Source organism: Cupressus sempervirens, chromosome 4 (genome assembly GCF_028749045.1).
Source record: "Cupressus sempervirens isolate cs-2001-9-10 chromosome 4, ASM2874904v1, whole genome shotgun sequence".
In the NCBI taxonomy this organism is placed as follows: domain Eukaryota; kingdom Viridiplantae; phylum Streptophyta; class Pinopsida; order Cupressales; family Cupressaceae; genus Cupressus; species Cupressus sempervirens.
The window spans coordinates 531,682,686-531,971,043 of NC_143121.1; the positions used below are offsets into that span (position 1 = coordinate 531,682,686).

The window sequence follows — 288,358 nt, forward strand, 5'->3', positions numbered from 1 at the left end:
TGTAAGTCAAGAAAAAGAGAAATATCAAACTTGAAAAAGATGTACATGCATGCAATTAATTTTTAAACTTCAATTTTATAAACTTGCAAAGAGAACCATAGAATTATAAGAAACTATTGTGGTCTATACTATTTGAAAATTATAGTTAGAAGTCATAAAGTTATATACCATTGATTCAATGAGCACAAATAATAGAAATGAAGTATTGTTGAAGGTGCAAGCTCAATTGCCCCCCACATGTGGATGACATTGTTAAGTAGAGAATAGTTACATACATTTGTACTTATTTACTTACATACATATATGCATGGTTAAGTACTACCTAACTATGTCCAAGGCGTCTGCACACTGGAGGCATACTCTGCCTACTAGGCTACCTACATACCCATATCCATGAGATCAAGAACCTTGAACTACTCACTCTAATGAATATGCAATTCTAGTTTCTAATTTTTTTTAATGTATTTGTATTCTTATAACCACTAGTGAGCTTTACTCATTTTATACAACTCTTCACCACCATACACCCACTCAAGCAAATTAGGTAATTTTCTATAATTAAATATTGTAATACCTTGGTGCAACCTTTGTGTTGTAGTTTATAGTTGATGTAAGGTTAACCTATACATATACATATGTAGATACATACATATACAGAGATCACAAGGACATGACAATGAGATGCAAAGATCACAAGGGCACAACAAAAAAATGTAGCAATCACAAGGGCATGTCAACGAAATCCTAGATCTCCATTAATCTCCACAATTTACAAGATCTTTCTATATATATACATACATACATGCATACACACATACATACATACATCTACATATGCAATTTTATTACCTTGGAAAACTAAATTTGATCTTTACTCAATCACCAAGAGATAATATAATTTGTAAGTACATATTTCTAAATACTTAGTTTGATATGAATAGTTTCAATTGAATTTTTCTGAGGAGAGTGAGTATACTCATGATGATAATGGCTCTATTTATTGGGTCTTTAGGAGAGAGAGATTTATAGAAGATTAGATGTTGTTTATGGATATGGGATTGTTCATTTGTGTGAATGGCTGGTTGGGCAAGTTGTAGAAAATTAGGGTCTCTATTGCAAGTAGTTTCATTAATTAGATAAGGGAATCAACTTTGAAAGTGGGATGATAAAAATTGGCATGTCCATCCTTATGATGGATGTCTCTATCTCATAATAGAAAATTACCTCAAAAGAAAAGTGGCAAATTATTAAATATATAGAAAATCATAAGAAAATTCACGTATAATATTTTTGAAGGACAAAAATATAATAAAAATATAATTTTGTGGAAAATCCATGAGCTATGTGGCTCTACATTTTGGCTATTCCACTGTCTAGTAGTGGAAACTCTTCATATTAAATATGAAGATCTTGAATTTAAAAAAGATAACTATCAGAGATCAACAAATATATAGTCTAATTTTAAGAAAAATAATAGTCTTAAATGTATATGATTAAATAAAATAAACAAGGGTACTAGTTGTAGCTTTGTATAAACAAAATGTTCAATAAAACAAGAATGAAGTAACATAAATGGACCATCTACTCAATCCTATTATGACTTAATGTGATTGCATCCGATCATTACCTAGACAATATTATGTACAAGATCTTTACTCAATCACCAAGAGATAATATAATCTATATGTACATACTTCTACATGCTTAGTTTTGTATGAATAAATTTGATTGAATGAAAGAATAATTGCTTTTTTGAATTCAAAACATGAATGATTGATTTAATTTAGCACAAGTATTGTGCAAGTGTGTATGTATGCATGTAAAGTAGTTTACATAGTGAACTGATTTACATACATACATGCACATTTACATACAATCATCATAATCAATTATCCTTGAATTTGACCAAAGCTATTATGAATGAACAAGAGATACATGTTTAGAAAGAAAAGAAAAGAAAATTTACATAGGTACCTATTCTCCCCTTGAAGAAAATCATAGAGTAGGGGCACAAAGATTATAAGGGAATGACAAAAAAATCCTAGATCCCTACTAATCTCCACCAACATTTAGAGCTCTCTACCCTTGTTTGGATCTTTCCACCCTCTTTTACACACAACTCTCCACAATCAATCAAAACAAATGGGGAATGATTAATGTTGTTTTTCCTTTTCTTTTTTGGTTATAATTCATAATCCATAATCTACAATTCACAAGATCTCTTTGTATATATACATACACACATACATATATATACATACATATATACATACATACATGAAAACAATAATGTACTTTCTAAGAGTTTACAACTATTCAACAAAATTAATGTTTTACAAGAAAATGCATCTAAAGAACTATTAGCTCAAAATCAAGAACATGGTTTTGAAATAGTATAAAAAGTGCTTGACATGAGAGGTCCACAAGTGAAGGTGTTGACCAATCTTGAAAAATTGAATGCTGAAATGAAATCTATCGATGATCAAACAACTATGCTAGACTTATAACACACTGTGAAGTTGATTTTAGATAAAGTAGAGATAGATATTCAGAATTTTGATAATCAAAATTTAAGGCATGAGAGAAAAGGAGGAGTGGCTTTAGAAAAAGAATGAGGAGCAACTTTAGAAAGAGAATGCATGACAAAAACAATAGCTAGACAACATAGAGGATATTATGGGAACCACTAGATAGAATATAGGAAAATATTGCAGTAGGTACTATGAAATTGGAATCACTTTTAAGTTTCTTTGAGAATTTACAATCCAAATATCAAATTCTTATAAGAGTGTTTCAAGTATTGGCACAATCTCCTTGTGATGATTCTAATTATCAAATTCTTATAAGAGTTTTTTAAGTTTGGGAACCATTTCAACATCCTTTGCATGGTGTAGAGGTAATATCATTGTGGCAGAGGATTCTACAAGGGAATGGACCTCATGATTATGATATTTACATAGAAGCATAACTTACTTCTTTAAATCCTTACACTCAACTCCTCACTGAAGTTATTCTTCAATTCCTTGCCTATGCAATTTTATTACCTTGGAAAACTGTATTTGATTCTAGTAGCTAGAAACAACTGATTGTTCATTTTATTGTACCTAATCTAATGAAAGTTCTAAAGGAATTTGTAATCAACCTAGCTAATTAGCAACTAGATCCATTTAACTAGTTATGGCTAGTTTCTTTCTAAAAATATTTGTTATGATATATTTTTGTAAAATTTCTAGCAAACTCTGCTCATTTTTCCTGGTTCGCATTATTTTTGTGGAGGATCTTAAGGAAAGTTACTTAGCACGGGTTGAGTGAGTTCTAATTTTATTATTATTTGGATTTTGGAATATGTATGTAGCTAGATCTATTTTTCTATTATGTAGCTAAGATGTAATAAGAACCTTAAAAAAGATCTCTAAATATACATGTTCAAAAGGAGATATAAAGAGATGCCTATTTAAAAGGAAAAGAAACCAACATCTACATGCCCTTCAAGAAAATTGTAGAGCCAAGGCATGGCAATGAAATCATAGAGAAAGGGTAAAACACAACAAAAAATTTACAGAGCAAGGGCACAACACAACAATGAAATTACAGAGTAAGGGCATGACATGGAAAAAAATTTGTAGAGCATGGGCATGACAGTGAAATCCTAGAGCAAGGGCACAACAACGAAACATGAAGATCACAAAGGCATGGCAACCAAATTGCAAAGAAAGGGCATGAAAATGAAATGCATAGATATATCTTAGGAAAGAAATGATCCAAAAACATATGCATAATCATGAGGCTCATTCCCTTACAGAAGCCATAACCCAATTAAATATACATATATATCAACCTAGCTAAACAACCACTAGACCCATTTAACTAGTTATGACTTGTTTCTTTCTAAAAATATCTGCTATGATATGTTTTTGTAAAATTTATTTTGAACTCGACCCATTTTTCATGGTCTGCATTATTTTTGTATAGGATCTTGAGGTAAGTCACTTAGCAAGGGTTGAGTGAATTTTATTGTTTTATTATTTGGAATTTGGAATGTGTATCCATAGATTGTATATTTAATAAGCACCTTGAAAAAGATCTATCTGAATATATAAATAGATACATGTTTAGAAGGAAATATAAAGACATGCATATTTATAAGGTAAAGAAAAAAATCTACATATGTACCCCTTCTCACCCTTGAAGAATATTGTAGAGTTAGGGCTTGACATGGCAACAAAAGTATAGAGCAAGGGCATGACATAAAAATGAAATTGCAAAGCAAGGGCATGACACAATAATGAAATTGCAGAGTAATGGCATGATAATGAAATGAAGAGACATGAGGGCACAACAACTAAATGCATCAATCACAGGGGCCACAACAACATTCATAGCTCTCCACCTCTTTCATGCACAACTCTCTCCAAAATCAAAACATATGGAAAATGACGGTTATGTTTCTTTTTTTTGTTTTATGTTTGTGAGGGTGTCAGAATTATGATGCTGACAACAGTATTATGACAATGTCAGGGACAATTGCAAAGAAAAAATATGAAAATGACCACAAATTACACCATCGTCATAAATTGCTATTACAATTTCACCAAAAATGTTGTAGTGAATATTTTTTACCCAATCAACATCAATATATACATTTAATGTGAAATTATTAGACATGTCATACCATAAGCCCAAATCTATTATTCCTTTCAAGTATTTGAATATTATATTTACTATTGAAAAGTGTATATTTAGGATTTGGTTAAAAAAATTCTTTGATTCCAACTACATTTTTAATATCTAGTCTTATATGAGTCAAATATTGTAATCCACCAATTATTGATATGTACCTTTTTTGCATAGCACTAGGTGAATCATCCTTGTTTGATATGTTACATATAGTTACCATAGGTATTCCAATAGGTTTCTAATTTTTCATAGAAAATCACACCAATATCTCTTTAAGATATTAGTCTCAGATACAAAAATTTCATCTTGAATTTTTGTTATTTGTAATCCCAAAAAGTATTTCATCTCACCAATCATAGACATCTCAAATTCATCTTTATTTCATCAAAAAACTTGTGACTTGCCTTGTTATTACCACAAAAAATAATGTCATCAACAAGTACCTCAATGATTAACAAGCCATCAAAATTAGTCCTCAAATACATGTTATTGTTTTCATCACCTTTCCTAAAAGCCAAACTTAGTAGATGTTTATCAAATTTAGCATACCAAGCTCTAGATTCTTTCCCTAATTTATACACCACATTCTTCAACATATATACCATGTACTTTTCTTTAGCCAATAGAAATATATCACATTTTTTAATGTAGACCTCTTGCAAGTTCATCATTCAAGAAAGATGACTTAACATCCATTTGATACACTTTGAAATTCTTGTTATGCGTAAGTAAAAAATTCTAACATCTTCTTGTGTTGCTGCAAAAGAAAATATTTCTTTGAAATATATACCTTCTTATTGTCAATTGCCCTTACATACCAACCTTTCTTTGTTCCTTATAACTTCACCTTGTTGATTCATTTTATTTCTAAAATTCCATTTTGTACCATAACATTCTTATCTTTAGGTCTAGGGACTAATTCCCCTATATTTTTCTTTTCTATCTTCTCAAGCTCTTCTTTCATTATATTCAATCTCTTTGCATGCTTCATCAATAGTGTTAGGTTCAACTTATGAGATCAAACATATTTTTTTCTCTTGCCTTACCTCTTATCATTACTCATTTTCCAATGTCTCCAATGATTTGATTATTAGGATGATTCCTTGCAACATATTCAAGGTTTTTTTGTTCTTTTTCAAATTGTATATGTATCCCATTATCTATATCAAAGAATTTTTCTCGTTCTATTATTTGATTAATCACTGGTCTCTAACTTGTACTAGCCCAATTTGTATCATCATCAAAATCATAATCAAATGTTCTTTCTTGTACCCAAAATCTTTCATCAATCCTAACATTTGTAGTAACATATACATTCTTTACTCTTAGTAGAATAACCAAGAAATATTCCTTCATCACTTATACGATAAAACTTCCCATAATTTATAAGTTTTTTTACTTGTTTCTTACCTAATCTAAATGTCATTCAAAATTATATAATGTAATACTAATCACTTCTCTCCAAAAAAATTTGATACCTTAATCTCAAGAAAGATTACTCCAATTGCTTCACTTATTGTTATCTTCCTTCATTTTTCTATACCTTTATATTGGGGAGTCTTAGGTGCTGAAACATGCCTGTGAGATCCATTATCCCCACAAAATGTATTGAACTGACTAGAAGTAAATTCTCCACCTCAGTCACACCTTAAACATTTTATTCTTACACCAGATTCATTTTCAACTTTAGCCTTATATATCTTAAACTTGTCAAAAATATTTATATTTTTCTTTTAGAAATGAACCCACATCATTCTAGTGAAATCATCAATGAAAAGAATGAAATGCCTCTCACCATAGAAAATTTTAGTCTTTGTAGGGCCACTTAGATCTATAAAACAATTTCTAACTTTCCCAAAGTAGTTCATTTCTTGTTAGGAAAACTATGCTTTTTATTTAGCCATTCCACATTCCTTGTACATCATGTATGTAGGTTTCACAATTTTTGGTAGATCTCTTACAACACTTGTATTACTCAACCTTACTATGTTATCAAAATTTGTGACAAAATACTCTATTTCATTTCCAATTATCATCAAATTTTGCAAACAAAAAACTAATCACAATAGGATTTAATTTAAATGCACGACCTCTTGTTCGTATGCCTATGCCAATCAATTTTCTATGTTGATCCTTGATTATACATATTTTATTAGGGAATTGTAGCTGATATCCCTTATCAAGAATTTTTTCAATACTCAAAATTTTTTGTTTCAAACCATGAAGAGTAATAGATCTCTTTCCCTTCATAGGACAAGGTGCATTGTTACCAACTCTTACTATACCTCCATCATAACTCATGAAATATAAAAACTTATATCTGTCACTTGTCATGAGATGTGAACTTTCACTATCTATTATCCAATTTGATTTGTTATTCTCAACATGTGAAATAAGTGTCTTTTCTTCCTTAACAAGACTATTTTCCATAATAGCAATAAATTTGATCTCACATTCATCATCGCTATCTAGAAAATTATTTTCTTTAGGTTCAATTTCATCATCACTCACATACATAAATTTATTAGGAACCTTTGATTCATAAGGTCTATGTTTAACCTTAGATTCTCTCTTAGGAAATTTAAAAGAAAAATGACATATCTATTGTGCCAACAAAAAAAAGGAGGTTTCTTACCTTTAGGTTCTTTTATTGTAATCAATGAAAAAAACTCATCAATCTTCTTTTTCCCTTCCTAAATATATTCCCAATCTCTTGCATAATCTATTTAGGTGCACTCTCTTATAATTATGTACACTCTAAAAAAAAACCTCAACTCTAGGAAAAACATCTCTTAATCTACTATCTTCAAAAGCTAGCAATTTCCTAGTCAAAGTTTCTCTATTAGAAGATTTCTTAAGAGGAATAATTTCTTCAATAACATTAATCTTATTATCATAAGTAGGAATCAAGGATTTCAAAATCTTCTAGCAAAATTTGTCTTATGTTATGGTTCCTCTGGGGCTCTTATACATGTAGTAATCTTAGTAATTCTCTGCACATATGTTTTGGTAGTTTCATCTTCTTGCATCTTAGCACTCTCTAACTTAGATTTCCAATTCTACAACTTCATTTTCTTTGTATTTTTATCACTTTTATATAATATTTTTAACCTATTCAAAATATCATAAGCTAGATCAAGATCTTTTACCTCAATGAATTCAGCCTCTAAAAGTGTAGTAATGAATGTTTGCCTTCCAATCATGTTACACTAGAAGATCTTCTTTACTTCATCTATACATGAAGATAGATCACATTTTTTCTTAACCTCAAATTTTGTGTTTGTAATTAACTAGTAGTCAATTACAATGTAGATCAAGTGTGTTTGCGTCGTGTCCTTCAAATTGTCATGGTTCTCACTATCAAACTTTGAACTTCCCTTTTGGTAAGCCATAAATCTCCTCAAGCTCTAAAATTTCCTTCTCAACGAGGACTTGATGCTCTAATACCAATTTTAAAGAAGTAAAGTCTACACACAAATGAGATGGGGGGATAAATCAATTATGAAAATTTAAATTAAATCAAAAATTATAAATTTCAATTTCAACAATTAAAGATATGATGCACAATAAGAGAAAACCATACACCATAATACAATAAGTTGTTGACTAGGTAACCCCTTGATAAGAGGGAAAACCTTGACAGAGATAACTCTCACAATATAATGCACACATATATATGCATATATATGGTGTGTGTGTGTGTGTGTGTGTGTGTGTGTGTGTGTGTGTGTGTGTGTGTGTGTGTGTGTGTGGATACACACACTCATACACATATATACATGCAAAGATGTAGGAGCATCCAATGGTGTAAGGGCAATCCTATACCACCCAAAAATATGCTTAGTGTTAGTTTTTGTTTAATGTGTTTTCTAGATACCCATTTTGGTCATATAGAGATTCCAACTCTCATAGTTCCACTATTGGTTTTCTGGGTTAGAGTTTTTGAGCACCTTGGAATATGTGCTAATGCAAAATATAGATCATTTTGTAACTAAACTATAATTATGATGAGTTAGAGGGTGTAAGTTGGAGAGATGATTATACTAATAATTTAAAGCACTCGAAAAAAAGAATTAGGTCAAAAGGCTTTACAGTTTAAAAGTTATTAAAGTTTTAAGTTTCCTAGAGACCCCATAAGAGCATTTCAAAGTCAGGTTTGAGGCACACAAAAATAGGGGACAAACATAGCTTGTCCATAAGGCTATAGAGTACTTGGAGATCTTTTTAGAAATTTAAATGGTTTGTCAATCAGTATCCCAAATTAAAAGTTATGCCTCCGAAAAGTTGGACTACCATTTGTAATTCTTCTAATTTTACACTAATTGTTGACATATTTTCTAGAACCTTCTATTTTGGTAGTGGATTCCAAATGACATATTATTAAATGTATTCCTAACCCTAAACCTAATTTTGGTTACTTAAGGTCATTTCTACCATTGTAAAAGCAATTTTTGGTGGAGTTTGGGAGAGGGTACTGTAAGGAGGTTTTCTCTAGAATCAGACAACATTGTAAACCCCTAGGGAATTTCATTAAGTCTATTTTATTATACTAAATGTAATAGCATATCACTTCTAATAATAATATTCCCTTTTTCCTTTTGTGTTCATTTTGTCTTGGGTTGTGCCCTCATCAAGTGGTATCAGAGCCAAGTTTTCCTGAGTGTGTAGACAGGGCATCGACTGTGAGGTAGTTTGCACTAGGACTGTGGCTATGGGTTTTAATATTGTGAGAAGATGCCTCCATGAATCAAGCATGGTGGAAGGGTCAAATTTTTTCCTCCTTAGCTTAGATCCCTCTAGAGACAAGTTTAGGCATTGCAAGAGGAGATCTGCAGAGGGATGAGTATTGTCATAGGCAATGAAAGTGAGGAAAATGACGAAGAAGGAAATATTGTGTAGGAAGGGGAATGATATAGAGAAGTCCTAAACCAGGTGGAGGAGAATATTTTTAGGGTCATTTCCAAGTTGGGAAAAAGACCTAAAATTTACATTGGCATGTTTTTGGGAAATCTAAACCCAGATGAGTTGATCAAATGGATCAATGAGCTAGAAAAATATTTTGACTATGAGGATATTAGGGACCCTAATAAGGTTAAGTTTGTGAAGGCCAAAATGAAAGCCCATGCCAAAATTTGGTGGCAAGAGATTCAACTGGAAAAAAATAGAAGAGGAAAGGAGAAAATCACAAGATGGGATCACATGGTGGACAAACTAAAGAAGTAGTTCATTCTTGTTGATTACGAGGTTGATTTGTTCAAGAAAATGCAAGGATTAAAGCAAGTGAAAAAATATGTCCAAGAATACACAAAGTAGTTTTACCGAGTCCTTATTAGGGTAGGGCATGTAGAATCAAATAAGGAGAAGGTTTCCCATTACCTTAATGGGTTAAGACCTAGCAATTAGGAGAAGTTAAGTCTAGTTAGAATGACTAGCATTGAAGAGGCATGCCAATTTTCCTTGGGAGCTAAGGAAAAGTTAAACAAAAGGTTTGGTTGAAGGAAAAGAGGGTGTAATCAAGGAGGAAGGGGTGATGGTAGGTCATTTGGAGGCCAAAATGAGAACTAGAATAAAAATGAAGATGTGGGTACCAGCTGAAACTATAGGAATGAGGATTTCAACTGCTCTCATGATCAAAACTTTGGAGATCATAGATGAAGAGGTAGAGGATGTGGACAAGGCTCAAGAAGAAGAGTCTTTTGTGGTACCTATTTTTGTTGCAATGAAGAAGTTCATTGTGCCTACGAATGCCCTCAAAGCCAAGGACATATAGGAGAGTTGATGGTCAAGCAAGGGTTGCTCATGTAGATGATGATGCATAGTCATAAAATTTAGAGTATGCAAAAAGAGGAGAGGTTCTGGTTAATGAAAGGACCTTGTTGAGTGGTGAGACTAAACCTAGAAAAAGGAGGATTTCATTTCATATTAGGTACAAGAGTGAGGGTAAATGTTCTGATGTGATTGTTGATGGTGGGAGCATTGACAACTTGGTGTCAGAGGAGATGATCTCAAAGCTAAAGCTCAAGAGGGAGAAACACCCCCATCCCCATTAGATTGCTTGGGTTCAAGATGATCATATGGTATTGGTTAGTGAGCAATGGAAAAGTTCAATATTGGGAGTTATGATGATGAAGCTCTTTATGACATCATTCCAATGGATGTCTTCCATTTATCATTAGAAAGGTCATGGTAGTTTAATAGGCATACTATACATGATGGTCATGCAAATACATACTCTCTAACAAAGGATAGAGTTTACCACAAATTGAAGCCCTTAATAAAGGAGGGTGAAAAGGTATGCAGTAGTGCTAAGGTATGTCTTTTTGATGGAAGAAAATTTCTAGATGGTATGAAACATCAACATTTGTGTTATACTTTAATTCCTAGAAAGCATAAAGAAGGTAGTAGGGAAGTTCCACTTGAAGTTTCGGGTCTATTAAGTGAGTATGGAGATATCATCTCTGGTAATGTTCCAAAAAGGGTGCCACTAATAAGGAAAATTAGTCATCAAATAGATTTAGTCCCTAGAGCTAGTTTTCCTAACAAGGCTTCTCATAGGATGACTCCTACTAAGACTGAGGAGCTAAATAGACAAGTTTAGGAGCTATTGAGGAAAGGTTTAATTCAAGAGAGCCTAAGTCCATGTGTAGTACCTACAGTGATGGCACCAAAGAAGGATGAAGAGTGGAGAATGTGTACAGACTCTTGGACTATAAATAAAATAACCATCAAGTACTAGTTTTCTTTTCCAAGGATGGATGCTCTTGTGGACTTCTTGAGTGGAGCTCAATACTTCACAAAAATAAATATCCAAATTAGGGACATTTGAAATGGGTAGAGTTTATGCAAAGCTATACATTTGTATTGAAACTTAAAAGTGAAAGGTCTAATAGGGTTGTAGATGCATTAAGTAGGAGACATTTGTTGCTGACAGAATTGCAGGTTGAAGTGGTTAGGTTTGATAACTCAAGAATTTGCACCCTGAGAATCTTGACCTTGTAGAGGCTTGGAAGGCTTGTAACGAACCTGTTACTCTAGATAGGACTAGGTGGCTAGATCACATGATCTAAGATAGTATGTTGTTTAAAGGAAGTCAATTGTGTATTCCAAGGAGTTCCATGAGGGAGAACTTGATCAAAGAGAAACATAGTGGAGGGATGGAAGAACACTTTGGTCAAGGTAAGATCATTTCCATTAATAGTGAACATTACTTTTGGCCTTAGCTATCACAAGGTGTGAAGAAGTTTGTGCAGAGTTGCTGAGTATGTCAAACAAACAAATGATTTAATCAAAATACTAGACTTTATCATCCATTGCCTATTCCATTGAAGCCTTGGGAGGACATAAGTATGGATTTTGTTCTTGGATTGCCGAGGACACAAAGGGGTAATGACTTTGTATTTGTGGTGGTTGATGGGTTCTCCAAGATGGCACACTTCATTCCATGCCACAAGACTCATGATGTAATGCTTATTGTAGATTTATTTTTTAGAGAAGTGATGAGGCTACATGGTCTCCCAAAAAATATTGTTTTTAAAAAAGATACTAAATTTGTTGGTTATTTTTCAAGGACTTTGTGGAAGAAGTTGAAGATAGAATTGAAGTTCAATTTTGCACATCATTCGTAGACTGATGGACAAATATAAGTAGTGAATAGAAGTCTAGGCAATTTGGGTGTTAGTAGGAGATAAACCCAAAGGATGGGATTTGATTCTACCAAAAGAAAAAATTTCTTAAAAAAATTCTATGAATAGGAGTACTATTAGATATCCATTCCAAATTGTGTATGGGAGTAGTCCAAGGGTTGCACTAGAGCTGAGGAAGATGAAGCAAGGAGAGGAGACAAATGTTGATGCAAAAGACTTTGCTAAACATGTCAAGAACCCACATGACATATTGCCAATATGAACCTATTGTATAATGGTAGAGAAGATCAAAAGAGGAGACCTAAGGAGTTTCAAGTTGGGGATTTGGTTATGGTATACTTGAGGAAGGAACGATTTTCAGTGGGTACTTACAACAAGCTAAAGATGAAGAAATTTGGTCCTTTAAAATTTTTGAAGAAACATGATTCAGAAAATGCATATGAGGTGGACTTTCCAAATGGGATTCAAATTTCTCCTATTTTCAATATTATAGATGTAACAAAATATCATGATGATAGTGTAGAGGAGGAACTAATGCTGGAGCCATGCCCAATTCCTACTTCTAAGAAGGAAGAGATTGAGAAATTTTGGATAGTCGTGTGGGCTGGAGTACCATAAATATGTAGTATGAAGAATAGCTAGTGAAGTGGAAAGGACGACTAGTGGAAGATTCAACTTGGGTATCCACAGTGAAGGTGGCCCATTTGGGTTTTCCTCTACTAGCTATAAAGTGACAGGGATACTTTTCAATCTACCCTAGGTGTCTAATGTAGGAGCATCTAATGGTGTAAGGGAAACCCTATATCACCCAAAAATATGCTTAGTATTAGTTTCTATTTAATGTGTCTTCATTTCTAGATACCCATATGGGTCAAATAGATCTTCCAGCTATCATAGTTTCACTCTATTAGTTTTCTAGGTTAGAGTTTTTGAGCACCTTGAGATACATGCCAATGTAAAAAATATGTTATTTTGTAATTGAGACATAATTATGATGAGTTAGAGGTTGTAAGTTGGAGGGATGATTATAATTATAATTTAAAGCACTCAAGAGAAAGAATCAAGTCAAAAGGCTTTATGGTTTGAAAGTTATTGTTGTTTTAAGTTACCTGGAGACCCCCTAAGAGAACTTCAAAGCTAGAGTTAAGGCACTAAATAGCCTTGTACAGGCTCAAAAAATGGAGGAAAATCATAGATAGTCTATAGGGCTATAGAGAACTTGGAGAGATTTCTAGAAATCTAAATGGTTCGTCAATCAAAGTCTCAGATCAAAAGTTATGCCTCCTGGAAGTTAGACTACCATTTATGGATTCTTCAAATTTTACACTAACTTCTAATGTGTTTTTCAGAACCTTTTGTTTTAGTGGTGGATGCCAAATGGAATATTTTAAAATTTATTCCTAACTCTAAACCTAATTCATGTTACTTAAAGTCATTTCTAGCACTGTAAACACAATTTTTGGTGGAGTTTGGGAGAAGGTACTGTGAGGAGGGTTTTCTCCAAAATTAGACAACATTGTAAGCCCCTAGGGCATGTCATTGAGTCTATTTTATTGTACTAAATGTAATAGCATATCAATTCTGATAAGAATATTCCCCTTTTTCTATTGGGTTTATTTTGTTTTGGGTTGTGCCCTCATCATACATACAAGTATATATATGATATACAAATATACACACACACATATATAATATACATATATATCTATATATAATACACACACACACAGACATATATAATACATATACATATGTACATATATACATAACTATATATAATACACACACACACACAATTAATATGAATTCTGATGATATTCCTTTGGTGGAGTATCCTAAGCATTGGAGACTACTAATATGTTGCATTCATGACTATATTTTTCATCGATGTCAGCATAGCATTAAACTTGTGAAGGTTGGCAAAGCAGCAAACAAAGATCATAGTTGTATAGACAAGGTTTTGACTATCTGGTGATGTGTGGCCAAGGACATGTTCTACACTCTATCTTGATGATAAGGTTCAATGCATGTTAAGTAAGTTGAAGATGTACAAAAGTTATGCCTGATTTATAGAGAATAGTACAGAGACAATGTACTTGAGAAGAAGTTTCTAATGTTTGTATCATATCTTCTAGTAGAGATATAATATAGAGATGTGTGGTCAATCAATGATAGAAGTTAGTCCAATGGTAATTTCAATGAGTGTGTAAGCCCTAGTATTGCACATGTGAGAAGTCATATATATTGTGAGCTAACAATGCTTTTGTAATTATGAATTAATTAACTATCTTGTTATAATTAATTAGGAAAGCCTCAAGGCCAACTTAAGAAATTATTTTGAAGATATGGTATAAAGGAAAGATGTTGTCCTTGTTTGTAATGGTGTATCAAGTGAATGTTCTATGCAAAGTGCGAAAAGGAGTAGAGTGTTTGGTGAATGCAAGTAAGTGATCCAAGGGATTATTAGATGTGAGATTTGTAATTTGGTTACAAGATCAAAAGAGGCAAAAGTTTGGTTGACAAAATAGAGAAAGAGGAAGGATTAATACTATTCATTTCTATTATTCTACAAACAATAATATAGAGATCATTTGGATAGTGGGTTCATTGGTCTTTCCCCTAAAGCTATTTGGATAGTGGGTCCATCTACCTTCCATAACTCCTAACAGGGTTGGAATCTCCTAATAGGGATTGACATGTACTAAATGTTTTTATAGACTCCTAATAGGGTCAATCCTCTAACTCATATTAGTACATCATCTTGTGGGTACCATCCCCACCAAGGTTTTCTCTTAGATCAAGGGTTTCCCTAGTTAACATGTAGTACCTCTCATTTTTGCAGTCTATACCTTGTTTATTTTGATTTGAGAGATACTTGATACTCTTACTATTATGTTGTACTTGAGATGACCTAAAGGTTAGATGTTATACTTTGATTTCAGTACCATAGATGCTTTATTGCTATGTTGTTCAGTTTATCATATTTGCATGTGGATTCCATTTTGAGATGATAGTAGGTCTATGGTGATATCTGATTATCTAGTATTTGGACATATCTCTGATTTTTTTATGTGATGAATTTTATGCTATGGATATTTACTTTATTCTATCTCATTATGCTTTGTGTGAATGTGAGTGATGTAAATAGATTATTTTAGTATAATTGAATAAATGGTAAAATTAGTTATTTAATAAATTTATTTTTTTAGCTATGATATTATATGCAATTGCACTTGATTGTGTGTTTTGGTGTGCAGGATTTATATCCCTGATAGTGGCACATGGAGTTAGTGATTTAGTTGTTCATATTTTACCAATGTAGTTGCTATATGGTCGATGTATCCTTATTTGATTATTTAATTAAATCTTTCAGTTACTTGTTAAATCTGGACTAATTTGCATTATGTGATTTGACCAGTGAGTGTCTCTGTGCATTTAGAGGTTTGCATTGTCACGAAAGTTGTTAAGGTGATTTCTATAATTTTGAATTTTTAAGCTTTAAATTTTATTGAATTTAATTTCTAGTAGCTTTTCCATAGATGAATTCCTATTTCTAGGAATAGCTTGTTTTTGTTTGGGTCGATTCATGGTTTAACTAGGTTGGCTAGTTATTTTTCCTTGTCGATTATTCACTCGAAAAGTAAATATGTGTGGAAAGAGGAATATAATTCCTCACTTTTAAATTTTAAAATATAGAAATTAGAGAGCTTTTTATGGAATCCTTTTATGAAGGATTGGTCTTTTGTTTATTGTGAGAGCTACGGGTGTGGGATATTCACGAGGATGGACTTGTTGGATCCAACTCAAGGAGAGCTTGCTTTACTATCATTTTTGGTAGTATCTATAGGTTATTCATTTTAGCTGGTTTTTTTCTATTTTAGCCATTTTGGCTATCAAGTAGGGCTCTCTCATTTTCTTTTTTGTGCTTCGTTTCAACTTCCATTTCTACTAGTAGTTTGTTAGGAGGTTGAGAACTAGTGTTCCCCTCTGTCTCTATTTGCTAGTTCTACCTAGTTGGTCGAGTATGAATATTTTCACTATATTTGGGATGGGAGTTTGGGGTTTCACATTGTTATGGTATCCATTTTTGCATATGGTGTCTGAACCCAAATTTTATTGGATTTTCAAGGCTTTTGTGCCCAAAGTCCAAATGGTTTTTAATTTCAAATCTTTCTAGTTTTTGGGATTTTTTACCTCATTTTGCATGCCACCTTATTTTCTTAGGTTTTCCTAGCATGATGTTGGTCATGGACATAGATCATTCGTTTGGGTGTCAATCAGACCATTGTTGCACTTTTATGTTGCATTGGGATGTGTGCAGCAACTTTTCTCTCGAGTCTATTTTCATTTGAGTGTATTTTTGCATTGTGTTCTCATCTAGTCCTTGTGTTATGATCTTCATGATGGTGGTGTGCTACACACGAGTATGTGTGCATACATTTTTTGGGTGACTTGCGAGTCTTGATCTTCTATGCTACTTCCAAAAGTTGTGATCATTGGGGTTGAGTTGGGAATATACATGCCTAAGGGCACTCATCATTGGATGAGCATGGGTAGGGTAGGGTAGCATATGGATGGGGCTTGTATCTTGCAACCTAGTGATCATTTTTCCTAGAGGGTTGGTAGAGGAAGTTTTAATTAAGTGATAACCAAATAACACATTGGGTGGTAATAAAACTTAAGATAATAATATGCGCTAGAGCCTTTTCGTTGAGAGAGTTGAATCTGCACAATCCAAGCTTGGAATTTTGGATGCCAAGCGACCCTCCATGATGTCACCCCCTACTTAGTAACCCATTGAGTGTCTGATCAGGACCTATAGTTTATGCATTGTCTATGTTCTTGATTTTATTCATCATATTATCTAGTGTGAGTGTTAGCCATGGATGTTCGCTTTGCGTGTGTTTGTGGTTGGTCATTGTCTCCACCAGCATGGCAAGAGTGGACCTACGGGTTCCACATGGTTGGGAGGCATAGCTACCTTCACCACTACTAGGGACCAGTGTACAGATATGGTCTACTATCCTAGTGTGACCATTGTTGGATGTTTTCACTTGGTATTTCAAGTTCCAGAATATGCTTTCTTTTGATTTATGTTTTCATTGGAATGATTGTATACCATGTTTAGATGATGAGTTTGATTTGTAGGATTATCTTATGATTTACTTCTAGCAAAGTTAGATTTCCTTATTCTTATGATGTTATTATTGATGCATTTCTTTATTATGATGTTTAGCATATGTTAGATGATGAGTTTGATTTGTAGGATTATCTTATGCTTTACTTCTAGCAAAGTTAGATTTTCTTATTCTTATGTTGTAGCACATTTTAGTAGTGACATCCTCATAAGATAGCACCGATGATTTAGTCAGTGGTTTGGAATGTTACATGCAGGGGATGGCTAGGAGCCATGATGGTCTTATGATGCTATTACAATTAGGAGGAATCACATACTTAGTTTGGTTGTCCTATTCATTGAGATGTTTTTTCTTATTGCGATGTTGTTTTAGTACACTGTGATGTTACCTTAAAACTAATAAAAAACCAAAATAACTAATTATAGTAAGCATGGAAGAAATTTTTTTAAAAACAATAATTAATACATTTTTTTGTTAGGAAATTACCTCAATTTATTCTTTAGGAGTAGAAAAAATAGTTTAAATAAATAGATACAAAGTTAGCATTGAATATTTGATAATGATGTTATCAACAAACATAGAGGGAATATACAATAAAAAGATATTCTATTATAAAAAAAAGTAAAAATGAAATTCCCCACCTATAAATAAAATAAATACCACTTGTGTAGTAATTTAATTAATGATCCTACTCCTTTTGTATATTAAGTAAAATTATATTGCTATGTTAGAAGCAGGCTAGCTATACTTAGTATACTTCAACTATACCCTTGGTATCATATTGACAATCAAGCAAGGATTGTAGAAAATATCAGTAGTTTTCCATTTCCTAGTCTCTTTCTTTCATGGGATCAATTTACCCTTGACTTTAGAATAATATAGGGAGCTTAGCATGTCTAAGAATACAGGAGATCGTGCTTTTGCTAACATTATTACTAGTATTCAATATTGGGTTATCCATAGCATTACTATACCTTATCTATTAATTGTAGGTTGGTTATTTGTCAGTACAGATTTAGCTTATGATGTATTTGGGAGTCCTTGGCCAAATGTGGATTTCACAGAAAGTCAACAAGAGGTTCCATTAGTAACTAGTCATTTTGATTCATTAGAGCAACTCAATGAATTTACTAGATCTCAATCCTTTTAGAAGGTATTAATGACTATAGATAGAATCTATCCAATTTTTACAGTTAGATGGTTGGTCGTACATGGGCTAGCTATACCTATAATTTTTCTTTCTTGGGATCAATATTAGCAATGCAGTTCATACAGTGATAAACTTTATTATAAACTAAATCATGGAGCTATTTATGACACAATAAAACCCAAACGAACAAAATCTTAAATTGAATCGTACTAGCCTTTATTGGGGGTTGTTACTTATTTTTGTACTTGTTGTTCTATTCTCTAATTAATTTTTAAATTAGGAACAGTAATAATATTTTTTATTACCCAATTGAATTTTGTACTTTCCCTGCACTACTATTTTGGATGGTTAGATACAATTTCCATCTTGTAGCCATTGTATTTGAGTGTCTATGTCTCAACTATGGATTCAGTACTACCTAGTGTGGAGGTTTTAAGTTCTTGTTTTATCCCTTAATTCATCCTATGAGTATTTCTTGTTGTTTTTGGGTGACCATGCATCAGCATTGGGTGATACTTTAAAGTATCACATGCCCAAGAGAGTTTTATCATACGATACTTGGTTGTATAACACACCTCTTAGAGTATTGTTGTTCAATACTGGAAAGTATTGCACACCCATTGAAGAAAGGTCATATGATATTTGGAAAGTATTGCATGCCTTCCTAAGGAGTGTCACCAAAACCCTAAAAGTATTGAACACCTTCATTAGAAAGCTCGTACGATACTAGAAAGTGTTGCATAGTATTGTATTAAAGTATCACCTAGGTTTTGGAAAAACCTTCTTGGGCAGATAGTGGGCATTGTTCAGATTGTCTAAAAGTTTTTTGGAGGTGTTCTGGATACCCTTTACGATGTTCTTGAATACCTTGAAGTTGCATTTTAAATTCTTTATGCTTTCAAATTTGAAATTGTTTGCATCCTTTAGTGGTTAGTCATTTTGGTTAGTAGTGGCATTTGGAGACCCATTGGTGTTGGATCTGTGTTTAGTCTTCCATTGCGATCTTTATGATCCTTGTATGTTGTATGTTGTGTGCATCCATACTTGTTTAAAAAAATTTATCTTGGCCTATATGTATCCTTGCTTCCAAGGATCTCCAGGCAGGGCATTACATAACATATCTAGTGTTATTGTGCATGAGTATCTTACTGTGGTTTTTGATTATATTGCCCATATGCATAATTCTTAATAAGGTTGATAATTGTGGTATTATTTGGATAATTGTCTCAGCCCTCTCCTCTTAGTTATATTGGTGGACTATATATTCTAATAATTAGTATCAAAGAATCAAGTCCTTGAAGAAAAAGCTTAACACTTAACAACTTTGGGAGATCAATGGTGAGAAAGGATAGTCCCAAGTTAGATGGAGGAAATTTTGTCTCATAGAAAATAGAGCTTCTCGGTGAGTTATCAGATATGTGTAAAGATTTAAACATTGAGTTTCCTGATCCAGAATCCTTTTGTTGCACAAAAAAGAATTGAAGCACAAGAAAAGATAGATCCATATCCAAAGAAGACAAAAAAATTGAGGAACGTATTGATCTACTTACGGAAAGGGTGCGAGAAGGTAAGAAAAATTTCATTTGTTGGACATGTAAAGAGTTAGGCCAGTTTTTATCCAGATGCCCTAAGAGAGTGAGAAAATCTAGAAAGAGCTCACTCTCTACTAATGAGCTTGATTTGGTTGAGAAAGAGGAAGTATTATAAGAAATAGCTTTAGTAACTATTATTGATGAAGAAGAAGATAATATTGGAACTATTAGATAGAATGTATAAGTTTTCTTTGAGACTAACAATAATCTGCAGAATGATGTGCAAATTGTTGAGCAAGAGGAGAATAGAGATCTAAACCAAGAGATGAATTAAGAGTTGAGTTAGAAACTCCTACCTCTAATAGGAATTTGACAAAGAATCACCCACCAGAACATATAATTGGAAGAAAAGAAAAAGATGTGATGACAATAAAAAAAGTTAATGAGGAATTATGTATGATTTCTCAAGTTGAACTTAAGATTATAGATGAAGCATGTAAAGATGGTCATTGGATTTAAGAAATTAAGAAAGAATTAGGTTAGATTGTGAAGAATGAAACATGGGAATTAGTTCCTAGACCTAAAGAAAAGAATGTTATAGGAACCAAATGGGTATTTAGAAACAAGATAAATGAACAAGGTGAAGTTATAAGAAATAAGGCTAGACTTGTGTGCAAAAGATATTCATAGCAAGAAGGATTGGATTATGAGGAGACATATACCCCTATAGCTAGAATGGAAGCAATGAGAATGTTCTTGGCTCATGCAACAAATAAGAAGTTCAAAGTATATTGGATGGATGTCAAATTAGCTTTTCTGAATGAAGAACTTAAAGAAGAGGAATACATTGAGCAACCTAAAGATTTTCCTCTAACAGAAGGAAATGATATAGTATGCATAATGAAGAAAGCTCTATATGGTCTAAAGAAATCACCTAGAACTTGGTATGCATAGTTGGATAAGTATTTGGTAAAGCTTGGATTTGTTAAAGGTATGATAGATACTAACTTGTATTTTAGAGAAATTGAGAATGGTTTGCTGATAATAGTAATATTTGTTGATGACATAATATTTGGAGGTAATGATGAAGCAAGTTTGTTTAAGAAATGAAGAATGAGTTTAAAATGAGTATGATAGGAGAAATGAATTTTTTCTTAGGTTTGAAAATTGTACAAAACAATGATAACATTTTCATTTCACAAGCTAAGTACTTGAAATATTTTTTGAAGAGATATGGATTGCAATGTTGTAAGCCTATTGGTACACCAATGATAATTGGTCACAAGTTATCTAGAAAAGATGAGACACCTATAGTTGATCAAAATAAGTATAGATCCATGATTGGAGGATTGCAGTATTTGACTCACACCAGAATAGATATAGCAAATGTAGTTGGGATTATACCTAGATTTCAAGCTGATCCTAAGGAGTACCATTATGAAACAGTAAAGAGGATATTCAAATATTTGAAAGGAACATTTGATTATGGAATATGGTATAATAGATCAAGTAATTTCATTCTATGTTCTTATACTAAAGAGGATTGGGTGGGCAGTATGGATGACAGAAAGATCACCAATGGTGGAGCATTCTTTCTTGGAGGAAGATTGGTTTCCTGGCTAAGCAAGAAATAAGATTGTATCCTGTAGAGTATAACTAAGGCAGAGTATGTAGCAGCAATAAATAACTATAATCAAGTTATGTGGATGAAGATGTTGAAGGATATTGAGATAGAATTTGCAGAACTTGTTATCATATAATGTGATAACACAAGTACAATAAGAGATTGTCCACTTTGTGGTGTTGAAATGGAAAGAGCAGGAGCATTGAGTGGTAAAGGAGGAGTTAAAAATTCAAATGCAAAGGCAAGTGGGAAGGTACAATTTGGAGCTAGATTTTCTAGAAATGAATGCCAACATGGAATGACTGATGGGGATTGTCAACAGGGTTTTGATATCGATGGTCATGATGTTCATAAAGAAATTTTTGGTAACAAATTTGACTACAAAAGGAAGATTCTAAATGAGTTGAAAGAAATACAGGACAGTATCCAGAGGAATGGTTATGAGAATGTGGCTAAAGAGTATGAGGATGCAAAATTGGTGGATTTACATGACATTATCACTAAAGAAGAGACTTTCTAGAGACAACATTGAAGAAATATTTTTTTGAAAGAAGGGGATAGAAATACAAAGTACTTTCACATGACTACTATGAAACATAGTATGGCTAAAAAAAATTCTAGACTGAAGTTGGATGAGGTTATTATTGAGAAAGAAGAAGACTTCAGAGGTGAATCTATTAGGTATTTTAGTTATTGAAAAGGGATATCCATCTTGATAAGGTTAGGCAGATAGATTTCCTGGACTATATTCCTAACATGTTGAATGAAGACCAAAATAGAGCTCTTACTGCTATTCCTTCTGAGGAGGAAATTTGGAAGGTTTTCTCTTCTTTTTAGGGGGACAAAGCATTGGGCCCAGATGGTTTTCCCTTTCTATTCTTGCATACCTACTAGCATATAATTTAGGAAGATGTTATTAATGGAATTAAGAAGTTTTTTGGGTTTAGGAAAATCTTGAAAGAGTTGAATGACACTTTCATTGGTTTGATACCCAAAAAGTAGGGGGTTGATAGTTTGGATCAATTTAGACCTATCATTCTTTGTAACTCATTTTATAAGATTATTTTTAAGTTTATTATTCTAAGTATTTTGACTCTTCTGCCTTTTTTGATCTTGAGACAGTAGAATGGCTTTGTGCTAGGAAGACAAATCTTGGATTCTATTATTTTTGTTCATGAGATAATCCACTCTTTTGACAAAATCTAAAAAAGAAGGGTTCCTGCTTAAATTAGACTTATCTAAAGCCTATGATAGGGTGGATTGGGATTTTTTGAGATTAGGCCTGCAAGCTTTTGGTTTCAATAATAGATTCTTGGAAATCATTTATATTTTGGTCTCTTTTGCTACTTTCTCAGTGTTGGTTAATGGGTCCTGAACCCCCTTTTTTTAGCTTCACATGGATTAAGACAAGGAGACCCTTTATCCCCTATTCATTTATCTTAATGTTAGAATGCTTTGGTAGATTCAATGATAAAATGGTTCAAAAAGGTGACTTTGTTGGTCTTAGACCATCATTTAAAGATCAAATATGTTCCCATGAGAATTTTGTGGATGATTCTATTGTTATGGCAGAAGTTGTGGTGAAAGATGCTAGAAATATTAGGAAGGCTCTTGATAATTATGGGGATGCTCTTGGTCAGCTTATTAATTGGCTCAAAAGCTCTATCTATTTCATAAATATTAATGAGAATAGGAAAGAAAAGATAGAGAGAACCATGCACTATGAGGTTGTCAGTCTCATGGGGTCTGCCTCTTTGCATTGATCCCCTTGACTCCTTTTGGAGATCCTTGATAGATAAAATTCATAACAAGCTTGTGGTTTGGGAAGGATCTCTCCTAAGTCATGCTGGTAAGATTATTGTGTTAAAAAATACTATTCAGAACATCCCTATGTATGTTCTCAATTTTTTTAAGATTCCTATGAAATATGTTGATATTATTGAGAGAATACAAAAGAATTTCCTATGGACAAGCATGGAAAAAAAGAAAATATTGGCTCTCATAGACTTGGATAAGGTTTGCAAGCCTATTAGAAAAGGGGACTTGGGGCTAAGAAGAATTAGTAATATAAATGATTATTTGCTAACTAAACTTTTTGGAGATTTTTCAATAATGATGGAGAATGGAAGAATATTTGGAATAACAAGTATAACATGGATAATAGGAGTCTTCACCATTTTCTTAACAATGACAATATTCAAGGTGGATCCATTATTTGGAAAAATGCCCCCCAAAAAATAGATGATTAATAAGGGAGTGAGATGGAAATTGGGAAATGGGGAGAATGTCCTTTTTTGGGATGATATTTGGGTGTTGGATCACCCTCTTAGTAATGACCCACATTGGAATGAACATATGATGCAGTGCAAGATGGATTTGGGTTCTTATGTTATTGATTATTGGGAAGATGGTAAATGGGTGGACTTTTCTAGAGTAGATTTATCTCTCAAGGATTTGAATACAATGTTGAATGTCATCTTTTTAATTGAAGAAGAGGATTCTCTCATTTGGAATCTTAACCCCAATGGATTGTTCTCAGTTTTGTCTCTCTATGTTCATAATTTTGAGGATTTCCATGAATCTTGCTAGGGTGAAGCCTAGTTTAGGGGCATGACCCCTAAAGTTAACATCTTTTTTTGAATTTTTCTATAGGGTAAAATTCTCACCATGGACAATTTAAAAAAGAAAGGTTTATGTCTTGTAAAGAGATGCTAACTTTGCAAGGAAGAAGAGTAATCCGTGGATCATATGATTTTACATTGTTGGTATGTTAGAAAGTTATGGAATAAGTTCCTTATACTAATGGGTATTGAGTGTGTTTTTCCTAACAATATTTGAGATTTTTTTATTTCTGGGAAGCTTCCTTCTCACAATATTTTGATTATCAATATTTGGAAATTTCTCGTATGTCATTTGTGCCAAGGGGTTTGGAAAGAAAGGAATGATAGAGTCTTTAGAGGTAAGGAGTCAAACCTATTAGTTTGTGGTGATTGATTAGGTAAGTACTGTACATACTTCATAAATTTTTTGGGGTTCGAGGCACCGCTCCTAAAAAAAAATTTGGGCGATGGCTGATGTTGTGGCTGATTTATGGCCGATATATGGCCGACATGTTGTAACCCTAAAGTGGCATAAAATTACTTGTATAAAAGGGATTAGGGTTAGGGATTGTTTTATTGTCGTGATGTAAAATTGGCTCTTGCAGTAGTATTGAGTTGTAAGGGATTACGGATTGCAATCAGGTTGTAATAATTGGATTGTAATAATATTGAACTTGTTGTTTGGTGGGCGTAGCCTAGGGATTGGGTGAACCATGTTAAATCTTGGTGTCTTGTGTTCTTTTTTGTGTGATCTATTATTTTTTGATATTAGTTATATTTGCATGTAATTGTTATTTCTTTCTATGGTTTAATCCTAGCAACTGGTATCAGAGCAAGGTTGTGTTTTAGTTATCCTCTATAGGAAAGTCTCATGATTGAGTGGGAGTGATGGAAAATGAGGCTAAGTTGAGGGTTGACAGGTTTAACGGGCAGAACTTTCAGTTATGGAAGATGCAAATGGAAGACTATCTTTATCAAAAGGATTTATGGAAGTCGTTGGAAGGCAAAACCAAGAATCAGGGATCTATATCAAATGATGAATGGGATCTTGTAGACAGAAAGGCACTTGGAAGCATTTGATTATGCCTAACACCATCAGTGGCATTTAATGTTACAAAAGTGAAGACAACAGAAGAATTGATCCAAACCCTAACGAAATTGTATGAAAAGCCCTCCACTTCAAACAAGGTATTTCTCATGAAGCATTTATTTAATATGAAAATGGTAGAAGGTGGATTTTTTGTATATCATTTAAATGAGTTTACTACTATTACTAGTCAGTTATCTTCTGTGGTATCAATTTTGATGAAGAAATTAGGGCTCTCCTTATTTTGTGTTCTTCGCCTGAAAGCTAGAATGGCTTGGTAATGATTGTGTGTAATTTTGTTCCTTAATCTAGTACCCTAAAATATGATTATGTGATTGGTGTTGTTTTGAATGAGAAAACTCATAGGAAAACCTCATGTGGATCTACATTAGGAAGTGCTTTGAATGCACAAAACAAAGGTAGAATGACTGAGAAAGGAAGTAATTCTAAAAATCATGGGAAATCAAGAGGAAAGTCAAAAGGGAGGAGGTCTCAGTTGAGAGGACCAAATGACTGTTGGTATTGTGGGAAACCAAGTCATAAAAAGAAAGATTGTTGGAATCAAAAAAAAATGAAGGAGATAAACCAAATGGAGACAAGGAGGCAAATGTGGTAAGTAACAAATTTGAAGAGGATGCTTTTCTTATGTCTTTAGAAAGTGTTGATGATTCATGAGTTTTAGATTCTGGTGCTTCATTTCATGCTACACCTTATAGAGGTTATTTCATTGATTATGTTCAAGGGGATTTTGGACTTGTTTATTTGGGAGATAATGAATCCTGTCAAATTGTTGGAAAGGGAAAAGTTAAGATTAAATTGTAGAATTGGAATCATTGGCTACTACATGAGGTAAGACATGTTCCAAGGCTAAGTAGAAATTTAATTTAAGCAGGGCAACTTGATGATGAGGGTTGTGTAGTTACTTTTAATGATAAAAATTGGAAGGTTTCAAAAGGTTCCCTTGTAGTAGCAAAAGGTGTGAACATAGGCACCTTATATCTTTGTATAGGTCATATTGTTCCTTCTACTTTAATTGTTTTAGAGAAAAATGAATGTTCAAAAAGAATTTCTATAGTTGATCAGGGAGAACAAATAGTTGTTATAGAGTCTAATACAGCATTGTGGCACAACGGACTTGGGCACATGAGTGAGAAAGGTATGAAAGTACTTCATTCAAAGAATGTTTTACTAGGTCTAACATGTGTTAATATGAATTTTTGTGAAAGTTGTGTGTATGGAAAACAAAACAGAGTGATTTTTGTAAAGACTGGGAAGGAAAACAAAAAAGAGAAATTAGAGCTTGTGCATACCGATGTATGAGGACCAGCATAGGTATCTTCCCTTGGTGGCTTTCATTATTATGTTACATTCAATGATGATGCAACTAGAAGAGTATGGGTTTATTTCCTTAGACAAAAATCTAATGTATTTCAAACTTTTAAGAAATAGAAATGCTTGGTTGAAAATGAAACTGGTAAAAAATTAAAATGTCTCAAATTTGATAATGGTGGTGAGTATTGCGGTCATGAATTTGAAGATTATTGCTCCACTAATGGTATTCATAGATAGAAAACTATTCCAAGGACTTCACAAGAAAATGGAGTAGCTAAACGCATGAACATGACTATAATGGAGCATGCAAGGAGCATGACGTTGCATACTGGGTTGCCCTTACACATGTGGGCAGAGGCTATCAATACTATTGTATATTTGATTAATAGAGGTCCCTCTACTCCTTTGGGTTGTGGTATTCCAAAGGAAGTATAGACTGGTAAGAAGGTGAGTTATTCTTTTCTCAAAACATTTGGTTGTGAAGCTTTTGCTCACATAGATTCTAAAAATAGAACCAAGTTGGAAGCTAAGTCAAAAAAATGTGTATTTGTTCGATATGGCATTAATGAATTTGGTTATAAGCTTTCGAATTTTGAGAATCATAAAATTGTAAGAAGCAGGGATGTTATATTCAATGAGAAAGTGTTGGACAAAGATCTGTTGCAGCAACATGAGAAGAAAGAAGATGATTATGTAGTGTTAGATGATACTCCAAAAGATGATGTTCTAGTCTTTCTTCATGATGTGCAACAACAACAACAAATACCACACACACTAGTGAATGTTAGATGATCAACAAGGCAAACTATACCTCCATAAAGATTTTCTCCATCTTTCTATTCTATTTTACTTACTGATGTTGGTGAACCTGAATGTTATGATGAAGGTGTGCAGGTGGATACTAAGATTCAGTGGGAGTCTACAATGAAAGATGAAATGGACTCTTTGCTGAAGAATCAGACATGGGATTTATGCAAGTTACCTACAAGTAAAAGAGCTTTGCAAAATAAGTGGTTTTACAAGTTAAAAGAAGAGGATGGAGGTAAGAAAGGATTTAAAGCCAAGTTAGTTGTAAAAGGATTTGTACAGAAAAAGAGAATTGATTTTGATGAGATATTTTCTCCTGTTGTTAAGATGATTTTTATCTATAATGTTTTAAGTATTGTGGCTACTAAAGATTTGCATTTAGAGCAACTTGATGTTAAAATAGTCTTCCTTCATGGTGATTTGGATGAAGAGATATATATGACTTAGCCATGAGGATTTGAGGTCAAAGGTAAGGAGAACTTAGTGCGCAAATTGAAAAAAAGTTTATATGGCTTGAAGCAAGCACCTTGGTAATGGTATCTAAAATTTGATAGTTTTATGCATGAGCATCGATACAATAGGTTTCATTTAGATCATTGTTTTTATTTCAAGAGGTTGGTTGATGATAGCTACATTATTTTATATTTATATGTTGATGATATGCTTTTAGCTAGGTATAACATGGATCATATTACGGGGCTGAAATGTCAGTTAGCACATGCCTTTGCTATGAAGGATTTGGGGGTAGAAAAACAAATCCTTGGTATGAAGATTTGTAAAGATAGTAAGAAAAAAATATTGATGCTATCTCAAGCTAATTATGTTAAGAAGGTGTTGCAATGTTTCTCTATAGAGAATGATAAAGTTGTCAGCACCCATTTACCTAGCCATTTGAAGTTGACTAAGGAGATGTGTCTCAAGACACAAGCATATGAGGATACGATGTCCAAGATGCCCTATGCTTCAGTTGGAGGAAACTTGATGTATGCTATGGTATGTGCAAGGCCAAATATTCCACATGCAGTGGGAGTCGTTAGCAGGTATATGAGTCATCCAAGAATTGAGTATTGGAATGCAGTCAAATGGATTCTTTGATATTTGAGAGGAACATCTAATAAGTGTTTACACTTTGGGGGCTCTACTACTGATTTACAAGGCTATGTTGACTCAGATTTGGCAGGGGATATTGATACCAGGTGGAGTACTATAGGTTACATCTTTATTGTTGGTGGGTTGGCCGTGAGTTGGGTTTCTAGGTTACAGAAGGTTAATACTTTATCCACTACAAAGGTAAAGTATGTTGTTGCTATAGAGGCAGCCAAGGAGATGATATGGCTTCAGTTCTTTTTGGAAGAATTGGGACACCTTTAGAGGGATAATTATTTGTTTACCAATAGCCATATTGTCATTCATCTTGTGAAGAATTCAGCTCTACATTCAAGAAAAAACACATATATTTGCAGTACCATTTCATTCGATCAATTTTGGAGGATGGACAGTTAAAGTTGGACAAGATACATATGGATGAAAATCCAGCAGATATGTTTACAAAGGTCATGACAAGGGAGAAGTTGAATTCCTCTTCAACTCCAGTTGGTCTTCTAGACTGAAGATGAATAAAAGAACAATAGAGTCCAGGGTGGTTTGATCCAGTGGAAGTCTCATGTGGTAGCAGTATTGCTACAGGTATAGTCTCAAAGTGGGAGATTGTTGTCTAGTGTGGAGTCTAATCAGTCCCCAAGTAGGAGATTGTTAGTTTGTGGTGACTAATCAAGGAAGTATTGTACATAATGGTCGACATATGGCTGACATGTTGTAACCCTAAAGCAGCATAAAATTACTTGTATAAAAGGGCTTAGAGTTAGGGATTTTTTTATTGTTGTGATGCAAAATTGGTTCTTGTGGCGGTATTGAGATATAACGGATTAAAAATTGTAATCAGGTTGTAATCATTGGATCATAATAATATCGGACTTGCTATTTGGTGGACGTAGCCCAGGGATTGGGTGAACCACATTAAATCTTGGTGTCTTGTGTTCTTTTCTATGTGATCTATTATGTTTTGATATTGGTTATATTTGGATGTAATTGTTATTTCTATCCATGGTTTAATCCTAAAAAAATCTAACCATATTTTTTACAAGATAAGGAAGGTGGTGATTGAGAATGTTAAGATTAATGGTAACGATCAAGAGCCTAAAGGTGAATGGGAGACTATAGTCATTAAGAACTAAAAGATGGATGGTTTTCGTCATCCTCACTTGTAGAACAACCTCAAAAGAAATGCTAGATGGGATTTTCCTCCTAAGGGATGATATAAAATCAATTTTGATGGTGTGTCAAAGGGCAAGCCTTGGATTGTAGGATGCGGTATCATTATGAGAGACAAAAATGGTTATAGTAATGGGGTTATTGCAATCCCTATAGGTAATCAATCTAAACATGTTGTAGAGGCTAGTGCATCTCTACATGGCCTCTTGTTTGCTAAGAGCACGAATCTGGAGACAATTTGGCTTGAAAGGGACTCTTTGAATATTATCAAATGCCTTAATAAGGTCACTACCCCTTCTTGGACTATTCATAATATTATTTTCAAATAAATAAACTTGATTAGTTCCTTTGATGTTTGTGTTATTACCCATAATTATAGAGAAGCTAATATGGTGATTGATTGGGCTACTAACGTGGGCTAATGAAGATTGGTTGGCATAATGGTAATGAAATCCTTATTGAAGGCTTATCTCTGATGGAGTATGACCAGATTGAAAACAAACAAACAAATCTTTACTATGATTAATTTCACTTTGGGGTATAATTATGAGGTGAGTTGGAAATGGCATTTCTTGATGGGGTACATTTACAATTTGATCAGTCACTTTCTGCCACATGGATTGTGGGTCTTTTTGGAGAATAGAAGAGGTAGCTTTTTCTTTGAGGCCAAGACTGTGAATGCCATGGTTTTTTTGGACAAGACTAGTATTTTCAATAGGAATAGAGATATGGTTGGCAAGAAGAAGAGATGTGAGCTCAAGAATTGCATGGAATGGAAAAAAAAAACCTAATGTCTAGAGTATTCTAGAAAGAGGTAGGATTACGGGCTACCTAAAGAAGCTTAAGGGAAGTAATCCTTCCATCACTAGACAATTCATCAAAACCTAGAAGAATGGTAGTGTTCTTGTGGGGAATCAACATATGGAGGTCACATAGGATGTTATTGTTGAAGCTATGGGTTCGGATATGGAGGGGATCAAGTTTTTCAGAGATAGAAAGGTTTCAGAAAAAAATTTTGATTTTTTTACGAAATTAGGCTGAGAAAGAAAAAGGTTGGTTAAAATTAACAACTCATACTTAAGCCCTAAAAGCATTTCTAGACCTTAGAGATCTATCTTTTTTTTTTTGATCGAGTATATTACCTTGGATGGACATTATTCGAAAATATATGGTCACCATTTCATGTTGGTGAGCCATTTTAGGCATAGGGTTAGGGTTAATTTCCATTTCTACCTCATGTAATCTTTGGATAACACTATTCCAAGTTTACAAAATGACCTGGATGGGGACCATGCTTGTCATGAAGGGCTTATGGCTTTGATAATGAATCTGTTGAAAATGAAGAAAGTTTAAAAGCCTCATACGAGTAGGAAGAATTTGGAGGATTATGGTATGGAAGGGAGTGAGTCTAATGAAGACTATGAGGGTGAGACTAATGAGGAGTATTAGCCAAAGGAAAACAAGAGGAAGATCTATGCCACATATGGCTCATCTTCTAAGAAAAGGAAGAAGAACAATAATGAGGTGGATTATGATACCAATTTGGATTCTGATGAGGAGATTGTGGAGGAAAAAGGTAAGAAAGGTAAGAGGGAAAAATCGGATGTGAAATATCTATCTTATATGGGAGCTATGGACATTAAGGGTAAGAAAAAGATGCCCAAAGGGGATGCAGATTTGAACCTGGAAGACAATCCTAAGAATATTAATGTCAACTCAGGGGAGGAAAATCTGATATAGAGCTTTGATACTAAAGATCATGAGAATGTGACTAGTGTATTCGATAACCTGGGTTTGATGAGGAGGGATATTGATTTGATTAATGATCAAATGAAGGGAATCCAGAAAGAATTTGATCATATCAACAAAACCAATAGGGGGAGAGAACCCTGGGCCAACACCTAGAAAGACTTACAGATCTTATTGGTACTATTGAAGATGCCACTAATATGATGAAAAGAGTTCCACCCCTAGAGGAGACAATAAAAAATGAAAACAAAATGGTGAAAGATCTGCATAATAGGTTTGACAAGCAAGGATGAAGAGTCATAGGGGTTGAGAACACTCTGAAAAAGATTGCCAAATAGAGTTGCTTGATCTTAAAGGCCACTGTTGAAAAGATCAAGATTCTTAAGGAGAAATTGGAACCAGGGAGAAAGGACCAAGGCAATAAGGAGCTAAGGGATGATTAAGGACATAGTAAATGTACTAGGGAAAACTCAAAGAAACATGAGGCTATGGAAGATAAGAGCTTGATGAGTTGAGTTCTTCCACAGTTAAAATGAACATTCTAGCTAATCAGGCACTATACCTATTGAAGACTTTCTAGCTATTCTTTTGGTGTCTTTCCTTTGTTTTTCTATTGTCTTTGTTGTGTGCCCCTTTTTTTAAAGAGTTCTTTGTTTTTAGTTTTTTCTTCTATGGTTACTAATGCATAACTTCTTTTGGTCTTTTAATGCTTATATGATTCATTCTCTGTAAAAAGTTTTGGGTCCTATCAAAACCTATTTTTACTTAATCAAAAAATAAGTACAGTAAGTATGTCTAAGAATCATGTATTGCATTCTAAGACTACGCATATATCTATTATTATGTCTTGAGAGAGAAGGCTATAGAAAAGGAGATCATATTGGAGTATGTGAGTACCAAAGATCATATTGCAAATATCTTTATGAAGCCCTTACCTAAAGATACATTTGAGTACTTAAGAGGTATGCTTAGGGTTATGCCCCTACCTACTTCTGAGTAGATAATGCAAAGATTACATCAGTCTAGTGGTACAGAGCACTATTGTTAGACTGGACTAAATGTTGATGTTTCCTGTATGGAGGAGTATCTGTGATGAGTTGAGTCATTGAGGACTCTTCGTATTCAATATTGAATAGTGTCTTTGGACACTCAAGCTGGTTGTAAATTGACATAATGAGGCCTTTGTCATTGATGTCAATGGGGAAGAAGAGTGCATGTGAAAAACATCTTCTAAGTATGTAATGGGGAGAAGGGTGCCCTAAGAGTGTATGTGAACAGAGTGCATGAAAGGCTCTACTTTATTAGGGAAATTTAGAAAGATTCGTCTAAGAGAAGGAAGATAAGAATACCTTTGAATGGGGGAGAAGTTAAGAAGTTGTTTGGTGAACAACTCATGATGTCGATCTAAAAGATGTAGAACGAGGTAGTGTTCTAGAGGATTTCAGATTTAATTGATGAAGAGGATTTGAAAAGATGAGAGCAACAACAACAGAGTATTGTTTGGTATTCTTGGAACTTAGACATTTTTCATCTATGTTGTCATCAATGCAAAAGGGGGAGATTGTTAGCATGAATGTTGATGATATTCCTTTGGGGGAGTATCCTAAGCATTGGAGAATATTGATACATTGCATTCATGATTGTGTTTGTTTGTACGGACAAGATTTTAATTGTCTGCTTATGCGTGATCAAGGACATGTTCTACACTTTTCCCTGATGTTATGGTTCAATGCATGTTAAGTAAGTTGAAGATGTATGGAAGATATGCTTGATTTACAGAGAGCAACATATAGACAGTGTACTTGAGAAGCAGTTTCTAATGTTTGTATTATATCTTCTAATAGAGATATAATATAAAGATGTGCGGTCATTCATTGACATAGTTGGTCTGATGATGATGTCAACAAGTGTGTAAGCCCTAGTAACGCACATGTTAGAAGTTGTATAGATTTTTAGCTGATAGTGCTATTGTAATTACAAATTAATTAATTGTCTTATTATAGTTAATTGGGAAAACCTGAAGGCCAACTCAAGAAATTATTTTGAAGATACGATATAAAGGAAAGATGTTTTCCTATTTGTAATAGTGTATGAAGTGTATGTTCTATGTGAGGTTCGAAAATGAGTGTTTGGTGAATGTGAGTAGGTGATCCATTGGATGCAGGATTTTTGATTTGGTTACAAGATTAGAAGAAATAGAAGTCTAGTTGACAGGACAGAGAAAGAGGAAGGAGCAATACCATTCATTTATATTATTCTTCAAAGAATATTATAGAGATCATTTGGACAGTGGTTTCATTGGTCTTGCCCTTGAAGCTATTTGGATAGTGGGTCCATTTGCCTTCCACAACTTTTAACAAGGTTGGAATCTCCTAATAGGGATTCAAAGTCTCCTAACAAGGACTGATATGTACTAAATGTTGTTACAAACTCCTAGCAGGGTCCATCCTCTAACAAGAAATATTTATATTAGTACATCATCTTGTGGGTACCATCCCCATTGGGGTTTTCCCTCTAATCAAGGGTTTCCCTAGTTAACATATCTATTGTTATTGTGCATGAGTATCTTATTGTGGTTTCTAATTATATTGCTTATATGGTTAAAGTATAATAAGGTTGATAATTATGATATTAGTTGAATAACTAACCCAGCCTCCCTCTTACTTATATTGGTGGACTATATATTCTAACACACGCATATGGTATCTGAAAAGATGTGACCTTTTTAGGAGCCAATTATTGTGCATTTAGTACAAAAGTCCTTGTTAGAGGAAAAATCCTTGTTATGAGGCCTCAAACCCTTGTTAGAAGGTTCTATCCTTGTTAAAGGTCAATAAGGAAACAAATAGACCCATTGTTTAAATTGTTCCAACAATAGTGAAAGACAAACTTCAGGATAACAAATTCAAATCAAGTAAACTAACCAATCTGCAACTTACTTGCCAAAACAATTCCTTTGAAGTTGAACAAAATCAACCAAATCAATATTTGTTATGCTATGATCCTCCAACCTTTAAGCTCGAATCAACTAACCATATACATTACATACATGATGATACCCAAGCAAGGAAACAACTTTCTTTCATACCCTTATGAATAATTAGTTAGGTTAGTTTGTTAAAGCTTCCTCAATGTACATTTAATTACATAGGACCATAGTAAAGCATTCACACCTTCTTAGGTATCTTTACGAATATTACATTAAAGTTACCACGCATTACAATATAATTAATACATTTCACAATGATAACCACTATGTTTCCTCAACCCAATCGACTGCTAGTAAAATATACTACATATTTTACAATAATGACCAATCCAAAATGATCTCTAAGCCTTGCTATCACAAACATAGCATCACAAATATGTCTTCTACCAAAATCCAAGCTCATTGACATTAATTTCACTTTGTCAATAAGATATAGAAAATATGCTACCAACCGTCTCTTGCATTATTTCTTGTATAATGGTCTACTACTAGTCTTTTCCAAATGAATTGTGACTCGCCTCAACATAAGATCTAGTGAACATTGATATGAAATATATACTCATTCATGAACATAATTCTAAGCACGCACAACTTAACTTGTTACATGCTAACTTTGGCATGCCAATAATCTCACTACAATATACAAAATACATTTGTCATGATCACATAAACATATGTTGTCATCAATGCATACATAAAAAACATATCCAAGTGCTAAAAAACCTCTATACAAAAGCTTTTTGTTCCCCGTGTTCCTATAAAAGGGCAATGAAGATTAGAGATGAGGGTTCCTATAATAACCCCTATTGGTTATACCCTCAACAAACACCAAATTCCTTTATAGTTTAGTTGTTTGACATTTCGTCAAATGCTTTGCAAGCAAGCTCTAAATTGAATGATGGTAATGTTTCTTTAAGTTTGTTATTATCTCTCTTTGTTCAATTTTTTGAAAAGATAAATAACGAGGGAAAAAAATCCCTGATATAGAATTTTGAAAGAACAATAGCAATTTACACTAACTCAAAATTTATACAATTTTATTTAATACCAACTATGTTGCAATATTACAAATGCTTTTACGCATTAAATGGAACTTGGTAATCTTCCTAGCTCATGAAATGATTGCAACAAATGAGATATTTCTCACTCTAATAACGATGGCAGACAAAATTTTGAAATGTCTAATAAGCGCAAATCCCATACATCAACAACTGATCTAGATTCTGGAAGATAATATGCTAGAAATGAATGTTTAGTAGCAACCACAATCACATGCCTCGAACTCCAAATTGACAAACAAAACCCTTGCCCAAAAAAAGATAAAATTGGGCACAAAATCAATATTAAATTCTTCAACAAGAAAACACTTCTCAGCCATAGAAAACCACAGTATGAGAAGATGCTAAATCCTCCAATAGATAATTGCTCCTCGGCCACAGTTGATACAGGAGAGGAAGGTCCAAATTCTCAGATCGAAACCATTTACTTCAGCAATAGAATTGATTTACACAATCTTAGAAGCCCTCACAAAAGAGAAATCAAATCAAATAGACAATTCATTGATGAATTCTCATAATGGGAGCTATATTTATAATCCCCATTGTGCAACTTAGCTTCAGCTACACACATTTCACTTAAAAGCCTTTTTTTCTATATACTTAGGCATATAATATAATTTATAATTTCCTTTTGGCTCACAAAATAACCTTATTGAACATATCATGATATTCTTACATGCGAGACCATTTTTTTTATTCCCAAGTTTTAAAACTATTCAACCTAGTTCCAACAAGCTATGACATTAAGGTGGCCAACATACAATACCAACAAAAATAACAACCTCAACATTTTTAGTTATATAACAATAGTAATTCACTAGTCTTGTGAAAATAACGAAAGAACCATCAAAATCAAAATTTGACAACACAATAGTGATCCTGATAAAGAAATACGATGAATGAACCCAATGGGGTGACTTACTAAAAATAGACACTCTCTCCAAGATTCTTGGACCCCAAACCGGAAGCCAAAAATAAAATCTGAGTGCATCACTCAGCTCCTCTAACTGAACTAGGCTCATCAAAACCAACTATTGACTTCCTATAAATAGCAAGTCCCTTAAAATGGAGCAAAAACTCACTATAGGCCACTAGAAAGCCTAATAACTCTATAACTAAGACCCTCAAATCCCATTGTCAACTTATGAGTGTCATGATGATGAACTAGCCAAGCCAAATTTCAAAACATGCAAAAAAGAGGACATTACAATTCTCCCTCCCTAAGACTTCTTGTCCCCAAGCAATCCCAAAGGAAAAAATATACACCACAATCCACCTGCATCACAAGATTTAAATTGTGCAATATCTTTGATGCACACAATTGGCTCATGTAGCACCAACACCCAAATACTAGATATCAATGTTAGAATCATATGTAAGCTTATTGTAGGCACTAATAGTGACAACTCATCTGAACTCAACCTAACTATGATGCAATTTTGTCAAGAGTTGAGTCCCCATCAAACTGACAGTACTCATACCCAACTACAATGTGGAGATGATAACAACCATAGGTACTTGAATCACTATCACCAACTCCAACCTTTGATAAATTGTCCTGGGTGTGTTGATACTACAAGTGGTCTAACTTAGAGCCACCAATCCCATCTAAAAAAGATGGTGCCAACCCAACCCATAATAGATGGGTATGAAGTTGGAGACAACCCACACCAACATGAAACCAAATCCTCTACCTATGGGTTAAAAGAAAAATGAATAACACTCCCTATTGTCTAATGTCGGTAGAAAGCCCCAGTCTTTGTCAATGACTCATTAGTACCAAACCAAGAATCAAGAGGCAACTCCAATCTCTGACTTCGCACAACTACTAGCTTTGCAAGATCCTAGGAAACCCTATCATCAAACCCAATCATAAAGTCCCTATTGGGAAGCACTGTAGCCAAGTTCTCTACAATCTTCCCTACCAATCATCGTATAACACATGAGCCTCAAATGAGAGTACCCTTAGATATTTTGTATGAATCCTCCCATAAATCTAAACTCTCAAGTAAATACACCATGAATGACTTGGTGAAGTAGAAATTATACATGGAAGCATCGATCTTCTCCTCCACAATTAATCCCTATAAAAACATGGAAGTATCAACTATCCAATGCTACCAATTGGATGAAATGAATAATATATTCACTTCTAGTGGAAGGAAGCAAATGATCATGAGAGATCGTCTCCACTAATGCTCTCACCTCCTCTGAACCTATTGTACCCATATCTTGGATGGATGTGACTACTATATTACCATGCCCCTCACCCCAACCGTAGAAGAAAACTCACCACCAACCACCAAAATGTACATTTGAATTGAATCAAGGTTGGTGTGGACCGAACATGCTCCAACTCCACAATCACCTCATCCAATCATGATTGTGACTCCTGAAACACCAACAAGGTACACTACAATAAGTCCATAGTCACCTCATGCTCATACCTCAGCTCAACCACCTCCTCCTCTTTCCCTAATAATGTCTCATAATAAGTGCCACCCCACTCCAAAAGGTAATCTCTATAAACAACTATGAATAATTATGTTTCAAGGTCCTAATAGCCTCTCGAAGTGCATGAACCTTTGATAGGGAAAGACTATTATCACCTTGCTCATCTGACATAGGAGCACCCCAATCAGATGTGGCCAACATTTGATGAATAACATTGCAATACTCAAGAAGAGATGTCTATGTTGCTCACTTTCAACTGTCTAGACACATGATTCCTCTATAGCCCCTTCCTCTCATGCAAGCTTGCTATCCCATTAACTACACTATGATATGAAACTGAATTAAAACTTATCACCAAAAGACCATTCACCATGTGTGCTACTGTCCTCTCACACACCCACAACTGGGATACAACTAGTCGATTTCTCGACCAACATATCCTTTAAAGAAGTGAAAATCCTCATTGTATCATGCTCCTCATATGACTCTATTTCCCCCTCAACAAAAAGTCCTTGTAAATCTTGATCCTAAGGCCCATCCAAAATGTCCTCTGAGTCATCACCAAATAGTTGGCAAGGAATATCAGTGCCACTCCAGCTCATAACATCATCAAGAGAATCATCAAAGATGCTTATAGTATTTGTATTGACATCTAATAGAGCTCAACTGTTGTCACCTGACTATGAGACCATGACCCCATGCTAGGTTGTGAATCAATAACACAAGAGTGCAAACCAGCATCTGTTGACTCCACAATAACACCTAGATCACTAATATCATAGTTGGATAGCTCCATGATATCGTTTATCCCACTTGAGAAAGATGTTGCCCTCGTTGAGGAGCAACACTATGATAGTTGACATATAAATCACCAATAACAATCCCCTCTTCTAGAGAGTCTGAAAAATCTATGGTAACAACAACATCAACTACCTCTACACTAACTGCAACAAATCTAGAATACCCAAAATATTGAAGCTCCATGTTTTTGTCCACCAATAAAATTGTGATACATCCTCATCTCTTTGTGAAATAAGTCCATTATCAACACTAAAGATAGGACTAGTGGGTGTCATACTAAACATGAGTACATTTGCATCATGATCTCTAGTTGAGAAAAATTCAAGCCTCCTTGCATCCCTGATGTTGGGATAAAAGTAAAAACAATATATCTCATTTCCCTATCCACCATCATCGGATCTGATAGCCTCGTTGCCAACGTCTTCTCATGTAGCTTAAGTTTTTTCACTCTCCTACAAAGCATTCATTTTTCTACTATCTTCCTCACTATTCCATCGACTTTGAAAACTCCTAGTCATCCTAAGTATGTCCATTATTGGAAAATGCTAGAGTGCAGGTCACTCTAAAGCAGGTCTAAAATAAAAATAAATTTCCTACCCCCGCAAAATGACAGAAAATCACTCTAACACCACTCTAATAACCCTAATTGGTTATACCTTCAAGAAACATCAAATTCCCTTTATAGTTCCATTGTTTGACGGTTCGTCAAACACTTTGCAAGCAAGCTCTAAATTGAATGATGATAATGTTTCTTTAAGTTTTCTATTCTAACTTTGCTTCAGTTTTTTGAAAAGATAAATACATGAGAAAAAAAATTGATATAGAATTTTGAAAGAACTAAAGAAATTTACACCAACACAAAATTTCTGCAATTTTATTTAATACAAAATGCTTCAATACTACTAATGTTTTACAAATTAAATGGAACTTGGTAATTTCATTAGCTCATGAAATGATTGCAACACAAGATATTTCTCACTCCAATAATGCTAGTAGTCAGAATTCTGAAATAAGGACATACCCCACACATCAGCAAATGCTCCATATTCTAAATGATAATCTGTTGGAAACGAATGTTCAGTAGCATCCACAATCACAGGCCTTAAACTCCAAATCAAAACTAAACCCTTGCCCAACAAAAGAAAAAATTGGGCACAAAATCAATATTAAATTCTTCAACAAGCAAACACTTCTCAACCATAGAAAAACACAGTATTAGAAGATACTGAATTCTCCAATAGATAATTGCTCCTAAGCCACAATTGACATAGGAGAGGAAGCTCCAAATTCTCAGATCAAAACTAATGTACTTCATTAATGAAATTGATTTACACAAACTAAGGAACCATCATAAGAGTGGAAGGAAATCAAATCGACAATTGGATGATTTCTCATAATGGGAGCCATATTTATAATCTCCATTGTGCAAATTAACTTTAGCTACACACCTTTCACTAAAAATTTGTTTTTATATATACTTAGGCACATAATATAATTTATTAAATTTCCTTTTGGCTTCAAAAAAAATCTAATCAACCATATCATGATATTCTTACATGCAAGGCCATTGTTTCTTGTGCCCAAGATTGAAAACCTTTCAACCTGATTCCAACGAGCTATGACACTGAGATGGCCAACATACAATACCAACAAAATAATCACTTCAACATATTTAGTTGAATAATAATAATAATTCACCCATTTTGCCAAAAATGAATGAAGAAGCATCAAAATTGAAATCTGACAAGACAAGAGTGGTCTTGATGAAGAAATATGATGAATGAACTTGACGAGGTGACTCACTAAAACTAGACACTCCCTCCAAGATTCTTGAAGCCCAAACCAGAAGCCTAAAATAAAAATTAGGCACATCACTCAACTCCTAACTAATTGAACTGAGCTAATTAGAACCAAATTTTGACTTACTATATATAGTGAATCCCTCAAAATGAAGCAAAAACTCACCATTGGCCACTGAAAAGCCTAATGGAGGCCCTCAAATCCCACTCTCAGCTCATGAGGGTCGCGATGATGAACTGACGAAGCCAATTGTCGAAATCTGCTAAAAATTGGGATATTACAGTTCCAACTTCATTATCTTGGTAGACAATTTTTGGCTCCAGACCTTGTTGGTTTCCTATAGCAAATTTATGCTTGTGGGTAATGTTATAGCTCTTCCATAGAACATTTTTATCAATCTAGGTTAAGTACTATGGCTAGTTTTGTTGTTTTTAATTGCATTTATGTTGTATAACAGAGACAACATTAGTTTTGTCAATGAAATCTAGTGCTGATTCAATTTTCTCCATGGTGCAAATCAATGAAGTTTTGAATGAAATAAAAAAAAGAGTTATTCTCATTCAATGTCTTGTTGTAAGATATATGATTATCTTTAAAGCTTTGGTCTAATGGATCAATTAAAATGCTTGTTAGAAGTTGCAAATTTACATGTTATGCACAAGGATTTGGTAGGTAGGCTGGGTTGGAATTATTGTTTAAGGGTATTGTATGGCAACATTACTTAGATCATTTTCTATTGATAAATTATATTATACATTGTTGGGTCTCTCATGACTCCATGGCACAAAAGGATGAGGCACTGATCTTGGTTAGTTTGGGGTTTACATGTGTTTTGTTACTCATATTCCAGGTTGCTCTTAATGCAAAATCTGATATAAATTACAAAATTATTTATTTTTATTTAGTTTTTGAGTCTTGTCTTGTCTCATGCTCCTCTTAGGTTGATGTTCAATGGACAACTAGCCATTTCTTAGCATCTTCCTGATTGAGTTGATGCCTTATATAAGACCATTTATTATTATAAGAATTTGCCTTAGGGAAAAATTCACCCAAGACCAAAAAACTCAAACACAAGCACAATAGTAGACCAAAGAAAGAGTATGATCAGAATGACAATATATTCATTCAATATGTCATATGAAAGTACACTAGGAGTGCTTGTATATAAAAGCCTCTAGAGAGCTTCTAGAATGCATAGAAGTCGGCAACATAATAAGTCATACAACTAGACACATGTCTACCAGATATGAGTTATCCTCCATTAAGCACGGAAGTAAGTGCGATGATGAGAGGATAAGCTTACAATGGTGTAGCACACAAATTTATGTTGTAGACAACATGTGCTAAAAAGAGTGTGTGAATAACTGTGTTGTTTACATGACAACTCAATAAATGATGCAAACTCCAATGTTGTAGACACCATATGCTAAATTAGAGTTGCCTACTTCTGTGTTGTCAACATGACAACTCATGAGAGTACACAAACTCCTAAGTGTCTCACAAAATAAAATAATAAAATAATGCATTAACCTAAGTAAACTTAAGTAAAGTGTATATAGTAAATACTTATTTACACCAAGAAAACTAGGATGAAGTGCATGATGGGTCCTAGCTACTAGGCCATGTTAGGTACCCAAGTACATAATGAAATGCAATCTCTCATAAAGCAGAGAAAGAGGGAAAATCTCATTGGAAAAACCCTCCCCCTAAAAGAGAGATAAAATGCAAGATGCATGGATGGATGGAGTAATCAAGACCCCCCCATTACAACATACATCCAATACATACAATAGAGAAATGTGAGAAGAGGAAGCGAGACAGGATAGGCTCCCCCCCTAAAGAAGAATGCCTGCCAATGACTGCTCCAATGAAGAAGCTAATCCAAGACTGCAGGATGGTGTTCCTCCCCTTAGAAAGAAACAAGGCCAAGGGTACAAATGAGACGCTTCCGCTATGCGTGGAAAGAATCCCATAGGTAAGTGATGTCTCTGAAACTTGCTCAACTGATTGAAGAACCTGTCTCCAAGAACTGTTTGTCTCCTTAGCTAATGAAGAACCCCTCTGCAATTGCTAATCATAAGTATCCACAATCATTTCAACCTGTAACAATCGATCATGTAGAGAATGAACAAGAGGGTCGGATGGAGCCCTCGTGACAACTAAAGAAGGTGTTGCTGCATCAAGAAGAAGAGGCAGATCATCAATACTGTCCCCCAAATCTGTCATTGAAGCTGGACCTGGAAGACTGGATGTACCCTATTTTGCTAGACCTATCACTGTGGTAATATATGCATATGGACTGGACTAATGTAGTGACCTCTTGCTACAACTGTCGATAGAACCCCACGTGTCTAAATCTGTTGAAGCACTATCACTGGTGTCACTATCAGTTTCCACACAGTATGATGTGGAGAGAGGATTAGAGGACAAGCTTAGTGAACTTTCCTCAAAGTGTACATCCTTCTCCACAAAAATCTAATGTGTCTCTAGATCCAATAGTCTGTATGCCTTCACACCATCTTCATAACCAATGAAAGTACAAGGTCGAGGTGACTGTGCCTTGCATCCCCTGGAAGATATCGTTGCCCATGCAAGACAATCGAAGACTCTGAAGTGTGTCATAATAGGTTTTCTGTCACACCATGCCTCAAAAGGAGTCTTGCCATCTAAGGCTAGATGAGGAGACATGTTAAGAATGTGAGTGGCACTACTAATTGCTTCGACTTCTAGTGATGGATCGAGAGGCTTGGCTTGTATCATGCAACTCGCCATGGACTTAAGAGTTTTGATCCTCAATGCTGCCACATCTGTCTTATACGGACTGAATGCTGGTGGATTCTGAAGATCAATTTCTTTAAGTTTGCAAAAAAATTTAAGTCTTTTGTTCACATATCTGCTTTCATTATCCATTCTTAGAACGTTGATAGCTTTCCTCGATTTCTATTCAACATGAGTCTTGAAGGCTAAAAACTTGTCCAACACTTCATTCTTATGATGAAGAAAGTACACCCAAGTGTATCTTGAAAAGTCATCAATGAAGGCAAGTATGTAGTGACCCTGGTTGACTGTTGTCACTGCAAAAGGTCCTACTAATACCATGTGAACCATCTGTAGACTTGAAGACTTCCCTTTCTGTAACTCCCCCTCTGGATGCATATCTACTAAATCTGTTAAACATTCACCGTGGGAAAAGTTGATTTGGGGTAGACCTTTGACCATTTTATTTAAGCAAAGTTGCTGAAGATAGTGGAAGGCAAGATGACCAAACTACTCATGCCATAATTTGATTGTGTTAACAAGGCCTGTGAAGGAGACTTGGGCACAAAATGAAAAAAAGAATACAACCTTTTGTCATGATTCACTTTCCCCACTGCAACCAAGGAGTCATCTTTAAGATTGTGCACTTTTACTGAGTCAGGAAGGAACTCAACTCTATGTCCATCTTCGAGGTGAGTGATTTGGTAAATCGAGAGGAGATTAGAACTTAGGTTTGGAACACAGAGAACATCTTGAAACTCTCCATTTTCCATTTTCATGTTTCCTTTCCCTTCAACTTCCATTTTAGTATCATCTCCTACGAAGATGTGTGGTACCTTTGACTGCTTCATTGAAGAAAAATCCCCTTTTGAAGAACCCATGTGATAGGAGCCACCAAAGTCAATGATCCATTCCGTTGAAGTATTTGTATTTGCCATGAATGCTTGCCCTTTGCCCTTTGAATTTGAAGAAGATCCTTTCTCCTTGTAAGCATTAGGCAATGGAACATTATGTTTCTTCATGATATTTGTCAAATCATCAATCTTTTTATGATAACACTCATGTTCTTCATGACCCATTTTCTTGCAATAGGCACAATTTTTCTTCTCCTTATTGTTGTCCCCCTTCTTGTTGGAATTTGAGGAAGACTTGCCTTGTTGATTGGATTGTGGTGTTGTCTTTTCTTCATCCTCTGATTTGATCTTCCACTTCTTATTCTTACCCTTTCCTTTACTTGAAGATTGTCTAGCTAAATTTTGAAAACCCTCATTGTTGGCCACCAATGCTTTAGACTTAGGTGAATTGAAAATCCCCATTGATTTCAACTTCTTTTCTTCTATATCCAATAGATCAACATATTCATCAAAAGAGACTTTCTTATAGGTAGGCCCTAACTACTCTTTGAGGTGTTATAAGAAGAAACAAATGTGGAATACTCCGATGGTAGCTTATTATGAATAATATAGATCAACCTGTCATCTTTAATAGGATTCCCACAATCAGTAAGTTTTGTCCTTAGTTCATTCACCTTAATGATGAATCTTGTATAGAATCAAATGACTTAAGATCTAAGGAAATAAGCTCATCTTCAATTTTGAAAACATCTTCCTCGAACACTTTACCATATAGGTTTTCAACGGTATCCCAAGCTTCCTTGGATGTAGAAGACTTCTTAATTTGATACATGATCTTGTCATCAACCCCCAAACATATATCACCTAGGGCTTTCCTATCCATTGCCACTCAAGCTGAAATATCACTTGCTGATACATTATCACCTGCTGGTTTAGGAAGGGTACCATCTACATATTGAGAAACTCCATTTTGCATTAAATGATACCACGTTTTAATGGACCATGTAGCATAGTTATGTAGAGTTAATTTTGGAAACTTAAAATTTTTCATAATGCAAAAAATGAAAGAAAATTGCAGAAATGAAGGAACACAACACCAAGAACACTCCCCCTTTTCACTAAATCAAGAAACCCCCCCCCCCCCCCCCCCCCAAAATAGATGCTTTTGGCACTTTATAAGTAGTGCGATTACAATGGCCACTTGCCAATTTTGGCCTTCGTGGACTTCTGATTTTGTTTGTTACAACCTCTTGAAAGATTAGAAATCTAGAACTTTACAATGTACAACAATTTGAAGTAATACAAAGCAAAGAAAGGCCCTATTTGTGAAAGTGACACTTTTGTCCACACAACCCTACAATCTGATTGCAGATCTGAAAAGTAGACAAAAAATAACGCACTTCCAAAAAAAACAAAACCTACTTTCGTGTTCAGATAAGCCTGTATGGAGCGTTTGAAGTTGCAAAATGTAAGATTAAGCAGGTACAGTTGCCAAAAAACACAATTTCTGAAAATTCATGCACCAAAATCAAAGAAGAGCTGCACCACTGAAAAGTTTAGGAAATTCTACCCAATTTCAAAAAAAATCACACTTGATTTTAAGTCCGGATGACTGAGATATGGCCTCTCAAAATCTAACTACAAAATCAAAAATCAATATGGAGAAGGGTTACATCAGCAAAAGATGGGGTTAAATTTGACGGTCATACGACTGTTGCAGCAATTCAAATTTTCCCTAGAATGACGACCTGATGACTGTCAAATTTGGGCTCGTGTATATGGTGACGTCAGTGACTTCACCCCTTTAATGACATCAACATCGTACGACCTGTACGAACATATGACATGGCAAAGTACGGTCTGCTTCCGTGTCAAGTATGATCTGCTGATGAAGTGGGTGATGTGGGAGCTGGAGCTAATTGGGTAGGTATGCCACATGTCGCTGATTGTGTCTCTGCATGGCGTAGTGACTTGTCGCCAAGATTCGGCGGATATGCACTGGTATACTGTTTTCAGGTGCTGGAAAATTTTGCGAACGCTGGTGGCCGGAGGTCTTCGCGTGGGGACTGGTTTTCCTTCCGCAATGGCTAGATTCAAATTCTAGCTTGGGACATTAGTCCCATATGTATGCAGAGGAAATGCATCGCATGTTTTAAAAAGAAAGCCACGCACATGTCAAATGAACAAGGGCACCAGATTTCAAAGGCAGTTGTCGAGCATGCCAGATTCCAATCCTCGGTATGTGTTGAGCTCAGTCGAATTTGGTTGACCGGGAATGTGGTACGACTATCCACTATAAAGCCCGATTTAAATATAGATGCTCGAAAAATTGATTAATGAGCCAGCATAAAATTGGGATATTCCCTAGCTTGCAAATCGGTGCCTCCAAATGCCGATTTGCGAAAAAAAAATTTCCTCACGATCGACTTTAGCCCGGCATAGGCAAATTTATAGTCAATCTTCACTGAATTAACGTTCTGGATGCAATGGCGAGGTCAGATCTGGCTCTAGATACTCCCATTTTTTGCAAATTCTTCAGATTCGTGTCGAGGTGCTGAAGTATGAATGGTTTCAAACGACTGTGTAGAGAATCTCCCTGAGCTCTGGTACCATGTAAGAATTTGCCTTAGGGCAGAATTCACCCAAGACCAAAGAACTCAAACACAAACACAACAGTAAACCAAAGAAAGAGTATGACCAAAATGACGATATATTCATTTAATATGTCATATGAAAATACACTAAGAGTGCCTGTATATAAAGGCCTCTGGAGAGCCTCTATAATGCCTGATACGTCATACAACCAAGCACATGTCCATCAGATGTGGGTTATCCTTCATTAAGCACATAAGTAAGTGCAATGATGAGAGGATAACCCTACAATGGTGTAGCACGCAAATTTATGTTGCAGACAACATGTGCTAAAATGGGAGTGCGAATAACTGTGTTGTCTACATGACAACTCAGTGAATGATGCAAACTCCAATGTTGTAAACACCATGCGTTGAATTAGAGTTGCGTACTTCTGTGTTGTCAACATGACAACTCATGAGAGTACACAAACTCCTAAGTGTCTCACAAAATAAAATAATAAAATAATGCATTAACCTAAGTAAACTTAAGTAAAGTGTAAATAATAAATACTTATTTACACCAACAGTTATTTCAATGCTAGTATTATATTGTTGCTGTTTGTATCAAATGGCATTGAGGTACACCCATCTAAGTCATGAAGAGCCTGAAGTGTAGAAGAATATTATTATCCTTGTTAGTTGGTCCAATTGTCTCATTAGTTTTCTATTAGGAGATGACATCTCTTTAGAATTTGTTGGAGAGTATTGCTAGTTATTTTGTTAGTGTAAACTTTGTCAAACCATGAACCAACAAACATAACATATGATATTGATTAAATTTGGATTGCAAATATATATTTGGACATTTCACTGCAATGGCTTTTTAAAACCTTATTTTTCATTGACCAGCCTACATGAATGCAATTTCCCAACTAGCTATTAATTTATTTGCCAACTATTAACTGTACTATAGATTAACATTTAAATTGTAAATAATCTTACTTTTATTCTAAACTATACTGAAGTCTAAAGTAAAGATGTAACAACCCAACAACTTTCAACTCTCGTATTTGAATACCTACCACATCAAATCACATAGGACAATAATAAATCATGTCATCTTATGACACAGTTTCACCAAAACAAAAACAATGGAAGGATACATAAATTCAGAAAACAAATGTGACTTAATATAAAAGTTATGATTGAATTTCTTTATCATAATCTTATTTAAAAAGTTAATGTTTTATATGGCTCCAAATAAGCAAGACCTGTAAGGTACCCAACTATTGGGTCAACATAAGATGATTGTAATTTTTACTGCCCAAATTCCCACACTGACTGCCTTCAAATCTTTTGTTCTCCATAATTCTTGGAATGTCACAGATAACAGGCACCTAGTCATCAATAATCTTAGTTAGCTTTAATCTTTTCAGGAGTAGCTTTACCAGTTTTCTTCTCATATTTCTGTTCTAAGGCCTGCAGAAAAACCAATAAAAAGGGGAAAAAATTAGTCTTTGTACTAACAATCTTTTGAGAAATGGTCTTTTTTCAAAAATTTCACCTAAACTCATGTAACGGTAAACCATGCATGGCTTAGCTTAAGACTGACAGAGAAAGTACATTGCTTTGAAAATGGAAAGTAGTTTTGTTCAACAAATAATTGAAATCATGAAATGAAAGAAAATTGAATTTTTCAAGACTGTCTTACATTTGTAAGGTCATTAATAAACATGAAAGGAAGGGTTTCACACTGAATTCTTTGAGGTACAAAAGTTCATCTTTTACATATACCTGCAAGTCTGGCCAGATAGTTTCAAGAATTTCTGGTCGCATCCTCTCAAAAAAGAGAACTCCCTGCAAAAATAAATCTGTCAATAGACAAAATCTATGATTTCTGGCTAATATCTATGGCTATGGTTATGACTGACTGCAGCAGCTATCATCAATTTCAAACTACTGACCAAAATTATGAACATATAAACAATAAATTCATGTGGACTCTAAGTTGAAGTCATTTAGAGTAATCAAAATTCAACAAGCACGTAAATTTAAAGTTATTGCTGAAAATAGGCAGAACAAGAGTGAACTCTTTGAAAAACAAGCCACAGAAGTCTCCATATGAAAAAAAAAACAACAAAAATGCAGAGTTAAAATAGTTGAAAGTCTATTTATCTCTAATTCTTTCAAATTTCTTGAATGAGTTGTTCCTAAAGGAAGTGTAATAGAGGAAGAAACCTGCCTATTCCCAACCCCCAACTCCCAATCCATGACCACAACCACTGTTTCCACATCTCCAATGTCCAGCTTCTACAGCTACGACTTACAAATAGTTCTGATTGAGAATTTCACACCATGTGGCCTACTTCATCTAACATAAATAACAGAGCCCAACATCAATTTTTAATCATCTAGCTTTTTCTCCTCTTGACAACATTAAGCAATTGCTCAAATGATTCCAGACTATCCAGACAAGCAATGCTATTGCAGGTCCCGATTATAAGAGCTCTATACAAGAAGATCAGCAAGAAAAGCTCTCTGCTGAACCCATTGCTAATTTTTAACCCAAGATCGTTTATCAAGACTTCATAGAGTCCATGAGGCCTATGGTGGAGAAAGCACTGCTTCTGGCATATCATTGAAGAAGTCAATTTCTTAAATCTGCTTGAAGCCATTAACCAATTTCCAGCAGTGACTGTAATTTCGAATACAACGAAATCTAATGCATTCTCTCTCGTAGCTATTGTGAGGAACTTGCAGCACAAATGAAATCCCAGGAATTCAATGCTTTCTTTTCAATCTTTAATTTGATATCCCCTTCTAAAGATTGCAGAAGCAAACTTATCAGAATTGTCTTCGTCATTGGAAAACAAATTTATTCTGCAATTGAATTTTAATTAAAATAAAATCTGAGGAAAATTGAAAAGACTGATTGTTGACCCAATTTCTTGTTGAATAACATGGATCGTTTTTTCTGCAAATGTATTAACAATGCCATTGTATTGATTGTATTTCAAATGCAGTTTTGGATCTCATAAAAATATGAGAGACACGTCTCTATGGTGTAATCATCATTTAATAATTTTTAACATAAATAATAATATGTATAACAATATATATTATATATATTATTTAACATCGCTAAGTATATATAGTAAATGATGATTTACCAATAACGATAATGTATCTCAGATCAAACCAATCCGACTGAAGCTACAACCTTAACATTTCTCATCCCTATATTAATTTTTCCAGAGAAAAATAACAAGTTAGCTCTTCCGGGCAGTAAGTCCAAATTGAGAGAAGGTGACTTCATAGATCAGGATAAAGTCCATAGCCTGAATGATTTCCTGGTCTACTCTATTTTAATACATTGGAATGTCACCAACAGGGGGGAATCTTAGAAAAAGTGAAAGATAATTAAAAAACTTGAATGTCACTGAATTGTTCCTCTTCACCAAGCAACCAGCTGCAGATAATTCAGAAGCCTATGATCAGATCATACTTTGCAACAGACTTTTTATCTCAGGAGTAATTGCAAACAGGATAATATTGTTGTTAGAGTCACCTTTCCAGTTTAGCCAGTATTTGATAAAGAGCATCAAAACGATATAGCATCAATTTGGAGCAGAAAGAGTTCAGTCCCTATAAAGTGAATCATGCCTTCGGGTTAAAGTCAAACAGGACAAGTCAAATATATTTGAGATATGTAACTGGGACCTGATTTTGCACTAAAAGGGCCGTGGTTTCAGCAAGCATAGGGCCAGTTCAATTAGAACTTGAGTACAATAAATTCCTTCTTATAGCATCAATTTATGATGTTGATAGATATATATTTTGCTTAAGTTTGAAATTGTGACAAGAAGTTCCATCGTCCTCTTATTATGAGCAAAGCATTGAACCAAATCTTGGATGATGCAAAAGATAGTGATATTCTTGATTTACAGTTAACTTCATCTGAAACACTGAATACAAATTTAGTTTTTTAAAGACAGCCTTCTCTTATCTGCATGAATCACCAGAGGAAAATAAACATTGCAAGCTATGCTCAAGTTATATCAACAAGCATTGTGTTGAGTAATAATTATAAATCTTGTCTTTTTCTTCAACACTAAACAACACCCAAAAATGGCCAATCTCAAGGTATTGAAATTTAGACACACACCTCCCAACCACCTGCCCATGGTTCATTTCTGAGGCCTACCTTTCTCTATAGGATGTCCTCACCATGAATCATTAAATCCCAAGTTCAGCTGTATACTAACACATCTTTAGCAGGAACAATTCATTTTTTTTCAGTGAGTGATTTAATTTTTGCTGTGAAAACCACAGAGATCAATTGTCTTCAATAAAGATTTATGTGGTGAAATGTTACAGACAACTATATATTCCTTCTAGTTTCATGGTCCAAAACAACTCAAACAAGAGTTTTGGGGGATTGCACATTCATAATATTACATTTGGAACCAGATTTCCACATGGGCAAATTATATGAGCTGAATATAAAAATTTATAGGAGCAAGGCACCTTCTTTGACAGCACATTTCCCATTATCAACTTCCTTCAACCCAACAATCTGCAAAGTTATCTTATTTCGAAGGAAAAATCCATTGAGTACACTATTGTCCTAGGATGACTCCCTAAGATCTAACATGGTTGTTTAAGAATTTGAGCTTAATTGGTTTAAGTATTGACTTTTCATTGTGGAGACCCAAATCCAAAATCCCATAGGGGCATTTTTAATGTCCCCAAATTAGGAGAACCCAGTCTTTTTTCTCTAGATTATAATTTCTATAGAAAAATGAGGAGGGTTTCAGGGATACCTTATTGTTTTAATTGAGATCTTGCAAGCAGGTTAGCAGATATTCTATTATAATCTACAATTAGATATTCTTGAGATAGAAATAAACACATCAAGTTAATAGATTGCTTGAATCAGATTTAGAGTATCTCAACCATAGGAGTATTAAGATAGGGTAATTCGATGACTCCCTACCCTAGGTCCAAGAGAGGATATATCATCACTCTTGGCCTCATGTGGCCCATGCCACACATATGAGGGGCATACCTATTGTGGTGTCTTATCATTGTTGTCCTCAACCTTGTGACTTGTTGGGTGGATATTTTGCAACTGACAATTTTGGGTAAAAATCCATTTGCAAAATAAGATGACTAGCCACAGCGTGTGAGATAGGGTCTCTCCTACCTTGAAGGTAAGGCTCCCCTTTCTCACCGTTCCTTGGATCAACTCAAGGTAAGCAAGAAGTCGAGAGATCTTATAAATAGGGTGTTACAAATATTCTTTCTTCTAAACTTTCAGGAAAGAATCTACTTACTCGTGGAGCGAGTAATGGGCAGGGTTAATTTCTAACTACACTTCTATCAAGAGTTGGAAACAGTGATACTAATAAACCTTCACTAACTCAAAGGCTAGCTAAAACTGTACCGGTTTGGCTCTAAGTCTAGTTGTACTTCTATATGGAAAAGCTTTACAATCAGGGCACAAAGACTCCTAAAAGTAAAAATAACTTAACTATTTTGCGAATTAAGAAATAAGTAAAAGCTACAGACAAAACTTCTAGCTATCAATTGCTCCTAGTCAAAGCTCTGGCTCCATTTACTTCTTAACTCTTTTATATTCAATTTGCAAGATACAATTACCAAGAACACAAGATAACATGAATCAAAGATAACTTAGATGAATTATAGACAAAGCTTATAACTCACACAAGTAACAATCTCGCTTAATCAAAGTTGAGTCTCAAATGCTCCTTTGCATTCACTTTCTCTGAAAATAGTGCTACAAAAAGAAAGTTCTGCTAGCACAATTTCTCTAGAGCTTTCTTGCGTAAAGATAATGATGATTTTACAATGAGGAGGCACTCTTTTATATAGGCACAGGAGTTGAGAAAAAGGTGAAGGAAAAAGTGGGAGCAACTCAACCAACTTTGACCTAGTCTAACTGAAAGAGAAAAAATAGAGTCACATGCAACTGGCATTACACCTTCTTATGTACATGCAACTCGCATTATATGTAATTACACATCTTCATGTCATACATCATTTTCAATTACAAACATGAAAGAAGAAGAAAGAAGACAGAAGAGAAGGAAACAATCCTAGGGATTGTTCTAAAAGGCCTTGTACTTGACGATGCACTCCGGATGATCACAAGATCAGGAGTTCTTGTACTTTGTATTGCTGCATTCACCTTGATAACCATGGTGTTGCCTGTTTTAATAACCTTTGACTTTGATGAATTGTCTGTTGTCATGTGGAAACTTGATGTGATCCATCTTTTCTCACTCAAGTTGTCGTGAATCCTCCTTTGTAGATTAGCACAAACTAGAGTCTTTGACACTTTGAAAAGCTTCTCGATGGTGTCCGAATCTAAACTTGGAACAACTTTCCATCAACACTTTTAACTCTTTTTTTATTTAAAAGTAAAGTGTTTGGCGCATGGGAATGCATGCAAATGGAGATCGTTGATTTTCAAATATGACTTAGAGTCTTCAAAACATTATTGCATGAAAAATGATTACATGTAAGTGCAACATGTAACAAGGGATGAAGGATGAGATACACTGTAAAGGCGAATGAAAGAATGAGCTTTTACATGTAAGTGCGAATCAAAGATAAGGTGCAAAGCATGGAAAGATTCGAAAACATGTATTTTCTCATGAAGACGTGAATGCATATGGAGAGATGGAAATGGAAAATGGAGTTTGAGGGAAAATGAACTTTATAGTCATCTTTGGTGAAAAGGCGAAGTCAAAGTACATGAAAGATGAAAATGACATCTTTTTGACTTTTCAAAAAGTGACTTTTAGTCAAAATCAGACCTTTTGGATGCAATTACACGTAAGGCATTTCGTGTAATGGTGTCTTGCGAATGAATGCGAAAGTGAGATGAGCAAAATGGAAAGGTAAAATGAGATTACATGCATGAAATGATGAATGAGATGGAAAACATGTAATTGCATTTGTTGAATGAGAGGTGAGGTGTTGTGACACGAAAACAAAATGTGGAACGTGATGATGCTTTCGCATGAAGTAAAGCAACGACAAGTTCTTGGGAAAGAGCTTGTGACTTCTCCAAAGTGGTGAAAACTGGCAAGCAAACACAAAACACAAAAACACAAAAAAAATGTACCTTTGGAAAGTGACTCAAACATGCCAAGATGCAAAACACTTCAACACTCAAATTCGAAATTGGAATTTGGGAAAGAACCAAAAACATGAAAATGAACAAAATCTTCATTTTTAAAAGAAAAACGCACTTTCCATGGCATAGACTTCAACAAGTGGCAATCATCAAGCAATTATGTGCATAAAATCATCAAGATAAGCACAAATTATATAGCAAGAAAGAAAGAGTCCACTTATATGAAGATTAAGTGCCAAAAATGAAGGAGAAAGATGCTCCAATGTTGAAAAATTCTCTAAAAACGTTTGAATCTTTCAACCTTTTACAAATTTGAATGGGAAAGGGCAGCAAACAAGGAATAGTTGTTAAAAGATGCCAAAATGTTCCTTAAGATTGCTCCAAGATCCAACGTTTTTGGGATGCATGTGCTTGGAAAGTTTTTGGTGAAAAACATTTTTCACCAAGATACAAGACCAAATCAATTTGGTGTTTAAACACCAAAATATGCATCAACATACAATGTAACCCCCAAAAAAAGCCAAATTAATTTGTATTGGAGCAAAAATATTGATAAAAAATGGAGTTATTTGCTTATTTCTTCAAAAACATGACCTAGATTTGAGCTTCAAATAATGTTTTTGGGCATGTTAGATCCATTTTTGATGCGAGGAAAATCATTGCCAAGTAAAAATGCCTCCAATAGAGAAAATCCAATGCAAATCCATCAAAAAAATCTCTCTTTATGATCAAAATCGGGTTCTTGGAGGGCAAAGGCATACATTTCTTTAAAATCGAACTTTTTGAAGGGCAATGCATATATTAAAACATGTTTCAAGTTAAAATTGAACCTTTTTGGGTCAATAGCATGTTTTAAAATTTGCAAACAAGGCAAATCAGACCCTTTTGGGTCAATGACATGTTTAAAATGTGCAAGCAATCAAAATCAGACCTTTTGGAAGGGAATGCACATTTAAGTTACATCACACATTTTGGATGCAGAGGTATAAAAACTTACCTTTTGATGCAGTGACATCAAAAAGGTCCACTTATGATAACCTTTTGATGTAATGACATCAAAAAGGTCCACCAAGTTGAACTTTATATGCACTGACATGTAAAATGTCCACTTTTGATGGATTTTACATGTAATTGCATATAAATTGTCCACTTTTGATAACTTAAAGTCATTTAATCCACTTTATTTCATAAAAATGTTACTAAATGGGTCATAAACAATATATATATATATATAAAAAGTACAACATATAAACATCATTTAAAATGTAACATTTAAATCAGCACTTGATTTAAAAATCAAAAATTAAACTGAAACTATATAGTTATAATGTCACTTCAAGTGAAAAATCAAAAAGTAACTCAACTTAAAGTTATAACATAAAGTGTACTATAGTCACTTTAAGTGAAAAATTTGAAGTTAAAGTAACTTAAAACATAACAAAAAGTGAATTTAAGTTATTTTTATCAAAAAGTGAAAGTCAAATTTAAAATATAACATCATATTTTTTATTTGTGGTGTTGCACCAAAAAGATCCACTTTCGAGGCACTAAAACGAGCATATCTCTTGACTGACAACTCCAATTGAGCTCTAGGTTAGACCGAATCAAAGGGAAAATCGAAAGGCATGACATGAGAAAAACCAAAGCACTTAAAACCAACAAACGCAAACTCAAAAGTAAAGAAAAGGACAATGAAGGCTTCAAAAATCAAGCAAAGGCTCGACAGAAAGCAAAACGAAAAAAAATTGACAAAGGCTTTCAGTAAAATGATTTTATATATGTATTGAAATGGATCAATCGATCAACATTAAGAAATTGAATATCAAATTCAAGCTTAGAGAAACGCAAAACTAGCTTGGAAAAGTTTCAAGTTGTTACCAACATTTTGTGGTGACAAAATGCAGGACAACACAAATTCTATCCTACTCACGATTCAAAATTATTAATGTATTTTGATAAGAGCATGGGAGCCACTCACAATAGGATGCCCAAAATCCCCATCCTTCCTAAGCCAAAAGGCAACCCCCTTTGTCCCCCTTTGGCCTCGTGGGACTCCACAATCATATACCATGAGGTGGCATGCTTAGAAGGTGACCCCAACACTGTTCCCCTACTTGTAATTCCCTCCATGTTCCATTATAACATGTAGAATCAAATATTCAATGTTTCAGAGAGAAACACTAAATGCTCAATCCTCTCTTAAATAAGGTCAATTCTCACGATAAGCTTGCCAAGTATGATCATGAGATGACTTCAAGTTTCCCTTCAATTGTGGATACATAGTGAAATGATGTGATTTTTTAGTAATCACTAAGGGAACTTATGCCACTCATTCAACGGATATCAACTATTTGCACTTCACAATGTGCAATGAAAATATATTTTGATTTTCTAACTTTCTCTTCAACTTAAGCTTAAAGTCAACATCTATTTTTAACTATGAATGCAAGGAATCATGGATTACTTGAACTCTTTTAGATGCAATCTCACTAGTGACTCCGTCCATCTAATAAAAGCTTCCAAGGAAGACTCAAATGGTTTTTACATCAATACCTCCTCTTCAATTCCATCAAATGGATGCAAACTAAAGATTGAATATCAACTAAAGTACTTTCAATCATTGTCTTATCACACAAGGCACACTTACAATCAACAAGGGGCTAGTGGCTCGGATTTGTCGAGTCAATCAAGTAAACATCCATAACTACTTTTGTCCAACTAACTATTTTCATATGAAAATAAATCTACTCCAACTGACATATTGAGGAAACCATGCAACACTTCAAAACAACATTAAGTAATTCACGATGAAAGACCAATAATGAATTATTAATAACTCCTAGTCCCCCACTTCTAGGAAGCGATGGGCGAGAGAGCAAAAGGCTATTTGAACGACATAAGCGTGGGATTAGGAGTGGCTAGGACTTCCAACGTGGGTGAATCCATTGATGGAAGCATTCTGAGGATGCGGATCCAAATGGTTGGTGGGTTCTACAGATTTGGTTGGCTTCTTGCAAATCTACATGGAGGGCAGAAGGTTTTGGTTTTCAATGGGTGGAACGTGTAGAGAAGAGGGATGCTGATTGTAGGATGGGGATATGCCTTCCTACGACTTCCTCTTTACTTTGAGCATTTGTTTGATCAAGCGGCAATGTTCAAATGGGTATTGTGTTCCCAACGATAGGGAATCCAGAGATGGTTGAAGGGTTGAGTTTGATCCAAATGTTTTCTTCTATGGATCATTGATGGTCATTGGGCCAGTGGTCTTTGCGAGATCTCACTCTAGTGTTTTGGTCTTCCCCTTTCAGCATTGGCAGGTTTCATATGAGGAGACCCCCTTTGGTTTGCCTACCCTAGGCTGGATTTCATTCTAAATCTTCAGATGAAGAGTAGTGGTATGGCTTGTGGATTTAGGAGGCTCTACCCTTTGTGCTCTAGCGTTCCTTTTCGTAAAAGATTTAGGTATGGAGTTTCTTCCCCCTATGGACGCCTGTGTCTTATTGGTTTCTTCTTTAGAGGGTCTCTATACTTTCTTCTTTTTCTTACCCCAGTTGCTTCTATTGGGGTAAAGTTCCTCCTTAGGCCTTGTTGGCTCCTTCAGGAGGATTTTAAGGCTTAGGGTTGCTTTTTGATCCTTCTCTTCAGTGCTTAGTTCTTATAGAAGTGAAGATGTCATCTATGGATGGGGTGATATTATGTGTTGGAGTGGTTATTTGTGCAATGCCTGGACCTTTTCTTTGTTGGACTGGTGGGAAGATTCAAAAGTGGTCTTATTTGTGGATTCCCCTCCTCTTCACCTTCCTTTTGAGGTTGACTGCTATGAGGAGGACTTGGAATGTCCAAGTTCTTGTGGATTGGCTCTATGTGTGTTCTACTTTTGGAAAAGTTAGAGGGAAGAAGAGTTTCTTGCCTTCCTCATTCATTGTTGAGATTGATGCAAGCCCCTGCACCATCTCTTTGGTTGATCTACAGCTCTCTTGGGCTGAGTTTGATGGGACTGAAAGGGTTGCTGCTAACCCCATGTTTTTGGGAGGTAAGGTCTCAATATGCTTGGGTAGTTTGGTGGATTTCTATTCTAGTTTATGTGGTCTGGAAGAATGGTTAAGTTATGAGAAGATGCCCAAACTTCTAATGAAGAAGATAGATGGCCTAATTGATAAACACTTCCTTCCTATTGTGATCTTTCCTCCCCCTACTTCTATTGAGCTGAATCTTTTCGCTATTGAGGTGGGTAGGGAGTATGCAATGGAGAGGGAGATCTTTGGGAATGTTGACCCAAATGGATGATCTTGTTGGCTTCAAAGCTGTGCTTATGATGGAGGACAAGCTACCTGATGCCCGAGTTTGGTTTTTGATCCTTTTGTGGATGTATGTTTCCTATTTCTTTTCTGCTGGTGACTGGGTGTTTGCTGTTAGTTTTAAAGGGCTCACCTGGGAGGGCTTGCCTTGGTCAAGCCCTAGATTGAGGAATAAACCTTGAAACTGAAATGTAGATGTATGTAAAGGAAACAAGATTAATGTAAATATTCACCTTGCTTATAAAAACACTTGTCAATAAGGATTTGTTATGTATGTTGTAGATCTTGAATTCCATATGAAGGGTGTAGGATATCTCCACAATTACAATGGGTCTACCATAACCACATCATGGAGCCACGGATGTAAATGAGCATCAATGAAGAGGCTAATGAATGCCTCAATTTAGATCTCCTCCCTTGATGGCCAACAATATGCTAGATCTTAGAAGGGAAATACCCACAAAGAATCTTCGAATGCTTAAAGAAAACCTGCTTGCTTGTTTGAGTACTTGAACTCCTTGCCTTACTTTCTTGATGACGATGAGATGTATCTTGTCAAGATGAGATATGAAAATGAAGTCCCCAAGCCTCCTTCTATACTAATTTTCTGGTGACCATTAAGGCCAACTTGGGAGGTGGAGAGTTAAATAATTAAAGCAAAGAGTTAACCTGAGGCCGATTGAGAAGCGAAGAGTTAACTAATTAAACCTTTGAGGCTTTTCGGGCTCCGAGGCCCGCAAACCCTTGGATCAAGGTCCACCTAGTCGACCTTGATCTGGCCAAGGTCGACTTGGGTCAACCTAGATTAGTCTAGGTCAACCTAGGTTGACTTGGTCCCAAAGAAGGGGGCAAGAGAGCCACAAAAAACTCAGGCGGATGCTAGAAGAAATAGGAGAGAGAGTGGAAGGAAATAGGGAAAAGGGAGCACCGAGAACATGTGCATCTATAGTCTAGGAAGTCATTATGGCAAGGGGGCTAAAAAGCCTTAAAAGGCAAGTGTGCCCATTTAAAGACAGTACACCTAGCCACCATAGGAAATTTAATTTACACAATTTGAGGAGTCAATCCAGGCCATTGTGAACTACTATCCAACAATCAAAACTTGATGTATCTCTATCTTTGCAACCTGCCAGGTCGTGCATTTTTTTGTTAAACCTAAACCCCAGAAATCAAAGATAATAAATAGCAATAAGAACAATAGTCAAAATTGAAACAATAAACACTAGAAATATCCTAGGAAAACCCTTCTAGATGAAAAAAAAAGTTTTAAGGAAAGAACACAAATCAATAAAGAGCAGCAACCAATTTGATTAAAGATCAATAGACGCACACACATGATCATATCAAACAAAGGAAAGACAATTGAATATGTATCTGATCGAAGAAATGATACTTCCTTGACATAAAATCACCAGAATCACCCAGACTTCACTATGGTTATGTGTACGCTGGAAATGCTTGATTTTTACGAAATCTTTGTGATGTAAACTAAGCTTCATCTAGAGGACGAAGTGAATTGTCTACTCCTCTGTCCGCCCTTAAGCATTGACATTTTTAAGCTTCTTTTCACCACAAATTGTAATTGAATCCCCGAATCCCATACTCCCCGAACAACTTAACTAGAGGTTCTTTCATGGTCTACAACATTGACAACAAGCTTATTGCCAAGATCACAAACCTCACTGGGTGTATGCAATGGCCCTCATGAATCAAAACAAAGTAGTCATCCATGTATGCCCTTACACGCCAGAGTTTCATGCACACCCTTAATTGTAATTATCAAAATCTGGCTCTGATACCATGTTAAAACTAGAGCCCAAAAATCAAAGATGATAAACAACAATAAAAAAAGAGCCAGAATTGAAATTGTTGGGTGGATAATTTGCAACCAACAATTTTGGGTAAAAATCTAGTCACAAAATAGAATGAATAGCCATAGCATGTAAGACAGTCTCTCCTACCTTAAAGGGAAGGCTCCCTCTTCTCACCATTCCTTGGATCAACTCAAGGTAAGCAAGAAGTTGAGAGATTTTATAAAATGGGTGTTACCAATATCCTTTCTTCTTATCTTTCAAGAAAGAATCCACTTACTCATGGAGCAAGTAATGGGCAGGGTGAATCTCTAACTACACTTCTATCAAGAGTTGGAAACAATGATACCGATAAACCTTTACTAACTCAAAAGCTAGCTAAAAATGTACTGGGTTGGCTCTAAGTCTGGTCATACTTCTATATGAAAAAACTTTACAATTAGGGCACAAAGACTCCTAAAAGTAAGAGTAACTTAACTATTTTGCAAATTAAGAAAGAAGTATAAGCTACAGACAAATCTTCTAGCTATATATTTCCACAACCGCTCCCAGTCAAAGCTTTGGCTTCAATTGCTTCTTAACTCTTTTCTATTAAATTCACAAGATACAATCAACAATAATAGAAGATAACATGAATCAAAGATAACTTGGATGAATTATAGACAAAGCTTATAACTCATACAAATAACAATCTCACTTAATCAAAGTTAAGTCTCAAATGCTTCTTTGTATTCACTTTCTCTCAAAAATAGTGCTTACACAAACAAAGTTATGCTGGCACAATTTCTCCAGAGCTCTCTTGCATAAAGATGATGATTCTACAATGAGGAGGCATTCCTTTATATAGGCACAAGAGTTGAGAAAAAGGTGGAGGAAAAAGTGGGAGCAACTCAACTAACTTTGATCTAATCTTAACTATAGAAGAAAATAAAGGGTTACATGCAATTGCACATGCAACTCGCATTACATCCTTCTGCATACATGTAACTCGCATTACATGTAATTACACATTTTCATGTAATGCATCCTTTACAACTACTAACATGAAATAAAAACAACAATCTTAGAAATTGTTTCTCAGTGCCTTAAATTTGACAATGATGTCACGCACTATGGGAAGATAAGCAATTTCCCTAGTCTTTGATATGGCTTCTACTCTCATTGCATTTTCATATGCTGATTGCACAACTTTGGAATTTGCTATTGTAGTATCTAACAAGTGTTTTGTCAAAGATTTATACAAAACAAACTTGTTCATCATTTGAGAACCAAAATCTTCAAAATCTACATCAGCATTGATCTTGATTGTATATTCTGAATTTACTCTTTGCTACAATAAGATTACCAAAAACATCAGTAACACGGCATCCCATCTGTTCCCAATCACAAGTAACACTTGTTTCAATTGGTTGACAATCTCCAAAGGCCACCTGCAACTTTGTGATCAGCTTCCTCAATGTCTCCTTTTTGTAACCAATGAGCCCTTGAAATCTGAAGAACATTTCAGATGACAGGAGAATGTCACATGAGACCATAGCATCCAGATGAAATTTTATCTTTTCATCCCAATCATCAAGGATTTCCTTTAGGTTATCTGCTTCTTGTGTGAAAGAAGAAATTAAGCTTCGCTTCATTTCATTGATCTCATTGACATGCCTAAGAACTACAAATGATTCTATAATAGCTCGAACTCCTTCAGAAATGATTTCTTGTATCCAAGACTTAGCGGCTTCAATTAGTTTTCTCTCTTTAGATGTTTGAGACATAACAACAACACTCTAAGAAGATTGTTTCTGGATGACTTCATTTAGACAAGAGACTATCTATTTCAGTTGATTTTTCTTTTCCCAAAGTTCATGATTACTTTTTGATACATTAGCCAATGCATCTTGAGCATCTTGCAAACACCAAACGTGATTGCTTTCCAATTTCAACCTTTGTAAACTTGTAGTCAGAACGAGTAAGTTTCTCAATAGGTTTATCTACCAAGGGGTCAGCAACTTCAGCAAATTTGGTTTTATCAGAATCAACCAAAATTATGGAAACAATCTTGTCTTTCAAAGATTTGGATTTGGTCTTCTTAATAGAAAGATTGTCTGGAGGAACAACCACTTTCCTCCTCTTCGTTGTTATTTTGCTCAACCATGCAGGCAAGCTGAAATTTTCATCCATAGAAGCAAGTATAGGGGAAACCATTGGCATTGATCCTAATTGTATTTCTGTTGTAACGGAGCAGGTTTCAGTTTGCACAGTTGAAGGCATATGAACATGCTAAGAAGACTCTGTCATGAAAAGCTCAAATCCTGTCCAAGATGTATCAAGTTCGGAAACTTGACCACTGGTAAGAGTTGGAAAATCTTCAAAAACATTTGCTAAATAATCATATTGTTCATGCACAGGGACGCAAGGAGCAGTAGAGGAAATAGGAAGAGCCATGATATTAACCTCTGAAACAGGAATAGAAGGGGTGAAAACGGTGGAGAATGAATCTACATCATCATCAACCTCATGTAGAAAAGACTCTTCATGTATAGAAGATGTACAAGCTTGTGCAAGCTTTGGAGGAGATATAATCATGATTTCCCCTTCTTCATTTGAATCTCCTTTATAAGATTTTGTTTCCAATTCCTCTTTCGATTCTTCCACTGATTCTTGAATTGGTTCAGAAACTTGAGATGATTTACTCCTTTTCCACCTTTCAATTTGAATTTGAGGGAACCCTTAGCATTAGAAGATAAGGCACCATTTTTCCCTATAATTTCCAATTGTGATTTCCTTCCAGGAGGACCAAAACTTCCACAATCTAGGCCCATCTTAGGATTTACTCTTTTAAGGCCTTTACTTTTCAACCATTTGTTGGTGTTTAACAAGATGAATTGAAATCTATCCATGATAGAAGTACCTTCCATTTGTTGCCATTGAATAGGAAAATGGCACTTCTTATCAAAGTCGGCTTGATAAAACTCTAGATCAAGGATGTTGCCATCATCTTCAACTTGAAAATCTGAAGGGATTTCCAATATATTAAGATCAATTATTTTCTGCAAGATTAATTTGCAGTAATCCATCTTCATGATGTCATATTCTGTCCTCGTATCAATGCAGATGTCCTCGATGTGATGAACACGAGTATAGGCTCTTTTCATCTGAGAATTCATCTCTTAGTAGTCAAAATCAAATCTGACCTTGAACTTCTTCAAGGTAATTAACTAGAACTCTGCTTCCATGTTCTTTGCTTTGGGCACAGAAATGATTGAATAATTGCCAATAGCCAAAGGTTTAGGTGAGGTAATACCAAAACCAAGCCTATGCCAAACATGTTGATCACTCTGCACGTTAATGAGTTATCTAGCCAGCTCCATCAGAATAATTTGATCCATAGCATACCTAGGTAAGGTATACGGCTCACCTTTGAAATATCCAACTCTCAAGTATGTGAAAGTGGGAAACTAAAGAAGAATATAGCCATATTAGCTCACCTTCTCCCATGCTGCATCAGATACTCTTTTGATAGATAACTGCTTATCGAACAAACTCCTAAAATGCCCAAAGAAGGCATATTGAACTCTTTTGTAGTGGAATTTACTATTTGTCAAAGTGATTTGGTCATAGTAATCCCAAATAGGAACTTGAAGACGATCTCCTTTGGTAGAAAGACCAGAGAAAGATCCCATAGCAACAACAATGTAAACAAGATAAGAATTCATATAGAAAGGCACTAATGTTCCTACATGGCATATTTGTTGGCAAAGTGCAGTACTGATGAGTTTTTTCCAAAAGATGTGTTCTTTATTCTCCATAATTTGAAACAACAACTTATACATCCATGGCTCGAAATCAGTAGAATCTTTAAGGCCACAAATCCTACTGAGAAGGATGATAAGATCCTTTTTAAAATTTGACTAATGAATAGTTGGCCATCTAGAGAAATTGCTTCTTTTATTGTCTAACCAGTAAAGATTGACATACTTCTGATAATTACCCTTTTTCTCATTCCAACATGCCAATGATGAGTCTTTTGTGAAATCAACACATTCTGCTTTATGTGGCACCTTGAAAATTTGCTCAATGACCTTAGGATCAAGGCTAATGATAACCTTGCCATCAGCATCTTTGATAGTCTTTGTTTTGGGAGTAAATCGCCATGCACATCCATAAATGAAGTCAGGTTCTATAGCTGCCATAGGAAACGTAGATACCAAGTGAATGTTGCTTCTCTTAATGCACTTCATTTCATGACTAGCCGGAGCTTCAACTCTTTGTAGAAAATCAGCCACATCCACATGACCAATCTTTGTGTCCAACACATTATCCAAAATGGATATGACTGAAAGAGCTGCATGAGTCAATTCTTTATCATATTGATATTTCATTTTGCCTTTGGATTTGGATAGTGAGGACATGTCTTGTGCTTGCGTTGTAACACAAAAATCCCAAAATATAAATACATCATCAGAAGGAATCTCTATACAAATTGATTCTGCATCAGCAGTGAAGGTTCGAAAATGGATTGGAGACTTTGCAAATCCGACAAAGTGACTTTAAGAAAGAACATATGCATATGCAGTGGGATGTGGAATGAAATGAATGGAAAGCAGAATGAAATGCTATGGAAGTGAGAAAATGGAAGATGAAATGAAATGGAATAGAATGAGAATGCATGGAGGTGGATGGGAATGCGTGCAAATGAAAATTTCTGATTTCAAAAGTGACTTGGTGTTTTCAAGACATTATTGCATAAAAAATGAATACATGTAAATGCAACATGTAACGCGAGGTGAAGGGTGAGATGAGAGGCAAATATGGGTGGAGGATGCACTTCACATGTAATTGCGAATGAAGGATGAAATGGAAAGCCTAGAAAGATGCAAAAATATGTATTTGATCACAGAGGCGTAAATGCATATGGAGGGATGGAAATGCAAAATAGAAGTGAGATAATGAGTTCTATAGTCACTTTTGGTGAAAAGGGGAAGTCAAAATACATACGAGGTAAAAATGACATCTTTTTGACTTTTCAAAATGTGACTTTTAATCAAAATTGGACCTTTTGGATGCAATTACACGTAAGACATTTTGTGTAATCACATTGTGCAAGTGGAGGCAAAAACTCAGATGGGTGAAAATAAAAGTAGAAAATGAGATTACATGCATATGCGGATGGCGAATGGGATGGAAAACATGTAATCGCATTTTATTAAGCGAGAGGTGAAGTGTCGTGACATGGAAACGAAATGTAGAATGTGAGGATGCTTTCGCATGTAATGAAGCAAAAACAAGTTCTTGGGAAAGAACTTGCAATTTTTCCAAGTGGAGAAAAACCGGCAGCAAGCACAAAGCACAAAACACAAAAGAAACAACATACCTTTGGAAAGTGACTCAAAAATACCAAGATGTAATGCACTTCAACACTCAAATTCGAAATTGGGACTTAAGAAAGAACCAAAAACATGAAAATGAACAATTTCTTCATTTTTTTTTAAAAAAATGCACTTTCCATGACAAGGATTTTCACAAATGGCAACCATCAAGTAATTTCATGCATAAAATCAGCAAGATAAGCATGACTTTAAAGCAAGAAAGAAAAAGTCCACTTCCATGTGCCACAAATGAAGGGAAAAGATGCTCCAATGTCTGAAAAATTCTTCCAAAACACTTAAGACTTTTTCCAACTTAACAAATTCAAATGGTAGAGGGCAGCAAACAAGGAGAAGTTGTTAGGAGATGCCAAAACATGCCCTATTCATGCTCCATATTCCAACGTTTTTGAGTGTTCATGCCTGTGGGACGTTTTTGGCAAAAACGTTTTTCCTCATGTTGCAAGATGAAAAATTTTTGATCATTTAACACCAAAATATGAACTACAATGCAATGTAACCTCCAAAATATGCCAAATCGATTTGCTTAGGAGGAAAAACATGCATTAAAAATGTATTTATTTGCAAATTTTTCCAAAAACGTGGTCTATCATGAAGCTTTCAAAAACGTTTTTGAGGTTAATGAATCCATTTTAGAAACAAGAGAAATCATTGCTAACCAAAAACACCTCCAATGGAACAAATCTCATGCAAATCCATTCAGAAAATCTCAAGTTGTGATCAAAATCAGGTTTTTGGAGGGCAAGAGCATGTCATTCTTCAAAAATGGACCTTTGGAAGCTCAATGCATATATTAAAAACATGTTTTTCTCCAGAATCAGATCTTTTTGGGTCCCATACACATTAAAAAATGCATCTCTCCAAAATCGCACTTTTTCAATGCCATTACATGTTTTAAAACATGGTCATAGGTAAAAACAGACCTTTTGGAGAAGAAAGTATATTTTAAAATGCAACTCACCTTTTATATGTTTAAACAAAGAAACTTCACTTTTCATGCCATAGCGTCAAAAAAGTCCACTTATGATGAACTTTTGATATAATGACATCAAAAAGGTCCAACAAAGTAACCTTTATATGGAGTGACATGTAAAAAGTCCACCTTTGATGGATTTTACATGTTATTGCATATAAAATGTCCACTTATGAAGACTGGGTCATTTAACTCACTTAAAATTATAAAAATGTTACAAAATGGGTCAAAAACAATATTTATTTATCATATTTTGAAATATAACATATAAACATTATTTTTAAGTAACATTTAAATAAACATTTGATTTTTAAAATAAAAAATTAAACTAAAACTATATAGTTATATAGTTACTTTAGTGAAAAATTAAAAAGTAACTCAACTTAAAATTATAACATAAAGTGCGCTACAGTCACTTTAAGTTATAAATTTAAAGTAACTTAAAAACATAACAAAAAGTGAATATAAGTTATATTTTTCAAAAAGTGAAAGTCAAATTGAAAATATAACATCATATTTTTTAATTCATGCTGTTGCACCTAAAATGTCCACTTTTGAGGCACTAAAACGCGCATAACTCTTGACTAACAACTCCAATTGACCTCTAGGTTAGATCAAAATGCAGGAAAAACCGAAAGGAATGACATGAGCAAAACCAAAGGACTGAAAACAAATAAACACAAACTCAAAAGCAAAGAACAGAAGATGAAGGCTTCAAAAATCAAACAAAGACTTGAAAAAAAACAAAATGAAAAAGACTTGACGAAGGCCTTCAGTAAAGCAATTTGATATACGAATTGAAATGGATCGATCGATCAACATTAGGCAATTGAATATCAAATTCAAGCTTAGAGAAACAACTAGCTTGAAAAAGTTCGTGCTATTACCAACATTTTGTGGTGACAAAATGCAAGACAACAAAAACAATAAACACTAGAAATATCCTAGGAAAACCCTTATAGAATGAACGGAAAAACCCAACCACAACAAAAATATCATTTTATTGATCATAAAAGTTCAAGAGCACAATGCCGATATATATAACTTAGAGAGAGACTCTTCACATTCCAACCGAAGGTCACTTGAGTTTCCTAAAACATGACTCTTTATTACAATTACAATTACAACTCTTCAAATTTCCATGCCTCAACGCATGTGGAATGATACATGTCATTACATTTAATATTACAATTTAAACATAAGTAGCCTTTTCACCTGCAGGTGACACTAAAGGTAATAACGTTCCTATTTCCAAAAATAAAGATCTCTATCGTAGCTACAATCTTCAACACTTTCTACACTTTATCCTTTCTCATTTCTTATGAATTGAAAGCCTTGAGATCGAGCTTGTTGCATGAATGATTTTAAAATAATATGAATTGTTCTAGTTGGACTGAGATCTATGACTAAATGATTATTTGCATATGCAAGAGTTATCTAGTATGACGAATTTTATGAATAGTACCAACCAAATTAAGTGGTGCGTGCAATCGGTCTGATTTTAAGTTAATCTAGTTGTTGCATATTATTGTGTTTTCATTTCAGAACTTAAATTAATTAAACAAGTAACCGAAAGTATGCACTCTTATTCAAGGGCATAAATAATATGCCTCTGAGATAAGGCACCTTCACACTAAGCTAACAATGTCATCTTGTCTTTCCATGAGGCCTTTTCTAGTATCTACTATAGGCCCAAGCGAGGCAAATAATTCTTGTCTGGGGTAAACAAAATTTATCCAAGATTCATTGATAGCCACACCAAGATTCATCAAGGCTGACCAGTAAAGTTGAGATGAAAGGTCCCTTGATGGCCAACAATATGGTAGATCTTGAAAAGGAAATACTCACAAAGAATCTTTGAATGCTTGAAGAAAACTTGCTTGCTTGCTTGAATATTTGGACTCCTTGCCTTGCTTGCTTGATGATGAGATGTAGCTTGTGAAGATGATATATGAAAATGAAGCTCCCAAGCCTCTTTTTTGTTGTTTTTCTAGGATCGTTGCAAATGTACTAACAATTGCCATTGTATTGAATGTTTTTGAAATGCAAATTGAAAGCTTATTAAATATGAGAGGAGACATGTCTCTATGGTTAATCATCACTAGGTAATATATATTAATATATTAGTAATATAAATAATCATATATATATAATATAATATATATAATACATATTATATATTATATATAAGAGATTTATCTAAATGAGGATTTATCATCAACAATGTATCTCATGGTAAAATCAATCAACTGAAGCTACAACCTTAACACTCCCTCTTAGTTAGGGAGGATTATATAGAACACATTATGCTTTTAAGTATATGAAGACATCATCTAAGTATGATATTCCTGGAATGGCATATTGAGGGATATCAACATAAATCCATCAAAATAGATGTTATCTTTTAATATAATCTGAAGTATGATTCAATGAGAAATGTCAATCATATAATATCCATCATACGTATATTCTTTTGGTATGTACAGTGGCATCAAATCCTTGATGCCTACCAAAAGAATATGTTATATCCTAGATGGATATGAGTTATTTGATTTCTAACACTCCGGGACAATAATTTAAAATAGTATATTAGATAACAAGAAATCACAATGTCATAGTCTCTATCATGAAAAGTATCATGATCTTCGACACTCTAGGACAACAACTTAATGAAGTATGATCATGACACATTCATTAGCATGACTTCCAGCACTTTGGGGCAACAACTTAATAAAGTCTGTCATGATAACAGGTCTACCATTTATAAGATCGCCACCTTACGTTCGTTATCATGACTTCCACTACTCTAGGACACAACCTTAATAAAGTTTGTTATGATAACATGTCTACCATTTATATGATCGTCACCTTACAATGGTTACCTTCTGTTTATATATGTTTGTTATCATGACGTCCAGCACTCTAGGACAACTTAATAAAGTCCATCATGATAATAGGTCCACCATTTAGAAGATCGTCACCTTACAATGGTTACCTTCTGTTTATATATGTCAATGAAAAATCATCACCTTTCATTACATATCATATGTGAAATAGTAACCACCATGAACTAAGTCAAAGGGTGGTGCAAAGGCTTTCACCTCAATTCTCTCTCACAGAGAAGAATGCATTACAACCAATTTCACTTAGAACTTCTCATAGAGAAGATATCATTCACAAAGGATTGTACCTCAAAATTCTCCCTCTGAACAATGATCCTGAGAAGTCAGGTCTAGTAGTTACTCCCTTAGAGGCTCTCTTCCCCCAAGGATTCTTGTCAGAATCACTCTGAATCTGATATCAATCTTCTAATTTTCTAGTGATAAGTCAATACTTCCTCATGATGCACTCAAGAGTGGGCCCATCAAAATCATGCAGTCACACAATGTATTTCTAGACTCTCTCTAAGTATTAATCTTCTAAGCTCATGTGTTGCCTTCAAATAAGTGTCATACTCCCTCTTAATGTAGAAGGATACTCATAATCTCAATCGTCAAAGATATTTGCTTCAATAGCCTCACTTTATCTAGCCTGATCAAAGCTTCTTTTAAGATACTATCATAAGTTGCCTAATGTGTCATTCTTCTTTTCCTACAAGATCAACTTTAGATACAAAGGAAAAGATCAAGGCAAATTACTCTTATAGTATGTGTAGAATTATAAATAAGAGAGAGAATACAATAAGTAAATATAATACTCAAGGATAACAAATACTTATCTACACATTAGTGTTCTTGATACAAGTTGCTCCAATGAAGGTCCATATGCATCAAATAAGATGATGTCTCTTTATAAACATTTGTCAACCAATGGGAATGAAACATTCATTATTATTCACCCTCACAAGGTAAAATTCCCACTCAATCCATCAACATTGTTGGGTGATAGTATCTATTTAGTGATACTTAGTTCTCATAAGTGAACATTTTGTTCTATGCAATTCGTACCTTGTAGTTTCCTTGTAGAATATTTCTCACCTTTTGATGGGGACACAACCCAAGAACAGAATGAACACAACAGAAAAAGGGAAATTGTATTAACTGAGAAAATAAGCTAGTACAAACAGTTTAGAGAAAATAAACTTCAAGACATGCCCTAAGGGCTTACAATAGCATAAATCTGGAGATAATTTCCCCTTTCAGTACCTCCTCTCAAACTCCACTCCGAACTGCTTTTTTACAATGCCAGAAATCTCCTTAAATAGACCCCGGAGGGTTAAGGACTAGGAGTACATTCTAGAAAGTGCTAGTAGGCATCCACCGACCAAATAGAAGGTTCTGGAAGCTGCATTAGAAGTCGGTGCAAATCTAGAAGAATCCAGAAACGGTAACCGAACTTCCGGGAGGCATAACTTTTGAACTGTAGCTCCAATTGACGAACCGTTTACATTTTCGGAAAGCTCTCGAAGCGCTCTATAGCCCTATGGACAAGCTTCGCTCGTCCCCCATTTTTCGACCCTTTTTGAGGTCATTTAATGCCTCTAACCTGACTTCAAAGCATTCTTAGGAGGTCTCCAAAACCCGAAAAACTGCAATAACTTTCAAACCGTGGGGCCTTTTGACCTGATTCTTTTTCTGGAATGCTCTAAATCACAATTACATTCATCTAGCCAATTCACACCTTCTAGGTCACCAAAATGATGGCCAAATTGCATGCTCCTATTTTTTCGAGATTTTCAAACACACTGATAGTGGAACTGTGAGAGTTGGAACCTTTATTTGACCCAAATGGGTATCCAAAAATGTAAAGACATGAAACAGAAACTAAGTCTAAGTACATTTTTTTTTGGGTGACACAGGATTGCCTTTATACCTCTGGATGCTCCTACATCACCTTTCACTTTGATATGTAGTAGGGCTTGCCTTGGTTTTAAGGAGATCGTATATGTTTTACTCTTCGGAATTCATGCTTCCACTATTTGCTCTCTTTTTCAAGATTGTCTCTAATGAAAAATGTTAGGCTCCCTTTGAGTCTAGATCTCCTTCTTCCAACACTAAAATTCTCAGAGGAAAAGATCAATGCACATAGTTCTTATAGTTATAATGTGTATTGAAATTAGAAATAAGAATAATTCTACATAACAATAAATATTATTATAATAAAACATAGATAATATATATTTTGAACATATATACATATATTCAATCTTCTATACATATTTTACTCTATATTTTCAACATATTATTTCTTTACTAATTTCACCTAAAATGATCACAAAAATAAATTGAAATAATGTTGGACATAACAAAAATACTTCTCTCCTTTGCATCAAATCATAAACTATCTCAATATGCCTCAAACCAAATAAATGCCAATATTATCCTTTAGTATTCCTACAAACTCCACCTTTGCCCAATCACCAAATCAATCTCTAAATCCTATTAATGCCCATCCTTATTAATTTGTCCTCTAATTGTGTCATCAGTGCTATATATGCCAATGAAGTTTTGTAAATCGAATCTTTCTTCCTATGCCTTTATGTAGATGCCTTTGTAATATTACTTTGTGTCCCTCACACTCAATCGAAACACCTTTATGCTCCCCTATGATTGTGCTTCTAAGGATTTGATTCCTTTACTCACTCTAGATCGAATTCCTTATGCTCACAATGTTTTTATTCACATTTGTGTGCTCCCTTGACTTCTATTTCTGCCTTGGTTCTTATTGGCAACCATTTATTTTGTCCTTGCAAACTATATTGATTCCAATATATATAAGGAGATATATTTTCAATTGTCAATACAAGTCAGTTATGAGTTTAAATAAATAAATCCTGGTCTCTGTTGACTATACACTAATATCATTAGGGCACAACAAGTCCACATGTCCAACGATGATGTATTTTTCTATTTGACCTTTGATTTCTGGGAAAGGATAACATAGTTTTGTTATTGACTTCTTCAAACTGATGTTTCAATATATAAGTCCTTATCTTGAATTGTTATCAGTCACCATATTCCCATTGAAGTGTTATCTTAACCACTGACTTGGTTTGTCACCTCCATTTATGTGTTTCTCTATTAGATAGAGCTTTCATCTCTAAACAAATACTAGTTCTTGTCCAAACTCTAGCATGGATTGAAGTGCTTAATTGCTATATCTTGTTTCATTGTCTAACTCATACAAACTGGAAGCCAAGTACACATGGAACTTATAATTGATATCCATCTCGATAACCCCATGTGTTCTCCTCATTTCCTATCATCCTCTCTTAGTCTTCGTTGAATGAGTGTCAGTTATGAATTTTCTTTGGCTTACACTACAATACCACCAATAATACTCCTTCGACCGTTGCACGTAGAATGTCACCCTATGAAATTCATTTTTCGAAATGAGTTTAATATACTTGACTTCTATTTGTCCTTGATAATACTCCATCCCTTATTATAGTCTTGATGACTACAATCATTGTGTTGCAAGTGCGAAGGATGCGCTAGTGTATATGATCTTATTCATCATAGTCAAATTGTATTATCATGTATCGTGCAGTTATTTCAGACTTTCTTAGTTTGTCTATGGTCCATTTGTGTGAATGTGATCTGATCAAAACTATGTCTAAATAGAACAGAGTATATCAAGATGTCCAATTCTCCTTCCCAATTTGTCCCGCCTATCGTTGGTTGTTCCAATCTTTGTCATTTTCTGCAGGAACTGAAATTGTTCTTCCAAATGTATTTGGTCTATTATTTTTTCATGCCAATACATCCCTTCAGGATTAATGAAGGAATGAACAAAGTGTATGTGCGATGGATTAATTTTTCTCATACTATTCTAAGAGCATGTATGTTTGAATGACTGTACAATTAAGGAAGGAACTTTTTATAAAAAATGAGTTACTCCAGCCATATAATATTCATTCAAGAGTTTAGACTATGATTGGTTATCATTACCTTCCAACTTTTCACACGAGTCTAGATCAGAATGAATACTTTGGATAACATTTTAAATATATTCATCTTACGTGAATGCCTGTAGCCTGTGAGTCTAGATCAGAATGAATACTTTGGATAATGTTTTAAATATATCTGTCTTATGTGAATGCTTGTAGCTGAACTTCTGCATTGACCTCGTATCCATCATAAAGTGTAGATCTTGCAACTGCATAAACTCATTTGGTATCTCTTATATTTTATTAAAATCCCCTTTAATATTTTTTTTCTTTTCCCTTCTTTTCAATTATTTCATACATTGACAGTCTAGCTCTGATACCATGTTTTTCTAGGATCACTGCAAATGGACTAACAATTGCCATTGTATTGATTGTTTCCCAAATGCAAATTGAAGACTTATTAAATACGAGAGGAGGAGATATGTCTCTATGGTTAATCACCACTAGTTAATATATATTAGTGATATATGTAACCATATATAAATATAATATAATATATATTATATTACATATATTACACACACACACACATATATATAACGATGTATCTCATGGTGAAATCAATCCGACTGAAGCTACAACCTTAACATTTTTACACTAGTTATCTGGTGGGAAAACCATTCAAGCCGGACTTGGGAGGCGAGGAGTTAACTAATTAAAATGAAGAGTTACCCTCAGGCTGACTGAGAAGTACAGAGTTGACTAATAAAACCTTCAAGGCTTTTCGGGCTTAGGGACCTACAAATCCTGGGGGCAAGGTCAACCTGGTTAAGGTTGACTTCGGTTGACCTCGACTAGTCTAAGTCGACCTGGTCCTAGAGAAAGGGATAGGAGAGCCACAAAAAACTTAGGTAGATGCCAAAAGAAATAGGGGAGGAAGTGCAAGGAAACAGGGAAAAGAAAGCACCGAGCACATGTCTGTCCATGCTCTAGGAAGTCATTATGGAAAGGGTGCTAAAAGGTCTAAGGGCAAGTGTGTCCATTTTAAGATAGTACATTTAGCCCCCACTTTAGTGGGAGTATGAGTTTCCTGAAACTCACAGTAAAGTAGATCAAAAGAAAAAGATGATCTTATCATGACTTAGGAGATAAAGAAACCATCAAGCTAGGAATGATGCATAGATTTGAACATAACCCTAAAGTCATACCGAGCTAGAAAGGCTAAAGTACTCTAAGTCATACTCAAAATCTGTATTTTCTCCCAAGAGATTTGAGTCCATCATATTCAAAAGTCACAGTAAGAGAGATGTCACTACTAAGAAAGAAAGAGAGAGGGGGTTGTGATCAACTTGCCCAATAAGGTTTATGTTCCTTATTGTGAATCACACAAAAGGGGATAGGGTTGAATGGTTTAGCGGGTTTGTGTGCCCAATAGTCAACCCCATAAAAAAAAGGGGCGGGATCAAATGGTTTAATAGGATAGTCAATCCCACAAAGAAAAGAAATGGGGAGGATTGAATGGTCTAGTGGGTTTGTGATCCTGACAGTTAATCCCATAAGTTTGCACCTTGCAGTGGCTTTACATTGGTTTGTGTATGTACTAGTAGAGGTCAAATGGTCTAGCAAGTGTATGTAGCATGCTAGTCAACCAATCCAAGACATGTATAAATAAAGAGTAGCTGGCCCTAGCAAGTTGTGTCATGCTAGTGTACTCTATATGATGTGTTTGAAATATAAAAAACATATGACAAAGATATGGGGACCACGTATACACCCCCCCCACCCGTAAGATGGAAAAATAATTTCTTATTTTAACATCTCAAGGAAGTGAAGAAGAAGGATAAAGCATATTAAGCATCAACATAGTATCCATACACAACACCTAATCCAAACCAAAGAGATCACAGCTCCTATGAGATCATGGAAGGGTAGAATGCAACAAGACACCATGCAAGAAGTGAAAAAGGAAATCCTTGAAAAGGAAAATACACTATTATGAGGCTCCAGGTAATTTATCTGTCTACCATGAAAATCCAATTGCTAATAATACAAGATTGGATGTAATATGATAAATAAATAACACACAACCAAAGGAAATAGTGGATCCATGAGAAAGTGAGAAAGGACATGATTCCCTTGCTCCCCAAGTGTAGGAACAAGAGAAGAGAAAACAAAGTCAAACAATCTAAAACCTATTATGCTACTCACAAAGCAAATGATGTATGACAATGAGCCCCTAAGAAGAAGGCCAACAATGTTAAATGATGTGCAGAAACATAATAGGGGCTTAAATGTCATTTAAAGAAATCAGAAGTAAAAGAGACATCATTAAAAGGAGATATGTGAATAACCTCATTGTTAATGAGATGGTCGATTTTGTAATGTAAAGCTTGACAATCATTAGTAGAGTAGTCATGATAACGATGCTACATGCAAAACAAAAGATTCATAGGTTTTGTACTATGTTTCCTTCTACGTTTAGGCTTAGTAATCACCTTAGCATGAAGAAGGTTAGGTAAAATAATTTCTTGATTAATAGGAGAAGATATGTCAGGAGAGGATGTGGACAAAGAATGAGATTCAATACTTTGTTGTGCACAACCTAAATTATGATAAAAAATGGTATGAAATGTAGTGACTCTCCTATTTGATTTTTGAAAGTCATCTCGATGGATGCAACCTTGATGATCTTTCTTTGTGGGTGATCATGATTGGGACCCATGAGTGGTCACCACCATAGGGGTGATTTGATATATATTGTTGCATTAGCTGGTTGAATATGCTTATGCCTGGTTTATAAGATTATGATGTATTTGATGGTTTCACTAAGGTTTATGCCAGTAGATATACCCGGATTGATGTGGCATCACAATGTTTTTTCGTGATCACCTAAAATGCAAACAATGGTTGCACTATGTATTATTTGTCCTCCTGTACTTGACTAGGTTCCTGCAGCAATGTTTACTCTTGTGTTTGACCATGTTGACTTATGTATTAATTGTGCCTTAATTGTTGTTAACTTATTATTTTTATTATTAAATTCTTAGAATAACTAGAAATGAACTATCCATATTAGATTCATGGAATTATGTGCTATAGATATTTACCTTGTTCATTTTAGTAAGTTATGCAAAATGGGCTATTTAAATGAAATTAATTAGATGCTTTAATTACGTAATTTCACATAATCGACGTTGCTTTAGCTATTATTTATAGTGCATCTACACTTGATTGTGTTCGTTCATAGTGCAGGACTTTATCCTCGATAGTAGCACATAGGGTTAGTGATCAAATCTTTCATATTGAGCCAATATTGTCCCTGTATGGGCAATGTATCTTTATTATGTTATTTTAAGTTTTAACCCTCTAGTAATTGGTCAATCTAGACTTATAATGTATTACATGACTAGAACCGTGAGCGTGTGTGTGCATTTAGAATTATGTAATTGTCACAAAAAACATTATATTAAATGATGTTTAATGGGTTAGAAGGGTTTTGTTTAATTGTTTAATTTATTTTATTGCTAGCTAATTTGTCGTAGTTGAATTCCAACTTAATTGGAATTGCCTGATTTTATTTGGGTTAAGAGAGCTAATTAGATTATTTTATCTTTTAATATCTAATTTATGTCACTTTGTAAAAAGTGCATTTATTGGCTAAAAAGTGAGTTATTCTCACTTCTCACATTTTAATTGTTGATTTTTGGAGCAAATCCTCCAAAACCCTCTTATGAGCAATTGGGAATCTGTTCACTATGGGAGCTACGCTCGTGGGATTATTGCGAGGATAGGCTTGTTAGATTTGGACCACGAAATTCCTCCTTTACTAAGCGTTTCATGGACTTTGGCGCCTTCATTATTTTCTAGCATTAGCATTATTTTCTAGCATTAGTTCTCGTTTCTGCCCTTTTGGTTGTGAGGTAGGGCTTTTCTATTTTAATAGTTTTGACCTATTTTAACTTCTGGTTTTTGTTGCTTTAGGGTCAGAGGTTGAGAACTAGTGTTCCCCTCTGTTTTTGTATGTTTATGTGGCCCGGTTGGCGTGTGTGAGCAATTGGGGATTTTCAACTTTGGAATTTACAACTTTTGAGCCGTTATGCTGGCCATTTTTGCAGACGTGCTTAGAACTTGATTTTTATTGGATTTTTGGGAGTTTGACAACAATTTTTGACATTGATTTTTGAGCGATTTTACATTGCCTTGTTTTGCGTGTTGCCTAGTTTTCTTGGGCATTTCTTGGCACTTGTTTTGTTGTGGATTTGGAATGTATGTCAGGTTTCCAATTCGACCATAGTTTTACTTTACCATCATTGGGATTTGTGTAGAATCCATACTCCAGATTTAGGCCGATTGAGTGAGTTCATGATGCTTGGTAATTAATTGCAGTATTGGGATTTGTGTCAAATTTGTACTCCAGAGTATAGGCCGGTTGAGCAAGATTGTTATACTTGTTTCATTTGTTGTATTTCTCTTAAGCAACATTGCGTTGGTAATATTTGATTACATTCGTGAAGTTGATTGCGAGCCCAAACTCCTGGATATGGGCCGGTTGAGAGATTGTTCATTTGGGGGTTGGGTTGGGAACTTGAATTGCCTACAGGCACTCATCGTGTGATGAGCATGGGCATGTAGGGTAGACGTATGGAGCGACTTCTCTAGTGTACCCCTACCTGAAAGTGGCCGGCAAGGTAATGTAAAGAGGTTTAAACAAGTGATAACCAAATTAATAAATGGGAAAAAAAACTCAATGATAAAATAAGAGAACACTTGTACGTTCTACAAGCGTTCCGAGGGAACCAACGCAAGGGTGTAGTTTTGGGCCTCCCACGGGAGCATGTTACCACACTGGGTGATGGGCCTCCTGTAGGAGCGTGTCACAACACTGGGTGTTGGGCCTCCTATGGGAGCGTGTTACCACACCAAGTATTGCACCTCCTAGGGGGAAAGTGTTATCATGCCACCTACAGCTTAGAATTTCTAATGCCAGGCACTTACACTCCACTAGAGTCCCCACATAGTTATCCCATAGTGGGTTTGACCACTGACCTGATGTACTGCATTGTCTTCATGAGCATATAGATGTTGATATCATAATCTTGATTGGCGTGTGTTAGCCATGGGCGGTTGTCTTATGTGATTGTGCTCGGGTTATTATCTCCATCAACACGATGGGAGTAGGCATGCAGGTACCATGTGGTTGGGAGGCGTAACTACATATACTACTACTAGGTACTGATGTATAGAGATGGTCTACTTCCTGTTCGAGGCCAATGTTGGATGCTCACTTGGTACTTCGGTATAACTAGAATATGTTTCCTTGTGGTTTATGTTTTACCTTAGATGCGTTGATATCATGTTCTAGATGATGCTTAGTATGTTTACTTGTTGCATTCCCTTATCATATGTTAGATATTATTGCTTAGTTGATGTTTCTTACTGTAACATCCACTTTTCTCAGGTCTTAATTAGCAACTATCATATTAAAAAAATACAATTATCACTTCATTTTCATAGGAAGATAGTTAAATCAGTTTCGTTCATATGAATGAGATTGATGGTTAAAAATAGTTGAACAAAATTTCATAACTAAGAATTGAAAACACCATCAATGAATATACTAAGGAAAATTAAAATCTAGATACCATGGATTTTGAGACCAAAATTGATCTAGGGATGCTTCTACAATTACCCAGGTTAGTCCACAAATACCACCATAACAATATCAAATGACAACTACCATCCAATATCGTTGTATCAAAATAAAATGATGATTACCATTAAATACCATTATATCAATTAAGGCATCACTTACCACTATATCAATTAAGGTATCTTTTATCATTAGATCATTTAGGTCTTCAGATACCACTATATCATTTAGGGCATCAAATACCACTATATCAATTACGGCATCAGATACCACTATATCATTTAGGGCTTCAAATACCACTGTATCATTTAGGGCTTCAGATGCCACTTTATCACTCCTTTCCTTTCTATTTGCTAAATTGTTTCTGAAAAATGTTTGAATGCATAGCTTATCTTTGTTTGTTGCACATCCGACAACTTGTGGAGAGGTGAAACATTGTTAGGGCATTAACCAACCAACTTTAGACCATAACTTATCCCCACACAATCTCTAATGAGAAAGGCCCTCCCTATGCGGAATAGATATGGAACATTTTGTCATCCACTGAGCATCTTGGTATCTAATCACACGACTTGACTTGACAGTAGGAGAATACAATAAACATGATCACGCATGAGCTATTAAATGATTCCTTTTTAAAATGATAAACATTGTTATGTCATAATTGATTCTGTTTTATGTTATTGCAGATTCCTTTCTCTCACCTCTTCACCCTTTTCCTTGGCCATACAGTCGAGTGAGTCCCAGTTGTTTGAATCTTAGAGCAACCAGCTCTTTCTATAGACCCTTAACTGGTAAAAGAATGTTATATGTTTCCAGCTTATCACAAACTGTGACTTGAAAGAAAGTGTTCTTTAAAACTAACAGAAATATCATTGACTCTTATTTCCAAATTGTATATTTAGATCATGATTTTATTGCATCTGCAATAACTCTTCCTCAAGAGGTTCTATCTGATGATTATAACTATTGTTTAACTGTTATGGAAATTGGAAACCAGTAGGAAATGATAAGTATACAACTATGCTTGGAACATGATTGATTATGTACTTCCATCTTTTACAACCTATGATTTGAGAGATTATATTCTTAAAGATTGTAGAATTTATTGTTTAATTCCAAGGTCATTGGGAAATGGGGAGACTTTGAAGTCTCCGGTACTGGTACTGGTACCGGTACGGCAATTTTTCAAATAGGAGATGGGGGTACTTGGAGATAGTAATTTTAAAATAAAAAAATAGTTTAAAGAGTCTAATACTAAAAGTAAATACAAAATTTGAAAATAGTAATGCTGTAAGACTAAAGTAAATAATAATAGTAATGTCACATTAAAAATTAAAATAGACTCATAGAGTCAAAGATTTCAAAACTTACATGAGCACAATATTGTATCTCGTAGAGATATTTGTTTTTCGAATATTGCATATGATCACCATCATATCAGATTGGAGATTATCATTACATATTCAAATTTTAAATTCAAAAAAGTATAGTTTGATGCTAAATTGCCGATATGCAAACAAAAATGAACACTTTGTACAATAAACAAAAAACAAAAATATATCTAGTATTAGTATGTCGATGGTACTATCATCTACTCCACAAGGTTGTGATCATCCATCTCAAGGTCTTCAACTATCATACTCTCCGAAAAATCATCTCTCCAAAAATATATATTAAATGATTTAATCATTTAAATTGTTGAATAAACATAATTTTTTAAAAGTGCTTCTAATGTTTTTAAAGTTATTAATTTATTAAATAAAATATTTTAAATGATTTAATCATTTAAATTGTTAGTGGTCTTAATTTTTGTATTAAAAACATTAAAATAAGGGCTAAAATATATAAAATTATTTAATATTATATTTTACATTTATATTTTACCAGGAGACTTCGGGGAAACTTCACTTTTTGGATTAGGAGACAGGGAAACTTCAGGAGACTTCGTCATGAAGTCTCGAACCTTTTTTGAGGTCTCTGGAGATGCAAAAAGTCTCCAAGACGCGTCTCGGTCTTCGAGACGCAACTTTTAGGGGAGAGACGGGTCTCCCAATAACCATGTTTAATTCTAATATCCATTGGTATAATGATTTATAGATTCATACTATGGTTACTTGGCTATCACTTGCCATGAACAAAGCTAAACTAAAAGAAGTTCAATCTATAAAATCAAACAAGATATCATCATGATAAATGTTGAAACTTGTTGCTATGAAATTCGATATTATTGTACTTTTTATAAATCAAATTGGAAATATTGTTTTCGGGTGTTTCACATAACCTAGACAAATTGATGATATTGTCTTGCTGAACCCTCAGCTACTTTGCCACACCTTACTTGCTATATCAAGTCATAGCTCCAACCAAAATAACACTCACGATTTCTGGCAGAATGTTGGAAAAACGTAGCAAAAGCAAGTTAGTCGGGTGTTTGGAAATGATATCCACCTTCTTCTCACGGCTTCAATAAAAAAGGAAAAAAGACATAACCAAAGCTCAGTATGAACAGAACTTATACAACAGTATTAAAATGGTGCTGCTTATGAATGGGAAAAGAGTTCAATAGTCTTGTAGATATATGATATATGTGTAGTAGGTATCGATTAAGAAGGGAGCCATAATAAGCAAGGAAAGACTACGATTTAAAAAGAAATCGGTAATGAGAGTTATTGTCTTTGTCTCACCCGACTCAAGATATAAAAAGGTCCAAGGAGACTCTTTGGCTTTCATAATTTAAAGAATATTTGCCAATTTAAAACGCCAAGTGTTAAATCGGTTTCAAATAAGGAAAAAGGAAAGAATAAAGGTTGGAAGAAAGTTTGTAGGTTTGAAAACAAAATTATTATTCTTTATATTTATCTACGTACACAGAGATTTATTTGTGAGGTGGCATCATTATATTATAAAGAAGATAATATTATGGTGTCACTTTATATTTATCTCTGTGTATGTACATAGGTATAAATTAAAATAATATTGAGAAAGATCAATCAAACCTTTAAGGTAAGTATTATATTTTAATTCATTTATTTTATGTTTTAAATTCTTTATTTAATAGCTCATGCGGTTCCATCGATTGTATCCTAATGTTCAAGTCGCTCGGTCTTCAACCCATTTGCCCAGTGATGGTGATGCTCCTGTGCCTAGTTCTTTTCTGACAATGCTTCCACCCCTTCGACATGCTTCCTACAAGGAAATTCTCCACAATTAAATCATATTATCATAACGGATAACCGCCTTTTCAATTCCATAAATTCGTGATAAATAGTCAACTAGCATGTTGTCTTCAAATGAAATTATAACGACTAACCATCTTACCATTTCACAGGATTATAACAAATTTACCTATCAACTGACTTCATGTGAACCTCTAATGGCTATATTTTAAATTAGGTCAAAATTTGGGATGTAACAATTACCATTGCTATGGATTACTGATGTTATTGGTAGATTAGCATGTTAGATGTACTTGTTCATATGATATTTATTTATGGTTATTGGTAAGGTAGAACTCATAACATAACACCAATGATCTTGTTGGCGTGTTGTAATTTCATACTCGAGGGTATGGTTAGGATCCTTGTGATCCCATGATGCCACTATGGTAGGGAGGAAATGAGCATGGTTGTTTTAGTTTGGTTGCATCTTATGCTTGTTCTTTCCTTTCAACAATGTTGCTTATGTACATGTTTTATTATGAGGATGTTGCTTTAGATGGTTAGATGTTGCTTGTGATCTATAAATCGGTATATTAGGGATGTTAGATTTCTTCTATGTTCTTGAGTGTTCACTCCTCAATTTACATGGATCCTATACACCCCGATGTGGAGGTTTTCCTTTATTTCATGCATTTGATTTGGACTTTGTGCTTAACAGTTTCCCTGAGGTTGTATGGGACTGCAAAGTCTCATATGAGGCAAGCATTCACTCGTATGGGGATGCAAAGGCTCATAGGAATGTTTGCTGACTCGTACAAACCTGGAAGATTACTCATATGGCTCATGGGGAAAGCTCGTCCTAAAGCCAATCTTGACTTGTACAAGATTTACAAGTTGTTTGGGTGTATGACAAATAGTGCGTGTTTTCACGCACTTCAAGAAGATGCAAATTATACTTATGGATACCCTTTTGGGTTATGCATCTTCCTATATCATAACAGATTTTACTAGTGTTTTTTAGAACTTGGTCTTTGGTTTTCCATCGGTAAATTGGAATGAATTTGTATGTTTTAATCATATAGGAATTGTGCTTTGTGTTTTAAAATAAATGCGTTGTAAGTGACGAACACTTGGGGATCTTTGGTGGTTGAGTGTTTAACCTTCCGTTGCAATCTTTGTGATCTTATGTTTGTAGTTGCATGTATATATGCTCTTAAATATATATGTGTGTGTGTTTGTGTGTTAATATATGTTTATCCTTGTTTCCAAGGATCTTCGGGCAAGGCATTACATCAAAAGAGTAGTCATGCTCCCCATTATGATTTTTGTATTGTTGTTTACCAAAGTCAATCTCAGTGAATCTATGATTACCAAGAACAAAACAAGAATTCAAATCACTAGGTTTAAGAGATTCAACACAAGAAGCAGTAACAAAGTTATTAGAAAGAAGAGTTATTTTAGGTTTCACGAATGAAAGATCATTAACTCTATACTCACCAATGAAAGGTGGATTAAAATCTAGTGTACCCCAATCATCTTCTAAAAGAACACTTTTAGAAGGAGGACATCATTAGATTCTTGAGTTTTTTGTTCCTGAACATTTAGACAGCTATTAGGTTTAGTATCCACATGAAGAGTGTACATCTCATTATTGTAGATAAACTTGACTTTTTGATGAAGAGTTGAAAGAACAACATGCATAGCATGTAACCAAGTTCTACCCAAAAGAAGTTTGTAATTAAGCGATCTAGGCATAACATGAATATAAGTATTCATAATAATTGGACCTACTTTGATAGGTAAATTGATGGTGCCTAAAGTTTTCTTAGAAACATTATCAATACCACAAATAGGATTATTGTCAGGCTTAATATTTGAAAGATTTGATTTAATTGCTTTGAGCATGTCCATACTACAAATATTAAGCCCAGATCCATTATCAACTAAGGTTCATTTAATAAGGTTACCATTGATTAAGATAGTTACAATAAGAGCATCATAGCGAGCTTGAATCTCTTTAGGAGGTAAATCATCATGAGTAAAAACAATTTTAGGTGGGACCGGAGTAGCATTCATGCATCGTAAAAAGGCATTGATGTTATCGTGATTAGGAGGTGGAGTAGGAAGAGTACATAAAGTTTTTTTCAAGGCTTCATGATATGTAGGAAATGCTTGAAGAAGTTCCCAAAGAGAAATCTTGGCGGAGGTATTACATAATTGCAATACCAAATCATATACTCCGTTCCAAGATTTTGAGAAATATGAAGTGGAGGAGGAAGAACAAGTTGAGAAGGTGGAAGAGAGGTAGTGGGCTGATTATTTCTTGTACAATAGGTGTGAGATACCATATAATAATCCTAAGAATCGCTAGATTCCTCTTAAAGAATTATGGAAGGACAACCCTTAAGGGTGATGAGAACTTCATTGGATGAGTGGTAACCCTTGAGAGTAAAAATAGGTTGAGCTAGATAAACTTGATTAAGATCTTGCTTCTCCATAAACTCATCACAGGAAGGGAGATCATTAAGGAAACTACCATCGTCCTCTTTTCCCAAGGAATCCTTAGAATAGGGATTATAGACCCATTAATGGTTCCTCTCTACTTGGAGAATCAAATGAATCAAGGTCACATTGATAAAAGTATTTATGATGTCTTCCTCTTGCTCTAAAATATCACTAAGAGAAAAATATATATTAGAAGAAAAAACATGAAGCTTGTTATATTGAAAGGAAAAGGTATCAATCATGTTGACTATTTCATGAGGAAGAGAATAGTCAATATTAGCATCAAGAGGTTCATCCCAAATAGTGACATTATCAATAAAAGGAACATCTCTGTAAATAAAGCACACCATAGAGGAATGATCATGAATTGAAGTAACATCCATTAGGGGGGAAGGATTAAAAGAAGGTATGGGACTACCCTCAAGCAATGCATTCCCATAGTTAAGGCTTGTATTAGGAGGGCCAATATCAATCTGTCACTCATCTCCATATGGTAAATTTTAAGCTAACTGGAGGGTGATGGTTGATGTCAAAGACAAGGGAATAATGTTTGGAAAGTTCTTTGAAATATTTGTGCAACATAAGAAAAAGATAAGTGCATATAGAGTAGATCAAACTATGATTGCTTCATTAAAATGTATGCATGTTCCAATAAACATTTCAACAATAAAGCATGAAAAGTGTAATGTCCCCAAATTTTGTGAGTTTGTGCAGATGGAGTTAGCTCATCATAGCAACCCTCATAAGCTGACAAGGTAAGTTGGGGTTCCCAGTTGTGGACTTACTATTTTTAGCAGTTGCTATTTTTGGCACTATAGTGGATGGCTCTGACAGTTGGTCATCCCCTACAATGGATGAGGTTAATAATTGCATGAGCTCTTATTTATTAATTTATTATTAAAGTTGCATTATTATAATAATATTTATGCTATTAAAATTAATGACGAACTAAGAGATATTTCTAAAATAGTGTGTTGGAAAGTTTCAAGTGTTGAGCTCTTTTGATAAACTTCTAAAATTTTTGAAGTGGAGTTCTTTGGGAAACTTTGATCACCAAAGGATTATAAATAGGAGCTCATTTCATTGAAAAAAGCACGCTTGGATATTTATTTTCTTTTGCTGCCTTTATGGCTTTTTCTGAGTCCTAATTTTTGTGCCCTTGCTGAAGAATAAGAGTTGCTGAGTTTGGTGTATGCAAATCATACTAAGGTATATTATTCATCTTCCTCTCCTACTATGATGTACTATGCCTAAGGAGTTGTTGATGTTTCATTGGTTGGCTGAGAATTGAATTACCTACTGTTGAATTGGACGATCTTGAATATCATATTTTCTTTGCTTGATTCTAGTTGAGGGTTTTGAGAAATTCAGAGTTCCAAGAGTTTGAGAAATTCAAAGTTCTACAAAGGCAATTGCGCTGGGGTATGCAATTGCCCATCTCCCCAACTGTAACTACTATGGCTAAGGGAATTGATTTGTTGAAGGAAATTGACTGCATTTATTATTGCCAATCACGCCTCTAAGTTGAAAATTGAATTGGATTTTGTGGGACTGCTATTAGCAATCTAAGGTAGCAAAACGTCTTCATAAATATCAAGAAAACGTCACCGGGTGTGGACGCCAAATACCCAAGGTTGGGAGATTTGTTTATGACCGGCATGAGAGGTAGAAGAACGTGGTTGCAGGCCCAACTATTCATCATAATACTCCTGCGAATATGTTTGACAGCCTGCGATTTGTAATTAAGGCTTGGCGTTTACTAATTTGGACCTGTGATCAGCATTTTTGGGGAGAAGTTATTTGTTCCAGACCTGTGTGGGCTTCTTTAGGCCTGCATTGGAGGTTTTGAGGTAGCGAATGCTCTGGGAGAAGGTTGCGATTCAACTAGGCATTGCATCGATCTGTTCTAGAGATTGACATTTCCATTTGGCACTCAAAGGACATATAAATAACAACTAGATTCATTGTCATTGCAAATAAAATCTAGTTGTATTGAAAAATTGTTAAATCTAGTTATTTTTTCCTTTGGTGAATAAAATTTTGGAAATTTAGAGAGTTGTAATTTATGCAAGCTCTTTCTTGTTTATCGTTCTTTACTTCCATAAAAAAAAATACAAAACACATCATTCATTCACATCAGCATTTCAATGGGGGATTCGGAGTCATCACAGTGGTATCAGAGCAGTTTCCTGCCAGCCTACAAGACTTGGGCTCATAATTATTTGATATTGGTCAGTGCTTGGTTAGATTGCAGTCTAAATTTGATTTATTATCTTCTATTCAATATCATGGCAGAAGATAGGGAGTTTGTGTCGGGTATGCACTTTATCCACAAAGGTCATACCTCTCCAGCTAGAGAAGGTCAGCTTGTGATTCAATTTGGGTCTGTTGGTAGTCCAGGTGCTTCAAGCAGGGTAGGAGTTAGAGATGTTAAAATTGACAGAGAGGCTATGCAAACATTCAAGAACTTGGCAGCCAGATAGAGGTACTGCACAGTTGTCTAACACTCTACAATAGACAGCACTTCATCGAGGACAAAGTAGGGAGAGAGCTTGAGATGCTTTCATTGGTTCTCATAGATCTCGAGTCGAGGATGGAACCCAAGAAGGTGATAGGTACAGAGATGCAAATCGGGTTCAAGTTGAGGATCATCATGGGTTAGCTAACAAAGTTGTAATGTCCCCTTTTTCTGGGACATTAATAAATTGATAGGCCAATCCAATATATGACCTTTGAGGACTTAATACAGGATTATTAAGTCAATTTTAATTAAAGGAGAGTGAATAAGAGATGAGTTGGCACGAGTGACAGGGACAAGAATACAAAAGTTGAAGAGTCAAAGGTTGGGTCTTTAAAGGGAGGAGAAGCTCATTTCTTTATGCTTGGTTTATGATTCAGATTTCAGTTTCTCTCTTGAGAGAGTTATTTGAAGAGCTTCAGCTTTCATCCAGCTTGAGGACGTAAACTCTCATGCCAGTAGAAAGTGGATGCAAACTCATTGTCCGTGGAGACATCACCCCAGGTGTCTCACATGTGCTTACAAGTTCCTTTCTTAGTATTCCAATCTGATTGTAAAATGGTGTTTAAGATTGGATTTTTGAGTAATAGTTATTGTATTGCTGATGTATAATGCAATAGCATATTTTAAGGTATTTTATAAGAATCTTCTGGTTTATATTGTTGATTTATAATGCATTTTCATATGTTTATGTTTTGAAAATTATCTTGGGATAAAATCGGGCAAATATCCATTTGGGTTATTACAGTGGTATCAAAGCAACAAAATCCTACCATCCTGTTGAATTTTATCAAAGCATCAAGGTGTTTACAACTTTATAAAGTTTCACATGGTTTGAGGAACAAAAGCATTTTTTTCAGTGTATATAGGATATCGCATCTAGGCATTTGTAATAGGAAATATTAAAACCTTGGGGTTCAAGATACGTAATCGGCACATTATAAAATTGCGGTGTGTCGTGGATATTGATATATGTCTACCATTTTCCTATAGTTCAAGATTGAAATATTGAATAAACTCATTATTGCGGTGGTTTTAGATATATGGATATAGTTGATCTCTTGCCGCAAATATTGATTGCGGTCTTAACTTGCCTGATACATATGATTCTCATTGTCGTCATATAGAAGCATTCAAATTTTGCTCGTTGAAGACTTCTCGGGAAGAATATAAAACTTTTCAAAATATTTCTTGCCATGAACTTGTGAATTAGGCCGTCGGAGAAGACAATGAGACAAAACCTTCAATAGTGCAAATATATTACAACAATTGCCTTCCTTCCAAGTGCATCAAACTTAATATATTGGTCATGTCCAAAAACATCTAGAGTTGCTAGGCATCAATGTTCATAGCTGCCGTGAAAGGCTTAGGCAAAATCAAATGATTTTTGGGATTATTGGGCACCTATTTTTGTGGAGTCGTTTATAAAATTCAAATATTTGTTGTTTCATAATATCAGGCGTTGATCACTTGTGTCCGCTAAAATTGAAAGGATAAATTCTTCTGTAAAAAGGAATCATCGATTTGCAGAAGACTGAGAATGGGTTGTATATGCCATCAATATAGGTTGTTGTGCCTTAAATCCTTGTCTTGAAGATTTCAATAAAGGATTGCAATCTTCCATGCACACCAATTCGTTTCTTGTGAATAATCATTTTCAAGACTCTACTCATGCATTGAGATTTGCATTGAGACTCATAGCATTAATGACAGTTAGGGATTTGTGCATTGATTCTAGAGGGAAGCCAGTTAAGGAGAGGCTCGTGTTGAAGCTGGAATCACAATTCTCTGATAGGCACGATAGCTAAAGAATGAGGTAGATTTGTGGGAGGCCAAATGGCACTGGGGGAGCAAAGTAACATCAAATCTTCTCTTTCATCCATGTCTTCTACGTGAAAGGTAACCGGCCCAACCTAAGTCCTAAACGACCATAGTAAAGCCAAAATAGGGACATGTGTCATGCAATTGAGAGTGATTACATTTGCAAAGTATAAACGGTGATTAAAACTTTAATTCGAGCTAAATAATTGTGTCTTTTCCATTAATCAGCAAAGACTATTTATTTTGGCCTTCGAATGCAAAAGTGGTGGAACATAGAAGTAGCGGGGGAATTAATATTGAGGAAAAATATCAGAAGCGGAATATAGCTTGAAACATTATAGTAGATGTCTAGAATATAGTGTACGGAGCCAAGAGCTTGGAATGACGCATTGGGAATATAGGATACTTGTCGTTATTGAGGACAAAATATTGATATTGCATTTCTAACCTCCCATTATTATCTGTGTTGTTATACAGGAGCTAAGCATTGCTATTAAGGGATCCATTGACACTCAGAGGAAACTGTGGTTGTAGTCAAGCAAGGTGAATTGTGTGCCTGAGAAAGCAAATCCCATTAACAACATGTTGTGAGTAGTATTTTCCATGAGCAAGTGGCCTCTTAGAAGAACAAAGTAATAAGTGGACGAATTAAATTCTCATCTTGGGCAGTTACGAGCACACAAGAAATAATTCTCCATTAAAATTGGAGCCTTTTACGGTTCAATAACACCATCTGTGTCGTTTGAGGAGGTATTTGGTTTGAAACGATTGTTATTGACATATATAGTAAGAGCCCTGACGGTTGGCAATATTACTGCATTCTATGAATGTGAGTGAGCTGGAGTATATCAATTACAATTGGAGTGCAAATACAAAGAATAAAAAATTGGTTAACAGTATTTCAAGGTAGCAAGCAAACTTAGTTTAGACAGGTTATTATAGTAGTGATCTGTAGGGGAAGTGTGTATCGAATTACGGTAGTTTTTGATCCTAGAATATAGAACAATGGAAGATCTGACAAACAACGTCTTTTCAAAGGAATTTAACAATACATTCAATGGCTCTCAGCTAAGAGACTTGTAGAAAGAGAAAGGTTTTGGTTGGTTGTATGTGTTTGGATTGCAATTAGAACACATGAAATGCTCAAATGATGTTCTCTCCAAATTGGAAGAGATAGAAACATATTTGACCAATGTAGAGTAGGCAGATTGTAGGCTCGTGAATTGGGTTGTACAACCTTTAGTGGTTACCTTGGTCCAACCCAAGTTTATGGAACATCTACATAAAGATGTGAGGCTTGCAGTTGCCTCTTGTCTCAATGAGATTATGTGAATAACATCTCCTACAATAGCCTACAATGATGTGGTGTTGAAAAAAGTTTTGTAGCTGTTATTGAAGAACTTGGAGGGATTACGTCATGACGACCCTGCTTTTGACAAAAGGGTTCAGATTTTGGATATTATGATAGAGATCAGATTATTTTATATTATGATTGATCTTGAATGCAATGATTTAATTCTTCAGCTATTAGAATGCTTCTTGTTCAAAATTAGGAGCTACCATTCAGGAAGTGTAAAGACTCGCATGCACACTATTATATCTTCGATTCTTGATGTAAATGTTGAAATTTGCAAGGGGTTGCAGTCAACCTTGTTAGCCTTTTGGAGGAGAGAACATAGATATTGCAGAGACCCGTTTAAGTTGATGATCTCATCTACAGCCTTCAAGCTCGTGGAGGAAGTAATTAAGCATAGAATCAACAGATTTCAAAATCGCATGACAGACAGTGAGTTGATCTTCGTGGTTTACAAGTTAAAGGAACCCCTCTGAGGCAGGAACAAATTTGCTTGACATATGAGGACACTAGTACACCCGATCATGTTTGTGGGAATTGTAATAACAAATAAGAGGCTAAAGAAATTCATACCAGTGCTGGCAAAAATGTAGATAAGATGATTTCAGCTATGGATAAGGAACATACAAGTTTCTACATTGGTGATTTGAAGGTTAGCCTTGACAAACATGTTGATGAGGTTGGTTGTACTCCAAGTAATAGCATGTTGGAGTCTTTGTATGATGAGCCTTTGTGTGAAGATAATAACATAACAACACTTTTGCCTTTGCATGCAAATCAAAGGAACAAGGAAATTGAGGCCTATGACTATGTTTTTGAGAGGTGTGATGAACCATGTGTTTCTTATACGCACGATATTAATTTCGAGGAACAGTCCAAGATGACACTAGAAGACGATGAGTTGTATCAACATGACAATAATGAGATGCATGCCTTAAAAATACAGTTGAAGGTTAGTGAAGACATGGTTGTGGCATTTTGGTATGTTATGACAGCACTCACAGGATGGTTGAGGATCTCCATAGGAAGGTTCAAAAGGGAGTGGAAGCAGATTTTCTTGTTGTTTTTTTGCAAGTAGTCAAAACAACTCGTGAATCTATGAAATCAGATTATTTATGTTTTTTTCCAACAAGGATTATATTCTTAAGGTTGCTGGAATATATGTTGATAAGTTGAGTAAAGGAAAGAATGAGATTATGGAGCTCAACAAGGAGCTTAAGTATGCTTATGAGACATTGGATGATACATAGATTGCTCTTTATGAAGTAAAAATTCAGGTTAGGGTCACAAATCATACTAGTGAGCATGAGAGTAAAGAATGGCAGGAGTTTTTCTAAGAAGTAATTAATGAACTTGATAGCATTCAACAGACTTAAGACTTGGATAGTTGTCCCAAAAGACCAAGTACCAAAATTTCAGATCACATTCAGCTTGTAGACAACCCCTTGTTTGAAGTAGATGCTGATTGGACTTCCAATAATCCCCTTTTTGAGATAAATGAGGAAACTCTTTTTTGATTGTCATGAAGAGGATAATCTTGACTTCAGAATATTGGATCCAAATATAGTACCTAGTGGTGAATCTTGGTCACAAGATTGGTGTGGTGAATTGACTACGGTCGCTCATCCTTTGATCAACCCATATATGGTTCCCAATTCCAACCTATATATTAGTTGGATGGATTTCATACATCAGCCATTGAATAGATCTTGGTGGAGGATTGATGAGAGTTACATTTTGATCATAGGGAATGCTTTTTCAGCCTCATTCTTACTCATAGCACCTATGTAGTTAGGGGTTCTCCAAACGACAGTGTGGTATTTGATGTGCCCATGGTGTTGATTTCAGCTATTGAGCAGCTTATTTCTTACATCAATAATTTAGGCCGGGTAGTCACCATCTACTGTGATATACATAGCTCCTTGATACATTTCTATCTCATCATATCTGATGGTCATGACAACATGGTTTGGGATCCTGGCATTAGCACGCTTAATGTGTTGTTATTATGGGAAGACAGTGAATGGCTTTGTAGTTCTCAGTCCTTCGTTCATATCACAATAGCACAACGGATTGTCAGAGCATTATTCATGATGTTGATATGGGACCCAGGTATCATGGTCGCATGTTTGCAGTTGTTTGAGGGCAAACAATCTCAAGAGGGGAGGACTGTAATACCCCCTTTTTTCTGGGACATTAAAAAATTGATAGGCCCATCCAATATTTGACCTTTGAGGACTTAATTCAGGATTATTAAGTCAATTTTAATTAAAGGAGAGTGAATAAGAGATGAGTTGGCATGAGGGACAAGGACAACAATATAGAAGCTGAAGAGTCACAGGTTGGGTCTTTAAAAGGAGGAGTGTAATGTTCCCGAATAGAAATATCTTAGAATTCATCAATTTCTTTGATTTTCTCTACCTAACAATTGCAATGGAATTAGTTTTGGGATATTCAGCCCAATATTGTCTTTCTCTATCCAAGTTGATCAATATATATGCACTATGATTTTCTCCATATGCGTATTCCATTATTATGATTGATCTTAATATTGTATATGATGTAACTCCTTTCTAATATCTCCCTTTAATGAGTGCCCAAGTATTTTAAATGTTTTTATAAATAGTCTCTCTTCTATTTGATATGGACAAACATTAAACTTAATCCCTATTAATCATAGTTGACCTCTTTAAATATGTCTTTGTCAAAACTACAAAAATTGGTCGATATCTAAAGTAGAGATTTCTAATATATTGATTTTATCATTGATGATAAAGAATTGTTGGTGAAGATATCAATTTTGAACAAATCCTCCTATTATTGAGTAGGCATTCTTCCCTAATGTGTTCACCATCCAAGATAAAAATTGCTCATGTTATTGATAAACTTATAAACCTGTATCCATTGTCTTCCCTTGGTCATTGGACTTTGCTGCTAATGCTAACTAGTTATGCTCCTTTGTCGATCGTATTTGAAATGTCTATTAGAAAATGATTTTGTTCAATATCTTGCATCTGTGATTACTCATTTGTTTATCTATTGTCCAAGCTCATAGCTTCCAGATTATATTTCTACCCATGGTGTTATCATCTCTTCATTTTTATAGACTGGAAAGAACTTGAATGGGCCTCTACCCTTGTGTATCTCTATCAACTTCTATAGATAATGAATCGGTTTTATCGATAATGGTCCTATTGCCACTGACTGGCATTGCATATTCAGCACTGACCTGTACTTGGTATTCTTGTTCGATGGTTATATATGCTATTCTTCCTCCTATCCGCTAGTGAGCCCTTGTGCTCTATCCAGATTATAACCCGTGATGATAATTCCTTATTTTTATTAATCAAGTCTACAATCTCTATACTTATCCTCTTTCATTGATTGTGTATGTGTGTTGGCTGATCATCCTGACTCTCGATTATGAAGTCTCTTTGCTTTGACATAGGTACATTCCAATCCCTTGTCACCAATTAATTCTGTAGAACACATTACTTCTTCATCCCTTTAATTTGTAGATAATAGCTTCTTTTTGATATAAAGATGATTTAATGTTGACTAGGTTGGAGCACTTTGATGGTACTGGGAGAGTTACAGCTCGAGCTTGGATCCATAAGCTCGACAAATATTTGGCTTTGCGTCCTATGTCAAAGTTGCATGCTATCAAATTTGGAGTGTTGCATCTGGATGGAGCTGCCCATGACTGGTAGTACCATGGGTTAGTTTCTTTGTGATATGATCAGATCTCTTCCTATTATGAGTTCGTGGATCGCCTGATTGAGAGATTTGATAGGAAGGATTCAGAGGTGTACTTCCATGAGTTGGCTCAACTAAAGCAATATCATGGATCATAGAGTTACACCAATGAGTTCTAGAGGCTTTCAATTATGGTTTATGATATCTCGGAGCACAAATGAGTGATGTTGTTTATAGAGGAATTGATTAAGCCACTCCGTGGATGGATGAAGTCATTGGACCATCTTCTTTACAGGCAGCGATGAGGAAGGCACAAGAATTGGAGTCATCTTCTCGAAGCAAAGTTGCTTCGAAATCTTCTTTCCCCCTATCTATTGATGAGGAGTCCCCACCAGTTGTAGTAGACAAGGGAAAGTTGGTGGGGAGATCTGATGATACTTCTAGAGAGGATTTGAGGAGGCGACAACTTTGCTATTGGTGCAAGGGGGCTTTCTCTAAAGGTCAAACTTACGCGTTGAGGCCAAATGGGGCAGCAAACCATAGCATGTGGGTCTACACTAATGTGATTGAGGAGTCATCATAGCAGCATAAGGATGACGATAAAGATGATCATACTGATGATAGACTTTATACTGTGATGAGTGTTTATAGCTTGGTATTTAACTCAGATGTTCAGGATTTGCATCTAGTGCAGAGTTGGTTTATGCCTAAGCTAGATTGTCTGCAAGATGCCTGGGTGGATATAGTAAAGGAGAGGGTGCTGAGATATCCTATGGATTTTTCTACAAGTGATGTTCTGACTTTTACATCATCAGCACAGGTGTTTGGTGATATGTTGTAGGTCATGTTATTGGTTCCGATGATGGTACTAGCATACAGTTCATTCAATGAGGACTAGGACATCACTTGCTTCTTATGGGATCATGGTGGAGGTTTTAGTGTGATGTCGGATTGCTTGAGCACAAGCAATCTCAGGGAGGGAGGACTGTAATGTCCCCGTTTTTGGCAAGTCTGTGCAGAGGATAGAGTTAGCTCATCATAGCAACCCTCGTGAGCTGATAGAGTGATTTGGGGATCCTAGCTATGGACTTACTATTATTATTAAGTCTATTTTTAGTAGTTTCTATTTTTGGCAATGATGTGGATGGCTCTGGCAGTTGGTCGTCCCCTGCAGTGGATGAGGTTAATATTTGCATGAGCTCTCACTTATTAATAAATTATTAAAGTTGTACTATTATAATAATATTTATGTTATTATAATGATGACGTTAAGAGATATTTCTAAAAAAGTACATTGGAAAGTTTTAAGTGTAATGTTCTTTTGGGAAACTTCTACAATTTCTCAAGTAGAGTTCTTTGGAAAACTTTGGCCAACAAAGGATTATAAATAGGAGCTCATTTCATTGGACAAAGCACGCTTGGATATTTATTTGCTTTTGTTGCCTTTCTGACTTTTTATGAGTCCTGATTTTTGTGCTCTTGCTGAAATATAAGGGTTTCTGAGTTTGGTGTATGCAAATTATGCTGAGGTATATAATTTTCCTTCCTCTCCTACCATGATTTATTGTGCCTGAGTTGTTGATGTTTCATTGGTTCGCTGAGAACTGAATTACCTCCTGTTGAATTGGAGGATCTTGAATATCATATTTTCTTTGCTTGGCTCTGGCTGAGGGTTTTGAGAAATCCAGAGTTCTGAGGGTTTGAGATATTCAGAGTTTTGCATAGGCAATTACGCTGAGATATGCAATTGCCCATCTCCCTAACTGTAACTACTGTGGCCAAGGGAATTGATTTGTTGAATGAAATTGACTGCATTTATTATTGCCAATCATGCCTCTAGGTTGGAAATCGAATTGGATTTTGTGGGACTGCTATTAGCAATCTGAGGCAGCACAAAGTCTTCATAAATATCAGGAAAACACTACCAGGTGTGGATGCCAAATATCCAAGGCTGGGTGATCTGTTTATGACCAGCGTGAGAGGTGGAAGAACGTGGCTGCAAGCCCAGCAATTTATCATAATACTCCTGCGAATTTTTTTGACAGCCTGCAATTTGTAGTGGTTACTAATTTGGATCTGTGATCAGCATTTTTGGGGAGAATTTGTTTGTAGCAGACTTGTGTGGGCTTCTTTAGGCCTGCATTGGAAGTTTTGAGGTAGCAGATGCTCCGGGAGAAGGCTGCATTTCAGCTGGGCATTGCATTGATCTGTTCTGGAGATCGAAATTTCCATTTGGCACTCAAAGGACATACAAATAACAACCAAGTTCATTGTCATTGCAAATAAAATCTAATTGTATGCAAAAATTGTCAAATCTAGTTATTTTTCCATTGGTGAATAAAATTCTGGAAATTCAGAGAGTTTTGATTTGTGCAAGATGTTTCTTGTTTATCGTTATATACTTCCAAAAAAATAAAAATAAACATTAAAAATACAAAACACATCATTCATTCACATCAACATTTCAGTGGGGGACTAGTTCAAGATCATCACAAAAAGTACATACTCAATGTTGCAAAATCCATGAAATAATATCGGGAAAATATATTGATTGAATTATGAAGTGTGAAAGTATGTAGAACTGAAAATAAAAGAAGAAAGACTCAATCGAAAAACAATAAGGTAAAAAAAGTAATTTCTTAATAAGACAAAATGTCCAGCAAAAATGGTGGATTCTATATTAGAAACCCACCCCATGAAAATAAAGTTACGTAATTAAGTCTTCCTCCCCTTGTTTGACTTTGATATGTAAAGCTAGATTAAGAGAAGCTAAAATATTTTTAAGGTTTTGTTTCTTTTAATAAGAACAAATATATAAGTACATTAATTAGTATTTTTTTATAAAGTGACTCATTACATGTAGTAATAAAAAGGTACATATGCATGAATCAATAGTTAATAGATATGTATTGTGTATATCGGGGTGATAATAAATATATAGAAAAATAACATGAATCCAAATATAATTAATTTAATTATTAGATCTATATTATTATTATTGCTATTGCATATGAGATCTATATATGTATAAGGAAGTAAATATTTGCAACATTAGAAGTTTTGGGTGAGAGAAAAGTATATGATTATGTTGAAATCTTGTAGCCATTTCCGATAAAATGCATCCTGAATATATTGAATATTCAATGAGCAATGTTATTATTAATATGATTGAAATTAAATTAAATATATGTTGATGTTTGGTAGCTTTTGTAGGATAAACCTATATATATATATATATAAAAGTTTACTATTATATGAGATATATATATATAACCATGATTTAATTGAATTATATTAATTATCTAACTATGAATAGACATGTCTCTTCATGGCTTGTTCTTAAATTTAAATAACAGGTCACTGCCATTTGGAAAGGAGATACCAAAAATAAATGGCACTGATCTTACATTTGCAACTATCCGAGAAAAATAACATGGTATTAGAGCCAGGTTCTTTACTAGCTTGTGAGGTTCCATAGTGAAGGAATTATGCAGTTAATGTATCGGCGTTTGAATTTGCACTTGCCCGACAATATTTGACTAGTTTGAGATGTGGCTTGTATTCTACAGGAGCATGACCTTTTTTTTTCTTTGGTGCTGGTTATATTTGCCGGAGTATAATGCAACATAAAAATGAATTCTGAATCTACAAGAATTCTGAGTATATTAAGAATTCCTCATTGAATGAATTGTAAAATCTACAAGTACAAGGCAACAAAAAAATGAATCTCATTGAAAAATATGTATGGAGAAGAAGCACTGATAGAGTCAATGTCTCTATGATAGAGACTTGCAATATTTCATTGGGAGGTGTTGAATTAATTATCTATTATAGAGACATCCTGCAGATGAATAAAATCTATGCAATATGATTCAAAGACTCCAAAATTTTGATGATCACCTTGAAGGCATGAGAGAATATGACTTAGCACAAGGATCTCAACGTGATGCATAAAGTAATTCTATTACATTTAAAATGATCCTTCTTTGATCATGGCATTTGACAGTGACCAGGCTAACCGCTTGAGAAGGATCCTTTAAACTCAAATAATGCTTTGTTTAAGCCCTCGACCCTTGCTAACAGAAATGGAGATCCCAAGTACACAAGTTTTTTTTTTCCATGGTTGACAACGTGTATTCAGTGTTGGAAGGCATGGGATATTTGAATAGTAAAATCATGGTTATTGATTGTCTTATGGGACTGACGTAAAGGCCTCGATTGCTATGATTAAGAATGCTTGAACATACAATGACAATCTGATCAAACATATATTGCCCAATAAAGGGATCCTGAAGAGGCCTGGAGATCAACATTGAAATATTTGTGCTTTTATCGAAGAGGCAAGGAAACAAAAAATCAACACTGGGAGACAAGGTGTTTTATCATTTTAGAACTGCAAAGACCGTCAAAGGTAGTTTTGACTCAGAAAATGAAAGACACAACTATGCAAGGAAGATAACTTTTAGGATAAAAAGAATCATAGGTGGATAATATGCATAAAGCTAAATTACACAACCTTTTGTAGTCCTCTCACACCTGTGTCAAAATGGAAGATTTGGATCCATGTGTGGATATCCATCATAGCACTGGATTGTTTTTACTAATGCAAAATGTGAAGGACAAGTGCAAACACTTGATCATTAAAAGGAGAATATGAGTAGCAAGTAAATACACCACAATGGTAGGCATTCATGGTGATGGTTGTGAATGCAGTTGGCTTGTGTAAACTCAAATTCGACTTTTATTATCATTCAGCTTGTCTATACCTTCTTGGAAGTCTTTCTATAATGTATGGACATTCCTTGGAGTATTTGTATTCAAAAGGTGGATGTGAATAGAGTAGTTGATTCCTCTATCAAAGGGTTTGTATTGTGATCGTGTGATATGCAGAGAGCTTGTTGATAAAGAGGCACACATTACATTCAACATGATATTGTCATCAAATGTACTCACCAAATATGTTCAAGGAAGTTGTGATTTGTTAATGATTAGCAATTATCATGTAAAAGAACTTTAAGAGGAAAAAGTTTATTGATGTATGTGAAAGAGCAAGCTTGGAACTGGTCAAACATGATTCTTGTGGGATAAGATAAATATATGCTATGTACATGTATTATTTTATTCGTATGATTTCATTTCAATATAAGTGAAATATTATATTTTGAATTTCTAGAGATACTACCTCTAAAGGATGTTAAGTAGAACTTAGCATAAGGAGCTAATGATAAGTAAAAGTGAAAGTAATAAAAATAATAAGATAACTATTTTTACTATATCTGCAGTATTATCCTTATTACTTTTTGTTGTCAACTACTATAAGAGCTATTTGTCTTGATCTTTTCCACCGAGTATGTTCTTGCAGGAAAGGGAGGTTGATATCAGATTCAGAGGGAGTATGACACTTCTTCAAAGGCTAGTTTGGATAAGAAGCTCACAAGATTGATGTCCAGAGTGAGATTGACATATTCATCTGAAGGAGTAGATAGAGAATATGTTTCAGTTGATCCTTGAAGATCTTCATCATATTAGAATCATAGGAAATTTTGACTTCGTGTCAATATTTGCTATCATGCATATGACTGCATGATTTAATGGGCCTACCACTTGTGTAGATCGTGAGGAAGTGATGACTTCCAAATGATCACATTTGTATTTATATTAGTTATTGAAAGGTGACGATCTTACAATAACTTAATTTTCTATTATAATGGATATCTTACAATATCTATGTAGATCATGACAAAGTATAATTTTTCCATCTTGAATGTTTATATGCTAAGCATTACAAGAATGTGTGTGCACATACCTTATAAACATAAATTTTGAGTATATGGTGAATGTTATGCGAATTGATATTCTGTAGACCATTACCTTATTGAGTACATGGTGAGTATCAAGTGTTGATACTCTAGAGACCATTACTTAGAGTATTTGGTGAATATCATATATTTTGAAGGCCAATAGGCCAATACTCAATATATCAAATGTGATATCAAAATGAAAGATATCCTTAATCTTGCTTATTACAGGTGAGGAACATCTTATAGCGAAATGTAAACAAGATCTGGCTTCTAAGTTAGATATGAAGGACCTAGGTCTACTACATTACTTCTTGGGACTAGAAGTATGGCAACATACTAATAGAATTTTTCTAAATCAAGGGAAGTATACATTGGAGATATTAAGAAGATTAGGAATGATGGAAAGAAACCTATGAAGACAACCATGGAAACAAATCTTTTAAGAACTCAAAGAAGAAATTAAGATTCTAAAGATGCTAACCCTACTCTATATCGTCAAAATTATTGGATATTTAATGTACTTTGTAAATACTAGACCCGATATATGTTATTCAATTAATGTTCTAAGTCAATTCATGAGCAAACCAAAGCAAATTCATTTAGTACCTACAAAACACATTCTAAGATATCTTCGTGGAACTATTGGATATGGTCTAGAATACAAGAAGAACTAAAGCTCAAAGGGTATATAGACTCTGATTGGGCAGGAATTTTGTACCTCAGAAGAGTACTTCGGGATGTTGCTTTACCTTAGGGTGAGGAATGATATCATGGTTCAGTAGAAAGCAATCATCAGTAGCTCAAAGTTCTAGTGAAGCATAATACATTCTCGTTGCAATGGGAACCAAAGAGGAAGTATGGTTATGGAAGCTTATCTTTAATCTATTTAAGATACCATTGGAACCTATTATCATCTATTGTGATAACTAGAGTTGTATTAATCTCTCCCTAAATCAAATTTTTCATAATAGGTCAAAACACATTAAGTTACCATATCACTATGTATGAGATATGGTTGAGAAAAATGTAATTGAGCTTAAATACATCAGTACCGAGAATCAGATTGCTGATATACTTACCAAGTCACTTGCCAAAACCAAAGTGAAATCATTTAGAGAAGATCTTGATATGATTGTGATTCCTGAGAATGAGTCTTAGTGAATTTGATTTTTTGTTTGTACTTAAAATTGTTGTATTTAAATGAGTCTTATTGGAAGTAATGACTTTATTTTTGTGAGAGTTATTATAAGGAGATATTCTAATCAATAACCATGATATACATTTTGAGTAAGTGTTGTACTTAAATCATGAGAATATGCATCTTGTGAGACTTACAACTGAGTGCTAAGATATCATTCAATTGACCATCTTTGAGTTGTTTGTATAGATGCATATTGGGTATGTTGGTAAGTATGCATTTTGTGAGACCAACAACTAAGAGCTTAGATGTCATCAAACTGACTATCTTTGGGTTGCATGTCTAAATGCATACTAGGTATTTTAATAACTAAGAGTTTAGATGTCATCTCATTGACTATCTTTGGGTTATATAAAATACTAATTATCCCTTACTTATGATTATCAAAATGTATTTATCCTTCTTGACTAAGAGGGAGTGTTAAAATCTTGTAGCCATTTCAGGTAAAACACATCCTGAATATATTGGATATTCAATGAGTAATGTTATTATTAATATGATTGAAATTAAATTAAATATATGTTGATGTTTGGTAGCTTCTGTAGGATAAACCTATATATATATATATATATATATATATATATATATATATATATATATATATATATATATATATATATATATATATATATATATATATATATATATATATATATATATATATATATATATATATAGTAAACTTATATATATAAATTTTATATATATATATATAACCATGATAATTATCTAACTATGAATAGACACATCTCATTCATGTAACATGTCTCTTCATGGCTTGTTCTTAAATTTAAATAGGAGGTCTCTGCCATTTGGAAAGGACATACCAAAAATAAATGGCATTGATCTTACATTTGCAATGATCCGAGAAAAATAACAGATTAATATAAAAATTCATTTTTATTTTCTTAATTTTTTATTGTGGTATTCTTAAAATAAAAGAATGACAAATACTAAATCTTATGGTAATAAAGGTGCATGATTTTGAGCTGAGTGTAATCATAATCAATGTTATTATTAAATTATGGATAATACAATAAGGCCTCTTGTGTTAATACATAATGGATAGGGAGTGTGGACAAGGGAGGAGTAAATTGCTTACCTTGGGGAAAGAGAACCCCACATAGATCGTGTCCAAGCTCGAGCATCTATAAATCTACCATCCATTACAAGATTTAATGCATGGGGGACTATAGACATTACTCCGAACTATTAATAGTATAAGATTATAATATTTACAAGTTGTTTTTATAAAATCAAGTATAAAATACTAAGAGTCCTCATTTGACATTTCAGAATTATTTGTCCTCCATTTAGAAGGGGTCATTACAAGTGGTATCAGAGCAATGATCCTCCCATTCTGCGAATAATAATGAAGACAATATATCAGATAAAGAGAAATCTATGATAATTCATATTGGGAAAAGAATCGACTATGCATCTCAAACATTAATGGAAGACTTGCAGTCTGACATAGCATAAAAGAAGGTCAAACACATGATTAAAGAAACGAACCCAACAGTAGGAGAAATATTGGCATCTCAGAAGCAGTGAATGAGATTAAATAGATATTGCAGATCAACGTCATCCAAGCTTTGAGCAAAATAACATCCAGACATGACTCCAGCATTAACCAGTGATTTATCATATTCAGAAGTGTGATTTGATAGTCATTATCAGTCATTGAGAACAGTGGAAAAAACATATAGATTACAGGTCCCATGTTTTAGGCTACAGCTGCAAAGCACACAGTGACTACTATATCAGGAGATGTTTATCTGCAGGATATACAACAAGAGATCAATTAATACTTGCAGCTGGAGTTTTGGGCAGCAGTCTATTTAAGAGAGAATCAAATCACTTACAGCAACAACAATATCACAGTGGCCTCTCTATCCAATTACAACATTCAAGATGATGGGGAAAAACTTGAGTTATTGAGGGAAAGGGAAGAGACGATTTACAACAAAAAAATATACTATTGGGCAATCTTTGACCTCTTATCAAACATAATGAAATGTGTATATGGGCCAAGTCACCTGTGCGGGAGAAAAGTTTCAGAGGAGAGTTGATCAAAATACATTTGGAGATGTGACATATCTGTGAGCCAATGACTTCATAACCTACTAAATAGAGACTTAACAATATCTCGGATATTATCAAACCATCATGAAAGGACATACATTAGTCCTAATCCTTGGGAACCACCTCATATGTTTTCCTGGAGTGGACAATCACCATACAAAAATAGTTATTCTAAGGAAAGAATGCTTACTAAAATCAGTAAATAAGAAGATAATAATGAATAAGACAAAAAGAGTCTTCCTCCAGACTAGAAGGTTGGGAGTCTTAGACTGCTAAAGATAAGAGATGAAGACAACTGACAACAAGGCCAAATTGAGTTCAACTACCAAGTAAATTATTAACCACAGGAGATCTACGGTACAGTGAGAAATTACTATAATAAACTGACATACAAGGCAGAAGGAAATGAGAAAAATCAGAATATGAATAATAATAAAAATAAGGGCAGATGTATAAATTAGCTAGACCACTAACCACCTCACATGAATACCACAGAGATTATCTGGAAAGGCTGTATAAGTCCACAAAGACAAATACAGAAAAGATTTATATTAAAACATATTCTAAATGGCAGCTGGTAGTACGTGGAACATATGATGGATAAAGGTTAAGCAGCAACGTGGTACCCGCCACTGGGAATGACCTCAGATATCACGGGGCACGTGGCATATGCATTTCACATAGTGACATCAGCGACCCTTTGAAATCAGCGACCCTTTGAACAGGTAAGTAATGAAGTTTATAATAAATATTCAAAATTCTTATTATTGATAGTTTTCTTAAGTTATTAAAGTAACAAAAAATCTAATATTATCAAACCAACAATATCATCTATTATAGAGAGGGGAATTAATAATAACAAATCTTTATATTATTATAATTTCTAAATATAATAAAAATTAATAAATAGTTTAATTGCCAATCGAAATTATAGAAATTTTCTATTATTGTTAATAATAGGAATAATTTTATTATTATTATGAGTAAATATTACTATTAGTTGGTTTGTGATCAGAAGCATACAATGTGGGTGTAAATCCAATACTACACCTTATTCTTAAGTTAATTGAATGTGCATAATTTTGAGTATAATATAATCAGCATTCATATAGGGTGAATCGATAAGTACTCTTGTATTAATTAAAAGTGGATAGGAAGTGTGCATAGGGGGAGGAGTAATTGTCCACCTTGGCTAAGAGAACCCCACATAGTTCATGTCCAGCTCAAGCAGCTATAAATCTACCATCCATTATAGGATTTGATACATGGGGAATATTCACATTATCTAGAATTACTAACACTACTCAGAACCCTTTTGTGTTTATATTCATGATGGATGGGGAGTATGCATAGGGTGAGGAGTAAATCGCTCACTTGGGACAAGAGAATCCCAAGTAGATCGTGTCCAAACTTGAGTAGGTATAAATCTACCATCCACTACAGAATTAAGTACATCCCAAGTGAATAGGGACTGTGCATAGGAGGAGTAAATCGCTCACGATGGGGCAAGAGAATCCCAATATGGGAACCCCACGTAAATCATGTCCAAACTTGAGCAGCAGTAAATCTACCATCCACTATGGAATTAGGCAAGTGAGAGAAAATCCGTAATCAGAGGAGAACTACTAGGACACCCTATTGTAGTACTAACTAAAGCAAAGTTGCTAAATGACACATCTTCAAGTACTTTTGATTTCAATACAAGCGAAAGGAGTGCAGCATTTATGGTCAAAATTGGTAAAACATTTCCTTAACCTTTTCTTGTTTCAAATTGTAAAAAGGTAGTTAAGTTTTAACATGTATACTTTGTGTTTACATCGTGTTTTCATGCATTAAAGTGTTTGCATTGTGTCTTCTTTGTGTTTTTATGCATTCGTGTGTCTATCTCATGTTTGCACTATGCCTTAATGCATTAGTGTGTCTACATCATGTTTTCATGCATTAGTGTGTTTGCATTGTGTCTTCTTCGTGTTTTCGTGCATTCATGTGTCTATCTCATGTTTGCATTGTACCTTAATGCATTAGTGTGTCTACTTTGTGCATGCTTTGTGTCCTCATTTGTATATTCTTCATAGGCCATCATTAACTAACATGTGTACTTTTACAAGTGTTTACAACATATGCAGGAAAGACAATGAAGTTGAGCTATGAATTAATTAAGATCAAATCAATTACTTGATGACAAGAAAATTCAAGAGCGGAGGACAGTGATATCCCTATTAAAATTAGACCTATATAATTAATTAAATTATAATTATGTGGTCCACCATAATATTATAATATTATAATAAAGTTTATAATATATAATTTATATAATGATTAAATTATTAATCCAAATATATGATTTAAAGAATACATAATTACATATTGATGAATGAATATAATAAATAATATATAGCTCAATAAAGTAAATATAAATAATAATTAAATAACACAAACGATCATAATCTATTATCAGATAGAATATATTAATCATATGATAAATATAATGAAATATGATAACAATATATTATTAATAAAATATAAAATATTATTAGTGATAAAATATATAATATTAATAAAATAATATTCCAAAAGACGCGTCTCTTAGAAAGAAAAGATATGAGAAGAATAGAAGAAAAGAAGAAGGGATAAATGGAGAAAACTAGATATCAAAAAATTATAGTTTAAAGAATTTGTGGTAATCAAAATCTATATTTGAAGCATGAAAAAGGGGTCATCACAAAATCATTATAAGTACAATTACTAGATTGATAATTGAAGTCAATAATCCATATATTTCCTCCTTACAAGCATCGGCTTAGTTATTATATAAACATTCGATCATATCAAAGCATTCATTTAAATTCATTTTGATCGAGTTTAAGGACCTTACTAGCCTAAGAACCCACCAAGTCTAAATTTTCTATAGAAAATCTTTGAACCAGGTGGTCAGGTTTGGGGTGAAGGTTTACCCGCCTAGGTGTAGCAAAGCCTAAAGTGTAGAGGAATTTGGATTATCCTCATTCGTTGGCCAGAACTGATTGAGGAATCATATTGGAGAATTGGCAAGCTCTTGGATTTCCAATCTATGGTTTTGGGAACCAACAAGGACATTGCTACATTACCTCTTATAATGAGTTCACCAATAGGCTCATTAAGCACTTTGGTTGTAAGGTAACAAAGATGTATTTGAAGGAACTTGCACAATTCAAGCAATATGGGTCATTAGAGACATTCATATCCGAGTTCTAGAGTTTATCAGTTATGGTGACATATCTTAGAGGAGGTTGACAAAGCTTTTTGTTGAGGAGACAATGTTTTTTGTTGAGGAGCTTTCAAATCCTTTGTGTAGTTGGGTTAGAGCATTTGACTCAACCATATTATAGTTTGTCATGAAGAAAGCTCAAAATATGGAACATGTTGATTTTAGGAACAGGTCTTCTTCGAAGAACTTCCCTAGAAATAAAGATAAGAAACCATTTCATAAAATATTCAACAGCAAAAGAAGCCTTTTCAAAAAACCAGTGATAAATCACTGAATGACTTGAGAGATAAAAATTAGTGCTTTAAATGCAAGGAACCATGGGACCCTCAGCATAAGTGTGCTTCGAAGTGAAAGGCAAAACTAATGGAGTACCTTACAGTAGATGATACTGGTTCCAAAATTTTAGACCAATAGACCCAGCACAATGTCAATGAAAGCACCAAAATGGTCAGTTAAGGAGTAGGAAGATGAGGCACTTGTGGCATGCATTTTTAGCATTCAGAAAGAGGGATCATTCAAAATGAGTAGTATTAGCAGGGCAGCAAGTGATCACCCTACTTGACACAAGTGCCACACAAAGTTTCATTGTTGAGGGGCTTATGGCTAGGCACAAGATTTAGAAAGAGGATTTTTTGGGTTCAAAGTGAGAGTGACAGATGGATTTGTACTCACTTGTACCAGGCGGATTCTCAACCTCCCCTAGAGGTTGAATGATTATGAGTTTTCAGCAGATTATTATATTGTGAATTTGGGTAAGATGAATGTCATGCTAGGGATGACATGGTTCCATATGGTTAAGGATTTCTACCTTAGTGTATGCACCATCAAGATGATTTTTGTTGTAGATGGGAGGAAGCATGTATTGAGGGGCACAACAAATGAACACATACATATAGTGTCATTGAGGAAGATGGAGAGGCTGATTTGGCATAAGTAGATAGAGTGGGTAGCAAAGTGTGTGTTGATGCCTACAGAACTTAAGCAGCAGAAGCGGGATTATCCTCCACTGTTACAGGAGATATTGACTAAACATAGTAAGGTGTTTAGTGACATTCCACCAAGTAGACCACCAAACAAGGGTATGAGCACATCATTGAGTCAGAGGAGAGTACAAGACCATACAAACATCCCAAACGACTCAAGGACAAGACAGACAAGATGATAAAGGAGTTGCTTGATATGGAAACATTAGACATAGTAAGAGCCAATTTGCATTTGCACTTGTGTTAGTTAAGAAGGATGGGACTCTATGCATGTGCATAAGGTACTGTGCTTTGAATAAGTAGGCAATAAAGAATAGTTATCACATACCTCATATAGATCAGTTGATTGATGAGTTGCATGGGTCTTCTTACTTCTCTAAGATCAGATTGAGGTCTAGTTACCATCAAATATGAATGAGAGTGGAGGATGTGGAGATGACAACATTTAGATATCATTATGGGCATTTCAAGCTCTTGTTTATGTCATTCGGTTTAACCAATGTACCATTACATTTCAGTCCTGTATAAACAAGGTATTCCAAATTCAGTTGCAAAGGTTTGTGTTGATCTTCTTCAATGACATCCTTGTATTTTGTCGGTCTTGGGGAGAGCATTTGAGTCACCTGGAGGAGGTTTTAGACATTTTGGGTAGGGGTCCTTGAATGCCAAGGAATCCAAGTGTGAGTTCAAACTGACAAAGCTTCTCTATCTAGAGCATACTATCAATGCAGAGGGAGTTAGAGTTGATCCAGAGAAAATCCAAGCTATTCATGATTGGCCTCCACACAAGACTGTCACATTGCTTAAGGGATCTTTCAGGTTATGTGGTTTTTACAGATGCTTAATTTGATGAAGAAAGGGGCTTTCATTTGGACCGAGGAGGCACGGTAATGTTTTGGTCAGTTCAAGCAGTTGATGAACATGGACCTAGTACTTGCATTTCCGGATTTCACTAGGCCCTTTAAGTTACAATGCGATCCTTCAAGAGAGGGATTTGGTGCGGTGCTAATGCAGGACAAGCATCCCATAGCATTTGAGAGTCAAAAGTTAAGGAGGCCAAAGAGGACTTACAGTATTCATGATAAGGAAATGTTAGCCATCAGAAGTTACACAGAGCAGTGAATTTCTGTCATTTAATAAAAAGTTGCTATCCCATAGAGATTGAAAAGGGTACGGATTTTGGGAAAATTTGGTTCCTTAATGTAACTTTAGTTCCATTCATTTGACTAGAGCAGCATTATTAATTACAGGTTGGTGTTCCCAATCAAATTCAGAAGTAAATAGATAATTTCATACATATGAATAAGAAACAAGACAGTTTAGATATTGAATGTCAATAAATAAAAAACGAATTTTATATCCAGGAATTGGTGCAGTCCTACAAACCTGAAGATGATCATATTCATGCTGGAAAATCCGTGCATGAAACTCTTTCAGTTTTAAAATGAATTTCTTCCCTGTTAAATTCTGAGCTTCGATCTTTACAGATAAGGGTCTCTACAAATGGATTGCAAGATAAGAAATAGATTAACATATAGAATTACAGTAATTCTGAAAAAGGCTAAACCTAGAACTTTTATTCAAAACATTGTGAGGGGAAAATGTGAGCATACAAAATTAATTTATCATGATACACAATAATGTACAAATTATAGAATACGGCAATCGAGCAAAGCTAAAGAATACTCTACAATAAAAGATGACACTAGAAACAAACCACAAACCTACAAGCTACCATTCACATTATATTAAAAGACATTGAAGTTTTGTCTACACCAAAGCAGCTACAAGTTGCTGGAATATTTTCTGAAAATAGCACTCATAAAATGCATCTTTATTTGCAGAAACTTTTGGACACAGGATAGTCATCAATTGCAATTATACAAGATGAGTCATGTGTCTGGACTTGCTTGCATTAAAGTGGAAATGTGTGTGAGCTACTTAATGTGGGCATTATCAAGATTCAAAATCATCCCTAAGGATATCATGAAATATAATATCAAAAGTGCATTACAGTCCTATCAAATTCCAAACTTGCATTATGTTCTAGCATTACAATATAACAAAGAGCAATGGAGCACAGAAATATGAAACAATGTTTCTCAGACAATGTAGAGTCTATCGGATGGAAGAACTACAAGATTTCTGGTGGTTATAGAAACTTTTGGCTCTCAAGTGATGTGATGAATCTTGCCTGTTCAATCTCATTCCTTTCTAAAATGTGATCTTACTTGTTGAATTTGGACACAAGAAATAATATCAAACATTTTGCATAAAATCTTTAATCTTGTTAGGTGTGTGTTTCAGTCTGATTGCTCTTGCTTGGACTAATATCAACTTTGCTTTGATTGTTTGCAATGATCATTAAGATGACTGAGCAACTAACTAATATGCAAATGCAGTTCTTCTTGTATTTTCAGGTGCATATATATGACCTACACATGTAAACATGTACCTACAGCAGCTAGGCAATAATACAAACACTTGGCATGCAACTTTTAAGAGTTGGAAAACATTTATTTGCTTATAAGAAATGTTTCCAAACACGAATTATGCATAAGCATACCCGGAATCATCAGCTGATTATCTTTATTGCAATCTGGAAAAGTTATCAGAGCAACTAAATTCAAAAGGTATACCAGAGAAATTGTGAAAGCTAATAATATCCAAAACTCTAATGCTGAAGCAATGACTATGACTCCAAAAGAACCGAATCTGCTGTGGACAGGTATTTCTCTACCACAAACACTAACTCCAAACCTTCCCTTCATAATGCTGCCCAAAATAGAGGAGAGATGCCTCAATATGATGAAAGCTTTTCCCTGGGAAAGAGACACCAAACCCCATGCATGGTGCAGCTGAAAAAATCAGAGTTGTACAGCCATGGCATGAGCTTCAGAAGTCACCAAAAACAAAGCTCTTATCCTGCACGCCCTGCACAAGAATAATTATGCTTAAAACTAGTAAAACCTGACAATGTGCACCCAGCCCCAAACTCAGAAGTACCCAGTGTTGGTTCCCAAAACCACAGGTTGAAATCCTATAAGCCTTGCCAACTTAATGCCGGGATTCCAACTGGTTATGGCCAAGTTAACAAGAATAATCAATATGATCCAAGTTTTCTGCCCTTTTGGCTCTGCAGGACCGCCTACTCCTAAGCTAACTCCTATGATCTTAGGCCATTAATAGCAGATCACTTAATAAATAGAACAATTAAAATCTCCTCTATAGGGCAAGTAACCAGGAGACCCTTAGTATGCAGATTTTAAAACTGAAGTTATCATTCTTTGTAACTTACGATTGCTGAAAGCCTGAAAGTAATAAATGCTTAAGGAAAAAAAGAATTTGATAAATTGTATAGTGAGTAAATTGATTCCATAAAAGGGAAATGCAGAAATAAAGTATCAATTTTCAGGTTATCAATTGAACGAATGTCTATTGATGAAAATAAAAGCCAATGCCTTGCTTATATGGGCAATAGAGTCAATTACAGAGAAATTATTTAAGTACAACTTTCTAGCACAGTATGCTTGAATACCATCAACAATCCAATTATCTGAATGTAAAGGACTAATTACACATGCAATTTAAGTTAGTCTAGAATGAATTTTAACCTCTGTGGATGGAAGATCAATCAGACAAAGATATGGAAACATATGAACATTTCACTTTATCTCTGATAATCAAACTTAAAATGCAGTAATTTATCTCTGATACAATCAAAAATTTAGAACTGGTCACAAATTTCTTAATGACTGTAAATGACCAAACTTATCTATGTGTTGGCTCTCTTCCTTATAAAAGAAAAAAACATCAGATCTTTATTTGTCATACAAAGATCAGAACATCAATTCAGATGCCTGCAAATGAGTATTTCTGCCATTGTCCTCTCTCTCAAAACTGTTCACCCCCTTTTTTATATTTAACAATGCTAACGCTGCTCTTCTAATTAAAAATAATAACTTGTATCTTGGTTTCCATACTTATATGAAGGGGTGCAAAAACTGATTTCAAAGCAACGTGATGGTTCTTAATCACGGTCCAATAATTACAATTGTTAAATTAATATAATCTCTGAAGGTTACATAATGTTTGCGACATGTAACTGATTTTGCCTTTGATTGATTGCCGAAAACAATTACCGTCACAGCCTGTAATGAAATGAGAATCTCTGCACTCGCCCCGTTCTACCCTCTGAATACTGGATTCAACATCCACAATCGTTTTTGCAATATCTTGATTTTTCTCCAAGATTGCCTTATCGCAACCCCCTCAGTAGGTATTCTGACGCACCATTGGCTAGACAGCATCTCAGAAAAATATACCACGCATGCAGCTTCGCACATCCATACATGTCAAATTGGTAGATGTCTATCTGAGCAAGGCTCCTCCAAAAGCAAGTTGGCTTCCATATGTGATTCTTTAACTTGAGCGACTTATTAATACTATAGCATTCATGTGAATGCTATTTTGGTTTTTCTTCTAACCAATCAAATGAATGAATTTTTACAAATATATGTGTATCTATAATGTTTTTCATTTTCATTTTTTAAATTAGTTTTTGAAAAAAAAAATTATTTCTCTTTCTATTGGTTGGTACCATGAACAGTCATGGTAGAACAGTGTAAATATTGACTTTAAAATATATTTTCCCCAACTTCAAATTTCTATGATTTCTTTATAAAATGTGACTCATTGAATGGTAGTTGCATTTAATGCATATTTATCTTTGATGGATGGTTGCATTTAATGCAGATTTAATTTCTATGATTTCTTTATAAAATGTGACTCATTGAATGGTAGTTGCATTTAATGCATATTTATCTTTGATGGATGGTTGCATTTAATGCAGATTTATTTTGAGAAAAAAATCCATCTTCCGTATCTTTTTTCCCTTATATAATACTCTGTAATTCCAAAAAAAATTTAAAATTTTACTTCATCAAACAATGAAATATTTCATTGTGGAGACGAATAGCACAGTAAGAAGTATTATTGTCAAATCTGAAAAAGTGAAAAGATTTACAAATCTGTACCGAATGCTCATCGATTTGCCACGTCAATGGTAACATTTAACGTAGTGTTCAGAAGAAAGTTATCTGCATTGAATGTGTTATCGATTGGGATTGTGAATTAGAGAAAGTCGAGACCCTCGAATATTTGTGTACTGTATATGGTCGTCTTTTTTCTCTTTAGTGTCTCTTCCAACTGATCTTCTATCTTTGTAGTGTCTCTTCGAAATGAATTTCATGTACTGTATATGGTCGTCTTTTTTCTCTATAGTGTCTCTTCCAACTGATCTCCTATCTTTGTAGTGTCTCTTCCAAATGAATTTGCAGAATTGGTATTATGTTACCTCCATTCTCGTACAAATATTGATGTAAGAAATTCATCTCTCCTTGAAAACAAACATTGAGGTAAGAAAAACTTGAAGGGGAGATGAATTTTGAGTTTAAGTGCAGTCCTGGCTAATAACTAGTGAATTTTCAGGTCAGCAAGTTTTGAACTGTAGAACAGAGGAAACTGTCTATTAGATTGTCGCCTTTCATTTCTCTCGTTGATACATAAAACATGGAGATTTTCAATTGCAACAGTCTAGGGGTTAGAGTTTCTGGTCAGCTGAAATGTTTAACCCCAGCCACTCAGGAAATTCATATAGCTGATCTGAAATTACCCAAAGATAAGCAAAATCCCATTTTTCACCAGTTTTATAATATTCTTGTAAGAGGCACCGAGCTCGTGAAAAAATGCGAAAGCATAAGCATTTTCAACCTGCCTCTCAATTATAGGCATGCTTCACAGATATGAAAAGGACATTAATGGCTTGCCGAGCTTAATTCCAGCAAACATATTGCTTGATACTAGAGTTCTTTTAGCAGAACTGAAAAGCAATTACCCAACAGAGGCTGCGGATGTAAGCAGGGGACTGAATGATTTCATCTTCTAGCAGGCTTCCATGCTAACAAATAACCCTTCCCAAAACACCATGATGCTTCAACAAATGGTTTTAGATGATTTATTTGGCAGTAGTGAGATTTTAGTAGATCCTGGAAGCTATAGTCATGATAATGGTTATGGAAAATCTGAAAAGATTTTTGGTCCGGAGAAATCCATTGGAGATTTGAAGGAGGTTTTGCTCAATGATGAAGTGTCTGTCGTAGGAGTGCAGTGTATGGGAGGAGGTGGCAAAACCACATTGGCTCTGGCTCTCTAACGATTCTCAAATTAAAGGTAAAAATGGGCTTCCGTCATGTTGGGTAAATGTTTTTCTGTTGTTTTGAAAATTCAATTGAGATGTACTCTCTGAAAATTTCCTAGTTTTCCTGCCTTGCATGTCAACATATTCCAAGATTTTGGCTGCTTTTTCTTCCGTCTTCAGAGATGAGACGAAAGTTAATTTCTTCATAGTCATAAGCTAAAGGTTTCCTTTGGGAGATGTTTGCCCTGAAACGAGTTCCTTAAAATTTAAATTTTTGAATTTCCTGTAGTAGATTATAAATATATATTTCTGGTTTGCAATTTTATGTATTATTGTCATTCTCTATTTTATTTACACAGGTCTCTGTAAATCTCTTGTAGTATGGTGTTTTTCTGTGGCTTTATGTACTTATTACTGGTTTCAGACCACTTTAATAAATTTTTCTTGCATGTTAAAAGAATTACTGAATAAATAGTTTTGGTTCAATATATATATCAGGTTAGTTTGGAAGCAAAGTATATTGCATCATAGTTTCACAGTCCCCTAATCTGAAGGTTGTTTTAGAGACCATGTGGGAAAAGATAACTGGTAAGAAGAAACCCGAGTTTCAGAATGTGGACGATGCACATATACAGCTACAGCAGCAGCTTCTGAAACAATTGAAGCCAATTCTTGAGATTCTGGATGATGTTTGGTACAGAGTAAGCCTGGACAATTTGCTATTTGAAGGCCCAGGATACAAAACCCTAATCACAACTAGGGACAGTTCCATTGTACCAAAAAACCCCTTTACTCAAGTGTATCAACTGCCGTTGCTGGGCCAGAATGATGCTCTGTCACTTTTCTGCATCTGGGCATTCAGAGAGAAATCAATTCCATGCACTGCAGAGGCAAATCTAGTGAAAGAGGTTTTTATTCCTCTCTGAACTCTTTAATGTTTTGTGTGAGTGTAATATTCAAATATGCACAATTTTTGTTTTTATTTTTTATATCTGCAATTTTTGCTACAACAAAATTTTAACTCGCTGGCTTTTTTATGGATTAGGCAGGAGGAAATAAGGACTGGTTAGCAAGAGTGAGCAAACCAAAAAAAACATTGTTATCATTAGCAGTGGTTGCTAGGGAATCACTAAAATATTCGATGCAAGTTCCTCATAAATTCGTACTCAAAAACTGGACTTTATTTCTATGGCCCTAAAAAAATAGGGAATGTAGTATTGAATATTCTGGACCGTTTTTAGGATTTTCAGACCAAATATTTTCTACAAATTGCAGGAGAGACGAATCAAACAAACACCTGCAACGTTTTGAGGATCTCTGCTCTTGCTATTTGTAATGATCATTCTCCTACTGTGTCGTATGAGGCTCCTACAACCCAACTAGCGTCAATGTCGTGATAGCCCAGATTTTAGATTTTTCATTTTTTATTTTTTATTTTTTTTTAAAGACTTTTGTATAGTTTATAGTCTGAAGTTTGAAGTTTACTGCTTTGTCAAATGAGAATTTTGGCCCACAGAATTTTAGGGATCCATGCCCTACTATTCTGAGGGGATCAACTTTTGCTACCTTTGCCTATGCCTCTGGAGGATCTGCATGCATCTGGGTCAGCTGCTGATGTTATTGGCTAAGATGTTGCCTATGCCCTTATAAATAGTAGGGCCCTTGCTTTTGCCTACTATTCTAAAGGCGATCCGGAGGATCTGTGACTTACACCGTATCTCGATATCTATGTTGGTGCTACTCTACGTCGATTGGTTCTAGCAAATCCAAGGCCATCCATCAAGGTCCTCGCTATCTAACCCGTCTGGTGTCCAGCTTATCCAGAGGCAATTCTGGTGATTCTTCTTGAATCTTCTAAACTAGGATGATACATGTTCATTTACAAAATTTCTAAATTTAGTTGCAATAAAAAATATTTTATTCCTTACGATTTTTCCTTTGGACTAATTGCATTAACAATAAATAGTTTTTTTAATATTTAAAAAATATAGATTAATGCATAAACTATGGACATATATTTATGCTCTTAAGATTTTTTGAATGCTATTTCCTGAACTAATTATTTATAGCAATAAAACGATTGCACCATGTTCTAGCATCTACTATTCACTTTTTTGTAGGTGGCATTAAGATGCGACATTGGTGCCCCAACACCATCCTTATTGTTACCTGTAGTGCTTGTTGGAAAATTTATCAACATTTAAAATATACTCATTTTTATTCTCAAGGATGGAATTCTTAAGAGGAATTTTATTTCAAATGTATAGACTTATTTTTGAAAAATTAATTAAATATATTTTGAATTGTATACATCTATTATGTTACTCCATCTTGAGTACATCAACAGTTGTCTTTCAAATTTTTACTTTAGATGAAACAATATTTTCTCTCTATTTAATTAGTTATTATGAAACATATTTCTAACATTTATAAATTAGTGAATCAATATATCAAAGTTAACATCATTATTATTAGTAGTTTCTTATATAGCATTTATTCATTGTTTTAATTTTTTTTTGTCTTTTCTGTGTTCCATCTAAATTTGGTTGACCAAGGCTCATCTATTGGGATTCCTAGCACTCCAAATAAAAGGTGTTAGAGGTCTTTGAGCTTGTTTTTTGTGGTCTAAATTTAAGGACCCCTTCTTCCTCTCCAAATCCAACCATCTCAAAGTTCTGTTGGTTACTTTTTTATTTTAAAATTAGAATGGCAATGTTGGTTACTTTTTTATTTTAAAATTAGAATGGCAATGTGTATTACAAACAAAATATTAAAAATTATTTTCTAATTAGTTCAAACATTATTACATTCGGCAGGAACTTGATGCAATGCGTCCTTGTTCTAAATTTGTAGCTTGAAGATCAAAGAAAATAGGGATAATAGTTTTGCCCGATTGGAGCATAAATGATATCTCTGTGGTAGATAGCTTCAGATTAGCACCTCTTTCAGAATGACCAATGAATGTATAGCAAGGTGGATTCTTCAATGCTGTGGAAGATTTTCAGAACATAGAACTGGATGGAAATACAACCTTATCCAAGGCATATGCAATCTTTGTCTTATAGAGAGCCGAGGTTTCATATCCCCATTGTAAGTTAGAATTTAATAATAATTAGATAATACAATATTATTGAATAAATAATGATTAAAAAGTTATATTATAACTAATACTAAAATATAAAGATAGGAAATAATAATTATTTCATTTATATTATCAATGAAATAATATTTACTACGATATTTTAAATAATTAAAAAATAATGAAATAAAATTAAATACAAGAGACAATATTGTAGAAAGTATATTAACTTTCTAAATAGAATTTAATAATAAATACAAATAAGTAAATAAATAATATAACATAGAATAATATAAATTAAATACTCTAATGAAAAGTCAAGAGATGTTTAACAAATAGACATGACTCTTTAAAATTAAGATATTAAAAGGAGTAGACTTTATTTTAGAGAGAAGGAAAAAAGACGAGGAGAAAGGGGAGTTCAAAAAAAAAAATGGAAGATGAAAGTAATATGAAGAAAATAAGGTAGTGAACTTTTGAAAAGGTATCAATGATATTGAAAGGATGTGAACCTTTAAAGGGTCATAATTATAAATAGTTGTGACTCTTCAAAAATATTTTGATTATAAAGTATTGAGACTTTTTCAAAAGATTTTAGTTATGAAGTGTTGTGACTTTTAGAAAGGATTAAAAAATGAAGTGTTGTGACTTTTCAAAGGATTTGTATTATGAAAGGTTGTGACTCTTGGAAAGAAGAACAAAAAAGTATATTTTGTCTTTAACTTATAATTAGAAAAGGAAGAATTTTGGAAAGTAAATATACAGTTGAGATAATCTAGAAGGAATAATTCATTGAAGAGCTGACTAAGGATATAGCCACATGGACGAAGAAAATAAGAAGGTAAGAAAGGTATGTTTATGGATTATATTTGTTTAATTATGTTTATGACTTTATTTATATTAACGAATCATACTTGTGAACAATATTGTGTTAACCTGTGGGGTTAGCACCATGGATATTAATGAGACTCGAAACATGGAGCATGTGAGATATTAAGATCTTCATTGTTAACTATGGTCAAGAATCAATGTAACAAAATATTTTGATGATGTCAACACATGCATATGTGATTGGCCTTGGATAGAGGATTCTCATCCAAAAATAATCTTAAGGGGTGCGCTCCCGAGAAGACTGTGAGGTAGCTATGAGCTAGGAAGTCCAATCTAGAGACGTCCTTAAGATTGGGGTTAAATTAGAGGGTAGATTAATATAGTTAGTTTTGTTATTGTTCTAATTCTAACCATTATTTTGTAGGAATTACTTATCCCAAACTAACCCTAATAGTGGGGACAATACACGAGGCAAGGAAATCTCTAAATTATTGAGGATTAATATGAGGCGCCAATCAAAATGGCTTTCTCTGATGCCTTCCCAAAATTCAAATGTAATCCTATATTTGGCTTAAACATCTTCAACAAAACAGTGTTCATAAAGAACGAGCCATTAGAATAGTCGATTGTATGTTCCTTATTCAACTATATATAATATTTTAGCCACAATTTGTAATCATTAGATCCAAGTCCCAATCTTTGCCTAATACCTTCTACACATCATCTTTAGATAGCTTGATTTCTCTAGTTACATGTTCCCCTTTCTCAATTCGCTCAATTATATATTTAAAGAGGATTTTGAGTTTTGCATTGAAACTCACATTTGCATCTAAGAGAAAATAAAGATCTTCACAAGACCTTCAAATTCTATTCATTCCATCGCAGGAATTATCAGACCTCCTTTTCTAAATACACAGTCTTCATAATAATCAGAAAATGATATATGAGTTTCCAGCATTTTTTATCTGCGGGATGGAATAAATACTTGAATAACTTAAATGTTGAATAATAACATTATTATATTTGGCTTTTGCAAAATTGTGCTGAAAATATAACACTAATCATATACAAGAATTATTTAATCTCATCCTGGTGGCCACTTTACCTACATGTAATCCATCATCCTAAACCCAAGTTTGTTTATTTTTGCTCAAAATATAAGTTGTCCCTTTCATTTCCAGCAATCAAATGTGTTCCATAAGTATCTAATCAATACGTCAAACACCTATTCTTTATAGATCCGCCATTTCAACCCAAAATCCAAAGCCTGCATGGATAAAATCCTGTCAGATGATGTATTCACTCTTTGGAATTTCCATGTTGCAACATGAGATATGTCCACACCTCCAAAGGCCAAAGGAAAAATGAAGCATCAATAACAAAAGGAGCTAGCCCATGCACCTTTGTCACACGTTTCAGCTACCTTTGATCAGATCTCAAACACTGAGATTAGTCATGTTGACATGGCCAATTTCTTGCAAAGGATTGAGAAATCTTTTAGTCATGACATGCAGCGTATCCATCTCTAGTATCACCTTTCCTATGGCAGCCCTTGAACCCAAGTTCGTCTGGAAATGCGCGAATTATTTTAACATCAAGTCAAAAACACTTAAAGATGTGGATGGTGAGGTACTTTGCAGCCTAGATCCGGGTGTGATTGAACAAATCTTCAAGCTTCCTACAACTGCAGAATGTGTGGATCTATTAAAGGAAATATCCTTACAGCCATGGAATCAAAACAAGGTGGATTATCAAAGGCATGTAAATGACAAATGGTTGGTCAATAACAGATCAAAACTTCTAGAGAGGGCCAAGGACAATACATAGAATTGACCTCTCTCAAGAACTCAACGATATGATAACTCTTCGAAGAAGGATCTATGGTCTCAAAGAATCCAATCACTTTGAGATTTGGATGTTTAAGTTCATCTACCAGAGTCTTGAACACAGAGAACCCATCTATTGGGGAGAAATCATAAGCACAACATTGTGTGAGTAGTTGATTCATGTGGGGATGTCATCCTCATTCCACATGAATTCATACTTGGTCTATATTGTTGCAACTATGGGAACATTCTCAGAACTCTCTACCATGGGAGATTGATCTCTGGTTCCCATTTGGAACCACTATGATCAGCTCACACTAACACAAAGAAACCATCACTATAGAAGGGTGCAGGATGCATTTTTCGGGCATTTCAAGTGCCTTTTCAACAAGATGCTAGCAACAAAAAGAGTATCAGATGAGGCATGAGAGAAAGTAAATCAATATGGGTGTATTTTTCTACAATTTTCAACTTCCCTAAGAGTTGATTATTTTGACGGAGAACCATACACTTTGTCGAGATATCCTACTGTATGATAATTCTTATGGAAATAGCAAGAAAACTGATGGAAGTACAGTCATATCAAGCCAACCATCATAGGCCAGGATTCGTCATTTCCACTGCTAAACCTCTCCAGATTGGCCAATATGTAGTTATCTCAATGTATAAGGTGAAAGCCATATAATCTAAACTTCAACTCATTATACTGAAGAAATTCAAGGCCAGATCTGACTTTGATTACAGAGCTATGTATTCCAAGATTAAAAAAGCATTCACCCATGTTCATCGCATGGAGGATGTATGGGTTGACTTATGCAACGAGGTAGATATCATCAAAATGAGCTATTGCAGTCTTACTTTTCTTCAAATCATTGTCCTCAACATTATCCATATTCTAGAAGGGGTTGAGGTTGAGGATGATGATATAACCTTGGATCTGGAGTTTCACAATAGTATAGTACCCCACCCTGTTTGTCTTCTAAAAGATGATATGTAGTTATATCTAAACAAGTACATGCAATGCTATTACAGGGTCGATTTAACACAACTGAACAATAGTGGGAAAAAACAGTTTCTACGACAGAATATGATTAGTTCCTTTCAAAGATTTCCACAAAGTTACCCGACTAACCTCATACTAGATGATGGTATTGTGATTGCGCTGACACTCCTTCAAGTCTCTTGTCACTGGATGACCACTTCACAACTGTTGGCATTAATGTCTTACTGAGATTCCTTGACTCAACGAGCTTGCCGCCTAGTCCCCCATCCCGACGATAATAAAAAAAGCTTCTCAGAACTACTGCATGACCTACCCAGTTTGTAAAAACTCCCAGCAAAGTGTTATTAACATTCCCTTCAACCCAAGCTTGAGGTTCCCACCTTGCACATTTTGGATGCCATTACCATCGATACTTACTTTGTCTTGTGAATCTCACCTGCTATGTTGTTCATAGAGGAACTCCCAAATTCACTTCTACAAGTCTCGCTTTCCTCTTACTATTGATACCTGCTATGGAGAATGAGTTCATTGGCTACGTTTGCTTCACGTGTGGCTCAACCTTGGCATGGCTTCTTGCTGCAACTACGGTGTTGGAGTTACTTGACCAATGGTTATTCGTTTCTGGTGGCAATCTTACAGTAACTGGAAACCAACTCCTGAAATGGTATCACTCCCTGCAATATTCGGCCTTCCCTAACCCTGTGTAAACTCTCGGCTAAGGCAATGACACTCTACTCATGCCTTTTGCAGAAGAGTCTAATGAAAAACTTATTCTACGCAAATCAATGACTATTCTAGGCATATCTCTGAATGCCGAAGATAGGAAAATATGGCTATGAGACCCTGTTGTACATAGGATTTCATCCAATTACTGTCCCTTAACTCACCAATATTCCTCCCTCATAACACCTCCTCCTACCCATACAAAAATGCACCCTTCCCTCCCCCCAATCGTAACGTTCCAACTTCTTGGCTCCTTTCAGCCAGGTTGCCAACTGGACTGGTCTGTTCACTAATACGCTGCTAGGAATGATTAGAGTGAAGGAATGGTTTGAAGCATGTAGCAAGTATTGTTAATGCTTCCACTATTAGGAGTCCAATTATTCCAAACTCATCGGTCTCTTATTCCCTCGAATTTACTTTATAGATGCTTTTATAATTCTAACATTTACTTGGAACTATCATAAACATATATTGATATTAATTATTAAGTGTAAAGAAGAACTTAATAACTCCTCTCAAATGTTTTCAAAATCAGGAGGGAACATTATAGTCCTCCTCCCTTGAAATTGGTTCTCCCCAAGCAATTTTAGAGCCAGATAACCTGAATATCCCTACGAGAACCATCATTGTTTGTCGGAAAAGGTTCTGGTATAGAATGCAGATTATTCATTGCCATGGATGGCCCTAGATCAGCACAAGTAGTTGAGGGAGGAGTTCTACAAACCACTTCCACTAACCTTTGATCCTCAACAATTTCCCCTTCCTTCGTAATAGGGTCTAGAGGGAAGCCCACAACACCTTCTACAAGAGAGAATACTCTAATTATAATAAGAAACCCTCCACCCTTGGGATTAAACAATATATTAACATCAAAGTTGGACACAAAAGCCCCCGAGGTGTCAAGTGTTTTTAGCTCTTTAAATTTTTTTGTTCTAGGTAATATAAAGAGTTATTCATGATGATCCTTATTTGATTAAAATTAAATATTGAAAATACCATTTCAATCAATAACTTGACATTATCAGAGGACACAAAATCATTTTCTAAACCTCTGAAAAACCCTAGATAGTTTCCAATACAACTTAGAATGTCACTCTACAATAATTCAACAGGAATGTCTAAATAGAACCCATTTCAAAACTTTGACATTATTAAAGGAATCCGGATCGAAATTAGGTTTCCATTTTATGAATTTTAAATAATAGCCTTTCAAAGAAATTGGATCTCCATACAGCAGCTTTTTTCTTAGCTATAGAAAACAATTTGTGAAAGGAACATTATTTTTAAGAGAAGAAATTTTTACCTAACCACCATAGGTAGTTTCAAGCCAATCTTGAGCTAGGGTTTCTAAAGGATCCTCACTGCTCCATTTTGCAAATAGGCCATTTGTTTGACAAAGATGGTGCTCTGACTTGCCAAATCTGAGCAAAGTGTTACAGGCGATGGAATAGGGTGAGGGTTGAATCCCATCGAAACTGGACAAACCAAATAGGGAAGGTCTTTCACTTCCGAAATAGCGAACAATGGAGAACTCCAATAGGAATTCGCAGTACAAAGAAATAATTCAAATTGCATACCTAACAACTACCTGTATGTCATGCTTAAATACCTGTTGGGAAAACTTTCCAAGGGTGTACAAAGATAACCAACAACAACACAAACTACGGAAACAAAAATAAAAATGGGTCCGAGATATATTAAATCGACCGGCCCAATTACAATAGCTTAATTAGAATTTATTTATATAACGAGAACATTACAGCTTATGATTTGCTAACACTGTAATGTACCTTTCAGCCGAAAGGCATGAAATCTAGGATAACTAGATAATGTAGTCATAGTCATTTTGGCTACTGCCAATGACTCGGACATGTCCAACTCCAACTATAGTTGCTCTTGATGAGTCTCCTCGGGATTGTCCTCAGTGTCAATGTCAAGTATCTCCTCATCGCCATACTCAGATGTCACCTCAATCAAATGAACCTTGCCCTTCCCCATACAACGGTGCCCGGGCTCCCAAGGTTCTTTGCATGAGAAGCATAGTTTCTTCCTCCTCAAATCATCATGTGTCTCTGGGTCCATCCTAGGAGGTCTAGCTGACTAACCATCCCTAAGCTGTGAAGAGTTGGCCTTCTATGGAGGTCGTGAATCTTTGAATGGCCTTTTATCTGATGGATAAGTAGGAGTGGTGTCCAGTCTCAATGTCACATCAATAGCATCCTTAAGAGTGGCCAGTTGGAAAGTGCAAATCAACCCCTTAAGCCTGTCCTGCAATCCCTCAATGAATAGCATCACACTACGCTTCTAGGACATATTAGTACCATAACTGCAATGCGTTGGAATTCATTAACATACGCCTCTGCATGTCCAGTCTGTCTAAGATGCGCCAACAACCTATAGTAGAGTTCGGTGTCCTTTTGGTCAAACTAGGTAATTAGCCACTCAGTGAACTCAGCATAGGAATGAATCAAGGCGTGATCCTGGGTAACCAAACCATAGTGTCACCAGTCATAGGCAACCTCATCTAAATGCAATATGGCAAACTGTACATCCTCTCTCTCTAGCATGGGTCGTAAGGATAAATAGATATCTAGCTTGTGTACCCAAGCTCGTGTACTCGAATCACTAGTGCCATCATAAGTAGCCAATGAAATCTTCCCAATAGCTCTACTAAGATCATTATTCTATTGTGGCCTATAGCCTCTGTCTCCTCTGAACCTAGTAGTTTCCCTATGTTGTGAACAATACTGCTGAAGAGAGAAAACATCCATAACCTTTGGGGGTAGAGTTCTCCACTCAACTATGGCTGTAATGACAGATTCCTCGAATCCCATCTTAGATGGATCAACCTGTGTTGGTCACTCACCAGGCAAAAACTATGGAAGCAAGGGTCTATCCGTAGTAGGTATATGAGGTCGTTCCTGTCTTTGGGAATGAAGGGAGCTCCCAACCGATGCATGGGATCTATGACTTCCAGCAACTGACACATATCTGATGTGTCCCAGCCTGCCTCTTCACCTATCCAACTCCATCCGCTCCAAATTTCCCTGTAACCTCTCAAGCGTCTAGACTATTATAGGTTGAGTATTGATGAGAGTTCTCATCAATTCTCTTTCATCCTTATCAATGGTGTTTTGTTTGTTTCCTCTCTATTCATCTGCCATAGTATTTCCCTCTTCAATTCCAAAACCTTGCTCAAGTTGAGCTCTCCTGCGTGTGTAAAATCTATGTATCTCAACTCTTGGATGCATAGATTTCTAATCAAATCAACAGGGTGGCAAGATCTGGCTCTAATACCACTGAAATGTCCCAAATGGATATTTGCTTTGCTACTGCTATAATGTTTAATTATATAAATTATATTTTCCTATAGATTTTTCTTTATTCTTATAGAGCTAGACAGAAGTTGCAAAAGAATGTTGTTTCTTTTTGTATTTTTCAGAATATAGGCATTACAATGAATAAATAACAATAACTAATAAAATAGAAGTGATAGAAATCATATGCAGCAATACATAGTAATTTGGAAATTATTCTAAAACCGTACTAGCAGAGTTTGATTTATTTTAGAATAGTACCAATACATATGTGCTTCAAACGAGGTTGACGCCAACTGAAAATGGGAACTTGCTACAGCCAAACAAGTTTGAATGATAAAGACCAAGCTGCTGCAATAGACCAACTCCAGTCTGCTGCCAATAAACACTCCAAACTCCCTCACGTGAGCTGCTATAAAGAAACGTCAGACTGAACCAAAGTGGCCGCCTTCCCTATAAATCCACTACCTGCAAAGTGTGACTGCAACACTAGAAATCAATCCCTTGCCTTAATCAAACTGTATGCATAAGAACCTTCGAATATGATCTTTTTGAGGACTATGTCCCAACAAATCTGCTCTCAGCACTAAGGTTTGCATCCTGGGTGAGGAATGCTCTTCCAGAGCAATGGTGTCCAAAATAGGTTGACGAAATGATAAAAGATACCCACCTTTAGGTTACCATCTCCTTATATCCCCTCTCCAAGGCAAATCGAACCCTAAAAGAATCCTAAAGTGGATTTCATTTGAACTTTATATATAACATTATTTCCCCAATAAAGGCATCCAAATAGAGAGAAATCATTACTTTATTAATGACAGATAGCTCCAAGCATCAAATAAGTCTCGGCAAGTGATAATCAAATAGTAGAGACTAAGCTCTTTCCAACGAGCTATCACACATAGGCAAATCGATCCAAATGGAGCCAAAAAACTCCTTATTAGTCCAAAATGGCTAAACACTTAGCCTTATTTAAATTATTAAAATGCTAACTTAGGAGAATATTTAAATATATTAAAATATTTCCCTCCAAAACATGAAACTGAGTTTGTCACCTACCTATGACTGATGTCGGACAACCTGGGCCAACTAGTAGTCTCACCTTCAAATCTAGGGATACTCCTAAAAAATAGTAAACACACCAAATCTCCTGAAATTGAGATCAGGGGTGATCTCATAGAATCTCAACTCTGCAAAATGTCACAACCTCCTAAAATCAACAAACTACCTCCTAAAATCAAAGAACTGCTCTCAACTGATCTATTACTATCTGAAATAGCAAATCCAGACACTGATAACCTTGACTAAGTCCCTGATCACCACTGCCAGCCTACGAGACTCCATAATAGGCTAACACTCATGTCACTGCTAGATAGAGCTAAAGAGGGGACATGACACTAACTTCCCAAGATCGATGTTCAAGGGGAAAACTTTTGAGATGCAATCCTTTGTGGATGATATCTTCTCTATGAAAAGTTCTAGAAGAGATTCTTTGTAATGCGCTCTCCTCTATGAGAGAGAAGTCTAAGGTGAAAACCCTTGTTCCACCCTCTAGTAGCAGCTATGGTGGGTCCACCCTCTAACTTGGTTCACGGTGGATATCATATGAGTTACTACATGATTCTATTGTGATTATGATCTGATTAGGATCTAGGACTATTACAGAGCAATGCTAACTGATTACATAGAGTTAATTTAATACTTTGAACGAATCAAATTAACATAATTGAAAAGTAAGCACAACACAAAATTAAAAGACAGAAAGAGCAATGAGAGAAAGGGACACAACACATTTGATTTTGGAGTTCGTCCGGTATGGACTACATCTTCTGGTCCTGGTCCAATAGAGGAACCGATCCGATTAACTCCAAGAATCTGGTACAGTGTTACAAAATCATTCCCTCAACAGCACAACAACAACACGCTGATGTGCGGGACTGAAAAATGTCCTCCAAGAAAAATTCTCTCCAAGCTCAGCAATTCTGAATTCTCCGTCTGTTCAATGATCTCCCCCAAAGGCATAAAAAAACCCCCTTTTTATACATAAATTTAGCCAAAATTAGGCTAAAACCAATTAATATAAAAATAGGGCTTTTCAACAAATAACCCTCGAAAATACCCCTTAGCCATTTTAGAAGATTTGGCTATATGCAATTTTAGGGTTAAAAAAAGTAACAAATAACCTTATTTTACTAAGGTTGGCGGAATTTGTTTTAAACTTTAAATAACAAGTTGCCTAAAAATACGTAAGCCACACAAGTGGCGTGGCGGCAATAAATTGTTTTATTTGGCTGTCAGTCGGGGGTTCCAACCCTACCGGCGGCCCCTTTAACCCCGATTTCGGCATGATAAAGTTTAAATATTAAATAACGCCTTTGGGTTTTAAGAGATGCGTGTGGTCCAACAGCCACAGGCTGGGGTTCAAAGCCCGGCGATCACAGGTTCGACCCCACCAACCACCAACATAATTTTGCCGCGGATTTTTTTTTTGTCAAATTATTTTTTTTATTTTTTTGACATGTCACCTCGAACTTCGATCAGGCGCCGTTTTCGCATACGATCTCCGCTTTTGACGAAATGAACATTGTCAGAAAGCTCTCGACGAGACCTTCAACCTAGTGCCAACTTTGACAGATTCCAAGGAGTTTGAACTTTTTCCTTTCTGACGGCCTCTGTACCAGAGTTTGACCAACCTTTGACTGGTCGTAACTTGAGCATACGAACTCCATTTTTGCCCGTTCAAATTGTGTTGGGTCCAGAATTTTGACGACTTTAAACTGATGCTAATTGTTGGAATTTTGGAGATACTTCAATTTTTGGTGAAAATATCCCCCCGATCAGATTATGTCATGAAAGGTGATGATTTTTCATTGATGTATACATTTAGAGGGGAGGTATTGGAAGGTGATGATCTTATCAATAGTTGGACCTGTTATCATAACAAACTACATTAAGTTGTTGTCCCAGAGTACCGGAAGTTATGATAACAAACAAAAGGTAACTATTGAAAGGTGACGATCTTATCAATAGTAGACCTATCTCCTAACACCTAAATGTGTTGGAGCAAGTGTTATCATGGTTCTTCGGGCTAGATTTTGCCGGACACCATGAAAGTTGTTATGGTTCTTCGAGTCAGATCTTGCCGGACACCATAACTTAAATCTATCATAGACCACACTTAAGGTGGTGTTCAAATCTTGTAATCAAATTGCTTTAATTCTCTCTTTGTTAAAGAGGGAGTGTTGAGAAATTTAGCCTCATAGTGAATTGAAGCAAATCCCATATGTAATATATGTTAATATATGTGTGAGTAGATGGATTTTTTGTTGATATCTGTAAATATCACATTGAGATGATATATCTCCATATGCTTGAGAGCATATTGTTGTCCATAACAAATCCTCCCTAGCTAGGAGGGAGTGTTAATATTACAGCTATAGTCGGATTGATTTAATCTTAAGATGCAATGTTGATTCATATATATATATATATATAATATTATAAATATATATTATATTATAAATACATACATACATACATACATACATACATACATATATATAAATCATATGTTATATTGTGATTTATATTGTTAATATATATTAACTAATAATGATTAATCATAAAGACATGTCTCCTACTCTTATATTTATAAGAGTTTAGGATTTGCATTTGGAAAATATCAATTATAATGGCAATATTATTACATTTAAGAGATCCTAGAAATTAAGAGTTTTGCCCTTCAACCTTGCCCCATATCACATAAGAGAACAAGTCAAGGCACTTCCCCTTGACCCGCCAAGTTATAATCCAAGTAATAGACCAATGATGAATAATGGTTACAAAATCTACAAAATACATATCCCCTATTGTAAATCTTTACATCTTAACAATCAAAGTCCCAATCAATGATTATCTTGTTTCCTAAAATTTGTTTAGCATACAAGGACTACCATAGACAAATTTGGCATGCTCCATTCATTATGTTGTTGAATACGAGTTAAGTCATAGTTGGTAAGAAATGCCATTTTCATAATGCAAAAATATATCAACCTTGTACTCATAGAACAATCACATCTACTAGTATCCTAGCTAAGGTCAAACTAGACATAACCAATACTCTTTTTACTTAACCATTTCTCTTTGTTGATGAGTTAGACAACAAAATATGCAATCTTTAAGGCTTCAACAAAAATTTAATAATAAATATCTCACTTGAATATACACACTAATCAAGGATGTCTATTAACTCATACTTGTATGTAGAGTACTGTATGCAAAGAACATCATAACTCCTACTCCCATGCAAAGAACGTTGATATAATATCTATGATGAATGTTATCTCAAAATTATCTTATGACTATTTGACATTTCTATTTTTTAATAGTAGTCCCTTGTCAGGCGCTAACAAATGGCCAAAAAAATCTCTACACAAGAATCATGTCCCCTATCATCCCCATCCCACAAACTTGTGGGAGAATAGCTGCATCCATTGCTAATCTTGAGCAGAACTCATCACAAATGCCATTGCCTCAACTGTCATCTTTTTTCTAATCTCAAGTTTTACTAAATTACTCCACTTCACATCTCAACCACAAATTTGTGCAACATCGTATTTGAGGCGGCTGATGTCTCCTCTCACCCACAACCCATGATAATTGTGCACCACCATTCCTACCACTATAATAAATGTACAATGCTTCCAACCAGGATCCCTAGTTGTGTCACTAGCTTAGTTACTCGTAAATGCAAAAGGAAGAAAACATTGTAAACACTAGCTAATAGAAAAGGAAAAAATAACAAAAAATTAAAATGAAATAATAAAACATTGGAAATGCTACACTATAAAAAGAGTTAAAGGGAAAAATGGAAAAGAAATAAGGTACATACCTTTCAAATGCAGTTAATAAATTCACTTATTAGTCCAAAAACACTTGAAAACCAATGGAATCTTCTTTTGAGTGTCAAATGCACAAAAGGATAATAGAGAATATGACAAAAAAAGAGATGCTTTTGCCTGTTTCATTCTCCAGAATATCCTTTAGTACCATTAAGCAAGTTTCTAACATGAACTTGCCGAAACATGCAAGTTTTTGGGCAAGTCCTTACCTAAAAATCAATGGTGAGGTTTTTGACGAGTGACTCACTAGAGTTTTTCAACTTACAGATAATTGTGAGTCAACAAATTATCACTAAGTGTTTGAGATGGGGGCAGATGACTGAAATGTGGAAGTGGCAGCACATGACGAGGAACATGAGCTTTGTCACCCATCAAAGGCTTTTGTTGAGCTTGAGGCACCTATTCAAGAACCTGTTGAGGATGTTGCCACTGCAACTACTTCAATGCCACCCACGCAGCATTTGGGATCTCTTTTGACCTTTTCTCATATACACAATTTATGATTTATGCTTCTAGCTTTCATTGATACTGAAATTTGAACTTAATATTTTTTCAGAAGTTGTAGTTTCATGGAGTTTGACTTCTATATGTATTGAACTTATTTACATTCAAATGTTGCACTTTTTTCTTTGGTATATGATTCTATCACTATGTTAATTTACTAAGTTTTAGTTACAATGAATTATTGTTAAACTCAAACCTTTGATCAACATATGGTGGATATCTCAAATCATTATGTGTTCTACGTATGTGTGCGTTTTCAAGAATATTTTAATAAATTATATATTTTCAAATGTTCGATAAAAGTATTGATTTATTGCCAACTTTTTGCCAATTCTGAGATTTTCAAAAAAATTGGGCCAGCCGGGATATTGCCAAAACCGAGTTTTGCAACTATGATTCAAATGAATAATTATATATTACGCCATCAATATCAGGGATTTATGTCCATATGGATAATCATTCAGCTCTTCATCTTGGAGAATTATGATCCAAACTTATTTCCATTGCAACCCCTCCCACTTCCACAAAAGTAAAACCTTAAAACTCAAGCTGTTAGTGGTGCTACAAATAGCAATCAGAAAAACTCTCAACAGCTTTGTTCAAATTTCAACTGTACTCTTAAAAGTACTGAGAAACTTGTAATCATAGTTTGCAAACTCTTCAAGTACTCTATTTTTTCTTTGCTCCACGATTTTTTACAAATTTAACTCTCGCACATTTATAAGCACAAGAAAATCATGGATAAAATCACCAATGTGAGTAAAATGCATGTTTCATATTTTTTTTGCCATAAAACCATGCATTTCCTCTTTTGAAATGTCAATTTTTTATTTTAAAAATATATTGTAATTGAATTTTGGAAAAAATAAAAAATAAATAAAGAAATTTTATTTTAGTACTCTCTAACTTGGCAAGTTTTTCCTCAGTTTTTACCAAGCCAAAAATTTTGGGCTTGTTGAGTACTCTCCAAGTCCGATTCTGCAAACTATGCCTGTAAAACATTATCTTTATGAGAATTCATACAAAGCCCTTCATCTTAAGAAGGATAGGATAGTTTATGATAGCCTGTAATAAGAGAAGTCATTTTTAGGGACTTTGAATCCTTTCTATGAGACGCTGGGTGGAGTAGAAGTATTGAAGTATTTTGAACTCAGAGAATAAAACTGTTCAGTAGAAAGTCATCAGCTGAACTTCAGAATAAATATAGTTTCTGATTTCCCACAAAACCACCATGGATTACAAAGGCCAAAAGGGATTCAGATTGTCTTCATATATCTGTCATATATCAATGGACCTTATTTTTTCAGGTTTTCGTTCAGACTGCCCACAAGATCAGAAAGGAAAGTAGAAAGGATGACATGATCTATGTTGTGGAGATCAAAGACTCTGACGCTATTCTCATATTAAAATCGATGATTTTAAAACATATGATTTACCTCCACATCAGCATAAATTTCTGGAAATGATAAGCAACCTTCGTTAAAAACCTCTGTTTTTCTAGAGAACTTGTAAATCTTTGGATTGACGAGAATAATCTCCTCTCCTTTTCCACGTTCACCAGCAGGATTGAACACCATGAGCTGAACATTTACTCCCACTTGCGGCGCAGAGAGACCAACTCCATCAGTCCTGTACCATAGACATGCCAAGAAATTATTAATGCCCTTCAATAAATGTACAAAATTCATAACTGATCAAATTAAAATCCAAATATCCCAAGTTTGTGAACCCAGCATTCTCATAAGAAGATAATGATATATTTTCAAAGTAACCATAACTCAAGAGAAAGAACCCCCAAGGCTGATGTCCTAGTTCATACTTGGTAAAAATGAATGGAAGCATACATTAGCTTAACTCCCTCTACTTCCCTATTTCCTTCAACATCTTTTAAAATGCTTCCCATTCATTAATATCTTTTCTAAACAAAAATATTATTCAATTGTAGCAGAGAAATATACCTTTACTGATTATAATAAAGACTAAAACAACTACAAATATTTCACATATTTTTAAGTTTAGACCTCTGTTAAAGAAGTTGGTAAGAATCAAGATAGCGGTTTTGATAAGTTATTTTGAAACTGATATTGAGAGGCAAAACCCCTTGCAACTGACTTTCTCCTCATTATTTAGAGACAAATTTTGAAGAATTTCTTGGTGCTTCCATACAAGAAACACAGCTGGAATCATTGTATTTCAGATTTCAATAGTGAAGGGTTTCGCATTGCATATTTGGTCAATAAGGGCTGACTGAAGACAGAGATTATTGTTGTACATATCCACTTTGTTTGGTCATTCCTGGATTTGGCTGGGCTGTACTTGCTTGTAGGTCATACCTTCATAGGATGGCCATACTTGCTAGGGGAGGCATGCAAGACCCTTTGAGCTGGGCATTGGCTGTTGGAAAAGTTTTCATTGAGGGTTTGAAAGTGTTCGCTACATTGTTTCTCTATCTTCTTTGTTCCATTCAAGCTGCGAGACATTTTGCTAAGTAACTAGGGTTTGTGGATGTTATTATTGTTGCTGCAGTCCACTATTTTCATTACCAGCAAATGAATATGTTACATTTATGATTGAAATTGGCTTTGCTTCATCAGAGCATCTTCATTTTTGTCTCTGTAATGTACTTTCAGGTTATGACGGATTAGAAGCATTAAAACTGCAAGCATTTGTCACAACCCAACTTCTTGTGATATTGATTTTATTTGATTTTTTTTCTAAACCTACTTATTGATTTAAATTTCCATTTAACTGCTACTTTTGTTTGAAAATTAGTGGGAATTACAGTTAAGTTTTAAATGTTGAGTATGAGTTATAAAACAATTTTGGTCGACTTGTTTAATGCATGTACACGAATTGGGAGAGAGTGGGAGTGTTTTTTAAGAGATATCTCCTGTTGTAAGAGAAGGCGATTAGAAAACAAAAGTAAACCTGCATGAAGTACAGAAACGGAAATTTTTTAACTACCACATATATGTCCTTTGCATGGACACAGCCTTGTAGACTTGAATATCAAAAGAAAGTCTTACAGTGTTGACTAGTAACAGTAAAGGAGATGGTAGCACAAAGAATAGAGGCATCAATGCTTAATGAATTGATGTACATATCTATTATTCACCATCTCAGGAGGATTTTTTTAAATCACTAACTCTGATTGCATGGTATTGGTGAATCAGCTTTTCCAAGCTTTACTACTGTCTTGTAAAGGCTTACTAAATTTTAGGGTATTAGTCTTGCTTCCAGCATTGTGATGCAATACTTTACTAGCAGGTTTTGTGGATAAATCCAGAGTGGGCATCATTAAAATAGAAATAGATGCGGCTTTTATTGAGGGTAACCAGATAGAACCAAGTGGGGCGCATCTGTTCATTGTTCCATTAATCATGCTTTTGTTACAACTACAGTCTGCCAAACTGTACCAGAGGATTATGTGCAAATTACTTATAATTAGATTAATACAAAATTCATAGTCAGATTCATTATGCACACGTTATATACATATTGGACAGAATTTATAGCAAATAAAAATAATCTGTGCAACAGGGAGGAGTCTGTGCGAAGAGGGGGATATTTTCCTGAATTCAGTCCATGTTTTACTAGCATAGAAGGAACAGTGAGAGTAAAATCTGATTTTCGACTGTTGTTGTGTTGAGCGGTGTACTATATGTGATTTTCAACTGTCATTATGTTCAGAGGTGTACTATATGCGGACAACAAAATAGATCACAAACTCCATCTGTTATAGGGAAAAGAGCACAAAATTTGGGGCCTGGGAATTTTTAAGGAATTTCCTTTTGGGCAAACAAATAGAGGCAAGACTGGTATGTAACTTGATTTTCATATTTAGAAATTCAAACTCTTCCTTGTTGCTTAACTGCTAGTCTATACAATACAAACCATGTCTAAATTTGACAAAAACTGACAGAGAAATGTAATGATCTCTACTTGAACTGATTAGATAATGTACACTATGACTGGCAGAAATTTTATCAAATGGTTGTCATGCAAACCAATCCTTTAAACAAATGTTAATAATGTATCATTACTATATTATTCCATCGAAGTTAATGCTATGAAATGGACATATCAACCAATGTTACCGAAAATTCCAGTAAACACAGAATCAGACTTGAACACATAAAATGGTGCTACATTTTTCATTCATGACATTAGGCCAATGGTTCTATACTGGTAACAGAATTCCAGTTCCTTATATAGATTAACAAATGTGTAAACCAAAATGCGGAAGGAATGAAATAATAACAGACCCGTGATGACTGATGTGAACTGATATGGAGATCAGGTTAGGCAATGAGAACACGTCCAGTCTGCTCCTTCAAACATTCAACCAAGTTGCCGTCTACCGTGGTGTTCCCTGCAATAGGCCGGCTGTACGTGATTCTTCTTCGTATCTCCCAGATTTCATGTGACTGCAGTCCTGCAACTGCTTTGACCTGTGAATGGAGAAGTCAGCTACCTCAACACTGGAGCAATCTCGTGAGTCACTACTCCACTTTAGATGACTGGCAATCACGTTACCCCTGCAACGTACTCTTGCTAATATCTCTGTCCTACCCGACTGGAATGGAGCTACTCCGCCAACTATGCCAAAATGAGAATACCAGCCAACATTGTCTTCCATTAACACCCAGTTCTGTCAAATCTCCTGAATGTGCCTCATACCTTATAATACCAGAATTTGTTACTTCTCGTGGAGTTCCAACAGTCTGAAAATAGGTGCATCAATTCAGCTCTTATCTTTGAAAAAGCAACATGAGTACTAGGTTTGCATCTAGCCTCATCACTTTCCTTAAGGGGTTTCGTCCTTAAGAAAATTCCAGTCACATATAAGCAACCTTTCGGATTTTGTAGAAAATATCAAATATTCGTTGTATCAATCCCAATGTAAAAGCTTTCTTTTATCACCTCGGAGTGTGGGGAGAACAAATCTCTTAGCAATGTGGGATAAAAGACTTATTTCATCTTTTAGTCACTTAAGTCATTTTGCCCTGAAGTGACTTTAAATAATAAAGTACTTTATACTTAATAAAATAAAGTGACTTTAAACTTAGTATTTCCCATTTAAAAATCTCCTCACTGAAACCAAACTCCTATGACTAGCTGGCATCCTAAAACACATGTCGTTAGCCATCCAGATGGGAAGATAGACCAACTAGGCACCCACGGAGAAGGGGACATTACAGTCCTCCCTTCTCAAGATTGCTTGCCCTCAAGCAATCTCAATGCCGGATCCTATAGGATTGACTCACTTTCCCAAGTGGCATCCTCATAAGGTAAATCCTTCCAACGAATCAGATATTCCTTGATGGACCTATTCTGCAGTTTCCTCTCTCTAATCTCTATCACCTCTGCTAGAACTAAAACAAGCTTCCCTTCCTCATCGAGTGGGCGCAACGCTATGGAAGGTACGATATGCTGGACAATGGCTTTCTTGAGACATGAAACATAGAACACATTATGAATTCTACTATCATCAAGTAAATTCAGCTCATAGGCGACCTCACCAACCTTCCTAGTAATGTGATATGGGCCAAAAAATCTGGGTTGAAGCTTTTGCGACTCACTCTTCTTCAAGGAACTTTGTCTGTATGGTTGGAGACGAAGATAAACCACATCACCCAACTCAAAACTCCGCTTAGTCCACCGGTGATCAGCGTACATCTTCTGCTGATTCTGGGCCCGTAGAATGTTCTCCCAAAGAGATCTAAGAATATCCTGCTGATTCTGTATCCAATCCCCTGCTAGTGGAGCCATGTTGTCCTCCAAAGCTAGTTCTACGAATGACAGGGGCTCGCTGCCATAGAGAGCAAGAAATGGAGACATTTGAATGGACATGTGGTAGGAGTTGTAACAATACTCTCCAAGATACAACCACTTAACCTAGGCTCTTTGTTGTCTTGCTACATAGCTCCGGAGATAACCTTCCACCCATTTGTTAACTATCTCAGTCTGTCCATCCCTCTGGCGGTGATAACTCATGTTGGGAGTCAACTCTATACCAGTCAATTTAAACAATTCCTGCCAAAAGGTGCTAAGGAACTTTCTATCCCTGTCGCTCACAATGGTGGGAGGAAGACCATGTAAGCGAAAAACCTCCTGAAAGAATAACTCAGCTACCTGAGAGGCTAACCAATCTACTGCGATGGCGAAAAAGTGAGCGAACTTCATTAACCTATCCACCACCACAAAATTAGAATCTCTTCCCTGCTCCCTAGGCAACCCTATAATAAAATCCATGGAAATACTATCCCATTTTTGCACCGGAATGGGGAGAGGTTGTAATAACCCGGCTGGAAACTCATGCTCTGACTTGTTTTGCTGACAAGTCTAACACTTCGTGATATGCTGGAGGACATCATCCTGGAGGCCCTTCCATGAAAATCTTTCCCTAGCCTGTTTGTAAGTTTTGAAGAACCTTGGTTGTCTGGCTGATGGTGCATCATGTATAGTTTACATAATTTTAACTTTGAGTTTAGACCCTGGTACGAGGTAAATCCGACCCTTGTAGAAAATCACATCATCTATTACCTTATACCTGCTGCCTTGAAGCTGTTTATCCATAATCTGACATGCTTGTGTATTCTTAGAATACTCAACTAGCAACTAAAACTTTCAATCTGCTGAGATCTCAGAAATAGCACAACATTTCGCTACTAAGGGTCTCCTGGAAAGTGCATCAACAAACTACATTGTTCTTTCCTTGTACGTATTCAATGTCAAAATCATATGCTTAAATTTTGCTGACCCACTTTTGCTACCTTTCATTAAGATCCTTCTGCTCTAAGAAGTAGCACAAACTATTGTGATCCATTCTAACTATGAATTTGCCCCGTACTAGGTATTGTCTAAACTAGGCTAAAGCAAGGATAATAGCCAACATCTTTTTATCATAAGTGAAGTACAATCTCTCGCCATCCTTGAGCTTCCTACTCGCATAAGCAATCGGACGCCTATCTTGCATAAAGACCCTGCCAATACCACTCCCTGAAGCATCACACTCCAAAACATACGGTCAAGAGAAATTGGGCATTGCCAAGATTGGACATGTGCTCATCACCTGTTTGAGCCTATCAAAGGTCGCCTCTGCCTCAACTGTCCATATGAAACCCCCTTTCTGTGTGAGGTCAGTGAGGGGAGCTACTATCTAAGAGAAACCTCTAGCAAACCTCCTGTAGTAAGAGCAAAAACCCATGAAACCTCTCAAGTTTGATACATTCCTTGGTGGTGGCCAATCTAGGATTGCCTGAATCTTTTTTTAATGTACCTTTACCCCATCTGCACCAATCACATGACCAAGGTAAAGAATCTTGGTCAACCCGAACTCACACTTGGACTCCTTAGCAAACAACAAGTGCTCCTCCATGATACTGAGTACCTCATCTAGAGGCTATAAGTGCTCCTCCCAAGTTCTACTGAAAATCAATGTCATCAAAAAATACTAATACGCTCTTCCGCAGCTGCTTGCAAAAGATGTGGTTCATACATGACTAAAATGTAGCTGGTGCATTAGTGAGTCCAAATGGCATAACCAAGAACTCATAGTGACCATAGTGACATTGGAAGGTTGTCTTATGCACAAGTTCCTCATGAACTCATATCTAATGGTACCCCGATCTGAGATCTATCTTTGAGAAGTAAACTGCCCATGTAACTCATCCAGTAGCTCATCAATGCGAGAGATTGGGTACCTGTTTTTGATGGTCCTCTTATTGAGAGCACGGTAATTAATACACATGTGTAGAGTCCCATCCTTCTTCTTCACCAAAACAACTGAAGAAGCAAAGGGACTGGAGCTAGGTTTGATGTGTCCCATGTCTAGAAGTTCCTTAATTGTCTTTTCTATCTCCTTATAATGCCTGGGATGATGATAAGGTGTTGTGATAACAGGTTTGGTACCCTCCTCCAACTCAATGATATGCTCAAACCCTCTATATGGGGGAATGCCTAGGGGTATGTCCTCAAAGCACCGATTGAATGTCAAACTGAAACTGTTGTCCCGAGCCTAAGGTAGCCTTAGAAGAAATAAAACAATGTGCTGCCCACTCCATGTCATCATGCCTCGTGATTGCCTCCATTCTGTGGGCTGAAATCAATCTGGGTTCACCCTCCGACATAGCCTTGAGGATCACCTATCTGTCATCCTGTAAGAATTCCAGTTGCATCTTATCATGATCAACTGTGTACCTGCCAATAGTCTGCAACCACTGTCTATCCAACATAGCATCTAACCAATCCAAATCAACCACATAAAAATCTACCTCAAGAAGGAAATCATCAAAATGAATCAGAAATCTTGACACCTTCCCTACGCATCTCAATCTCTCACTCCCTACCACATAAATTTATCCTCTTAACTACAATTGGACAAAAACTTAAATGATGTTGAATTTTGCCTATATTAGGCATCCAATGACTAAGTTTCAAGAACTTCAAAGTTTACCAGATGGACATTGAATCAGCCTTTTTAAATGGAAATCTTGAAGAGAAAGTGTATACTAAACAACCTAAATGATTCATTCTATCATAGAGCAAACATTATGTGTGTAGACTAAAGAAAGCCCTTTATAGACTTTATAAAGCAGCCCCAAGTGCTTGGTATTTAAGACTAGCCAAATATCTTCAAAATCAAGGTTTCAGAACGGTAGCGAATAGCTATTAGTTTTAGTGATCTCTGATAGACAAAACTACTACTGTAGATATGAATTACAATAGATATTCTTACTTGAATAACTGCAGGACAAAATTATTCTTCAAATGATGAATGATCTTGAGTTGTTGAGATACAAAATATCCTCCAATTTATATCGCTGATAACATGTAATGTAGGAGTATGGTGATTGTCTTTCAATAAGATCGCAAAGGAGAATGCTGCGGATTTATCCTGCAAGATTAATGTGTAGATCATCGGGTCTGTAATGCCTTGTATTGATTACTTTTCCATCGGTCTGCACTTGTTTATATATACATGAGAAGGATCATGCCCCTGTACAGTCATGACTCTACGTGGCCTTTGGCCGCGTAGGGTCATGCCTATATGGAGGCATAACTAACCAATCGTTAGTTTAATCTAATACATGATATGTAATGATCGGCATAACCAACATGATCAGTAGTAACACAAGACCCCCAATGATGTGTGTTAAGGTGTCCATTGATAATCTATACATAATACTACCAGTTGATAATATTATCAATCGTTATGTTAAGACAACCATCTATTATATATATATATATATATATATATATATAAAAGTAACATCAATGAATATAATCAAATGAACCTAGTACAGATTTTGCATATGTCTGATAAACAGAATTCACATAACATCATTACTTCTGCTGATGCTAAACATTAACACTCCCTCTTAGCAAGGGAGAAGTAATACACCTTTAGATTTCAGAATAGAATATCTGAACACTTTATCTGATCTTAACACTCTAAAACAATGACTAGTCAAATAATTAAAATCACCATGCTATGAACCCTATCACAACATATATTATGATCTCTAATTGTCTGAAACAATATCTAGAGTAATCATAATGGATTTGTTATCTATGATTTCTAATTTTCCGAAACAATATCTAGAGATGTCCATGATAACAAGCCTATCATTTGCAAGATCGTCACCTTACAAATGATTACCTTCTGAATATATGTCCATGAAAGATCATCACCTTTCATTACATATCTGATGCGACTAAATAACAATATAAGCATAAACTCACATGAGTTGAAAACTTAAATTCGATATTCAATATTACAATTTAATCATACCAAGTTTTTCTCTGAAGTAATTTAACTTTACTTTAGCAAGAGGCTTAGTAAAGATATTTGTTGTTTGCTCATTAGTACTGATGTACTCCAGTTGAATGACTTCTCGATAGTGCTTCTTTAACATTTGAAGGTTTTGTTTTTATAAGTTCAATTAATATTGCAACATAACATGATTGACTTCTTGTTCTTTTAATTTCTCGAATTACTTCATTAGGTTCAACCTGATTTTCTTCTATCATTTTCCTAGCCCAAAGTGGCCTCTTTTTATTGTTGACATTTTCAAAATCTTCATGATTAGATGTTGTGGTAGAGGATGGTTCAATATCATTCTCCCTCTCAATTTCTACTTGGTGATTTTCATCTTCTTCAAGAATAGATTTAGTAATAGATTCATCACTGTTTCTAGAAATATTAAAGGCAATATCTTCTTTAAATTTCACATCTCTACTAATCTTAATTGTTTGTTGGCCTGGAATAAAAACCATGTAGTCTTTGGTTGTTTCACTGTATCCAATAAGTATCTCCTTCTTTCCAGATGGTTCTAGTTTTGTTCTTTTCTCTTTAGGAATGTGGATATAAACAAGACATCCAAATATTCTTAGATGACTTAGATCTAGTTTAATGTCAGTAAATACTTCTTCAAGAGTGATGTTCTCTAATACTGAGTGTGGACATCTGTTTTGAATGTAGACTACAATGTTAGATGCTTCAACCCAGAAGGAAGTATGAAGGTTTTGATCATGCATCATTGCTTTGACTGATTCAACAATTGATCTATTTTTATGTTCAACAACTCCATTCTGTCGAGGATTATATGGTACAGAAAACTCCCTCTTAATCCCAACAGCAATGCAAAAGTTTTTAAAAATTTCAGAGATGTATTCACCTCCATTGTCTGACCTTAGAATTTTTTTTTTCTGTCCTAACTGATTTTCAACTAGGGCTTTGAATTCTTTGAATTTTGATAGTACTTCAACTGATTCTCTGTTTCAAAAAGTAGATCCAAGTTCTCCTAGAGTAATCACCAATCAAAATTACATAAAAGAGACACCCGTTAAGATAAGGTACAGACATAGGACCGCAAAGGTCACTATAAATCAGTTCAAGAATGGATTTTGATTTGTGATCACTTTTAGGAAATGATTGCTTAGTGCCTAAAACACATCCTTGGCAAATACTTAGGTGATCAGTTTTGAGACTACGTAAACCTTTTACAATTTTTCCTATAGAAGATAATGCATGATAGTGAAAATTAGCTAACCTCCTATGCCAAATTTTAGTTGAATTTAATGTTTCATGACTAAGAGCTAGGTTTTGATTATTACAAAGTTTATATAGGCTTCCATCTCTAAATCCGATGGAAATGGCTTTCTTGATATTAGAATTCTTTAGCCAAGATAGAACTTTGTCCTCTTGGAAGGTGATTTCGAATCCTTGATTAGCAAGACTAGAAATGGAGATTAGGTTTCTTTTTATTCCAAGTACATATAAAACATTTTTGAGTTAGAGAGTAATTCCTGAATTTAGGTAAATTTAACAGGAACCAATGCCTTTGATAGGATGAGTAGAGTTATCTCCAATGGTAACTTCTTCTGAGGAGTGTTCTAAGAAGGTCTCAAATTTGTCTCTAAAACCGGTGATGTGCCAAGATGCTCCACTGTCTATGATCCAAGTGTTGTTGTTTGAGTTTAATTCACTTGAAAGGGCTAGGTAAAAAGCATAGTTTTCTTTTTCTTCTTTCTCTACTTCCTCTCCTTTGATTTCTTCCAAGGCTGCTTGAATTCTCTTCTTTTCAGGGCAGAAGTTATGAGAGTGACCTATTGTCCTGCATTTTGTCACCACAAAATGTTGGTAACAGCATGAAACTTTTTCAAGCTAGTTTTGTGTTTCTCTAAGCTTGAATTTGATTTTCAATTGCTTAATGTTAATCGATTGATCCATTTCAATTCGAATATCAAATTGTTTTACTGAAGGCCTTTGTCAAATCTTTTTTGTTTTTCTTTCTGTCGAGCCTTTGTTTGATTTTTGAAGTCTTCACAATCGTTTCTTTTCTCTTGAGTTTGTGTTTGCTTGTTTTTAGTCCTTTGGATTTTCTCATGTCATGCCTTTCGTTCTCCCCTTTGATTCGGTCTAACCTAGAGGTCAATCGAAGTTGTCAATCAAGAGATATGGTCATTTTAGTACCTCAAAAGTGGACATTTTATGTGCAAAAACACAAATTTAAAAAAAATGATGTTATATTTTCATTTTGACATTCACTTTTTAAATATATAACATTTTACTCACTTTTTGTTATATTTTTAAGTTACTTTATCTTTTAAATTATAGCTTAAAGTGACTATAGTGCACTTTACATTATAATTTTAAGTTGAGTTACTTTTTAATTTTTCACTTAAAGTGACTATAGAACTATATAGTTACATTTTAAATTTTTTATTTTAAAATCAAATACTTATCTAAATGTCACTTTAACATAATGTTTATATATTATATTGAATAATATGATGCATAAATGTTATTTTTAACCCATATTGATGACATTTTTATAAATTTAAGTGAAATACATAACTTAAATGCCTCAAAGTTGACTTTTTATGTGCAAATGCATGTAAAAATCTATGAAAAGTGGAAACTTTTCATGTTATTGCATATAAAAACTCACTTTGAGGATACTTTTCATGCCATTATATCAAAAGCTTGTAAAAGTGGACCTTTTTGATGCAATGACACGAAAAATAGAGTTTTTGTGCTTATGCATCAAAAAAGTGAGACATGTTTTTAAAACATGTAAGTGACCCTAAAAGGTCCGATTTTGCCTATCAACACATTTTAAAATATGCAATGCACTTAAAAAAGTGAAATTATGCATAAAGACATATTTTAAAACATGCAATAGACTCCAAAAAGTCCGATTTTATATGCATACATGTTTTAAAATATGCAATGGTCATGAAAATGTCCTATTTTGTGAAGAAAATGTGTTCTTGCTCCCAAAGAGTCCGATTTTGGCTATAACTCATGATTTTTTCCATGGATTTGAATGAAATCTCTTGCATTCAAGGCGTTTTGGATTGGTGATCATTTTGCCTCCATAAAAAATCAGTTTAATGAACCAAAAAACATTTTTAAATCTCCCAAGCTAGGGCACGTTTTTGTAAAAAACTCAATAAATCTTCAAATTTGGAAAACGTTTTTGCTTGGAATCAAGTCGTTTTGGCCTTATTAGCTGATTACATTGCATTGCGATCATTATTTTGGTGTTTAAACACCAAATCGATTTGCTTAGAGATCTTGAAGAAACACATTTTTGCAAAAAACGTCTCAAGAGCTTGAAATGTTCAAAACGTTGGAAAAAGGAGAGGATTTAGGACACATTTTGGCATCTTGCAAATTAATCTCCTTGTTTGCTGCCCTTCATCATTCAAATTTACAAGATTGGAAAAGTTCTCACCATTTTTTAAAAAGATTTCAAACAAAGAGCATATTTTTCCTTCATTTTGGCACTTATTTTTCATGTAAGTGGACTTCTTCCTTCTTGCAATTTAATTCATGCTTATCTTTGCTGATTTTATGCATGAAATCATTGAATGGTTTCCATTTGTAAAAATCTTTGCCTTAGAATGTGTATTTTTCCTTTAAATATGATGTTTTTTTTCATTTTCATGTTTTTGGTTCTTTCCCAAGTTCCAAATTTGAATTTAAACTTTAGAGTGCATTGCACCTTGGCATGTTTTGAGTTGTTTTCACAGGTATGATTTTTTCTTTTGTTTTGGTTTTGTGTGCTTGTTTGTCAGTTTTTCTTCATTTGGAGAAGTTGCAAGTTTTTTCGCAAAAACTTGTTTTTCCTTCATTACGTGCGAAAGCATTATCATTTTTCACTTTCCATTTCCATGTCATTCCATCTCACATCTCATCCGACAAATGCGATTACATATTTTTCATCTCATTCGCCATCCGCACATGTATGTAATCTCATTTTCCATTTCCATTTTCATCTATCTCACTTTTCGCTTCCATTCGCACGACATGATTACACGAAATGTCTTACGTGTAATTGCATCCAAAAGGTCTGATTTGATCAAGTGTCATATTTTAAAAAGACAAAAAGATGTCATTTTCGCTTTCTGTGTACTGACTTCTTTCTATATAACTCATTATCTTACCTCCATTTTTCATTTCCATCTTCTCATATGCATTCGTGCTTACATGAATAAGTACATATTTCCACCTCATTACATTCTTTACATGCTATCCATCTGAATATACACATAAAGTGTACCTTTCATTCACACTTACATCTCATTTCACCTTCCACCTTCTGTTACATGTTGCATTTACATATACGCATGTTTCATACAATAAAGCTTTGAAAACATTATGTCACTTTTGAAATCAGCAACTTTCACTTTGCACGCATTCCCATGCATTTCACTTTTGCACATTTTCATTCCATTTCATTTCTTTCCATTTTCCATTTTCACACTTTCATATCATTTCATTCCACATTCCGTTCATTTCATTTCACTTTCCATTCCATTGCATATACATATGCCTTCTCTTTAAAAGTCACTCCTTTTTCGAATCTTCATTGCTGCTCCGGAATTCACTTGCATGGAGATTCCTTCTGATGATGTATTTCTGTTTTGGAATTTTTGTGTTGCAGCACAAGCACAAGATATGTCATCGCCATCCAAATCCAATGACAAAATGAAATATCAATATGATAAGGAATTGGCTCATGCATCTCCTTCTTCAGTTACATCTGTCTTAGACAACGTGTTGGACACAAAGATTGCTCATGTAGACGTGGCTGATTTCTACAAATGATTGAAGCTCCAGCTACTCATGAAATGAAACGTATTAGAAGAAGCAACATTCACTTGATGTCTACATTTCCCATAGCAGCTATAGAACCTGATTTTGTTTATGGATGAGCTCGACGGTTCACTCCTAAAACAAGGACTATCAAAGACACTGATAGAAAGGTTATCATTAGCCTTGATCCTAAAGTTATTGAACAAACCTTCAAAGTTCCTCACAAATCAAAATGTGTTGATTTGACCAAAGAATCGTCATTGGCTTGTTGGAATGAGCAAAAGAGCAATTATCAAAAGTATGTCAACCTTTACTGGTTAGACAACAAAAGAAGCGATTTTTCTAGGTGGCCAAAGACTCTTCATCGGTCAAATTTTAAACAGGAATACAAGGATCTCATCATCCTTCTCAGTAGAATCTATGGTCTTAAAGATTCTTCCGATTTTGAGTCATGCATTTATAAATTTATATTTCAAATCATAGAGAACAAAAAACACATCTTTTGGAGAGAGCTTATCAGTACTGCACTCTGCCAGCAGATATGCAATGTAGGAACATCAGTACCTTTTTACATGAATTCTTATCTAGTTTACATTGTTACTGCCATGGAATCATTTTCGGGTCTTTCAACCAAAGGAGATCGTCTTCAAGTACCTATTTGGAAATACTATGACAAATCACTTTGGCTAATAGTAAATTCCATTACAAAAGAGTCCAAGATGCCTTCTTTGGACATTACAAGTGTTTGTTCAACAAACAGTTGTCCATCAAAAGAGCATCTGATGCAGCATGGGAAAAGGTAAACCAGTACGGCTGCATTTTTCTCCAATTTTTCACTTTCACATACTTGAGAGTTGGATATTTCAAGGGAGAGCCATATACCCTACCTAGGTATGCTACAGATTGAATCATTCTAATGGAGTTAGCAAGACAACTCATGGAAGTGCAGAGTGATCAGCATGCTTCACATAGACCCGGATTTGGCATTACCTCAGCTAGGCCTTTATCTATTGGCAACTATTTAATTGTTTCTATGCCTAAGGAAAAGAATATGAAAGCAGAGTTGTAGTTGATTGCATTGAAGAAGTTTAATGCTAGATTTCATTTTGATTATCGAGAGATGAATTCTCAGATAAAAAGGGCCTACACTCATGTTCATCACATTGAAGATATTTGGATTGACATGAGAACAGAACTTGACATTATGAAGATGGATTATTGCAGGTTAACCTTACAACAAATAATCGATCTTAATATTTTGGAAATCCCTCCAAATTTTCAAGTTGAAAATGATGGCGACATCCTTGATCTAGAATTCCATCAAGCTGATTTTGATAAGAAGTGCCCTTTCCCTATTCAATGGAAACAAAAGGAAGGTACATCTATCATGGATAGATTTCAATCTATCCTAGTAAACACTAACAAATGGTTGAAAAGTAAAGCCCTTAAAAGAGTAAATCCTAAGATGCGCCTGGATTGTGGAAGTTTTGGTCCTCCTGGTAGGAAATCACAATTGGAAATTACAGGAAAAGATGGTGCCTCATCTTTAAATGCCAAGAATACCTTCAAATTCAAATTAAAGGGTGGAAAAGGAACTAAATCATCTCAAGTTCTTGAACCAATTCAAGAATCAACGGCAAAATCAGAAGAAGAATTGGAAATAGAATCCGAAAAAGAAGATTTAGATGAAGGAGAATTCAGGATCACATCTCCTCCAAAGCCTACACAAGCCTACATGTCTTCTCTACATGAAGAGCCATTTTTGCATGAGGTTGATGATGATGTAGATTCATTTTCTACTGTTTTCACTCATTTTATTCCAGTCTCGAAGGTTAACACCATGGCTATTCCTATTTCATCAGCTGCTCCTCGTATTCCTGCACATGAACAATATGAACACTTAGCAAATGTGTTTGAAGATTTTCCAACTCTTACCAGTGGTCAAGTTTCCCAACTTGATAAATCTTTAACAGGATTTGAACTCTTCATGATGGAGTCTTCTCAACATGTTCCTATGCCTTTAGCAGTACAGACTGAACCATGCTCAATCACTACAGATATACAATCTGGATCAATGTCAATTATCTCCACTGTGCCTACATCTACAAATGAAAGTTTCAGCCTGCCTACATGGTTGAGTAGAATAACAACAAAGAGAAGGAAGGTGGTTGTTCCTCTTGATAATCTTCCTGTGAAGAAGACGAAATCTAAGTCTTTGAAAGATGAGATTGTTTCCAGAATTTTGGTTGATTCCAACAAAACCAAATATATTGAGGTTCTAAGCCCTTAGTAGATAAACCTGTTGAAGAGTTTACCCGTTCTAACTACAAGTTTACTAAGGTTGAAGTTGGAAAGCAATCTCATTTGAGTTGTTTACAAGATGCTCAAGATGTATTGACATATGCATCAAAAAGCAATCATGAGCTTTGGGAAAAGAAGAATCAGTTGAATCAGGAGGTATCTCGTTTGAATGAGGTCATTCAGAAACAATCTTCTCAGAATGTTATTGTTACATCACAAACATCTAAAGAGAGAAGGCTGATTGAAGCTGCTAAGTCTTGGATATAGGAAATCATTGCTGAAAGAGTTCGAGCTATCACAGAGACACTTGCAGTTCTAAGGCGTGTCAAAGAGATGAACAAAATGGAACTAAGCTTAATTTTTTCTTTGACTCGAAGCAAATAACCTGAAGGAAATTCTTGAGGATTGGGATGAAATGATAAAATTTGATCTAGATGCTATGGTCTAATGTGACGTTCTTCCGTCATGTGAAATGTTTTTCCGATTTCAAGGACTCATTGGTTACAAGGAAGAGACCTTAAGAAAATTGATCACAAAATTGCAAGTGGCTCTTGAAGATTGTCAAGTAGCTAAAACAAGCCTTACTTATGATTTGGAGCAATTGGGATGCCGTGTTACTGATAATCTTGGTAATCTTTTGGCAGCGGAGAGAGTGAATTCAGAATATACAATCAGGATCAATGCTGATGTAGATTCCAAGGATTTTGGTTCGCACACAATGAACAAGTTTGTTTTGTACAAACCCTTGACAAAACACTTATTAGATAATACAACAACAAATTCCCAAGTTGTGCAATCAGCATATGAAAATGCAGTGAGAATTGAAGCCATATCAAAGACTGTGGAGATTGTTGATCTTTCCACGATGCGTGACGTCATTGTGAAATTCAAAGCCTTAAGAAGCAATCTCTAAGATTGTTGTATAGTTTCTATTTCATAGTTGTTTAGAATGCATTACATGAAAAAGTGTAATTGCATGTAATGCGAATTGCATGTATGCAAAAGATGTAATGCGAGTTGCATGTATAGTTGCATGTAACCCTTTAGTTTCTGACTTGGTCAAAGTTGGTTGAGATGCTCCCACTTTTTCCTCCCCTTTTTTTTCCAACTTCTTTGCCTATATAAAGGAGTGCCCCCTCATTGTAAAATCATCATTATCTTTATGCAAGAAAACTCTGGAGAAATTGTGCCAACATAACTTTGTTTGTGTAAACACTATTTTGAGAGAAAGTGAATACAAAGGAGCATTTGAGACTTAACTTTGATTAAGTGAGATTGTAATTTGAGTGAATTGTAAGCTTTGTCTATGATTCATCCAAATTGTCTTTGATTCATCATCTTGTGTTATTCGTAATTGTTCTAGTGAATTGAATTGAAAAGAGTTAAGAAACAATTGAAGCCCAAGCTTTGACCAAGAGCAATTATGAAAATCCATAGCTAGAAGCTTTGTCTGTAGCTTATATTTTCGTCTTAATTCGCAAAATAGTTAAATTGCTTTTACTTTTAGGAGTTTTTGTGCCCTAATTGTAAAGTGTTTACCATATAAAAGTACGACTGGATTTAGAGCCAAACTAGTACATTTTGGCTAGCCTATGAGTTAGTAAAGTTTATCGGTATCACTATTTTCAGCTCTTGATAGAAGTGTAGTTAGAGATTTACCTTGCCCATTATTCGTTCTACGAGTAAGTGTATCCTTTCTTTAAAGTTAAGAAGAAAGGGTATTAGTAACACCCTGTTTACGAGATCTCTCGACTTCTTGCTTACCTTGAGTTGATCCAAGGAACGGTGAGAAGGGGGAGCCTTCCCTCTAAGGTAGGAGAGACTTTGTCTCACACGCTATGGCTGGTCATCCTATTTTGCGACTGAATTTTTACCCAAAACTGTCAGTTGCAAAACATCCACCCAACATGACCAATTTTATCACATTTGAAACATCTAACTTTAGATCAATCACGTTTCTTATATGACTTGTCAGTTTCCCCTCTATTATGTTTGAATTTTCTTTTCTTGTTTGAATTTGCATGAAGTGCTTGAATATCTCCATCTTGATTTATACTTAGTACTCTTGAGACCAATCTTGATTCTTCTTGTGTGCATTCATTTTTTAGTAAGTCAAATTTAGGAAGATTGGGTCGAGAGCTTAATCCTTGAATTTATGTTTCCTAAGATAGAGGAAGACCTCTTAATGCTATCATGCTGAGTTCTTTGTCATCAACTCAATTTTCCATTATTGCAAGTTGATCTTTTAATTCAAAAATCCTTAGAAAGTAGGATGTAATAGATTCTCCATGTTTCATCTTTATATATAGTAGATCATGTTTTAAGGTTAATAATCTACTAGTATTGTTGATTTCAAATGTATTAATGATAGTAGAGAACATCTCAAATGCAATCTTGAGATTGGATATGGATGGAAAAATATGATCTTTTACAGAATCTATTATAATTTTCATTGCTTTGTTATTGTGTCTTTTTCCATGTTACTTTCTCTAGATCATTTTCACGCATGGATATGTTTGTTTCTATATACTCCTCTAATTCCATTTCTCTTAATATTATCATGACTCGAATTTTCCATGATGAAATTTTTTATGCACCTTCAAGCCTATCTTCTAGTCTTACATGATTCACTATTTTGATTTAAGAATATAATTCAACTTATATAAATCTGAGATTTTAGATTTTAATTCTGAGTAATAGATTTTCTTATCAAAATGGCTCTGATACCATGCTAATTTTAGTGATCTCTAATAGACAAAACTATTATAGTAGATATGAATAACAATAGATATTCTTACTTGAATAACTGCAGGACACAATTGTTCTTCAAATGATGAATGATCTTGAGTTGCTGACATGCAAAATATCCTCCAATGTATATCATTGATAACATGTAATGTAGGAGTATGGTGATTGTCTTTCAATAAGATCACAAAGGAGAATGCTACGCATTTATCCTGCAAGATTAATGTGTGGATTGTTGGGTCCGTAATGCCTTGTATTGATTACTTTTCCATCGGTCTACACTTGTTTATATATACATAAGAAGGGTCATGCCCTCGTAGAATCATGACTCTAAATGGCCTTTGGCCACATAGGGTCATGCCTCTACGGAGGCATAACTAACCAATAGTTAGTTTAATCTAATACATGATCTGTAATGATCAGCATAACCAACATGAACTGTAGTAACACAAGACCCCCAATGACATCTGTGTTAAGGTGTTTGTTAATAATCTGTACATAATATTGCCAACCAATAATATTAGCAATTGTTATGTTAAGACAACCATCTAAACATATACATACATATATATAAGTAACATCAATGAATATAATCAAATGAACCTAGTACAGATTGTGCATATCTCTGATAAACAAAATTTACATAACATCATTACTTCTACTGATGCTAAACATTAACAATAGCAACCTATCTATCAAAGATGAAGGAAATAAGTTGTTGACTATTGTGGGATATGTTGATGACATTATCTTTGAATGTAGCAATGATAAGATGTGCCAAAGATTTGCATCCAAAATGCAAAATGAACTTGAGAGGCCAATGCTAGACGAGCTATCTTTCTTTCTTGGTTTGCAACTTTCCCAATTTGATATAGAAATCTTAATATCACAACCAATAGTGTATAGATCCATGGTTAGAAACTTGTTTTACCTCACAGTTGTGAGGCCCGACATTATGCAAGCAGTTGGTTTGGTAGCATAGTTTCACAAAACTCCAAAGGAAGGACATGTCAATGTTGTCTAAAGAATATTAAAATACTCGAAGGCAACTTTGGACTTCGTACTATGGTACCCTAAAGGAAAAGATTTCACTCTCGGCATATATTGATGCGGGTTGGGTAGTCAATTTTGATGATAGAAAAACCAAAATTGGAGGAGCATTGTTTCTTGGTAACAATCTAGTATCATGGTTGACTGAGAAACAAGCCTCAGTTTCATTTTCAACAATAGAGGCAGAGTATATGACAACAAGAACTTATTACACATGGGTTTTATGGATGAAATAAACTTTTAAGGATATCAAGGTTGAATATCATCTTGATCTCCATATTCTGAGATAATGCAAGTGCTATCAACATCTCAAAGAATTCAATTATGCATTCTAGAATGATGCATATTCTGATTAAGTATTGTTTATTGAGGGGGCAAGTACTTGAGCAGCAAGTAAAGTTAACAAATGTTGCTATAAAGGAGCAGATTGCAAATATTTTCACAAAGCCTATTTGAACAGAGACTTTTGAATACCTAATGAAGAAAGTGGGAGTGAAGTCGCTCCCATCCATTCACTAAGTTCCTCAAGAGAAGCATATGCTCAAGGGGAGCTATTCGTTGTTTTATTCAGTTAGCCTTGGATACACTTTGTCCTTGACGACATAGGGAGAGAAATTGAGTGCGGGGGGCATCACAATCAAGCGGGAGCATTTCAGCCTAGGGTTTCCATCAATGACAAAGGGGGAGATTGTTGGATATTTGTCACTAGTGTCAAGGGAAAATTAATGGCTTTATAGAGCAAAGTATGAGGTTCTTTTGAGTAGATAAAAAAGTCTTATCTTAGCTAGATATAAATAAATGTAGAGATTTTATAAACAAAAAAATAAGTAAACACACATAAAGAGAAGATATAAATAAGTTGAGATGTTGTGGAGGTTAAATAAGTTTCATAAAAAATTCAAATTAATATTTTTTTGAGACCAACTCCTCGTTAAGATGCAACTTAATTAATATAAAAATTTATAAATCGGTCAACTTCTCAAAGGGAAATTGATATTAGTGGGCTCATAAAGAAGTTTGACCTCCTAGGGTGTAGCGCCCAGCTTTCGGAATTTAATTTTATAAATTAAAATAAGATTTTATGTGTGCTAGGGAAAACTTGAGTTATGGCGCCCATTTTGGGAGAAATATGTTTAAATTAAAATTCTATCGTATGCTCCTTTAGCCCACCTAGTTGAGGGTATATGTCTTTTGGTTAAAGACGCACATTGGATGTATATAAAAGGGTTGATAGGAGGTCATTTTAACCAATTCTTACATATTTTGGTATGCTTGGGTTGTTTTCTAATCGGATATTGGAGAGCTTCTTCGAAGGTAATCCCTAGGACAGAAACAATAAGGGTTACCGGTTTGTATAGTGAAACTGTCTACCTTGATTAATAAAGGAAGATCACTCAGGTTTTGCAGTTTGGCTACAAAGATTGAAGTTGAGAAATTCCTGAAAATTTATTTTAAGATAAATTTATAGATTGAGAGATCTAGAAGTTTGTTTGATCAATCAATAAAAGTGTAAGGTTTTTGGGACACCATGATATGGACTTGCAGCTAGGCACAAAGAAACTCCAGCTTGGGTGAATATTGTATGAGCATATACCTTGTTGATGCATACTAACTTATCCAAGCTTTAAGAATGTTGCATACACTTATTGGGCTTATAGCTGGGAGAGCTTGATGCGAAAGAAAAGCCAACTATTATTTTTGAGATCGCTGCAAATGTAATAGCACTGCATGTGTGGTATGTGTGTTTCAAATGCAGCAATCTCTCTTGCATTTATATTTGGGAATGAGGCAAGGAGAGACATGTCCCTTCATGGGACATGTTGATGTAGAGGCTCTTGTGAGTTCAAGTTCTTTCTCCTTCCAAGGTTATACTCCCTCCAAGCACAATTAACTCTTAGACCTTCCCAAGGTCCCTAAGTATTGGGTTACACCTTCCCAAGATATTTTCCAACCCAATCAATCTTGTGCTTCCCTAGTTCCCTAGACTAGGCAATCACATTCCCAAAACAAGACTAACTCACAAGGGTCTCTACCATTAAGATCACACTCTCCATGGTGTCTTTGGAATCTCTTTCCATTGCCTATTACACCTTTGAGACAAGAGTGTGATGGATCTGCATTGGTTTGGCAAGATTCAAGTTGCTATGTTAACTAGGCCTAATAGACCTATTAGAATTAGTCCTCCTTCCTTAGTTTTCCCACCACCTTTTTCAAATCAAACAAAGTTATGAACTTTTGACCATTTCAGATATTCATTTGGATGTTCTGGATAATATCACAAAATGGCATCTAGGTTTATCCAATTACCCACCTCTCCACAAAACCCTCTTTTTTACGCTTTTAGGCCTCTTTGAGCAGGATTAAGAACTTCAACTTCAAACTCGCTATTGATTCAATCCATCAATTCAATTGTTGTTCTCTGTCTGCCAAAGATCAAAGAACATCAAACCATTGATTGATCAACTTGCTCAATCCAACTTTCCCATTTGCTTGGATATATAATTTGTCTTCCTGGCTCACCACTACCAAGTAATCAGCCTAGGGCTTCACAGCAAAAATAGAAATCAATCAAGAACATTCTAACACTACCAAAAATGGAATCTATATAGTCTAACCTAACATTCCACAAATTGATGAGAGTTTTCAACAGTGGAATATCAAGCAAATGCTCATTTTATAGTCAAAACCCTGATTTGTGAGGGTTTCAAACCTACTTTCACTAAAATCTATGGCAAATCCACCAATGAGCACTTGAAGACATCAAACCAACTGCAATGGAAAGCTAACTCTCTCCTCTAACTACTCCAGAAGGTTTGATCAGTAACCAGTAAGTACAGTACAGAAAAGTATAGGAAAAACAGTAAAAACTTGCACAAAACTTGTCTTGATTGCTTGCCAACCAGCCAAATTCAGTTTCCCAAGGCTTTTATATGCTCTTGAATCAGTTAGAGCATCGTCCAATTGTTTCTCAGGCCATGGGTGGCAAATCTTGCTAGATGCCAAAAAGTTGCACAAGTTGTCAAGCCACAACTTTGCAACTTTTGAGCAACATTGACAACTTTGTTACAACTCTATCAAAATATTGTCCTATTGACTCTAACACTTCACATTGGTCATCTAAATACCAAATATGACTTCTAGTATGCTCAGCCATGCTTTGACTCATCTTTGACCATCATAACCCAAAGTTGACCTCCTAGTTACATTATGCCAACTTTAGGACTCACACAACAAAATTGTCCTATTTTGGCTCATTCTTACCAGACATGTTGCCACAAAGTCTAATTACATCTTCACGCGTCAAAACACTACAAAAATTGTAAAGTTCTTTAAGGTGCTCCTACACCACATGTCTATTCATTATGGTGAGATTAATATAAAAATAATTGATTATGTAATCATATATATATATATATATATATATCTTCAATATTTTAGTAGCATAGGATTTATCTGAAAGAAGCTACAAAACATCAACACTCTCTCTTAGCTAGGGAGGATAAATACAAGATATGATATTACCTCATAGTAATATCAAGAATGGCATATTGAAGAATATCCTTGATCAAAAGATATTCACTATTAGATATCATGTCATGATATCAAGAGTAATGGCCTCATGAATATCACATGAAATTCACCAAGTACCCTGAGTAATGGCCTTTTGAGTATCAAGTCATATGATATTCACCAAGTACTCCAATGGTTATAAGCTAATGGTTTCTTGAATATCACGTTAAATGATATTCAGCAAGTACCTATGACATATCTATACAAGCAAGTCATAAATTGCCAATTTAATGACATCTATCACTTAATTATTAATTTACAAGATATAATCTATCATGATCTGCCTAGACATCATAAGATATCCATCATAATAGAAGATTAAGTTATTGTAAGATCGTCACCTTCCAATAACTTTAACAAGTATAAATGATAATCATTTGGAAGTCGTCACTTCCTCGTGATGTACACAGGGGCAGGCCCATACACACATGACATCAAAAGTTTACATGAAGTCACCGCGGAAACTATCATGTGGTGTTGTCATAACATCCACCATGAACCATATCAAAGAATAAGGTTTTCACCTCAAACTTATCTCTCATAGAGAAGAATGTATTACAAGGGATTGCAGTTGGAACTTCTTCACGAAGAACCACTAAACTTTTGACCTCCTTGTCAAGGTTACTTCCACTGAAGTCTCAAACTCCCTTTGAATCTGATATCAACTTTTGAGCTCCTCGTCCAAACTTAACTCTAAAGAGAGACATGTCCCTTTACGGGACATGTCTATTCATTATGGTTAGATTAATATAATAATAATTGAATATATATGTGTGTGTGTGTGTGTGTGTGTGTAATAAGTCTCATAGGATGTATCTGAGAGATGCTACAAAACGTCAATACCAATATTATACTAGACATGGCCTTCCTCGTGAAAAGCAATTGGAGTTGTAATGAAATAATGCCAGACACCCGTTGGATGTGGGTATGGACACCTTCTAGGCATATAGGGAAAAACATGAGTCTACCCTTCAAGGCCTCATCGACTGATGTTCTAGTTATGGGAAAAACATGAGTCTACCCTTCAAGGCAAATGCTTTTGATAGTTGTTGCGCAGCCTATCACTGCTGCAGTTTTGGCATTAATAAATGGTTGTCTATTGGCTACTCTGTCACAAATATGCTAGGTGGGTGACTTCATTTGTGGCCGTATGTTTTGACTACTGCCATATAAGCTCCTGGGTGGAGCGCTTTACATCCATATCTGACTTCTTGGTCTTGGATAGAGGGTGTGGTTATATAACACGCTGTCCAGAGTGTTTTTATCTCATAATATCAGCCTAGCATGTTGATTTCTGCTGGAAGAACCTCTCATGCTGTTAATGTTAATGCTGTCTGGAAGGAAGGAATCAATGCAGTTCTGACGATTGGCAGAGTTTGTAGTGGAAGGTCAGAATTATTCATCTGAAACTTTTTATAGATTATTTCTGCTGTGTAATTTTGATTCTAAAGTTTCATAAATAAATTCCCATTCCAATCTACTATTCATTGTTTGAATGACAAGTTTTAGAAAATCATTGCAAAGCAAAATCACTATTAAGCAAACTTAAAAACCAGGCTTGCAAGGAACCAAATTTGAAATGATCTTGAAAAAGGGATTTTACAATGCTACAGTCACAACATTTATTTTTCTAATTACATGCTAATATCATCCATTAGTCTCTTCTTTTCATAAGCCCATCAATACTTTGTATCTGCCCCAACAAAATGTTAACAATATCCCCCATAATGCATTTAAATTGTAGCCTTTTATCCCTATTTACCATCAAATATCATCTTTTACTACTCCATATTGTTATTGGATACACTTTCTTGATAAAAGTTCCCCAGACTACACTTGTTGTTCATGGGAGTAAATACGATTTCTATATGAGACCCTGCTATCCCACATTTCTGAAACTCAAATAAACGTAATAGAATTATTTGTTTGTTTTTTGCATTGTATGCCATATATCATGACTTGTATTTTGTATCTTCTGATATGATTTGATTGGTTAATTGAGTTCTGACATAATTTGTCACAAGCTAAGTCAAATTATTCTTAAATCCTTTTCATTAAGAGATGTTCTCTATATCACTATGCACGTGCATGACTAACTTGCTAAGATTGAAGTTCAAAAACACATTAGAGACTATGAATGCAATTTGTTTCCCACAGTTAATCTCAAATGAAATTGTCACAAATATAGTCTGAAAAATATCAAGGTTTTAAATCTAACTGAATGCTTTTTACAAGCTCATATTTCAATGCAGAAATTATGCAACTATTTATGTACCACCCATATAAGAATCGAACGTACACCTACAACACACAAGTAGGAAATTTCCTTATTTTATGTATTATCTGTGTCAATATACAGTAGCACGTCATTTGATTGCATCTTTGATTCATATTTGTATGTCCATATATTTGACTATATATACAAATTGGTGCTAATTATCATAAGACGATGGTTTGTAACTCATTCAAGCTTCTATCACATCAATCATCTTAAAGATATGATTGGGAGGCTATAAACCCAAATCAAATCATAAATAGACTAGAATTACATTTCTCGTGTCTATAAATGAAAGTACTAAAGAGAAACTACTATGAAATATGATGAAAAAAGGTGGCAAAAGCAATAGAAAAATCCTCAATGCTTACTTGTACATCAAATCAAACATCTCGTTTACTAATTTCTGGAGCTGCTCATCAAATTTATTGATAAACTTGTTCTTTGCTCTTAATCTTGGATCAGGATATTCAACAATTTCCAATGGTGACTCATACTCTATGCTCAGAGCTGTCCATGCACATACATCCCGCTTAAATGAATATGTAGTAATCATCTACCAAAATGTGCACTTTCCAATCAAAAGCAAAGTTAAATGCAAACTTAGCCACCATACACATACAAATGTTACAAAGCCAATGATACCAGTGTGCCGGAATAAAGAAATATAATTAATAAATGATTAGGAAGCCAAAATCAATGGGAATTGTAAATAAACCAATAGAACTTATCACTGTGTCTTCTCACAAAGATCATTTGTTGTATTCTTGCAACAATAATTCAAGGCAATGGCTAACATCTAGTAGCACAAATTACATCAAGATCAATACCTCTTCCAAACAATTATATATTCAATAGTTTTGTGAAGCAAGTAGGAGGAGAATTCAGTGCCACAAAAAGAAAAACCAGTCAAATTAATGATAATAGAAGGAAAATGCTATCTCCAACAATGTATCAGGAAAAAATTATCAGAAGTCAAATAGGAACTAAATAAAATCTTGCATAGGTGGAACCCAAACACATGACTACAAGCAACCTAAAGATTATGCTAGTAAATAATATCAAAATCAATGAGCTCATAGCCATCCAGGGAGCTTCATTTACAAAAATATGACAGTAATTAGGAGATCGGCTTAATCCATATGCTCTGGAGGCTGGACCAAAAGTCTAAAACCAAAAGGAGTTATTACAATTATGCTGTTGGCAATATAGAAGACTACAAATAAATATTGGAATACCTAGACTGAAGTCGTTAATGCATCATGTTACGTCCACCTATCCCTTTATATCCCAGATATTGATGGCAACAGAGGTACATTATAGATTTGCATGTGTAAATCACACCTTCTATGCTAAAAGTAAGTTATTTCCAGCCTCAAATCGAACTTCAGTTCTCAAATCACCGGATTCTAGCTCCCAATCATAATTTTACATCCTTGTAAACCCAAGCTGGGCATAAGGCACATTCAATAGCTCACTTATGCATAATCCTGCCTTGAAAGGCTATAATTCAAATTCCTTGTAATCCATACAGCCAATAAGATTCAAGATGCTATAAGCATATCCAAGTTTCAAACCTTTAAATAGATTATACGATGTTTTCTAAAACACCATGATAATGTGTTCGTAGTTGTTTTAGGGTAATTAATCTTGGAAGTGATAAATCCCCTGAGATACTACTCCTATGTTATGAATGCTGCACTAGTTTCATGGCAATTGATTTGTACTCCTTTTACAGTCTAGGGATTGTGAATATTCGCTTTGCACAGGAAATTTTTCCATAGTAATTTGTTTTGCAAATCAAATGCCTCCAGTGATTCTCATTTTTTGCATCTTTTGTTTCAGTCAGGCTTGAGTTTTCTACCCCTATCCTACTGATGTGCTTTCTGCTCCTATCCTACTCCAAGGTGTAACACTGTCAAGACTTAAAAGTTATACCCTAGTAAAATGGACTCCCGGGATGTGGTAGGTCTAAAACTATTCAGGACTACTGCTGCCCGTAGCTTGGATCTGTGAAAAACAGCCTGATATGACAAAGTTCAGCACTCTCCGTCATGCATAAGAGCAATCCGCACTCTTAGCACGACTGGTAAGGAATACTATGATCAAAATTTACTCAGAAACAGCTGGGAAAAACCTCCATGAAATCTGAAAATGTGAACTCTCACTACATTGACCAACTCTCCAGTATAAAGTGCAAACCACAAAGTGATGTTGCTGGTCTGCAACCAACCAGCAAGTTCACAGTTAAAAAAATGAGCATTCCTTTGCCAAGGAGCAATCTCAAGTGTACCAATCTGATCGATTCTCCAATCCTTATTAAGAATCTTGCCATAGTCCAGCTGTAGATTAAACAATGGGGACACATAGTGGCTGTAAAGAAGATGAACAGCACCTGAAAGTCTGAAACTTTCATCCTTGTATCTTCCAAGGTCACTCCTATGACTCCCACCCACCATCATTACTTCTTGTTAAGAAACCTGCTGATATGAGTTTTGTTCCACTACAACATGCATAATCAAATACTTAGTATTTCCAAACACAACACTAATTCTCCAACTCTCTCTTGAATAAAGATGCTCATATGCTAAACAATGTAAATAGATAGTGTGATCAAATGAGACAACCTTAAGGTTCCTTCTTATTGTGGCTTCGACTCAATTTTATGATGTGATGTGTTGGTTATCACAAAGGGGCTTATGTTGTTCAATCAATAGATATCAACTACTTTAACTTCGTCAATCACTTTCAACCAAACAAACTACAAGGAGAAAGGGTTAAGAAAGCCATTCTACTCCTAAAATGTAAGAAATTGTAGATGTCTTTGTAACTCTACTAGACTTAGTTCAGCCATCCACATCAACCAAGCTAGTGTAATCTCCTAAGGTAAATGTAAGATGTTCAAACTACTACCATTCCATTAACACCATCCACCAATGCATATCAATATGCAAGCAATAATTGAAGTTAAGTTCATTAATATGTCATTCGACCATGCCAAGCAAACTTACAATCGGCAAGCAGCTAGTGGTTTGATCTAAGCGAGTTCATCAAAGGCACATCCAAAATATCTTCCATTCAACTAAACACTAGTTCTAATCAACATGAAATGATATATATTCTAAGTGAGTGAATGTAGAAACCATGCAACACACCAAAGCAACACAAGTAATCAACTATAAAGACCAACAATGAATTGGCAATTACTTTGATAGCATTATGCTAACAATTTTAAGATGTCTCTTCTCATACTCTACCTCTAAACTATTTAGTTACAAATGAGAAGGTCTTGGCCTTTCATCGTTGCTCAATTACAATGAAGGGCTGCATTACGAACCTTAATTAAGGTTGTCACACTATCATCCAATTACATGAAAGCACCACCCTGTGGGCCAATAAGAAAATTAAAATGCTTTTGAAAGCCAATAAGAAAATACAATAGGTAGAGGCACTTAGATGTCTTCTACATGTACACTTGCATAATATGGTTGAATGTTCTTGAACACATGTAAGTGGAGGCCTCTACTTGGTTGAGGACAAGTGCATGCCACCCCAACTTCCCTATCTTGTAAACCTAAGTTGCCGATATGGATACAGTACAGGTATGGGTACGTGGGTACAGTACACTGGTATGCCACATTTTTTTGGGGAGGTTAGGTACATTTGGGTATGCTAATAAAGAAAAAAAATAAAAAACAAAAAATCATAACTATATCAATATTTGAAGCCTCAATAACACATGTCATGCATGATAAACAAAACTCAGAATTTTCATTAATATTACTAATTCAAAATATGATAATGCTAATTTACTACCAAAATGTCAAAACTTGAATTTTATGATAGATGTATTGAATTGAAATTCAATGTTTGTTGGGTCAACATTAAAATAACACATCTAGTAGTTGTGGAGACCAAAAAGCAGCAAAGCACAGAAAAGAAAAACAATAATGAAAAATCAATATTCAAAACAAAAAAGAAATCATAATTCTGAACAGAACATACTCTGTTATGAGGTAGAAAAATAGGATTTATTATTTTTTGAACTTCTGATTACATCATTCGAACTGCATAAGAATGTAAAATATATGAAGAAGAGCAATCAAATGCTCTCACCGCTGAACTGCCCAGTATGCACTAACATCCATGGAGAAATTTAAGTAAAACCTACACCAATCAAGGGAATGAACTGAGGTTTAACTAGCTAACAATAAGTAAAAGATGACCAATGACTGAAACAGCAATTTGCCTTATTGCATGGAGCAGACAACACGAATATTAAATAAAACAAACTAAAGAAAGCTATTCCTAATTGCTGGTAATTTTGCGAGTGACCGAATGCATGGTGTTGATCATCTAGTTAACTGCAGCATCAATCTTCACAATAGTTACTAACTATGCATCATATAAGTTCATCAACATCATCATTGACAAGAGACGATGTATGCCGATTAGAATCACATGCAACCCCACAACCACTTGCACTAGGACAGTTGTTATCTATCTGCATGTCCAGAAAAGATTGTGTTGCAGCTGAAAAATCCAAATCAGTTCTCTCTGGATCTACATCCCAATACTTTATGCCCCCTTCCTTGTACTCGTTGTGACTATGAGTTAGAAGGCGCAAGTTGGAATGCACATAAACTAGTTATTCTGCCTTACTTGCTGCCAATTGATTGTGTTTCACTGAGTGAATAAAGGAGTATGTACTCCAATTTCGCTCAGATGAAGAGGAACTAGCAACCTAATGAAACAAAGGAAGAGTCATAAAAAATTGTCAATCAAATTAAACTTAATATTTTTTGTTAATTTTACAAATAGTAAACAATAAAAATAAAAATTTATAGAGTGCTATAAAATAGAAGATCTTACTTGTGATAAAATTTTGATTGCAAGCGTTTGGAGGTGCGGTGATGTATGGCCATTAAGGTACCACCAAGCATGAGCATCCTTCGTATACTTGTCACGGAGAGTGGAAGCACTTTGACCATTGGAAGCTAAAAAAATCAGCAAACTTACCCGTAACTATATTCTTCATTTCACGATCCGGGAAGAATTTTGTAAGTGCTTTCCTGCATCCTTCACTAACTTCCACATCTCTGTACAGTGGCACCCTTGATGGCATAGCAAAAATTTCATCACTATAAAATTTGGGAGTCAAGGCAAATGCAAGAAGATGAAGTGGGGTGGTCATTTTATTCCACCGCTCAACACAAATTGTCTGCACCTCTTTGAAGAAAGTTTCTACAAGATCTTGCTCCTTTTGATTGATGATGTGTCTCATTTTCTCAAGCATCGAGTCAATTCCATCATATACCTCTCCCAAACATGGATGATCCATGTTGGTATAGCGAATCATACTCATGATGGGCTCAATGAAACTACGAAGATATTCCCCTCTTTCCCACCAAGTGTCATCTAGGATCATTTTTTTTACGTTTGTTGCCCTCTCAGTACTAGATTGCCTCCATAGTGACCAGCTTTGACTAATAACCATGCTAGCAAGTGATTCTTGCACCTTCACAAATCGCCTCAAGACCATTGTGTTTGATGCAAATCGGGTCTCAGCAACCTATTCAACATGAAAAATTAAAATTAAAATACAAAGATGCATTCAAGTTTAAAAACTAAATTTATACTTACTAAAGTGAAATACAAAATTCAAAAGTTGAAGTGTTTCAATTACCTTTAGTAACTCGGACTGCGAAAATGATCTAAAAATGGCCTATGACATGTGATGGTTTGTGATGAACATTTGGATCTCTTTAGCTTCTGCATAGGTTTCTTTGATCCAATTTATTTTCCTACCCAACTTTTGTAGCATAAAATTTAGAGAGTGCACTACACAAGGTGTCCAAAATATGTGCTCAAACTGCATCTCAATCAACATCCCTATAGCTTTACAATTCTTTGCATTATCTGTTATCACTTGGACAACATTTTGAGGGCCAATATCCTAAATGCACTGTATAAGGATGTTAGCGATAAATTGTGCATCCTTTACTTGCCCTTTACAATCCACAGCTTTAAGAAACATTGCTCCTTTAGGGCACACTGCAATCACATTGATTAATGGCTGATTTTTGGCATCCTTCCACCCATCAGAAATAATTGACACCCCTGTTTGTTTCCATGAGTTTCTAATAGGAGCCAACGTAGTGTCTATGCTTTTTACCTCCTTTGCTAGTAAGGTGGTACGCACCTTCTCATATCCTGGCCCCATGTACCCTTTTGGAGCTTCATTTACTTTTCTCAACATATATTGCCAATATGGTGATCGTACAACATTAAATGACAAACCATTTGCATATAAACATCTTGCAACACTTTGATCTACAATCTCTCTTGCATCATTCTTAAATGCTCTCTCTAATGTCCCCTTGCTTCTCTTTACATTGACATGTTCTTCTTCAGTTCTATCCAAAAATGGGTGGCTCTCTACTACAACATCAAGGAAGTCATGAGATGGAGAAGGTTGCCTACTTGATCTCTTCCCTTTCTCCAAAGGATGGTTTGTGCCACAGGAAACTCTTGCATCTGCTTCCTCTTGCTCTCTAATATATCTTGCAATTTTTTGAGGTGGTAATCCATTACCTTCCTCTCCAGGACATGCTTTGATACCCTGTTGGGGAATTGCACATAAATGGGCTTCCACATGACTGTATGAATTTTTGTACCTCACTTTACAAAAATTGCATATCCATACAAATGTTCCACCCCCTTTTACTTGTTCTATCGTTTGTACATATTTCCATAAAGGTGAGTTTGAATCGGTTTTGAAGGTCAATGAGCTAACATCAGTTGTCATTATCCTATTAACAAAGATTTCAAAAACCAATTATTAAATAATAAATGTGAAATATTTGATTAGTTATCAAAATATAATTTAGAATTTATAATACAAGATTTATATTACTATTTATTTAAATTTTAACATTTCTATTACTATTTTTTTAATATTTAAATTATTTCATTAATATATTATTATACAATATAATAATTTAGTCCCTATCAAAAAAACAATTTAGTCTACATTTGTTATTTTTAATTTTACTATAATCTAAAATACTAAAATTAATTTATATTTATAAATATTTTAAATTAACATTGTTAAATTCCATTATACGAAAATAAATTAATAAACATTGAAAAATAATTTATAAATAAAAACCATATTGAAACACATTATAAATTAATTGGACATTAAATTTCATTATATATGAATATAAATTAATAAACATTTTTAGCTTTGTAAGTTCAATTAAAACTAAAATATCAAAAATTAAAGCTAAAATAATAAATAATATTGCAGTGGCTGATTATTAATCTCCTATCTTAAACGATTATTAAATTGCCGAAAATAAATTTCCAGCTAATATCGAAAAATATCACAATTGCAACTTCACCAATAAAATATGGAAAGAAATTCAGAACACAAAGAACACAATATATTCGGACAAATCGTCCCTAGAAAAACCCTAAGGGAAAACCAATTCTACAGATAGAAAACTACTAACTTCAGCAAATCAAGAGATACGAATTTCCTTACCTCTCACTGGCAGAATTCAAACAACCTCCTAATTTCTCCCACTGATATTCCTTCGCTATTATCCCCAATGCCATCACTACACCCTTGCTAACACTGCAAGATTGTTTGCTATCACTGCAAACTCATTTGCTAACACTACAAATGCTTCTACAACTTCTTGTGTTCCTTTGTTCTGTTATGTTCTCCAAATGCCTCCCTTGACCCCCTTTTATACTACTTAACCAAGAGTTTTCTAGTTGCTTCTTGATCAAGATAACTCAACCAAGAAGCTTCTAGTTGCTTCCTAACCAAGTAGTTTCTAGTTGTTTCTCGATTAAAACAACCTAACCAATAGATTACTAGTGGCTTCTAGAAGGAGTCAATTAATTTACAAATATTTGTTGCAACTCTAACAATTATTTGTCAATTAATCACATGTGGATGAACAGTCGTCCAAGCTACCTAAAACTAACACTCCCTCTTAGTGAGGAAGTTGTTCTGCATGACACCCAACTTATCTCTAAAAAAGATGAATTTTGCCTTCCCCAATGTCCTTGTCAGAATGTCTGCTACCTGCTCCGTTGTAGGTATGTACTGTAGCTGAACAACCCCCCGTTGTACACAATCTCTGACGAAGTGATATCTGATGTCTATATGTTTAGACCTATCATGAAACACTGGATTCTCAGACAACTTGATGCAACTCTAATTATCGCAGGGTATCACAATAGTCTCAACCTTCTGACCAAACAAGACCACTAACAACTTCGGAAGCCATATAGCTTCACATGTCACCCTGCTAGCTACTATGTATTATGCTTTTGCTGAAATCAGAGCCACGGACTTTTGCTTCCTACTGAACCAAGATACAACTCCTAATCCCAAACTAAAACAACACCCTGAAGTGCTCCTTTTGTCTATTGTACTTCTTGCCCAATCTACATCAATATAGCCCATCAACCTGATACCTTCACTTTGAATATATCTAATCCCATACTCAATTATACCACACAAGTAACGCAATACATGCTTGGCCGCTATCCAATGCATTCTCTTTGGTTCAACCATGAACTGACTAAGAGAGTTTACTGCATATGCTGTATCTAGCCTAGTGTTGACCAAATACATAAGCAAACCAATCAATAGTCTGTATAAGGTGGGATCTACATCCTTCTCCTTAGATGCATCTACTTCCCTCCAATTTGTGATCATAGATGTAGACATGGCTTTGCAATCCTCCATCCCGAATATCTTCAAGATTTTAATGCAATATTTCCCTTAACCAAGGAAAATCTCTCCATCTGTCTACCACAACTCCATGCCTAGAAAGTAGTGCATAAGTCCTAAGTACATCATCCCAAACTCTTCTACAAGGTCCCTCTTCCAATGTTCTATGAGCCCTAGTGAACCTGTAAGAAACAAGTCATCCACATAAAGAACAAGAATGAGAATCTCACCACCAACCACCAAGTAGTAGAGGTTAGCATCCACTTCACTCTTCACAAAGCCCATTTCCTGCAAGTAAGTATCAATGCGCTCATACCACACTCTAGGAGCCTGCTTGAGTCCGTACAATACTCTCTTCAATCTGCATAGTTGGGTCTCTTTGTTGTGTGCGACAAAGCCTTCTGGTTGCTCTATGTATACGTCCTCCTTTAACTCACTGTTAAGGAATGTTGTCTTGACATCCATTTGATGGATCTACCATCTCATTTGTGTTGCAAACAAGATCGCAACTCGTATAGAAGTATACCTAGCCACTAGAGCAAATGTCTCCTCGTAGTCTATTCCCTCCTTCTAAGAGAACCCCTTGGCCACAAACCTTGCCTTGTATTTCTCGATGCTACCATCTAGACTGTGCTTTATCTTATAGATCCAGCGTGATCCAACTACTGCTCTATCTATTGGTTTAGGAACTACCTCCCACACATCATTCTACATTATTGAGGAATACTCCTCAACCATAGCATCCCGCCATACTTGATGTTGTGCAGCCCACTGATAGCTGGAAGTTTCACTATCTACCAACTGCCTAACTAATGCCACATAGTCATTGAACTTGGCTAGTTGTTTCCATTGTCTAGTACTCTTCCTAGGAGCTCCCACAAACTCCTGAGTATCCCTTAGTGTCCCATGAACCTCATGGTTCCTGCTGCCAACTGTAGAAGATGAGATATCAACCTCTAAGTCTTCTAGATGCATTTCCTGTTGCTCCATCTCTGTGAAACTTCACCACCTGAGCCTACACTTGTACTCGTAACTGTATTTGTGCTCTGTTGCCCTTGATTAGGCCCTGGAGCTTCTGTTGGCTGCTCACTCTGATCATCTGCTGGCAAATCTCTGGACCTTCTAAATGCCTTGTCCTCCATGAACTTGACATCACCTTTGATAATAATTCTTCTGGTCTCGAGGATAAAAATCCTATATGCCTTTGAGGTTTCACTATACCCAACAAAGTAGCCCCTCTCTGTAGTCTGATCTAACTTGGTATGTGTATCACCTGGAATATGACAATATGCCAAACTCCCAAATATTCCGAAATGGCTAACACCAGGCTTCTTTCCTGTGAAAGCTTCTTGTGGTGTCATCCTCCCTAGTACCTTGTGTGGAACCCTGTTATGAATGTAAACTGCTATACTACACGCTTCTACCCATAAGTAGTGGGGCATATCCTGGTCATGTAGCATAGCTCTTGCCGCCTCCAATAAAGAATGGTTCTTCCTCTCAGCAACTCCATTCTGTTGTGGATTGTAAGGACCAATCCATTGTCTCTTGATTCCTTCCCTAGTACAAAACTCTTGGAAATTATTTCCTTTATACTCGCGTCCATTATCTGACTGAAGAACCTTTATCTTCTTTCCTCTTGAGTTCTTCCCTAGAGCCTTGAACTCTTGGAACTGAATGAAAACCTCATCCTTGGTCTTCAAGAAGTATATCCAGGTCTTTCTGGAGAAATCGTCGATAAAAGTAACATAGTACTCATATCCTCTGATAGACTTTGTCGACATCGGTCCACATACAAATCAATGTACTAGATCAAGAACACCTTCAGATCTAGTGTCACTCCTTGGAAAAGATGCTTTCGCAAACTTCCCCAACACACATCCCTTACATCATCATGCTTTGTGCTCACCTCTGGAACACCTATCACCGTTTCACGAAGCAATTTGAGTGTTCCATGATGAATATGGCCCATCCTCCTATGCCATAGCTCTCCAATATCTCTAGGATTACTACTGCTCATGAGCGCCTTAAGAGTATCAAACTGAAACCTATAAAGGCGGCCACTCCTAACTCTAGTAGTTATGGGTGATTTCCAATCCTTGTGCTTAATCAGCACGTGTCCCTCTAAAGAGTACATTATACACCCTATCTTGAAGAACAGATACATAAATCAAATTCATACCTAATCCTAGAACATGCAACACATCATGAATTGGAATTATCTTTAAATTCTCCCTCTGAAACTAAACAGTCCCTTTCCTAACCGGGTTGAGTCTAGACAAGTTTTCCATAGAAATCTAGATATTGGTGTTCTCCTCCTTATAACTGGAGAAGTACTCTGACTCTTGTCATATGAAATGACGCTCCACTATCTATATATCAAATAGTTTGTGAGGTTGAGCTCACCATACAAGCTATAAGTGCAAACTCATCTTCCAGTCCACTGGAGAGTTCTTCTGCACTTGCTGACGTTGTCGCCTGCTTCTTTGCCTTCTTCCTTTCTGGGCAATCACTGACATAGTGACCATCCTCGTGACATCCAAAGCACTTGACCTTAGAAAGGTCCTTCTCACTTTGTGAGCTAGATCCCTTCATTGCTTTCCCTTTCCCTGCTAGTGCAACATTTTCCTGTTCCACCTCACTTTGCCAACTCTTATTGGGCCCATTGACAAGACTTAGTCTAAACTCCTCCTAAGTGAAATCAGTTCATAGTTGATCCCAACCCGGTAAGGTATCTCGTCCACTGATAACTTGAACAAAGACACTCCACTTTTAGAAAACCCATTTAGGGCTATTCTCACAAGCTTGTCATTACTGGGACTATCTCCAATAGCTGCTAACTCGTCCTTGACAAGTCTAAGCCTGGTGAGGTAACTTGTAACGTCTTCTCTTTGGTTAATCCGGGTATTCTTCAACTTCTCTCTAAGAATCATCTTCCTATTGGTGGTAGCATTCTGGTACTGATTCAGAATGGTGTCCCACATCTTATTTGTCATATCTAGCTCTAAGATATGTGGAATAATATGATCCTTGACACCATCAAGGATAATCCTCCTCACCTTGGCATCTTCCTTCTCATATGTTGCAAGTTGTGTCGCATCCATTGGTACAAGTACAACATTGGTAGCATAATCCTTGATGCCATTCTCTTCCAACAATAAAGAAATTCTGGCCTTCCAGACGCCAAAATTTGAAGCACCATCCAGTCTGTCCTGATCTCTCAAACCAGCTGAAGCCATCTCAAGGGATTAAAGCAATAATTCTGAAGAGATCACACTAGGTTATATAAACCCTTAATTTCTTTCCTAAGGAAAAACTCTTCTACCCTCAACTCCACTTTGATACCATATGAAAATTAACACTATTGCAATCACTGATTATTAATCTCCTATCATAAACAATTATTAAACTGCCGAAAATAAATTCTCAGTTAATATCGAAAAATAACACAACTACAACTTCACCAATAAATACAGTAAGAAATTCAGAACACAAAAAACACAATGTTTTCAGACAAATCGTCCCTAGAAAAACCCCTAAGGGAAAACCAGTTCTGCAGATAGAAAATATATTAACTTCAACAAATCAAGAGATACAAAATTCCTTGCCTCTTGTTGGGTGGATATTTTGCAACCGACAGTTTTAGGTAGAAATCCAGTCGCAAAATAGAATGACCAGCCATAGCGTGTGAGACAAAGTCTCTCCTACCTTAAAGGGAAGGCTCCCCCTTCTCACCGTTCCTTGGATCAACTCAAGGTAAGCAAGAAGTCGAGAGATTTTATAAAATGAGTGTTACCAATATCCTTTCTTCTTATCTTTCAAGAAAGAATCCACTTACTCGTGGAGCGAGTAATGGGCAAGGTGAATCTCTAACTACACTTCTACCAAGAGCTTGAAATAGTGATACCGATAAACCTTCACTAACTCAAAGGCTAGCTAAAAATGTACCAGTTTGGCTCTAAGTCCAGTTGTATTTCTATATGAAAAGCTTTGCAATTAGGGCACAAGGACTCCTGAAAGTAAGAATACTTAACTATTTTGTGAATTAAGAAATAAGTATAAGCTACAAACAAAGCTTCTAGCTATATATTTCCATGACCGCTCCCAGTCAAAGCTTCGGCTCCGATTGCTTCTTAAATCACTGTGCTCTTTTATTAAACACAATAATAACATGAATCAAGACAATAGGCACAAATTACAGTCAAAGCTTCTAATTTGCTCTATCACAATTGCTTCCAGTCAAAGCTTTGAATCCAATTGCTTCTTTTATTCACTTTTCTCTCAAATTTGTACTACACAATCAAAGTTATGCTTGCACAAATGTGGCAGAGCTTTCTTGCATACAACAAAAGATGATTTTACAATGAGGGGGCACTCCTTTATATAAGCATAAGAGTTGAGAAAAAGGTGGAGGAAAAAGTGAGAGCAACTCAACCAACTTTGACCTAGTCTAACTATAGGAGAAAATATAGGGTTACATGCAACTACACATAAAACTCGCATTACATCTTTTCATGTAACTCACATTACATGTAATTACACATCTTCATATGATACATCCTCTCCAACTACAAACATGAAAGAAGAAGAAGATGGAAGAGAAGGAAACAATCCTGAATGGCCTTGTACTTGACAATGCAATCCCAAATGATCACAAGATTGGGAGTTCCTGCATTTTGTACCACTAGATTCACCTTTATAACCATGGTCTTTCATCTTTTGATAACCTATGACTTTGATGAATTGTCCATTATGTAGAAACTTGATGTGATCTAGCTTTTCTCGCTCAAGTTGTTGTGAACTCTCCTTTGTAGATTGGCACATTCTAGATTCTTTGACACTTTGAAAACCTTCTTGACGATGTCCAGATATAAACTCAGAACAACTTTCCATCAGCATCTTTACCTCTTCTTTTTTTTAAAGTAAAATGCTAGGCACATGGGAATGCGTGCAAATGGAGATTGTTGATTTTTTTTTAAAAGTGACTTGGGCTTTCAAGATATCATTGTACGGAAATAGATTACATGTAATGAGGAATGAGAAGTGATATGACATGCGAATGCGGATGGAGGATGCGCTTTACATGTAAGTGAATGTGATGGGATGAGGTGCAAAGCATGGAAAGATTCAGAAACATGTATTTGCTCATGGAGACGCAAATGCATATGGAGAGGCAAAAAAGTAAGGTCAAAGTACATGGGAAAACATGCACATAACATCTTTTTGACTTTTCAAAAAGTGACTTTTAATCAAAATCGGACCTTTGAGATGCAATTACACATAACGCATTTCGTGTAATCATGTTGTGCGAATGGATGCAGAAAGTGAGATGAGTGAAAATGGAGACGAAAAATGGGATTACATGCATGTGCGTGAAGTGAAGCTAAAACAAGTTCTTGAGAAAGAACTTGTAACTTCTCCAAAGTGGAGAAACTGACAAGCAAGCACAAAGCACAAAACAAACACATGCCTTTGGCAAAAGACTCAAACATGTTAACAAGCAAGCCACTTCAACATGCAATTCGAATTTGAAATTTGGGAAAATTCCAAAAGTGTGAAAATGAGAGTTTTCATAATTTTTAACGGCAAAATGCACTTTTCATGGCATATATATGGACAAGTGTGCAATAACAAGCCATAATATGCATGAGAATAACAAGATAAGCATGAATTGATGAGCAAGTTTGAAAATGTCCACTTACTTGAAGGTTAAAGAGCCAAAATAGCAACAACCATAGAATTTGAAGACCAATTCTTCCTCAAATCTGGATTTTCAAACAATTTTTTGACTTTTTTTGTACTTGCATTTAACAGAAATTAATGAACAATAAAGGGTCGAATTTGAAATGAAAGTGCCAAATACATGGTCTCCAAAGACAATATTATGCATTTAAAACTAAAAAAAAATCCTTCTTGATCAAAGGTATGGGCTGGAAATGCATTTTTTGAGTTTTTCAAACAAAAACATGACTTTTTGATGCAAAAATCTGGGTCATTTTTGCAAAAACGTGGCAAAAAAAATGCATGATTTTGAGTCATTTTTTATTTGTGAATGCAGAAACAACTTCCCCAAATGCATATACATGGATCAAAATGCAAAAACATGACTCCAAAATGCAAAGAAGTGGATAAAAACCCCAATTTTCTGGGCGTTTTTAGCAAAAACATGATTCATAAAAAGCATGAAATGAATTCGTTTTTGGCTTCTAAGTGCAAAAAATGTGAGCCAAGATGTACTGCAAATGATTGAAGATGACAAAACTCCTCTTTTCCTTGCAAAAAAGTGATTTAAATCTCTCAAAATGGGTTTATTTGAAGATTTTTCCAAAAACATGCCCTTGGAAAGAGATTGAAAAAAAAAATTTAGCAAGATAAATCCATTTTTAATGTTGGAAAATCCATGGCCAAGCAAAAACGACCCTATTAAATTTGCTAAACTCATTTGCTAACACTACAAATGCTTCTACAACTTCTTGTGTTCCTCTATTCTGTTATGTTATCCAAATGCCTCCCTTGACCCCTTTTTATACTACTTAACCAAGGGGTTTCTAGTTGCTTCTTGATCAAGACAACTCAACCAGGAAGCTTCTAGTTGCTTCCTAACCAAGAAGTTTCTAGTTGCTTCTCGATTTAAACAACCTAACCAATAGGTTACTAGTGGCTTCTAGAAGGAATCAATTAATTTACAAATATTTTTCATAACTCTAACAATTATTTGCCAATTAATCACACGTGGACGAACAGCTGTCCAAGCTACCTAAAACTAACATTTCGTGCCTTGACTAGGGTTTGGCAGCTTTCATCTATGTTGTAGCAGTTGGGAAAGGGTTTTGTGGATGCCTTGGGGTGTGCCCGTATGCAAGGAGTTGAGGGGCAGCACTATTTATCCTTGTAATTGCACTCCTTCTCTGCCTTATGCTTTGGGTTGTGGAGAGACATCATTTTGCCTTGGGTGTGGGTTTTTCTAATTTTGTTTCAGCATGGGAGCTTTCACTTGGTGTGGTGTTCAAGAGGGGTTAGTTGTTGCTAGAACCCAAAGAAGGTTGCCATCATGTTAATATTTATGCTCCCCCTAATCTCTCTGGTAAGTCACATCTTTGGGCTCACATAAAGTTTGTTTCCTCCCTAGCTCCTTTCCTCCCTTGGATTGTAGTTAGCGATTTGAATGTTGTTACTAGCTTGGAGAAAAAACAAAGTGGGTTAACCAGACTTGACCATTCCTCGAATCTTTTCATACATAATATTGACCTCTTGAACCTGATTGATGTGAAATCATCGAATGGTGCCTTCACATGGAATAATAGAAGCGGTGTTGAGGCTATTTCAGAGAAACTTGAAAGATTTATGGTTTCCTATTATTGGGTGAATGACACGTGGTCTACCATCTCATTGGCCTCTCAATTTTTTTGCTATCTTATACAAAATGTCCCAAAACCCTTCTTTCAAATTTCAATTGGTGTGATTGTAGGACAAGTCTCTTCAAGATCTTATGAATGTCTGGCGGTATGAAAGGAAGCTCTCTCATGGTAGGGTCATGTTCTCAATTGCGAAATGGCTCCAACAAGTGAAATGTACTCTCAAGAGGTGGAAATGGCTCCAACGTGTTTCGTTTTGGTAATTTGCACTCTTAGAGATTGGCTTCTCAATATAAGTCGGAAAATGTTACTCATCAGATCCGTGATCAAGGGATGACTCTTGATCTTGGTAGGGCAGAGTCCTTGGCCCTTAAGGAGTTAGAAAAGTGGGAGTTGCAGAGGAGATCTTCTAGAAGAAGTCTCGAGTTAATTGGCTTCAAGAAGGAGATAGAAACACAGCTTGTTTTCATTATTCTATCAAGGCCCAAAGGTATGGCAACTCTATTACTTCTCATTCATCAAAAGGGGTTCATCTTTCATCAACAAAAGAGATTTCAGGAAAGTTGTCAGTCATTTTTCTATGTTTGTTCACCAAGAAAGATCCCACTGCTAGGGAGACCATTTTAAATTGTATCTCCCCTCTAGTCCCTGAAGAGATAAATGATGCCCTTGTGCGACCCATTACGCTATCAAAATTGGAAGAAGTTGTGTTTCATATGAAAAAAAGGTAAGGTTCCTAGCCTAGATGGGTTTATGATTGAATTTTTTCAGGAATTTTGGGAGATTGTTATATGGTGCAAGGGCTCTTAATGGCTTAGAAACCTCTGAAAGGAAAATTTTCACATCTTGTTTTCTTTCATGCCAAATAAGGTCCTTGGACCATTTTCAAAGGTTTTAAGATTAGTGTATGTAATAAGAAGTTGTTTTAAGTCCATAAAGCAAAGTTGTCAACAAATTGCCAATGTGGTCATAGGAGGGCAAACGTTGCACAAATTTGTCTTCCATGGCATCTTCTCATATAACAAGGTTCATTTGTCCCCATTCAAGCATGTTTAGGTCATCATAGGTCATTAGCCATATTTTTGCAAAATTTCGTGATGATATGAAAAAATGTAAAAATCGTCAATTTTGGAAGTTGAAGAGTCATGAGTAGTAAATAAGTATTTAAGCAGTTCGTAGGTGGGAAAATAGTTGGGAAACAATGTAAATAGTCTAGACTCTATATAGGCCTTCTATGGTCAACAGAGGGTTAGAGCAGTATGTGGTGGAGAAGATTGTAATGTAAGAATTCAGATTTTCTGTATTTCAGAACTTTCCATGCTGTTTCTCATGATTGTACAGCCTGATACAGCTTAATGCTTGGAATTGATAAAGTAATGTGTTAAGATCATGTTGTCTTTGATTTGAGGAATTTTCATCAAGTTTCATGCAAGATATGCCAATTTTAGTGACTACAATTTCCAAATTTTCTGGTAACAGCCATGTCACAGTGTTTTGTACAGAGTGATGAGGCCTCAAAATGAACTAAGTTTGGTATGGTTGGATTGAGAATTGAATTAGATTTCCATTGCAATTGGTCATGAATTTTCATCAAGTTTTGACCATTTTATAATGGTTTTAGTAAAACCAGCCAAATTTCTGGTTAAGGGTGAACAGCAAACATAATAAATTCCACAACTCACAATACCTCCAGTGTGTAGGGCTAAAAACTTGTGGATTAATTCATTATTATATATGCTTTCACAGTTCAAATTGGCAAGTTGGGATGTTGAGATTTGCATGTGTTTAGGCCCTAGGTCTGATTTTCCTTGTATCGGAATGGTAAAAACCCACCGAAAGTTTTTGGTTAAACAAAAGTTTGGAAGCATGTAGAAAGGTTTTGTGAGGTTGTGCAGATACAAAGAGAATTGAACAAGGCATTGGTAAGGTTGGGGCATGGAAGTAATGAAATTGATAAACCCTTAGTGCAGGACACATATGAACAAGAATGTGAGGTTTGTTGCCTTGAGAGGTTGAAGAGTTGCATTTCCATGGTAAAGTGGATGTTGAATGAAGTTCCAAACTTGTTTTAGGTGTTTGTCTTAGTACCTTGTGAGGCGAGTTGGGAGAAAGAACCCCCATGAATGATGATTTTCAGTTCCAAAGGTGCATTTTAATATGTTTTGTTCGACACCCTCCACCTTCCTCTGCATCATTAAATTTGACCTTTGGCTAGTGGTTTAGGAGTCTCATAGGAACAAACAAATGCTTAAGTCTATGAACTGTACACTTTTGGCTCTTATTCCTAAGAAAGATGGGGCTAATAGTTTGGATCATTTCAGGCCTATATCTTTGTGTAATCTGATCTACAAGATTATGACTAAACTGGTTGTTATAAGGCTTAAGCCACTTCTTAGTGCTTTGATTTCAGAGGAGCAAAGGTGGTTTTATTGGAGTGAGACAAATTTTGGACGGTACAATGATAGCAATGCAGGCTATTCATTCTAGGGAAACTTCCAAGGAAAGGGCTGTGTTTATTAACCTTGATATGGTTAAATCTTATGATTGGGCGAGCAGGGAAATCTCATAGAAGGTCCTCTTAGCCTTCGACTTTGGAGAGGAATGGGTTGATTAGGTTCTCAATTGCATGACTTCTACTTCCTCCTCAGTTCTTATAAATGGGGAACCTTCAAAGTTGTTCAGTGCCTCTTAGGGGCTTCAGCAAGGAGATCCTTTATCCCCCTATTCATTAGCATGGTGGAGGGACTTGGCAGATTTATCAAATCTTAGGTGATTGGAACAGTGATTTGCCTCCTTATTCTTGTCTTCAGTTTGTAGATGACATAGTTTTGATGTGTCTGGCTAGAATCAGCGAGGCTACAAATTTCAAGAATCTTGGATATCTAATTAACCTCAAGGCCTCAGGTCAAAGAATGAAAGAAGCCACGTCTTCTATTTATTCCTATAACACTCTCCATCTTATTCAGAGCAAGATCGCTAGGATCCTCTAATTTCGAATTGGTTCTCTCCATCTGTTGTACCTTGGGATTCCTCTATCCAACAAGTTTCAAACTAGTGTTGGTCATCAGACTCTTAGATGGTTTTCCTCTGCTAGGAGAGTGATTCTCCTAAAGATTGTGGTGCAGGCTCTTCTTATGTATAGATCTTTTCTGCAGGTTCCTCCCTCTAACTTTGTCAAGGACTTTGATGCTTTTTGCCAACAATTTTTATGGTTAGGTAATCTTCTTTTTTCTAAGTGGAACTTAGTCAAATGAGAATATGTTTATAGACCGAAACATGCTAGGGGCCTTGATCTTCGGCCTAGTGGTCTGGTTGGCAAAGCCCTTGCAGCCAAGTTGTATTGGAGATGGTGTACCTGTTAGACCCAAGATTGGGCCAAGATCCTTACTACAAGTATTTTCCTCGTGCTCGTAGTCGTGATGTGCCTCAACTTGTTTTGATAGGAAAAGGATCTTTGTATTTGGGATACTCTTCAAAAAGGTGCATGGTTTATCAAGGATTGCCTTTGCTAGATTCATAATAAGGGCTTTGATGCTCTTTTCTGGCAGGACTCCTGGGATGTTCACCCTCCTACTCTTGCTAGTTCCCTCAGCTTCATTCTCTGTGATTTTTTTACTTGGTTGGTCAAGGTCGAAAATTTTAAAACCATTAAGTAGCATTGTCGATCTAAGATTACTTGTTGGAAAGAGCCACATGACTGGCCCTTGGGTGGTTCAAATGAGGATTGTATTCAGCTAGCTAAAATCTTGGAGAGACGATTATGCAATTCCCTTAAAGAAAGAGATATTCTGGCTTGGGTCCCAACCCAAAAGAAAAATTTACAATTGCCACAGGTTATCTTTTGTTGCATCAAAAAAGGCATACTTTGGTAAATGTGCAATGGTGAAAAAGGTTTGGAATAGCTCATCTTGGCCTAAGTGTAACTTATTTCTTATAGCTAGTTGTTCAAAGGAAATGTCTTACTTGGAAGAACCTTTAGAGGCATGGGTTTTAGGGTCCCTCTCTCTATGCTCTTTGTGCAAGTAGTGAAGAACATTGCTTTCATTTATTTTTTCAGTGCCCTTTTTCCCGTAAGCTATTGCATAGATGGGGAGTGGGGGGCATAACAGCCCGTGTGTATCAACGCTACCTCTTTAGTTGAATCTTGGGAGAGTATGGGTGGCCCCCTAGCGTAGACATCCTTCCTACAGCTGGCTTGAGCTGTTCGGCCTCCTCTCATCATCTAGAATCTTTGGTTGGAAAGGAACCATACAATTCTCTATGATACCAAATTGAGGAGTCCTCAGTTGTAACAGACAATTGTTAGCAAGCTCTAGGAGACTATTTATGTAAAGTGTTATATGTCGAAAATGTGGATCTTAGTGATTATGCTATTGTGAGGAATTTGGGTTTGTGGGATAGTAGACCGAGATGCATTGATAGAAAATGATAACATCATGTTAAGCAGAGGGTTTGTCCATACCTCGATTTACTTGAAGAAGTTAACAAAGGCATTTAGGTTTTTTGAGACCTTTAGGACCTAGTTGGGCTTTGGATGCCCCCTCCAAGAGGTGTCTTTAAGATTAATACAGATGGATCCTCTTGTCGGAACCTAAAGCATGCTAGTATTAGTAATATTGCTAGAGGTAATGATGGAGTTGTTGTTTTATCCTTTTCTATTTACATATGGCAGTACTCTAATTATTTGATGGAGGCTCTTGCTATCAAGACTGCAGTTGAGAGGTATTTCTCTTGGACAGAGGAAGATTATCCATGAGTTGGACTCTTAAATTGTTGTGGAGATGTTAAACAAAAAGAATTTGAATGATGTCAGTCCGCAATCAGCCCCTGTGTTTCAACAAATTTTGAGTTTGAGAAACTCCTCGGACTTTGTTCCCTTTTGACATGTCTCGAGAAAATGGAACAAAGTGGTTGACTGCTTGCCCTAGTGGGCTTTAGAGCATGTTGATGGATGGGATATTGATGGGAGTGATGGTTTACCTCCTAATCATCTTGAGACTTTAGAGAGGCTAATGCTAGAGGACAAAATTGTGTAGAGGTGGTGTTGGCGGTTCCTTTTGGGAACCTTATTGTTGTTGTCTTTGTGAGTTGGAGGAATGTGCTTTGTATCTCTAAATTTATTTGAATAAATCTTTACCCTTTTTTTTAAAAAAAAAATCTTTTCCTCTACTTAATCAAGAATTGTCAATTGTCTAATGTCTGATTTTCTAATTTCTACCCAAGTTTTCCTTTTGTAATTTTTAGTTCTGATTTTGCTTGTCTTTTTTAGCCCAATTTTCCCTCTACAGCAATCTTCAAGTTCTGATTTCCTGTAAAATAAGGGATTTATATTGTACCATCTTAAAATGGATGCACTTTCCTTTTAAGACCTTTTAGCTCCCTCTTCATAATTCCCTCTTCAGACTATGGATATGCTTGTGCTCAATCTCCTTTTTCTTCTACCTTCTTCCTCTTTCCACCTTTATCCTTCTGGCACTTACCCCTTCTTTATGTGGCACTCGGGACTTGACCTTCAAGAACAGGTTGACTCAGGTCAACCTAGTTTGGATTAGGTTGACCCAGGTCAACCTAGTCCTCCCAGGTCGACATAGTCCCCAGCAATTTTCGAGCTTGGTGCTAGAAAGGCCTCGGGTGTTAAATTAGTATTTTACCATTACCCAGTCTACCTATATCATTTTCCTACCCAAAACCTCATATATAAGGAGACTTGGGGACTCCATTTTCATACCAATATCTCATCTCATTCATCCATGCACTCAAGCTCTTACTCTCAAGTGAAGATTTATGCTTTTTGCATTCAAGGAGTTCAAGTATTCAAGCAAGGAGATTTCTATCTAGCATTGAAGGATCCTTTGTGAACATTTCCTCTTCAAGATCTAGCTTATTGTTGGCCATTAAGAGAGGAGATCTACATTGAAGCATTCATCACCTTCTTCATTGATGCACTTTTATATGCACGACATGTAATGTCTTGATTCCGTACACGAAACACAGAATATCTTTCTCCAAATAATTTGACAATCAAATGGTGAAATGGAGGCTAGTACAATGGGGTGAGATAGCGTACGGAAACTATTTGCCAATGTACGATCAAAAATGGGAGGCCAAAGAGGTGTACGGATGAAGGCCATACGGTCTATATTGGTGGCCATACGGTAGTATAGTACAATATGTGGTGCAAAGGTGAGTGTAACAACCGGTTTTCTCAGGTCTAAATTAACATTTAACATACTCAAAGAATACAGTTATAATTTCAATTTCATAGGAAGGCTGTTACGTCATTCAAGTTCATGTGAATAAGATATAGTGTTAAATTCAGTTAAACCAAATTTCTTAACTAAATACTTGAAATACCATTAAATGAAATTACTTCAAAAAATGAAATAACATACCTCGGAAAAATTGAGATTGAAAATCAACTAATGACGCTTCTGCAACCACCCGGATTAGTCCACAAATATACTATAACAATTTCACAACTCGACTATCATCTAAAAACCGCTATCTCAAAAATCATATGATGATTACAACTATTTACCACTATGATTTAAATTAGGGCATCACATATCATTTTACTAATTAGGGCATCAATTACCATCGGTTCATTTAGGGCTCTGAAACCGCTTTACCACTTAGGGCTTCCAATACCATGGATTCATTTTAGGGCTTCTGCGACCACAAATTCAACTAGGGCTTCTAATATCACTGTATCATTTAAGATTCCAGCTGTCACATAATCAATTAGGGCTTCGGATTTCTTTTCCTTCCGATTACTTATCTGTGTCAGTTTCTCAAGATTAGATAAATACTTATATTCAATATTTATATAAATGAAAACAATTTCACAAGTCAATCCAGGTGTAAAATAATGATAACAATGAATTTAATTCAATTCAATCTTACCTCTTCATAATAAAAATGATAATACCTTTATTCCGATGAAACAATTGAATGCATGGCTTATCTCTGTCCAGCGCACATTCAACATCTTGAGAGGGGTGAAACATTGTCAGGGGCTTTACCACCCAACCTCGGACCACAACATATCCCCACATGATCTCTAACGAGAAAGGCCCTCCCTACCTAGAATTGACAGGGAACATCTTACCATCCACTGAACTTCAAGACATAAACACGCCATACGAATTGGCAGCAGAAGATCATCATAACAGGAATATGCATGAGTATTAATTAATTCCAAGGTTGCACGGGTACGTGGGTATGGGAACGGGTACGGGTACGGGTACGGGTACGCATATTTTTCAAAATAGGGGACAAGGGTAGGTGTGGATGCCTAATTTTTTCTATATAATTAATATTTTATAGAAAATATAAAAAATTAAAATATATGTCATGAGTCATGACATTGAGCATTCAAAACAAGAAATTTGAAAATATGAGCCATAAGTCAAATTATAATATATATATATATATATGCTATTGCTGAATGTTTAATGTTTAAAGTATTTTTCATAATAGGGGACGGAGGTACTTGGGTATGTCAAACTTATTTAAAAATTATACTTTTATATTTATAAAAAATCTGAAATTATGAGTCATGACAATGGTTTTTCAAAACAAGAACAGTGATAAAGTTTGCATATGTAATGTATTGTTTTCAGTTTCAGATTTGCTATATGTTTGAAATAATAATACATGATAAATGCTTAGATGCATAACAAAGAAGGCAGACTTTAAACATGAACAAGAAGATCCTAAATCATATGACAATGACATATTGCAAATGATAAACTTATGACTTGAACAGAGATAAAGTTTATTGTTAATGAGTATCAAAGTTTCAAACTGATTTGGTATTGAATTAAGTTTGATAAACAACAAGCTAATACAAAAATAAAAAACCAAAAGAAAAATCCGAATCTTAATCAAGGTCCTTAGCTATGATGCTCTCCACCGAGTACCCGGTACGTGGAATACGTGTACCCAGTACTTGGGTACGTGGGTACAAGTACCAGGGGTGTGGGTACGAGTACCCATGCAACCTTGATTAATTCATAATAAATGATAAATATTGAAATGTCATAACTGATACTAGTTCATATTATTGACGATTCCTTTCTTACATCTCATCACCCGTCTTCTCGGCTACACAGCCGGAAATCTCAGAGCGAACGGTTCTAACAATTATTTAAGAAGATTTCATATTTCACATTCTATGATTATGTTCTTTAAAGATCATAAAATTGACAAAAACCTTGACAATCATTCAACGTGAATGGAGCATATATGAGCTTAACCATTATTTATTTTATCACTTATTTGATTCTAATATTATCCTTGGTGTTTGAACAATTAACTTTTACTAATATATCTTGTACCTCTTCACAATATTCTGGCTCTACAGCCTATGAATTTCTTGGTACTCTGATTTGTTACTCGTTTCAGATATGAATATTATTCCATATTGTAAAACCTCTTTATCAAGAAAAGAAAACATTCAAGAAGACTTGCAAAGAAATACTTGATTGGTTATTATAATGATGAAATTCTTTATCTAAAACAATATTAAGGCAATCGATTTATTCTTGAAAGGTATTTTAAAACTGGAAATAAGTCTGCAGTCGGCTTCAACTAATATTCTGCATCATTAACAATTTACAAGTGATCTGTATGTGATACATTTGACCCTCTTATAGTTCATGTTCCTGTTCAGATAAGGGAAAACAACAATCTTGCATTTCTTACTGGAAACATCAAATTTTATGTAGAACATACGTATGGCCGACTCAGCATAATAAAGGAAAATAAAAGAAAGAAAGACGTCCCTTACGAGACATACTGCCACTGTAATCGGAGGGGCTTCCGCTTGGCTTCACCTCGCTCCTATGCTCTGTATGCAGCGGTGATTGGTAGCAATGAAAAATAAATGTAAAGTTATCAGACTTCGGCACTAAGGCATAGTATTTTGTTCAATGGAAGCAGGGATCATTCACGTATGGAAGGTAGATGATAAAACGATGGTTTTGCAATCAAAATGCCTTCTCTTACTTCCAGTCGTCTCCAACTGAACTATCCACGTGTTGCAGTTGGGTCGGAATGCAAGAGAAAATACAAACGAGTGCTATTAACACCGTAGCAGAGTAGGGATGTATTCGGAAGGAAAAAGTAAAGCAAAGGAAACTGGAAACAAGCATGGTTGCCCGATACGACAAAGCTAACATAAATATATTTATAAGTCGACCTTACGGCTACCCAGTAGTTATAAAGAACCCATACGAATTCCCTCAAATCAATTAATTATGCCAAGTTATATCATTAAAGAATATTAAATTAGAAATAACAGAGTTGGAAGGTTGTAATAACTCAAATATTATTATAATTCAAAAATTATAAAAATCTTATAAATACTTTAAAACGTTTTTTTATTAAATTATTAAAATATAAAGATGCCAAAACATTTTTATATTCAAATGCACATATATAAACCATTATTAAAAATAATATGACGAAAGATAATTTAAAATCGTTTAAGAATACCTTTGTATTTAAACTTAATTAATTAAATTAAATTAATTATTAACAACTCATACAATTCCAGAGATGTGTCCTGTTTCAAATCGCTAGGTCTTCTACCTGTCTGTCCAATGATGGTATTGCCCTACCTAATTCTTTTCTAATAATGCTTCCACCCCTTCGACATGCTTCCTGCAAAGAATTTCCCCGTAATTAAATTATAAATTATATAATCTTAAATAATCATAACAGTTAACCTTTCATCTTAATTCCATGAATTCACGATTAACGATCAACTAACATGTCATCTGCACTTGAAATCATAATGACCAACTATCTTACCATCTCACCAGATTATATCAAATTAAACTGCCAACCGACTTCATGTGAACTTCAACGGCTATATTTCAAGCTAGGTCAAAAATTGGGATGTAATAGTGAGTCTGGTCATATGAAGAACAGAGATGAGTTGTAGGTGGCTACCAAGGGCAATAATGAAGCCGTACGATATATCTATGAAGGTCGTATGGAGGTGAGAAGGGTGTACAGTGAGAGGGTTGAGTCCATACGATGGAGGGGAGTGGAAGGTGCAGAGAATGGCCATATAGAATGGTTGTACAGTGTGGGAGCAACAGTGGGAATGGTTGTACAATAGGATATGAAGCCATACAGTGTTTGATGTAGACCAATGAATGGAAACCAATATGCACGTACAAGAAGGTGTACGGAGGTAGGGACGATGCAAGGGATTCGACAATGCCACTCAAAATGCAAAATACCAAATATTAAACACGAATAGTTGGAAAAGCCAAAAAATAAAGATACACACTTGTTACCAGATAGTATACCCATATACAAATAACGCTCCGATTTTGCCAAATTCGAGCCAAGTAGTATAAAGAAGGAATAGAGTGAGGGATGAATCCCATCAAAACCACATGAGCCAAATAGGGAAGGTCTTTCACTTCCAAAATGGTGAAATATAGAGAATCCCAATAGGAATTTGCAATACAGGGAAAATAATCCAAATTGCATACCTAAAGACTACTTATAAGTCGTGCTTAAATACCCGTTGGGGAAAACTTTCCGAGGGTGTACATAAATAGCTTAGAGCAACACAAACTACCGAAATAAAATAAAAATGGGTCCGAGATACATTAAATCAATCAGCTCGTTACAATAGTTTGATAAATTATTTATTTTCTAATGGGAACATGATAGTCCTCCCATCCCAAATTTTGCTTGTCCTCAAGAAAATGCAATGTCGGATGCTGGAGAATGTGCTCGCCCTCCCACGTCATGTCGTCCAATGGTAAGTGTTTCCAACGCACCAGAGATTCCTTCACTGTGCGGTTCCGCAGAGTCTTCTCATGTACTTCGATGATCTCAACTAGTTCCAATATGAGCTTTCCTTCTTCATTGAGTGGTGGAAGGTCTGTGGCTACCGTGACATTCTGCCCTACGGCCTTCTTTAGGCATGAATAAACATGGAAGATGTTATGAATACAGCTTCCCTCCGGAAGTTCCAGCTCGTAAGCGACTTCACCAACACGACGAACTACACGATAGGGGCCAAAAAATCATGGCTTCAATTTTTATTTTCCCTTTTCCTTCAATAAGGATTGTCGATATGGCTAGAGTCAGAGATAGACCAAATCCCCTACTTCAAAACTCCTCTCCATTCTATGTCTATCGGCATACATCTTCTATTGATTTTGTGCTCGCTGTAGGTTTTCCTTCAAGCATCTCAGAATGTCCTATCCCTCCTGAAGCTAGTCCCTCACCCTTGGTATGCAACTGTCACCCAAAACTATATCGATGAAGGAAAGGGGTTTGTACCCGTACAGAGCTTTGAAAGGTGTCATTTTGATGGACATGTGGTATGTGGTATTGTGGCAATATTCCCCTAGATGTATCCATTTGACTCATGCTTGTTGTTGTGCCAAAATGTAGTTCCGAAGGTAACCTTCAAGCCATTTGTTCACAATCTCCATTTGTCTGTCTGTCTGCAGGTGGTAACTAGTACTTGGTGGCAATTTTGTCCCTGCCATCCAAAACAGTTTTGTCCAAAAGATACTAATGAATCACCCATCCCGATCACTAACAATGTTTCAAGGTAACCCATGCAGACAAAAGACTTCTTTAAAAAACAGATCGGCAACTTGAGCGGCCTAAAGATCTAAGGGGATGGCAAAAAAATGTGTCCTTTGTCAATCTATCAACCACCACGAAAATACAATCCTTTCTGTCCACCTTGGGAAGCCCCGTTATGAAATCCATCGATATACTTTCCCACTTATTTCCTGGAATTGGCAGAGGTTGCAGTAACCTGGCAAGTAGAGTATGTTTGGATTTGTTTTGCTGGCAGACTGCACACTCTCACATACTGCAACACGTCCCCTTTTAGTCCTTTCCATGAAAACCTCTCTTGAAGACTTTTGTAAGTTTTGAGGAAACCCAAGTGTCCTGCCAAGGGTGAGTCGTGTACTTCCTTCAAGATTTTCTGCTTCAATTTGGATTCTAACACTAAAAATATCTTATTCTTATAATAGATGATGTCATCCACCATCTATACCTATCATCCTGGGTGTTGTCATCCATTAGCTCACAAGCAAATGTGTTTTTAAAGTATTCTACCAACAGATGTGCCTTCTAGTCAGTTGAAATCTAGTTCAGTGAGCAGATGGCAGGTTTCCTAAACAAGGCATCTGCAACCACATTGTTCTTCCCTTTCACATATTCAATGTCAAAATCAAAAGCCTGAACCTTGCTTACCCATTTTTGTTGACTCTCATTCAAATCCCGTTGCTCCAGAAAATATCTCAAACTATTGTGATCTGTACAGACAAAAAACTTGGCACCTACCAGATACTGTCGGAACTTGGTTAGTGCATGTACGATGGCCAACATCTCTTTGTCATAGATGAAATACAGGCGTTCTGTCTACGTAAGCCTCCTACTCTCATAAGCTATGGGGTGTCTATCTTGCATCAGTAGCGTGCCAATGCCTTCTCTAGACGTATCGCACTCTAAAATAAACGGTCGAGTGAAATCAAGTAATGCCAATATGGGACAAGTGCTCATTGCCTCTTTCAGCTTATCAAAAGTGAGTTGTGCTTTTTCATTCCACTGGAAAGACCCCTTCCTTGTCAGATCCGTTAAGGGTGCGCTGAGCTTAGAGAATCCTTTAACGAATCTCCGGTAATAACTGCACAGTCCACAAAATCCTCGCAAATCCGTGAGTGATTTTGGGGGAAGCCAATCAAGGATAGCCTAAATCTTCTCCTGATGAACTTGAACTCCATATTTACTAACAACATGCCCCAGGTACAATATTTCTGTCATACCGAATCCACACTTTGATTGCTTAGCGAACAAAGACTATTCCTCCATGATCCTTAGGACTTCCTCCAGGTGCTTCAGGTGCTCCTCCCATGTCCCACTATAAACAAGATCATCAAAAAATACCAATAAGTACTTACACAATTGTTTGTTGAAGATGTGATTCATGCATGATTGAAATGTAGCAGGTGCATTTGTCAATCCGAAGGGCATGACCAGAAACTCATAATGCCCATGGTGACAACGAAAAGCCATCTTTTCTGATGGTATCCAAAAAGGAGATCTATTTTCGAGAAATAGACTGCACCATGTAATTCATCTAGCAACTCATCTATCCTTGGAATGGGATATCTATTCTTTTTTTTTTGTTCAATGCACGGTAGTCCACACACATGTGCATCGTCCTGTCCTTTTTTACCAATACCACCGACAACGCGAAAGAGCTAGAATTGGGACAAATCCATCCTTTCTCTAGCAGTTCCTAACTTGTTTTTTTAATCTCATCTTTGAACTTCCTGGGATGGCAATACGGTGTGGTTATGACCGGTTTGGCTCCTTCTAACTCGATCGTATGTTCAAACCCTTGATGCGGTGGTATGCTAGCAGGAATGTCTATAAAAACTTTATCGTGGTTGCTCAAAATCTTCTGGAGATCATCATCCTAGAGAGGTGTCTATTGCCCTTTTATAGGTTCTGTCAAAACAAAACAATGTGCGGCCCAAGCAACGTCATCACGCCAAATAATTGCCTCCATCCAATGCACAAAAACTTCCTTCAGACCCTCATTTGCCATTCCGCGGAGAACCCTCTTTCTATCGACAACGAAAGTGAAATCCATTAGTTTGGCGCTCCGAATGTATTCATCAAGTGTCTCCATCCACTATATGCCTAGAATAACCTTCATATCATCAAGGTCCACTATGAAGAAATCCTCGGTCACCATGTGATTCGCCATTGTGATAATTAGCTGAGGAACAAGGTGCATGCATAGCAGAAGAGTCCCTCCAGCAACCTTGACCTGAAACCCTGTGTCTGTCTCCGTAGGTAGACCTCTTCGCTTCACCAGAGATGAGTTTCTGAAATTAGGAGTGGCTCCGCTATCCAGCATCATCGTAACCCTTTTTCCTTGAAGGGTACCCCGTACACGAAAAATTGTGCACCTCGGGCTACCAACTAAGGCAATAGTTCCTCCGCGCCGTACCAAAGCTACAATTCTTTCCGTATAGTTCAAACTAACTATGTCAGTGTTGTCGTGATGTTGGTTGTCTTCGGCAAGCATTTCCTCCTGTTCATCCTCATCATCGGACACGACCTCAATGTAGTATATTTTTCCTTTTCCGAGGCATCTGTGGCCAGGTTCCCACAATCCCTTGCAATTGAAACATAATTTCTTCCTTCGGAGTTCCAATCTAGTAGCTTCGTCTAATGATGGCTCCCTGGGCGGAGGTTTATTATCTTTGTCCCTTGGAAATGTCGACGGTTTGTGGTGTAACTTCGAGAGGATGACATCAATGATGATGCCATGCTCCATGCCTTCTTAATAGCCTTCGATAGGGTGGCAGGATTGGACCCTTTTACCCAACCTTTCAGTGGTTCTATCAGCCCATCCATGAAGAGCACTATCTGTCTTCTTTCCGAAATGTCCACGACCAAAACAAAGAGTTTTTGAAATTCCACAATGTACTGATCGACCAATCCAATTTGTCTCAATTGTGCCAAATCTTTGAAATTGAGTTCCAGATCTTTACCATCAAATCGCTCTATCAATCTCTCATTGAATTCCGAGTAAGTAGTTATTTGATCATGCCCCAATGTGATGGTGCCGTAATGCCACCATTCATGCGCAACTTCCTCCAAGTGCAGCGCAACAAATTTGACTGCTTCTTCTAGCATGGGATTCAACTGGAAGCAGGAATCGGCCTTCATTACCCATGCTTAGGCAGATATGGATCCAGATCCGTCAAATGGAGACAAATTTACTTAACTTTCTTCTAAGATCATCGTTAAAGTATCCTCGGTTTCTGCTTCCCGAATATCTCATTCTTAGATCCACGTAATCTTTGTAAGATATATCCTCCTCAAAATTCGCATTCTTCTAGTCTTCTCTCAGTTGTTCTTGCATCTCTTCAAAGGTTGGTTGTTTCACTCCATGCGGTGCCTGAAAAGACGGCATGGAAGGTCAAGAGCGTGCTAGATGAGGGTTTTTTTTACCCGACACCAAGTCCGCGCTGTGACCATTATGTTCTCCGGATGTTTTATTGTCTGCCAACTTCTTGAGTCTCTTTGATGAGCCGTTGAGTATTGGTTATCTGTGCCTGATTCTTTGCAAGTTCTCCTAGTAGTGCCAAGAGTTCGACAGCTATTCGTTCCGGTTCGACAGCCATTCTATCAACGGAATGGACTCTGTCTCTTCTGGCTATAAACTCTCATTCACTGTTCACAAACTGGCAGGATCGAAGCGCTTTGATACCACTATAATGTCTCGATTCCGTACACAAAACACAGAATATCTTTCTCTAGATAATTTGACAATCAAATGGTGAAATGGAGGTTGATACGGTGGGGTGAGATAGCATACTGAAACTAACTGCCAATTTATAGTCAACAATGGGAGGCCAAAGAGGTGTATGGATGAAGGATGTACGGTCTATATTGGTGGTCATACAGGAGTATAGTACAGTGGGTGGTGCAAAGATGAGTCTGGCTGTACGAAGTACAGAGATGAGCCATATAGTGGCCACCAAGTGCAATAATGAAGTAGTAAGATATATCTATGAAGGCCGTACGGAGGTGAGAAGGGTGTACGGTGAGAGGATTGAGTCTGTACGATGGAGGGGACTGGAAGGTGCAAAGAATGGCTGTACGAAATGGTCATATAGTGTGGGAGCAATCGTGGGAATAGCCATATGGTGGGATATGAAGTCATACAGTGTTTGATGCAGATCGATGAATGGAGACCACTATGCACGTACAAGGTGTACGAAGGTAGGGGCGATGCAAAGGATTCAACAATGCCACTCAGAATGCAAAATATCAAATATTAAACACGAATAGTTGCAGAAGCCAAAAAATAAAGATACACACTTGTTGCCAGATAGTATGCCCATATACAGATAATGCTCCGATTTGCCAGATCCGAGCCAAGTAGTACAAAGACCAAATAGGGTGAGGGATGAATCCCACCAAAATCGCACAAGCCAAATAGGAAGGTCTTTCACTTCAGAAATGGCAAAATACAGAGAATCCCAACAAGAATTTACAGTACAGAGAAAATAATCCAAATTGCATACCTAAAGACTACCTATAAGCCGTGCTTAAATACCCGTCAGGGAAAACTTTCCAAGGGTGTACAAAGATAGCCAACAATGACACAAACTACGGAAACAAAATAAAAATGGGTCTAAGATACATTAAATCAATCGACCTCTTACAATAGTTTGATAAATGATTTATTTTATAACGAGAACGTGACATGACACCGTGATGGAATTATGGTAGATCCGTTGCAAAGAGTGGAGATACCCTACATTCCTAATTCAAGATCTCCATTACATTTACATATATACAAGCAAGGTGAATCCTAACATTTATCTTGTCTTTTAGTCATTTACATTTACATTTCTCTATTACAGTTAATTCCTTAACCTAGGGCTTGACCAACGCAAGCCCTCATCAAATCCCAACCCCCAAACCTTTCTTTTATGTGTTGATTTGCAAGTTGGGAGTGAAAAGGATTACAGATATGGAACGTACTGTTTGCAAGCTTTCTGGAGTCATCAGTTGCAGATCGTCGAACTACGTCAACCTAGTTGTAAGACGTCTTCCCAAGTTGAGATAGTCCTTTAGTCTCAAATTCCGAGGAGAATTTTGAGTTTTATTGCTTTCGTCATTTTATTTCGAGATCTACAAACGAATATTCTGATATAGTTCAGATCTACGAGTTTTGGAGCGAAAATACATCTTCCTCTACACGTTTCAAGGTGAGTCATTTATATTTCATTTCCTTTTGTATCTTTACCCTAGATTTCTATCTTAGTTAGACTAATCGTGTTTACATTGGATTTATATCTTAGTTAGATTTATATCTTAGATTTACATTATTTAAGCAATTAGTTCAATTTCACATTCACATTATCCTATTAAGGACCAAAGAGAGTACATTTCCTTGTATTCCATTCTCTTTATAATTTGAATTTAATATTAGCACCCTTTTTCATTTCGGTCCTAGCTAATCTTATTTGGATCATAAGTTGAATCATATTTTGAAATTTTCTTTTTTTCCCTCACACACATATTTGAATGGCTTAGTGACCCTATAAAGTAGAGACCTACATCTTATTAAAGTGCTTCCATTTTACCACTAAACATATACTTTCATATTTCTTCAAAATCGGCACCCAAAAGCTTCTCAAAGTTGACCTTATAGTTGCTGCCCCTTGTTGTGAGTTTGATCTGCTCTTAGTTTGGCGGTGAAATGAAATGTTTCCCCTCCTTATGTAGGCAATCTAAGGTGAAAGACCATGTCTTTTGGTTGGGCCGACTTGCTTATTGGCAAAATTTAATTTGAGATTGTCATTTCAGCAATCCAAGTTGCTCATATTGATTTGAATCAGTCCAATCCTCATTCTGAATGAAATCAAATTCATCTTTCTAAATTGATTTTCACTTGACTCAAATCAATTTTTTTTGCATCGAGTGGTCATTATGCCAAGGATGGAGGTTTTGGATTGTTGGGATTGGATATCCCAAGATTGTGAAAAATTCACCCAAGACCCCTTATGGCCAAGATTTTTGATTGTGGGTATTGAAAATCCCTTGACTTGGAAACTTCCAACCTAGGATTAGGGTGTTCATGGATCGCCTTCCCCTTACGATTTTGATCAACATGTTATTCAACCTTCAATTCGAGCCTATACATGAAACCCAGTTCTTATTTTTGCATGATATCTCCATTGGAAACATGGCCAAAATCCCAAGGAAGATCTTGGGATTTTTTATCCAAAATTTGAAGAATTTTTGCCCATGAATGCAGATTGGTCTTGAAACCTTTATGAAATAACCATGATCATAGCAAACACTTAGAGTTTTGAGAATTATAAAACTTGGCATTAGACGGATTCTGCCCAATGTCAGGATCATTGTGGACTCTAAACTCCCCCTTTAATCCTCCAAACATCATTCCATGCTCACCAATAATATTTATGGATTTGTGTAATGTCCCCAAGTAGGACCTTACTCAATTTGTTCTGAAAATCTCAGAGTTCGGATTCGTAATATCTATTATGAAATAATTTGTACTGTTCCTTCCTTCTTCTAATTAATACTGTAATGTATTGACCATCCTTCTTTTGATTCTCTCAAATGGGTACATATAATGTTGTTGGCTTGTAAAGGATAGAAGTCCTCAATCAATGAGATTGCCAAATATGTTTATGATGATAAGGATTGAGCTTTTTATAGATCTTGAAAATTTATTCTCAAATAAGAATTTTTATGTATTCTCCTATATTTGAATGACAGTTGACTCATATATCCATGAACCAATCCTTCCTTAACATAAATATTATGGAGTAGATTGTGAATGTATAATGGTGTATGAAGACGGATACAATGTATGATAGTGTATGTTATATAAGAAGACATTTTTGCTATGCGAAGATACACATGATCATGCTAGAGTATGATTATGTTATGTGAACTTTGTTTATGTTGGTATGTGTATGATTTGATGGTTAGAGCAGATTAGAGATGATATGGGCATGATCAGATGCGAGCAACACACAAGGACTAATCAGACATTGAAGATATTTGTATAGTCATTTTTGGTAGAATATTTGTGTCTCTTATACTGATTATTCATTGTATGAGTAGTGAGCTCCTTTTGTAATACAACTACTCCTAACAGGGTTGAGGCCTCTATCAAGGTCAAGTCCTCTAACAAGGGCACATGTACTGAAATAGATTTAATAGACTCCTAATAGAGTCAACATCTTTACAAGGTATTTTCTATAAGTGCATCATTTTATGGGTACCATCCCCATTGAGGTTTTCCCTTGGCCAGGGTTCCCCTAGTTAACAAAATATGGTGTTATGAGTTTCTTTGTGATATGCTCTTTACTTTTCAGTTTATTTGTTTACACAAGTATATGGTTAACTGTTAAAATCCAAAGTTGGGCAAAAAGAGTTGGAATACCAATTCACTCCACCTCCCCCCACCACCCATCAGTATTCCCTATTTCTAACAAGACTTTCCAACATGAGATAAAGCAATGTGGAAGGATTTAGAAAAAGCCTTCAATGCAGAATGCAAGCTACTTAATGATGACAACAAAGTGGTAGTCGAGATATGCAATACCCAGCAAGGGAAGAATGAAAAAGTTTGGGCCTGCCATCGTAGGTTGAAGGAACTAATGAATAAACTTGAAAGTCAACCAGCAGATGGTCTAAAGAAGAGATGGTTCATAGAGGGGCTGACACCATTTATCTGAAAGAAGATGAAGGTGGTACAGCTATCCTCGTACAAAGAAGCCTGCAATAGGGCAATGGACATTAAAACTAAGAACAAGACATCACAAGGCAAAAAGAGGGTAAGTAAAGATGATACCTCTAATGGTGACAGCAATGGAAAGTCAAACATTTCAAGCACTCTAAAAGGATATGATGAGAATGTTGAAGGAAATGAGGGCAGAAAAGGAGACAAAAGAAAAAAAGGAAATGCGGTGTACTTAGTGCAAGAACAAAGGAAATAGTAGAGCAGATTGCTCCAAGAAATCATTTTGCAACATTTGTCAGGTACTAGGACACTCGTTGAAGGAGTGTCTGTACAATATAAAAGTAAAGAACACACAAGTACTCCTAACAACCAAACGAGCTACCCCGCTTCCCACACCACCAAGAACCACAACCTTGAATGCCTCCTCAAGAGGCTACTAGAATAGAAGGCATGGAGGAAACAACAAAAACAATAACATGCCATGAAGTCACATCAAGTATGACGCAAAGGGGTGGACGATGATACAATGCAAGAGATGCAATGAATGGGACCACTTCACACGGGAATGTCAAGGCAATCAAAGTGGTGGAAATATATTGTGCCGATGGTGTGGACCAGAGAACCATGAAAATGTTGATTGTTCCAAGGGAAAGGCCGTGAACATGATATTAGTAACAAACCCTACAGAGGAGGTTATGACAATTACTAGGTCCTAAACAAAGAAAGCCACATACCTAGACCCACACATTAAGAAGGAAAGGCTAAAGGAAGCCAAATTGAAAACACAAATGGCAATAGAGAAGGAACACAAACAACCCGCAAGGCCACAAGTACCCCGACCCAATCCATATCCTAGGTCATATCATAAACTAGATGTTGCAAGCCATGGTACCAATACATGTGTCAAACCTATTGGAAACTTTGTTACAATTAAATGTGACAATCACCATGCCATGTCCCCTCTTTAGTCTAACTAGCAGAGTTATGTGAATTAGCCTATCATGGGGGTCTTGTAGGCTAGAAATTGTGGATAGAGACTCATACAGGATATTCAGTGACCGGGCTTGACTTTACAGGTAGTTGGGAGCCAGTTGGGCGCAGTTCCTTGATTTTAGGGGGTAATCCTATATTTTAGGAGGATGTGGCAATTTCCAAATGTGAGGTTCCACGGGACCACTCCATGGTTTCAGTTTCAGGATGACAAGGTATGTTCCCTAGTTTCTAGGAGCATCCCTAAATTATAGGGAAGGGACTACCAGTTGACCCATCTCATCCAGTATCAGTCACAAACAGTCGACGGGTGACATGGTCAATTTCATATTTATTTGGTTGGTTTGGGCTTCCAAAGACAAAATGGGAAATATTTTAGTATATTTAAATATTTCCTAAGTTAGCATTTAAATAATTTATAATAAGGCTATTTATATAGCCATTTCGAAGTAATAAAAGGAATATGGCTTTGTTTGGTCAGATGTGCCCTTGTGTTATAGCTCGTTGGAAAGGTCTTGAATTATTATAAACTATTTTCACTATCCGAGGACTTTTTGGCGCTTTGAGTTATGACATTTTAATAAAGTAATGTTTTTCCTATAGCCTCGATGCCTTTGATTGGGAAAATGTTATTTTATTATAAAGTGCAAAGTTTAATTCTCATTTAGGGTTCGATTTGCACTTGGGAGGAGTTATAAGGAGATAAAGACCTAATTGTTCATTATCTTTTGACATTTGAAGCTTATGATATTTGGAATTGCTCTGGGAGAGCGATTTTGTGGCTTGGGGCAAAACCCTCAAGTCTGGATTGTTAGGACGCAAACCTCAACAAGTCTTTAGGTGATTGAATTCTGAGATATTGGTAATAGTGAGAATCAGAGGAGCAATTGATTTCTTCCTAGACAACTTTACATATGTGGGAGACACATTTTCAGCTGGGCGGCCATTATTTGCAGCTGAGGCATCTTTATTTGAGGCACAATCAACATTGGCAATCATTCTATTTGAATGCAGAAATCTGATTATTATTCCTAGTATGGTTTGAGGCATTTCTAGATTGTCAAGTATTTTGAATAATGAATGTTGTTTATTATATGTAGTTCAGATTTGTTTGTTATTATCTTTTACTTTTACATATATCTTCAAAAACCAAAAAATTATTGAAAAACCAGCAAGAAAGCAAACTCTTCCAGAGATGCCAAACGCTAGCCACAGACTAAAATTGTGAAAAAAACAACAATTTCCAAGACCTTAGGTATTGGGGATCTTTCACACCGTGGAAGACACCAATAGAAACCATGGGAAGGACAAGGATACAGAGGGCCAAGGTCAAAGGAGAAACACCCAAAAGGACCTCGTACCTGCCGACTCAATGTTGCTCATAGTTGGGGTAGGAAGGACCCCTATGCTAGTAGAAATGAAGATCATCAGTTAGACACTTAGCAATATTATTGTAGATGGAGGATCAGGGGTAAATGTACTTCTTGAAAAGACATGGAAGGCACTTGGCAATCAGAAACTTTGGCCACCCACATTCCATTTGGTAGGGGTAGTCTAACATGCCATAAGCCACTTGGGACACTCGTGACTCAAAAAGGTGATCATGGGAACACAACAATTTTTTATTGATGTCATGGTCATTACTTTGGAGAAGGGGTACGATGCCCTCTTGGGAAGAGGTTGGCTAATCACAGCCAAAGCCAACCATAACTAGAAGAATACACTATCCATTGAGAATAAAGGGAAGAAATACATCATTGATGTTCAAAGTCAAATCGTAAGCCAAGAGTTGGCATCAAACTCTGAATCTGAGGGGGAGTACAAAAAGAAGCCAGATGACAAGGGTGTTATGAGATTAGGAAGTTGCTCAGAAGATGAAACTAGTTCGCTTAACAAATTATTCCACTAGCAGATGAAGGACTATGAGGTATTCAAGACCAGTTGCCACATATTGGAAATAAAAAAATAGCGGCAGGGGATATGTACCCAACAGAACATAGGGAGTACAAAGAAGGGCCAAAAAGTGTGGATGACACTCCTACACATCAATTTGGGATGGATGAGGAAGTGAAACACAAGGAACCAAGTATAGAAAAAATAAAGTTGGGGAAAGAGGAAGACCCGATGGTGATCCTTGTGGGGGATGAGCGGGACACTCAACTGAAGGCAACGACATTTAAATTTTTTCTATAATATAAAGATGTAGTCACATGGACATAAAAAGACTTGAAGGGTATGCCACCACAATTTTGTGTACACAAAATACCCCTACTCCTAGGAGCAAGGACAGTGTGGAAGAGGTAGTATCGTATGAATAAAAACTATGCTCCCAAGGTGCAGGAAGAAATCGCCAAGATATTGGACTCTAGAATTATTTTTAAAATACGGACAAGTGAGTGGATGTCACCAATCCTCATATCAGTCAAAAAGGAAGCTAATCCACCTTACAAAGGATTATACTCCACATCTTTGAGAAGATATCCATAGGAAATTTTAAAGCACTTCTAGACGATTGGTCAAAATATAGCGAGAAGGATACACACCTTACAACGCTACGTGAAGGCATGGCGCGATGTCAAAGAGCACAACTAGCACTCAATACCAAGAAATGTTGATTCATGGTCCCACAAGGTATGTTACTTGGGTCACATAGTCTACAAGGAGGAGTTGAAGACCAATCCAAACAAAATAAAAGTAATCATTTAGATGGAGAGCCTACCAGATGGGACAAGAGTGAAATTCTTCCTAGGACACGTCGGTTACTATCATTGGTTCATCAAGGAGTTTGGTGAGATATCACTACCATTGGAGAAACTCACAAGGAAAGCTGAGTTGTTCATGTAAAGCACTGAAAAAGAAGCAGCATTCAAAGAATTGAAGGTTGGTAAGTGTGCCAAAACTAGTCTATCTTGACTATGACAAACAATTCCACGTCCATATGGACGTGTCCAACTACGCTATCAAGGCCACACTAGCACAAACTGGCATAACAAAGGTAGATCGCCCAATATACTTTGCAAGCAAACTACAATCTAAAGCATAAAGGAATTATAGTACAACGGACAGGGAATCCCTAGGCATGGTATATGTTGTTCAAAAATTGCAACATTACCTATAGCCACACCCTTCACATTCTACATAGACCACCAAGCTTTAATGTATTTGGTAAATAAACCCATCATTCAAGGGAGGCTAAGTTGTTGGTTGTTTCCACTCCAAGATTTTATGTTTAAAATAATTGTACAGTCTGGGAAGAGCCATGTCATTGTTGATCAACTATCGAGGATAAAATCGAAGGAACCCTAGGACAAAGTAAACGAAGATTTCCATGATGCCCACCTATTCCAAATTTTTGTCCTCCCATCTTGGTATGAACACATTGGCCAGTACTTCTCTACTTCCACATTCCCCCGCAAAATGTCACTAAGGTAACAAAGAAAGGTGGCACTTAAGAGTAAAAAATCCCAACAGATCAATGGGCTACTATACAAGATGGGACCTAATCATGTGTTGTGATGGTGTGTAATGGAGGAAGTACCAAGTATACTAAGGGAATCTCATGAAGGGCTCGTAGCAAGGCACATGGGACCTGACGCCACTACATGGAAAGTAATACTCGTTGGACTATGGAGGCCAACACTACACAATGATGCACGAGAGTGGGTGCTCGAGTGTGATTCTTGCCAAAGGTCAAGCAAACCATTGAAATGAGATGTTATGCCATTATTTCCTTCAGCCACAAGAGCTATTCAAAAGGTGGGGGTTAGACTTTGTGGGACCCCTTAAGATAAGGATCACAAGGCAATGCAAGTACAATTTCATCAACACAACACAGTTTCTGTACGAGCAACTAGTTACCAGAATTGGTATCCCCATCTCCATCACTAGTGATCATAGTGTACATTTAGACAACCAAGTAATCAAGAATATGACAATGGAGTTCCACATATTTCATTGTCTATCAAGTTTGTACTACCCCCTGCCCCCCCACTCCTCACCCCCCCCCCCCCGCCCCGCCCCCCCCCCCCCAAGTAAACAAAGAAGAAGAATCCACTAACAAAAGAGTTGGTCCTTTTACTATAGAAGACTTATGGAGTGAAGGAAGGAGATTGGCAGGAAAGGCTTCCTATTGTACTATGAGCATATCAGACTACCTATAAGGAGAAAACATGAATCACACCAACCCATCTAATGCACGTCCTGGAGGCAATCATATCGGCAAAGTACACAATGCCAAGCTTAGGAGTAGCAATAAATAGTTGATGGGGTGATACCATAAGTCTAAAGGAATGCTTAGTCAATCTAATGAAGCTGGATGAAAGGTGGAGAGCAACACAATGGGAAGCCGAAGTAGCCCAACGGAGGAGGAAGAGCAAATGAACTTCTAATTGGGCCAATTGGCTCTCAAGTATAATGGTCGTAACGAAATTAAGCCCAAAAAGTTCCAAGTTTGTTGGTTGGGGCAATATAAATTGAAAGAAGTAAGGAACAACAGAGTTGTTATACTTAAAACACTTAGAGACAAACCAATCAAAGAACTCGTAAACAGATCCAAATTGAAATTGTACAAGGAAGGTGTACACCTCCGAAGTCAATATGTTGGGGTACACAACCAATAGTGATTGGACAATTGGTCGAGGAAAGGAAGCCAAAGAAGACCCTGTAATAATGGAGGAGCCATACAAAGTGGACCTCGATTGGGCTAAACCCATGACGACCTTAAAAGAGCGACTAGCCAAGAAATGGGTAGAAGGTGTAGCAGTACCAAGGATAAATAAACACATTAGAAATGCATTGTTCATCCCCCTAGCCATCTAGGTGAGAATGAATGGGTATTGAAGGTGGTGAACACTGTACAAAGGAAGAAGGGAAGGATTTGTGGCTTACAAATTGGTGAAGAAGTTGAAAAGCAATGGAAGAAGGAACAAGCTGAAAAGAGGGACCACCAAATGGAGTACGTAGAAGAATAATCTAATTTGAAAGAATATGGGGCCACCTTGGGGCTATGCCTAAGGATGGTAGTAAAAACAAATGACTTATCTATCTTAGAAGGGGATGGCTATGTGGACCAGTTGGTGGAAAAGTATACCAAAGAAGAATAGAAAGCACCATACAAATCTAAGCCAAACACCTTGTGCCAGTTAATTCCAACCCAAAGGGACCCACAATAGTCAATGGGGAAGAAGCGGTCGGGTACCAAAAAAAGGGGGGGTAGGTACATTGATGGAATTTATAAAGGAGTAAAGCCCACACCTCTAGTTGACAAGATATTTGACTTGGAATACTTGGGAACATGTTGTGAAAACAAATGTTATAAAACACCTCCAGGGACGTGTATGTGGCAATATGCATCAATAGTTGAAGTGAGATCACACGAACAAAAACGAACTAAGTAGAAAAGTACTTGGAAGGTTAGTTCTAAAAAACAAAAAGCAAAGAAAGGAGGTGAGTAAGCAATGGAAAAGATTAAATTCTTTCCTTAAAAATAGATATATGAAGAATATCATGCTTAAAATTTAAGGAAGACTGCATTAAAAAGGAAAAATAAAAGATATGGAATGACAAACAAAGAAACAAAGAGAGAATTAAAAGAGGATAGAGGAAAAGCAAAAATAATAAAAGAAGGAAAAAATGAGGTATTAAAAGAAAGGGAAGAAAAAGAAGGAAACGGAAAAGAAAAACAAAAAGCATTAAGGATGGAGATAACCAATGGAGGGGAAAGTATTATAAAAAGGGAACCAAACTTCATTCAAGCAAACCACACAAGTCGAAGTAGTGAAAGTGCAGTGTATGATGAAGTCAAGAGACGCGTCAACGTAGAGACATGACTCTACGTGGCATGTGCCATGTAGGGTCATGTCCCTCTGTTGATGTGTCCATTCAAAACAAACTTGACTAATACTCATGCTCAATAACTCAGGGCAATATTCAAACACATTTTGAACTGTCCAATCTTAATCTGGAACATTTCTTGTTACACGATAATGGAAGTTGATGCAACCAATAATGAATATCAATGACCATGATATCGGGGGGGTCTGATAATGAGATTTGGATGGAGTAAGCATGGTACCTGTTACATCCCAATTTTTGACCTAGCTTGAAATATGACCGTTGATGACGAAATGGTAAGTTGGTCATTATGATTTCAAGTGCAGATGACATGTTAGTTGATCGTTAATCATGAATTCATGAAATTAAGATGAAAGGTTAACTGATACGATTATTTATAATTTATAATTTAATTACAAAGAAATTCCTTGCAGGGAGCTTGTCGAAGGTGTGGAAGCATTGTCAGAAAAGAATTAGGCAGGGCATCACCATCACTGGGCAGATAGGTAGAGGACCTAGCGATTTGAAACATGATACATCTGCAGGACTCACATGAGATATTTAATAATTTTAATAATTGAGTTTTAAAATAAAATGTATCTTAAAAGATTTTAGTTTATCCTTCATTAAATTATTTTTTTAATAAATATTTAACTACATGCTTTTAAATATTAAATGTTTTGGCACCATTATCTTTTGATAATTTAATAGTTGTACATTATAATAATGTTCAAATAATAATAATATCAAATTTTTTTAATCTTCCAATTCTTTCCAATAGTCAATTTAATAATTGGAACTCCAATGGTCATCTTAGGAATTCAAAAGGATTCTTGTAACTGATGAAGCTGGAGAGTCAGCTTATTCTATATTATGGATTTCTTAATCATCTTTTGGCATTCAAATTTCTTGACCATTTCTTCTCCTTAGCAACCGGATATATTACTTGATATCACCAGAGAGGTGGAGCTCTGCTCAAAATGCATCAACCAATCACCTTCTTTCAGAAAATTATCTTTTCCCAACTTATAAAATTTTCCATATGCCACGAGTTTGATAGTAGGGTTGGCAAATTTAAACAAGTACAAGTCGATCTCAGTTTTGGTCACCTGCGAGAGAAAATCGTTCTCAACCAAGCGGCAGCTAAGGTTTCTCAGATATTGCAACGACGAATTGGACTTAGTCTCAGAGTCAATGGTTTGTTTCATTACTATGATTGCCAGTCTCGTATTAGAGTCGACCGTTGTCATTTTAAAGGTGTCAGTGGCTGTTCCTTTTCATGTGCTGCGCATGTGTCATAATATCTGTTGCTTGGCATCATGGTTCTTGGCATCACTATTCGCTGGCAGCATCCACGTCATCCCTAATGCGGCATTCCTCCTTCATGGTGTCAATTTATATCTTCTATGTACCAAAAATGTTGGGTATAACGGCTGTCATTTGCCATTCATATTGACCTCTTTGTTGTCAAGATGTTACTACTATTATGTGCAGAGACTTTAGTGCAAGCTTGAGATGATTCTCATGTTGATGCCCAGTGTATTGGATGAGTAGAAACATTTCAGAGATGTTGCTTTGTGTCTGGGCAGATATGTCAATATTCTGTGTATTATCATTTTTGTGTGTTAAATATCTTAAGCTAGAAATTCTCTCTATATTTTGTATCATGTATTTTCTGGCTCTGTGGATGAACTACAATATTGTGAGTCTATGTTATTGAAACATCCAGTTGGATATCAGTTACAAGATTTTAGGTCACCAAATAGGTTCATATCATTGATTGTTCCTTAATCCATAAACTGTCTCAAAATGATGAATGGCAATGCTATGAAGTTTAGAATCTAAAATTCTTCCATTTATACTCAATCTGGTGATGAATAAGAAATCATGAAAAATCCAATGTAATGGAACTAATATAAACACAGACTGAAATATGGTGAACAGTATTTGATTTCTAGTAATTGGAAATTGTTCTTATATCGTAGAGGATTCTTAATTCATAAAAGCGTATCAGTTATTCATATAAGAGATTGAAGTGCAATGTAAGCTACGAGCAATTATATTTAGCTTAGGAAGTTATACATTCATTCATGCCATACAAAGATGTAAAATATTATCAATAAACCCAAACACGATGAAATTCACCAGGCATTATGATGAAGTGGTGGAATTAATTAATTAGACATTCAATTTGAGATCTTTAAAGAACATAATTATGTAATCACGGTTAGTGAAATGCTGGAAGCATGTAAAAACTCGTAGAACCAGTTGTATGAGAATTCCAAGCACATGAGACTCACCCGACTGTGTAGCTAAGAAAATGGGTGACGAGGTGAGAGAAAGGAAAACTACAACAACATGAAACAATAATTAGTCATAACATTTCAATGTTATCATCTAAATATGAATTAATAGCTCATGCACATTCTTGCTACTGTGATCTCCTACTTCCAAGTCGTATGGCGTGTTGTATACCATGATGTCCAGTGGATGGTAAGATGTACCCTGTCGATTCTGGGTAGGGAGGACCTTTCTTGTTAGAGATCGTGTGGGGACAAGTTGTGGTCCGAGGTTGGGTGGTAAAGCCCCTGACAATGTTTCACCTTCTCAAGTTGTCGAATGTGCGTCGAACAGAGATAAGTCATGCCTTCAATTGTTTTATCGAAATACAGGTATTATCATTTTTACTATGACGAGGTAAGATTAAATTGAAGTATTTCATTGTTATCATTATTTTACTTTCATACAAATGAATATTGAATATAAATAATTATCTAATCTTGAGAAATTGTCACAGATAAGCAATCGGAAGGAAAAGAAACTTTGAAACCCTAATTGATTGTGTGATAGCTAGAACCTTATTTGATACAGTGGTATTGGAAGCCCTAACTGAATCCATGGTATCGAAGCCCTAGTTGAATCTGTGGTTGCGAAAGCCCTAAATTGAGTCTGTCGTCGCGAAAACCCTAGATAAAATCAGTCGTCGCAGAAGCCCTGAATTGAATCCGTGGTCGCAGAAGCCCTAAGTAGTAAAGTGGTATCAGAAGCCCTAAATAAACCGATGGTAATTGATGCCCTAATTGGTAAGATGATATGTGATGCCTTAATTTAAGTTATAGTGGTATTTAGTTGTATTCATCAAATGATTTTTTTGAGATAGCAGTCGATTTAAGAAATTGGCATAGTGTATTTGTGGACTAACTCGGGTGGTTGCAGAAGAATACTTAGATGATTTTCATTCTCAGTTTTCTGAGGTATGTGATTTCAATTTCTGAAGTAATTTCATTAAAAGGTATTTCAAGTATTTAGTTAAGAAATTTTTGTTTAACTGATTATAATGGTAAATCTTCTTCACATGAACATGAATGATGTAACTGCCTTCTTATGAAATTGAAGTTATAACTATATTCTATGCTTATGTTAGACGTTAATTTAGACTTGGAAAATCTGGATGTTACAGTACCTGATTTAGAATTGCTTCAAATTATTATGGAGATTTGTATACACATCAGATAGAATGCATGTTTATATCACATGAATATATGTGTGTGTGTGAGAGAGAGATTCAGATCCGACTAAAACTATTCTTCAACACTCCCTCTTAGTGAGGGAGAAACTAATCAATCCTATAATAATGTTAGCATCAACAATATGCTCATAAAAAAGATATGGATTCTCTGAGTTTTGGCACATACCAAGACAATATCGTAGTCTATCAGATAATTAAACTTGATCACGTAATAATCATCATGATTTCCAGCTCATTCTGGGATTGATGTAGTCTCACGATTCTCTTACTGTCACGATTCAATCATAAAATAAGACAAGTTAATGTAGTCTAACATGACAATGAATCAAGATCTCAAAACAATACAATTAGTATCATGATTTCCACCTCAATCTAGGACAACTTAATGAAGTCAATCATGTTTTTCCGGCACTTCCCAAGAAAACAAGTCAATGAAGTCTATGATAACATGTCAACCTATTGTTAAGGTCATCACCTCACAATAGAGACCTAACATTTCACAAAAATGAAAGATCATCATCTTTCCACAAATAAACACATGTGCACAATAGTAACTCTTGAACTTAAGAGTTCATATATATATATATCACAAAACTGAGACTGTCAGTCTCAAGAGTTACAATAGCAATTACAATTTTACCATACCAAGTTTTCCCAAGTTTTCCTCTAAAGTAATCCACATTTAGCTTTGCAAGTGGTTTGGTAAATATGTCAGCGGACTACTCATCAATGTTGATATATTCCAACTTGATCACATCCCTATCTACCATATCTATGATATAGTGGAAGGGTATCTCTATATCCTTTGATCAGTTATGGAAGACAAGATTCATCAAGAGTTTGATGCAATTTTGATTATCACAATGTATAACTGTAGGTTTTAGAGGCTTCCCAAATAGCCCAACCAGTGACTTCCTTAACCATACAGCTTCTCAAGCTCCCATAGATGCAACTATGTAATCTGCTTTGGTGGAATTTAGAGCAACAGAAGATTGCTTCCTGCTAGACTAGGATATCATTACAAAACCAATGCTAAAATAACATCTTGTAGTGCTCTTCAATTAGTAGAACATCCAACCCAATCTGAATCTAAATATTCATGAAGCTGTAACTCAACTTTGTCACATTTTAGACCAAGTCCAATAGTGCTTTGCAAGTACCTCAAAATGTGCTTTGCTGCCATGAGATGAATCTTCTTAGGTTAGACATAAATTGACTTAGTGCATTTGTAGCATAACAAATATCAGGATGTAAGTTCACCAAGTACATCAAGGATCCAATTATTTGTCTGTAATATGTAGGATCAATAGCTTCAGTTTTGAGTTTATGAATATTTGTCTCCATAGGTGTGGATAACGGTTTGCAAGTCCATCATACCAAATCTATTCAATATGTCAATAGTATACTTCTCTTGGTTTAGGAAAATATATTCTTCCTTTTGTCTTACTTCTAATCCCAAGAAGTAATGTAGAAGACCTAAGTCCATCTCAAATTAGATATAAGGTCTTGCTTACATTTAGCAATAAGATGGTCATCACTTAATATCAGAAGATCATCAACATAGAGAAAAGTATTAGCATATCTCCCTCTGATTTCTTAAAGTATATGTTAGGATTTGCTTCATTTCTTGAGTATCGTAGTTTGACAAGGTAGTTATTTATTCTCTCATACCATGCCGTGGGGGCTTGTTTAAGACCATATAGAGCTTTCTTCAGTTTGAACACATGTGATTTCTTGTCATGGATAACAAACCCTTCTGGTTGTTCTAGGTATACTTCTTCATTAATGACTCCGTTCAGGAATATTGTCTTTACATCCATCTGGTGTACCTCCCAACCTTTGGATGCAACCATTATAATGGTTCTAACAGATGTGTAATGAGCAACAACAAAAAAAATGCTTCATCATAATCAATTCCTTCATTCTGTGAAAATCCTTTGGCCACAAACTTGGCCTTGTATTTTTCAATGCTGTCATCAAGTGCCTGTTTTATTTTGAATAACCATCTTGAGGAGACGACTGATTTATCTTTGGGTCTTGGTACAATATCCCATACATCATTTTTCAATATAGATTGATATTCCTCGATCATGACATCCTTCTAGGCTTGGGATTTTAGGGCTTCTTCAACATCAAAAGGTTCAGAATTAGTGGACTCAATTGTGTAAGTATCATAACATGAATGATTTCTTGTCCTCTTGGTTTCTCCAAGGATTTCATCAAGGGCCACATTTTTTCTTCAATCATTTTTCTTGCCCAAAAAGGCCTCTTCTTATTGAGTGAGTTATCCTTAGGATTAGGTGTTGTGGGTTCATTATCCTCTGAACAACTCAGCCTCTCAATCATAGTATTTTCATTAACCTGAGGAATGGGATCATCATTAGGTTCTTCTATATCTTTAGAAGTTTTGTATGCAATATCTTCGTCAAACTTGACATCTCTGCTGATTTCAATTGTCCTTGACCCAGGCACATATACTCTGTAGGCTTTGGAAGAACCACTATAGCCAACAAATATGACTTTCTTTCCTGAGGGCTCTAGTTTAGTTCTTTTCTCCTTCGGAATATGAAAATATACAAGACAACCAAAGATTCATAAGTGAATTAGATCAGGGTTGTTCCGTGAGAAGACTTCTTCAGGTAATTACGTTTTCTAGAATTGCATGAGGGCATTTGTTTTGAATATATACACCAGTATTGGATGCTTTGGCCCACAATGTTGTATGCATATTTTGATCATGGACCATAGCCTTAGTTGCTTCAATAATAGTTATATTCTTCCTTTCTCCTACTCCATTTTGTTGAGGACTATATGGTATAGTATACACCCTCTTAATCATCCCAACAGATATACAAAATTCTTTAAAGTTCTCTGAGATAAATTCTCCTCCATTATCCAATCTTAGACTTTTGATCTTCTTCCCAGTTTGATTTTGAATTAAGGCTTTGAAATCTTTGAATTTGGATAGAACCTCAATAGACTCTTTTAGTTTAAGAAAATATATCTAGGTTTTTCTAGAATAATCATCCACAAAAATGTAGTAAGAGTATCCTCCTAATGAAGGTACTGACATGGCCACATAGGTCAATATGAATGAGTTCAAGAGTGCTCTTTGATTTATGTTCACTATGATGAAAAGGAGTTTTAGGGTTCTTTCCTAATGCACACCCATTACATATCCCTTTGTGTTCAAGTTTAAGGTTAGGTTAGCCTTTTACAATTTTCTCTATAGAAGGTAAAGCTTGGAAATTTAGGTGCCCCAGTCTTCTATGCCAAATCTCATTTGCTTTCCCAATTTCATTGTTTAGGGCTAGATTTGAGGAATTACAAAGTTTGTATAGACTCCCTTCTCTAAATCCAATAGAAATAGCATTTTTAATGTTTGAATTTTTCGACCAGCACAGGACTTTATTTTCTTGAAAGGCAACACAATACCCTTGATCTACTAGACTGGATATAGAGATAAGATTTCTTTTGATTCGAGGAACAAATAGGACATCTTTTAAGTGCAAGTTAACTCCTAAATTCAGTTGTACTGAGCAAGTCCCAATTCCTTTCATAGGATAAGTGGAGTTGTCTCCTATAGTTACTTCTTCAGTTGAATATCCTTCAAGTGTTTCAAATTGATCTCTAAATCTAATGATATGTCTAGAGGCTCCACTGTCCACTATCCAAGTGTTTAGCTCACTTGACAGTGCAAGGAATAATAATGAGTTTTCCCCTTCTTTGACTTTGACCGTGTTGATAGGATATTTCTTTCTTTCTGGACAATACATGTGAGTATGTCCAAATTTGTCACATTTGTGACATTGAACTTTGGATAGGTCTCTTTTCTTATAGTTTGTATTTTTCTTTCCTCTCTTCCTTTTGAATTTACCTTTCTTATTATTAGAGATGATACCTCTTGAGATTAATCGTGACTCTTCTTGAGAGCAATCATTTTTGAGTTGATCAAATTTGGGAATAGAGGGACGACTAATGCATTGGACAAAAGATTCCCATGATAATGGTAATCCTCTAAGGACTATTAGAGATAGTTCCACGTCGTCGAAATTATTTCCAATGGTAGAGAGTTGGTCCCTTAACTTAGTTATTTTTGAGAAATATGATGAGATTGTATCTCCTTTATCCATTTTTACATTGCTGAATTGTTTCAATGTAAGCAATCTAATGGCATTGTTTATTTCAAATGTATCTTGAATTGTTTTGAACACTTCATAAGCAGTAGTTAATTTTTCTATTAATGGAAGAATATGATCTTTAACTCCATCAATGATGATTTTCTTAGCCTTATTGTTAAGCCTTTTACATGTTTTTTTTGTTTCATCTTTAGGTATTTTCTTATTTTCTTCTATAAATGATTCCAATTCGAGTTCTTGATGTATTGCTATGATTCAAATTTTCCATGATACAAAATTAGAGGCGCCTTCCAGTCTATCCTCAACCCTAATATTATTCACCATGATTGATTTGTTCAAAAGGTTTTAGCAATCTTAAGAAAATTATCATTGTTGATTTTAAATGCTTGTTCTACCAACTAGGCTCTGATACCATGTTAAGGAAAATTGATCTTATGGTATAACAACTGAATTTGACTTTTATTTCTATAATATATTTGCAAGTTGTCATTGCTCTTTGCAATGCTTATATTGTGATCAGAGTACAGAGAAGATCACAATTTTCAATATATATTATATTGCTTGAAAAGGATCTGCTATAAATCGCAGATAGCAACAAACTTGAATAGAGTAATCTGATCATAAATGCAGGAGATAGTAATGTTGATGTGTGTTTTATGACCCACCAAACAATAGAACAAAATACTGAAATATCTTATCCTCTCTTGAATAAAGTCTCGTGTATGCCAAGATTGCTAGAAGATCATACGATGACTTCAAGGTTCCTTTAATGCCAAGTCTTGACTGTGGATAAAATCGGTGATTGATGTGATTTGTTGATGATCACAAGGGGCCTTACATGTTTATTCAAATTCATTTCAAGTCATACTAGATGTGGGAGCTATCTTAAGGTTTTGCAATGAAGTACTTTTTTGGAGTTTTGAAAAAATATGTAGAAATTAAATAGGATAGGGTTCAGGAATTCTATTCTAATCCTAAGGGTAGTGATGACAATAAATAGTACTCTAGTGGACAAATTCCTCAAATTACTGAGCTCCACTTCGCCAAGTTATACTACAACTACGCATCAACTGGTGCAATCTTCAAGGGTTATGCCAAAGATTTTCATACCACCACATACGCCATCATAAAGAACAATAAATACAAATGATAGAAGTTAAACATATGCATGATAGGGGTTCAAGCTAACTTTGCACAATGAGTTAGAATCACTAAAACATCAAAAGTATGAACCAAAGGAATTCATCAATACACCATCATATTCTTCACTGTAATCACCACATATTAACTAGGCTAAACTTAATCTAATTGAAGGAATTTAAGAGAACAAGCAAGCACTAAGACACATCAAGTATTTGCCAAGCTTCAATGAAAACTTTTATTATCTCAATAGCTCTTAGCAAAATCTCATTAAAATCACCCCTTACAAATGAGATATGAGGCCTTTATATAACTCCTCGATTACAATAGACAACCAAAATGATTACAATAACCGATGGCTAAGATAGTGCCACATCAGTTGTAATTAGGGTTAGGGCAAAGAAAAGGAATCTATATTAATGCAACAAGGAATCCATTACTGTAGTGGGTAATAAATGCCCACTATGCATGCTAGTTTAGAAAGGGAATGGGGTGCAATAAACGACCACTAAGAACACCCATTATGCATTAAATACATCTATCCTTGATTCCCCTGCTTGAAGGCGCGAAATCAATCCACCACTGTTTCCAACTCCTCTGTACCGATGCTTGGTGCAAGTTCTTGCTTGAATTCTTATTCTGCAATTTCTCTTTCTGCTTTTCCCAAGTTTTCATCCCAATCTGGTAGCAAGTCCTGAGTAGTGTGCATTGTATTCAAGAAGATGGAGAAGTTCTCATAATCATCTCTTTCATAGATGTTTAGTCAAAAGAATTCCTCTAACTTGACTTTTAGATTATCAGTTGTCATTTCTTCTTCCACCAATCTCTACGATAACAAGGATGCAACTCGTTGGATATCCCCTACTTGATGTTGTCAACAATCTTCTTCCATCGAGTGGATTCCTTGGTGAAGCTCTCAAACATGTCCTTAGCTATGATCACTGCACTGTACCATCAAAGAAAATCATAGACATCCCCCTCGTTGATAACTTGACCATTGATCAATCTTGCTTTGGGGCCTCCATCAGATTCTGAATGTCGGAAATCACCTCATCTTGGTAAATATGTTCATCCACCCATGATTCCTCCATGCACTAGATCCTGGAGAGTGCAGCTAATGCCCTACTATGCACTTGCACTAATTCTTCTACATGTTTGAAGGCTTCTGCCTAAATTCCTTCGACCCAACCCTTTGCACCTTGAGCAGTCCGCTTGATCTTGTCAATGTCACCTACCACCCCAGTGGAAACTCCTATTGGAGGGACAAATGATGGACCTTCTTCTCTTACTAGATGAGGCAAGTCATTGATGTACTAAACATAAGGTCCTAATTTCTCTTTTTTGTTTATTGTACCCTTCTTACACCTTCTTCAGCCTATCCTTCAAAGCCTGGGTAGAGTCATCAAATTCTTCTAATATTTGCTCTCAGGAGGCCCGACCAAGATTTATTTCCATAACATGCTATTCATCTGTAGCAATCTGATTTTTGCTTTTGTCGACTATGGGACTCGCAATATGCAAGATTATGGACCCCAATTCTCCTCTGATGAATTTAGTATATCTTCTTGCTTTCCCTTGCTCTTTCGATCCGGTTGCTCGGTCCAAAATTTCCTATAATTCAATTTCCAGAGCAACCTCCTTTTGTTGACTCAATTGAATTCGTTGCCTCAACCATTCTAGAATGGGTATACTTTGGTCCCTTGGAATCACCAATTGCTCTTTCCTTTGGATTGCTCGAATGTCAATCTCCTCTTCGCCTCCTAGACTATCCACCATTACTTCAGGAACTACAGCTTTAACATTTGGAAGATGTATTGCTATTGTAGGAGCCTCTTCCTCTAGTGGACCATCTCCATTGTTCATCATTTCTCGCTCTAAGATTGTAGTGAGACTTTCCTCTGTAGCGATATCTTGATCTCTCCCTCTTTCTTGCATGGATTTTTCATAGGCATTTATACTTAGTCTATCATGTACTGGCCTATCCAAATTTTTTTCTCGCTCAAATCTCCTTATGCTTGTCTCTACCTCCCACCTTTCAAATGTTTCTATCTCTTGAACACTTGGAGTGCGACTCGGAGAAGAGGGAGCATTTCCATGTTTTTGCTTCTTATTTTGAGGCTCTTGGATGACTTCTTCAATCCTAAGATGCTTCTCTCGAGATACCTCTTTCCCTTTCTTGGCTCCTACATCCTCCAATGGAATTCTTCTTTCTTCAACAGTCCCATCAGATATTTGTCCTGATCTTTCATCCCTTAGTGATCAATGACCAAGCAACCTATTGGTTCCCAAAACCGCAGATTGGAATCCTACAGAGCCTTGCCTGCTCGATGCTGGGATATCCAACTGATTTAGGCCAACTTGACGGAACTGAACAACACAGTCCGAGTTCCCTGCACTTCCGGCTCTACAAAACTGAGGCGGGTGTACCTGATCCTAGATAACAGCTTTATATCCAAGATGCTTAAAGCAGATCGGTTAGAACGCGAATACAACAAAAGCTTTCAAAATGGCAAGAATTATTGAAAACTTCAAACTTGCAATTTATGAATTGAGAACAAAGGTAAATGATTGAAATAATGTTTTGAATAAAGAATAAATATAGATTAATGCAACAGATGAATATATTAATTCTTCAAAGGCAAGAAATGAAACATTTGCTAGCATATGGATTATGAATCAAGAATAAAAGACCAGTGCTTAATTAAATGGGCAATAGAGTCAATATTATTAGTTGAAACATACAACTTTATAAAGTTCAATATATTAAACTATAAACAATTTTAATAATTCAGACGCGATGGATCAATTATATGAATGCAATTTAAATTAGTCTAAAATGCATTTTAACTCCTATGGAGACAAATTAGACATAAATACGAAAACAATAAAATATTTCACAATATCTATGTTTATCTAATTTAAAATGCAATAACAACCCAGTCCACTTATCCAAATATTAAAATATTTATAAAAAATAATAAAAAATGTTTATAAAGGACACAACTTAATAAAAAATTAAAACTCTAATGCAAATAAATTAAAAAAATACTTCTTACAGATTGTGCCAGAAATAAAAATTATACGTAGAGACACTCCTGACAGATGATAAATCTACTACAAATTTCAATCCTGGACTCGCATATAAATTTGCTCCATAATCCAAAACCGAAAAGCTTTGTTCAATTGCTCATTTCTCCGCTAAATAAATAATATAATATATCATCGTGCATAGGATAGATAAAAAAATTTAAAAATAAGAATGAATTTGAATATTGTCCCTTATGTTTTACATCTCATATATTTATAGACACATAAGAGGTGTCGGTTAATCATCCAAAAATCACACCCCTTCATAACAATTAACCGATCATAATAAGCAACAAACCTAATTTAATGAATCATGTTTCATGTTTTGTTTTTCAAATGATAATCAAACTTAAATAGTTTAGCCGATGGTGGAACAAATGCAATTCCCGTGCTCCATATCCGTGCAGGCTTCTCCTTTTTGCGTACATTTCCATCTGTTTGCACATTCATTAAACCTACAACGAATAAAACAAAATTCATACAAATAATTAGCAATTGAAACATAAATTTCGTTTTCAAGCGGTTATCCATTGTTTCCAAATATCGCTCCCTTTTTGCAGGTATGTGGCACAATGATTTTGACTTCCTTTCTCTTGCGATTAGTTTTCCCTGAGCACTCACGGCACCTGTATATCTCCATATATACATAAACTGGAAACAGCAATCCTTGCGTTGAATAGCTCCTTCTACATGTGCAACATACACGCACTCATTAACTGTTGCTACTACATTCCAATTTCGATGGAGTTCATGTTTTAGTGTCGCGTATGTCTTTAATACTTCTCATGTTCTTTCTGAAAACTCCTCCTTTTCTTGGATTTATTTTCTGAACATGATAATTGCTTGCATACCGTCAACCAAACCTATTCTCAAATACTCCCGTGTATGCTTCAAGAAATAGTTGCCTTTGTGCTTTCAAGGAGATAATCATTGCAACAAATCTGTAGAAGGCATCTCAATATTCAAAGTCAATAATTTTCTTCAGGAGGCAAATGAGGCAAATGCCATAATTCTGCTAAAGTATCTGGACCCATAAAATACATTATATGCATATGGTTTTGAGATTCTTCTATTCTGTTTGTTTCTAAAACCTTATTTAGTGACTCTGTGAAAGGGAAAGAATGATCAATTGATGATTCATGTTGAGCAAGACCAGGAAACTATTTTGTTCCAACAAACTTCATGCGAGCAGCACTCAGCACAAGGGCCAAAAGTTTAGAAAGTAGAAGCCTAAAATACTAGAGACCTCCAAGTGTATATGTGAATTCCTCTAATTAGTATAACAATTTCAAAACATTTCTCCATAAGTTACCAGATGCTTCTGGATTTGGTGCTTGAAAACTTTTATCATGCTTATTTGAAATAATACTAGTTTCTTCAACAATGCTTGACACAATAGAAATGTTTCTGATATACATCTTCACATTCTACTTGCCCTAAATCTGTCCTTCTAGCGGATATGGAAACTTTTTGCTTATTGCATTTAGCTGCTCCAATTCAATTGACTCCTTTTATTTCTGTTCACTAACTTTTTAATATTCTTCATACTTAATTGGTATGACATCAATGGCATCATTGAATTTCCAACATTATTTCATAAATGGCGGTCCCAAATTTGCAAAATTTGGGCTCCATCACAACCTATATGTGAATCCATTAGCTGGTGCAACTAATTTTTCAAGTTTATGCTCAATCCACCACTTTGTAAAATCCAAGACTGTATTTGAAAGAGCTTCCAGATCTATAACCTCTTTCCTTTTCCAATCATATGGCTGAGCTATCATTTCTGGATTGAATCACTTTCACATCACATTTGGATCAGGAAACCTAAATATGTTGTATGTTCTGATAATGTTCAACGGTAATCTTGAATGCATCTTCTTTCTAATCTCATTCTCATCTGTCGCATTTGCCCAAAAGTCTTCAAGGTGAACATTGTGTTGGAACTTTGATCCTGCTACTGATTAGATCTTGTTGTAAGGATCAAAATCATTCCTTTCCGAATAAAGCGTAAGGCAGAAGAAGTGGAGCTTATCTAATGATCTCTCTACAGCCTTTAGACATGGGCATACCTCAATTTTTCCTTCTCCTATGGAAATTGGGAACTGTAATCCCAACTTCCTCTTGCCTTTATGAATCTTGTCATAGGCTGTAAGTTGTCAAGTAAGCTCTAACAAGACCATCTTGTCCGTTGGGTACCTGGGAAGTTTGTATGGCTCCATGGAGAATCCCTTAACTCGAATGTATGAAAAGGTGGGAAACTGAATGAACCAAGCGCCATAATCTTCGACCAACTTCATCGCGCCCACTAATAATCTCATATGTAGCCTCTTTTGTAGTGTTCTCACTATGCACATGGAACATGTATCATTAACCCTCATGTCATCATCCTTTGAATATAAATGCAACTGCAGGTAGCATTCATGAACTTTGAGGTGTTGGGTTCCACTTCCAATTGGTCCTTTGCATCGTAGTCCATCATAATTCATTCTCCATGCTAGCACATAGATGACATAAGAGCTCATCTAAAATTCCCTTGAATGCTCTAGATTCATCAACTATTCATTTAGCCTAGCCCAATCTATTCTGTCACCTTCCTCCGTCACCTACTCAACAAAATACCACATCCAAGATTTACATCTATAAGAATGAGGCATGTCAATTATGTGACTCAGCATCATGATCATGCCGCTATATTCCCTCTACAAGTCAAGCCATACTATTTCCTTAGGAATCTTGGAATGATGTGATCTATTCTTTTTCAACCATCTTTTGTTGATTATTTCTTCACAAAAATGGACTCCAGAGGTGTAGATTCTAAGTGCTTGCTCCTATGTTTTTGTGACCATCCTTGGGTGAGAAGGAATCCCAAACATTTCAGAAAAGGATGCCGAAGAAAAATCTGCCAAAATATTTCGTTCAGAATCCCTGATGGTTTTGTCCCTAGGATTGTAGTGTTCGGTACATTCCACAATTAATTTTGGATGCTGAAAAGGAGGGAAACCAGCCGCAGCAACAATTCCACTTCTCACAATTCTTGTGGCTAGGTGCGTTGGGTGATGGTCATTGTATCCAAGCATTCTCCAATTAAAATCTTTCAAATCAAGGCTGTCGAGGCTTGTATCAGTGATTTCTGCCCACTTTGACATAATTTTGGATTCAGGATAGAATCCTCTCCTTTCATTCTTTATCAATTGTCCACGCAATTCTTCTGTGCCCCTGGGTTCTGCCATTCTTCTTTCCTGCAAAATAAAAAATGTCCACACGTAAGAATATGCAGAGAAAGCATAAAAAGCAGATAGAATTTGTCCAAAATACAAAGATTTTGGATTTTTGCCAAAATTTCCGTATTCCTCTTGGGATTCACTTTCTAATATTTCCACAAGAAACATGCAATTTTCCACAACTAACTGAAAAGGTTCCTTTTTGATAAAATTCAAAATCCTTTGTTGCGAATTCATAGAAAACTCAACGATTTCAAAAATTGTCCCAAAAATCTTCTTTCTTTGAATTTCACTCCTATTCTCAATATGCTCTTCAAATTTCTGTGTGAGAAGGAATGAATGAAAGGGTTTCTTATATAAATCATCCTTCAAAAAAAGTTGCCTTTAAAGCTATAAGCTAAAATTAGGTAGTTGCTTTACTTAGCCACCAAGGTTTCCATCTTTTTGCACCACTTGTCGCTTTTTCACTTTTTCTATTTGTTTCAAAAAGTTGCCATTATTGATGCTTTTAGCTTCAGGATGAGCTAAGTCATCATTTATCCCATTTTTATTTTTTTGAATTTTTATTAATTAAATATCAATTAAAATAAATATTTCATTAATTTCCATGTTTTAATGAAAAAATCAAATTTCTTTCCAACTTTTTTCCAATATTTATTTTTTGGATTATTCTTTAACACGGCCAAATTAAATATCAATAAAATTAATATTTAATTTCCCATGTAAATCCAAAAAAAATTCTTGAAAGAAAATCGTTTTTTTTTTAAAATCCAACTTCTCCATTTATGAAGAATTTTCCATTGTTTTTCTTTTTTCAATGTTAATTGATTTCTTCTCTAATTTTCAACTTTGGGATTTTTCACACTTTCGGGATTTTTCGCAAGATTTTGGATTTTCATCCTCAAGAATTTTTTGAGTTTTAAAACTTTCCCAAACCTGTATTATTTGGATTCCAAAATTATTTTTTCTTCCCTTTGGAATTTTTAAGACGTCTTGGATTTTTCACATTTTCCAAATTTCACAATTTTTCACACTTCTCAATTTTTTAAATTTTCGAAAACTTGGGTGATTTTTGGAATTTTTTCATTGTCACCTGACAAGTCGAAAACAATGGGATATTTCACATTAATTATTATGAAAAATCCATGAAGTGTATTAGTATGCGTGCAAGGACAAAAAAGGGGATCTTGGAAAAGTGTCATGGATTCCTTCGAATTGGACAAAATCCCTCATAACAAGAAAAATGTGCTCTAGACAATGTGGAGAGCGCAAGTTGAAGTGTGTCGAGGATTTTATCCATGGCAAGAATTCCTCCACTACTCCAAAATTGCGTTCCAAGAACTTGGGAGAGCAAGGTTTCAAGGTAGTTACAGATTCTTTGTCCACGGGAGACATTTCGCGACATTGCCCAAAGGTGCGCTCCGGAAATGGTGGAGAGTGCAGTTTTGAGGGCATGAGGAATTTTAAATTACTTGACTTTCCCTGAGGTGTGTTGACTTGCGCTCCTTGCATGGCGGACTACACTTCACACTTGTCATAAAAAATGCAGGAACATCCGGAAAAACCACGATGGATACATCGCTTGAGACTTGCCAAGCTTGTGAATAGGGGTCCCAGGCATGGGCGATGGGTGGCAAAATGGCCACAACAAGTAATATGTATTAATTTGATATGTTCTCTTCAAGCACCCGATCCATATATATAATGAAGTCAAGAGACGTGTCTACATAGAGACATGACTCTACGTGGCATGTGCCTCATAGGGTCATGTCCCTATGTTGATGTGTCCATTCAAAACAAACTTGACTAATACTCATGCCCGATAACTCAAGGCAATATTCAATGATTAAACAGATTGTGAAATGCCCGATCTCAATCTAGAACATTTCTTGTTACACGATGATGGAAGCTGATCCAAACAATGATGAATATCAATGATGATATGACCATGATATTGGGGGGGGTCTGATAATGAGATTTGGATGCAGTAAGCATGGTAACTAATTCGATATTGCTTCAGATTATTATGGAGATCTATATGCACATCAGATTGAATGCAAGTTTATATCACATGAGTATATGTGTGCGTGTGTGTGATTTATATAAACTGACATTACTCAATCAGATCCGACTGAAACTATTCTTCAACAGTACCCGCGTGTGGTCTACCACTACCAACGTGTGGCATACCTATGCACTCTCTACCTGTCATTGCATGACAAGACGTTGCATGGGGAAAACAAATGGTCGAGAGGCCTCCAACCAATGTATGGTGTGATGTTGCAAAGGGAAGGTGAGAGAGGTGACTAGGCACCATCGTATGAACATGCCACTTTCTACTGCTGAACGGACATGGGTATCTATTGCCAGACGAGATAAAAGGTGTCATAGGAAAAGGTATCTACCACCGAACTACAATGTTTTTGGAATCCCTCTACCATCGTACAGCAAATGGTATCTACCACTATACAGCGTTGAACAAAAGACTTCGAAGAATTGTTGCACAACTATGGAATCAGGTTGTGGCTAGCTATCGTGCGACGTAACCGTCTTAGAATTCAGTTCAAAAGAAATAATGGTCAGTGTGCACAAGCAAAGAAGTAACTGGTGCTCGCGAACTTTGGGGATCCAAGATACAAAGGATATCATTGTACATCTAAGCCTGACGAAAAGCAAAAGAAAATAGCGACTGAAGTAGTTCTAGAGTAAAAATACCCGAACCTAGGAGAAATAAAGAAGCAACATCACAGTGGATAGCCTCACGTGGGAAGGTCTAAGTGGAATCAATTGCCACAAATGGTGACAGGAAATGGACACAGAAGATGAGATGAAGCAAGTGTTCAAACATGCCAAGGTGGATAGGCCATGCAAATACCCATATTCAATAGTAGAGAGTTTGAGAAGGTCTTGAAAGATATGGTGATATGCTACGACAGACACTCTCACCAAAGCACCATTCCATACTAGGGTGGAAGAATGATTGAAATATCTATTCAAGCAGTAGAATTTTGCAAGGTGTTTGGTACACTGAATAAAGAGCCTCAGTGCCTCGGAACCACCCAAGAAAATAACCATTGAGCAGAAGAAACATCTTCTCAACTTAGTACACAAAGGCAATCCAAGTGAGAAGGAATGGGATAGTCTTTGGGACAGCACTAGTAACCGAAGAGTGAAGAAAACATTCTTAGCTATGGTCACATGGCGACACATTTTGGATATGATCAAAAGTGGTCTCGCTGGAGCAAGTCAGGCATTAGATATAGTGGTTTGGAAAATCAACCTTATGGAAGGAATAAGCCCAGCAACAGCATATAATTGGCATCTGGTATTATTAGAAACAATAAGGGAATTCTTGAATTTGGAACCTAAGGCATTTTATATGTTGGACCATGCCATAGGATTGTACCTGAATGTCAATCACAACCAAGTGCCAACAGAGGAATGGGGTAGTTGGAGGCCACCCAACTGGGTGGAACCCGCAATACCACCTATCTTTAATTGGATCCACTTGGATATAATGACAGGAGGTGACCCACCAAATAGAAAGAGGCCATGGGAAGAGAGCCATGCAGAAGATTCTTCTAACAATAGCTAGAAAGAAGAAGAAATACACGCTATAGAGGTAGTATCTTCGGCCACTAAGGATGCAGTGGAAGTTATTGTGGCATTCACAGGTGACGATGAAGTGTAAGGTGAAGGGGATAATACCACTCTTATCCCTCATGTGGTGGTATTAAAGCTCACAATGTTGGTAGGACAAACACTAATAGGGAAGATATACATAGCACGGACTACCAAAATAAAGAACCAGGGGTTAGTTGGAGCTCTTCCAGTAACCAAAGACACAGTTGGGGGCGGTAACACAGAGACACCAACAGAGAACAAGAAGGGAGACATACATGCCTCCATAGACAATTAGTTGCAATTGTTGGGAATGTTTGTAGATACTTCTTCGCAGTCCCATGAGCACACACTTGGATTACCAGGAATAGAGGAAGTCAACATATTGGCACTATCTGAACACCAAGAACAGGTAGGTACGGTCACAGACACAATCAGCAATAAGCCAAATGGACTGGAAGAGCCTTTGATAGAGATGATGGATGCCCAAAACACTCATAGACCACATCCTAAGAAAGAAGGCATTGGAGTGGAAGGCAATAACATGGTGTTACGACTTGAGATGCCATACTTCAGTAACCTGGCAAGTACCATTTAGAGATACGAACAAAAGATGGAGGAGATAAGCCACTTTATGGCACGGATGAGCACAACCACTATATGCATAGAAGTTGGTCACAGCACAGCGATGATAGAGGAAAGAGAAAGGCTCCTACGATTTATGAATGGGGGATTGCCATTAGGAATTCAAAAAGTGTTTCACAACTAAGGGATGGATGCAGTTGAAAAACGAAGAAATGCCGGCAGCATAGCAACCATCACCACTAACAAGTAGTTCGGAAGAAAGAGTCCTAAAAACACTTTGTGAAATAGATTGTTGCTTCAAAGAACTATTGCTTCAGCACAACCAGGTCATAGTAGTCTTAGAGGAGGCAAACAACACCAATGGAAAAGCCATGCAGCAAGTAGAAGAACAGAAAAAGCCTACGTAAAGTGACAGAGAAGAGCCGCACTCAGCTAGCCAAAGTGAAATCAAGGGTAACTTCATTACAAGAGGTAATGAGCCAGTTACAAGGAGAGACAAGTCGGAAAAACTCTCAGATTGTGGGGAAGGTATTGGAAATAGCAAACGTGAAGAAGGGGATGGTGGAAAAGGATAAAGAACTGGAAAAGGTGGGGAAGCAGCTCATGGAGGTAGCCAACATGGCCCGTGCAACTAGGCAGCTTGAGATAGCAGCAAACCAGCATGGTTGCTGCCTGCAGGATACTACTCCAGCAGCCTCTCCACTTCCAGGGACGTCCCCTCATCCCTCTCAATAGTTTTTATTATTTTTATATGTTCATTAGTTTTTGGGTTGTGTTTGGTTTGGGTTGTGTTTGATCATCTTGAACATGACCATTTTTCTGTGGGGGGCAGGTGGGGGGGGGAATGATGTAGAGGCTAATTAAGTTTTTGTTAGTGATCAGGAAGCATAAGTAATAATTGTTCTGAAACATAATGAGTCATGAACGGTTGGAAGGCTTAACCAACTGTGGAGTCTATATGTACCTGTGAGGGAACAAAGGAAGATAGCAATTTTTTGGGAAAGAGCTATTATGCAATTAATAAGAATATTGGTTTACCATTTTGCTATTGTGTGATTCTTATATTTTTGGTTTCCTGTATATTATGCTACTGGTAGTGAATAATGTTGTAACATTATGTGGTTTATACGGGGTATATTCCACAAACTAACTCACATTGGACACCTAGCAGTTTCACTCGAAGACATTCAAGAATGATCAATGTGAGGAATAACATGTTATTCTCAAAGACAGAAATGAAAAGTGGTAGCTCAATTCTTATGAAAGATGGTGACCCTTCCACCAATAAAGTATACTTGAGATTTCATTCCAAGCATTTAAGGAGGATGTATAAATCGCCATCCTTCTTCCATCAATCATTAATGTAATGTCCCATCTTTGCACTTTTGATCACATGGTTAATCCAATTTATCCTATCCCTGAAACCTGGTAGGCTAAGTGGTCTGGATTAAGAGACTGTGTCCTATTAAATTCGTGTAAGAGTTTCTAGAGCTTTTTGGCAGAGTTTCTATTTTTAGCAGGGAGCTATATTGAGTAATTACTAGTTTCAGTAAGTTAGTGAACCACCAGTTCTTCAATAGTGCAGACTATCTATATCTTTGGTGAGCTGAAGGGTTTCGGAGAAATATTTGATTTATTGATCTTATTAATCTATTAAATGTTTATTTTTTAGTCTCTCGGAAAAGGACCCCATGTCCTAATTAGACAACACTGTTTTAAAAAGGGGGCCAATATATTTCCTAGACATAAAGCTAATATCATGCCTTAAAAGTGGAAGCCTAAGATAAAAGAAAAAAATGTTTTAAAAAATACAATTTAAAATGCGAGGGTGAATACCTAGGAAGGGAGATATAAGGAGTTTAATATAAAATTAAAAGAAACCTAAAAAGGGGCATGGGGTTTTGGAGGGAAAATGGTTTTTAAACTTGTGTTGCTCTAACCCTCTCTCTTTCTTCTTTAAAAGAATATTTTGGCTCTCATTTGAACATCTTATTTTTGGCAACATAAAAAAGTGCTTCTGGAGTGTTTCTAGGAAGGACAATTTGTTCGTCCGAGGAAGAAAGCCTCAGCTAGGACACTAGTTTTGGTTGTGAACAACCCACTCAATCTGGTTATTATTAAAGATCAGAGTTTTGAGTCTTTTTGGTGGGTGTTTTGGGGTGTGAAGATGAAGATTTTCAATGTGTTTTGATGTTGGTTTTCAGTTTATAGTTTGGTGTGTGTGTGGTTTTCAGTGTATTAGTGATTTAGTGATCATTCTTTATTTTGGAGTGAATTGGGTTTGTTTTGCTTCAAGTTTAGTGTGCTGAAGTTTATTAACAGATTTCTGGAAGTGATTATTCAAATTGATTGAAGCTAACTCTTAGAGAGGTTGAGATCCTCTTGTAGGTATTTTCTAGATGGATTCCTGGCTGCTAGGTGATGAGGATTGATACATCACATGAGGGTTTTGCAAAGTATTAAATTTTCTAGCTCTAAAATGGCCCTAGGAGGTAGCGCCCAGCTTAGTAGTGTTGAATCTGCATCTTTAAGCATTGGAAATGGGTAGGCACTGGAGTTTTCTATTGTTCATTGCAAACAAAAACTTTTGGGGTAGTTGTGGAGTTGTTGGACACGTATAATACCACCTCAAAGAAATCACCCTAGTCATACTTGAAGTCTAGGTGGTGTTGGGTCTAACTTCTGAGTGTTCTCTCTCACACCTGGAAGTCTGTAGCAAGTCTACAATTAAAATGCAAGGAGGGTGGATGCCTAGGAAGGTAGATATAAGGAGTAAAAGAAAGTTAAAAGGGGGCATGAAGTTTTGGAAGAAAATTGATTTTTCAACTTGTGGTGCCCTAATCCTCTCCCTTTCTTCTTTAAAATAACATTTTGGCTCTTATTTGATCATCTTGATTTTGGCAACATAACAAAGTGCTGCTGGAGTGTTTCAAGGAAGGACAATATGAATGAATACCCTCAGCTAGGACACCAGTTTCAGTGGCAAAAGGTCCGCTCAAGCCAATTACTGTTAGAAGATCAAAGTTTTTAAGTTTTCTGGTGTGAGTTTTGGGGTGAGAGGATGAAGACTTTCAGCATGTTTTGATGTGGGTTTTCAATCTACAGTTTGGTGTTTGTAGTTTTCAGTGTGTTGGTGGTGTTCTTCAATTTCAAGTGAGTTAAGGTGTGTTTGGTTTCACTTCAGTGTACTGAGTTTATTACCAGAATTCTGGAAGTGATTATTCAAGGTGGCTGAAGCACATTTTTTATCATAACCCTTGGAGAGATTTTAATCTGCTTTTGGGTACTCTGCCATTGTGCTTCTCTTGGTTGGGCGCCATCTTTTAAGCTATCATTTGTGGATTTTGATGAGGGTTCGATTTTATAATACAAATCATCCTATTCTATAGAGGGTCATACATTGGCTCTATGGCGCGTGGACTTTGGTGAATGGTAAATATACATGTAGGAAGACTACATATTGTAACAGAGTTTGTAGTAGAATGTTGTTTTAACTTGTAAAGGTTTTCAACGTAAATTGATGCAGGGAATGATTAATCTCTTCATTGTAATGTTTATGTCTATGTATGAAATTACCTATGAATGAATTTGAAGTAAATAAACAAAAAACTATTTGTTTGGTTCACATCTAGAAAACACATCCCTCAAAAAAAATTAGGGGCAGTCTGTTAAGTCACATGGATCAAATTCTGCAAATGTAATTATCATTGCCATTGTGATTGATGTGTTCCAATTGCTGATTTGCATCTCATATAAATATGAGGAGGAGACATGTCTCATGAAGAGACATGTCTCTATAGTTGATCATCAATGGTTAGTATATTTTAATATAACTAACCATATATATATATATGAGGAGACATGTCTCATGAAGAGACATGTCTCTATAGTTGATCATCAATGGTTAGTATATTTTAATATAACTAACCATATATATATATATATATATATATATATATATATATAATGTGTAATATATATTATATATATAATTATATGTATGTATAAAGAATATTTATATAATGATGATTTACCATTTATAATGAATCTCATGATCATAAAAATCTGACTGAACTACAGTTTAACACTCCCTCTTAGTTAGGAAGGATTGATATAGAACATATTATGTTCTTGAGTATAAGGAGATATCATCTCACTATGATATCCCTAGAATGGCATATCAATATGAATTCATCAACACACATATGTAAATTAACATATTTAACATATGGAATTTACTTCAATTCACTATGAGGCTAAATCCTCAACACTCCCTCTTTAGCAAAGGGGCAATTAAAGTAGATATGAAAAACACCACTTGAAATGTGGTCTAATAAGTTATGGTGTCCAGCAAGATCTAGCCCGAAGAACCATAACAAATGGATTTTCATGGTGTCCGGCAAAATCCGGCCTGAAGAACCATGAAGGTCATCAATGTGTCCACCAAAATCCGGCCTGAAGAACAAGGATAACCCTTAACTTCAAACATAAGTCGTCACTTTAAATAGGATCAGAACACAAGAAAGGTCGTTACCTTTCACAAGAAAAGTCGTCACTTTTCACAACACAAGCTTGCAAGCAATTTTATATTCATGAATATATTAGTTAATAAATGCATTTAAAAATAAATAGATAAATGTCATACCAAGTTTACCTCTGAAGTACACAATTTTCAACTTCGCAAGAGGCTTCGTAAAATATCAGCATGTTGCTCATATGAACTAATATAACTTAATTTGATAACATCACTGCCAACCATATCTCTTATATAGTGATAAGGAGTCTCGATATGCTTCACATGCTCCCATGGAGACAGCTACGTACTTAGCTTCAATAGAACTCAAAGCAACAACTGGTTGTTTTCTACTAAACCAAGATATCATAGCTGACCCAAGACTGAAGCAACAATAAACAAGAGTGCATTACAGAGAATTCCACTTGGAACTTCTTCTCATAGAGAGGATATCATCCATGACGGATCGCATCTCAGAATTTATCCCTCTGAATATCGATCCTGGGAGGTCAGGTCCTCTAGTTACTTCCACAAAAATTTCTTCCCCCAAGGATGCTTGTTAAACTCCCTCTAAATTTGATAGTCTTCCATCTTGGTGGAAAGTCATTATTTTCTCATGATGTACGTAGAGGTAGGCCCATGAGGTAGTTACCCACATGTATTTCTAGACTCCCTCTGATTATTAAACTTCTGAGTTTATTTATCTTCTGAGCTCCAATGTTGCCTTTAGAGAAGTGACAAACTCCCTCTTATTATGGAAGGATACTCATCATCATGGATATTTGCTTTACAGTCCTTACATTATCCAACTTAATCATTAGAAGACTAATGAATTATAGATCATAAGAGCTACTTCATAAGATTGAGTCTGTACCATTCTTGTTTTCCTACAAGATCATCTTTTAGATACAAGGAAAAAGATCAAAGGAAAATAGTTCATAGAAATACAAATAAGAGAGAGACTAAAATAGACAAATGTATACTTAAGGATAATAAATACTTATCCTTGATACCAATTTCTCTAACAAAGATCCATATGCATTACAATTGCCTCTAATGGGAAATGCAACATTTTATGAGGTAATCATTCACCGCCCCTCAATGTAGAATTTCCACAGGCTCTTGTTTCTAGTATGCTTTCTTGCTAGCTCAACTCTAACTGATTCTTCTCGTAATATTGTTCCTTTTCCAATACGCTAATCAAGAATGAGTTCTTCCTATGTGATGTAACCCTTGAAATTTTTGTTCATAATCATCAAGGATATTTTCTTTAAATGCCTGACTTTATACGTCTTGATCATCAGGGTCTTTGGAGTTACTATCATCTATTTTAGCATGCACAATGTGTAATGTACCAGCTTTCTTTTCCTGTAAGATCAACTTCAGATACAAGGTAAAGATGAAGGGAAATAACTCATATGGTACATATAAAATGCAAATAACAAAGAGACTAACTAGTAGATAATTGACTAGTATTTAATAATAATGAATACTTATCTGTGTATTCTAGATAGAAGTTGGTCCAATAAAGGTCCATGTACGTCAAACAAGAGAATATCTCCAATAGGAATGAAACATTTGCTATTATTCCCCCCTTAATGTAAGATTCCCATTGTTATATTGATAGACAATTTTACATCTCTCTCCTCAAAACTTTGGAAGGGCACTAGAATCATTTCCATGTCAATACCTTTAAATACATTTGTTGTGACAAATCTGTACTAGTTAAAACTCCACATAAATGAAGCTCCTCAAAGTGCCTTCTTGATTATCAATTTTATTAATTTGTGATGTCACCCATTGTCATGGATGCTAAGATTGGAACCATTATTAAACTTCAGTTTTGACAATGTTTATAGCATCATTTCAATTAGTATTAATAACTCTTCCTTTCTTGATTTCCAATTTATTTCACCTTATGATTGTTGTTATTACCAACTTCATTATATTTATGTCTTTATCTATATTCATCAATTAAATATTCTTGATTACACTTGGTAAAATGACCCTTGAATTTGCATCATTTCAACATCAACAATACCAAATATATATTATAGACCTCTTAATATACATTATATTTTCTTATTTCATTCCTAATCAGCAATCCTTATATTTCTTGCATATGGACTATATATACATGTCTTGTGAACTTGTGATGAAAATTAGGTTTAGGGTTTAGAGCTTGTTAATTATATGACTTCAAAAGCCAATATAGTTGGAACATCATTTCCGGCCCTCATATGCTGCCATAGTCACTTCATCGCCACTATCTTCTTAAGATTATGCACCAAGCGAAGACGTGAACATTGAGATGTTTTGGCTCTGTCTTTAACTTAGATGTCTTTGTTCCTATACCAGGAAGACGTGTGATGACTCAGCACTTCCAAATTTTATGATGGCTCCTAATACATCACGGCTTCTTTGTCTCTCAAACCGTAGGTTGTTTGCATTAGTTTGTGGTGTTTTGATGAGATACAATCTGCACTATTCAAACTTTGGAATGTTTTGTTTCAGATCTTCATAATAATAAGTGCTGGAAATTGTTGTAGAAAATCTGGAAATGGCTTGTTTCAAAAATATGTCTCTTACTTCAGGGTGTATCATTTTATTTTTGTATCAGTGGGCTGCACAGATAAAAAACAATTATGGAGTGGAATTATTCAGCCATAATTGTTTCAGGAACAGATCTGTTTAGCAGTCTGTATATGTGAATCTATATTTTTTATTTTCACTTCAGATTGATCGCTTTTCCTCATATTGATATTCAAATTCTTGAATATAATTTTCAGACATTTTGTTCTTAATTGGATTGATCATAATTGATCGCTGTTTACCTTAAAGAAGAATCTATTAGAAAGTAATGATTGATAGAAGCTGTGAAGAATGAACGCATCTATAAGTTTCTCAACAAGTCCGCTTGAAAGCCATGATAAGAAGGAAATTTGGAGTGTCGATAATGTAATAAAGATTGTTAGTTTGGGTGACATGCAAAATAGGGAAAATGTTCCTCTCACATATCTACAATACTATATATCACTCAAGGAATTTGTTAAACAACCTTCAAACACAGTCTTCACCACCAATGTCTCTACATCATTTAGAGGAGCAATATCTATATAAAAACATAAACGGAGTCTTCAAAATTGGGGCTCCATCAGGTGCTCTAGAAGAATTTTTCATTTTCCATGAAATAATAAATGGGAGATTTTCGAAGATGTTGTCAAAGGAGCTCACTGTGGAATCAAATCAACATGTAATTATATACCCACAACTCTCACAATTACTTCAGTCATATCATTCCAGAAGGACAATGATAATTAATTAGGTTAAGTCACTTAGATAATATTAACAATATTATCATATATCAATTCCAACTGTTGAAGGTGATCTAGAAGCATCAACAGTGTGATATTGAGGTATATTCTTCAAATAGTGTTCTGTATTTTGTTCCAGATGAGATGTACGGCCTGCATATTGGAATATCTTGCAGCAGGCCCTAAACAACGTTAATTGGTGTTCAGATCTGAAACATGTTGATTGACGATTAGATTCAAGGAGTACGTATCCAGATATGCTCATTAATAATTATAAATTTGTGCATAATTAAATCACATCTGCTTATTATTCATATCTTCTATGCATGTTTGACTCTCAGAATTTATTTGGATCTGCCGCCCAAACATAAACATTGTTCACAATAAAGTAGTCACCCATCTATAACTTCTGTCCAGCAATAATATACACAGAACTTAGATCTCCAACAAATAACTAGATTCTGCACAAAACCGAACCCCGTATATGCATCATTAGGTTTCTAAAACTTCAAGCATGAAATTTCAATGCCAGTTTGTATGCCATAGCATGTTCATATCCTGGTTAAGAGTACAATTTCTGGGTAGTGGCTATCTTTCCATATTGATATAAATGTCTTTATTTTCTTGTATTTGCAATTAGGCTCTGATACCATGTTAAGTAACATGGATCGAATTCTGCAAACGTAATTATCATTGCCATTGTGATTGATGTGTTCCAATTGCAGATTTGCATCTCATATAAATATGAGAAAGAGGAGCCATGTCTCATGAAGAGACATGTCTCTATAGTTAATCATTATTGATTAGTATATATATATATATAATAATAATATGTATGCATAAAGAATATCTATATAATGATGATTTACCATTTATAATGAATCTCATGATCATATCAATCTGACTGAACTACAGTTTAACATAGTCATTACAATTAATCCCTGAAAAATCAAGCAAACAATCTGTTAGTTCCCAAAACTGTAGATTGGAATCATACGAGTCTTGCCAACTTGATGCTAGGATATCCAACCAATTGTGGCCAACTTGACAAAACTGAACAGTGTGGCTCTGCAAGGCCAAGGCAGGTGCACCTGATCTTGGACAACAACTTAGATCCAAGATACTTATAGCAGATCGATTAAATGCAATGATAGTCTCCTAAAATGGCAAGAAGATTAGGAAACTTCTACATTGCTCAAGTGAATATAAATCTTGAGTAATAACTTCAAAACATGATTGCTTCAAACTTGTAAATGCTGAAAAGGGAATAAAGACAATGATTAAATAAAATGTGAGATTGTTTTAGATAAAAAGATGTAATGGATTTCAAACCAAGTGAATATATTAGTTTCAAATAGAAAGATATAGAATGCTTATCAGCCTATGAATTAGAAATTAGAAGCACCTTAATGATTAGTGCTGGAATTTTAAAAGAGGGAGTAATATAGTCAATATCACAATTTGCAATGTTCAACTTTATGAAGCTTTATTTATAAAACTGAAAACAATTTCATTATCAGGATACGACTAATCAATCATATCTACGCACATTCAAACTAGACTATTTTATTTTAACTCACAGAGAGACAAAATAGACACAAATATGGAAACGATTTACTATTTCATGATATTTGCAATTATCAAGTTCAAAAGGCTATAATTGATTTCAATCTACTTATCCTGATATTGAATTATTCATAGAAAATAAAACAATCAGAAAGGACCAAATTATGATATTTAACTTCTAAACTTTGCAAATAAAAATGAATTTCTCACTAATATGCCTGAAATTGAATGCAATGAAGACACTTAAAAATGATGCTCTATTCGCTGCAATTCAACTCCAAATAACACATAAAAATATTTGCCAATAGTTCTGAATTCACCAACTTAGATCAATCATTCAATCTCTGCCAATGAGAAAATCGTATATCACAAGTGCTTAAGTAAATTACAGAGAGTTTTTTTTTCTATTGTATATGAAAAAATTGTGTCTTGTTCTAATTTTAATCCCTTATTTATAAAGGTGGAGAGGCACAAACCAAACAGTTGTGTCTCTATGAAAAGTTACATGTCAATCAACACACCTCTTTATAATGAATAACTAATCCTTAGTTTAATTTAAAATATAACTCGTCATTATTTGAAGGAATTAAAACCAGCAATTTATAGCCACCCTTATGTATTTGGCGCAAAGGCACAGACATGAACATGATTTCGAATGACACAAAAAGCTTGGGAAACAATTTATTTTTGAATTTTTTCTTCATATGCACAGACTGCCATGTGAGATTATTGCAAAATCCATCGCTTCACTCCTCCCGCATGCTTCTAAATTTGCAGTGAACACAAGACATCACTAGAGAAATTTAATAATGCTTTTGTGATTTAGTCGTGGCAGGGATTATTTCTCAAGCACAAAGAGTAGAAGGCAAATCATTAATCCCCTGCGTGTCAATGAAGACTACGTGCATTGATCATATCATTTTAAATGTTGCAAAGAGATTCCGATCCCGGTTAATTATCATATCATCAATGGTACTTCAACAATTGAAATTTATTTTTGTCGGATCATAACCAATGCGTAACTAATAACAGAAAATCTTCGAGCACAAATTCAAAACTTTCAATGATATCCATATTAGATTTCAAGCACCAAACCTATACTTTACCTATTGTAAGCGGTGAATAATAGTAATTTCATCTTCAGATCAAATGTTGTGATAGGATTTTCAACTGAAGGAAGGCAAATTTTGCCAGGAGACACTATTATTGATTTATTCCACTAATAGAAGCCTGAAATCATGGCTCCATCAATACTCATTGTCATTAATAAATTTGTTTGTCTTTCAATCTTCAATGTTATAATAATTCTCTACCACTTTGTCCATGTACAAGCGACTTTCATGAGGAATCATCAATTTCGTCTTTGTCATTTATATTGCAAGCATTCTCCACAAACCAACAAGATATGTTTATAGCCTTTCGTATACTTAGTGGGATTCTCTCATGAAAATTGATCAACATTTTTTCTATTTACTAGTGAAAGATTGATGTATCTGTATATCCTTTGAATACAAGTTAATATATATCACTACCATAAATGACTATACAATCATAATTGCCACCTCAATACATTGTTGCCCATCAGATATTGTTCGCAAGAGCTTGAAATTTGCATCTGTAGTCAGAAGGAACCCTTTTCAATCATTTGATTACTAAGCTGAATAGTAATATGCTCTTTACCTACCCTACAAAAGCAACATGTTGCTGCATCTAAATGTCAACATATTTGGACCATAACTACTCATCAGCCTTCAATTTGGTAGTTAAGAACCTTCATAACCTGCCCTCTGCAAAGTCCATTGATGAGAATATTGTAGTTGATGACATCAGGTGTATGGCCTCTGACTGACATATTCTCTTGACACTCTACCTCATCTATAAACCTGGATGCCTCCTACACCTATGGTGCCCTCTTGCTTTTAGACTTATGCAATGATTAGATTGTTGACTATGTATGTACTTAACATCTTTGCCTTTGACATCTGTGATCATATTTCTATCTTCATTATTACTTTATAAATGGAGGTAAAAATTAGGATCCATCACAATCAATCAGGAAGATCCAGCAAACAATCATCAATAATCTCTTCATCTTTGGATCAAGAAAACAAACAATTCAGCAATCAAGCATCACTCTATCAAATCAACATCATTCAATCAAGGATTGTGGAAATATAGAATATTTTACATGGATTGTGGAAATCTAATAGCCTTAAATCAACATCATTCAATCATGATCCACTAATATACCAAACTGTTGATTTTTTCGGGATCTACTACAGTGTTCCAAACGCAACATCCTCTTAGATTTATATATAATGAAGAGGTCATGAATAGACATGTCCTTCATAGGAAATGTCTATTCAATAATTAGAATAATGAATTTAATCACATATATATTATATTAATTTTGTTCAAATAATAATAACCTAATATCTCAAATATAAAGAACACATGTATAATAGGTTTATCCAACTAAAGCTATCAAACATCAAAACCCCCTCTTAGCTTAGAAGGATAACCACATAAGAATAAATATTACTTCGATGTAATATTACAAATAACAATTTTAAGGATATCTCAAAAGATTTCCACCATTTGATATTGCATTCAATAACATGAGTATTGGTCTTCCAGAGTATCAACACATGATATTCACCAAGTACTCAAAAGGTTTTGATATCACATCTAATATGGAGAGTATTGGTCTCCCAGAATATCAATGATATTTACCAAGTGCTCAAAATAAGGTTTGATATCAAGAGTATTGGCTTCCCAGAATATCAATGATATTCACCAAATACTCAAAATAAGCTTCGATATCACATCTGATATCAAGTGTATTGGCCTCCCAGAATATCAATGATATTCACCAAATACTCAAAATAAGGTTCGATATCACATCTGATATCAAAAGTATTGGCCTCCCAGAATATCAATGATATTCACCAAATACTCAAAATAAGGTTTGATATCACATCTGATATCAAGAGTATTGGTCAAGAGTATTGGCGTCCCAAAATATCAATGATATCCACCAAATACTCTTTGAATAATGGCCTTCCAGAATGTTGAGATATAAGACATTCATCATATACTGAATTTGGTGATCTCGTAATACAAGTTATTGTAAGATCGTCACCTTATAGTAACTTCTGCAAATACAAGTGACATCATTAGGGAGTCATCACTTCCTCACGATGTACACAGGGGGTAGGCCCATTAAAATCACATAGTCGCGAGGTACATTGATAAATCACAGTCCTCTAGACTACAACCATAGATGGAAAACTCGCAGATTACTCGGCGAGTTTTAAACACTCGCCGAGTATTTAAGCTGGGCAAGTAAATCCCAGAAAAACTCGCAGGAATAAAAACTCGGCTGTTGGGAAAAAACTCGCCGATTACTCGGCGATTTTTTTTTTAAAACTCGGCTGCATTGTTTGATGCCAATAACTATTTACTATTTTGCTTCCTACCATGAGCATTCCGCATAAGAATGCAATTTTGTACGCACTGTGCATTTATATATATCTAAACTCTGCTTGTTTCTTTTGTATTCTCTTTAATTAACTTATTAGATGCATCTTCTCATTAAATTTTGCAAAATAAATGTATTTTTAATTAAATTTCAGCGGTTTTTTTAAATTTTCGAGTTTTCCTGAGTTTTTTTTTTAAATCGCCGAGTTTTTCCCGATTAAACTTTTGGGGGGCTTGGCAAGTTTTTGCTTTTGGCGAGTTTTCCAACTATGACTACAACAATTTATTGATCATTGGATAATCCATCTCAACATAGTTTACTCCCTCTGAATCGATATGATTGAGATCACCGATGGTTGACCAAGTCATATCCTCTATTTCCTCCCTCTCTTTCAAGGTTGCCTCTAATGAAACGTCAAGCTCCCTCTGAATCTCAATCTCCCTCTTTATCCTGCAATAACATTCTCGGAAGAAAAAGATCAAGGCAAATATATTACGCAAGAATAAGTAATTTTGCATAATAAAATCATTCCAATTATGTACACACATTCTTGTCACAATTTTTATTTCTTTTACATATAGAAGAAATGCATTCCTTATGAATTCTCATAAACTTGCCATGTATATATATATATGTATATGTATATGTATATATATATATATATATATATATAGGAAATTTAAGTAAAATATTTCAAATGTGAAAGAAGAACCTTAAATAATATACTATTATAATTTAATTCCATAAGCATATTATATATCCCTAGATATATTATAATCACATATGCCTACATATAATAATTTAGTGCAACTACAAAAATAAATAAGAATAGTAACAAAGATAACAACAATAAATAGCTCATAAGTCATCATCATTATCATTCCATCTTTAGAAGGAATTTATAATCTCTTCATTTAGTGCCGACCCTCCCTGTTGATTACTCTATGAATTTCCACACTAATAATATGTCCAAATTTTATACTTTGCTCCATATAATATCGCGTCACCCCGTGCTACTCATATCATCGAACACATCATTTTCATTATCAGTTCTGCTTTACAACTGCTTCACATAAAGATCAAAATTAGTTTGAAACGGTTTTGACTTGCCCTCCGATTCACATCTTGGAAACAGTTCAATAAATTCTTGAATATAAGGTTGGATTCAATTCCTTTACACATTTCACCTTATTATCGAAATGGTCTCTTTTTCAATCTTGTATGGATCTGATATACGGTTCTATACCCAATGGATTTGATACATTTCTTTGTTTGTTAGTTAGATCGACTTTTACCCAATGACGCGGGCTTGTGGTTGTTTTACTGTTATATGACTTGCCATCTTAATTTGGCAATTACCTTTATAGTGTGAGGTAGATAATAAAATGTCCCTCAGTACCAAAGCCGTTTGTATATAGTTAATGTCCTTGTACCCAGACAGTTCCCCTTCCAACATGCTTACATGTGGACTCACACATAGATCTAGGAATATATTATGGTGTCATCCTTTTCTCAGGACTTCTCCTCTACACTTTCATACCTTACTATCAGTCAACTTGTTTGATTCCCTCTGCAACATGTCATTCCTTAATGCGTAAAAGATTTGGCTAATATTTCTAAGACAGTCATAGCCTCTCCTCAGATTCCTGTATACAACATGATTGCAGGTGTATATCAATAATGTCCTCCCGGACTATATTTATCTCTGATGATAAAATATTTCAAAATGTCTTTTCTATCATTGATTATATAGTTCGATAAGGTCATTACTAAAACTTTTCTTCAATTACCTTTCTCTGCCCAATGTATTTGGATTAATATAAGAGTGCGGATATAATCTTTCAGCACTAATTTCATATGTAACAATTTCCTTAGAATTTTATTAAACAGTTTGCCAATAATGTAGAATCAACAGTAAATAATAAATATTGACTCCCATGAATCCTCTGCTACATCATTCTATAACTGTATGCAAAAGAGAGTATTCTTGTGCATTCTTTCTTATTACATATGACCTCTCCCTATCTTTGTTGGTCAAGCCATTATTATATTTCTTGCTTCGCCCGTTTACAATGTGCTTGGCCGGATTATTCTTATGATTTTGATAACTCTGTGCAGAGACTCATCACAAATCTTCTTTGCTTTCCTTCTTTTCACTTATATCCATGATTGGCTAATCAAATGTATTTTATTGATTTTTCAACAACCAAGTCTGTTCATTTATACATTTGCAACTAGGCTCTGATACCATGTTGATTTTTTTGGGATCTACTGCAAATGTACTAAGCACTGCCATTATGTTTGGTATGTGTGTTCCAAATGCAACATCCTCTTAGATTTATATACTGGAGAGGCCATGAATAGACATGCCCCTTCATAGGAAATGTCTATTCATTAATCAGAATAACGAATTTAATCATATATATAGTATATTAATTTTGCTCATATAACAAGAACCTGATATCAAATATAAAGAACACATGTATAATAGGTTTATCCAACTAACGCTATCAAACATCAACACAGACTAGCATTCATTATAATGTCGTTCTTCAATCATCTAATCTCAATTACTTAATTGTGAATCACCCATACCTTGAATCATCAAATCAAAAGAATTCATTCAAGCAATCTATCATTCAACAACAATCAAACGACCCATGAAGTTAGAACATCAATAAGCATCAGCAATTGCATAACACCAAACCAATGAGATCTGGCTTACAGCAATATTATGCAGACATGTAGAATCGGAATATTCTATCTCTAAATTAGTATGAATGATTAATACTTAATATAATCAATGTACCTATTTTCACTTATTGATATTGATTTCTAAGCAGTTAATGCAATCTGCTTACATAAATATTATCTATGATAAGATTCTTACTTATGCTATATTTCTCTGTGTGTGTAAAATTATGTATGTATCCCATAATCAATCAAATGTAAGTTAGAGGAAGGGAGATGCAGTTTACCTACACCCCCAAACTAAATACGGCACCCCAAGGGATGGTATTGGTCATAATTGGACAATCCTGCCTCTTGTGGACCAAGAGGCGAATTGATACCCCAAGGGATAGAACTGGTCATGGTTGGATGTTCTTGACACTTGTAGGATAAGGGGCAAGTTGCTATGATGTGAATGTTGCGTGCTCTTGGGCTTTGGACTGGGTGATTTACTGGTGCCCTTTCAAGTTTCCTACCAAGACTATTTATGATTAATTATGAGATGGTCAGATAGACATAATCCCTATCTTAATCTCCTTATTCACTAGGAATATTTGTTCATTATTTCTCAAAATTGTTGATGACTAACAGAGTTCACTTTAGTATGTTATTGTTGGAATTATTGTTTAAGAGTAAAAAACAGGTAAACTCCAATTAGGGGACGTTATAATTTTTTTGTTGCTTAGTCCCAACCCCCAATGAAAAATTTGGGCTAGTTTTTGCCAAGTCCCAACTCTGAGTCAAGATTTTGGGCTGTCGAGATTTTGTAGAGTCCAATTGCTTGAATTATGATGCTGACTCTGCTTCAAAATAAATCTTCCCCTTGCCAACGTGAAATGTGGTTTGTAGTGGATGGTTATATTCTTGTTTCATTATTTCATTTCATGGAAAGTGAAAGTGTGAGTCGTTTTGTCGAGTCATTTATGAGATGGCTGCACTGAGCTTCGGCTTGCAGAAAATAGATGAATATATCCTAAAACGCCTCCTTTAAATGGCAACGGCTGTAAGGATAATGGAATGACTTAGAAGCTTGGATTTAAGCCTACTTGTTGCCATTTGCTTTGGTTTGATATAATCCGAGGCCTTCTGTTAATCTGTTTTCTCATCCATGCATTTCATCTGGATATAGGCACCTAAGCTTCACCTAAAGAACAGCTCTTTTCAAGGGAATAGTTCTATAAGACATTTTGTTAAACAGTCGATACCTCCGCTCTGACATGCTTGTACCATTCACCAGAATAACAATCTACACATTAAAAAAAGCCTAATAAAACTCCAGTCATCAAGGTATGTTGAAGAGTACTCGATTATTGCAAAGAGTTCGACAATATGCTTCGCAGACTTACAAATTGCAAGTGAGCACCACGCAGTAACCCATTCAACAAAACAGTAGTTCAGTATTCATCCGGTGTTTTTATTTGCTCAACTTTCGATATTTGAATCTTTTATTTTCATTACTAATTCACAAATTTTAATTCTGTCAGCATGATAAAAGTTTGATGAATCTCAACAAATACGGAAAAAGACATATCTATGTACAGAAAATCCATATCCCACATGCATCTTCCAGAACATCATTTATCATCCCATTAGCGACGCGATTTCTCTCTGGTTTCTCATATCCGGTAACTATCGCATGCTAAATTAGAGGTCATTGCAGGCCTGATATATAATCTGCATGAGTTTGCAAATAAAAGTATCACCTGGATTCATGCGTGTTATGATGCGTATATAATTGGGACAATTGAATTGCAAATAGAAATATTTGAATCATTAAAATCTGTCTTTCATATTCTTCACACAATAAAATGGACTTCCAAAACCTCGTGATTATTCGATGAATTCAACTCACATATATAGGAACAAAAAAGTAATTGCAGAAAAAAAAATACTGACCAAATTCCTTAGGTTGTTTAAGTTCGTTAAGGAATACTCTTTTGGCTTGTGCCATTACACGCAGACCTCTCGTCCCAATTTCCCCTTTCCACTTGAGCTGCAAGCGTGATGGCTTCTGCTGCCAGCAAAATCGAGGGAGAGATTTAGAACTAACCGAGAGCAGAGGTGTGAGAACAGACGGAAGGGGTAGTGCTCGCGCCGAAGATTTCACATATGTTAGCATTCTTCACTGAAAGCTAAAATCTACTGAATATCAACAGTCAGCCATATCAGCACTTAAATGCAACATTTTTTTATGGGTCACAGCATTGGCCAGTCATTGCGGGGCTTTAGCTTGACCAGATTTTGGATTTGAGCTCGTTTTAGACTGAACTGTAATGAATTTACTGTGTTTCTGTTGTCCTCTCTTCTTTTCATTTACTTGTTCTTGGAAATTGCTAGTTAAATCCAGAGAATTAAGCAATGGAATGAATTTAAATTTGGCTCTGAAACCACAATAAAATGTAAAATATTTTAATATGAAATAGGATATCCTACATCCACGTTGCCAAGAGGAGACACATTTGGTTCAGAAATAGGAGGATGTTACCGAGAGGAGACGCATTTGGAAAAAAGAAGTTAATTAATTAATAATTAATATGGATAAAGGGTTTGGTTTTAAAGTAATTTAAAATATGGGATAATACGATAATAAAATATATGATTATTTAATTTTAAATATGGTGGTTGAATGGTATGTTATTTATATATTATTCAGGGGTAAAATGAGGGTGTTGATTCTTAAGGCCCTAGCACAACCAAAAAGCAATTAAAATAGAACTATTAACAACAATCATCATAGGTCATAGTTAGCTTGCATATAACCTTTGAAATTATCACCACAATATAAAGTAGTATCATTCTTAATAGAAAAGCCAAATTTTCCTCTTATAGCTTAAAACATAGAACAATGAATTAGAGTCCAATAAGACAACCAGGCTAACAAGAGAATATTCACAAAAACTCCACTAGGGTAGGGGGTCATAGTGCCAACCAACAAGTGATTAAGCATTGTAGGATGCTTTGATGTCACAACTTAAGTGGTACAACACATGTGTCCAATCTTTTATAAGGAATTTGAACAAATCCTTATAATTACCTTCATCTTTCTTGTCATCACCAAGCATCTCGAGTTGTAGCTGGCACAAGGAAGTTGCCAAGTTATGCATCACCTTAAGACTAAATCTAGAAATTCTTTCAAATATTTATTTCACTTCACTCAATATGTTTTTTAAGTTGCCCACATCACTCTATAGGTTAACCAAATGTGATGCAGAAGTTGCATTGGAGTTAGGTGGAATGAAGTTATCCTCATTTTCGGCAACATGTTTAGACAAAGATCAATGGGTCGCTCCACCTTATCAGAAGTAGGAACATCAACTTGTTAGAGGTAGACTTATTTGAATTGCCACTAGCATCAGCATCTATATCTTCACACTCCATAGTCTTGGCCTTGTCACTTTACATTTCAATTTTTTTGATTCTCCCACTTAGTGTTATCCTCAATGTCATAATCTTTTCTTTGTCATTTCTTTGTAGACCTAATGGCCAACTTATTGGATTTATGAGCTGTGTTATGTTCCTACTCTGCATCATCCTCATCTTTGTTGTTTACCTCCTACGAAAATTAGATTTTTATTTTTTTTGGGGGGGGGTGGAGGTGGGGATTTTTTTCTTATGAATTATTTTGCTTCTACACTAGTCTTAGAGGCTAAGTTATCAAAGTTTCATAAGTCGATAGCATCAAGACGACAGGCAATTTCAAGGGCTCTTGGATGTCTAATACCCTTCTTACTTTTCCCTGGCAAATTCATGATGCTAGCAGGCATGGGGGACTATGAAGTAAGGCCCTCATAGACAACAATGGTTTGGGGGAAAGAGAGCCAAGTGGAATTGGTATAGCCTAAAAATGAGGCTCTAATGCAAGGGAATGAATTTCTAACCTTGGTATATCAAACACATAACTCTCAATGGAATTTAATAAGAAAAAAAGGAAACAATATGATTTCATGATTCATAAAATGGTCGAGGAGGGGCATATGGTAAAAGTAATAACCTTTAAAGTGTCATCATGTGTGAATTACTTCATAAGCATCAGGTGGCTGGAGGATTTTTTTTCTTATGGATTCTTTCACTTCTACACTAGCCTTAGAGGCTAAGGTATCAAAGTTTAATTTGTTGATAACATCAAGACGAGAGGCAATTTCAAGGGATCTTGGATGCCTACTACCTGTCTCACTTTTCCCTAGTGAATTCATGATGCTAGCAAACAGGGGGGGACTATGAAGCAAGGGCCTCATAGACAACAATGGGTTTGTGGAAAAGAGAGGCCAGTGGAATTGTTATAATCTAAAAAGGAGACCCTGATGCAAGGGAATAGGTTTCTTACCCTAAGTGTAGACACTTACCTTGGTATCAAACACAAAACTCTCAATGGAATTTAATAAGAAAAAAAGAAAACAGTATGATTTCATGATTCATAAAATGGTTAAGGAGGGGCATATGGTAAAATTAATATACTTTAAAGTGCCTTCAAGTGTGAAATACTTTATAAGCATCGAACAAACCTAGTCCCAAGGTGGTGAAAGTTGAGCATTGTCATAGCCTCCCTATTGGGAATTAGTGTTCATGTAGGTAATATAAATGAGTATGTGTGGGTGGTGAATTAATTTAATATTATTATTAGTCATATATTTTTGTTAAGTAGGTTATTTTATTAGGGGTTGTATGATGATTTGTGAAAACAACACAATTTATTTAGGAACGTTATTCCCTACAAAATAGGATTTAAAAATCTTATAAATATATGAGCATGTATTGAATGAAAATTTTGAAGTATGAATTTATTGTGTAATATTTTACGACTTCTATTTGACTCTAGTGTACCAAATTGTCTTTTACTTTCTACATTATTTCTAAGGCCACACTCCATGTAAAGAACATATTCAAGATGTCATTATCAACTACCCAACTAGTCTCTTCCATTTCTTTTTATCTATAGATAACCTAGTAACCTTAGCAATGACCTCCTCACCAATCTCAAAGGAGATATCCCCAACAATTACTCTCTTATTTTCGTAGGTGCTAGAAAATGAGACATACAAGACCTCATCAAATTTGTTAATGGATTCAAAAAAGTTAGAAAAATGCCTTCTTTACAAGTATGCCACACATTGGGGTCATTCTAGAAATCATTTGACTTTCTAGACTCGATGTGGACTTGGTCTCCCATATCAAATCAACTCTCAAACAAAACTTGCAACCCTTGATAAGGTTAAGGAAACTTGTCATTGTCACATTTATTTAAATGAAAGATAAGTATGTGTCCATCCAGTTGGGTACTATCATTGAACTGTCCCCCAAAGAGAGAAGGCTCATGTGACCAAAATTTTCCACAAGCAAGAGTCTTTTCAATATGGCATATAATGGGTACACATGATAATGATAGGAATAATGATAAATGCTAACGTGACTATTTGTGACCTTTACATAATATCACTCATCATTATAGAGTACTCTTTGAGATTATAGTAATTTTCATGAGTACTTAGGGGCCACCTAAGAAAATTATTACACCACAGATGGTATTTAGTGTCTCAGTAGGAAATAATCTTCCATAAGTTAGCATTGTCATGCTATATCATCATTCTCATGTTTAAATTCAATCTATTTTCAGTAGTGTAACACTTCTACTCAGTGCAAAATGAAGTTAGGGTTATAAAAGACCCAATACCAAAAGGTACAAAGGAGGCATCCCAACCAATACAAACTTTACACGTCATCTCTAATGGAAGCTAGAAACTCTCCATTCAAGAGAGTTTGAATGTTTATTGAAAGAAAGTGGATATTTTATCAACACCTCAACCCTTCTAGATTGTAACCATTAGCAACAAGAGAGTCTACTATTGCATTTTCCTCCCTTTAAACATGGTTGATAATCAATCAATCAAATCTCAGTTTGAGCTTGTAAATATCCCACAGATTGCCCTCAATAGACCAATTGTCTTTTCATAGTCCTTTCACAACATCAATGATAAGATTGGAGTCCCTTTTAGTTAAGAGAATTCTCATACCAATAATGAATGGTACCCTTAGCCCCCAAAGAAGGTGCATTCCTTGTGCTTGTTTATTTATCTATTTAGGATTTGCACCACTATAAGCTATTGTAAGAATTTGGTATAGCTCTGATACCATGTAAAAATGCAATGCTCTACATACAATGTGATGCAATGCAATCTCTCTGAAAACGAAGAAAGAGGGAAAACCTCCTCCAAAAAGAGAGATGAAGTAGTACAAGATGCATGCAAGGATGGAGTAATCAAGACCCCCCATATATCATGCATGTACAAGCATATATCCCCCATAAGAAAAAAATACATGATGGTATCCCCCCATATTGAACAATCTCCTACAAGGATGTCATGAAGATAAAAAAGTACCAATGTCTACAAATGACATTTCTCCCTTTAGGAAGAAGATACACCAAGTATAAGTGCAAGTATACTTCCCATGGTGGATAGGAAGATGGATGAGGAATCCATATGTAGTATGCTATGGATGATGCCTCTAAAGTCTACTTATATGTTGACATGTCCTTGATGAATGTACATGCCACAAGCCAATCTGGTAGATGCCCAAAAGAAGGTGGTAAACAAGGTAACATGTCCATGTATGAAAGTGAATCAAACTTCAAAGACAAGGAATCATCCTTATAGGAAGATATGAGAAGAGAAGCAATGTAGCCTCTCCTTAATGATGAATGCACACCCATGAAAGAAGCTCCTTGATGACTGAAGAAGTTGCACCATGTAAACTGAATGATGTTCTTCCTTGTAGGAAGAAGTGGTGCCATAGGTGTAGTAGAGAATGCTCCCCAACTAGTAGGAATAATCCTCAAAAGATATGATGTCTGAGGAAACTGGAATACAATCTCCAAAGACTTATATGTCTCCTTTGAAGTAAAAGAATCCTCCTCCAACTTCTGAAAAGAAGTGTCCACAATCATGTCAGTCTCAAAAGAAAGATCAAGTGGTTGAGGGTCAAAGTGTTCTCTAGCAACAAGTGAAGAAGAATTCTCCTCAACAAAGAGAAGATGGATGTCATCAATAATGTCTCCCACATCTTCAATGTGAGACTCCACAAACAACACTGCAATGTATGGAAGAAAGTCATCCCATGAAGCTAAAATAGGAAGACATGGTGTTTCCTGTTGCTATAGCTCTAATACCATGTAAGAATTTGCCTAAGGCAATAATTCAACACCAAGATCAAGAAGCTCAATAGATAGCACAAGAGAGACTAATGATGATCAAATGATAATGGATATCTAATGATTGGATGAATACATCATAGAAGTGCCTTGTATATAAAGGCAACTAGAATGACTAGGAGTCAACAAAGAGATAAACATCACAACTAAGCACTTGTCCACCAAAAGTGGATTATCCTCCATTGAGCACAGGAGTTTGTGCGATGATGAGAGGATAAGTTTACATAGGTGTATCTCATAAAGAGATGTTGTAGACACCATGTGCTCAAATAAGTTTCTAACTCCTGTGTTGTCAACAAGACAACTCATATGTCTATGCATATTCCAAAGTGTCTACATGACAACTAATATAAAAATGCATTATCTTAAGTAAACTTAAGTAAAGTGTAATAATAATTAATTATTTACACTAACAACTACAACAAAATTCCCTATCTCTATTCTTTTTACCCCTCTAGCAACAATTTACCCATTAGAATTTGCTTCATCATACTATCAAAGTTGAGCATGAACCATCCAAACATAAGAGTGGCACATATTGCATTTTTTCTTTTTCTTTTTTTAGAGAAGTCAAACTTCCCACATGAATCCTAGATTCTCCAACACCTTGGAATTGGATAATTAAGAGGAGAGAGATGAATATGGGGTAAGCCCTTCCTGTGACAATCAACTTTCTAGTAGAGTTCTATGGAAAATATGAAAAATAACATTAGATGGACATTCTAGACCTTGGAATATTTTTTTTTATTTCTCTCCTCCTAAATTGTCTAGCATAGATGTGGAGGAATTCACAACAAATGTTGCCCAATGAGGAGGTAGAAAGAGGTTCCTTCCTAGTTTAAAAAACTTTGTTGGGCATTTATTAAAAACCCAATCAAATTGGAATAATTGCAAAATATTTTAACACAAATCATGCATGAATGGGGCAATGTATAAACATATGATTGACAAATTCCTCATTTTGTTTACAAAGGACATGACAGTATGGTAACTAAAATCAACACTTAGTGAGATTGTCCCATGTAAGGACTTTTTTATGTAGTATTGTCCACCACAACATGTTAATCTTAGGGATAAGTTGAGAGTTTCAGACTATTTTCCATATTTTGCCACAATTAGCCTCATAAAGAAGCAACAGATAGGAAGACTTCACCATTAGCTCACCAATTGCATCCATTTTCTAGCCAAATATATCGTCTCTGGGGAGCATCAAAGTTTCCTCCTCAAGTTGAGTCTCCTTTGTAAATTCAATGCCTCCAACATTGGATTTAAAAAGGAGATTCAAGGAGGAGAGAATTTTGATGTTCACTAGATTGCATAATATGTCGTGGTATATTTTTTTTCAATTTTAATTTTTGTTATTAGATTTAGTTGTATTGGATTCTTATTAGTATTTTTAATTGCAAGTTGTAAGATAATATAAAATAAAATAAATTGATAATTTAAACATAACCTCTTAGATATATATATATATATATATCATTGTCCTTAATTTTATCATCACAAAATGGAGGCAACAGTACGAAACTTTTCTAATGAAGTTTTGTATTTTTCTATGGCAACTCATTATTTGATTGGCGAAGATTGATCAATCAAGCACTCCTAATTCATATAATGAGTCTTTTTACTAAAAGCTCTCATGATTCATCGAGTTCTTCTTCTTTTTTCCAATTTGTTAGCCTATACTTGATTTTTTAGGCCTTCAAAGTCCTTTTTATATTTTTGAGTATTTGTTTGGATTGTTTTTACATTTTAATTTCCTTCAATTTCTTGTTTTTGGCCTCGCCCTCATTTCGGGATATCTTGGGGATTAATCAAAGTTGTTAGTCAAAAGTTATTAAGGTTTAAGTGCACATTAAGTGGGGTTTAGAACCCCCGCTACATATTTAAAATATTAAACCGTATAATTTAATGTTGAGTTGCACTTTTTGAAATATATGAATTTAAATCAATTTATGATATATTTTTAAGTTATTTTTTGACTTTAAATTTATAACTTAAGTGATTTAAGTTATTATAGTGCACTTTATGCTATATTTTGATGTTGAGTTTCACTTCAATTTATAACTTAAGTGATTTAATTAATTAAAGTGTAGTTTATAGTCTATCTTGATGTTGAGTTTTATTTTAATGTTTTAACTTAAACATTTAAGTGAAATTTCACCTTTTTAACCTATTTACACATAAACATGTAAAATATGTTAGTGCAAATATCTAATGGACTCTCTAAAGACAAATTAAGTGAATAAAAAAGACATGAGGTAAATAGAAACTATAAGTGATACAAGTCAATTGCATATTATTTTTTGATGAAATACATGTAATTGCCCTTGTAAACCTCGTTCTTGCTTGTAAACCATTTGTTTCTTGTCAAAACAACTAGCTAGACAGTTTTACATGCATTTTAAAACATATACTTCATCTTCCAAATCTAGTTTTTGGTCTTTGTGTGCAAAATGAAAACATGTATTTGCATCCAAGAACCACAATTTGTCTTAGAAATGAAGTTTTATGCAAAATAAAACATGTAATGAGTCTTGCAAACCATAATTTGAATGGAATGAGATTATTTTAAATATGTAAATGGAATTGCAAACCTTGATTTTCCAAAGAATTGCTATCTACTTGGGTGTCCAATTTTGTTGAAGCTTGGTTGTGCAAATGCAAGTCATTTAAAATATGCAATGCATCTCCTAAACCCTAATTTTGTTCTAGGCATTGGAATATATGCATTTGCATTACATGTAATGCATCTCCCAAGCCATGTTTTTAGCTTAAACTTGGGTTTCATGCACTTGTAATGCATATTTTAAATATGTGTTTGGGCATGCAAACCCCGATTTGAGTCTCTAAAGGAAAAACATTACATGTAAAGGGCCTCTTGAAACCTGATTTAGGCATTTCATGCAAAAAAAAAGTTTCATGTAATAGGGCTTTGAAACCACAATTTCTGCCAAACTTCTCTATATTGAACATCGAATGCATCTCAAGAACCTTGATTTGCCAAGGCGTTGGAAAGAAAATGTCATTGGAGTAAGCAATTGCATCTTTCTATGCACATGTAATACAACATTAAAACCATGATTTACATTGACAAGACATTTTCAAACATGAAAATCACTCCAAGAAGTGCATAAGGCATTTGCAACATCATCTTGCACATGCATTCACATCAATAAACTATGATTTGTAGCTAGAGTTTGAATTTTTCAAAGCATTTGATCTTTACATGCAAACACACTTGCAAAACCCAATTTTGGAGAGAAAAGTTCATTTCAACTTCTTCTTCCTCCAAGTTTTTCTCCTCTCCCTCTAAATAAGTGTAAGATTTTGGTTTTGATTGTATTTCTTTATATTGCTTTTTTGTTGCATTTTTTTGCTCTTTGTCTTCCATTTGTTTCAATACAGCCCTAATTTTATGTTCCAAGTTAAGTAAGTTTGAAACACTCATTCTTTGCAAATGCAAAAGTTTTTTCATTCCAAAGATAAAATTGCATACAAAACTAAAGTTTTAGAACTTATCAAGTTTAGTTAAAGCAAGAAGTGTGTTCTTTTTTTTTCCATTTTTGTTTTCCTATTTTTGGTTTGTTTGTAAAGAAAAGTTTGAAATATTCACTTAAAGAATGCAAGTATCCTTCATGTTTTCGTCATTCATATCCAATCCATCATCAAATTCCATCCAAACTCCACATTCCCAATTTGAAATGTGACTTCTAAAACTTGATTACATGTTTACACAAGGTAAAACTTATGAGTTTTTAATGTAAATGCATCTCTAAAACTTGATTTCGATAAAAAATCACTTTTTTAAACATAAAAATCTCATCCTGAATACATCCATACGCTTCCAACTTGCATTCTTATCCATTAAAAATAAAATTCCTATTTTTCCTACATGTATTCCACCTTGTGAAACCCGATTTTGGCCTTCTTTGCCAAAAATACAAGTTGTTCCAATCATTTCTAACCTTCTAAAAGTGTTCAAAATGTATTTAAATCATACCAAGAACACTTTTGTTCCATGGATATGTCATCATTATTTGAATCTTGAAACCCTCATGGATTCAATCCCATTGAAAGATATTTTCACAAATTGGAGTTCTCATGTTACAACAAAATTTCCTAGTCAAGATATGTCATAATTGTCATAACCCCATAATATAACTAATGGAAATATCAATATTATATTTAAATATAAACACATGTATTCATTTCATCATTTTCCATCATGATAATGTTGGTCATTTGTATTAACATAATAATATAAATAATATATTGAATTAATATATAAAATAGGAAATATTAGTCAATGATAATATTGGATAAATGAATGTATTATATTTTAAATAATCATATTTATGATGGTATGGATATGCTAATCATAATATAGTAATATTTAAATAATTGTCATGTGGATAATGTACATACAAATCTTGTTTTTTATCATTTATATGTTGACCATTTATAGTTAATCATATTGAATTATTATCAATACTTAATAATATAATATTAGATTACCTTTGAGAAAAAATCCATATTTAAAATATGGGACAATATAATTATCATATTATATAAATAATAACATGCTTAGTAATAACTAATGAGTCATGGGTTGAGTATTCATGACCCGTGATCATAGTATTGACATATTAATAAGGGTCAGATTAAATGAGGAAAGGGGAGGACAAAATGATACATCCATGTGGATGGGCACCGTGGATACAGGCGAAGCCTTGGAATGACAAAGAACAAGAAGTGTAACAAGCATTGGAGGTTTTTTACAAAGCAAAGGGAGGAACAACTAGTCGGCAATCTGGTAGATCATACAGACTATCAGCACACCCTTATACAATCTGAGTGAATGAACGTAGACTTAGGGAAGGTGTAATTTTTGTTCACATGGATAGGACAATACCAATCAAAGAAAAGCATCTTTTTTGGGAGAAGAATCATTGTAGCAGAAGCAACGACATTGGTGACATTCCCCTAATCATTGACGTGACAAGCGAATATGGGTCATTGGACCTCGTGGCAAGAGAAGGATGGACACCAATGTCAGGCGTTAAGAAACTCCTCCAATTAGACTGCTAATGTGGCTGAGGTTGGGCCACACTAATAAAACATTATTGGACTCTTGTAAAGGTAATATAGTGTAAGTGACTAGGGTTGGAAGATCATCGGGTCCCATAATAATCACTAAGGTATTATCATCAATTCAATGTATCTTCCTTTCCATTATGATTTTTAATAACATTATTTTTTAGTTTGTTTATATATATATGTAGAATCAATAATTAAAAGTAATAAAAGATTGAATGATATTAATATATTTGATCAAAGCTATGCTTGGTGGAGGGCATTTATTTTAAATGTCATAATATGATCCAAGTATACACTTGGTGGGGAACAATCTGGGCATAACCTGGTGGAGGGCATTCATTACAAATGTCATAACTTGATATGGGTATAACCTGGTGGAGGGCATTCATTACGAATGTCATAACTTGATCCGGGTATAACCTAGTGGAGGGTATTCATTACAAATGTCATAACAATGATCTAGGTATAACCTAGTGGAGGACTTTCCATATAAATGTCATAATATAATCCAAGGAAATTTGGTGGATAATATTTGGATAATTTGTTGAAATATGAAACATCTAAATAGATTTATTGTAATCTTAGTATTATTACATGTCCCATTCTAACTCTAATGGTGAGGACATTACAGTGGTATAAGAGCATAATCATGTCATTCTATGGAACGTGTTACTCCACGCATCATCACACTTTAAGAATGATGGTAAGGGAACTAGCCCAAGAAGTAAGGAATTTTATAGAACAAACAAATGAGAGATTTGAAAGAATTGAAAACTCCAATAAGGTACTACTGGAAGCTATACATAAATTAAGCAGTAATAATAACAAAATTGAGAGACTTAACTCACAGAGGGACCATCATTCCACTCATGAGGAAAATGAACCCTTGTCACAAAATTCAGTCCCATGAGAAACATTCCCTTCGTTCATTCTAAGAGAAGAACATGTTGTGGATAATGGAATGACCACTAATAATGTGGAATAAATTGCACAAATGTATGCTATCTTGGATCCCAATCTTCAACAACTTATTCCCTTTAAAGAATACTATGAATCTAAACTCATGGAAAGCAAAAAGAAACATCATGTAGATGAAGACCTTTAGAAGAAGGTAAATAAGGTAAAATTGCCATGTTTTAATGGGTCAGGAGAAGAAACTGCTCAATCATGGGTCCAAAAGTTAGAGACATATCTATCCTATAGTCCTATGACTAAAAAAGGTGCTATCAAGTTTGCCATACTTCATCTAAGAGGATCAGCCCACAAATGGTGGCACTATGGCCAAGTTTCACTAGGGCTCAAAAAAATTACCTCCTATAGTGAATTCATTTAAAGACTGATGAGTAGATTTGATCTTAGGGATCTTGAATAGCACTTCCAACAACTAACTCACCTAAAACAATCAGGGTTAATAGAAGAATATGAAAATCGATTTCAAGATCTTTCTGTAATGGTTCCAAACCTATCGCAAAGTCAACTCACTCATTTATATATGGAGGGACTTAAAGATACCATTAAAGCTTATGTAAAACTCCTTGAACCCCAAAGCTTAGAAGAAGCCATTCGAAAGGCAAAGAAGATTGAATCTAACAAGATAGATGAGAGGTCCAAGAATCCTAAAACATCTATTGAACATAAAGAGACAAGGAGGGAAGATCGAGAAAGGAAATGTCGCTTATGCCATGAACCATGGAACTTTGGTCATAAATGCCCAAAGAGAGATGATCTACTAAAGGAAGGATTATGTTTCAAATGTAAAGAACCTTGGAAGCATAATCATTGATGTAAAAGAGGGAAAATAAATGAAATAACATATAATGAAGGAAGCATCAACAAAAGAATGAGATGTGATGATCAAGAACATGCAACATTGGTAGTTATTACTCAAGAAAATGGGGATAATCCTTTTCAAATTAGACACTCACTTTAAGAAAAGTTCAATGAATCTAACATTGAAATTGTATTGCTTGAGGACAAGCAAATTTGAGAGGGGCAGATTGTCATAACCCCATAATATAACTAATGGAAATATCAATATTATTTTTGAATATAAACACATGTATTCATTTCATCATTTTCCATCATGATAATGTCGGTCATTTATATTAACATAATAATATAAATAATATATTGAATTAATATATAAAATAGGAAATATTAGCCAATGATAATATTGGATAAATGAATGTATTATATTTTAAATAATCATATTTATGATAGTATGGATAGGCTAATCATAATATAGTAATATTTAAATAAGTGTCATATGGATAATGTACATACAAATCTTGTTTTTTAATCATTTATATATTGACCATTTATAGTCAATCATATTGAAGTATTATCAATACTTAATAATAGAAAATACTTATAAATACTTATAATATAATATTAGATTACCTTTGATAAAAAAAGCCATATTTGAAATATAGGACAATATAATTATCATATTATATAAATAATAACATGCTTAGTAATAACTAATGAGTCATGGATTGAGTAGTCACGACCCATGATCATAATATTGACATATTAATAAGGGTTAGATTAAATGAGGAAAGGGGAGGACAAAAAGGTACATCCACGTGGATAGGCACTGTGGATACAGGCAAAGCATTGGAACGACAAATAACAAGAAGTGTAACAAGCATTGGAGGTTTTTTACAAAGCAAAGGGAGGAACAACAAATCGACAATCTGGTGGATCATACAGACTATCAACACACCCTTACACAATTCGAGCGAATGAACGTAGACTTAGGGAAGGTGTAATTTTCGTTCACGTGGACAAGACAATACCAATCAGAGAAAAGCATCATTTTTGGGAGAAGAATCGTTGTAGCAGAAGCAACAACATCAGTGACATTCCCCTGATCACCAACGTGATGAGCGAATACGGATCATTGGACCTCGTGGCAAGAGAAGGATGAACACCAAGGTCAGGCATTAAGAAACTCCTTTGATTAGATCGCTGATGTGGCTGGGGTTGGGCCACACTAATAAAACATTACCGGACTCTCGTAAAGGTAATATAGTGTAAGCGGCTAGGGTTGGAAGATCATCGGGTCCATAATAATCACTATGGTATTATCATCAATTCAATGAATCTTCCTTCCCATTATGATTTTTAATAACATTAGTTTTTAGTTTGTATATATATATATAATAAAAGATTGAATGATATTAATATGTTTGCTCCAAGCTATGTTTGGTGGAGGGCATTCATTACGAATGTCATAAGTTGATCCGGGTATAACTTGGTGGAGGGCATTCATTACGAATGTCATAACAATGATCTGGGTATAACCTGGTGGAGGACATTCCATATAATGTCATAATATAATCCAAGGAAATTTGGTGGATAATATTTGGATAATTTGTTGAAATATGAAACATCTAAATAGATTCATTGTAATCTTAGTATTATTATGTGTCCCATTCTAACTCTAATAGTGGGGACATTAAAATAATTTCTTCAAAAATAGAGATATCATATCAAGAAGATATGCTTTGAATCAAAAGAGACAATATTCTTTTGGTCTCCACTTTCCCAATGACAACCCTAAACCACAAGTTCTTATGAGAATGTGCCAAGCATTTTGATTATAAATAAATAAATAATCACTTAAAGGTGCTTATGGGAAAGTTTATTTTGAGTTTACATATGGGCATCATTGAGGTCTTCAAAGTACCAAAAAATTTAGAATATGCAAACCTAACAAAGAAAAATTCACAACAATTGAAATGGAAGGAGCTTAATTGCATCATGCTTTCAAATGACAACTGGAAATTCATCAAAGAGAATCAAGGCTATCAAAAAATGTAACACCATGGTTATCAAGGTGGATGTAGTGACACAAAATATAGGAACTTCTGATCTTGTGATAATTTGCAATTGCATCACAAAGTACAAGGTCTTTGTTGATAATCTACATGATTGATTAATTTGAAATCAACAATTTAAAAAAAAATTTCAAGTGTGTTTTCAACTTCGTAGTTTTGGAAGATAGGTTGCATGTAATCCATGTGCATGTAACCTAAGTACATGAACCTTCAGTCATGTAATCCAATAAATATTCTTTCTTATTTGACTTAGTCAAGTAGTTGAGTTCCTCCAACCTTTTTCTCCATTTCTCTCTCACTCCTTTGCCTATATAAAGGAGTGTCCCTCATTGTAAAAGTCATCTTTCATATATGCAAGAGAGCTCTGCCAACTTGTGCAAGAACAATTGTGATTTTGTAGCATAAATTTGAAAGAAAGCGAATATAAAGAAGCAATTTATTTCAAAGCTATGATTGGAAGAAATTATGGTAGATCAAATTGGAAGTTGTGATTGCAATTTGTGTTTACAACTTTTAATTCATGGTATTCTTGTGTATGTATCAAAGAAAAGTGATTATGAGAATTAATTGAATTCATAGTTGTTACTGGAAGCAATTGTGGTGTTATAAACTTGAAGTTTTTATTGTGGTTTATATTACTATCTTGTACTCATGCAACTTGTTAGAATTAAGTTATTTTTCGTGTCTTGGAACTAAAATAACTTATAGGGTTATAGTGCATTGATTATTTAATTATGGAAGTTTGTACGCCCCAATAGTAGAGATTTACCTTTGAAGACTTTCATAGGAGTCTATGATCTTCGTAGTTATTCTTATAGTATAGAAAATAGACATAGATCTAAGCCGGTATGCTTTCAATTAGCTTGTGAGTTGGTGTGAATTTATCAGAATCAATGTTTCCAATTTTAAGATACAAGTGTAGTCCAAAGATCCATCTTGCTCATTATCCACTCCACAAGTAAGTGGATTCTTTCCTTAAACAAAAGGAAATAATATTGATAACACCCTGTAACAATATGTCTAAACTTCTTTCTTACCATGAGTTGATCCAAGGAATAGTTAATAGGGGGACCCTTCCCTTTAAAGTAGGAAAGACTTTATGTCACACGTTGTAGCCGCTACTCATATTTTGCAAGAGAATTTATGCAAGTTCTCGATTGCAAAATATCCACCCAACATATGTAAACCTTATTGCAAGTAGTTAATTAATGAAGTGACAATTTCTCTATAAATTTAAGCCTAAAACAAGCATCAAACTAGTAAGAGTCATGTCTTACAGATGTTTTTTTTGTAGATTTTATGAAGACTATTGATCTATTTGATTGCATACAAATGACAATAATTTTATATTTACCAATAATATGGACTAGTATTTAGTGCATTCAATAATTAGAAATAATAGATTTAATGAGCACTATATTAATAAGTTGTATCAAAACCCACAAATTAGTTGAGGAGACAAAATTCATAGTAAAAAGTTTGATAATACTATTATATTTCAATTTAATCAAGATAATATAAATACAATTTAATAAAATCAATAATAATTCTTACAATATTTCTGGAGTGTTAATCATCCTCAATGCCCAATATTCAAAAGACCAATTTGTCATAAACCCTTAATGATGTATAGAAAAAAATTAATGATAAATACATTTGATTCATTTTATTAGTTATGGATTTGATATTATTGATATTAATATTTAACAGTGGTCAAAAAAATTAATCCAAATTATTCTTATTTATTATACAAATCTATAAAGTATTAATATTAATACATTCAATAATAATTAAATAAAAATCGAACATTAATATAAATATTAAATATATAATCTAATCCCAAAAAATAACATCATTCACAATTGACACTAGTTTGATAAGCCCAAAAACATTAAAACACTAATAATAAATATAACCACAAATACCGTGCACAATGTCAAAGGAGGACGAGAGTGCATGTCATATGAGATGTGACTTTCTCATGGGACACGTGAGTCTGAATTAGATAAGGTGCGACATTCCATGACCCACGTCACACTATTTATAGAGCATAATAGAAGGGGTCATCACAAGTGGTATCAGAACATAATCCCACCATCTCATGATTCAAGGATTATGGAAACTCAAGAGGGAAGGACAAAGAGAACCACCATGAATGTTCTAGCTAATGAAATGAGATCCTACATGGAACAAAACATCCAAACTCTGATTAGTCAAATGGAAAAATCAAATCGAACACTTCTCCAAGTGCTACAAAATATGGGAAAATCAATTGGTAAAGCTTGAAAGGTCAACATACCAATATAAGGGACACTATCTCAAACCACTCAAAGAATAATAATGTTTCTTCTATGGTTGGGATACCCCAACCCCCATTCTCACCCAAGCGAGAGATACCAAGAGGGGAAGAAGGGATAGAAAAACCCATGAATTGAACTGAGGACTTAGAAAGATCCTATGTAGAATTAGATCCTCATATTAGGGAAGTAGTATCATTTAGGGAACTTTGTGAAGATAAGAGAAGGGAGAAACCAAGGAAACATGTAAATAAAGATCTCAAGCATAAAGAAAATAAGGTAGATATTGTGAACTTTGATGGATCAAAAAATATCATGGCATATACTTACCTGACCTATGACCCCATGATTGAAGAAGATGCATTCTAATTTGTCATTCTCAATCTAGAAAGCATAGCACTTGAATTGTAGTACCATGAGATCAATACCCATGGTCATCACTATATTACCTCATGTAAGGAATTCACACAAAAAATTGCAAATATTTGGTCGAAAGCATCCCTAAGAAGATTTCAAAAGACTAACACATATTAAACAATATGGGACGAATGAAAAATACAATAATGAGTTTGAAAGAATACTAGTATGTGTGATGATAATAAACAGAGATAGAGTCACTTATCTATTTATAGATAGATGAAAATAATTGCTTAAAGGATTGGTTAGTGCACTAAAACCCAATGTAAGCACAAAAGAGTGCACTTCTCTAGGTCCTTGTAGCCAAGGGATCTCATGGATTGAGAATATTGAATGTCAAGCTAGAGCTCCCTAGTCATGACATGCAAAGGGTGTGAAATGAATGTTATGGCTCTCAAATGAGCTTAGATATACAACCCCTTGCAAGGTGCAACATGAAATGGGATATTCAAGAACAAGAGTAAGACTGCAAATGTCCAAGAAACAAATATGTTATGCAATGCATGTGAAGTTAAACTTAAGAGAATGAGAAATGCAAGATTAACTAGCAAGCATGAAGTGTTACAACCCTCCTATTTAAGCTAGATGTACTATTCTAATGTGTGAGAATATAATCTATACTAACGCACAATATGCTACTATACTACTATGGTAGGCAAGAGATGAGGTGATGCAACAAGTCTTCAAAAGCTCCAAAGAGTACCTAAGATTCCTGTAGCATAATGTTAGCACAAAAATGAGTCTAAGATTATATAATGAGGAGAGAGCCCTCTCTTTTAAAGAAAAATGGATGATTGAGATTAAAAGTCAAGAGAGACATAATCAAGGGTGGAGAATGTATCTTGAGTGATCCATGTGCACAAGAATATCTACCAATCACAATCAATAGTTGACTTTTGAGAGGGAAATAAATGTGTGGAGGAGAATTAAAGTTATTTTTAAAATAGAAGATTCCTCCCACATAGAAAATTGTACATTCGTGTGTAGACAAAAATTCCTTTTCCTCTTATTTTTAAAATAGGAATAATGCTTTATTTGTGCACTCTTAGGATGAGTGAGAAGTGGGGATTTTTATTTAATTAACTTGGAGCATGTTCTTTTATTTAAATAAAAGACTTAGGATAAAGTGGTCAAACCATAGATTATAGTCGAATAAATAGATTGTTGATGATTTGATCAAAGATAAGCAATGGATAATTAAGTAAATATGCTAGAAAGGGGCTCATAGTCTAGATGACTATTTTTGGGTGATTAAATTTGCCCCTCTTTGACTAATGTATGATTAGTCTGGGAATACATTATGTCAAAGAATGAAGATTTCAAGATAGCAGTTGATGGATAGATTTGACTCTGAAGAATGAAACATAGAAAGATAGAAAACCTTGAATTCTCAACCTCTTAGTTGTAGGACTGAACATTAGGAAAGATCAATAGACAATATTAATACTCAAGAAGAGCAGTAATATGTCAAGACAAGTAGCCAAAGCAAGCATAAAGAGCCAATAGATAGACATAGAAGGAAAATAATTTGCAACAATGATAGAATATTCCTACCCCCTCAGGATCAAAATTAAAATGAGATAGAGGATCAAATTGAGATAAGCAAAGTCCATGATGACAGATAAGTGATTAAAACCAAAGAGTGTCCACCAAGCAATGAAGATATGCCCCAATTTAACTGAATTTGACCAAGGATAAAGCATTAGAATTAGGTCAAAGAAGAATAAAGACAAAATGAGATGAAATGAAATAAAGAGAAGAGTGGAAGAGAGTAGAAATGATGAAGAAATGAAGAAGTGATGATGCCCCAGTAGATTCGAAGATTAGGCTTCAAAAGGTTAGCCAACTACGCTAAAGAAGGAATAATTTCAAAATATTATTTTGGCCAACAAGATGAACCTAGATTTTTATTTTGATCCTGGAAAAAGATCCAAGATCTCAAAATTAGGTAGGGGTACAATTTATGTTGAAATATGACAAGTTCAAAACTTAGGTCAAAATGCTATATAAAATATCCAAAAGGATAGATAAATGTGATGATAATATTAACCCCTTGTGATGAAAGGGATTAAAGAAGCATTAAGTTGATAAGACCAAAGAAAAATGAGAGACATGATCAATAAGAAGCAAAAGAAGATGAACATAGTTAGCTAATATGTCCACGAAAGATAAAGAAGACTCTCTCAACATCCAAAATACAAAGCTAAGCTAGAGTGAACCCTATAATACAAGCTAGTATGAAAAGATGTAATTGCAAGGGTTACATAAGTAGGTCCTAGTTTTTATCATCGAACCTTATTAGGGACATCAGAAGATCATACAATCATCACTAGTATAACTATGAGGATATGAATATGATCAATATCAAATATGTATGTGGCAACCCAACCTAAGTATTAAAGACATAAAGGTCGAGATGATGGTGAAGTTAGATTCCCTAGGTTTAATGTAGCAAGGTTTTGCTCACATCAGGAGACAAAATGTCAAGATGGTCATAAGCATGCACTTACAAAATAGAAAAGGATGATACATTGTAGACCCTAAGTGTCAAGTGCGACAAGCAAGATGCTCAAGACACCTAAGATTGACAAGGTATACCCATAGGCAAAAAGAAAAAGAAAACATGTCCCATGCCCCTTGTCTTCTAGCCCATGACATCCTTGAGAGACTATTAGGGAGAGAACACTTGCAAATAAATTTTCATAGACAACACACAAAGTAAAATAAAACCAACACATCTTAGTCAATGTTTAATGTTTAAGTGCATATGTTTAAGTCACATGATTGTCTCTTTAGGACTCGAGTATGCAATTGAGAAGTATCGCAATATCCTAGACTATAGCTAAAGTATCCAATAAGTGTTGAAAAACACTCAATGTCAAGGGAGGGTGTTTTAAAAAACTATTTGAGAGTTTCCAAAGAAACACCAACACAACAAGGAGACCCTAATAAGCTATGCAATTCATTCCCCCTAGATCTAGATGAGACTCAATTCCAATCTAGGCATGGTAAAAGCAATGGGAGATGAATGGTTCACGAGTGCATAGAAAGATGTTGATAGACATAAGTGCAAGGGTCACAAGTAGCACCTATTTCTATACTTTCACCACTTGGCAGGATTGACTGGCTCTTAAGCAAGATTACATTATTTTTTTCCCAATGTTTAGCAAGGTATAGAATATGATGGAGTAGCAAGCTAATGGATAAGCACATATAGATAGGAAAAGAGTGTATGAAGAAAGTGAAAGTGATCCTCAAGGATAGACTCCTCAAGAGTATCCAGGCTAGGGAAAGACAACCATATGAAGCATATTTTGGACAAGCCAAGAAAGCCAAGAAAGGGGAGAATGTTTACAATAAGTAGTGGAAGCCAATAAACAAGATAGAATATAGCATAAGCAGTGGAAGCCAATAAGTGAGATAACATATAAGATAAGTAGTGGAAGCTAATAAGTGAGATAGCATATAGGATAGTGACATGATGTCATGAAAGTATATAGCCCAAAAGAGTGGACATGTCAAGAGGCCTATGAGAACCATGTGTTGATTTATGTGATCAAGACCAAAGGGTCAATTGGATAGGATAGTGATAAGATAGAGCAATAAGAATGAATCTAGATATGAAGCCTATGAGTAAATGAGAAAGTACAATAGGGAAGCTGATGGATAAGATAGCTAATACACAAGAATAACTCAACATTGTCAAGATCAAAGAAAGAAAAGGGAATAGATGGAGGATGGGAGAATTACACATGATGCTTGTTTGCCAAGTTTTCACCAAGGCATGTTTTCATTTTTTTCTTCTATTTTTCTTTTTGGATTTTTAGAAAGAATTTGACCTTTTTCAATTTGGATAGTGCTCCTATTGGAAGGATAAATCATGATAAGCCAAGACCATATAAAGGTATGCTCAAAGATGATGATATGGTGATGGAAGAGAGATGGTAGTAGAAAAAGAATATGGATGATAAGAGTCCATACCTTGGACATCTAGAAGGAATATGGATAGCAGGTAAGTGTAGGATTAAAAGGATTGCATAAGGGTGGGTGAGAAATTGACAGACAGCTTGAAGGGCGATGTAACGATGGAGTAATCATGGATGAAATAGCTTGGGGTTTAGATGTATGAGGTAGTAGATAAATTTTGGAAGAATATGAAGTGGAATACTTCAAAATCTTTTGAGGAAGATGTTTGGATGGAAATGGAGTGGAATCCTTTAGAATCTTGAATCTCAACTTTGATTTATTTTCAATATTCAAGTCTTCAAAATAGACTTGGGAATCCATATAGCTTTAGAGTTTTCTTTTCCTTTGGATTCCTTACAACACATTTCTTCAATAATGTATTTAGGAACCCATATTTTCTTTGATTTCACTTTTTGAATACTAGACCTTTGTGGTCTCTTGAATATTTTCCATTTCTGTCCATTGACATGTTGATTAGTAGAGACATAGTGGTTTTATTTGTAAATGGATTCTTGTTTTTATTCTTAAGTTTATCATCCAAATTTATTCCAAAAGACTTGGGACTTGTGAATGAATAAGGCTGATATGATTGGTTTAGATGGATAGATTGATCTGTAGGGTTCAAAGATGTGTATCTTTTTTGATCTTGAGGTATAATAGGAGAATTGGATGATGAGATAGGAGTAGAAAATGTAGGAGACGAAGGATTATAAGGTCCCAATATTGAAGGAAGGTTTGAGGGATTTAGATTAGATGGATAAGGACCAAGGATAGACTTAGGAGATGCAAAGGGATAGTGAGTAGGGATATCAACATCTTTAGAGTGAGCAACATGATAAGACCATAAACAGACTAAAGAGTAGCTTTGATAGGAGAAACACCTTTAATAGGAGAATCTGAAGACTAGGCATAGTTTTGAAGTGGATATGGAGAAGTAAAACAAGATGTGATACTTTGGTCTTGACAAATTTCTTTAGATAGCATAGGCATGGTGATTTTCTCATGATTTTAAATAAGCTTGATGGAAATAGTGGAAGTGGTATCTTCATCATACTTAGGAGGTGGATAAGACATAGGATATGGAAGAGTAACCTATAGAAGGAGATGAAAGGGTGCTTGAGCTTGATCTTGATCTTTCTTGACCTTTATATCTTTAGCCTTTTGAGAGTCCTCTTGACATTGATCCACTTATAAGGACAAGGGAGTATGTGGGATTTTCATGGTAGGCTCTTGAAAATGGAATGTTGGATAATTTGGAATAGGAATAGTAATAATAAAGGTTGAGGATCTTTAGTCTTAGTGGTATGGAAAACATTTGTAACCAAATAAAGATTAACTTGAGTTTCTTGTAGAGGTAGCCCTTGAGGATAGGCATAATTAATGCAGAAAGCATTAGGTTCTTTATTTGCTGGAGGCATGCTGGAAAACTTTGATTTTTTTAGAGGTTCATGAGTATTGGAATAAGTATGGGTGTGAAGGATACCATCACTAGACATAGGTTCATCAACATGATCTTGTTCAAGAGAAGTATCATCACATGAGTCATTAGAGGTATCAACAATCCCATCATCAATTGGACTTTATGTTTCAGCTCAATGCAATCTAAAGTACTATGCTCATTATGTTGATGACAATCCAAATAGATATCCAAAAATGGGTTTCCATATGAACTAGACTTAGGCAATGTGATGCACTTAATGCCAAAAAGTGTTTCCAAAATGTCATCATAAGAATATTCCAAGGGAGTAAAATTCCTCTCAAAAGTATGCCTAGGATCCTTTTGTGTTCATCACCATCAAGTTCAAAGATAGTCCATCATAAAATTTTGGCATAGGCTCAAAAGAGGTATCACATGCTTGTTCTCAAGAGAGGCCTTTGGATCTCATAAATAAAGACAATTGATGTCTTGGAGAGGTAGAGTGTGTGGAGCTAAAAGAAGAGGATGACCTGAAAGATGATGACTTATATGCATGCAAAGGGCTTAAGGAAGATTCATGTGAGGATGTGGTCATTTCCTCTAACCTTTTCTCAAGTTTATACTTCATTTCTATTATTGACCTAGTGAGACGAAGGTAAGAAAGATCATATGTCTCTTCTAGTTCTTTGTATTGAGCATATAGGTCTTGTTCAACTCTTTAACAACATAGAGGAGATACTGATCATCTATATTTGGTTGAGGTTTGGAAGAAAAAGGTTTGAAGCCCATGGTGGTAGATAGAAAGTCAAGGATGAAGGAGACTAGAGGAAGCTAATAAGTGACACAAGATAACTTGATGTGAAAACTAGAGAGGTAGAGTGTTCGCTTGCCAAAGAGAGGTAGAAATGAAAGAGTGACTTGTCAAGCAAAGTGTCCAAGCAAATTATGACACTAGAGACTTGAGTCAAGAGCTAGGAAAGAAGCCAAATAGCTGAGTAGATATGTCATGCCTAAACTTATAGGGCAAAACACAACCACAATTTAAATATACCTTAGAGAGATTCTCCATTAACAATGAAAATCTGTTAAGGAGTTATATTGGCATTAGGTAACAATAGGTTTATCATCCATTTTCTAATGCTTCACAAATTAAAGTTCTTAGCTCTAATCTACTTAAGATCGTACAACACAATATTAGTTGTGGAACATTACAGATAACTAAGGGTCTCTGACTTAAGAAGGATTATATCTAGATATGTATCTAAATCCTTGGTCGAGTATTTTATCAACGTAATTTCTAACTATACACGTGCAACCATGACCCCCTAGATATATTCACATGTATAATAGATGATATTCATAGATCAATATGAGGAGTTTGGGTAAGGTTCTTGGTTAAAATGACTAGGGTCCACTAAAATATAGACATATACATGTATCATAATCTACTTAATCCTAACTATCTCTACTTCTAGAATTATTAATATTAGCTACCCCTCAATCAATTTCATTCTGCAATCTACTACTAATTATTTATTTAATTATATTATTATTATTATTATTATTATTGGTCATTATTATTTATAGAATGATTATTTAAAGGCTAAGTTTTCATATACTTGTTCATATAGCTCCTTAAGCTACATAATTAGATATGCGTGACCTATGCACTACACAATGCGAAGACGCATTTATGAACTCATTTAATAGTAAATCATTATTACTATTATAGTTTTATTTTATTTTTATGTATTTTAATTCCTGAAAGCAATAATTAATATTGTGTATAGTAATCGTCCTAGAGGACTAAACTAAGCCCACATATGCCTCATAATTTTTACCACTTCCATCTATAAAATTCAACCCACGTTTTATTAGCCATGGAAGGTTCATATATTATCGAGATATCTTATTTCTTAAAACACTATATATATATATTGTAGTAACTACGAATATCTATTTTTTTTTTCACCATCTATTACATCTAATTCCATCCTTACACTCCGCATTTACTTATCCAAAGCACTAATCCTAAATCCACACAAGATATTATTAAAAATAATTAAAAGAATAATTAAAATATAACATCCATCATTTTTTTTAACTACCCCTAGACATCTACTTTTTACCTACACATGAAATTAATCTAGCTTATTTAAAACTGAACTATACTAAATTTTGTCACTAAATATCTTACTAAGCTCTACCCTTAATTTTACCCAACACCATACTACCTCTTCCCCTTCCATATTTGGTGCCTAGTTCCCATTTCCAAGGCTTCCCACTAACTTTTCCTACCTCCTTCATAGGTCCACGTGACATGGCTGAAAAGTTTGCTTGCTGCAAATTTGCTGCATGAATTGGTTTAGAAAGGTAAAATTGCTTTTATTTAAAAAGGAAGCAATCTTTGTTTATACAAACCCAAGGCAGCCCCACGTGAGTGGATGGGGGGAAAGATTGGGGAGGCTTCCAAGGTGGTCGGCCTTGGGAGTCTCCCTTGACTTCTTGCTAATAAATTATTTTTTTATTTTTATTTTGGCTAAGTTTATGTGACATCATACTATGCCTATGATGAAAATATGGATTTCAAAGTTTGGGCTTAAGGACATACCATGTCAGGCTTGTTTATTATTTACCAAAACTTAGTCCTTTCCTCCTTCTAGGCGTGATAGGATTGATAGGATGAGTGGGGTGGTGGGACCACCTCCCATTTTAATATATATATATATATATATATATTTAAGGAGTAACAAATAGTCAATACCCCTGTCACCTCTTAAAAGAGTATATTTATATTTATAATTTTTTTATTACAAGGTCTTATCATAATCATAGCTCAAATTGACGTCTTTTAATGGGGTTGTTTGTAGATTACTTATTTTTATCTGATAGTTTTCAAGTTATTATTATCTTATTCAAGATCTATTATTTTATTGACCTGTAATGGCAAGAGGATTTAATTGTTTTTTTTTTCCTCATACATTTTCCAAAGAGTGGATATGCAACTACAACACTTGGTTCCTAAATGAAGTTTATTGTCTTATTTCTCACAGTATGCTTTATGGGTACTAAAATTTGGTCTAATAAAATTTCAACATTGCATCATATATTTTTAATCCTTGTTTTATATGTGAATTCTATGATGGGACAAGCAATACTATCAACTTATATTGTAAAATTCTCTTATGTGAGTCATAATACAATCTTCTGCATGTAAATTAAGAACTTTAGATTCTCAATTTTAATTGTTAATATCTCCATCATGTCTATGAATACATTAACAATAGAAACATAAACTACACTTGATATGAATCAAGGTTGAAATCAATGCATCTAAATTGTCCATGTAAGAATAACCAAATGGGATTCTCTTATCCATTCTTCTAATGTACAACAAGATACATAATTTATTTTCTACATTACATTCAAATCAAGTATTGACAACATCCAAAACAATGAAATTTTTCCTTCATGTTCCTCCCAAGACTTACATTCAACACAATATCAAGTAAACAATAAGGTGGTGAACCATCATATTCAAAATCCACAATGGAAGGTTCTTTACAAGCAGATATTTCCTAATCTCTCTATTGACATATGTATGAAACCAAAACATCATTCTTTCAATACAAACAAATCCACTTGACAAAACAAATTGAAGTTGTCCTCCATTGCAATTCAAATACAATAATGCGCTCTTCTTCTATGCAAAGGTAGAACTTCACAAACTCCAAATGTCCAAGGCTTCAAGCCAAGACCTGCAATAAAGGAACAAAAATTGTGGAACCATGGAGGCTCACCTCCCAACCTAGGCCTCAAGGAGACCACCCTCGTGCTAGGGGAAACAAGGCTCAATCGGGATACATCCAAACATCACCATGGCAACATGAACTAACAAGATCACACATTTAGCAACACATTTACAACCCCAACCAAGGTTTGCACAATGATTCACAAATGGAATCATAAACATTGGGTGAAGGTGGGCTTTCAATTAGGAGACTTGCCATTACATACCAAAGCTAAAATCACAATTTCCATGCCCTTTCGGGGCTTCCATAAACAACAAGTTTTCATGCCCTTTTGGGGGTTTCACAAACAATAAGTTTTCATGCCCTTTCGGAGCTTTCACAAACCTCCTCCAATCATACTACCATCAACCAAAGCATCCTTGAATTTTCATACTTCATCAACCTTCTTACCACACCATCACTCTCCTTATTGTTCATAACAAATTATGAAACATATGGCATACAATGGAGGCCATACTCCAAGGTTTTCAACTATATCTCAAGCCCAACTAACCCCTTCACCCAAGGCTTGCTCTTCCCTCCCAAGGGTGAGTGAAGCCTTCACACCCCATGAACAAATTTCAACATTCAACAAAACAAGAAAATCTTAAAGAAACCCCAAGAAATTCCATGAACAAAACACACCCTCACAATACATCACAGCACAAGAATTCCAAGAACAATCCTACAAAAGGCACTCTTACCATTTTCTATTTCAGCTATAGAATATAAAGAAAGCATGGCATGAAGCACTAACCTACTTACAAGCTATGGCAATGGAATGAAGTCCTCTTCCTGCTTGGTTTCCAAATCTCCCCTTCCCAATCCCTCGCTGTCTCTAGAATTAGAGAGTGGGTGGATAATCCCCAAGATTGGCACAAGCTCCTTATAAAGACCTTCACTTTCATCCTCACGTACCTCTCTTACTTCCTTGTATCTTTCCACCAATGAGGACTTAACCAAGTGGTGTAATGAGGGAAGAAGTCAAGTGATAATATGATTTTCGAATTGGCTTGGAAATGACTTTTTTTGAGGGTCCCCTAGGTCCCCTAAACCCATTTATGGTTATATTTAAACCCCCAACCCATACTATTACCATGTGGGTGATGTATTTTCACAAAATTAGCACTTAAGAATCACTTTAGGCTCTCTAAAATTCCTATCACTTATAACTTGAATTCCATCAAGAAGGTGACTCTTCTTAACACTCTCCAAGCCGGGTTCGTTGATTTCGTAATGAGGATCTTGGCTTAGGTTAAGTGATTTCATGCCAAAGAATCCTATTTGACATGTCATTTACACATAAACAATACAAGTGTCAAATGACACACACACGCACACATTAAAAACACTTTACACATTACAATGACATGCCTCTCATTAATCATGCTCTCTGACTATAACACTCATGCACAATCACATTACGAAAGAAACACAATACAACAAGGTTTAAAATCTTCCAAAGATTCACCTTGGCTTTACTGTATTCACATAAGATTGAACCTTGTTTCCCCCATTAATCTCCATGGTTCAACTATCCTGCACACTCAACTTAAACATCAGTAACTCAGTGGAATAATATAAAAATATGTACAGATAAATGCAGAATGATCCTCTATCACATAATTGCATTAGCATATACAATTAGCTTTCATCTAATTATTTCCTTGAAATATTCAAAACATTGAAACATCAAGGTATGCACAACATTAATCTTTCTAATCATAACAAATTATCATCCTAAATTTCATCACAATCCTTGTCCATCTTAACAGTAAAACATCAAGTCATATCCATTAAATCATTATAACATGTAAAATGAATCCTTAATATATATATGTCTTAAGTAAACATCATTATTTGCAAATTGTTTACTAGCATCCTTACAAATCAACTGACTAAAGTAGTAATTCCAACAAGGTTCTTTTATCCCATTATGAGCTGTGTGCCCCTAGGGGTAATTTCTCAAACTGTTAGCATGTTTCACTAATTATGTCGTAGCAGTTTCAAACTAATTTTTCCAAGCATATCCATATGTCTTAATGTCATCTTAATCTATGCTCATAGTTGTTCTTAGTAGAATGAATGCTACTTTGTCTTTCCTATTCACTTGGTGGGTCATACCTTGTATCTTGTGACTAGGTTCTTAGCTTGAATTTTTTGAGACTCATTTTCATGTGGTATTATCTTATTGTCCTAATGTTATTGGATAGAGTATCAAAATCTACATTAGTCTCCTCTAGGATCCCTTAAATCATTATTAGTAAAAACAATATGTAAATCATAACTCAATTAACTCCTAATCATAATTAGTTCATCAAGATCTAGAATAGGGTGCTAGTGTGGGTCTTACAAGATAGAGCAAGTGAGATGACAAGGAATAATGTTTCCCAACCAAACAGTGCAATCAAGAGATCAAGGTAACCATTTCAGCCAAAAGGAAGGTCCTAGTATGTTGCCATAGACCAAGAAGGTGGAAAAGACCTGTTGACATAAAATTTTGCACCCTTTCTTGAGGTATGAACCTTAAGAGACCTTATGTAACATGGAAACAACCTCCAAGTGTGGGACTTGCACTCTGAGCCTAAATCTCTGGAGAAGGTCGGCTTCTTCACTATCCAGATGCACCTAAACTAAAACTGGGGAGGAAAATGGAGAAGGAGAATAAAAAGAAAATATAGAAAGGGAAAGGTGGTGATACACCAAATAGAAATAATGGTTACAACCCTTCCTATGAATGCACTACACATTAATGAAATAACCAAAATACACTAACTAAACTCTAATCTATCTTCAAAGGAAACACGTGCAGGTTTGGAACTAATTGAAGTATTGAAAGGAAAAGATATTTCACTATGTAGCAACTGCTAATAGGCTTGACACAACATGTAGGTCCAAGGAAATGGAAAAGAAGCATTCAAAACAAGGCAAAGTGTGAGATGCTACCAGGTTTTGCCATTCTGACATTTCTTCACACTATGGAGTCTCTGTGAGACTCCAAAGCCTGGAATGGCACAACAATCATTGGATCTAATGCATCTCGAGGTCTCTTCATTGCATCTCAACCATCCATTGGAAATAAAGAAGATCTACATTGATGGTGCAACTTAATATCTCATTGGGAAGATTTCCCATGGCATCTGGACCATCTATTTCAAAGAGGAGACCTTCATTGATGGTCACTGTTCAAATTTGGGAAAATCAAATTTATTCCCCATAGTCAACCTTGCATGTTATGGGTGGATAACATGTTTTGTTATCCCTCTCTAGATTTTTTGTCCATGACATGCTATCAGGGCTAGTTCTTCAATGCCCAACTACTTCTTGGGCCTTGATTGGCACAACGCAATTGCACTCCATGCCTCTTTCATGCATGAAATGATTATATTTTAATGATTTGATCTCTTGCGACTAGGTGTACAAGTTTTGTTCTCTTCCTGTCACCTCCGGCATCAGATTGCACTCCATGGTCAAATTTCTTTCTGATTCTTAGTTATCGCTCCTATCTGTAACTCAACTCCATCTAGTTGGGGTTTGAACTCAGTGTTAAATCAAAGCGAACTCTTTAAAAGGAAATTGCAAATATTTGTTAAGTGTTCATCTTTGCTTGTATTTTGCAACAGCATTATGCTCTACATTTTTGTCATGTCCCAAAATTTTAATGTAATTTTAAAACTAAATTAATTAATTAACTAGTTCCAAAATTTAAATAATATAAGGACCTTTAATTAGTTTAATTAATTAATATGTGGCCCAAGTTAATATTTTTATTTGTGGTTTTGATTGATTTAATATATCATGGACCTATTTTTATTTTAGTTTCCATTGGTAAGTGTTATTGTCGGCTATCTTTGTACACCCTCGGAAAGGTTTTCCCCGATAGGTATTTAAGCACAGCTTGTAGATAGTCGTAGATATGCAATTTGGATTATTTTCTTTGTATTGCAAATTCCTATTGGAGTTCTCTATTGTTCGCCATTTTGGAAGTGAAAGATCTTCCCTACTTGGCTTTCCAATTTTGGTGGGATTCAACCCTCACCCTATTCAATTTCCTTTAATACTTTGCTTGGATCTAGAAAATCGGAGCACTATCTTTGTCTATGAGTATTAATTGGAGAATATTGATATTCAATATCTATTCATGCTTGGCATTTATTTAATGGTGTTGCATTCTAATATTACTTGTAAATGAGTTTGTATTCTTTTTCCAATACAATACCCTCCATACTCCTCCCTCCATCCATACTCCTCCCTCCATTCGTACTCCTCACTCCATTTGTCATACCACCTCCCTCCATCTGTACTCCTCCCTCCATTCGTACTCCTCCCTCTATTTGCTATACTACCTCCCTCCATCCGTACTCCTCCATCCACCTCCCTCTGTACCTCTCCCTCCAATCTTACTCCTCCCTCTGTCTATATTCCTCCCTCCATTCATACTCCTCCCTCCATTTTTCGTACTACCTCCCTGCATCCGTACTCCTCCATTCGTACTCCTCCCTCCATCTGACCTCCCTCTATACCTCTCCCTCAAATCATACTCCTCCATCTATACTCCTCCCTCCATTCATCCTCCTCCCTCCATTCGTACTCCTCCCTCCATCTATCATACTACTTCCCTCCATTTGTACTCCTCCCTCCATCTGTCGTACTACCTCCCTCCATCCATCCATACTTTCCCCAACATCTACCATACTACCTCCTTCCATCCATACTCCTCCCTCCATCCGTACCTCCCCCCTCCATTTGTACTCCTCCTTCCATCCGTCATTTGTACTACCCCCTTTGTACTCCTCCATACACTTCCATATTTTGCATTTCATATTCCATACATTTCCATTCCCTTTGTACTTCAATTTTGATCCTCCACTACCAACCACCGTACTAGGGTCCTCTTCACCATACGTACGCCACAATTCATATATCCCTCTGTATTCACAAAAAGTTTGACGTATAGTCTTGTATCCACTGCCTCTTTGTCTAGACTAGGGACATTACAATTTTTTTGCCTTTCATTAATGAAAAAATCTTGTTCTTACCTATTCTAGCCATTCCTTAATTTGTGCATGTTTATTGCCTTGTTTTGAATGCTTCTTTTCCATTTTCTTAGATCTACATGTTGTGTCAAGCCTGTTAGCAACTGCTGCATAGTAAAATATATTTTCCTTTCAACACTTCAATCAATTCCAAACTTGCATGTGTTTCCTTGGAAGATAGATTAGAGTTTAGTTAGTGTATTTTGGTTGTTTCATTGATGCACAGTGCATTCATAGGTAGGTTTATAACTATTATTTCTATATGTTGCATCACCTCCTTTCCCTTTCTACATTTTCTCTTTGTTCTTCTTCTCCCTTTTCCTCCCCAGTTTTAGTTTAGGTGCATCCTGATAGTGAGGAAGTCAGCCTTCTCTATAGATTCAGCCTTAGAGAAAAAGTCCCACACTTGGAGGTTGTTTCCATCTTACACAAGGTTGCTTGAGAGTCATACCTCAAGCAACAATGTAGAATTTTATGTCAACAAGACCAAGAGTGGTAAGACTAGAGCCAATTTAAGCAAGTTCAAGCACTAGAGACATGGAATGACAAAGTCAAATGATGAAACTCCTCCTATTGAGCAACATAAGCTAAATGTTTAGACTTGAGTTTTTGACTTGGTTGGCAACATTTGACAATAGTTGATAGCATAACAAGTTTTATGTTCAAAGAAAATTTTTTTCCTAGAAAGATAGTGACATATGGAGTAGTCTTCAAGCAATCAAGAAAGGGACAAATAAACCTTGCATGATACAAGCATATGTGAAGTCCAAAAGGGGAAAGCCATAAGAAACTATAGTACCATGGGTGTAGCACAAACAAAGACATATCAAGAAATTCTACCTAAGTACATGATTCATTACTCAATACCTTGGCCCACAACTTGATGCTCCCCTACCTTACACAAAGTGGTAACCCACAATAGATATTGGATTTGTTATAGATGGCTTACCCACATCTAAAGGAACACATATGGTGAGCCAAATCTTAAGGTGATCTGGGTAGTCCACTAGGATCGATCCTTGCATGAAGATATTGAGCGAAAAAAAATTGTGGCCTCTAATCCTAAGGTGTCTAGTAAGGGTCTCATTCACAACACCCCTCTTACAGCTAATATCAAGACACCTTATCATATGATAAGTAACGAACCTTGTGGCCACAAGAGTATGTTAAGCATTCTCACCTAACGATTTTCTCATGGTCACAACCCCACAAGTAATCTCCCTATATGAAGAAAAGTGTTATGCTCACCAAGGATTTGACCTTTGTTAAGAGATTTGTGATCATAGTGGGTCAGGTTAGCTAGGTTTTGCATGTTCCCACTTTGGGTCGTTCCTATTAGTATATTTCCACCAATAGCAGACCCTTTAAAGATAATACCTTATTAGGAGATGAACAAAATGGACCCACACCAAAGAGGTGAAGGTTTTGGATTCACATTAGAGGGTGAAGAGCATACTCTCTTATTCCTTGATGCTTCCCCGAAGCACACCAAAAAGATTAATTAAAACCACTAAAAAGTGGAGTATCCCACTCACTTTTGTAATTCAATGAAGGGTCAAGATTTTTGATTCATCTATAAGGTGAAGAGCATAGTCTCCTATAAAAAATGAACCCTACTTGTAATTTTTATGTGCCTAATGAAAATAAATGACTAATCTAATGTTGAACTTTAAAGTGAAAGATGACACAGTAAAACTTTTGTTTGTTTATTTTCTTTGCTTGGGTGGCCCTGCAACAAATGTTAGTAGCCCTTTTGCAAATTTTATCTTTGACAAGCATTCTTTTAGCAAGCAAGAAAGTAAGAAACCCCTACAAATAAATAAGGTTAGGGCATCAAATAGATAATAAAAATTGATACTAAACCCTGCAAAACCAATGTTAGTTGCCTAAAAAATTCAAGTTCTCTTATAACCAAATGTACACAAATAAAGTGCAAGCTAATCACAAATGCTCTCTTTTACTTTTTTCTTTTGACCTATTCAATAAGAGTCAATCTTTATGCTATAATTTTGGCCCCAACAACAAACATGCAAAGAAGAGACCCTACTAAAACCAGAGAGATTTTCAAAAATGTAAGAATTTTAGTAATATTTCTTAGTTTGTACACTAGGAACCCATTTTCCCAAAACAAACCAATTATTTCAAATCGAGTTATTGAGACCTGATATGACCTTTAAATTCAAAACAAAAAGAACAACCCTTGGTATAATTCATAGACCTTTCTAATAATGCATATTTTTCCAAAAAAATTGTTGATGTGTGACTATAAACATTTTTTTATGAGAACCAAAGAAAAACTTATAAATGATGCAAATCAACTCAAAAAAAATTAAAAATTGGACTGAGACATCTTGAATGCATCCCCAACTTGCAACACAAAATCTAGATCCGAACTCAAAGCGGTATGGAAGATATAATCAAATATTTCAAAAACTAGGGTTTTGGCCTTCAAACCAATCTACACAAGGGTTAGCCTTAAAAATCAAAGTAAGAAGTATACAAAACCCTTGATTGGATCCAATAAACTATTGTTAAAAACTATAAATGAGAATGCAACTAAAATGCATGCAATAAAATAGATCTAGAAACTTGGTTCAAGCCCCACGATGGGCGCAAAAAATATAGACACAAAAGAGTGCTCTTCTTTAAGTCCTTCTATCCAAGGGACCTCATGAATTGAGAAGCTTGAACATCAACCTAGAGCTCCCTACTCATGACATGCAAAGGGTTTGAAGGAATCTTATGTCTGTCAAATGAGTTTAGATATACAACCCCTTGCAAGGTGCACCATAAAATGGGAGATTCAAGAACAAGAGCAAGAGTGCCAATGTCCAAGAACTAAATATGATATGCAATGCAAGTGAAGCTAAACTTAAGATAATGAAAAACGTAAGATTAACTATCACGAATGAAGTGTTACAACACTCCTATTTAAGCTAGATGTATTATTATAATGCATGAGAAAAGAATCTATACTAATGCATAGTATGCTACCATGTTACTATGATATGCAAGAGATGAGGTGATGCAACAAGTCTTCAAAAGCTCCAAAGAGTACCTAAGATTATAGAATGAGGAGAGAGAACTCTCTTTTAAAGAAAAATGGACGGTTTAGATTAAAAGTCAAGATAAGCATAATCAAGGGTGGAGAATGTATCTTGAGTGATCCATGTGCACAAGTATATCTACCAATCATAATCACTAGTCAACTTTTGAGAGGGAAAGAAATGTGTGGAGGGGAATTAAATTTATTTTTAAAATAGAAGATTCATCCCACATAAAAAAAAAATTGCATTCATGTGTAGACAAAAATGTCATTTCCTCTTATTTTTAAAATAGGAATAATGCTTTATGTGTGCACACTTAGGATAGTGGGAAGTGGAGCTTTTTATTTAATTAAAAGAGAGCATGTTCTTTCAATTAAATAAAAGACTTAGGATAAAGTGGTCAACCCATATGTTATAATTGAATAAATAGAGTTTTGATGATTTGATCAAAGATAAGCAATGCATAATTAAACAAAAATGATAGAAAGGGGGCTCATAGTCTACATGATCATTATTTGGTGATTACACTTAGAAATATCGATGATGATTTCAACACGTTATTGAATTTAAAATCTTCATCAAATAATAAATCAACAAACAACCATATTAAGATATTTCATAAAAGACATTAATCCTATGAAAGAAATAATTTTTGTAAAAGAGAGGAATTCCATAAAGGCTCGCATTTAGAAAAATAAAAAGAAGAGGTACGAAGGAATAATTGATGCTATAAATGTAAAGGGATATGACAAAAAGGGCATGACTATAACAAGAAAAAGTCATGTTTTACATGTAAAGAGGAATGGAAATAGGGCATAAACGTGGAAAAAGAGAAAGGTCACAAAATATGAAACCATCTACGAGGAAGGAGATGAAGAACACATGAACTAGAAACTAAGGAAGAAGTAGAAGGGAAAAGAGATTAAGGAATATAACTATTCCAAAATATTTGATAACATGAAAGAAAATCACTCGACGAAAATTCTACATGGATAGGTTAAGAAATTATGACTCATCCAAAAAATTCCTTGAGAACAAGAAAATTTGAGAGGGGTGGACCATCACAAATGCTCAATGACGTATAGATTTTTTTTAATAATAAATACATTTGATTCATGTTATTGATTGTTGATTTGATATTATTAATTAATAATATTGAATAGTGGTCAAAATAATCAATCCAAAGTATTATTATTATTTATATTAAGATCGTTTACATATTGGGTGCTCCTTAAGAGCAACAATTATAACTTATTCAAGCTCCTTCCGAGCAATAACACTAAAAACAACAATTGGAAGACCAAGAGTCACAACTTAGAATTCCACAAAGATGTCCCTCTTGGGATTTGAACCAAGGTGTCCACAATGAGAACTCATTGTTTAACCAACTAAGCTAAACCCCTTGGACAAAGTATTATAATTCATAATAAGAATATATAAAATAGTAATACTAATATATTTAATAATAATTAAACAAAACCAAAAACATTAATATTAATATTTAATATGTAATCTAATCCCAAAAAAATAAAATCATTCACAATTGACACTAGTTAGATAAGCCTGGCAATATTAAAACACTAATAATAAATATAATCACAAACATCATTCACAACATCACGGGAGGACTAGTGTACACACTTGATGAGATGTGACTTTCTCATGGTTCAGGTGAGTTCAAATCAAACAAGTGCCATGTAGTGGCTTGTATTTGCCAGAAATTGTAATAGTTAGAAAATGGAGAGTTGAGGTAAGTTATAATAGTTTAAGAATAAAAATTTAATAGTGAGTAGTAATGATGTCACTAATGCATTAGAGGTCAATTTGCGACGGTTGGAAAAGGTAATGTGTTTTTGGCTTTATTTTTTCAATTTTAGCCCGATGCCGTCGCAATTGTGACGTTAGGCGTTGCAATTGCGACGACCGCGGGATATAAGAGAAAAAAAACTGAAAACCCTCATTTGAAAGAAATCGCGCGAGAGATCACAAGGTTCTTTCGGAAAGGAAAGGCGGGAGATCACTTCAGTAGAAAGGAAAAGAGGCGCATTGAGCGAGGCGAACTCGACGCATTGAAAGGGCCGGGCACAGACCCGCATCGGCAAGGTGCAAAACAAACAAACAGACATTCACCTTATGGCAATTTTTAATTTTTTTTCCTTTCCCAAGTTTGATCTTGTAGATTGACTAATTTAAGTTCATTTTACTTTTTTTTGTTCTTCCTTTGGAGGGAAAATGGGAAATGCTAGTTTAAATGTCAAAATTCCAGTAAAGAAATTTGTCATCACACATATTCCTTTGTTTTTCTTTACCTCAGTCTAAGTCTTGGTTCCTCCTTGCTTGCGGGCTCCCGCAATCTCCCACTCTGCTATTTTTCTACTACCTTCTACTATCTAATTACCACTATCGGGTTTCATACCCGCTCTCCATTCTTCCATTCTCGAGCTCCCTCTATCAGGTTTCTCCCCTCATTACACATCAGCTTCTGCATATTAAATCTCCCAAAAATACTCTTACCGACCTCCAAAACTGGTAGAGTATCAACCAATTTTAAGAACAACCTCTCACTCCATCGTTATTGGGCTCAGCCTCACATGCACCACTATGTCTTCCTTCCAAGTCGGGCTTTCACTTTTTTGCTATCCTGACATTTCTCAACCATTTTTCACAGTGATAGGATGAAAGTTGATTGTAAATCAGAGTAGATACAATTCAGACATGTCCTTCAGAATTACATAATCATGAACATTGGCAATTAGTGATTAATCAAAAAATCACATTTTTTGGCTTCATCAACACATTCCTCGCAGCATCATATGAAGTTCCTTACACAATTGGCAAATGTGGGCTTAGTAAAAACTTTGGTAAATTAAAAATTGCTTAAGTTTATTTAAAAACAACTTTCTGTTATACATAACAATTTTTCTGCTATCCAATATTTTACTTGATGTTGTTTCTAGAAGAGATTGTATATGTTTTTTGAATCACAATGTTTCAGATCTCACTCTATGATCTATCATCTAGATGTTAGAGAGCAGAAGGTTGCTGTGCTTGCTGGCACGTTTTGGCATGAGGGAGCAAGTACCAAAGTGTTGGGCCTATCATTCTTGCAGAGGGTGCTCCTGAGCTTCCCATTTCTACAAATGGTGTAACACTTGTTTAATTGCATGTTTAGTTTGGCATGCAGATGAGCATGTGTAATATTTTTCTTGTAGATCTATTTATTTTTCTTGTAGGGAGACATAGCATAATAAAAGGAAATATGGTTAAAAGTATTTGTTCAGAGCTCATTTTCAAATTGTTTGAAAGATCACTCAAGTCATTCTTTAAATGTATGGATTTGTGGTTTTTTTTGTCAATGCAAATCATGCTGTTGTTAGTAGGCTTAATTCCTTTTGATTACTATCTATGGCATTTTTTCATCTTCTTCACAGGGGCAGGAAAAGCCATACAAAAAGTTTCAAGCAGTCAGCGTAGCTTCTGTTATTGCTCAACTAGTTAACAATATACCAAACAAATGCATCGTTTATCCATCTGTATATTTTTACTATTTTTCTTAAGTTGACAATGATTCCTTTTGAATCTATTTATGTTAAAGAAGGATGTATCAACATTGACTATAGTAGAAAAACAAGTTACACAGATGGAAACTTGCATTGTTGCACTTACAGCTGACATTTGACACTTGGAGTTGATATGCACGTTTACATGAAATGCTGAAGTAAGATGCATATCAAATATATTGTCTTGAGTATTTCATGCCAAATTATGGGCTCTCTTGTTAAATGAGCATACATAGTTTAAATGGTATACTCTTACAAAATATTAGCTCTTTTGTTGCTCGCTTACCTAATTTCCCTACAGCTACGAGCAGAAATTAACAATAAATATTTGACATATTATTAGTGTTGATCTTCTTAAGTTGGGCACTGATTTCAACCCATTCTGATTGATTTGTACAGATTCTTATAACCAGTTCCATATATTTAATTACATTTAGACACTATCTTTTAATGCTTTATTTTAGTGTGCTACATATTCTATTTCATATTTGTGATATATGATGAAAGTATTATAACATATGGAGGAACAGTCCATGAGTGCCGTGGCCAATTGAAATGGTTTTAGTTTCAATTTTACACCATTTGATACAAATAATCAGTTTACCAATCCACCCCTAGGTTCATTCCATTTGCAGTAAAATCTTCATTACATAGAAAATGTTCACAAAATCTATGTCAATGCTCACACATCTTCTTGGACTTACGCAAATCTATGTCAATCCTCACACATTTTCTTGGACTTACGCAGGAACTATGCTGCCCTGCAGCTCTTGTTAAATATGTTATCAACTTGACTTTTCTATTAAAGGCTCTCATGCTGAATTGAAAGCCAGGTAAAGAAAAAGATATTATACACTATTTTTTTGGTACCCTGTGCAGCACAACAAACTTGTTCTTACTATAAGAAAATTTTCTTTTCTTTTGTTTCATTGCAGATCTTCTGCTTGCACGGAGGTCTCTCCCCATCATTGGACACACTTGATAACATTCGAGCTTTGGATCGCATACAGGAAGTGCGTCTATACACATAAGTATAAAATTCTTCTTTTCCTGCAACACATATAACAACAATTTTAAGTGCTTGCAAGGTATATACTTATGAATAAATATTACATCCTGATTTAAATGTATGAAAACAATTTTCATTCCTTTTAAGCTTCATTCATCTCGAGGTGCAATTCACAAACTCAAGAATAGTGGCTTTTGTTCTTCAGGATACCTTTAGGGGAAGAGTATGCGAATTCCCCCTCGTGTTTGGAGTCCAGTTTAGAGGAGATGGCTATTTACACTACTAAGGTTTGTTGAATCTAATTCTGAATAACATTGCTTGCTATTGTTGAATCTAATCTAATGTATATTTTAACTAGACTTGTAGCTTATATGTTTTGAAATTTTTGTTAGGCCTTGTAGTTTGTATAATTTGATTGCTGGAGAGCTTCTACAGCTAAGCAAGAAGGCCGTTGCACGAGTTATAGCCACGCGCTCGGGTATGAAAATTGTTTTTTTTATATTCTAATGTATATTTTAACTAGACTTTTAGCTTATATGTTTTGAAATTGCTTTTAGTGGCTTAATGTTGTAAGGTCTCTTGAAATAAGACCTTCAGGTGGTTGGTCAAAGTTTTACAAATAATCTTAGGAATAAAGTCAAAGAAAGTATTTTTAAAATATTAAAGTATTTAGCTAGGTCTAAGAAGATTTGTGTACTTTCAACAGTTTTGCTTAGTTTTTGAAAGTTGTAGACCGAAGTTTTCATAGCCTAATTTTTGCTTCCTGCAAAGAACGATCATGTCAGATAATATAAGTGAAGAATAAAACAGGGAGACAATCGCTAGATTGTGGTCTAATTTGAAAAGAAAAGGTGATCGAAAATGTTATTGTCCTTGCAATATTTGTAAGGGCTTAAACCGTAGAAGACTGCTAATCAAAACAGTTAAGAGACATTGTAGGGAGAATGGTCACATTGAAGGGGGGCATGACTATCATCCACAGGTAAGTCGTTCATTACATCATTTTAACAATTTATATACATATGAAATCACTTGATGATGAGTTGATGATCATGGTTTATTTATGATAATCAATTTTATATAGGTTGATCTTCCCAGGGAAGTACATGATATGAACCACAACAATTCGAAGAATATGGTTTTCGAAGTGGAGGAACATGGAGGTGCAAATATCCAAGATGAACATAATGATCCCATGGAAGATGACGATCATGCGCCAGAAAACACAATTGAAGAGGATGATATAAATACATTGATCCATGACACATCTAGTCCAAGCGTATCTGATCATGATGATGATGATAGCCTCGATGTACCTCTACTTCAGAAGGCATACGAGCCCCTATACAAAGACTCCCAAACAACTCTTCTCTCTGCTGTATTGTTGTATTTGAACTTGAAGGTTATGAATGGTTTATCCAACATAACAATGTCACATATGTTAAGGTATGTCATATATGTCTTTATAGTTAACAAAGGGTGAATAATGTACCACTAATATTGTTTATATTAACAACTTATATTTTTTGTTGTAGATTGATAGGCGAGTTTCTGTTACCATCATCAAATATTCTACCTCGCTCATATCGAGAATTAACTGCTCTTATGAAAGATATTGGAATGGAGTATGAAGCAATACATGCTTGTCCCAATGATCATATTATATATTATAAAGAACATGAATTTGCAACACAATGCCCCATATGTCATACGAGTAGATATCGAATAGATCGACTAACAAAAAAGGTGCCTCAAAAGGTTCTTCGTTACATCCCCATTATTCCATGGATGCGACAATTATTCAGGTGTAGTAGCTTGGCTCAATTTATGGATTATCATGCATGCAATAGAAGTCGAGATGACATTATTCGAATCCCTGTGGATGGTTCGACATTTATGCACATAGAGGAAAAGTGGCAACACTTCAAAGAAGAACCTCGTAATCTCAGGCTTTCATTGGCAGCGGACGGTGTCAATCCATTTGGAGAGATGAGATCTGTTTACTTGGTGTGGTCTGTTTTTGTTATCAACAATAACATTCCTCCGTGGATGTCAATAAAGAGGGAGCACATTATGTTGGCAATGATTGTTCCAGGTATCTTATCATTTGATAGTTATTAATTTACATGTACTTACAAATCTTGCAGTAAAACGGCCACAATAACTATGTAATGTTACTGTTCATTCAAGTAGGTAAATATCAAGTAAAAGATATGAATGTATATATTGAGCCTCTTATCGACGAGTTGGTGGAGTTATGGAACGGTGTCACTATGTATGATGTGTCTAGACCAATACGACAAAGACAATTTCAATTCCATGCAATACTTGCATGGACAATACATGATGCCCCAGGGCTAACACATTTTTGTGGTATGTTATAGTGAATTCAAGTTGCACACAATAATTCTAATTATAAAAATCAACATATTTAATAATCCAATTACATCATTATCTTGTAGGTCTTCAAACAAAGGGAAAATTTGCATGTCCAGTTTGTGGTCCAAAGATGAAATCTCATCATTCAAAAAGTTTAAAAAAGCAGGTGTTTGATGAGTGTAGACACTTCCTCCACAGGAATCATAAGTATCGAAGTATGGAAAAACATCTTTTCAATGGGAAAGGAGAGACTACATCAAAGCCACGAAGAATGACACCTCGCCTATGGAAGTTGGAATATAATAGAATTAATCGTCGAGATAATGCCGTTCCACCTAATGGTTTATGTTTGTAATTTATATATTTCTATTGTGATTTTTGTTGACTAATTGTGTAATTGATGATCGTGAAGGTCGTCAAGGCAATAATGACAACCTTCCAAAGGGACTAAGTATTAATGAAATTTTTAATTATAACAAGAGTTCAATAATGGTTTTTATCTTATGCTCTTTTATGGCATTAATTAAAATATGGATGCGTTGTCTTTACAGAGTTTTTTGCTTGATTTCGAGCCCTGTTCCCATGATGAGGGTGCTGCAGGTGGTTCAGGTAGATCGCATGTTCCATTCCCCACTTCTGTTTTCCACTGAATATATATAGGAATGATCATAATCATTGACAATACATGCTCGAACAATCCTTTTTTTTAATGCTCTAACAATCTTGTCCATGCTAGTCCACGCGTTCTATATTTATGCATGCTCTAACAATTTTATTCTTCAGCTTCACATCAATTGAATCCTACGATGACACCGCCTCCATCTAGGACAACCAAAAATCTCTTTTTGACTGCTGAGTCAGCAACATGCAGCTTACATGCATCGAATGTTGCACCATCTGCTGGTACACAAATCCCTCTTTTTCTCTCTTATGACAGCAACAAACAGTTTCTTTTTTACAACTTTATAACATCAATTATCATTTGTTCTTTTATACTTCGATCGTGACAAAGACTTATGAAACTTATGAAACTTTTTGCAATAGGACCTGCAACATCATTTCTTGGATGTTCCTATGTTCCTAGTACGAGAACAGTGAAGGATGTCACATTGATCGTCAGCGACGATGAAGGCATTCCATTAAAAGTAGCCAAAGTTCCAGGTACTTTAAAGTTATTATTATTCTATAGTGATATAATAATAATTTAGTTTTTGATCACTCTTCACCAACTAATGATCCCATGATTGTTTTGTAGGGAATGATCTTTTTTGGAGAAAACTTGGTGATGAGTGTTTGCGAATATTTGGGCCCACCATGCATACCTGGTGGAACATCATATCCTAACTAAAACCCCAAACCACTATTTTGATTTCATATCATTGCTATAATAGTTTTCCTTTTCGTCCATTTCTTGAACTATATTGAAGGTAGCTTCACTTCATTTATGAGTCTAACATGTTTTTTTTTACTTAAAAGGTGGAATCACCAATGCAAACCGTTGAAGGATGATCTTATAGAGAGCATGACCCAACTCTTTGGACCTCGTGCATTCGAGAGAAACAAGCTCCTTGAAAAAGCCGGTTTATGTTTGAAGTATATTAGGGACCAGTACAAAAAAAAATTTACGGGATAACCCCAGGTACGAGTGTCCGCCCTATGTTCCTGAGGCTGAGTGGCAGGCTCTGATTTTGGATGGAAAGTATAAAGCTGACAAGAAAAATAATATTACACCAGTGGAGAGTACAACAAGGTATGTGATACTGTTGAGAATCTAATTATGTACTAATTAACCTCCATATTTATACTATCTAACATATTTCAAACTTTTCATAGATTGCCTGACACATCAAAGGCAACAAAGGCAAGACTAGAAAAGCACGGGACACACAAGCTCGGCTCTGGTGGTTTTTTGAAACTTCAAGCAAGAGTTGTAAGTATTAGTAAATGAAAAATTGTATCAAATTTTTTATATAATGTGAAGGGAAATGCTAGGACTCCCTTATTTAGCTCATCAATTATAAATAGGTCAATAGAATACAATAACAGTAGTGGATTTTCATATTCAATATAAACAATTCAACAATTGAAGTCAAGACTCTGCAATCTAGATTAGTGAAGAAAACTTGTGATTCACTAATATGACATTATTTAAAATCTCACCCTTGACTGAATTTTCCTCCAATAGTTGAGAATAAAGGCAGTGATTGAAAGAATGAGGGAATACAACAGCACTTGCAACCATTTTTATTTCCAAAGAACTGAACTAACTCTTACCCAACTTAAGAATTTGGAGAAAATATGTTGGTACAAGCAAAGCATACAAACACGCAACATTTATATAGTAGATTGCTCCATCAAAATTGCTTGATTTTTCTCCTATTATATTGTGATGGATATAGATGATTTGCTGTTGATATTTTAACTACCCTCCATTGGTTGATGAAACAATGCAAGTAAAATTCACCATACCACGCAAAAATGCAGGGCTCAGAGTTCAAGAGATGCCTCACAGAAGATGATAAGAGAATTGGCTTCCAACAAGGCTATAGAGCCGTGGCTGAACGGCTACGAGCTGAAATTAGTGTGGAAGGTTCTAATACTGATGCATCTAAGCCACAGGTAAATAAGCTAAATGAAATTTATTTCAAATTGAATACTTTACCAATTAGTCTATTTGATGTTAAGTTCCAATATAAAGTGAGTATATTTGTTTTAAGCAAGCAATGATAACAATGCGTAGGATGTTGGAATGCAGCCTAACAATCCTTCTACACAATCTGTAGATGTCGAAGGTTCGCATGATGTGCATCCCAGTGGTGGAGGTATACATTTTCTATTAAATTTTTTATATGTAATTGCAATTGGTGTTTGGATTAATGTAACATGTATAGCAGCTGTAGAGGATCGAAGGGTCGATGTTCATGACCGTGTTGACATTGAGTCCAGACAAAATGATGTGGTCAGATCAGGTAAAGAGACACAGTTATGTTATTTAAAATAATTAAATACTTGTAACAATTATAATAAATTATTTTTAATTTAACTCTTTTATTTGTTATTGCAGAGGACCCCCCTTTGCAACAGCATAGGAATTTGAGATCATCAAGAACAGAGAACATAACAACTGATGAGGGGGGAATTGATGATGACACTGATGCTCCTCTTAGAGCTTACATAGAAAAAAGAAATAGAAAGAAAAAAAAGAAATGATTGTCACTACATACCTTAATTGATAATGACTGTATTTTATGTCTCAATGAATTTAATTATGTGCTAATGAATGTTCATGAATTATGTGTTAATGCAGAATATTGATGAATGTTGCATGTTAATGAATCTAATGTGTTAATGAATGTTATCATGTGATATTGATTGAATGTTACATTTTATTAATGGTTGAAAGAATGAATGAATGTTAGATGTTAATGGGGAATGTAGAGTGATGTTAGGGGGAGGGGGGTGGGGCAAAATGAGCTTCCACCTTCACGTGGTTGGCCCTGTTTAGTAGAGAATATTAAACTATTCTCGAAACAAAGTGAAGCTCAATAAGATACTTGTTATTACCTTTTTTTAAAAAAATTGTGTGCTTTAGCCTTGATTTTTGAGCATGACATTAACCTTTAAAAAACTCCATGGTTAAGAACATTTGGGTTGGAGTGGTGCTTGGGTGGGTAACATCTCGAGAAAGCCCAACACTTCACCTCCGTGAGCAAACCTAGATGCAATGAGTATTTAGTGTTCTATTCATTCTAATGAGAAAGAAGTTATTGTGAAACACTACTCATAAACATAGACCAATGAGTTTGACCGAAAACTACACAATTGAATCTTGATAGCAACATCACAACATTAAAAAAACTTATAACTTGTTAATGCACAAGAAAATTTTGTGTCAATAACAATAGTTTTTGGCTAGTTGAAAGTAATACTTATCTAAGTTGTTTGTACTTCCTCATGTAAGACATTTGATATTTACTTTATTGATACTAGAAGAAAATATAATGAACTCCTCCTTAGACCGTTGAAGATAATAATGCAACAAAACCAAATCTATAAAAATTAAGAAGAGTGTTGACATAAGAGAAAACAAGAGGAGAAAAGAAACATAAGATATATATTCAAATAACCACCCTACCCCAAAACACACGAATGTGTGTTAATTCTCCATATAGGTTGTGATACACTCATAAACTCCAACACTTCATAAGAGATCACCACTCTAATTTCTTATGAGTTCAAATACCATTTCCTTAAAAAAGCCAAATAAAATTGTCCATTCAATCTTCATCCAAGCCTTCAATATGTAGGCCAAAGAACCTACATTGATTTTCCAAAGCCATAAGCCAATACTTGGTTGAGATAGCTCAATTTACTTATGTGATCCAATGCTTCATAAGGGATCTATGTTTGATAAGTATGGTGTTTCATAGCATACGCCTGGTATTATGCTAGGAACATCGGTGCATGATGATGTAGTGGACTGAATTTTATGTTACAAAATTTGTTCTAGCTTAAGAGGGGAGACAACGAAATTTTAAGTTGAAGCTTCTACAATTGTCAATTTTGAGATGACAAAATCTATTATAGGGAATTTAATGTTATTATGGTGAATAAAGCAAAGAGGATGTTATTTTTCAAGAGTGGTTTTGAAAGATTTGATTAGAATATGATTGAAAGAATACAAATGGAAGTGCATGTATTTCCATTACTCATTTGTTTGAGGATCTGATAAATTGTTCTAAATCGTTAGATAAGAGAAACATCCACAAGATACTCATGGAAAACTATCCTCGTCCTTCGAAGAATGTTATCACAATGCTGAACCGGCATATTCTTACAAAAGAGGTTCAAACTTCCATTACATTCATAGGAAGTTGAGGGGTAGTGCTACTATCGTGAAATCATTCTAGAATGTCATTGGATGACTTAAGAAAATTTTCAGAGCTATTCTTCCGAATGCATTAATTTAGTGATTGCATGATGAGATAATTCCTGTGTCATTAACTTCATCAACCCTAGAAGAGGAATGTCGAAAATGTTATTAATGATTGTCAAAGAATGAAAAAAAAAAATTGTTCCCGTGTTTTAGTGTTTTGTTGAGTGGTTGTCAATTGGAGCATTATGACATATAGGCGATCAAAAAAGTCCTCAAGTTTATAAGCGACACACTTATACTTCCCCTGCAGGCCATTCAAAACATTTGGTGATTCATGCCAGCTTGAACCTCCACTTCCTCATAGTTTGACATGTTACTTGGATGGTCTGGCCTTTTAATCAGGCTTCAAATTATTACAAAAATTGTGTTATGGCAAGCCCTAGGCTCATAGCATTGTCTCTATCCATACCTTAATCAATCTGCAAGCTCAATTTAGGATGCAATTTTCTAAAGTCTGCCCAACTAAACTTCCCAAGAAGACCACCCCACCGAAAGGGATGAGACTCTTCTAAAAAATGCGTGTACTATATGCCTAAGGCAGAATAAGGTTTTACCAATGGAAGCCCTCTCGACACATACAGTAATATTCTGCTCCTCCTCACCAATCACAGCAGTGAATGGATCCATTCTTGTGGTCTAAGATCTATAAGCTGGGGTGTAATTTATTTTTGGCTGGTATGCCCACATTCTTTAGCAGCTGCTCAAATTAAACAATAATTGTTTTCAACATCATCAATGGCTACTTCCATGTCAGTTTAGTCCCATCTCCTGGCAATAAGAACTATTTCATCAAAACCCCAAATCTTACATGGACATTGTATTTTTATTCTACCATATTTTGTGCAGCTTAATCCCTGATTCTTTCACTTGCCACACAAATTGTGCCAATAAGGGCCTGGTTTTCTTTGGCTGTTTCTACACTGATATTGGTTGGTTTCTGTGACATGTCAGCATAAATGTGGGAAACCAATACGCTATTGATTTTGGGAGGATGTAAGATGCTACATGCCTATCAACCCCAAATACTACAAAATACATTTAATTTATAAATAACAATGTGCATGGTTGGGGTTAATGAGTAGTTCATCCATGTGCTTGGTTTTGATTTAATGAAAACTAAATCTCTTAATAACCTGCCTCAAAAAACAATTTGGCAATTGAGATTGGATATTAAAAACCACATATCTGGCTGTTTGGATGGTTTGCTTGTAACTATGTAATTAATGCATTGGATTCTGGTTGGATCAGAATTTTGCTAATACCCATTTTATCTGAATTGTTAAGGTAGCTCTTCCACAAGAATTTTTTTTTGCTTTAGATAACTTGCATTTCATTGCAGGTTTTTGCGGTGTATTGATTGGAAAGTAATAGTGGCTCATTTCAAAGAATTATCAAATTTGTGGGATACTCAGCTTCAAAACCTGCACAAACATACTCATGTTAAATATTTTTATGGATATGTCCAAAGAGTTCTCTTAGAGATTGCAAGTTCTTGCAATCCATACTACTAAACGAAATTGCTTCTGCGAAGATTGTGCAACAAGTGGATTTAAAGAACTAATAAAATTTAGAATAGATAAGTGTGATTGCTGTCGTTTGGAAAGAATGCATGTTTTCTACTTCTCAATAACTTTTCTTACATCATTCTTTGTTACCTCTTACAAGAATTGGGAGGACGGTAGGAGAGGTGGACAACAGTGTTTGGAGTTCTCTTCGATGATTTAGGTAAAATGCCATTATGCGATTCCATGCTCTATGGTGTTCTGATTTGGTTTGATAGCTTCTTCTGTTGTGAAATTTGGATTTTTAGCCTTCATCCCTGTTTAATACTGGTGTACAAATTTGTTATAGATTTGGAGTCTCGATTTTACTATTGAGTTTGTGTTCCTTATCTCTTCTGTGCTCTTTAACCTTGAGCAGTCAAATGATGAAAACATTGACAATATCTAGTTAGGGCTGTGTAATATTGTTCCATGCCTTCACTAGCCTAAATTTAGTTGTTGTAGGTATTGGTCTCTTGGATTGTTTAGTTCTACCAATCCACCCTTCTACATCGTTATTCTGCAGGATCCTTGAGGTTGTCAGCCTCTGAAAACTTATACCAAAACCATTCTGCCCTGAAATCCTCACGTTGCTGCTTGTGATGGCCGAGAAATTTAGTTTGCCTGTCTTTACTGGTGGTTGTGTTAGATTGCGTGACCTCCAAGCGAGTTGTTGTTTCACACTGGGGTCTTTCTGACGGGATCCATTAAAGTTCGGATAAATTACATCATTGAACTTCATATTTTGCATTGCAAAATTTGCTTTAGGTGTTTTGTAATTAATTAGCATCTCATCATCTTATTCAAATTCCATTTTTATTCTTTAATTGTAACAAGCTCGATTTTACATATAATGATGTGTGTGTTCTATTCTTCTGTTTAAGATAGTATGGTCCTGTAATTCACTAAATTCAATGTCTGATTCCTGTTACTATGATTTAATTTGACACTTGGTTATTGATATAAATTAAAGCAAGCTTGTATATATCTCTATTGGCACAACCCATGGAGCTTCATCCTCATACCAGTGATTCTTTAGCAAGCTACACCTTATGAGAATTACAATGTTATAGTAAAAAGTATAAATTCTAGAAGCATGGTTAGCAAAAAGGCGAGAATATATATTTCATTTAGCTGTGTAATGGAGTCAAAAGATCGAGAGGATGTCGTTACCATCTCCAACACCAGTCGAGGGAGCAACAACAGGGCACCGACAAACAATATGTGTACAACCAACCTACACAATAAGAAGAGCAAATGGAATGGAAGTTTCTCGGCGTGCCATCCAATTGCTTGATATGACTCGTAGGCCCATTGATCTGACGCTTTGGAGCTCAACAACCGAGCAAGTGGGCAGTGAATTGCAACAAAGCTACTACTTGCAAGACACTACAGTTCTAGTGGTTAAGGGAGGCCGTGTTACTGAGTTCAATGGAAGAGTACTCAACATCACAGGTAATACACAACTGATGATCAATCTCCAAATTCTAGAGACAACAGAGTTAAAGTCATGGTTCGATGACAATGTTAAGGAAAACGGTGAGCCATCGATTAGCTACGCCCCACAACCTCTTGCAGTATTGAGAATGACAATTCATGACATACATGATCAAACTGTGCATTCTACTTGTGCTATAAAGTACATCGTGAAAGCAACCATTATAGAGGTCAACACAGACAAGCTATCCTACCCGGCTTGCCCCAACCAAGTCGCAGGAAAGCAATGCAAGAAAAAGTTGTCTGAAAATGCAAATGAAGAATGGTACGGTAAAAAATGTGACAAGCAATTTACAGAATGCAATTATAGCTACATGGTCCACCTATAATTGCAAGACCACACTGGGGAGCTATGGGCAACCACATTTGATGAAGGAGCAATACAATTGCTCGACATGACTGCGAACACATTGCTGGAGCTAGCACCTGAAGATGATGCTTGTGGCGGGGCCGCTGTGGCGGCGACGGCAGTTGGTGTCGCTGCCACAGCGGCCCCGCCATATTGCTAACCACGAACGTTGTAATTGTGACATCCGCATGCGCATTGCGACGAAATAAGCATCGCGTGCATAGTGACGCCATCGCATTTGATGATTTTGTGACACATTCGCAAACATTGCGACGGCCAGCGACGTCGACAGCAACGCTACCGCGCCGCTAGCACCGTCGCAAGTTTTCATGGACGTCGCAAGTGCGACGCCCATGGAAGAACTGTAAAGGCTCCCGCCTCAACAAATCTGTGGGTAGATGCTGACGCCACCCCGTCGCAATGCGTGGCGAAGACGTCGAAATTGTGAAGGGAACCACATCCATTGCAACGAGAGCAATGATGGGTTAGAATGTTGAGCTTGCGACGGATAGGTGTCAAAATTGCGACGTCCAAGAATAGACGTCGTAATTTGCGACTAAAAAACAACGACGTCTGCTGCCGTCACAGTGGTGACACATTTGCGTCGCAATTTCGACACTTGGCCATCGCAAATCGATGCCAAATGTATTAGTGTGTTAATTTAATATAATTTAATCAATATTTTTAAAGATTTAAAAAAACCATCTTCATACATATTTAAATATTTGAAGAATAATAATTTCTTAAAAAAATTATAATTAAAAAATTATATCATATAAGTGTAATGTTAGAATTCATTTATTCTCTTTAAATTATTAAGATTCAAAATAATTATCATTCAAACTACATATATCAAATAATAGTTTCTAACATAAAAATATTTTTGAATTTGTAATATGTAACTATTATAGCTAAAAAATTATTCAATAAGTTTTATGAGTTTGATATAAGTCTCATGTGTTTCATATTTAATATATTTCATCCTTAAATATAGGGTAGTGGTTCCTGGAAATCCTCTCCTATGAGACTCAAATAATATGAGCCAATCAAACTAAAGTAAAATATTTTTCATTATTTTAGAAATTAAGATTTGACATATAAACATTAGAAAAAATCAAAGGATTAACTTGATTATAAAAATACTTACATTTCATTGGTTGAAGTAGGAAGAATTAATCACTCGTTATGCAGAAGTGATTGCAACAGTATGTGCCTCTAACAAATACAATAAGGTTTGACATTCCATAATTCATGTCACCCTATTTATATGGGAGTGTGATTTGAGAAATTGGCTTCAAATTCTATTACTAAATAAAATAAATGGCATAGAAGATTAATGAAGGGAAATATCCACCAATCAACGACCGGTTATGGAAGGAAAAAACATAACAATATTTGCACATAAAGAAGAGACCCTAAAAGTAATGAACAACGCAAATTATTGGAATGGGTATGATCTGTAACAAGTCATGTGCCCAAGGCTGCCAAGTATGTCTTGGCCATTATATTATTGGTGATAATAAGAGCAAGGTAAAATATTGTAATAAATATTTATTTCACATTCCAATAATAAAAGGTGGGCCTTAGGTCAACGTCGAAAGGTATATTTCTAAATTAATATATTATTTCCATTGATGTTATATGTGATAATTTAAATCAAATTATTAACCATGTCTTATAATATGTCTATTAGATGAACTTATTTTTGAATTTAATTTAACTGTAATCATTAAAAATAATCATTGAAAAAGTTTGTAAAACCTTTTGTGTCAATATGTAGTGGATAGGGAGTGTGCACAAGGGTAGGGGTAATTCACTCATGTTGGGCTATTATTGGAGCCCATGTAGATCGTGTCCAAACTCGGGCATATATAAATCTACCATCCATTATGAGATTCAACACACACATTATTATGAACGATATTCTAAACTATTGATATTATGAGATTATGTTGTTCACAAGTTATTTATTTAAACCAAAAATAATAATCTCAAGTACTCATTTTACATTTTAGGATCATTTTAGTTTCTCCTAATAGAAGGGGTCATTAGAATAATTTAATAAATGAAAAAGCTTTGGGACTTTAGGAATAATTACCAAAAAAACACATAAAGAAAAGGCATAATTGATAGCCCAAACTAATAATGTTGTTAATGCATGTGTAAGAGTCATATTAGTTATTATGTTGTCATTTATGTAAAGCTTTAATTGGGTAGACATTATGCTAATTCACTAGAGTGCCATATCATTTGATTGATGAAGAGGATTTCAAGAAAGTATTATGCGTTAGAGTGTTGATAAGAGTATGGTATTCAATAGGTACTTGAATGAGTTAGACTTTGATAGTATAATATTGGTTTGATTTCTTTAAATGATCTTAAGAAAGATGTATATGAAAGATAGTTTGATTGGTGAATGAAGGAATATAGTATTAGACAAGCTGCTACTGTTGTAACCAAGCCCCTAAGAAAGAAGTGTTGAAGTTTAGTGTTAACTGAGTTGATTATTGACCTAGAGAATTTTAATGATCACCAAGCGTGAACATGAAGAACAATTTTGTAAAAGATTAATCTAAGGTTGACATTTGGTAAAAATTTATAATGTTAGAGAAGTTTAAAAGACAAGGACAAATTTAGCTATGAAATCAAAGACTAAAGTAATTCAAAGTAGATACAATGGAGAAGATTTATCATTTTGAATTGGAGAACAAATTTCAAGGAGGAAGTCTATTTCTCGAGCATCTAGATTCATTGAATTCAAATATGATGGAGATCTACTATCATGATTAAGCGGTAAAATATGGAAGATTTTGAAATGGAAAAAATTATCAATTTAAAGGGATGAACAAGATGTTTCTTGTTTTTAATTATTGTTAAAAGTTAAAGGTATGGATTAATTTTTTGATAGAAGGTGAATCAAGAAAAACAATAGTGTGAAGATAAAGCAGAGGAAGTTCTAAGTTGAACTGTGAAGTGTGTGAATCAGCCAGAAAAGTATAAGAAGGAAGAGATAGAGTGAAGTAGAGATCTGAACAAGAAAGGTAGTGTTAAAACCTATTATATCATTTTAGTGTTTTATATTAAGGTAAAAAATAGGTTTTGAGGGGAACTAAAATCCCTTACAACTAAGCAAAAAAAAATATGATAAAGGTTCCCTAGGTTTTACAAGGGCTTGGAGCCTAAAGTTCACAAACACATCAAAATACTAAGTTTTACAAGGACCTGGAACCTAAAAATTAATGAACAAAGTTCAACACTAGGTTTTACAAGGACTTGGAACCTAACAGAGTATTAGAAAAACAAAAGTTGGAAATGAAACATAAACATGGAAACTAGGACCAGGAACCCAAGCAACAACCAAAGCCTGCAACTAAACTAACTCTTTGATCACCTTAGCTAATTCCTTACCAGCCACCATAGTACCTTGAAGGATATCCGCCATAGCCAAAACCAGAGTATCAACAAAAAATTTCTTTGTGCTTTGCCTAGTTCTCTTACT

At 35.2% G+C, this 288,358-nt stretch overlaps 1 protein-coding gene across 1 annotated transcript; it reads right to left on the minus strand.

Moving 5' to 3' along the window:
- Positions 1-48,064: 48,064 nt before the first annotated feature.
- On the minus strand, positions 48,065-235,926 carry PDF1B (peptide deformylase 1B). Its single transcript, XM_089825795.1, has 6 exons — positions 235,368-235,926; positions 156,676-156,814; positions 131,189-131,381; positions 108,756-108,866; positions 48,691-48,753; positions 48,065-48,375 (listed from the first exon to the last, which is right to left on the minus strand). The coding sequence occupies exons 1-6, from the start codon at positions 235,588-235,590 to the stop codon at positions 48,310-48,312; spliced, it is 795 nt and encodes a 264-aa protein (XP_089681921.1). The 5' UTR covers positions 235,591-235,926; the 3' UTR covers positions 48,065-48,309.
- Positions 235,927-288,358: the final 52,432 nt, after the last annotated feature.

Bases quoted from the DNA above. Each gene is read 5' to 3' on its own strand.
- PDF1B (XM_089825795.1), bottom strand. From the start codon at position 235,590: ATGCTAACATATGTGAAATCTTCGGCGCGAGCACTACCCCTTCCGTCT. The intron at 108,867-131,188 runs GTAAATCATATG...ATCCATTTGTAG, and splicing joins AAATTTATGCTGATGTGGAG to AGACCCTTATCTGTAAAGAT. The intron at 48,754-108,755 runs GTTTGTAGGACT...TTATTTTTGCAG, and splicing joins ATGAATATGATCATCTTCAG to GGAGTTCTCTTTTTTGAGAG.